Raw genomic sequence first — 204483 nt, 5'->3', positions numbered from 1 at the left:
TTTCTTCAGTAACCTGTTATTTAGAAATGTGTTGTTTAATCTTCATGTGTTTGTGTTTTTACAGGTTTTTTTCTTGTAATTGATATCTAGTCTCAGAGCATTGTGGTTGGAAAAGATGCTTGATACGATTTCAATTTTCTTAAATTTACTGAGGTTTGATTTGTGACCCAAGATGTGGTCTGTCCTGGAGACTGTTTCATGTGCGCTTGAGAAGAAGGTGTGTTCTGCATTTGGATGGAATGTCCTGAAGATATGAGATCCATCTCATCTAATGTGTCATTTAAGACTTGTGTTTCCTTATTAATTTTGTTTTGATGATCTGCCCACTGGCGTGAGTGGGTGGTAAAGTCTCCTGCTACTATTGTGTTACTGTTAATTTCTCCTTTTATGTCTGTTAGTGTTTGTCTTATGTACTGAGGTGCTCCTATGTTGGGTGCATAGATATTTACAATTGCTATGTCTTCCTCTTGGACTGATCCCTTGATCATTATATAGTGTCCTTCCTTATCTCTTGTACTCTTCTTTATTTTAAGGTCTATTTTGTCTGATATGAGGATTGCTACTCCAGCTTTCTTTTGCTTTCCATTTGCATGCAAGATATTTCTCCATCCTCTAACTTTCAGTTTATATGTGTCTTTAGGTCAGAAGTGGGTTTCTGGTCAGCATATATGTGGATCTTGTTCTTGTGTCCATTCAGCCAGTCCATGTCCTTTGGTTGGAGCATTTAATCCATTTATATTTAAAGTTATTATTGATATATATGTTCCTACTACCATTTTCTTTATTGTTTGGGGTTTGATTTTGTAGCTCTTTTACTTGTCTTGCATTTCTTGACTATAGAAGTCCCTTTAATATTTGTTGTAAAACTGGTTTGGTGGTACTGAATTCTCTCAACTTTTGCTTGTCTGAAAAGCTTTTGTTTTCTCCATCAATTTTGAATGAGATCCTTGCCAGGTAGAGTAATCATGGTTGCAGAATTTTCCCTTTCAGTACTTTAAATATATCCTGCCATTCCCTTCTGGCCTGCAGAGTTTCTGCTGAAAGATCAGCTGTTCAATGTATGGGGTTTCCCTTGTATATTACTTGTTGCTTTCCGTTGTTGCTTTTAATATTCTTTCTTTGTGTTGAGTCTTTGTTAGTTTGATTAGCGTGTGTCTTGGCATGTTTCTCCTTGGGTTTATCCTGTATGGGACTCTGTGCCTTTTGGACTTGATTGACTATTTCCTTTTCCATGTTGGGGAAATTTTCAACTACAATCTCTTCAAATATTTTCTCATACCCTTTCATTTCCTCTTCTTATTCTGAGACCCCTATAATACAAATGTTGGTGCATTTGATATTGTCCCAGAGGTCTCTGAGACTATCTTCAGTTCTTTTCATTCTTTCTACTTTATTCTGATCTGCAGAAGTTATTTGCACCATTTTATCTTCCAGCTCACTGATTCGTTCTCCTGCTTCAGATAGTCTGCTATTTATTCCTTCTAGAGTATTTTTAATTTCAGTGATTGTGTTGTCTGTCTCTGTGTGGTTATTCTTTAGTTGTTCTTGGTCTTTGTTAATTGATTCTTGCATTTTACCCATTCTGTTTTGAAGGTTTTGGATCATCTTTATTATCATTATTCTGAATTATTTTTCAAATAGTTTGCCTACTTCTTCCTCATTCCTTTGGACTTCTGTGTTTCTAGTTTGTTATTTCATTTGTGCAGTATTTCTCTGCCTTTTCATTACTTTTTTAACTTATTGTGTTTGAGGTCTCCTTTACCCAGGCTTCAAGGTTGGATTCTTTCTTCCTTTTGAAGAAAGATTGGTGCAGTGGTTTGTGTAAGCTTCTTATAGAGTGAGATTTGAGCTGAGTTTTTTTTTTCCCTCCGATGGGCAAGGCTGAGAGAGGCGGTAATCTTGTCTGCTGATGATTGGTTTGTATTTTTGTTTTGTTTGCTGTTTGGATGAGGCGTCCTGCACGGCCTGCTGCTGGTGGTGGGGTGATGCTGGGTCTTGTGTTCAGGTGGTTTCCTTTGTGTGAGTTCTCACTATTTGATACTCCTTACGGTTAGTTCTCAGAGAAGGCGATGCACCCCACTCCAGTACTCTTGCCTGGAAAATCCCATGGGCGGAGGAGCCTGGTGGGCTGCATGCAGTCCATGGGGTCGCAAAGAGTCAGACATGGCTGAGCGACTTCACTTTCACTTTTCACTTTCACGCATTGGAGAAGGAAATGGCAACCCACTCCAGTGTTCTTGCCTGGAGAATCCCAGGGACGGGGGAGCCTGGTGGGCTGCCGTCTGTGGGGTCGCACAGAGTCGGACACGACTGAAGCGACTTAGCAGCAGCAGCAGCAGCAGCAGGGCTAGTTCTCTGATAGTCTAGGGTCTTAGAGTCAGTGCTCCCACTCTAAAGGCTCAGGGCTTGATCTCTGGTCAGAAACAAAGATTCCACAAGTGGTTTGTTATGGCTTTAAGTGAGAGTAAAACAAATATCCAAAACCAAGAAACCAAAGATAAACCCCAGACAAATGGCAGTTACAAAATCAGGCAAATAATAATGAAAATAATGGAATATACACATATACATATACACCTATAAGCAAAACCAAAAGAGTCCAACAAAAATAAAGCACAATAGATTGACCTGATGAACAAAGGAAACCAAAAGTTATATCTCCCAGTTAAGAACAAAGCTAACTAAGCACACACTGGAAAACAAAACTGAAGCAAGGTGCCAAGGCGGGGAATAAAGCAATGGAAACAAAAACTAAAAAATATGTTGAGGGGAAAGGAAAGAAAGAAAAGAAGGAAAGAATAGATATGCAAAGTTAAATAGAGGTAGATAAGATTTATATACATTAAAGATTAGCTTCAAGGAGAAAAGAACAGTAGGAAAGCAAACAAGGGAATAAATGTAGAAAAAATAATAATAGGTTTGAAAAAAATTTTTAAAAGAGGAAGAGGAAAGAAAAAAAAAAAAGGAAAACTCCACAAAGCTGCAAAAGCCTAATGTAGAGGCAGAGATTTATAACGACAATAAAAAGTGTGATTGAAAAGAAAAAAAGAAACTCTAAAGTTTAATTAGATTTCATAGTGCCAATAAAACTGACAACTACAAGAAGGGGGGGAAAAAAAGGAAAGAAAAAGAAAAAAAATCCAAAAGAAACTACAGAACAAGTCAAAACATAAGAATAAGAAATGTTTTCTTGAGTCACTGCTGTCAGCGTCCTTCCCTCGCTGGGACTCACGGTCCACCCCACCTCGCTAGGACGCCCTCCAGCGCTGTGCTGGTCTCTGGACCTGCTGTGGGCAGCTCAGATTCTAAACTGGTCCTACTCCTGTGTGTTCTTGCCTCCAGTGTCCACAGCTATCAGAACCGCATTTTCTTTTGTGAGAGCTCTCAGTGTCCTTTTATATATTCCGTAGACACAGAGTCTGCCTAGTTGATCGTGTGGATTTAACCTGCAGCTTGTACAGCTGGTGGGAAGGTTGTGGTTCTTCTTCCTTAGCCACACTGCCCCTGGGTTTCAACTGTGGTTTTATTCCCACCTCTGCATGTGGGTCATCCACTGGGGTTTGCTCCCGAGGCTGCCCTGGAGGACTTGGGTTTGCCCCTGTGAGGGCCCGGTGTAGAGGAGGTGCAGCTGCTTGGGTCGCAGGGTTCTGGCAGCACCAGGTACTCAGGGCGGGTGGCAGCCAGGGTAGTAGGAAATACAGTGCTCTAGACGGGTACAGCAACCAGTATCGGCCAATACACTCCAGGATTCTTGCCTGGACAACTCCCCTCCTCCCTGACAGAGATGCCTGGCAGGCCACAGTCCACAGGGCAGCAAAGAGTTGGACACAACTGAAGTGACCCCGTGTGAATACATGCAAGACATTTCGTGCTGGTGGCAGCTCTGCCCCAGTGAGGGCTGAGCGTGAAGGTGGCGCAGCTGCTTCGGTCGCAGGGACCCTGGTGGTGCCAGGTGTGCAGCGACACAGACTGCCTCCGCTGCAGGACTTATGGGCCGATCAGAGTCTTTTTTCGAGCCTCTTGTAGCTGGCGATCAGAAGGCCTCTTTGGCCAGTCTTTCTCCATAGCTTTGCCCATTCAGGCACTTAGAGGGCTCCCTCGCCTGGGGTCCTTCTCTGTTGTTTGGCGCGTCAGGCACATAGAGGGCCCCCCTGGGTGGGGTCCTACTCTGTAGATGGGTGCATCAGGCACTTAAAGGGGCACCCTGGGTGGGGTCCTGCTCTGTGGTTCCGTGCGTCAGGAGTTTGGTGGGCCAGCCTCTCTACTGTTCAGCTGCAGATGCTGGCTGTGGGGAGAGAGGCTATGGGGATGGCTCCACCCCCTACACGTGACTCAGCAGTGTCGCCGTGCTTCCATGGCTGCCTGGCTTTCCTCCACAGGCATTTCCCCCCACGATCTCCTCCCTCACATCCCCTCGATCCATCTCTCCACAGTCAACAGCAGCCCTCGCCCTGGGGTTGCTCCACAGTCCCTAAGCTCCAGCTCCCAGCCACTGCACCTTCCAAGGGACGTGCGTCCCTGTCCGGGGTACGTAGGGCTGCGGCAAGGACTGTCGGTTCTCATCCCACTTAGGCTGTCGCAGCTCAGCTGTTTCACTCTCAGCCTTAAATGTTTCTCCTCTGACTCAGACAATTGCCCCGATGCAGGGATCAGACCCCTGCTTCAGCCCCCCAACCCGCGAGGGCAGGTCCACTCCTAGTAACGCTCCTGTCTTCCCCGCTATTTCCTGCATCCTCCCGAGTTTTGCGTGGTTCCGTATATTCTTTTCTGCTGCTCGGGTCCTCCTGTTGGCTCTCAGCTGGTGCTCCACACGCACGTCTGTGTCTGAAGGTGTGTTCCTGCTGTGTTCATGGAGAGAGACGTGCTCCACGTCCACCTACTCCTCCGCCATCTTGCACAGCCTGCTCTTTTTGCTGACTGTATAGAGCTTCTCCATCTTTGGCTGCAAAGAGTATGATCAATCTGATTTTGGTGTTGACCATCTGGTGATGTCCATGTGTAGTCTTCTCTTGTGTTGTTGGAAGAGGGCGTTTGGTGGCTCAGACGGTAAAGCATCTGCCTGCAATGCAGGAGACCCTGGTTCGATTCCTGGGTCGGGAAGATCCCCTGGAGAAGGAAACGGCAATCCACTCCAGCACTCTTGCCTGGAAAATCCCGTGGACGGAGGAGCCTCATAGGTTACAGTCCATGGGATCGCAAAGAGTCGGACACGACTGAGCGACTTCACTTTCACTTTCACAGTGCGTTCTCTTGGCAAAACTCTGTTAGCCTTTGTCCTGCTTCATTCTGTACTTCAAGGCCAAACTTGCCTGTTACTCCAGGTATCTCTTGACTTCCTACTTTTGCATTCCAGTCTCCTATGATGAAAAGGACATCTTTTTTGGGTGTTAGTTCTAGAAGGTCTTGTAGGTCTTCATAGAACCGTTCAGCTTCTTCAGCATTACTGGTTGGAGCATAGACTTGGATTACTGTGATATGGAATGGTTTGCCTTGGAAATGAACAGAGATCATTCTGTCGTTTTTGAGACTGCATCCAAGTACTGCATTTCAGACTCTATTGTTGACTATGAGGGCTACTCCATTTCTTCTAAGGAGTTCCTGCCACAGGAGTAGATGTCATGGCCATCTGACTCCAGTCCATCTTAGTTCACTGATTCCTAAAATGTTGATGTTCAATCTTGCTGTTACTATAGTCCATAATATTCTTGAAATATTTACACATATGAGGAAACAATGATTACCGAGTGTTTAAGCAAGAACAGCAGCCGTGCTGCACACATATGGGCGTACATTTGCTTGCTTTTACCCTGGAAAATATACACCAAGATGCAAAAAAGACTATCATATAAATGATTTAGAAATAAATATTTTTTTAAAAAACTGTGTGAGCTCTCTACATATGAAACAAGAAATCATTGCCGAGGAGTATTTTAAAAACATAGACTCACAGAAGCTAAGCCAAGCTCAGAGGTGAGAAGATTCGATATTACCATGATTCATAGGTTCCATGAAACCCTAACCAGAATCCTCAGGGTTCAGGAGGAACTTGTCAGGCTGACTCTAAAATTGTTGTGAAAAATACAAAGGACCGAGAACAGGTGGGGACTGGGTGGGAGTAGGTGCTGCCCGAGACCCCAGACTCAGCACTGCCCATGGTGGGCTTGAGAGGTGGCCCAGGGTCTGCGAGACCCGGCTGATGCCAGAAGCCGCCTGGCTCAGGGCGCACTGAAGAACACGTGGAAATTACAACAAAATTCAATCCCACGTCATGTGACACACAGAATTGACTTGGTCAGGGGAAGTCTGCAGGCCAACAGTTCTCGTTCTTGGCATAAGATGGGTGCCTGCCTTCCTGCCTTCAGGGGTAAAAAAGGGTTCTTAAAAAGGACACCAGAAGCCAAAAAAAGAAAAAAGTAACATACATGAAAACATTAAAATTGGGAACGTGTGTTCGTCAGCTACAGGAGAGGAAAGACAAGGAGGAACATCCCATCGCCACACACACCATGAGCAGCAGGCTTGTCTCCAGAAGCTGTCAACGTGCGAAAAGGGGAAGTGTTCATCGCTCAGTCGTGTCTGGCTCTCTGTGACCCCATGGACTGGAGCCCACCAGGCTCCTCTGTCCGTGGGATTCTCCAGGCAAGAACACTGGAGTGGGTGCCGTTTCCTTCTCCAGGGGAATCTTCTTGACCCAGGGATCGAACCTGGGTCTCCTGCACTGCAGGCAGATTCTTTACTGTCCAGGCCACCAGGGAAGCCCCCAGAATCATGAGGCATTTAGAAAACAGGAGGAAACAGACAACCTACTGTATAGCCCAGGGAGCCATACTCAGCATCCGGCAGTAACCTGCGATGGGAGAGAGCACCCTGGGAGAGGGCACGTGTCTACATACAGGCTGCTGTCCTCCGGACACTGACACGGCTTTGCAAATCAACAAGGTTTTAACAAAAAAAATTTTTTTAAGAAAAAAGAAGAAGACAACCCACTTCAAAATGTTTAAGAAACTTGAACAGGCACTTGATAAAAGTCATCCAGGAAATGCAAGCTAAAACCTCCAGGAGACGCCTCTGACAACACCAACTGTCGGTGCGTCTGTGGTTCGAGAGGGACTCTCCTGGGTGCTGCCATGAGGGTGCATCTCTGGGGACAGTGCAGCTTAGTGACTGAGACCCCAAATTCCACCCCAAGGTATACACACGGTTCTCTCCCCTAGGGCTGCCCTGATAGCCCCCCAGACTGCGTGACTTAAACAAGCATGTTACCTCTCAGCCCTGGAGGCTCGACGTCCGGACACCGCTGCAGATGGCCGGCTTCCCCCTGGGCCTCCCTTCTGTGTACGAGCTTCCCAGGTGGCACGGTGGTGAAGAACCCACTTGCAAACGCAGGAGACACAAGAGACACGGATGCCCTGAAGGAGGAAATGGCCACGCACTCCAGTGTTCTTGCCTGGAGAATCCCATGGACAGAGGAGCCTGGCAGGCTACAGTCCATGAGGTTGCAGAGAGCAGGACACTCTGAGTGCTCCCCTCTGTGTATGTCTGCCTGGATCTAAACTTCCCATTTTTATAAGGACACCAGTCACGCTGGATGGGGGCCCACCTCAAAGTCCTCAATTTAACTTGATTACCTCTGGAAAGACCTTTTCTCCAAATAAGGTCATATTCTGAGGTGCTGGGATTAATACCCAACATATTAATTTTGGGAGGACACAGTTCAAGGCATAAGAGTACCCAAACTGCTGTGCATGCCCCGTGCACAGAGATGTGTGCAGAAATACTTAGGGTGGTGTTACGACAGCAACAGTACTGCAAACGTCAAGTGCCGGTGGTGAGATGGAGAAAGCAGACTCGGTAGGTCCCTAAAACGGAACGCACCGCGGAAAACGGACACTACACTGCGCGTCGCGGCAGGGGTGTGGCTCACGAGCACTGTGCTGATCCGAGACCAGACACAGAATAAACACGCCGCGTGGCTCCACGGGTGTGAGTCCTGCCCACAGGCAGAGTGAAGCAGAGATGGACAGGCGTCCAGAGCGGAGGACTAAAGAGCTCAGAAAGCCTTTCCCAAGAAAGCTGGAACACAAGCGGAAATTTCAGGACCTTGGGAATTGATCAAAGGCATTGGGAATGCTTATTCAAGAAAAACGGTGGGAGCTCAGAGAGCACCCATGGAACCCTACAGCAATTTTGCCGGAGTCGTCCTGCCACACCTCCCCCCAACTGTCGTCAAACAGGAGAGGCAGCTGGACAGGCCTCCAGGCACAGCCGCCCCACTGCTGGGGCTGACCTCCCGGGGAGTGACCTGAGAAGATCTATTACCAGCCAGAGTGGCCGTGGCCACACTAAAGCCAGGAGACATGCAAACAAGAAAGTATAACACATACACAACGGGGAAAAGAGTCATAAAAAACTGTCTCTGAGGGAGTTCCCCTGTGGCCCACTGGCTAAGGATTCCGGGCTTTCACTGTCATGGCCCAGGTTCAATCCCTAGTCAGAGAACTAAGATCCTGCAAGCCATGTGACTTGGCCAAAAAAAGAAAACTATGTTTTTTATTAAAAACAACCCAAAAACTGTTTCTGACAGAGCATAGATGTTGGACTTAGCACAAAGGGACTTCAAAGCAGGTATTTTAAATATTTTCAAAAATGTAAATGATAAAAGAAGAATTATGTTTACATTTCTGAGTGTGTGTGTGTATGGGGCGGGGGGGGGGGGTGCTTCCTGATGCTCAGCAGGTGAAGAACCTGCCTGCAATGCAGGAGATGCAGGAGATTCAGGTTTGACTCCTGGGTCAGGAAGATCTCTTGGAGGAGGAACTGGAAACCCACTCCAGTATTCTTGCCTGGAGAATCCATGGACAGGGGAGCCTGACAGGTTACAGTCGATGAGGTCGCAAAGAGTCAGACACAACTTAGCAACCAAAGCAGCAACAACAACATGTACTGAATTATTAACAAGCACAAAGAAGAGCTAAAAAGGGCACCTGCTCCCTTGCTGCCACCAGTCTGAGACTCGGAATGTCAACGTGGGATTAGATGCCACAGCACACAGGTGACTGCCCTGCAGTCCAGAGGTTAAGACACGGATTCCAATGCGGGGCTTGCAGGCTTAACCCCTGGTCAGGGACCTAAGATACCACATGCCATGCAACTAAGCCAAAAATAAAATAAATAATGATTTTTAAAAGGCTACAGCACAAATGGAGGCCAGGTGGAGCAGACTGCGCTCCCCCACCTGACATCTTGTGCATACCCCAGTGAGGCCAAAGCCCTCGAACTGGAACCACTTCAAGACCCACCTCGACGTCAGCCCCATAACTTTACCACCTGAATCCCAAATGTGTCGCCGGACTTGCCCTCAGCGACTGTGGACTATTTCAAAACCTGCAAAAGGAGACGTTCATTCCGAGAAAAACTCCACGCATTTTGTACATTCCTGGAAAAGGTACCCACACAATGCTCTTTTGGGTGCATAATCCCATCACTTCTAGAAAAAAAAATTGAGGAACCCTATAATGGCACCCCACTCCAGTACTCTTGCCTGGAAAGTCCCGTGGATGGAGGAGCCTGGTGGGCTGCAGTCCATGGGGGTCGCTAAGTCGGACACGACTTAGCGCCTTCACTTTAACTTTTCGCTTTCATGCATTGGAGAAGGAAATGGCAACCCACTCCAGTGTTTTTGCCTGGAGAATCCCAGGGACGGGGGAGCCTGGTGGGCTGCCGTCTATGGGGTCGCACAGAATCGGACACGACTGAAGTAACTTAGCAATAGCAATAACCACCCAGTAGCCTCCAAAGGCGAGAGGGTGGAGACCACCAGTTCACACGCCCGGATAGTCACCAGGCGCTGGGCAAGTCTCCCTTCCTCTCCTCTGGCACATCGTGTAGCAGAAACGCTGCCGAAGGTCACAGACGAGCCCCAGAGCAACACGCGGAGGGCGCGTGTTCACCTACGGATGAATCTGCACAGCTTTGAGCGCGGAGGAATCTGGCTGCGGGCGCTCCTCTTCCCGGGCTGTACTGACCCCTTCTGGAAGCACTGAGTACTGCAACTGCCGCCGAAGGCTGCAGTTCGTCCGTCAAGGCTGCAGGGGACCCAAGCGCCCCCTCCGGCTGCCGTCTTCCCTGGCAGTCAGGGTTTGTGTGCAGAGCTTCACACCAGAAAGACCCAGGTGCGTCCCCAAGTTCCACTGCAGTCTCCATCGTTCTGGCTTTGACTGATCTTCGTGCAGCAAGAGCTGACTCCCAGCTTGGCATTCTAAAGAAAACGTTGCTGTGCGACCCTTCATCTCAGCCACTGACGCTTCCAGAGCAACTCTGAGGCTTCGCCTCTGGATCTTCAAAATGCTTTTGTGGACTGCCATCACTTTTCACTGTTTGCAAACATTTCTTCAGTCAGAGAAGATGCTTTGGTTCTAAAACTTTCAAGACTGAAAATAATATTTCTTTGTAATAAGTGATTCAAAGACAAAAAAAAAATAAGCAAATGGAAAATGTGGAGATAAAAGACACAGCTGAAATGAAAAATCCACAAGATTCTGTCAAGAACAACTGGACATCCACATGAAAAGAAAAGTTAATCTAGACCCAAAACACACCCTTCATAAAAAGTAACTGATAATGGATCAGACGCCAAGGTAAAATGCAAACCTACAAAACTTCTTCCAGATAACACAGGAGGAAATCCAGATGACCTTTGGTTGGGCGATGACTTTTGATATACAAAACCAAAGGGACAATCCATGAAAGAAAGAATCGATAAACTCATTACTTCATTAAAATTAAAACCTTCTGTTCTGGGAAAAACACTGTCCAGATAATAAAAGACGAGCCACAGACTGAGAGAATATCAGCAAGACTTACCTGATAAAGAACTCTTATGGAAAAAAGCCTGCTGTCTAAAACATACCAAGAGGGACATCCTTTGTGATCCAGTGGTTAAGAACCCGCCTGCCAGTGCAGGGGACACAAGTTCAGTTCCTGGCTGGGGAGGACTCCACATGCTGTGGAGCAGCTAAGCCCTCGTGCTGCAGCTAGAGAACCCGTGAGCCAGGATGGAAGGCCCTGCATAACACAACGCAGGCCTCTCATGCCGCAACTAAGACCCAAAGTGGCCCCAGCAAAGAAAATGCAAAAGATGCCGTTATCCCCATCCTGATCTCTAGACTCATTGCGACTTCCATCAAGACCTGGAAGCTTTTATTTCCCCAGAAATTGACAAGCGAAGTGAAAGTCACTCAGCGTGTCCAACTCTTTGCAACCCCATGGACTGTATAGTCCATGGAGTTCTCCAGGCCAGAATACTGGAGCAGATAGCCATTCCCTTGGCCAGGGGATCTTCCCAACCCAGGGATCTAACCCAGGTCTCCTGCACTGCGGGCAGATTCTTTACCAGCTGAGCCACTAGGGATGACCAGAAATTGACAAGCTGGCCCTTAAAATTGGGTTTCCCAGGTGGTGCTAGTGGTTAGGAACCCGGCTGCCAATGCAAGAGACATAAGAGGCCTGGGTTCGATCCCTGGGTTGGGAAGGTCCCCTGGAGGAGAGCACGGCAACCCACTCCAGTATTTTTGCCTGGAGGATCCCGTGGACAGAGGAGCCTGGCAGGTTATAGTCCATAGGGTTGCACAGAGTCAGACACGACTGAAGTGACTGACTTAGCACACACAACCTTAAAATTACATAGAAAGGCAAAGGACCCAGAACAACAACAACGAAAATCTTGAAAAGGAAGAACAAAGTGGAAGGACTCACATTTCCCGATTGGAAAATTGGCCACAAACTTAAAGAATCAAACAGATGCTCTTCTGGCATAAGGTCAGACATGCAGATCAATGGAAAAGAACTGAAATTACAAAACCGAATCTGTACATTAACGGCCAATTAATTTTTTACGGAAGTACCATGCCAGTTTGGTGGTTGTTTCTGTTCACTTTTTTGGTGGGGGCGCCACACCACATGGTCTGCTGGATCCTACCTCCCAGAGCAGGGGTCCGGCCCACGCCCCTGCAGGGGGACTGTGCAGTCCTAACCACTAGACCACCAGGTGTCCCAGGAGAGACAGTACTGTGTCAGCTTGCTCGGGCTACAACCCCCAGTTATTCAATCAAAACATAACCTAACATAACCTAGGTGTTGCTGTGAAGGCAACTTGTAGATGACGCCCATAATCACTTGATTCCAGGTAAAGCAAAGGCTCCTACACGACCTGTTATTGTTTAGTCGCTCAGTCGTGTCTGACTCACCTGCAGCCTCCGTGGACTGTACCCACCAGGCTCCGTGGTCCGTAGGATTTCCCAGGCAAGAATACTGGAGTGGGTCCAATTCAGTTCTTTAAAAGCCCCTAAGAGAACAGCTGAGGCTTCTCTGAAAAATAAGCAATTCTATCCATGGATAACTCATGCCAGAGGTTCAGCCTGCCATTTCCAACACCTGCTCTAAGTTGTTTTAACTTGTCTAGTTAGCCATCTTGTAGCCGATTCCTAGAAACAAATACCTTAATACATATCCCCCACTGATTCTTTTTCTCTGGTTGAACCCTAAGTGACACAGGTGTCAAGATAAATCAATGAAGAAAGCATAGTCTTTTCAAAGAATGCTGCTGGGAAAATTGGATATCAACAGGGAAAAACATTAATTTAGACTCTCACCTCACAGCTCAGTTCAGTTCAGCCGCTCAGTCATATCCGACTCTTTGTGACTCCACGGACTGCAGTGTGCCAGGCCACCCTGTCCATCACCAACTCCCAGAGCTTGCTCAAACTCATGTCCATCGAATCAGTGATGCCATCCAACCATTTCATCCTCTGTTGTCCCCATCTCCTCCTGCCCTCAATCTTTCCCAGCATCAGGGTCTTTTCAAATGAGTCAGTTCTTCGCATCACTAATTCTTCACATCAGTGGCCAAAGTATTGGAGTTTCAGCTTCAGCATCAGTCCTTCCAATGAATATTCAGGATTGATTTCCTTTAGGATGGACTGGTTGGATCTCCTTGCAGTCCAAGGGAATCTCAAGAGTCTTCTCCAACACGACAGTTCAAAAACATCAATTCTTCAGTGCTCAGCTTTCTTTATGGTTCAACTCTCACATCTATACATGACCACTGGAAAAACCATAGCCTTAACTAGATGAACCTTTGTTGGAAAAGTAATGTCTCTGCTTTTTAATAAGCTGTCTAGGTTGGTCATAGCTTTTCTTCCAAGGAGTAGGCGTTTTTTAATTACAGATGGCTGTAATCACCATCTGCAGTGATTTTGTAGCCCAAAAAATAAAGTCTGTCACTGTTTCCACTGTTTCCCCATCTGTTTGCCATGAAGTGATGGGACCAGATGCCATGATCTTCGTTTTCTGAATGTTGAGTTTTAAGCCAACTTCTTCACTGTCCTCTTTTATTTTCATCAAGAGGCTCTTTAGTTCCTCTTCACTTTCTGCCATGAGGGTGGTGTCATCTGTATATCTGAGGTTATTGATATTTCTCCTGGCAATCTTGATTCCAGCTTGTGCTTCATCCAGCCCAGCGTTTCTCATGATGTACTCTGCATATAAGTCAAATATGCAGGGTGACAGTATACAGCCTTGACATACTCCTTTCCCTATTTGGAACCAGTCTGTTATTCCATGTCCAGTTCTGACTGTTGCTTCCTGACCTGCATACAGATTTCTCAAGAGGCAGGTCAAGTGGTCTGGTATTCCCATCTCTTGAAAATTTTTCCACAATTTGTTGTGATCCACACTGTCAAAGGCCTTGGCGTAGTCAATAAAGCAGAAGTAGATGATTTTCTGAAACTCTCTTGCTTTTTTGATGATCCAGCGGATGTTGGAAATTTGATCTCTGGTTCTTCTGCCTTTTCTAAATCCAGCTTGAACATCCGGAAGTTCATGGTTCACGTACTCTTGAAGCCTGGCTTGGAGAATTTTGACCATTACTTTGCTAGTGTGTGAGATGAGTGCAATTGTGCAGTACTTTGAGCATTCTTTGGCATTACCTTTCTTTGGGATTGGAATGAAAACTGACCCTTTCCAGTCCTTTGGCCACTGCTGAGTTTTCCAAGTTTGCTGGCATATTGAGTGCAGCACTTTCACAGCATCATCTTTTAGGATTTGAAATAGCTCAACTGGAATTCCATCACCTCCACTAGCTTTGTTCGTAATGATGCTTCCGAAGGCCCACTTGACTTCACACTCCTGGATGTCTGGCTCTAGGTGAGTGATCACACCAACGTGGTTATCTGGGTCATGAAGATCTTTTTTGTACAGTTCTTCTGTGTATTCTTGCCACTGCTTCTTAATATCTTTTGCTTCTGTTAAGTCCATACCATTTCTGTCCTTTATTGTGCCCATCTTTGCATGAAATGTTCCCTTGGTATCTCTAATTTTCTTGAAGAGATCTCTAGTCTTTCCCATTCTGTTGTTTTCCTCTATTTCTTTGGATTGATCGCTGAGGAAGGCTTTCTTATCTCTCCTTGCTATTCTTTGGAACTCTGCATTCAAATGTTTATATCTTTCCTTTTCTCCTTTGCTTTTCGCTTCTCTTCTTTTCTCAGCTATTTGTAAAGGCCTCCTCAACCATTTGGCCTTTTTGCACTTCTTTTCTTGAGGATGGTCTTGATCCTTGCCTCCTGTACATCACTAAACTCCATCCATAGTTCATCAGGCACTCTCTGTCAGATCTAAGCCCTTGAATCTGTTTCTCACTTCCACTGTATAATAGTAAGGGATTTGATTTAGGTCATACCTGAATGGCCTAGTGATTTTCCCTACTTTCTTCAATTTAAGTCTGAATTTGGCAATAAGGAGTTCATGATCTGAGCCACAGTCAGCTCCCAGTCTTGTTTTTGCTGACTGTATAGAGCTCCTCCAGAGAAGGCAATGGCACCCCACTCCAGTACTCTTGCCTGGAGAATCCCATGGATGGAGGAGCCTGGTAGGCTGCAGTCCATGGGGTCGCTAAGAGTCAGACACGACTGAGGGACTTCACTTTCACTTTCACGCATTGGAGAAGGAAATGGCAACCCACTCCAGTGTTCTTGCCTGGAGAATCCCAGGGACGGGGGAGCTTGGTGGGCTGCCATCTATGGGATCGCACAGAATCGGACACGACTGAAGCAACTTAGCAGAGCTTCTCCATCTTTGGCTGCAAAGAACATAATCAATCTGATTTCGGTGTTGGCCATCTGGTGATGTCCATGTGTAGACTCATCTCTTGTGCTGTTCAGAGAGGATGTTTGCTGTGACCAGTGTGTTCTCTTGGCAAAACTCTATTAGCTTTTGCCCTGCTTCATTCTTTACTCCAAGGTCAAATTTGCCTGTTACTCTCAGTATCTCTTGACTTTCTACTTTTGCGTTCCAGTCCCCTATAATGAAAAAGACATCTTTCTGGAGTGTTAGTTCTAGAAGATCTTGTAGGTCTTCGTAGAACCGTTCAACTTCAGCTTCTTCAGCGTTAGTGGTTGGGGCATAGACTTGGATTACTCACCTCACAGTATATACAAAAATTAGTACAGAAGTTATTCACAGACCTAAATATAAGAGCTAAAACCATAAAGCCACATGGAATAAAACAGCGAATCTTTACGATCCTGGATTAAGCATGATCCAGCATAGAAACAAATTAATAAATATCACTTTATAAAAATTAAAAACTTCTGTACTCCAAAAGACATTTTTAAGGGCACTACCCAGTATCTTGTAATAACCCTTAATGGGAGAGAATCTTAAAAAAGAATACACATATGCTGAACCACTTTGCTGTCCATCTGAAACTAGCACAGCATTGGAAATCAGCTATATTTCAAGAAAAATCTAAAAACAAAACATTTTAAAATTATTTTAAAAAACTGAGAGAAAATATTTACAAATTATGTAGCTGGTAAAGAGACTTACAGCTAGACTATATGAAGACCCCTTGCAAGTCAATAATGAGGCAAACATCTCCAATGATAGAAATGGCTGATAAGCACATGGAAAATGGTCAGCAGCACTAGCTGTTAGGGGGATGCGAATTGAAGCCACACACTAGTATCAGCGACAAAAAGGACTGCCAGTAACAAGCTTTGGCAAGGACTCAGAGAAACCGTCACCTCACACACTGCTGGTGGGATGAAGAACGGCAGTCACTTTGGAAAGCAGATAGGAAGTTTCTTTCAAAATGACACACACAAAAATTTATATGACTCAGAGTCCCACTCCTTGAGATTGGTTCAAGATAAATAAAAACACAGGTCCACACAAAGAAATTTTTGGCTAATGTTTCTTGCACCATTTATGCATAGAAGCCAAAAAATGGAAACAGTGCCAATGTCCATTAACTGGTGAGTGAGTAAAGGAAGTGCCTTTGATCCATTTAATGGAATCCTATTTAGCAATAGAAAGAAAGACAGCATCTGCCAGTATGTCCTAGGGCACGGGTGAACCTCAAAAACATGCTAAGTGAAAGAAATCAGACACAAAAAACCACAGAAGATTCCATTTGCATGAAATGCATTTTCAAAAGGGCAACCTGTAGGGACAGAAAGAGGATTAGTGGTTTTCAGAGAAACAGGTGGAAACAGGGACTCGTGGAAGATCAGCAGGATGGCTTTCTGGATGATGAAAACATTCTAAACCTGAATTGTGGCGATATTTGCACAACTCTGCAAACTTACTAAAAATCAATTCTTGCTGTTCAGTTGTTAAGTCGTGTCAGACTCTTTGACGCCACAGACTGCAGCACGCCAGGCTTCCCTGTCCTCCACCATCTCCCGGAGCTTGCTCAAACTCATGTCCATCAAGTTGGTGCTGCTAACCAACTGTATCTCATCCTCTGTCATCCCCTTCTCCTTCTACCTTCAATCTTTCCCAGCATCAGGATCTTTTCTATGAGTCAGTTCTTTGCATCAGGTGGCCAAAGTATTGCAGCTTCAGCTTCAGCATCAGTCCTTCCAATGAATATTCGGGATTGATTTCCTTTAGGATGGACTGGTTGGATCTCCTTGCAGTCCAAGGGACTCTCAAGAGTCCTCTCCAACACCACAGTTTGAAAGCATCAATTCTTCGGTGTTCAGCTTTCTTTATAGTCCAACTCTCACATCCATACATGACTACTGGAAAAACCACAGCTTTGACTAGATGGCCCTTTGTTGGCAAAGTAATGTTTCTGCTTTTTAATATGCTGTCTAGGTTAGTCATAATTTTTCTTCCAAGGAGTAAGCTTCTTTTAATTTCATGGCTGCAGTCACCATCTGCAGTGATTTTGGAGACCAAGGTAATAAAATCTATCACTGTTTCCATTGCTTCCCCATCTATTTGCCATGAAAATGGGCCTGGATGCCATGATCTTAGTTTTTTGAATGTTGAGCTTTAAGCCAGCTTTTTCACTCTCCTATTTCATCTTCATCAAGAGGCTCTTTAGTTCTTCTTCACTTTCTGCATATCTGAGGTTATTGATATTTCTCCTGGCAATCTTGATTCCAGCTTGTGCTTCTTCCAGCCCAGCGTTTCTCATGATGTACTCTGCATAGAAGTTAAATGAGCAGGGTGACAATATACAGCCTTGACATACTCCTTTTCCTATTTGGAACCAGTCCGTTGTTACATGTTCAGTTCTAACTGTTGCTTCCTGACCTGCATACAGGTTTCTCAGGAGGCAGGGAAGGTGATCTGGTATTTCCATGACTTTAAGAATTTTCCAGTTTGTTGTGATCCACACAGTCGAAGGTTTTAGCATAGCCAATGAAGCAGAAGTACATGATTTTCTGGAACTCTCTTGCTTTTTCTATGATCCAGCAGATGTTGGCAATTTGATCTCTGGTTCCTCTGCCTTTTCTAAATCCAGCTTGAATACCTGGAAGTTCTTAGTTCATGTACTTTTGAAGCCTGGCTTGGAGAATTTTGAGCATTACTTTACTAGCGTGTGAGATGAGTGCAATTGTGCGGTAGTTTGAGCATTCTTTGGCACTGCCTTTCTTTGAGATTGGAATGAATACAGACCTTTTCCAGTCCTGTGGCCACTGCTGAGTTTTCCAAATTTGCTGGCATACTGAATGCAACATTTTAAGAGTATCATCTTTTATAATTTGAAATAGCTCAACTGGAATTCCATCACCTCCACTAACTTTGTAGTGATGCTTCCTAAGGCCCACTTGATTTCACACTCCAAGATGTCTGGCTCTAGGTGAGTGATCACACCATTGTGGTTATCAGGGTCATGAAGATCTGTTTTGTATAGTTTTTCTGTGTATTCTTGCCACCACTTCTTTAACATCTTCTGCTTCTGTTAGGTCCATACCATTTCTGTCCTTTATTGTACCCATCATGGCATGAAATATTCCCTTAGTATCTCTAATTTTCTTGAAGAGATTTCTATTCTCGCCCATTTTATTTTTAAAAATCAATTAATTGTCCACTTAAAATGGGTAAATTTTGTGGCATGGAAATGATACCTCATTCAAACTGTTTTTTTTAAATAAACAGACAAGAAAACTACAACATAAAATAGAAGCTCAACCAGACTGATTAAGGCTGTAAATTTAGGTGGCTAAAGTATGAAGAAAACGAGATGGTAATTATCCTGAGAGTTGGGTGTCATAGAGCAGGGTGGGGAGAGGGCGTGGGGCAGGCGTGGGGGGTCAGTGAGTACAGGGGAGGCCAGCTCGTCCAAGAGACTGGCTGTGTCCTATTTCTCGGCCTGGATGGTGAGCACAAGAGTGTTTGCTTTACAGTGAAGCTGTATTTTATTTTATTTTTGGCCACACTGTATGGTTTTGCGGGATCTTAGCTTCCCCACCAATGACTGAACCTGGGCCATGGCAGTCAAAGCACTGTGCCCTAACCACTGGACTTCCCACCAGACATGTGTTTTGTTTTATAGACATTTCTTGATGGATGTTATATTACACAGCAATACCAACCAAAAATGTATTGTTTCTGAGAATAAGTCAAACAAAAATGAGCAAGACCTGTCTTCGGCAAATTACAGACTCTACTGAAAGACATTCAATCAGGCCTTAATAAGTGCAAAATAGTGTAAAGGGGTCGTTATTCCCCAAATTGACCTGTAGAGTCAATGCAATTCTGATCAAATCCCAAAAGGCTTTTCAAAGAATCTGACAAGGACTTCCCTGAAGGTGCAGCGGTTAAAGCTCTGCACTCTGTACTCTGGTAAGGCTGTGTCATGCAGAGGGCGCCGGTTTTGCCCCTGGTCAGGAAGTCGCTCTGCCTCTCCTCCAGATGGGCTCTTTGGTTGTCATGGCCCCTGCCAAGCTGCCCTGTTCCCCATGACATCAAGTTCCCCGTCTTGTTCTCCGGATTTGCCTTTGGTATATCATACTTCTAATACCCTGAATTGCAACTCCTCTGCTATTTTCGAATAAACTTGCTTCTGCTGGTAAAATAACTGGCTATCACTTATTAAGGTTGATATATATGGTGTCAGAAGTGGAATCTGGGGTCCTTGCAGGCTCCATTTACCTGAGGGACCTGCGGCCGCCCCCGGCCAGCACGCAGCCCCCGGGGAGCCTGGCCCCAAGGTGTGCAATATTTCAGTCAAAGGAAGAAATAGCTCTTCTCCTAAGATGGAATCTGTTGTTTGGGAATGTGGTTGATCAACTTGACACGTTGGCCACATGGTACCCGATGTAAGAAAATGAAAAGAAGAGGCAAGATGATGTCCTTTTCCCATATTGTGAAACCAAAAACAAACGCCTTTTGTGAGACCAAGCTAACAAACCTCTGGCAGTACAGAGTAATTCTGTTTGAAGAACTTAACAGTAAGATAGAAGAAGTACTTTCAAGCTGAGACCTGTAGGTGTACAAAGATCTAAAATACATATTGAGTAGGCCTGATCATCTGAATCCCATTCAATCGAGAAAGCGTGGCTATGAGTTGGGTCGTCTGCTATCTGTGGCCCTTGACTATGTTTGTGGGCCAAACAGGTGGGCACAGTTTGTTTTCTTTGAGCCTATTACCCTGAGGATGTGCCAAGATTTGCCTTATAACACTGCCTTCATGCCCAATCTTCAGAATCACTATGACCAACAGATGGCAGTTTTAGCAATGGAGGTTCCCAGATTGTGGTGAGCCGTGTCCTCGGCTGGTGGGCCTGAATTTAGCTGGCGATCCTACTGAAGGAGCCTCAGTGGCAGTGTGAGGGACTCTGGCTTTTGGTGTCCCTGAGAGTTGAAAATTGATCCTGATCTTGGCTGTTCCTTTTTGCACATGGGTGATTGTTCACCTCCCTGTCCAAATATGTACTTTAGGAGAGAAGAGCTTTCATTTGCTCTGTATTTCATAGGATTGATTTCCGTCATTTGCCTCTCTGCCATGTTGTTTACTTTTTTAACTTTTTTGATTGATATGATAAGATTCCAGTATCCTGAAAGACCCATTATAATTTACACCGTCTGCTGCATGATGGTGTCATTAATTTTCTTTATTGGGTTTTTGCTTGAGGACCGAGTCGCCCACAATGCATCCAGCCCTGCACAGTATAAGGCTTCCACAGTGACCCAAGGATCTCATGACAAAGCCTGTATCATGCTTTTTATGATACTCCATTTTTTTTACTATGGCTGGCAGCATTTGGTGGGTGATTCTTACCATCACATGGTTCTTGGCAGCTGTGCCAAAGTGGGGTAGTGAAGCTATTGAGAAGAAAGCCCTGCTGTTCCATGCCAGTGCATGGGGCATCCCTGGAACGCTGACCATCATCCTTTTAGTGATGAATAAAATTGAAGGTGACAATAAAAAAAAAAAGAAGTGGGATCTGAAGGAGGTGAGCCCCAAGAGACTATGGACCCTGGAACTGAGCGAGCCCCTCATGCTCATCACTTCCCTGGGTCTCATCTTGGACTCCACACTCCATTCTTTCTGCGTCTTGAGCTCTCTGACTTGTTCGGGCTCTGGAACGGCTTTATCCTCTTACGTGGAGGCTTCATCCTTTCTGGGTCAAGGCTTCATCCTTGGTGAGAACTTGGCTGTCTTCTGGGGAGTGCGGCAGTGACATTATTGGGGGATGAGCTAACTGGAATCCAGTGATTTGTTTTATTCCTTTTGGAATCTGGTCTAGGACTCCAGCAACTTTCTTGGGTTTCCAGAACTCAGGGAAAAGGGATCCTGGGCATCCAAACTCTCTGAGGGTGGCCCTCCCTCAGGGGCTCCGGCAGGTCCATGTTTAAAAGCTTGGACCCTGACAGGCTTGCCCCCCGCAACGTGTTCATTTTTTATAAAGTGGGCCAAACAAACTAAAAGTAATCTGGAATTAAGATGGCCATTACAGGGAACTTTAGGTCTTCCCAAACTCATTTTTCTTAAGATTCAATTGGAGCATTGTGGTTCTAAAATTGAACAAAAGGAATGGGATATTTATTTTCATTGGTACCTGGAAATTTCCAAATGTGCGCAAATTTCCAGGTACCAATAAAAATAAATATCCCATTCCTTTTGTTCAATTTTAGAACCACAGTGCTCCAATTGAATCTTAAGAAAAATGAGTTTGGAAGACTCAAAATTCTCCAAGCCAGGCTTCAGCAATATGTGAACCATGAACTTCCTGATGTTCAAGCTGGTTTTAGAAAAGGCAGAGGAACCAGAGATCAAATTGCCAACATCTGCTGGATCATGGAAAAAGCAAGAGAGTTCCAGAAAAACATCTATTTCTGCTTTATTGACTATGCCAAAGCCTTTGACTATGTGGATCACAATAAACTATGGAAAACTCTGAAAGAGACGGAAATACCAGACCACCTGACCTGCCTCTTGAGAAATCTGTATGCAGGTCAGAAAGCAACAGTTAGAACTGGACATGGAACAACAGACTGGTTCCAAATAGGAAAAGGAGTTCATCAAGGCTGTATATTGTCACCCTGTTTATTTAACTTATATGCAGAGTACATCATGAGAAACCCTGGACTGGAAGAAACACAAGCTGGAATCAAGATTGCCGGGAGAAATATCAATAACCTCAGATATGCAGATGACACCACCCTTATGGCAGAAAGTGAAGAGGAACTAAAAAGCCTCTTGATGAAACTGAAAGTGGAGAGTGAAAAAGTTGGCTTAAAGCTCAACATTCAGAAAATGAAGATCATGGCATCTGGTCCCATCACTTCATGGGAAACAGTGGAAACAGTGTCAGATTTTCTTTTTTTGGGCTCCAAAATCACTGCAGATGGTGATTGCAACCATGAAATTAAAAGACGCTTACTCCTTGGAAGGAAAGTTATGACCAACCTAGATAGCATATTCAAAAGCAGAGACATTACTTTGCCAACAAAGGTCCGTCTAGTCAAGGCTATGGTTTTTCCTGTGGTCATGTATGGATGTGAGAGTTGGACTGTGAAGAAGGCTGAGCGCCGAAGAATTGATGCTTTTGAACTGTGGTGTTGGAGAAGACTCTTGAGAGTCCCTTGGACTGCAAGGAGATCCAACCAGTCCATTCTGAAGGAGATCAGCCCTGGGATTTCTTTGGAAGGAATGATGCTAAAGCTGAAACTCCAGTACTTTGGCCACCTCATGCGAAGAGTTGACGCATTGGAAAAGACTCTGATGCTGGGAGGGACTGGGGGCAGGAGGAGAAGGGGATGACAGAGGATGAGATGGCTGGATGGCATCACTGACTCAATGGATATGAGTCTCAGTGAACTCCGGGAGTTGGTGATGGACAGGGAGGCCTGGTGTGCTGTGATTCATGGGGTCGCAAAGAGTCGGACACGACTGAGCGACTGATCTGATCTGATCTGATCTGAAAGTTCCCTGTAATGGCCATCTTAATTCCAGATTACTTTTAGTTTGTTTGGCCCACTTTATAAAAAATGAACATGTTGCGGGGGGAGAGCCTGTCAGGGTTCAAGCTTTTAAACATGGACCTGCCGGAGCCCCTGAGGGAGGGCCACCCTCAGAGAGTTCGGTTGCCCAGGATCCCTTTTCCCTAAGTTCTGGAAACCCAAGAAAGTTGCTGGAGTCCTAGACCAGATTCCAAAAGGAATAAAACAAATCACTGGATTCCAGTTAGCTCATCCCCCAAATAATGTCACTGCCGCACTCCCCAGAAGACAGCAAAGTCCTCACCAAGGATGAAGTTTCTGAAGCCTCGGGCTCCTTGAGATCCCTTCCCCCAGCGGGTTTGTCTCTGGCGCCCTCTTGTGTCTTCTCCACTTCCTTCTTCTCAGACTCCACCCGCTTTGCATCTGACTCCACCACCCTAGTTTTGTCCTCTCCTGTCCGCTGTGGAAACCTGCCCCTTTAAAATCAATCTTCTTAGGATCCTACTGCTAAACCCCTAACTATGGAGCAAATAAATAACTAGAAAGAAACATTAAAATAGCAAATGCCCTCGATTTTTTATAATATAGAAATATACTCCAAAACTCCTAGGAGAAAACGTGCTTTCTGTTACTATTTGTTGAAATCTTGCTAAGTCATGCATTATGTTTGTAAAGGGGAATTTTGTTTTAAGTTAGTCCACCTTAAGGGGTGCCATTAAAATGGAGGATTCCAAACGTCCTGATGGACATCACCAGATGGTCAATACTGAAATCAGATTGATTACATTCTTTGCAGCCAAAGATGGAGAAGCTCTATACAGTCAGCAAAAACAAGACCGGGAGCTGACTGTGGCTCAGATCATGAACTCCTTATTGCCAAATTCAGACTTAAATTGAAGAAAGTAGAGAAAATCACTAGACCATTCAGATATGACCTAAATCAAATCACTTACAATTATACAGTGGAAATGACAAATAGATTCAAGGGATTAGATGTGATAGACAGACTGCCTGAAGAACTATGGAAAGAGAGATAAGAAAGTCTTCCTCAGGCCACCACATTCACCCTCTGTGATGGCCCACACTCTGTGGAGTGTGCTTCTTTCTGTATCTGAATAAATGCACTTCTTACCAAAAGAAAAAAGAAAAAAAGAAAGCCTTCCTCAGTGATCAGTGCAAAGAAATAGAGGAAAACAACAGAATGGGGAAGACTAGAGATAGCTTCAAGAAAATTAGAGATACCAAGGGAACATTTCATGCAAAGATGAGCACAAAAAAGGACAGAAATGGTAGGGACCTAACAGAAGCAGAAGATAATAAGAAGAGGTGCCAAGAATACACAGAACCATACAAAAAAGATCTTCATGACCCAGATAACCACGATGGTGTGATCACTCACCTAGAGCCAGACATCCTGAAATGCAACATCCAGTGGGCCTTAGGAAGCACCACTTTGAACAAAGCTAGTGGAGGTGATGGAATTCCAGTTGAGCTATTTCAAATCCTAAAAGATGATGCTGTGAAAGTGCTGCACTCAATATGTCAGCAAACTTGGAAAATTCAGCAGTGGCCACAGGACTGGAAAAGGTCAGTTTTCATTCCAATCCCAAAGAAAGGTAATGCCAAAGAAAGCTCAAACTACCACACAATTGCACTCATCTCACACACTAGCAAAGTAATGCTCAAAATTCTCCAAGTCAGGCTTCAAGAGTACGTGAACCGTGAACTTCCAGATGTTCAAGCTGGATTTAGAAATGGCAGAGGAGCCAGAGATCAAATTGCCAACATCCGCTGGATCATCGAAAAAGCAAGAGAATTCCAGAAAAATATTTATTTCTGCTTTATTGACTATGCCAAAGCCTTTGACTGTGTGGATCACAATAAACTGTGGAAAATTCTGAAAGAGATGGAAATACCAGACCACCTGACCTGCCTCCTGAGAAATCTGTATGCAGGTCAAGAAGCAACAGTTAGAACTGGACATGGAACAACAGACTGGTTCCAAATGAGGAAAGAAGTACGTCAAGGCTGTATATTGTCACCCTGATTATTTAACTTATATGCAGAGTACATCACAAGAAATGCCAGGCTGGATAAAGCACAAGCTGGAATCAAGATTGCTAGGAGAAATATTAATAACCTCAGATATGCAGATGACACCACACTTACGGCAGAAATTGAAGAAGAACTAAAGAGCCTCTTGATGAAAGTAAAAGAAGAGAGTGAAAAAGTGGGCTTAAAACTCAGCATTTGGAAAACTAAGATCATGGCATCCAGTCCCATCACTTCACGGCAAATAGATGGGAAAACAGTGGAAACAGTGGCAGACTTGATTTTGGGGGGCTCCCAAATCACTGCATATGGTGACTGCAGCCATGAAATTAAAAGACACTTACCTCTTGGAAGGGAAGTTATGACCAACCTAGACAGCATATTAAAAAGCAGAGACATTCCTTTGCCAACAAAGGTCTGTCTAGTCAAGGCTATGGTTTTTCCAGTGGTCATGTATGGATGTGAGAGTTGGACTGTGAAGAAGGCTGAGTGCTGAAGAATTGATGGTTTTGAACTGTGGTGTTGGAGAAGACTCTTGAGAGTCCCTTGGACTGCAGGGAGATTCAACCTGTGCATCCTAAAGGAAATCAGTCCTGAGTGTTCATTGGAAGGACTGATGCTGAAGCTGAAACTCCAATACTTTGGCCACCTGGTTCGAAGAGCTGACATTTGAAAAGACCCTGATACTGGGAAAGATTGAAGGTGGGAGGAGAAGGGGACGACAGAGGATGAGACGGTTGGATGGCATCACTGACTCAATGGACCTGAGTTTGAGTAAACTCCGGGAGTTGGCGATGGACAGGGAGGCCTGGTGTGTTGCAGTCCCTGGGGTTGCAAAGAGTTGGACATGACTGAGCGACTGAAATGAACTGAACTGAATTCATAGGACTGAACTGCGTAAGCGTTTGTAAAAGCCTCACGGAAAACCAACTGCCTTTATATTTTGTTTTCCAGACACCATGTGCCCCTTTCCCCTCTCCTTTAAGCTGTCTGCATGTGCACGCGTGCTCAGTCGCTCCGTCGTGCCCCACTCTTTGCGACCCCACGGACTGTAGCCCATCCGGTTCCTCTGTCCATGGGACCCTCTAGGCAAGAAGCCTGGAGTGGATTGCCATGCCCTCCTCCTGGGGTTCTTCCCGACCCAGGGATTGAATCCGAGTCCCCTACGTCTCCTGCATTTGGCAGGCGGGTTCTTCACCACTAGCGCTACCTGGGAAGCCCTAAGCACTCTATACCTTACGCTTCGGTAAAGTGCATCCTTGCATCAAAGGTTGACATTTACATTTTTCTCCCTACCTGATCCCCCAAAAGCTCTGAAACTCTTATTGAATATCAGCTTTTCATGACAGTGGACCTATCTGCACGGGTTTGATGGGGTCTGTTCTCCCCGGAACAGAACACCCAGCGCACGTGGCTCTGCCTCTCTGATCCGCAGCTGAGAAAGGGAGAAACGTTTCTGCACTGCCGCTGTTGAGAATAACCAGCAGGGGACTCCCTGGTCGTCCGGTGGTTAGAAATCCCCATTCTCACTGTCAAGGGCCTGGGTTCGACCTCTTGCTGGGGCACTAAGATCCCACGTGCCGCGTGGTGCAGCAAAAAAATAAAAAGTTTAAGAAGGTAACCAGTTGGAATTAACATACACACGACTGTACAGAAAAGAGATCACCAACAAGGACCTGCTCTAGCACAGAGAGCCACATTGTGCTGTGCCCCTGAAACCAACATATCGTTGTAAATCAATCATACATCAATTGACTTTTTAAAAAACTCAAAGAATAAAAATCACTGGGCTCTGGCAGAGCACCCCTTTTGCCGTGCCCTCTCGGAAGACCAAGACCCTCACACCATGCCCCAGAGGCCGGAGGTCCTAGAAAAGGCACCCCTAAAAGGACCCCCTCCAGCCTCGCCTGAAGGGCACTGCGAGGGCCTGGTGACTAGCCGTTGTGCCACCCAACTCCAGGGAGGAGGCTCCAGGCCCAGTGTCACGTCTAAAGGAAGCACCAAATCCCAGCTGGACCTGCACGCGTCTGCAGACCTGAGGATAAACACCCATCAGGATCTGAAGCAGGGGGACACCAGCTTCCCCACAATGTCTGGATCCAGTCTGTGCACCTTCATTTCAACACAGCCCCTCACCTCATCCCTCCCCCACAACTTCCCTCCTCGGAAGGACAACTCCCTCCTTCGTACTTCCCAATCCCTGGAGAAAGGGGGCTTCCCTGGCGGCTCAGACAGTAAAGAATCCGTCTGCAATGCAGGAGACCTGAGTTCGATCCCTGGGTTGGGAAGATCCCCTGGAGAAGGGAATGGCTACTCACTCCAGTATTCTTGCCTGGATAATCCCATGGACAGAGGAGCCTGGTGGGCTACAGTCCATGGGATCACAAAGAGCTGGACGTGACTGAGTGACTAACACTTTCCTTTCTGGAGAAGGGGACCACCTCTCTGATTGCCCGATTTGCCATCGGAAGCCTCAGCCCACCCAACGAAGTGAGGACCCTTTGGTTCACTCTCTAGGTAATTTCACTGGGGCTCCAGACGCTGCTGTCTGTCCAGACTGCTCCTCGGGCCCACATGACACAGCTAGGAAGCCGAGCCCGCCTAAACGTATTCTGATAGAGTAGGGAGTTGAGCCCACCTAAACGTATTCCTTGCTTCAGTGCGACCTGACTCTGGGATGGGAAAACAAGAGCTTCTGAATACCTGCGTGGACAGTTCTGTGGGGCTGCCCATGCAAGCTGAGTCACCTGTAGACTTGCTGACACACGGGCACATCTAAGTAGCTTCCTGGTGTGTGATCACATCTCAGCCTCGGTGAAGTGATGTCAGTGCCTCTGACTGGTGAAGGAATCCCAGGTTCCATCACACTGGTTGAAGCTTTGTGTATGCACACTCCCTGCGTGCACCTTCTTATGTGGAAGTTTGGGGGAGAGCCGTTATGCGTGGGCAGCCTCTCGTCTTGATGGCTGGAAAACAGGACGGTGTGCCCTGCTGTGTTCACTGTTCTGTTCTCCCTGCATAACTGAACAGAAGCCTCACGTGGATCCATCCCATTAAACCTCTGTAACTGCCTTAAGCAGGAATTCGCAGGAGGCCCAAGGACTGCAAGGAGATCCAACCAGTCCATCCTAAAGGAGATCAGTCCTGGATGTTCACTGGAAGGACTGATGTTGAAGCTGAAACTCCAATACTTTGGCCACCTGATGCAAAGAGCTCACTCATTGGAAAAGACCCTGATGCTGGGTAAGATTGAGGGCAGGAGGAGAAGGGGACGACAGAGGATGGGATGGTTCGATGGCATCACCGACTCAATGGACATGGGTTTGGGTAATCTCCGGGAGTTGGTGATGGACAGGGACGCCTGGCGTGCTGCGGTTCATGGGGCTGCAAAGAATCAGACACGACTGAGCGACTGAACTCAACTAAGAGATTCTGGCTTTGCCTCTGTAGGGAGATCCTTCCTCCCATGGACAGGAGTGAGCACCAGTGAACATGTGTGTGTGTGTTACTGATCCACTTTGCTGTACGTCTTTCTCTCTGTCAAACGGTTAAGTGTCTGCCTGCAATGTGGGAGACCCACGTTTGATCCCTGGGTCGGGAAGATCCCCTGGAGAAGGGAATGGCAACCCACTCCAGTGCTCTTGCCTGGGAAACCCCATGGATGGAGGAGCCTAGTAGGCTACAGTCCACGGGGCCGCAAAGAGTCGGACATGACTGAGCGACTTCCCTCTCGGTTTCCCTCTGTAGGGAGATCCTTCCTCCCATGGACAGGAGTGAGCACCAGCAAACGTATGATCAGGAATCCCTCCTGGACGCTAGGAGAGTTAGCCGACTCCAAGGCAGTCTCAGCTCAGCCACGGTCACTTAACACATCGGCCACAGTGGTTTTGGATAAACACATGCCTGTGATCACTACCTGCTGAGCAAGCAGGTGTCTGCAATAGCAAACTCCTCTTCCTGAAATGGTTAAGAGCCTCTGGGGAAGTAGAGACCCAACAACAGAAAATTAAAGAGCAAGCACGGCCGTCACCGGGAGCCCGCTCCTCCGGCTGTGTCCACTAGATGCCTGCAGGTCTGGCTTCCGGTTTAGAACCAGCTTGCAGACTGGGCGTCCCCGGGAGCCCCGGAGCTGGGAGGAGGATGGCCTTTCGGGGCAGGACGTGCCCCCTCCCCATCCCTTCCTGCTGGGGCCCAGGGTCTGAGTGCTGGCTGGACAGGCTGACCGCTTCCCTCTGCCGGGAGGGCCCCAATCCCCTCCTGGACAGACGGCTCACCGTCTGAAGCTGACCACCACGAAGGGCGGGTGAAGGAAAGGGCTCTGACCCTGGGGGACCCTCAGGGAGGGGGCCTGTCAGGGGCTCTAGAGACATCAGCCCCTGTGGGCCTTGAGGCCTCAGGAGGGCAGGGCCAAGGCTGAGTGCAGAGGTGGGGTCTGGAGCCCCAGCACAGCCCCTCGCCGTTGGCAGCACCCCCGCCGGCCCCCCTCTTGCGTCGATGCTGCTCCCCGGTTGTGCTCCAGGCCCCCTACCTCCCAGGTTGCTCCTTCCTCCCAGTGGGCTGCTCCAGGCTGACCCTGTGCCCATCAAGGAGCAGCGCTGAAACCACCGCACTGGCTCCGTTGGGAACCCAGCACAGGAGGTGCCCCAAAGTTCAGCGCTCACCGCCCCCCTCCCCTAGGAGCCACCAAGGCTCCTGCAGTCCTGCCCCTGCTCCGGAGGCCGGAGCCTGGAGGGCCTGGGGCTGGGGAGGAGCCAGGCTGGCAGGAGCTGGGATGGCAGGCATGAGGCCCGGCCCCAGGCCTGGGATGCACTGGGGACCAGGGAGGGAGCCCTATTAGAGTTCCGCACCCTGGAGCCGGCGGGGTGCTGGGCTGCTCGGGTGGGCAAGACCCCCATGTGGGCCCACCACCTACTTGGGTCACCCTGAGGCCCCTTCTGGAGCATTCAGGGGGCTCCCCTGGATCAGCTCATTGGGTGGAGCGCCCACCCAGCCCTTTTCCTCTCGGGGACCCCCTGGGCCCAGGAGGCCATGAGAAGTCCAGGCCGGCCCAGGCGGTCCTGCCGGAAAAGTGGCGAGTAAGGTGGGGTGGGGTGGGGGGTTCGTGTGCGCGAGTGCGGGTGTGGCCACTGCGGGTGCTCTGGAGTCGTGCTCATATCCAGCTCTGCAGGGACCCCTGTGCGACCCTCGAGGGGCTGCTCGCTGTCTGTGGCCATCTGCCCACTAGACCACAGGGACAGATGGCCCACTCCTGGGGTGTGGGCTCCAGGGGACACACCGGCGTTGGGGATGCTGGCTGAGTTACAGACCAGCAGGTGGCAGATGGGAGCTGAGGGGCTTGGCACTGGCAGAAGAGGTCAGAACTGACCCGGCCCGGCCCCCCCACTCCAGGTCCCATCGTGAGCCGGCAGCAGGCGCTGCGGACAGATTTATTCGGGCCTCACAGGCCGTAGCATACCCACAGTTCCCCCCTCCAACGACCATGGCCACGCGGATGTCCCGTGGTGCCCGCGGCAAGCCACCGCGTCCAGGCGCGCCTGCGCTACAAGAGGTTGACCGCGGCCACCACCTGCTTACAGCCGTTGACGGCGAACTCGCGGCCGGCCACGCGGTAGTAGCTGAGCTGCGCGGCCAGCAGCTCGGCGCGGGCCTGCTCGGGGAAGAAGCCCTCCCCGGCCATCTCGTCCCGGAAGCAGTTGACCACGTCCCGCTTGTCCAGCAGCAGAAAGGGCACGATGGCCGCGGCCTCCCACAGCGGGTGCTGGCGGACCAGCAGTGCGTGCAGGCTGGCGCGCAGCTCCTCCTCGGCCGCGCGCAGCTCCTCGGCCCCGTCGGCGCGCCCCGCGCGGGACGCGTTCTGCAGCACGAAGCGCGTGACCTCAGCGCCGCCCGCGCCGCTGAGCAGCACGTAGACGGCGTTGTGGAAGCGCGGCGGCCGCTGAGGCTGCAGGAGGCCATGCAGCTCGTCCAGCAGCGCCGGCGGCAGCAGCTCCGCGTCGTCCAGCACCAGGAGCGGGGTCTTCTCCTCCGCCTCGGCCCGCGCCAGCACATCGGCCACACGCCGCGCCAGCTCCTCGCGGCAGCCGGTGGCGGCGCGCGGCGCGGGGCAGTGGTGGCGCGTGTGGTACTGCAGCACAAGCGCGCCGTCCTCCAGCACTGCGCGGAAGTGGCGCGCCAGCAGGCGGCCCACGTGGCTCTTGCCCACGCCGCTAGGCCCGTGCAGCGCCAGGAGCAGCGGGCGGCTGTGCACGTGCGTGGCCAGGTAGTCCCGCAGCAGAGCCACGAGGCGGCCCACGGCCGCCGGCTGCCCGAACACAGCGCGCTGCAGCGTCTTCTCCAGCCCGTCGAGGTCATAGCGCAGCGCGTTGTCGTCCAGGTTCTCAATGGCGTTGAGCACCTGGAAGCCCACGATGGCCACAAGCAACAGCAGGCAGCGCTGGGCGCGGCTCTGGCGCTCGGCTCGCGGCCCGAACTTGCGCGAGGTCTCGGGGTAGAGCACCAGGCGGCTGCGCCGGCGCCGCTTCCGCGCGGGTCTCGAGGCCCGCTCCGCCGGCCCGTCGAAGGTGAAGAACTGCGGCTGCTCCCGGGGGACGCGCAGCGCCGCAGCCCCGGGGTCTGGCGCCACGGCCGGCGAGGGCGGCCGCCGCTTGCGCAGGAGGTGCACTTGGTGGCGCAGGCGGACGACGGCGCGCACGGGGGCGATCACGCTCGGGCTGGGGGCGACCGGGGCCGAGGGCTCGGGGCTGGACTGGCCGCGGTCCATGGCGCGGGGGCGGTGCTTGGCATGCAGGTCGCCCTCCCTGCAACAGGAAGGCGGGGATGGTCTGCAGACTTCCGCCTGGCAGACTGGGACCCTCCCTCGGGATCTCACCCCCGCTGCGAGGCCCCCCGGAGGGCGCCCGCTGCCGGGAGACCGGGACCAGCCTCTGCCCAGGAAACGCCTCCCCACGGGGCCCCAATGCAAATCTCTCGGGTCCTTGCATAAACAGCCTCGGGCCTTGAGGAAGTGACTGGGCGGGGTGGGGGTGGGGGGCGCAGTTTATCGGCCGGCAGGCCTCCCGGGCTTCCTGGAGGAAGGGTTCGTGCCGGCCAGGCGCCAACTAGGGGTAAAGCAGGGTCAAGGCCGGCCCCGCCCCTGCTGCAGCTTGCCTGCCGGGCGCCTAGAGGGGCCAAGGCGAGCAGAGGTCCGAGCACCCCGGAGCTCGGAGGTGTCCCACACACGAACCCTGGGCTGGGGCGTACGGGGGGGACTTCTCTCCAGATTGGGCTCGAGCCCCGTTCCCGAGCTGAGGCCAGGCCTCCCAGCCCCAAAGGAGGATCCTCCCAACATCCCTCCGGGGGTGGGGGGCGCCGGGAAAAGAGACGGGTGGGGGTGGGGTGAAAAGATGGACAGAAAGACAAAACAAAAGAGAAGGAGGGATAGTCCATGAGGAGATAGCTGGAGAAAGGTGGGGTGATGCCCTGGCCCACCCCAGTACCTGCAGCTGCGTCAGATCAGGCTCTCAACTGGCCCCCAGACCGGCACGCCTGCCCACGCCCGAGGCTGGGGCTGGCCACTCAGGAAGCCGACAGAGCGGGCTTCCCTGTGCAGGTCAGGGTGGTAAGGGGCCTCACTGGGTCAGCGACACCTGCGGGTACCCTGGGAGCGTCCGGACTGGAGAAAGCCCTGGGGAGGTTTCCGCTTCTTTGCAAAGGAAGTGAGTCAGGGGTGCGGCGCGGGCGGGACTTAGGCTGGACGGTGGCGCCAGAGGGGAGGCCTGGCGGGCTTGCCCAGGTCCCCAGCCGATGGGTCACCTACCCTCCTCAGCCCTGCAGACCTCCTAACTCTGCCCAGCCCAGGACACCCCCAGGACGCACCTCCCCTCCCCTGGGGCCACGGACCCCAAGCTCCCCAGGGATCTCTCCTCCTGCACCTGATGCCTCAGGGCCCGTGGTGAGGGGGATGGGTGTGTCCAGGCTGCCTGTTCGCAGGAGCGGAGGGGGTGGGAGGTCCTCTCCCCCTTCTGCTCCCTCAAGCCTAATCTGGGGGCCCTGCAAAATAGGGTTCATTTCTTTTTCCTCCCTCTTCTGCCAGGACCCGGTTCCGTTGCCCCCACCCATCTCTGCCTTTGTCCCCTGTACCCCAGTCTAAAGCCCCCCCAGAGACAGGGCAGCACACGGACAGAAGCCCTAGAACTGGGGAGAAAGCCCCACACCGGCTCCGGCCCTAGCGGGAGAGCAGATTCAGCAAGAACTTGGGCCAAGAGTTGGCAGGTGGAGACTGGGTCCTTCCCCAGCCACCAGCTTCACGCGGCCCCACCCGAGCAGGCTGGCCAGCCTGGAGCGCCCTCTGGTCAGGAGCTTGTGTCTGCAGGCTGCCCGGGGCAGGTCTGCTAACCAGTAGAGCCCGCAAAACCACACTGGCTCTGAGCCCAGCTGTGTCCCATGGGCGCTGGCGGACCTGAGCCCCCTGATCCTGTCCTGCCCACGGCCCCTCATCCTCCCTGTCTTTCCTCCTCCACACGGGTGCCTCTGCCCAGCGCACCACCCCTCCCCTCTCCCTAGCTTCCTTCCACCTCCTTGCACGACCTGCATTCAGGGAAGTATTGGTTGTGGGCTGGGGGTTCCGCCGTCCCCAGAAGACGGGGCCCCTGCCTGTCTACGTGTCTGCGCTCTCAGGCAGCCTCACTGAGAAGCCACGGCTGCTGCACACCCTCCCCCCAGCCTCAGACCTGCCCCTGTCACCTGCCTGCTGCCTCTGCGCTGAGCCAGGGACCCAGGCACCCCTTGGGCGTCCCCCATGTGGCCTCCACTCAGGGGGACAGGACAGAAAGGCGTTATCTGTTCAGGCCTCTGCTGGGCGTGGGGCCCTTCAGGATCTTCAGGCTTCCTGTAGTCTCTACACTTCTGCCTGAGGGGAGGGCAGAAGCCTTGAAGGGCAGATGCAGAAAAAGATTGGGGGGTAGGGAGGAGCCCGGCCAGGTCTGTCCTCAACCGGTCAGCAGCTGCCTCTACCAAATGCTGGCCTGCCAAAACTTCTGGGGTCCAGAGCCCCAACACGGGGGTGAGGAGGGGGGTACGGGGTGTGGCAGGAGTCAAGTCAGGCCTTGGAGGGCCCAGGGCTAGGGCCTCTCCCCCTGCACTCTCCCCTGCCTCCAGGGGGACGTCTCCCCTTCACCCCCACCCCACCCCACTGCACCCTCCCTGGGAGGTACTCCCACCCCTCCTCCAGCCCACGCCCCACCCAGCCCAGAATTCAGGTCCCTGTCTCTAACCTGGTCTCTGCAGACCCCTCCGCACCTTGCTGCCCACCCCGACCCCTCTGCCAGTCCAGTGGGGCGCTGAGGTTCCCAAACTGCTGGCCTGGAAGTGGGCAGAGCCCCCACCTCTCACGTCCTCCTCTCCTCCCCTAGTTCCCGCGTGGACGCTCCCTTCCTCAGACCACACCTCCCAGCCCCCGGCCTCCCACTGCCCTGCCCAGTCCAGCCTCAGGACCCTCACAGTCCTGAGGGTCCCTGAGCTCAGCTGCGCCCTCCCACCCGCCCACTTGGGCCTCCTCCTTCCTGCAGCCCTCCACCCACACCTGTCCTTACAGCTCGTGCCCTCTACCCACCAAGCCCCCACCCAGCAGGACGCCACCCACTCTCTTGTCCGGCCCCTGGCCCCTCTGTCTGGGCAGGAGCCTGGCCCCGCTGGCCTGTCTGTCCACACTGACCTTGAGCCTCAGGTGGGTCACTTGGGCCCTGCCTGGGTGCTCGCCCCTCCCCAGGCCCAGTTCCTTCCCTTCCCTCCCGTCCTGATTTCCTGCCCAGGACCTGGCTCCCTGCTTCCTGGGCGAAAAGCAGCAGCTGGAAAAGATCCAGTGCCCGAAGCCCAGACTTGCCTCCTCCCTGAGAACCCTGTGCCTATGAGGGGTGCCTGGCACGGCCCCCCACCCACTCGGTGACACCCCAGCCTGTCCCTCCCACGCCCCTTCCCCATTCACTCATTAGACACCCGGGCTCCTCCTCACCGCCGATGCCCAGGCCCCCAGGCCTTGCCTCCCCGCCCCACAGAGAGCACCCGTCAACCCCACGGTGGCCTCCACAGCGCCTGGCCCTCGGCAACAGGCCCCCCAGGGCCGACCGTCTCGAGTCCCGTGGCCCCCAGCGCCGCCAGGCCCAGGCCCCGCCATCCACAGCTCCTGTCCCCCAGGGGCCAGGCGTCACGGCCGTCCCCAGGGAGACAGAAACACGCCAGGAAAGCTCTCACTGGCCCGCACTGCCACCACGCCTGGGTGTGCACAGAAACCGCTCGGCTGCTGGATTTACCAAAACACCTTTTATTTACAAAAGTGAACTCGCACCGTGAGCAACAGCTGACCCTCGCCTGGCCACGTGCTCCAAGGGCAAACCGAGGCAGCGGGCGGGGGCGGGGCTGGGTTTTCCTCCCTAATGCGTGCTCCCCGGGGCTGTGGGCAGGGGCAGGAGCTCCTTGGAGAGAGCCAGGCTCCGTCTGCAGACGCCCCTGCTGGCAAATTGCGTGATTCTGCCAATCGGTGCCAACCATCCTGGCCTGCCCTCTTCCCCGTGAGCCTCAGGCCCTGCCCCACCCCTGGAAAAATAGGCGACTTTTTCCCAGTCCCTGCTACTGCCCGTCTGTCTGCCCAACAGCAGTGGAAGCCCCCGACTCGAGGAGGAACCAGGCAGCTTTCCACGGCGTGGGAGTGGGAGGGCCGGGTGGAGCGGGGAGGCCTGGAGCAGAGCTGGGGACCCGAGAGCAGCGGGGACGTGGGACCCCCACAGGAGGTGTACACCACCCAGGACCCAGTTCAGGGCAAGGCTGAGGTGCAGAGCAGGGGTGCCCTGCCCACAGGAGGCCCCAGGGTCTCGCTCAGCTGGCACCCCGTCCCAGGAACGGCCGATGCACCTCCAAGAGAGGGTCTGCTCAGGCAGGAATGCGGAGCCTCCTCTCCAGGCCGACTGGGGCCACACCCCCACCAGGGGCCCTGCCCACCCTGAGCGGCCCCAAGCAGAGCCTCAGAGCACAGCCGGGGCGGGCACAGCCGGCAGAGGCAGCTCCAGGGCTGGCGTCTCTGGGGCCTGGGCTGGGCTAGGCTTCCGGTGGTCCAGCTGCTCGAGCTTCTCTCCAAGCTGGGAATACAGCTCCTTCACCGCCTCTCCACTCTGCGGGGGAGGCCCAGGGCGCGTGTGTGTGTCTGCACACACACACACCCCCCCCACACATGGGCAGGCCAGCAAGGGGACACACACACGCGTGCACAGGTCAGGCCAGCACAGGCAGCGCAGCCTGAGTGCAGGCAGGTGGGCGCACCTGGCCCGTGGGCTCCAGTGCCTTCTGCAGCGCCTCCAGCTTGGACGGGGCCACCCGGTGGTGCAGGTGCAGCAGGAGCCGCAGGACGTGCCGCTGCACGCTCTCCTTCCTGGGGGAGAAGCAGGGCTGCAGGCTGCCCAGGCCCCGCCCCCGGCCCAGAGGCCCCGCCCCCACCCCACCCCTCTTCCAGCGGCCAAGGACTGACGGAGAGGACTCACCTTGGGGAGGCGGTGAGGAGGAAGCCGTCGAAGAGGCTGCTGCAGAAGTCCTCCAGGGCGAACTCGTCGGCCAGCAGGGCCAGGCTGCCCGTGAGCAGGTGCAGGAAGATGTCCCCGAACGCCAGGTCGCCGAAGGTCTCCACTGCAAGCACAGCAGGCGTCCCCCAGCTGCCCCCACCTCCCCGGCCGGGCCTGAGCCTGAGCCGACTGGGGCAGGCAGGCAAGTGCTGGGGGAGCCCGGGCGGCCTGGGCCTAACTGGAGGCGGGTCCAGGGCGAGGTGGGGAGGGGACAGGATCCGATCGCGGGGTCCCGCCCAGCGGCCAGGGGATCGGGCTGCAGTGGACTCCAGCAGACACATGCGTGCCGAGGCGGCGGCCCCTCGAGCCCACCAGACTGCGGCGCTCCAGGGCAGAGAATGGAGCAAATGGGCCTTCTTTTAAAACCCAGGCTGTCAAACCCCAGAAGAGACAGCAATGGTAACTACCAGCAGGTCACCCCGTCACCGGGAGCTGCGACCTCGGAAACGTGGGCACCGCCGAGGCACAGAGCCCCGACTCGGCGGGAGGCACGGCCTCCACCACACCCGCCACAGCAGACGGAGGCCTCCACAGCCTCGCCGGCTCACACGCACCGAGGCAGGCGCACAGTGGGTGTGCCAAGGGATGTGGCCAGCAAAGCCCCAGCCAGGGACCCCCGACAAGCCGCACGAAGCCCTGCAGACCCCAAGACCTGAGGGGCAGCAGAAGTGAGCTGAAAGAAGGCCCCTGTCTGACTCCTGATCTGAACAGACCATCTGCACGAAAACGTTACACGACAATGGGGGAAACCATCAGGGTCTGGACCCCGACTAACCGTGCCGCGGTCACGGCTTTAAGAGTCCACCTCCCATCAAGACACCTACTGGGCTGTTCCGACCTGGTCTGCTGGGGTCTGGGCTCTGTCCAGCCCGTCACTGACGGGACAGAAGCCACACAGAGCCCCCTGCAGGTGGGCAATGGGCCTTGGGCTTCACTAATCTGCACTTGAATTCATAAAAGACTCCCACCAAAAAAACGTTGAAAAGCAAAAAGAATTTTTTAAAACCGACACCCATTTTTACTAGAACCTTGCAGTAACAGCAAAGCAGCAGCTTCCTCTCCAGAACGTGACCGGAGACCTGCCCAGTGGGCGGGGTCACACCTGCACCCAGCCCACCAGGCGGGCGATGCTGAGACTCCGCCTCCAGGATAGCCCACGTCCACACACACGCGGTTCAACAAGGAGGACAGAAAAGTTCCCAAATGAATAGGAAAAACGCCGTTAACCCAGGTCCCAAGAACTGTGCTTCTGGAAGGCCCCCAGCAGAGAACTCCCCCCTGGAGAACTCCCTGTGCTGATCCTGGAGCTGGCAAACTCGCCCCCATGGGGTACGGGCCCCGCGGGGAGAGTCGGTCCAGCGTGCCCCGGGCAGGCCCCTTAGGAGAGAGAGGGGGATGGCGAGAGGGCCAGGTCAGAGCCAAAGACACGAGAATGGGAGAAGCTGGGCGGATGAACGGCAAAGGGGCCAGGGCCAAGGACGGGGTTTCTGGGAGCTGGAGGGGACAAGAAGGGTCTTCTCCGGGGCCTCCAAGAGGAGCAAGCCCCACCCATACCTGCTTTAGCCCTGAGAGACCGAGCCACTGTAGACATCTGGCTCCCAGAAACGTGAGAGTTAATTAAGTTCCCGTTCGCCAGTTGGGTGGTGGCTGTATAGAAACTAGCACCCACGACAGGCACCCTCCTCCATAAAGAAAAGCCTGGAAGCAACTCGTAGTATCAGACCCGCCAGTGCCACGTGCACACTGAGGGGCAGTGTCGTGCCCTCTCCAGAAGGCGCCACACCCCGACAGGACCGAACCTGCAGAGGCCCTGCACCTGTGTGCGCTGGGCAGGCTGGGTGCCCCCGACTGGCGCCCGCACCCCGGCTCAGCCTGCAGCTGGCTCCTGAAGGGCCCCTGGATGCCCTCCCGTCTTCCTGGCTCGCAGGGTCCCTCCAGCGTGCAGAGCAAGGTTCCCCGGGGGAACTGGCCTCTGCGCCACCTCGGTGGGGAGCTCTCGCCCTGGTCTGACGGCTTGGGAAGCTCCAGGCCCCTCGCCCATTGGGAAAGATGGTGCCGGCTCTTGGGGACCGCAGGCTGTGGCGAGGGCAGAGGGCAGAGGGCGTCTGGGAGGACAGCGGCGTCCCGCCGCGCGCACACTCACCGAGCCCCGGCAGCAGGCGCAGCAGTGCGTTCTTATTCCTCTGCTTGGTGATGTGCAGCACGTAGTACAGCCCCACTTCGCAGGCCATGCGCTGCTCCTGCAGGAACCTGCACCCCAGCGCCGTCAGCCCCCGAGCGGCCTGCGGGCCAGGGCCCTCCCCCGCCACGCCCGCAGCCGTACTTGGTGAAGCTCTCCGGCAGCGTGTTTGGGTACGTGACCGGGGCCTTCTCCTCGGCTGGGAGCTTCTGATCCACGTTGAAGGTGTGGTCGTCCACCACGAAGGACATGAGCATGGGCAGGAACCTGGTGACCAGCTCCACCTCCTGGGGCGCAGGCCCTAGAGCTGTCGCATGCTGCGCCCGCCCCCGGACCCCGGCCTCCGACCACCCCCCAGCCGTAGGCCCGGCACCCCCAAGCCCCGCCACGGCCCCTCACGGTGGAGCCCGCCTGACCCTGTTACCATCTTGGGCTCCTTGAAGACCTGGCTGTCGATCATGTCCCACGCACCCTGGCCCAGCGCCAGCAGCCGGAGCAGCAGGAGGAGGTCCGGGCTGTCCTGCAGGGAAATGCAGGCCTCGGCGGCTCGCCCAGCGTCCCGCCCTGACCGCACGCACCCTCTGCCTGGAGGGGGCATGGGCTCACCCCAGGGTCACCCCTACACGCTCCCCAAGGGCAGCGTGCGGCTGGCCGGGGGCACTCACCCTGGGTAGCACCTCCTGGCCCACCAGCTCCTGCAGGTGCCTGACGGTGCTCAGAGACAGGGTGTTGATGGCGAAGGGGTCACACAGGATCATGGATAGGTCCCTGTGATGACACGCCCCAGCATCAGCCAGGGAGGCTCCCAGCCTGCAGAGCCACAGGCCTGGGAGCCAGCCCTTCCTGCAGACCAAGTCACTCCACTTTGGCCCACTTTTTAAAAGCTCACGGTTCACAACTTCCCCTTAACGTACTCAATAAACTGAAAAACCAGAGTTTTTTTAAAAAACTTAAGGTCTCCTTTTGGTCGAGATTCTGATCCAGGCTCCATAAATTCAGTCAGGTTCTCTCAAGCCCGATCCCAGACCTGGGACAGGAGCCACCCAGACAGCACCTTGCTGGTAGCCAGACCGCCACCTCTGGACACAGCAGGCCTGTCTGCTCACAGGCAGGCCAGCTCAGGTGCCCGGCCCGGCCGAGGCGCCACAGCCTCACCCCAGCAGCCGGGCCTCTCAGTCACGGGCTCGGACACCAGGTGGTCCCCCTAAAACTCACGAGAAAAAACACCGCTCTCAATGGCGGCCACGGCGGGCTCGGGTGGACGCCCACGGACAGGCGCCCACCCCAAGCGGACCCTCACCCCAGAACTTGCTCCTGCCCCTTCTTCACTCCGTCAAGGAAGCCCTGCAGCTCGCGGGCCCTCTTGCTGTCCACAAACCGCTCTCGGATGCAAGCGTCCAGGCACCAGGTGAACTGTGGGGAGAAAGCAGGGTCAGAACTCGGCCAGAGACCGCGCCTCCAGGTAGCTCTCGCCACTGCCTGAGCGTTCAAGCCTGGCGTGAGCACAAGGACCCCCACCTTGTGTCGCCAAGGCCCTGCTTGGTGTGAGGAACAGGACGGCACAAAGCAAACAGGCCCAAGGACCCACGTCCCCACAGGCCAGGCAGCGCGAGAAAGAGGCCAAGCGTGTCTGTTCTGAAACGGGCCTTCCCGGGGTCCCCACTGCACGGTGGGCAGTGCCAGGTCAGAGTGTATAACACCACAAAGCCCCTAGGGATGCCGTGGGGGTCACACCGCGTCCACGTCAGGACAGGGCAGTGCGGAAAGCCCTGTTCCAGAACACGGAGCTCACCACAAAGGCTCTGGAGCAGGGGGAGACAGACCCCGGGAAGAGCAGAGCAGCGGGGCTGGCCTGGCTGCTGTGGACAGACAGACCCTGCAGCTGGTAGCGGTGGGGGGTGGCGCAGCAGGGCAGTGGGCTTGGGGCTGGGGGCTCCGACACTGGGTCCCCCCGCTGGGGCAGGGGGCGGGTGAGCACACAAGCCCAGGGGCCGGGACCACAGCGGCCCAGGGGAGGAGGGAGGCCAAGGGGGCGTCCACCTTGTGGCAGGGGTCCACGGAGCAGATGTCGCCGACGTCCAGGTCGTGCAGGGACATGAGCAGCTCGGCGCGCAGTGTGCAGTAGTGCACATTGCGCGTGCGCAGGAAGAGCGTGCGCAGGAACTGCAGGACCATGTCGTACAGCTTCACGTTGCGCCCCACCATCCTCGTCAGCCTCTGCACCACCTGCCGGGACGCCAGGCCTCACACCCCGCCCCTCACCCCCGCCCCGCGCGCCTGAGGCTTCTCTTTCACAGGACGCCGGCTCACACTGGGGGGCAACGACTCTGGTTTGGACGGTGAACCGTCAGGCCCCGAGGCTCCTCTGAGAGGGCGTCAGCCCGGGCCCCAGACTCCACATCGGGCCGGGCCTGCTGCGGCCGCCCTGCTCCCGCTTTCTCTCTGTGACCGATGTGTGACATCTAACGTGTAGGGTCCACCCCTCAGGAGCCTGAGGAGCCCAGGAGGTGCCCTGATTTCTGGGGTCACTGAAGGGTCCAGGCACCCGTGGCAGTGAGTCAGTGCCCAAAAAACATTTGTTGCAGCAACAAACGAATCAGACACAGACACAGGGAGAACCCAGGGCTGAGAGCGGACAGAGAGCTGGCCAAAAAGGCCAGCCAAGCCACCCAGCGCGAAGAACGCAGAAAAGACAGAAAAATCCACACATAGGGAAGGTGCTGCGATGCCCCTTGCCAGCCCCACAGACGAGCCCAGGCCTTCAAGAGCAGACAGGCGGGCATTCATGGGGAAGGGGCTGGCCAGGGAGGCCTGCACACAGCCCCGCCCCGCCTCACCTCACCCTGGCGCCTGGTCTTGGGGGAAGGGCTGAAGAAGTTGTGCAGGACTGAGAGCTCCGTGCTGAAGAGCGCGCTCTCCTTCTCCACGATGTACTGCTTCAGCAGCGGGGAGACCTCATCGCCAAAGAGCGCCTGGTTGTCCTGCCAAATCTGCCGCTTCACCTCCACTGCGCAGGCCCGGTACAGCTCCTTGTCAGCCATCACCAGCTTCAGCTTCTTCTCAGGAACCTACATAACCCACAGGCCACCGTCAGCAGCACCCTGCCCCGACGGTCTCCCTCAGACAACTGGCAGGCCTCAGCTTCCCCACAGCAGAGACCACATCCAGCCCAGCCCAACTGACGGGGACACCTGGGACCAGTCCCTCAGGCCGTGGCATGGACAGGAACCACAGACAGCTTTTTCCCAGAAAGGGCTCCACACCCCGGAGCACATGCCAAGCTTCAGTGTCTGCTTGGCTCAGGGAGAAGCCAGGGCAGGGAACCGTGCTCCGAAGCCGTCTTTACTGGAACAGGCAGCCCAGGAACCCTCCCCAGAGAGAGCCAGCCAGGCAGCTGTTACCTTGGGCAGGTGTTTCATGACACACATCACCACCGGCTGCAGAGATGGCATCTTCACCAGAGAAAAGCTCTTCTCCAGGAGGTCCTCCAGTTTCTTATACCTGGGAAAACTCACATTACTGAAAACGTGGCACAAGACCAAGGAGAAAGTAGCCACCTGCGGGTCCCCGGACTGGCGGTGTCACCGGCGGCCCCCTTTTCAGGATGGATGTGTAGCCACGGGGAGGTGAGTGCTGCTAACTGAGGGTTCCTGGCTGGGGAGGCGGCTTCCTGTCTCACTGACCTTTCCTCGGCCTTCCCCTCGGAAGCGATGGCTGACACACGCTCCAGCAGCTTGTCCCGAAGCTCATCAAAAACCGACTGGTGGAACTCCAGCCGCGGAGTCCCGTGCAGGTCCAAGAACGGCAAGGCCGACTGCAGGGAGGGCAGCAGCACGCCGTTCTCTGTCTAAGGAAGCAGAGGGCGGCGTTGCTTCCTCGGGGCGGCAAGAGAGACCTCAGCCGCTGCCGCTCGTGGGCAGGCGTCCTGGCTGACCCGAGCGGTCGAAGAGGCAGGCACAGAAGGGTGTCCGCGCCGCGCCGGCTGTAGCACCAGACGCTGGGAGCCGCCCGCCGGCCGTCGAAGCGGCCCGAGCTCGGCGTGTCCGGCCCCTCCGGGCCGCGGAGCAGACGGATACGCCCACTTCACACGCGCGCCCGCCCCCGGCCCCTCGCGCAGCCCCACCTGGAACTGCTCGATGGCCTTGAGCGGCTCCGTGCAGTTGGTCAGCGTCTCCTTTAGGTCCTCGCCGTTGGCCACACCCAGGTCCTGCAGCCCCGCAAATAGGGCCGAGGCCCCGGCCCCCACCCGGCCCGGCGCCCCATCCCCGCCGCGCTCCCCCGGCGCCGCCGCGCTCGCCACGGGCCCTGCAGCGGTCCTCTCGCCCGGGCCTCGGGGGCCGCCCGCGCTCCGCTCCCCGGCGCCCTCCAGCTCGGCCAGGTCCCACCCGCAGCACCGCTCCGCTCGCTCCGCAGCCGCCCACTTCCGCTCCGCGCAGCCAGGTCCGCCCGCCAACGGGCTCCCCGGAAACGCCGCCGCCGTCGCGCAGGGGTTCCCGGGAGGAGCGCCGCGTCCCGCGCCCGGCAGAAACAGCGCGAAGGCGGTGCCCGGATGACGCACGGGTCGCCGGCGAAGCTCCGCCCACCGGGCCCGCCGCGCCCTCCTGCGCGGCCCCGCCTAGCCTCCCGGGGCCAGCTTCCTGTCGCCGACCAGAACGCGGTTGGCGAGCGGGCCCTTGGGAAGCAGGCACCGGAGCTGGGCTGGAACACCGGGGGCCGTTGCCACCGGCGGGTTGGCCTGCTTCAGGAGATTCAGAACTGATGCTTTAGCCGGGTGCGTTTTACTTAAGAAATTTTTGGCCGCGCGCCGTGGAGTTAAACCCGCACCCCCCTGCAGTAGAAGTGCCTTTTTTTTTTTTTTTTTTTTAATATTTATTTGGTTGTGCCGTGTCTTTGCGGCTCCCAGGATCTGTGTTTTAATAATCATGAAAAATCCTTTTGCTGACCTTAGCGCCCACCAGCTGCAGGACCCTCTCATCCTGGAACTTGGCTTCTCCCTGTCCAAACTGATGAAGCCCGCGCCACAGAACTGTCGCAAAGACCAAACTAATGGGAAGTGCCTCAACGTAAAGTGCCTAGCAGAGACCTGGGCACGCAGTGACAGTGTGACAAAGACGGCTGTCCTCTCATTCCCTCGAGCATCTAACCCCCTGCCTAACCCAAAGGGCCAGGCCCTCAAGGCTGAGGTCCAGCCCCACTCCACAGCCCACCTTGCAACACAAGAAGCCCACACAGGGCGGGAGACACTGCCTGCTCTGCACCCTCTGCAGGCTCCCTTACTAAGCCTAAGCGTGCAAGCCCCTAGACTCGCACACAGCCCTCTGCAGCTTCTCGATCTCTCCAGCCCCCTCCTTCCGTCCCACCAGCCTTAGGCCCTCCCAAGCTTGGCCACACCAAGTGTAACATCTGCTCCATTTCCATGTGCCTTTGCTTCCAAGGTTTGCTCTGCCAGAAATTCCCTTCCTGCTGCCCAGCAAACTCGGGCTCATCCTTGAAAGCCTTCTCCCAGAAGCGCACCCTCCTCAGCCCAGCTGGGGCACTGCTCCATCCTTCTGCTGGTCCCACTCCTAGCTTGGAGTCCTAGGAGTTGCTGGTGGTGCCCCTGTGAGCAGGGCTCCTAGTGCCCTGACCTTGGGCCAGACTCTAAAGGCCAGAGCTCCACAGCTCTGTCTCTGTTGCCCTCTGGCCCGCCGGTCAGCCCAGGGCCCAGTGCCAAAGCCTGCAGTCCCACTGTTCTGATTCCCAGGGTGCCGAGGCTTGACCCACAGCTCCTCGCCCTGGAGGAGGTCCCGGGTGCATGGCACTCATACTCCCTTGTTCTTGGCTTCCCTGTGGAACTGGGGTGATGCCAGCACCGTGGGAGTAGCTATCGTGGTACCTGTGGAAAGGGTTGAGCTTGGACAGAAGAGACAGAGGAGGGGGTCTAGCCAAGGGCTTGGGGGACACGGGGAGGGCCTCTGGAGGAACTGGTGCGGTGACAGGAGCCACCGCAAGCTGCAGGAGGCCCCTGCAGGGAGGCAGTCTTGGGGCTGACCCCTGGGCAGGAGGGCGGGGCGATGGCGATGCAGAGCCCGTACCAGACCGCTGCTGTGGGTGGGGCAGGGCCTCCCGGTGAAGCCCAGGGCATCTGTTGGCTGCAGCCTGGCCTGCACGACCCTAGCTGAGCTCACAGGGTCTTTGGGCAGCTGCAAGGAGAAGTGGAGCCAGGCCCTAACGAGCAGGTCCTCTGGGCCTTACCTGGATGGGGAGCAGGCTGACCCCACCTCAGGATGGCAGCTGACTCCCACCCCCACCCCAACAGTTGGCTCCTCAGCTCGGCAAGCGGCCCAACCCTTAGGGAGTCCAGCAGCTGGACCCCTCCACTGGCTGGCACAGCTAGGTGGGGGCATCCGCATGGCCCACAGGGCCCCGTCCCACCCTGCCCCAGGCCAGGCAGGCTCAGGCTGCCACACCAGCCACTCTAGAGAAGAGAGCACTGAAGGGAAAGAGAAGGGGACCTGGCCAGGGGACAGCAGACGCAGCAGGTCAGCCGTGGGCCACTCTGCAGGACGGCTCAGGAAGGGCCAGCGGTCTCCAAGCACACACAACTCGGACGAACCAACAGCACCTCGGTATATAGCAAGAGGGTGGGCCCTCCTCGTCCACAGCTCAGAGGGGTTGGCTGGTCAGGAGGGTGGGTCAGACGTGCCCAGAGAGTCAGAAGGCCAGGCCGGGGGTGGGGGGCACTGAGTTCCAGAGGGAGGCCCAGCAAGGCCCCCGGGGGGCAGGGTTTCATGTGCTGACCCGGCAGGCCGGGTGCACCCCGCAGGCTCTAGAGCGCACAGAAGGGGCCAGTGTTGTGGCGCTTGGGCCTCCGCACGCCTTGGATGGCCACCCCGGGTGCCGAGGGGAACCGTGAGCTGTAGCAGTCCTCCACGTCGTAGGCGGCCGGGCCTGGGGTGCAGGCTGCAGAGGGGAGGCGGGTGCAGTCACTGTGCCCACCTGTGCCGCCCAGGTCCACCCCTCCCGCCCCCCGCCTCCCCCCACCTTACAGGAGCCCACCCAGGAGGCCAGCAGGGGCGAGCGGCCCATGGAGAAGGCGGTTGGGCACGGGCCCTTCAGACGGCAGCCCGGAAGGATGTTGTAGGTGCTGGGGCCAGGCCCCGTCTCGTCCCCTGTGGGCGGAGGGGCCTGCAGGAGGGGCTGGGCCCGGGGCCCTGCGCGCCCGCCCTGCAGCACCCCCTGGCGGGCTCGGGCCTCAGGCGGCCTGGAGGCAGGGCGGGCCCTGAAGCTGAAGGCTGGGCAGGCAGGCGGGCTGGGCAGCTGGTAGTCGGCAGGCGATGGCCACTGTGGGGAGACGCGGCTGCTGCAGGCCTGCCCCTCGGGGGGCCCACCCCACCCAGGACCTGCAGGCTGGCCCCACCTTCTGCTCTCGGTTGAAGTCAGTTTTCTGGGTGAAGGGGCTTTCACTCTGGAACCACACAGTCTGCCACGCCCTGCGGCCTCCGCCTTCTGCAGTGGGCACAGGGTCACAGGGGTGCCTGTGGCCAGGGTCCCTCTCCAGGTGAGGGGGTGTGGGGAGGGGCACGCACCATGGGTGGGGTGCCTGCGGCCGATGCTGAAGTGGGGGTGCGGGGAGGACTCTCGCAGCGACGCATCTGGCACCTGATACTTGGTGGGGCCGGGAACATGCAGGTCGGTCACGATGGGCGGGCGTTGCTCCAGCACTGGCGGGACAAGCCCTGGGCCTGGGTCCTCCCAGCGGCCCCCACCCGCCCCGCCTGCTGCCCCGACCAGCCCGGGGCTGGGGAGCCCGAGCCCTCACTCACACAGCCCCCTCAGGTTCCGAGTGAGGGGCTCCTGGAGGGGGCTGGTTTGTGTCCTGAGCCCCACCTGGAGCTCCTGCACTGCTGGGGGCCACATCTCCTCCCAGGTGGCCCCCAGCCCTAGTTCCAGGCCCGACAACAGCACAGCAGCATTGAGCCTGCGAGAGACACGAGCAGCCACCATCCACGCAGCCTGAGGGCCAGCCAGGCCACTGCCCCCCAGCCAGCCCACCGCGCGGGCAGTTACTGGGAAGTCACAGGTGGCTTCTGCTTCAGGGAGCCATGGGTCCAGTGTCTGCCTCCATTGATGTGAAAATTTGCCAGGAATTTCACCGCCTTCTGGTCAAAATTCATTATCAGGGTCTCTGGCTCCCCTCCCCTAGGGACATCACAGGGCTCTGTGACCTCACTGACTGGACATGGGTCCCCCGTTGCCAGGGACTCCCTGGGAAGCACTGTCCAGCCCTAAAGTGGCCTCTCCCCTGACCAGCGATGTGGGTTGCCCTGGGATCAGCTGCCCCCAGCAGGCCCCCGTGACTCTCAACTCCGCTGACCTTTCTCCTTCCTCCACTTTCTTGTTCCAACCCTTCCGATCTCCTGGACTTTTGGGTCTCCCGAGGCCCTAGGGCCCACTCTAGTAGTGCTTGGGAAGGACTGAGGCCCTGGCAGAGGGTAGAGAAGGGGGCAGGGGCTGTGGACTGCTGAGCCTGCAGGGCCAGCCGAAGGAGACACAGGGGAGGGCAGAGGGGACTCCCCAGGGAAGGGGGAGGCAGGCCTAGCAGCTCAGGTGAGGCTGGGGGACACTGTCCTTGGGGGGGCGCAGAGCCTGGACGGGGCTGCTGAGGCTGAAACACGAAGCCACGATGAGGCCGGGTGGGCGCCAGGCCCCCGCAGCGCCTTCCGGAGCCGACCAGCTGACCGGCCCCGGCCCCGGCCTTGGCCTCACCCGGGCAGCACAGCCAAGGATGTCCTGTCCCCCAGTCCCCCACGACGCCTGTTTCTCCCTCTCCCAGGCCCTCCCATCGGGCGCCTCCAGGCCTGCCTGGCGCTCCTGTTGGTAGCGACTCGCTTGAGGAAACACACCTTTAATCAGGGCGAGGGGCTCCCCGCCTGCTCCAGGGTCGCTCCCTGGGGAGCAGCTCGGGTTCCCCGGGACGAACCCTGCCACGGTGGGTGACGCGCACACCTGTGCCCCGCGTCTCCTCGGGACCGAGTGGGAGCCGCGGGGCAGAGCCCGGCCGCCGGTGTCCCCACGGGAGAGGTGGTCTCTGTGCTGGTGAGGAGCGTCAGGCCGCCAGAGCCCTCACTCGTTTAACCGAGGCTCTGTCCTCACTGTGGGCACGTTTCACGTGCTTTTCTGTTGGGTGTTAACTTCTCCTGGGTTTGCTTTGGGAGCTTGTTTCTACTGATACCACATCTGCACGCAACACTCGCTGGAGACGCTTCCCGCACTCTGTCACCTGTCTCTTAGTACTGATTATACTGTTTTTTGACGTGTGCTTGAACCTGCTAACTGCCCCCTTTATGCCACCTTTCTTCATTGTTTGCTTAGAAAGTCCTCCCTACACCCCCGCCCCCCAAAAATCAGGATTTGTTTTAAATGGAAAATAGTGACAGATCAGGAGACGTGGGTTCGATCCCTGGGTCGGGAAGACCCCTTGGAGAGGGAAATGACAACCCTTTCCAGTCTTCTTGCCTGGGAAATCCCATGGACAGAGGAGCCTGTGGGCTACAGTTCCTGGGGTCACAAAGAACCGGACTTGACTTGGTGACTTAAACAGCAGTGCCGGCTCCAGGGCAAAGACCCCCGAGGACCGAGTCCCGGCGGCTCCCTGGCTCAGGAGGTCACTTGCTGAACCTCACGGCGGTGCCTCCAGAGTGGCCAGCGCCTCGTGTCTGAGGAGGGGGCTCAGGGTGGGGGCTCAGTTAGCCTCACCCCGAGGGGCTGCTTTTCACTGGGCCCCTGGCCTCCTGCGGGTTGTGAGCATCCTGGCCCAGGCCTGCCCCTCACTGCCCAGCGGGGCTGCCTGGGCTGCCATTGGGGCTCCTGTTCTCCAAGTGCTAGGTCCCCAGTGTGACAGCCCCAGCCTGTGGCCCCACCTTGAGGGGGGAGTGCTCACCGGTGCGGGCAGGGCAGCTCAGCAGTCAGGCCTCCTCACAATGGTTGCCAGGCAACAGGGCTCCTCTCTGGATGGTGGCAGGCACAGGCGTGGGGCTGGAGGCAGCCCCGCAGAACTGAGGCGCGATGACAGCCCCTCAGAAGCACAACCTCTTCTCGCCAGAACCTCACTACATCCCTGGGTAAGCGCCACAGGCCTGGGCCGGGCCTGGGTCCCCGGGGGGTGGCGCAGCACGGCCAGGGCCCTGAGGGGATCCCAGAGCTGGGTCTCCAGGAAGCTGAGGCCGGAGCAGGGGGCTCTTGGGCGGGAGCTGGGAACCGGGGTGCCCGGGGAGCGGGGTGAGGCTGCAGGCCAGTCAGGAGGGCTGGGGCAGGTTTGCGGGGGCCTGGCCGGCCCGCCCTGCCGGTGCAGCCGTGCCAGGTGGGCGCACGTCTGCGGAGAGCAGAGGCTGGGGTCGGCATGACAGCTGGGGGTGCTGGCCTGTCCCTCCAGAGTGCGTCCTGCTTTAACGAAGAGCTGAGCTGGGCCAGCCCTGGCAGTCTGGGGGTTAGAGACTCTGCTTCCACCGCAGGGAGCAAGGATTCAATCCCTGGCCCAGAAACTAAGACCTTGCATGCCTTGTGCCCCCAAAACATGAAAAAATAAATTAAAAAATAAAGAGGACATGAGCTCCCAGAGTGAACTGATGGGCATGGCCTACAGGCCGCCTTGCTAGGTGTCCCCACGTCAAAAACAGAAACGGGGAGTTCTCTGGGGGTCCAGCCGTTAAGACCGAGCTTCCGCTGCAGGGGGCACAGGTTCGATCCCTGGTTGGGGAACTAGGATCCTGCCTGCCCCACAGCAAGACCAAAACCAAACAGAAATGGGCCTCCTCACTGACGCAGCGTGCACACTGACACACACTCAGACCACATGCAAAAAAAGGCCAGTGAGAACAGAACCAACTCTGGTGACACTGAAGAGGCCCTGCCCTTCAGGCTCAGCCTCGCTCAGCTCGTGACTGACCTGTATTCACTTGAGCAGGGTCTTTTTGATCGATTTATTTTATATATATATGTGTTAGTATTTGTTATTTCTGGCCATGCTGGGGCTCTGTGCAGGGGCTCCCCCTGGCCGTGGCGAGCGGAGGCCCCTCTCCACGGCAGTGCCCGGCTGCTCAGCGCAGTGCTGTCTGGCGGAGCAGAGGCTCTAGGTGCACAGGCTTCAGGAGCTGCAGCGGGCAGGCTCAGTGGTTGTGGGTTGCTTCGTGGCACGTGGAATCTTCCCAGACCAGGGACTGAGCCCGTGCCGCCTGCACTGTGCCACCAGGCAAGTTTTAAAAAGAAAACAGCGCACACCCCTTGCTGTCACACAGGCCATTCCTCAGGGCTCGGCCGTAGCACCCACGCCACTTTCCCACAGGCCTGAACCTCCCCCACCAGCAGCGTCCTCCCACACCCTCCCCGTATCCTGCCAGCTCCCCTGTGCCTTAGCCCAAGGCCCAGCCTGTCTCCTCCCTGCAATGCTTTGGGGGGCAGAGCTCCCCATTCTCTCATCTTTCCACCCCTTGCTGGAAAATGGCTGGCGGACAGCGGGGAGGACGACACAGCTCCCTTCCCACTGGCCAGGCCTGTTCTCGGTGCTTGGCCTGAGCTGCCCACTCGAGCCCCAGGAGCCCGATGGCGGGGCTGCCGTGACCGCGCTCTGCAGGCGTGTGGAGGCTCTCGTCTGCGGCCCGCAGGCCAGGTCCACACCTGCTGGTGGGGCCCGGCCTCGCCCTCTCGCCTCTGCAGCTATGCCGGCTTCTACCCGCAGCTGCGCTACCGGGTGGGGGACACCTACGGGCGCACCACGGCGCAGCTGCTCACAGACCCCAGCGTGCAGAAGAGCCCCTGCTCCGTGCTGGCCCCCGTGGCCAAACCCAAGTTCATCGAGGACTTCAGCAAGCCCAAGCCACCGTTTGTGCCCTGCCGTGACCTGATCGAGCCCTACATACCCCACTACACTGGTAAGCCGCCTGCACCCCTGCACCTCGGCCCTGCCACACCCCAGGATGCCCTCCTGCCTGCTGTGGCTCAAAGCTGCCCTGTCCACACAGGTCTGAAGCCCTACAAGAACTTTGAGATGCTGGGCCGGTTCCCACCCCAGGAGGCGGATGCCCAGGGGTCCCTGGGGGGTGAGAATGTATCCAGGCAAGTCCCACTGCCTGCAGGCTTCATGCCCTATCCCCCTTACGCCCCCTGCCCTCCGGGCAGGAAGGGGGACTCCAGGGACCTTGGACACCCGGGGCTGCGGCTGGCATTAGGGGAAGAGGCCTGGAAGAGCACCGCCCCTGCCTGCGAGGCTCCCGGACAATACCAGGTAACTGAGGGACACCCCAGGAACACGGGCACCAGGCCCCACCCCAGCCAGACCTGGCAGGGGCTGGGCAGTGACCTGCGCCTCCCCATTTCAGCTGTACCACTGCAGGAGGGACGAGTCCCCACCCCTCGCCCACTGGCAGGAGACACTCGACGTGGGCAGGTTCCACAGGCTGCCGCAGCTGGGCCACCCCAAGCTGATCCAGCGCAAGGCCATCTCAGGTGCGTGCCCTCCCCACCAAGGCCCCGAGGGCCCGGGGGAGAGCAAGTGAGGAGGCTACCCCTGGGCCCTTCCCAAGGTGGGCACTCTGAGGGCCCATTCCTCTTTAGGAAGGGGGAGGAGACTGCACAGACTGCCCTGACACCCCCAGGGCAAGTGGGGACCTGCAGGGGACACTGACCTCCTCCTTCCCCAGGTTATGCAGGCTTTGTCCCTCGGTTTGCCTGGGTGATGGGGATGAATTATCGCGATGGGGTCACACAGGCTATGGACGAGTTCGACAAGAGCCAGGTGTGTGGACACCACCCCTGGGTGAGCAAGGCTGTCTCCACCCTCTGGCTTCCCTGGGGGAAGCTCTGCCTAGCCCAGAGGCTATCCCTTGCGCTCCCCTCTACCCCCAAGCCATGTCCTTCTGACTAGGTCTTGGCTCCCAGGTCTGGAGTGCCGTGGGGAGGGAAGACCCTTGAGCCACTCACTTCCCAAAATGCCAGCCTTACACCGCCAGGACATTCTGCTCCATGGTTTCCAGCTCGGGAGGCAGGACATGGCAGCACTGACCTGCCTGTTTTCCCAGTTTCTGCTCAGAAATCCCATCTGTGCCCTGGGTGAGAGGCTGCCCAGCACACACTGGCCCAGCAACACCATCTACAGAAGCCAGGGCCTGATACCCTTCTACATGGGCTTCATACCCTGTGAGTGCCTCTTGGAAGATGTCACGGCGACAGGCCACTGTGGGGCGGGGCCAGGGGCTGGGCCCTCTTAGCCAGGCCTAACCTCAGGCAAGGTTCCCTTGGGACAGGACGACCCCAAATGACCCAAAGTTCCCTCAGTGCCCCGGCTTCCCCCAGTGCACAAGGGGCTCACTGACAGCCCTGACTAAAAGCCAAGAGGCCAAGTGCCTCCAGACCACGCTGGCCTCCTGGGGGGTTTCCCGTGCACAGGCTGGGCCCACCTCTGGGAGGCGACCCCCGGCTCCCCAGTCTGCATGTTCACAGGCCCCTGGCCCCTGCAGCAGCCCCGCGTGTGCCCTACGCGTGCGGTGAGCCCAGGGGCTCAGCAGCAGCGTTGCCCCTCACAGCCATGCAGGACAACTACGCACTGACCTTCGGCAACAGCACCCGCAAGGCCTATCAGAAGGAACTGGAGAGGCGCAGCCGGACACTATGAAAACGCTTTAATGGTGGTGGCTGTACAGCGCGTGATGTCAAGACAGGAAAGAACACACACACAGTGAGACAGACTATCAGAGCGGGCTGTGAGTGAATAAAGAGTTCCCACGGCCTCGGCCTTCCGGCTCCGGCGGCTCTAGGCCACCTCCTCCTCCGCCTCCTCCTCGAACTCGCCCTCCTCCTCGGCCGTGGCGTCCTGGTACTGCTGGTACTCGGACACCAGGTCGTTCATGTTGCTCTCGGCCTCGGTGAACTCCATCTCGTCCATGCCCTCGCCCGTGTACCAGTGCAGGAAGGCCTTGCGCCGGAACATGGCCGTGAACTGCTCCGAGATGCGCTTGAACAGCTCCTGGATGGCCGTGCTGTTGCCGATGAAGGTGGCCGACATCTTCAGGCCGCGGGGCGGGATGTCGCACACGGCCGTCTTCACGTTGTTGGGGATCCACTCCACGAAGTAGCTGCTGTTCTTGTTCTGCACGTTGAGCATCTGCTCGTCCACCTCCTTCATGGACATGCGGCCCCGGAAGACGGCGGCCACGGTCAGGTAGCGGCCGTGGCGCGGGTCGCAGGCGGCCATCATGTTCTTGGCGTCAAACATCTGCTGGGTGAGCTCGGGCACCGTCAGTGCCCGGTACTGCTGGCTGCCCCGGCTGGTTAGCGGGGCAAAGCCGGGCATGAAGAAGTGCAGGCGGGGGAAGGGGACCATGTTGACAGCCAGCTTGCGCAGGTCAGCGTTGAGCTGGCCCGGGAAGCGCAGGCAGGTGGTGACCCCGCTCATGGTGGCCGACACCAGGTGGTTCAGGTCCCCGTAGGTGGGGGTGGTCAGCTTCAGGGTGCGGAAGCAGATGTCGTACAGCGCCTCGTTGTCAATGCAGTAGGTCTCGTCTGTGTTCTCTACGAGCTGGTGGACTGAGAGGGTGGCGTTGTAGGGCTCCACGACGGTGTCTGACACTTTGGGCGAGGGCACCACGCTGAAGGTGTTCATGATCCTGTCTGGATACTCCTCCCGAATCTTGCTGATGAGGAGGGTGCCCATCCCAGACCCAGTCCCCCCACCCAAGGAGTGGGTCAGCTGGAAGCCCTGCAGGCAGTCACAGCTCTCCGCCTCCTTCCTCACGACGTCCAGCACCGAGTCGACGAGCTCTGCGCCTTCCGTGTAGTGCCCCTTGGCCCAGTTGTTCCCGGCCCCGCTCTGACCTGCAAGAGAGGGCAGCCGGTTGCTATTCAGCCAGGCGTGTGCTCACCACCGATCACTCGTGCCAAAAAGACCAAACGACACAGAGTGAGGTAACACACAAAACCCACCCTACAGGTACAGCAGATGGGCCCCCAAACTGATAAAGTAACGACGTAGGCGATAAAACACCACGGTGTCACGCTGACATGGTTAAACAACAAACCAGCCCCTCCCATGGGCAGCCTCTGCCAACTCCCAAGAGCAGACGAGCTGCCACTGCCTCCAGCTCAGCCTTCCCGGCAGGGAGATTACATCTGCCTGCTCCTTCCCGGCAGGCAGACAGCTGGGCCTTCTCGGCAAAGCCGCTTTAGGTGAGGGGATTGAATGACTCTAGAGAGGAGGAGGGCGTCCTGGAACCCAGCTTCTACTAAGAATAAAGAGTGGATCAGAACCTCGGCTCTGCGAGTCCTGAAGATGGCGACATTGGGCACCCCCTGACCTTTGCGCCGTCCTGGCTATCAGCCGCCACCCACCCCGATCCGCGGCTCACCGAAGACAAAGTTGTCCGGCCTGAAGATCTGCCCGAAAGGGCCCGAGCGCACAGAGTCCATGGTGCCCGGCTCCAGGTCCACGAGCACCGCGCGGGGCACATACTTGCCACCTGGGGGGCGGGAGGGCGTCAGCGAGGGGAAGGCCGCGGGGGCGGCATGGGGGTGGGGAAGGGGCGCGGGGTCTCACCGGTGGCCTCGTTGTAGTACACGTTGATTCGCTCCAGCTGCAGGTCGCTATCCCCATGGTAGGTGCCGGTAGGATCGATGCCATGCTCGTCGCTGATCACCTCCCAAAACTACGGGAGACGCGGGCGGGCCGGGCCGGGGCTGAGTCACGCCGGAGGTGCCCGGAGCCGACCCCGCCCCGGACGGCGCGGCGCGGCCCGGCCCTCCCTTCCCCCGCCGCCCCCTCAGACCCCAGCCGCTGCCCGCTGCCCTAACCCCGGTTCCGGCCCCGCGAGGGGCCGCAATGCGGGGGCGCCGCCCGCCGGATGCCGCCATCTTTCCCGCCGCCAGCCCGCCCCGCCCGGAGGACCCGCGCCGGCCCAGACGTCCCCGCTCACCTTGGCGCCGATCTGGTTGCCGCACTGGCCGGCCTGCAGGTGCACGATCTCCCTCATGGCGGCTGCGGCGGCGGCTGCTGCAGCGGGGGCGGCTGCGGAGGAAAGAGCCGAGCTAAAGCCGAAATGCGGGCGCGCAGAGTGCTACAACCGACGCTGCGCCGGCGCTTATATACCCGCCGCGCCCGCCCCCGCCAGCCTCTTATTGGGCGTCCAGAGCGAGGCTGGCAAGCGGCCTCGTTTGATTGGCTATAGCCCTGTCAATCGGGCTGCCCAGGGCCCGCCTTCCCGACGCCGCTCGCCCTTTATTGGTCCGTCGCGGCCTCTGCGCTCCCTATCCAAGTCCCCCCCCTCGCTCTGCGGTCTTCTGACAATTGGCTGTTTCAAATGATTGATTTGTGCTCCCATTGGCCGGCTCCGCAGAGCACGCCGACAGCCTGCAGCTATTGGCTGGCGGGGCCGGCGTCCTGGTAACCGCCGCAGTGCCGCGGGGACCGGCGCGGGCGGGGCGCGGGCTCGGGCGGGGCGCTGCGGGGGCCGGCCGAGCCCCGGGCAGGCGGGCGGGGCGCGCCCCGTGGCCCTCGCGCGAGCCCGGGCCTCGCTGTGCGCCTTTTAGAGGGCGGCCGGGCTCATCTTGCGGAGTCTTAGAGCGGAGGAGGGGCGCGGGGCCGTTCACACGGACGCCCTCGGGGATCGGAGGCCGAGGGGCGGCGGCGCCGGGCCCGCCCCCTGAGCTTTGGGGGCCGCCTGCCCCCTTCCTCGGTCCTCAGGCCCGCATAGGTCGTGGGCAGGTGGGCGAGCGCGTGCGGCCGCGGCGCCCGGCCGGAGAGAGGTGGGCGCGGGGCGGGCGGGGCAGGATGGGGCCCTGCTCGGCAGCGGCTTGCGGCTTGTTGTGGAGACCGCGCTGGCCTGGCGCCTGTTGCCTTGGTGCCTTGGCCCCAGGAGCGCACAGAGCTGCGTGGAGACACGAGGGCCGCGCCCAGGCCTCTGGGCAACCACACATCGGTACACCTGGCTGAACAAATGCTTGTACTTTTCCTTGAATTTTGTTTGGAGAAAAAAAAAACAACTTATGAGAAAAAAAAAAAAACCCAAAACAGTTAACTTGCATGTAGTCACACTTTTAATCAATCATTTTAAAAACAGTCCCCTTGCATTATATTTTCGTAATGTCCGCCGTGGACAGTCTGTCTCGCTGTGGCCGCGGGTCCTCTCTAGATTCTGGTTTTCTCAGTGAGGTTCTTGCCCTCCTCGCTCCCCAGCCCATGGATGTTGTGGGCAATACCTGGTGATTTCTACCTAAAGAGAGTGTGCTTGCTCTTCACCGTGTACTTCAGGACACCGCCGTTTCCTGGCGTGCTGCAGCGTTAGGGCACTTCACGGTATACTTAATCTGGGGATGAAATGGTTGGGAAGTAGCACACTGGCATAGGGATGAGTCTTAACATACCCTGAGAGTGGTCTGCAGCTGCAGTCCTGAACCTGACCTGAAGTGTGAGTCAGCATGTCAAAGTAATAGTCCTCGAAGGGCCTAGGGGACCCGCCCCTTCCCCTGCACCAGTCCAGGAAGGTGGGCCCGGCTGGTGCTGGCCACAGGCAGTGGCTTGTCAGGTGTGCAGGGTCCCTGCCTGGTATCTAGGGTTCTCACAGTGCCCTGCGAGGTAGCTTAGCTGCCCAAGCAGGACTGCGAGGCCCTGGCACTGCAGCAGGGAGGCTCCAGGGTCTTGCAGCACTGAGTCGTCACAAATGAGTGAGAAACGGAATAGCTCAGACTTTGCTCCAAGTGAGCCAGTGAGTTGGGGCACTTTGAAATGTTTGTCAGAGCCTTCCCTCCTCGCCACCCACCCTGGGCTGAGACCCCCACTGGCAGAAGTCTCTGCTTCCTGTGACCAGTGCGCACAGGGCGGGGAGTTCAGCGTGGCCATGGCACCCCTGCTTTCCGGGTAACAAAACAGCTGTCACCCACCCAGGTGTGAGCCCCAGGGACCCTCGCGGCACCAGGTTGCCCACCTTGTCCTTCCGAAGTGAGCACTGGCGGGAACGAGGCAGCAGGCCTCTCTGTGGCCCTCGGCCAAGGACCACAGTAGGCGCCTCTGCGCGGCCGGTGGCGGGGGAGGCCCTGCAGGTCCCCACCCTTACCCAAGGGCGTTCCTGCCGCAGGGTGGCGGTGGGCTCCTGTGAGCCACCGGGTCCAGGCTGGGGGGAGGTCCCGGCCCAGTGGGGGTCTGTGGCCCAGCGGGACGCAGGGCAGAGTGGGTGGGGGCTGTGGGAGTGCCGGACACCTGGCCCTCCCGCCCGAGCCGGCAGCTGTTGAAGGCGTCCTCAGCGACAGCTCTGTTTACCAGTGGCCATGGTCCCAGCGGGAGGCTGCATTACCGCCTGGCGGGAGCAGCAGGCAGACACTGGTTCACGGCCTCAAAAGACCCAGCAGTCAGCCTTTGTGGGTGGCCTCACCCAACCCCCGGAAGGAGAGGTGCACGCACTGGGTACTTGCTTCCCCTCTCACTGCCTTCCCACAATGGGGAGGGGGAGCCCCCCGCCCCTGTCCCTGGGGAAACAGCCAGGACCAGCCCCTCCTCAGGGACTTCCATGGGAGTCAGGCTGATGTCAGAAGGGCAGGTGTGTCCTGAGGTCACAAAAGTGGGGGGAAGCCAAAAATAGGTACATGGACCTGCCCCAGGGGTCTTGTTCCCACGAGGCCCCTTGTGGGTCTCAGAGCAGGTGGCTAGCTCTTCCGGAGGCCAGGGTGAGCCCCAGGCTCAGGAGATCTAGAAGCTTGTTGGGAGGATAGGAGACATGGGGGCGCTGAGAGGGGCTGGGGGACACGGGAAGGGGGGTCTATGAGAACCCGGGAACGAGGGAGATGACGCCACTGTGGACAGGAATTGGTTCTGAGGTCCCCGTCTCATCTTCCTGACCACTCACACCTGTCCCCCCACCGGGTTTGGCTAGGCACACCTGGGGGGCTGGGAAGGAAGGTGGCTCCCATCTTCAGGGCAGCATCCCTGGATCAGAAGGTGGTCACTGGTCGCAGCTGCAAACCGAGAAACCAGCCAACACATACACCCGCCCCAGCCCTCCCCGGATCCGAGCTGCCTAGGGGTCTGCACATGGGCACCCCAAAGTGCCCGAGTTCTGGGGGAGAGACTGGATCCGCCAACCCTCTCCTCTCAGGGCTGTGGCGGCACAGGGTCCGGCTGGTGTCGGGTTACCAGCGCCCGGCTCCGGACAAAAGCCTTGCTATGTGGAAACCCGCGGCGCGGGCACGGGGAGGGGGAGGGGAGCCAGTCCCGGGTGGGCACCTGGCCCAGAGATGTTTTACCTAGGTGCGGCCTCCAGGGGCGAGCTGCGCCAGGCGTGGCGGGCAGGATCCACTCCCTGGGGTGGGGGCACTGAGCACCTGCTCTGCCCAGGACAGCGGGGTGGCGCCCCTGGCCGCCCCGGTGCAGGCCGGCGGACATGGGTAACCGCGCACTGGTCCGCCGGCACCGCGCCCCCGACCCGCAGCCCCGCGCCGCCCCCGCAGCCCCGTGCCCCGCAGCGGCGGGCGCGGCGCCGCGCCGCGGGAGGAGAGCGGGGACGCGGGGGAGCGGGGCGCCTCGGGGCCACCCGGTCCTCACCCGTGCCCTCCCCACTCCGCGACGCACCTGCGGAATTCGGGGCCCCGCAGCGACCCCGCGTCGCTGGCCCGCGTCCAGCCTCCCTGGACCCCGAGCTTCTTGCTGCGGGGTCTCCACGCTCCGGATCCGCGGCACTCAGGGCCTTCTGCCGCCAGCGGCCGCGGAGAGAGAGTCACAGCTCGGGCTTCGGCTGTTTGGCCGCACCTCCAGGGACTTCCAGCTCCTGCTCGGGCTCGGCGCTGGCCCCCGAGTGTCCGCTGGAGGGCGGCAAAGGCACTGCCCCACCCCCAGCTCCCTACCGGGCTGGGTGGGGTGTAGGGTGGGGAAAGTTTGGGGTCGAAGCGGGGGTAGGGGGAAGTTGGGGGTCGAGGGTGCCCCTCCCCATGCAGCCCCGGATTGGAGAGAGAAGACCACCCACACCTGGGTACAGACTTTTTATTTGCAAAGAAGGCGACTCAGGTGACTCAGAAGTCCGCAGCTACTGGGATCCCCCAGGGCCGCCAGAGGTCAGTGGGGCGAGGGCTGAGGCACGTGCGCCCTTCACAACTGCTGGGAGGCCAGGACCTGGGGGTTCTCGTAGCAGTGGGTCTCCTTGGCCACAGCCTGAGGGGGGCTGCAGGCCTTGCAGGGGCAGCAGCGTCTCACCAGGAGGTCCCAGGGCTCCAGAGAGCGGAGCCAGAGGGGCAGCCAGGCCCAGGAGCGCAGGCGGCGGGGCAGCCAGGCGGGCCGGTGCCGCTGCAGGACAGTGACCAGGGCGACGAGGAGCACCAGCACTACCAAGGGTGCCCCGACCGCAGCCAGCACTGCGCCCCCCGCCAGGGAGAGCCCGAAGGCGGCCAGTGGCAGCACCAGGAAGCAGAGCAGCAGGTAGGCGACAGCCACCCAGCGGTAGCTGGCGGTCAGGTTCCCAAAGTACTTGGCCAGCGGGACGGGCAGCCGGAGGATGGGCACCACATACCACAGCAGGATACCCGCCAGGTTGAAGAAGAAGTGGATGAGAGCGACCTGGAGGGAGGGAGGGAGGGAGGGCCTCAGGAGCCTGGGCTCCCTGGGAGGCATGCCCCTCCCTGATGGTCACTGTGGTGGGCACGCTCTTCCCACACCCCACAGTGCCCTGAGGCTCAGGAGCCTAGTACGGCATCGCCATGTGGTAACTATGTCTCTGATGGCCCTGTGGATTCCACCTTCCCCTGAGCTGGCTTCACTCGCCTATGCTTCATCCACAGCGACCCTACTCATGCTCATCCCCCAGTGGGCTTAGCCACCCAGCCCCAGGTTCTGGCCTGGCTCCTGTGAGGAGTTGCAGGGCTACACGTGGAGGGAACACAACTCTCTCCAGGGGTTGCTGGAGAAGTCGAGGAGTCGCTGTGGTGGGTGCATTCTGGAGGGCTTCCTGGAGGAGGGGATCAGGGCTCTGCACTGGGAGGTTCTAAATGGACAGAGACAGAACCGAGGCGAGAGAGCAGGTGGGAGTGGGGGAGCGCTGGGGTTTATCTCTTCTTGTGGGCAGCAGCCCAGTGAGATCCAGGCCTTCGAGAGCTGCACCTATTAGGGCGCTGGGATGGAGGCAGTGGGGCCCAAGGGCCAATCTGGAGAGAATCAGAGGGACTGAATGGGACTGGGCGTGGGGCTCAGAGCTGGGGGGCTGGCGGGAGGCGTCCTGGAGGCAGAATTGGGACTGGGTAGGGGAGAACGGAGGGAGCTGGGGAGTCGTCCAAGTGGGGACCTGTGCCATTTAGGCCGCTGGGGGTGGAGGGCATCCCAAGGCAGTGAGATGGAGGGGCTTGAGGCCACAGCGGTCCCTCAGGAGAGCCGCCAGCTGGAACCGGGAAGAAGACCTGGGGCTACAGGGTCCTGGAAATGACGAGGTTGCAGGGGAAGAGGGGAAGGCCTGGGACCCGGACAAGTCCCACAGGGTCCTTGGGGTCCCAGGAGGCGAGGCTGTGGGCTTGAGTGGGCAGCCAGAGGTGGAGTCCTGGAGAGCCAGGGCCTGAGGCCCCAGGACACACATCCCAACACCAGCCTACAGGACCGGACAGGAGGGGGACTGACCCAGAGCGGAAGTCCCAGGCCCGTGTTGGGAATGGAGGGGCCTGCAGGCGAGGGAGGGTGCGGGAGGGCGGTACCTGGACGGCGCTGAGCAGCATGTCCGAGGGGCTGGCCAGAGCTGCCAGCAGGGCCGTGGTGGTGGTGCCAGTGTTGGAGCCCAGGAAGAGAGGATATGCTCGCTCCAGGCTGATCACCCCGACCCCTGGGGGAGCCAGGGGTCATCACCGGCCCTGAGCCCACCCACTCCCCACCAAGGAAGAGAGGGTACGCTGGCTCCAGGCTGATCACCCCGACCCCTGGGGGAGCCGGGGGTCATCACGGGCCCTGAGCCCACCCCCAGGCGCTGCGGGCTCTGCTCACCGATGAGCGGCACTGTGGCCGCGGTGAAGACGCTGCTGCTTTGGAGCGCGAAGGTCAGGCCGGCGCCCACGAGCATGGCCAGGTAGCCGCTGAGCCAGCCAAACGGGCGGGGGAAGTCTGCGGAGCGAGGGCCGGTGACCCCGAGTCCCGCTTCCCCGCCCCCACCCCCGCGGCGGCCCCGCTTCCCGCCGCACCGGCGTTGATGACCGTCCTCACGGCCTGGGCGACGCGGCCCCGCAGAGTGGAGTTGAGCAGCTTGACAATGAGGACGAGGCAGGAGCAGAGCACGAGCAGGGAGGCGGCCAGCAGGATGAGGCCCACGGCCAGGTCCGCGAGCGCCGTGCCCGCAAACAGGTGGCGGCCTGGGGCAGGGCGGGGGCAGGTGAGCCGCGAGCTGCACGGGGCGGCGGGGGCGCGCGGGGCGGCGGGGGCGCGCGGGGCGGCGCGCGGGGCGGCGCGCGGGGCCGGGCCTCACAGGGCAAGGGCTCCTCAGACGCAGAGCCGTTCTTCCCAGGGCAGGGGCCCCCCGCCGCCGCTCCGCAGTAGCTGCTGTTTCCCGCGGTCTGGGAAGGCAAGGCGGTGAGGCTCAGGACGGGCTCAGAGTAGGCGGGGCCGGGTAATTGGGCGGGTCTGGGGTCAGGGATTAGCGGCGCCTCACCGTCGGCTCCCTGGTGCCGCACCATCGCTTAATAAGGCTCCGGTTGGTGGTGTTGCCCGTGGCACTGCCCATAAGGACATCAGCGTCCAGCTGGGGACAGAGGATCCGGGTCTAGCGTCGGTTCTTCAGGACTGGCCTGGGGCTTGGAGGACTGCAGCCAGGGTCACCGCGCTGGACCCCTCTCTTGCCCCACCCGACCCCGGGCCCAGACCTGTCTCCCCAGCAAAGCCCTTCCAGCCAGGCCCTGGCCTGTGCGGCCTGCCGGAAAGGAGCCAGCCGCCTCACCTGCACGATGAGGTGTGTGAGCGGCCGGGTCAGCACCTTGAGGATGTCGGGCGCGTGCCCCCCGGGCTGCAGGCTGGCGGTGCCCAGGATCAGCGCACTGAGCCTCTCCAGGGGGGCCGCGGCACTCTCCAGCGGCAGCAGGACCAGCGCCGTGAGCCAGTTGAAGATGCCGTGCACAGCCGAGCCGCCGAAGGCTCTGGAGTCACACAGAGGCAGCTGGGTGCTGGTCTTGGCCACCATCCGGATCGCCGCCCCGGCCCCTGCCTGCCCCTTACCCCGCTCACCTCCGAAACTCGTCCCGGTCCCCTGACTGTGCCATCGAGACCAGGGTGCTGGTGATGGATGTGCCCACGTTGACACCCATGATGATGGGCACAGAGGCCCGGACGGTCAGCACTGTGGGGGCGCTGCGTCAGCCAGCCACTCCCACCCCCCCACCATCCCCGGAGGGGAGGGGCACTCACGCTTGGAGGCCACCATGCTGACCACGATGGAGGAGGACGTGCTGGAGCTCTGCACCAGGACTGTGACCAGCACGCCAATGACCAGTCCAGCCACAGGGTTGGACAGCACCACGTTATCCTTGAAGATGTCTCCGGTTACTTTGCCTGCATCCGGGAGACAGGTGTCCTGAGGCTGGGGAGGCCAGGCTGGCCACCAGCCCACAGCCACCTGGTGGGTCACTCACTGCCTAGCAGCTGGAAGGCGGAGCTGAGGATGTCCAGGGAGCAGATGAAGAGGTAGAGGCCGCCCAGCAGCCCACAGGCCTTGAGGAAGCCAGTGAGCACCCGCAGCGCCCTGCCGGCCGCACTGAGGTCTGAAGACACATTCCAGGGAGGTCCTTGGTGGGGCCTCCCGTGCACCCTTTTCCCAGGCCCCTTCTTTTTCTCCCCTTTCCCAGGGCAGGGCCTCAACCCCCCTTCTCTGTCCCTTGGCAGAATGCTGAGGCCGACAGCCCTCTGGGGTCTCCTGGGAGCCTAACTGCCCACAGGACAGAGGAGGAGGGCCAGCGCAGCCTGTAGCAGTCCCAGTGAAGGACCGGGTGGCCTGGTTGGGGTCTGTGGAGCGTTTCCATGTGGCCTGTTGGAGCAAAGCTCATCCTCGCTCTCTCCCCGAGAACCCTCTCCAGACTCACACCCAGCAAGGTGCAGCCATGCCGGACCAGCCACCCGCTTCCTCCAGACCTACCTCTCCAGGCCTGTCCGGTGTCCTTCAGCTGAGGGAGGGCCCAGGGGTCCATGTCTCTGTCTTCCAGGATGGAGGCAGAACCAGAGATCCCTGCAGGGGTTGGGGTCAGCTAGGGCCAGGGACCTAGCTGTTTCCTGGATACCTTCAGGTGGGGCCCACAACACAGGGGCTTGGGGTGAGGGACAGGAGCGGGAAGGAGGGGTCTGGCTCGTGGGCTCTCCTGGGGACCGGCTAGTACCCCTCACCCAGCTTCCCCAGTGCGATGAGTCAGGGGCCAGGTGGGTGGGCAGGGATGCCAGCGGAGGTTGGGCCCCTGGGTCTCTGGTACCTGCGTCTCCCAGCCTCTGGTCCACCAGGCCAACTGTGTCCAGAGGGGTGGGAGGGGCCGGGCCCCCGGTGAGGGGATGCGGCATGGATTTCAGGCAGGAACGGACCCAGGCCCAGACCCAGATCTGCTGGCAAGAAGGGCAGTTCAACGCTGCCCCCTGCCCGCCAGCTCTTGGGGTGTCCTGGCCCGAGACCTTCCCACCGTCCCCCCTTCCCACCTGCTGTTGGCCTCAGTGGTCTCCCCCTTCCTCCGTCTGCAGGGGGATGGCTATAGTGACCCCAGGTGGCTGTCAGGCAAATTCAGTCTGGTTTGGGGGGACAGAGTGGAGGGATCCCTGGCTCGCTGCTGGTTCTGGCTGGAGGAAGGGCTAGTGGGTGACCCAGGGTACTAGGGTGTAGCCAGAAGTGGTCGGGACTCCGGGGCGTCTCCTATTGGGTGTCACAGAGACCACTGCAGACAGTCACAGCTTAGACTTTGGCATTTGGTACCAAACAGCAATGTCTCCACTTGATAAGGGTCCACTCCCAGTGGTGGGGAGCAGGACAAGGGGCTTGACGCCCTCCCACCTCAAGGCTCCTTCCTCAGCCTGCTGGGCCTGGACCCCCAGGGTCTAGGTCCTGGGGAGCCTGCGGTAACCCCTCCCTCTGGCTGCCCCCAGGCTGGTCGCTCAACCTCAGCTGCTGGAGAGTGAGGTGGGCGCTAAGCCCTGGGCCTGGAGGTCACCCAGCCCTGACCCCAGTGTCCTGGGCCCCCGCCTGGTTCTAGAAGCTCCTACCTGTGTGGGCAGTGAGGGGCACCTTCGGGGAGGAGACACGGGCCGAGAGCAGCTGCAGGTCAAAGATCCGCTGGGCGCACACATGACCTGCCGTGTACTGAGCCCATTAATGTTTACCAAGGAGCCAAGGGCCCCCCAGGGGTACCATCGCAGCCCTGGGTGCCGGCCTCTTCCAGGCCCCACCGTCACCCAGGGGTGAGCAGGGCTGGGCTGCTGGCCCCCAGAGCTGGGCTCTCGCACGTGGACGTCTGAGGGACATGACAGGATGCTGCGTGCTGGCCACCTGTGGCAGGCGGGATGCTGGCACTCTGGCCGGCCATCCTGGGGACCCCTCGGGAAGTCCGCCCTCGTCTCTGCAGGCCTTCTCGTGCCTGTCCTGCCGCTGTCACATGGCCAGAAGGAAGCTCTTTGCACCAGGTGGGCAGGGAGGGCAGCAACCCCCGAGGTCATCCAGTTCAGGGCTGGGCCTAGCAGAGCTCCCAAGCGGCGCAGCCCCAGAGGTGGCCAGCAACGGTCACAGTCACAGGTGTCACTGACTTCTCCTGCAAGTGGGAGGAGGGCCCACCCCAGGCCACACTGCTCTTCAGCCCGGCACCCGAGCCCACCTGTTTCTCTCCCCAGCTGAGTCCGGCCCCCTTGTTCACAGGTGCCTGTTTCTGGAGTCGGGCCCCTTCCCGCTCCGGAGATGCGGGGAGGGTGAGTGGCCCCGCGGGGGCCAGCCCCGCCCCAGCTGGCTGCTGTCTCGAGCCCCTGCCTGCTGTCCACCAACCGTCGGTGCTGGGGGACTTTGTCCTCGGGAAGGAGGAACTTTCTGACTGTCCTCTCAGCACATTCTTTGGCCCGTCCCTCCCATCCTGCCCCCCACGGCTGGGGCGGGCCCCTCGGCCCTTCCAGGGATCCTGAGCAGCAGCCCCTTCCCGAGCGGGGGTGGGCGTGTGGCAGTCTGACCTGTGGGGTCTGTCTCTGGTCCCTCTGAGGGTCTGTGTGGCCGCCCCTGGAAGGCAGAGGACGCCACAGGCCCGGGGAGGGGGCGGCTGTCGTGAGCGCCCGTCGGCAGTCACCCCCCGGCTTGGAGCTCCTTGCACACCTACAGCAGCAGCCACCGTGCTTGTCCTCCCCAAACAGCACCCGTCACGGCGGGAGCCGGGGGCACTGAGCAGGTGGGCTTCACAGGGGGTGAAGGCAGAGACCCTCCCGCTGGGCTCAGGGCTCTGTAAGGAGGGGGCCTCCTCGATCAGGCCAGGAGCGGCCTCTGCTGGGCCTGCCCCCCCAGCCTGCAGCCAAGGCCCGGACACTGGCCCCCAGACCCTTTCAGGAGCCACCTCTGAGCCGCGTCCAGACCTGGGCTGGGCTCGCAGGCGACTCTGACAGCAGCGCCCCTGCAGTGCACACAGACCACCGTGGGGCCTGGGGGTCCTGGCCCGGATTCCAGCTCCTGCAGGGGCGCACAGCGCTGTGGGCATAGCTCACGACCTTAGGTGGCGGCCCCGGGGCGAACACGCAGAGCTGTTTCGGGAAGGCGGTGCCTCGTGCTGCAGGCCGAGGCTCCCTTCCGAGGGGCAGCGCTGAGCAGCGCTCAGAGCTGGGGGCTGCCTGAGGGATCCCAGCAGAGGCTGCGGCAGCCCGGGCAGCAGCCTCCGGGCTGGGGGAAGCGGGGCGGGGGGCCCGACGCGGGGAGGAGCCTGGCCGGCTGCTGAGTGACAGTGGGGCTGCCCTTGCAGGGCCCGGGGGGCTGTGGCTCCAGGCGAGACGGCCCCCGTCCGGCCCTGATGGCCAGGAAGGCGGCCAGGTCGAGGTCCAGCATGGCCACCCCTCCACGGGGCATGGGCGTGCTCTGGCGGCACTGCGGGCAGGGGACCCAGCGCTGCGCAGGGGCCGGCGTGGCCAGCCGCCGCACGCACGCCTGGCAGACAGTGTGGCCGCAGTAGAGGCGGCGGGGCAGGTGCCCGGCGAGGTCATAGGCCGAGTAGCAGACGATGCAGTCACCGCGCTGGGGCCCAGCGGCTGCGGCCTCTTCAGAGGCTGAGTGCCCCTCCGGCAGCAGCATCCTGGGGAGGGATATGGAGGGGGCAAGGTATAGCCTCTGCAAGCATCCCCCGGGCTTGGGCTCCACACGGGAAGTGCTCCCCCCGCCCCAGAGGACAGGAATCCAGGCCTCTGCAGACGTGGGAGGTGGGCAGTGGCCAGTGGGGCTGCCCGACACCGGGGCCTGGGCACAGCCTCAGTCCTCGTGACTGCCAGTGAGGCAGCACCCTGGCCTGCGGTCCTGTCTCGGTGGCCCTCGGGCACCCTCCCAGGCTCATACCCACCCCCCAGCCGCCTGCTCGAGCCCCAGGTCTGTCTTACCTGCGTCTGCTCTGCCAGGCGGCTGTGTCCAGATCGAGGGTGGCCGGGGGCGGGCTGGGGGGACCTGGGGCGCCTGGGGCTCCCTCCATGGGGCTCACGTTACTGGCTGAACGTGGACCAGTCAGCGGGGAGGCAGGTGGTGGCTGCGGGCTGCGTGGGCTCCCCTTTCAGCCACAAAGCGCTTGCAACTGGATCCACCAAGACTGCCAACTGGGCTGGAGACGCCCCTGCTCTGCCTGCCCCGCCCCCACCCACCCACGCTGCGCAGCGCTGCCCAGCTTCCTGCCTTGCGACCCGGATCTGCACCCACTCATACTCGACCACCACTCACAACAGGAAAGCTTTCTGGCTTCCACCTGGGTGCTGCCTGCTCTTCAGCACTCGGTTCAGACGTCACCTCCTCCAGGAAACCTGCCAGGACCCCCACAAGCTCAGCGCCCTGAGGGGCCCCGCCACCCTGTGGCTCAGTCACTGTGTGCGTGTCCGTGCTGAACTGTCGCGGTGCCTTTCCATCCCCTCGGTGTTCCCATCACAAGCTAGCCCCACGAGGAGGCCCGTGAGCACAGGAGTGGAGAGACCACCCAGAAACTCCCAACACAGGGCGCTATGGAAAGCCCCAGGCACCCCTTCAGAGGTCACCTCCCCCTGGCATACACCTGGCCGAGGCCCCAGGCCCAGCCCGGTGGCATAGCAGGATGGGGTATGTCGGGGAGGGCTGGGAAGGAGTCAGACCCCAGAACCTCCCCCGCTGGAGGAGGCCAAGGGCCAGAGGGCCCCTCCTCACTCCCACCACTCTGGCAGCCCTCGGCCTCCTGGGCTGGTTGGACGGGTTTCTGTGGCTGCCCCGGGTGGGGTCATCTTCCTGTGGGGGCCAGCCAGGGGCCAGGGGCCGGGAACCTGGCATGCCTGAGTCCCCATGTAGTCAGGCCAATGACATGTCTGCCCACACCCAGAGACTGGTCCTGCCACGCGGCCAGTCACCAGGGGTCAGGGGAGGGCTGTCACCGGGACCTGTCTGTCCTGCGAGGCCAGCTCGCCTCCTCCAGCTGTCTGCCCCATCCCGGAAACATCAAGGCACCTGGTGCTGGCCTGGATGCTCCCCCTGCACATGCGCTTCCCTGCCTCACCCCAGGCCCGAGTGGCTCAGCGCCCCCGGCCTCCCACGCAGGCATGCCGTGCTGCCCAGACAGCTGGGAGACGGGTCTGGCCCAGCACTGTGTTCCCACCTCCACAGAGCCCGGGCCCCAGAGGCAGGGCAGTGGGGAACAGCACACGGCAGACATCGGGACCGGGGTGTTCTGTGGGAAACCAGGAAGACGCACCGGCCGAGGCAGGGCGGTGACTCACGGGTGGGCTGGGCCGGGTGCTGGGCCCTGGGCTCCCACCCCTGGAAACCTGCCCGCGCTGGCTCCACCCACCACGGTGCTGCCAACCGGGCCCTCCTCTGGGAGCTTGTCTCAGGCTTGGCACCCGGTTCCACGCACAGCATCTTCCTGCTGTCTAACCTGCCCCCAACTGGCCTTCTTGTCCAGCCCATGGGCCAACCTGAGGCCGCAGGTCAGGTTGTCCTGAAGCTGCCCCCACCGTGACTGTCCCACAGGGGCTGGCGGTCTCTGGTGGCGTTTAGCCTGGGACCCTCCCAACGGGGACAGTGGCAAGGAAGAAGTGTCCAGAACGGAGCTCGCACGGCTTTATTGCTTGGGCCTGGGCCTCGAAGAGGTGGTCAAGGGAGTCCCCAGCACAGGCAGTGCCCAGGGCTCCGTTCCAGGGCCCTGGGCTGGCCTGTCAGCCTTCCCGGTGGGTTGGCTGCAGCTGTCCAGGGAGGGGAGTGGCCAGTGCCCGTGACAACGCCACAGTGGCAGTCCCAACCGTCCAGGCCCTTGCCGTGGCCGCCTGAGCAGAGGCCGGCTGGCAGCGCCGGGCCTCGGGGCCAGCGGGGGCCGGGCTAGGAGACGACGCAGCAGCAGCTGTGGCAGCGGCAGAAGCGGGGGCAGTGGCAGCAGGAGCAGCAGGGGCAGCACCAGCAGTGATGGGCAATGTCGTCGCCGCGCTGGGCGGGCGGTGGGCCGGCGTAGGCCAGTCCTGCCGGGCGCTGCCCGCGGCCACAGGGCTTACCGGGCTGCTGAGAGGCCGGCCGGCCCTGGATGGAGGCAGCCCCCTTGGGGCCCTTGGGTCCCGGGGCGGCCTCCAGAGGCTCCAGGGTGCAGGACCTCACGGGCAGAGGCCGCGACTCTGCAGAGGATGGGCCCGCCTTCCGCTGCTGCCCCAGCTCAGGCCGCAGGTGAGCCCTCGGGATGCTTATGTGGGCATATGGGTTCTTGACGAGCGTCTCGTGGGGGTCCATGGCCCTGCCTGGCAAAGGTGAGCCAAGGAGACAAAGTCAGCTCCATGGAGGGCAACAGCTGCATCCCAAGGTAAGCCAGGTCGTGAAAGCGCCTGAGTGTGCAAGGCCTGTGTGTGTGTGCAAGATGGCAGAGTGCAGGGACTGTGAGGGACAGCATCTCTCAGCTGTCCCCAGGTGTCCTCCACCCTCCTTGAGTGGCAGGGCCTTGTGATGGAGCTGGAAGCGGGGTGGGGGTGGGGGGCTGGGAGACACAGCTAAGCTGGTCCTACCGCGGATGGGGAAGTCCCTCAGCCCAGGACCCACCTGGAGCGGTGGTGGCGGCGCGCTGTCCTCTTGCCCAGGTCCCCGCGCCTGTGAGCTGAGCCTCCGGTAGCTGCCTTTTCCCTCCTGGGGAGGGGTGGGGCCTTGGGCGGGGCTCAAAGACGGGGTTCCCAAGATGCCAGGAGGCCCCAGCTCCTCCAGCACAGTGGCCACCCACCCTTCCTTTCCTGGATGGGCGGTGGCCAGGCCTGGGCTCCTGGGGACCCTGCCAGCCTGGCTGATTCAGCCTTGACCCATCTGGGGCATGTCCTGGCCCTCAGGGAGCTGGCAGGTCACTGGAATGCAGGACAGGAGCCTGGGTCAGGCCCGCAGATGGTCTGGGGCCTGGCTGTCACCCACAGTCTCAAAGCCACGGCTTTGAAGTGGAGGGAGAGGCCTGCACGGTGACCTCAGCCTCTTCCCCCCGCGGGCAGAAACCAGGGCATTAGTGAGCACGCTGCTCTGCTCGGAGGCTTACGGAATTTCTAACTGATAAAAAATGTTTGGTTTGCATACCTTTGCCGATAAAACTTACTTATCTCTCTATTGGCAACATGAGTTTCATACACAAGTGGCGTTTCCTGCTCATTTCTGAAACTACAGTTTTGCTCTGGTCGGGGGGCCCCGTCTCTCAGGGCCCCCATCCTTGGCCCTCCCACCTCCCCCAGCTTCAAGTCCTAGGTGGCGCTTGGCGCCTGCCATGCCCTGGGGTCGCTGTGTGCGGGGTCACAGTGGACGTGCGCTCTCGGCGCAGGGCCTGGCACTGGCGAGCTCCGCCTGGGGCGGCCGGGCCCGCACCCCTCGTCCTTCGCGCTCGGGGCGGCGCGGGGTGGGGGGGGCGCCTCCGGGAAGGGCAGCGTCCAATCAGACGTGGCCCAGAGGCCAGCTGACCCGCGCGGCTGGTGTGGGGCCAGTCAGACCGGTCTGGGCACAAGCTCTGCCGATGCGGCACCGGATGCGGGGGGAACCGGGCCAGAGCCGGAATCGGGGGCCCCACGGCGCAAGCCCACCGCGCACGGCCCAACGTGCAGGTCAGAGCCCACCGCGCAGGCTCCGCGGGCCCCGCCCGCCGCCCCACAGCGTCCGCCTCGGCGGAGGGGCGGGGGCCGGCGCGTGCGCAAACCTGGCCTGGAAGGAAGCGGGCGGCTGGTGCGGACTGTAGTCCCCAGAAGCCTCCGCGCTCGAGGGTTTTCCCAAAGACCAGGCTCGGGGTCAGCCGGCCCCTTGCCGCCAGACCCGGGCTTGGGCCGGCCCGGCGCTGCGCTTCCAGGCCCGGGCGGGGCGGGGCCTCAGCCCAGGGGCGGGGCCTCGGGCACGGGGCGGGGCCTCGAGTTGGGGCAGGAGGGGGCTGAGCAGAGCGGCTGCCCAGGCTGGACCCCCAGCCCTCCCTTGGCCGAGGCTGCCTCAGTTTCCCGGCCTTCGGGCCAGGGCCCCTCGCTGCCCCTCCCTTGGGCACCTGCTCACGTGCACAGCTCTCACACTGGAGTGGTGGGTGACACTGAAGGGCAGGCACTAGACTGAGGTCTCAGAGAGAGCAAAGTCGGGCCTGTGGGCCCAGAACACCTTTCCAGCCTCCTGCCCACGTGGGGCCCTTCGTCAGGAATGCCGACCGCGCTGGGCTCTGCTGCCCTGCAGGAGCTGGGCTTAGGGCTATAGCTAGGGGCACTCTGGCCTGTAACAGAGCAGAGCAGCTGTGGCCAGAGGGGCTGGGTCTGTCCAGGGTCAGAAGCAGGGCCCAGTGCTGGTCAAAGGAACGCCGGCAAGCCACGTCGTGGCCACGACAGGTTAAAGAAAGGCACTCTGGAGGCCCAGGCCACGTCAGTTCCCTGCCCTCCCTCTCACCTGACAGCTCCTCACAGGCAGAGGGTGTATCCTGGGGCGCAGGGAAGTCTGGCCCGAGGAAGAAGCAGAAAGGAATGAGGCCTTGCTGGGTGGGATCAGGTTAGCACACAGCTGTGTGATGACCCGTGACCTGCCAGGGTGCCGGAAAGGCCACCCTGCCTGTACGTGTAGGTGCGTGTCCTCCATGAGCTGCCCCATGGGGCCTGTCCTGCCGTCGGTCTGACCTGCTGCGTACCCCTTACACCACCCAGCGTCCTGTCCTTGGAGCACTCTCCCAGCCAGGGTTCCTCCATCTCCCACTCCTTCTATGTGTGCTTTGCCCACCCCTGCTCACCCTCTTCTGCCCTCAGCGGGCCTGAGCTGGGCACCTGTGAGCCGGAACAACCCGAGGCATTCTCTGGGGGCCGAGGGGAAGGACTGACAGAGACCCTGCCTCTGCAGAGGTCACACGGCAGTCTCACGGTGGGGGCCCCGGGGCCAGCTTTCCTGGGACCACCCTAGGGCTCCATCTCCCCTTCCTCCCTCTGGTATTGTGAGATCTCAGAGCACTCCTTCCCTTCCAGAATCGGGCAGGGGGCTTGACCAGGACCCAGGGTCAGCAGGCGGGCCGGAGGTGGGGGAGACGGGAGGGGGCCTGCTGTGGGGATCCCGACCCCCACGGGGCCCGCGGCGGGAGGGGGAGGGCGACCCCCAGAGCGGGCGCCAGGCCCGCGGCGGATCGAGGGGCGGCAGAGAGACTGGCCCCGCCCCGCGGACCCCGCGCGGGTCCCCAGACGGGGGGTGGCGCTGCGGGCGCCGCGCGCACTGCGGTCCCCGCGCCTCCGCCGCAGAACGCGCCACGCTCCGCACGCACCTGCCGCCGCCGCCGCGCCGAGCCCCGCGCCCGCGCCCCACGCCCCCGGGAGCCGCCGCGGCCCGGCCATCGCCCGAGGTAGCCGCCGGAGCCGCCGAGCCAAGGCTCGGGCGCCGCATCCAGGCCTGCCTTTGAGACAACCTCTGCGGAGGCGGCGGCGCGCGGCCCGGCCCGGGGACGCCAGGCTGGGGCAGGTGAGTGCGGGCGGGGCGGGACAGCGCGGGGTCTTCGCTCGCCTGCCCCCACTTCTGGGCAGAGGTCGGGCCTCGGGTGCGAGGGGCTGCGGAAGGGGCTGGGTTCCGAGTCTGGCGAGGGTCGGGGTCAGAGGTCGGGCGCCCGGTCTTTTGTGCAGGGTGAGGGTGGGCCCAGGTGCTGACCTCACGGCGTCTCTCACCTGCAGCTCCGGCCCAGCCCCGGCCTCTCCTGTGCTTCCGCCGCCAACCCCGAGCTTGCCGCCCGGGTCCTTTGGCGGCCAGCGCTCAGGCTAGCTGCCTTCCCTGGGCGCCCTGTCCTGGAGCCATGGGGCCCACCTAGCCCCTGCCTGCCCGGATGTCCGGGCCCCGGGACGGCTGATCTCGGCTGCAGGGGGACCTCCTGCAACGCCCCCTGGCCAGCCTCAGAGGCCAGAGACCCTGGGTGAGCCCCTGGGCCCGACCTCTGGCCCAGGGCAGCCGCCCACACCCCCGTGCCCCTCTCCTCCTCCCCCGCCCCTTCCTCCTCCCCCGCGCACCGGACCTGAGAAGCCACTGTGGCCTCTGGGGGGGCCCTTCCCCCCAAGCTTTTGCCCGCCTCCCCCAGGAGTCCACAGGGCAACCAGGATGCTGTCCCCTCACTGCCCCCCCGGCTCCACCCAACGCCCCCCCCTACCCGAGCACCCAGTCTGACTGGAGATAGCCGGATGCCGGCTGACCCAGGGCCCGAGGTGGGCGGTGGCTGGCCAGGCTTCCTCATGTCCTGCCTGAAGGGCCCCCATGTCATCCTCAAGATGGAGGCCATGAAGATGGTCCACCCTGAGAAGTTCCCTGAGCTGCAGGCGGCCACCCCCTGCTTCCCACCTGCGCCCCGGCCCGCCCCGGCTCTGGCACCCAAGCGAGCCTGGCCCTCAGACACAGAGATCATCGTCAACCAGGCCTGTGGGGGGGACATGCCCGCCCTGGAAGGGGCACCCTGCACCCCGCCTCTGCCACGGCGGCCCCGCAAGGGCAGCGCTGAGCTGGGCTTCCCCCGGGTGGCGCCGGCGGACGAGGTCATCGTGAACCAGTACGTGATCCGGCCCAGCCCTGCGGCCCCGGGGGCCCCTGCGGCAGCGGTGGCCGCGGCTGCCGGGGAGCCTCTGGAGTGCCCGACGTGCGGGCACACGTACAACGCCACGCAGAGGCGGCCCCGCGTGCTGTCCTGCCTGCACTCCGTGTGTGAGCAGTGCCTGCAGATTCTCTACGAGTCCTGCCCCAAGTACAAGTTCATCTCTTGTCCCACCTGCCGCCGTGAGACTGTGCTCTTCACTGACTACGGCCTGGCTGCGCTGGCTATCAACACGTCCATCCTGAGCCGCCTGCCACCCGAGGCGCTGACCGCCCCGTCGGGTGGCCAGTGGGGTGGCGAGCCCGAGGGCAGCTGCTACCAGACCTTCCGGCAGTACTGCGGGGCTGCGTGCACGTGCCACGCGCGGAACCCGCTGTCTGCCTGCTCCATCATGTAGCGCCCGCCCGCCCGCCCGCCCGCCCGCCCGCCCGCCGGTCTCTGCTCCCTGCTGCTTCAGGGATCTGGCCCTGCCCTGTTGCCCGCTAGCCCCTTGCCCACCACAGCTTCTGGCCCCACCCATGTGGCATTGTCGCTGCAGCCAGCTCTGCCATTAAAACTCTTTGCCAAAGCCTGTACCTCGTGCCCTGCACCGAAGCTGAGGCCTGCTCACGGCCTGGGCCGGGGGGAGTGGGCACCCAGAGCGGCAGCCCTGGTGGGGTCCAGGCTGAGGAGCCAGAGCGAAGCTGGATACTTGGGGTCAGCCTGCTCTGCTCAGTGGGGGCCAGGCGGGGCCTGTGTGTGCGTGTGTGTGCACCTGCGTGAGCCACCTGCGTGCTCCGGGCAGGACTGTGGGAGCAGCTGGGCAGAGCAGAGCTGGCTGGCAAAGGGAGGGACCTTCTCTGTGCTGGCCACTGGGTGTGAGCGCAGCGGGGACACGAGGCAGCCCACCTGAGCCGCGGAGCCTGCCTGACTCCCTGAGGCGCTGTGGGCACAGCCCTGGGGCCCGTCTGAGCTGGGGCTGGGACGAAGGCTGGCCGCAACCACAGTGGGGCACAGGGCCTGAGGGCCTCCTGTCCGGTACTGGACGACTGCATTTGGAGAAGGAACTGTCGCCCAGCTGGTGCAGGCAGGGGAGAGGAGAGGGCGACGCAAGAACGACAGCATGGGTAGCACTCCCTGTTTATTGAGAGCTGCCCCTTGTACTGACGAGCCCGCAAGGCGGGGCTGTGACAGTGTCCATCAGGTGCAGGCTGTGGGCTTGGAGGGATGCTGCAGCACGGTCGGGAGGACAGGGCCTGGTTGGCAGGCTCGGAGGGGCGCTGCGGAGCGGTCAGGAGGACGGGGCCCGGTTGGCAGGCTCGGAGAGGCGCTGCGGAGCGGTCGGGAGGACGGGGCCCGGTTGGCAGGCTCGGAGGGGTGCTGCGGAGCGGTCGGGAGGACGGGGCCCGGTTGGCAGGCTCGGAGGGAGCGCTGTGGCGTGGTCGGGAGGACGGGGCCCGGTTGGCAGGCTCGGAGGGGTGCTGCGGAGTGGTCGGGAGGACGGGGCCCGGTTGGCAGTCTCGGAGGGGTGCTGTGGCGCGGTCGGGAGGACGGGGCCGGGTTGGCAGGCTCGGAGGGGTGCTGTGGCGCGGTCGGGAGGACGGGGCCCGGTTGGCAGTCTCGGAGGGGTGCTGCGGAGTGGTCGGGAGGACGGGGCCCCGTTGGCAGTCTCTGGCTCCTGGACCCAGTGGGGCCCTGGACCCATTGGGGCCCTGGGCCCTTGAGGTGGAGGGGCATGTGCTGACACCCAGCCTGCTCGGGGCCGCTGGGCTCCTGACAGCCCAGGTGAGGTGGCCCTTTGTGAGCTGGGCCTGTGCAGCAGGGGCCCCCCGGGCTGCCAGACCTTCAGGGAACACTCAGGTCCATGGCACCCCCTCCTGCAGACCAGCCGGGTGGGAGGTCCAGCAGTGGGGTGGGGCCTGTCCATCGAGGGGCTCTCGGAGCCCTGGCCATGAACCTCCTCCAGTGCTGTGCTGCACACCGGTGGCTCGTGTCTGGGCAGTAGGCGTCTCAGGCTGGGTCAGAGGCTAAACGCAGGTTCTGGGGCGGCCCTGTCCAGGCCCCGGGATGAAGGCTAGCACCCCGGTCAGCCCTGGGTTCTTCAATCCTGGTCGTCGGGCCTCAGGGCAGGGTGCTGCCAGGGCCGCCGGCACCAAGGCTTCCTGTCAGTCGGCAGCCGCTGCCCCAGGCCCAGGCCCAGGACGTGCCGGCAGCAGGCACGTGGCCGTCAGCGGCGGGAGCCGTCCAGCAGCACGAACAGCAGCCCCAGCAGCAAGAGCGGGGTGAAGACAAGCAGCAGGCCGAGCAGCTCAAGTGCCAGCAGGCTCAGCAGTGCCAGGCGGCGGGCACAGGGCCCGTGTCCCCGTAGGGCCCAGAGCCAGGCACCCAGGCAGGGCGGGCAGGGCAGGAAGGGCAGGCAGCCTCGGCCGCCCACGGCCTCTGGCAGGAAGCGCAGCTGGTAGCGGTGCTCCAGGGAGGCCCATGGCCCGCGGCCGTGGCGGGCAGGCAGGGGTGGGGTGGGGGGCGCGGGGCGTGGGGGCCCGTCGGCCCGCAGCAGCTCCTCTTGCAGCCGGCAGATCTCCCACTCGAGCACGGGGGTCTTCTGGCGACACAGCGGGCAGCACACGCGGCCCAGGTCGCCGGGGGCAGCGCCCAGCAGCCGGTGCAGACAGCCCATGCAGAGGCCGTGGCCACAGTTCAGCAGGGCCAGGCGCTGCTGCCCCGGCCCATAGGGCTCCGTGCAGATGGGGCACTCCTCCGCCTCCTGCTGCGCCTCCTCGTCCTCTGTGCGGCTGGCCCAGGGCGGGGCCGCGGCCGGGGCCCCCAGCAGGGGCTCACTGTCTGGAGTCCTGGCACCCTGGGGCTTCCCAAGGGCCCCGCTGCCCAACCCATCCTCAACCAGCACTTGGTGCAGTGGGTCCAAGTGCTCGGGGCCCAGAGACCGACTGGTGAACCCCGAGCCGCGGTCAGCAGGGCCACCAGCGGGGACCCCAGGGCACAGTTCAGGGGCGGTGCCTCCAGGGCAGGGGCTGGGATGGGTGGGTGGGGACCCCAGGGTGGCGGAGGGGTGGTTGAGGCCTTGAAGGTCAGCGTGGCCCTCCGCAGCCGGGGCAGGCTCTGGCACTGACCTTGCAGCAACCGCCGCCTCCTTCTGGCTCCGGGCCCCACTCGAGGAAACTTCACTTGGGTCCCCGTGCCCCTGCCAGCTCCCGGAGGCTCCTGGGCCCAGTGTGCCGTCCCCGACAGGATCTGCCCAAGCCCAGCCGTGGGCAAAGCAGTCCCTGTGTCAGCCAGAGACCGCCAGCTGGATTCCAGGCCGGGGCCTTGTGGGCAGGCCAGTCCAACTCCTCCAACAGGAATTCCCCTCCCAGGGGTGCGGAAGCCACTCAGACCTCCCTCCCCACCAGTCTGAGCCACACCCCTTCCCTCCAACCCAGGCCACGCCCCCCCCTCCCTCCTGAGGGCCCTGGGCAGCTGTTCCCTGGGCTGGTAAGGGATGGTCAATGCCAGCCTGGCCGGGTGCTTTTCCTGCTTGGCCCTCAGGGCAAGAGCAGAGTCTGCACAAGGTGGGCAAACGGCTGGCACCCTCATCATCAGACTCAGGCACTGCAGTGTGGGCTGAGCCACGGTGCCCGTGCCCAGCAGAGCAGGCTATTCCATCCAGACCTGCTCTGGACCACCCACTGCCCGAGGCCCACTTCCGTCTAAGAAGAGCAGGCAGGAAGCGGCCACCAAGAGCCCGTCGTTTATTGCTGAGGCTTTCCTGGAGCTGAGAGGGCAGGTGTGTGCTGCTCATGGCGTCCTCCCTCTGCTGGGGTCTGTGCAGGAGAGTCGACCACCCTCCCAGCTGGTAGCAGACAGGGCGAGAGCCAACGACAGCCCCCAGAGAGCGTCGGGCAGGGTGGCTGTGGCCAACGGCAGGATGGCCCTTCAGGCCCACGTCTCAGTCTGGAAACGCAGTGTCCGCTGCAGCTGAGCGAGGTAGGCGGCCGCATCGGGGTCAGAGAGCCCGCCCTCCTCCCGGAAGATGGACAGCAGGGTGTCACACACATCGGCCGGCATGTACTTGGCGTTGCTGGAAGGGCAGGCGGGACAGCGCTCAGCACAGCCGGCGTTCCCATGGGCCCGTCCCTCCAACCACCCGCGGCCCAGGCTCACCCTGCCAGGTAGAAATGGGCGCCCCGGCCGTCCAGCAGCTCCCACACCAGCGGCCCGAGCGCCCGGAGCCGGTGCTGCACATACACCTTCTGCTCCTGCGGGGCAGCGGGCGGGAGGCACTCTGAGTCTGCACCCTGGGCGTCCCGCCCCGTGCCCCTCCCCGCCCTTCCACACACACCTGCTCCCGGGAGAAGGCCGTGACCAGAGTCAGGCAGCCTCTCGCCTGCAGCTGCTCCCACTCGGCCTCCCAGTAGAAGTCCTGGTCCCGCCGGCGGCATCCGAAGAACAGCACATTTCCTGGGGGTGGGGGGGGCAGGGAGCAGGGCCTGAGCCTGGGCCTGCACCCCTGGAGCTCAGCCGGCCGCCTCCCCGCCCCAGACTCTGCTCACCGGTCTCGCCCTGGGCCACTCGCTCCTGGATGGCTGCTCGGAAGGGGGCTACGCCGGTGCCGGGCCCCACCATGATCACAGGTACATCTGGCGTCTTTGGGAATGTCAGGCCCCCAGACCGCACCCACAGGGGCACCCGGACAGGTCCTATGGCGTGAGGGAGGCAGCTTGAAGAGGCTCGCAGGCCCAGGGCCCAACCCCCACCCCAAAGAGCCAGGGTCACCTTGCGCAGGGTCCAGGGACGCCAGCCAGCTGGAGCAGAGGCCACGGCGGGGCTCCCGGAGGCGGGTCTGGTACTGCACCACGGCCACCAGGATCTGCAGCCGCGAGGGGTGGGCCTGGGGAGGGGACAGTAGGCGCCCTGCCCCATGGGCCCCCCACCGCCTGGCCCCTTGTCCCCTTGCCCCCCACCCCACCGAGGCCAGCCCTCCTCTCTCACCCGCAGAGAGGAGGCGATGGAGAAGGCCCGGGGCCGGATCAGGGGCAGCAGGTCCAGCAGGTAGTCTGGGGGGACAGCAGCAGCTGTGTGGGGGAAGTCGCACAGCACCTGGGGGGACAGCGGCAGGGGAGCCGTGGGTGGCAGGGCCACACATGGCTGCGGCAAAGGGCCCAGGCCCGTTTGCCAGCCAATGCCCACCTCCAGGGCCGTCCCGTGGGGCCCAGGTCCTCCCCCGGCCCCTGCCCACCTCCAGGGCCGTCCCGTGGGGCCCAGGCCCTCTCCCGGCCCCTGCCCACCTCCAGGGCCGTCCAGTGGGGCCCAGGTCCTCCCCTGGCCCCTGCCTTCCCCCAGCCCCTGCCCACCTCCAGGGCCGTCCCGTGGGGCCCAGGCCCTCTCCCGGCCCCTGCCCACCTCCAGGGCCGTCCAGTGGGGCCCAGGCCCTCCCCTGGCCCCTGCCTTCCCCCAGGCCCTGCCCACCTCCAGGGCCGTCCAGTGGGGCCCAGGCCCTCCCCTGGCCCCTGCCTTCCCCCAGCCCCTGCCCACCTCCAGGGCCGTCCAGTGGGGCCCAGGCCCTCCCCTGGCCCCTGCCTTCCCCCAGCCCCTGCCCACCTCCAGGGCCATCCCGTGGGGCCCAGGTCCTCCCCCGGACCCTGCCCATCTCCAGGGCCGTCCTGTGGGGCCCAGGCTCTCTCCCGGCCCCTGCCCACCTCCAGGGCCGTCCCGTGGGGCCCAGGCCCGCCCCTGGCCCCTGGCCCCGGGTCCAGGTCCTCCCCCGGACCCTACCCCCAGCCTCTGCCTACCTCCAGGGCCGTCCTGCGGGGCCGGGTGCAGTACTCGCAAAGCTCCTCCTGGCCCCGTGCAGAGCCGAATTCCCGAAGCTTCTCCCGCTCCAGCTCGTGGGGGGAGAGACAGGCCAGAAGTTCAAAGAAGGAGCGGCGGGGGACACTGGCGATGTCCAGGTACTGGGACACGAGGCGCCGCACGGAGCAGGGCTGGGGCAGCCGCGTAGGGCAGGTGACACCTGCAGGGGATGGGACGCTGTTGGGGGCGGGGACGCGGGGACAGGGCGCCAGGGGGCGTGGGGGAGCGCACAGCGCGAGCACCGTGGCCTCCGGGGCTCACCTGGCTCCCGGGGCTGCAGTGTGAAGTGCTGCTCGGGGTCCAGGCCCAGCGCCTGGCAGAACTGCTGGACGTGGCTGGCCGTGTTCTCGGGCTGGATCAGCACCAGGTCACCAGCTGCAAAGCTGTGTGGGAGGGACAGCCAGGGCCTGGGGAGGGGCCCGCCTGCGGGGGGAGGACGCTGGGGGCTCCGGGAAGCTGCAGAGGAAGGAGGCGAGGGCCAGGGAGGCTAGGGGGCCCCTGGACGGAGGGGTCCTGCCTCCCCGGCTGTCATCCCCGCTCTCGGCCCTGACGTGCACCCACTTCGGGAGAAGAGCGGCTGAAACCTGGACCAGGGCTCCTGCGCAGCCCTGCCCCCATGGGCCCCCGGCGCCGACCCGCACCTGATCCCAGAGCCCGAGATGTCGAACTCAATCAGCCGAACATCCTGGAAGTGCGAGGGCCCCGTGACCCTCTGATTGCTGACCATGGGTGCCAGGAACGGCTGTAGCTCTGAAGGGGGTCCCTGAGGGTCTGTTCCGGCCGCACACAGCTCCTCCGGGCCTGAGCTGGGGGTGTCCTTGAGGAACTGCAGGGTGAACTTGGAGGGCCAACTGTGAAGGGCCAGACACTCGTCAGACTGCTGGCCAGGTCTGCTGTGTGGGTGGGTGCCACCCCAAGGCCACACTTACAGGACTCCAGGAGGGCTCAGGTCAAGGTTCAGAGGCACAGGGTGCGGCCCCAGCACCTTCTCCCACAGATCCTGCAGCCAGGGGTCGATGGCGGCGTCGGGCCTGCAGAATCAGGTACACACCCCTCTGGGGACCTGCTCCCAGCTGGACCCGCAGGAGGGCACCCCCAACCCCCAACCCACTCACCCCAGTTCGTGCTGGTCATCGCCCAGGCACACGGGCAGGAGGGCGCTGCCCCCGAGCTGCAGCAGCCGGCGGTGCAGCTTCTTGGCCACGAAGTTGAACCTACAGAGAAGACAGAGCTGGTGCTGGCCCTGGCCCTGCACAGGCGGGAGGTACACGCCCAGCGGGCTGCACGGGGTGAGGCTCCCAAGGCTCCAAAGGTTCCTTTGCTGGCTCCCTAAGGGACAGAAGGGTCTCTCACCTGCCCCATGGGTGCGCCCGGCAGTGGGAACAGACGTCTACGTTTCACACTAAACAAAGCCCCCAGACCCTTCCCAGACGAGGGTCACAAGCCACCCACTTTCCGTCCTTTTCACCTGGACAACTCTAGACCTCAGGCTACGTCTATACCCAGAGACCCCCTCCCTCAGCTCCGAGCTGCAGAGTTAGGGGTTTTAATGTTGCAGGAGCCCCACGCCATGTGCACCCTTGAACACAAAGCCCTTGGTACTTCCCTGGGAAATAGTGCAAAGCGACAGCATTCTGCTCAGGACACAGACGTGCCGTGAAAACGGTGAATGAGAGCAAAGCAGAGGCAGGCAGCGGTGGCCACGGAACGGCTCCGGGGGCCGGGCCCTTTGCACCCTGCCTGCTCACACCTCCCGGTTCTCCGTGCTCATCGTAAGCTCGAACCCCTCCCCAAAGGCTGCTTATGAAGGCGGGCTGAGCCGGGCTCCCTTGTTGCCCTATGTTATGGGTTGACAGAGGACGCTGGCTCAGGCCCTGGGGTCTGGCTCTGGACACCAGTTCCTGCCTGGACCGTGTCTCAGGCATGGCCCCAGCCAGGCCCCCCACCCTGGCTGCCCTGCCCACTTCTTGCATGAACCACCCTATCCTTCAAGCCCAGGGCTTCTGGCCATGGAGAAGCTGCCACCAAGGAGCGTCTGTGGGGCCAGGAAGTGTGGCCAGGGCCATGGCCTCGAGGGGGTGCCCTGGGGGCTGGGTCACACATCCCTCTGTCAGGCCACTGTGTGCACGCGGGGGACAGGTCCACCCTCCCTTACTCACTTGGCGTAAGACGAGTCCCCGAGACCCAGCACAGCAAAGTCCATCTGACGGAGGGCAGTGGATGGCAGGCTCCTCCGGAAGATGAACCTCCAGAAACTCTGCAGCAGGAGAGGGGCGCTCAGGGCTTCTCCCGGCCACCGGGCCAGGCCTCCCCAGGGCTCAGGGCCTCTCCCGGCCACTGGGCCCGGGTGTCCCCAGGGCTCTGCTCCCCTAATACTTTTGTTATTACAAGTCCGCTTCTCGTTCTACTGTAGGAGTGAATGAGCTGGGAAAAGACAGAAAATGGTGAAGTGGAAGAAAGCTAGCCTGGCAGCAGTGCTGGAGCTGGGCTCCAGTGCTGCCCACAGAGTGGGGGGAGCCTGGCGGGGCTGTCACCAGCGGGCCATCTGCTGGCCACCCCTCTGCCCCCTAGTGTGCGGGCAGCACAGCCCTGGCAGCTCTCAGCCCCGCCTCGGGCCTCACGGCCACAAAGAGGCTCTGGGCCAGCACAGCAGACCCCGAGGCCCCTCTCTGTTCTGATTTCCCTACTCAGTGGAATCTTCCCTCCTGGGCCTGGAGCTACCGGCCATCAAGCTGCTCCGTGCCCGTTCCCTAACCCCACGGAGCCAGCCCACGTCCCACACCGTCCCCCTCCCCTGGTGCGCCCTCACCTACATGCGGCCACTCATCCCAGGTGGCCCCCGGGTCGGAGCCCGAGTCCCTCTCCTTCCCTGACCACAGGGTCACCACTGGGCAGCCTGTGCGGGAGCGCCTCCCATTCCAGGTCTTGGCCTGGCCTTCCCGCAGGCCCAGAGATGCTTCTGAGATCTCCTGCTTAGACCTTGTCTCCTGAAGGCGGTGGAAAGCCTCAAGGGTCCAGGGAAGATGCGATTCTCACTGCTGAGGTGTGAAGATGCTGGGCTTCCCCTTGCACCGCTGGCAGACAGTGGGGCACACTTCAGGTTGAAGCTGTCCTCTCCAAGCCCCTGAGAGTTTGCTCTGAGCTGGTCCAGCTGGGTGGTCGCTGCTGGGAAGCCGGTGTCCCTCTGTGGCCTGCTCTGATACCAGGTGCCTGGGCGCTCTGCACGCCCAACAGTCGAAACCCACACAAGTCAGGCGTCAGTGGGAGCCCGGTTCACATCCTGCCAGCCCTTCCTGGGCACATGGTGGGCTTGTGGCTGGACACCCAGCCTTTAGGCCTGTTACACTTTCCATGGTGATTCTCTCACCGTTCTCCTTCCTGTTGCAAGGCTGCTGGGAAAATCTCAGTCTCCTGATGTCGTCTTTCTTGTTGCCTAACTTTGTTATGGTTTCTGGGAGAATTTCTCAGCGTTGTCTTCTGATCCGGGATCATGTTAAGGCGGTCTCCCCAGCTCGTGCTCTGCCCGGGCTTTGCGTTTCTGGCCCCAGGGCAGCAGGCTTGCCCAGCCCTCGCAGGTGGAGCCCTGCTGTCTGTCCCTCTGGCTCTGCGCGTGCTTCTCTTGCTCCCTGCCCCTCCCAGGGCTCTCTCCTCGAACACGGTCATTCTTTGTGGTCTATCTGTGCTTCAGAAGATGACAGGAAACCTCAAGTTCAGGCCTGTCACAGTGCGTTTCTTGGCCAAGAGAGGGGGCGAGGCCCTGGCTGCCTGGAGGAGCCTGCCCAGCCGGCGTCCTTCAGCATGGTGACAAGGAGGCTGGGGTCTCCCGCTCCTGTTCTGTGCTGGGTTGGGAGGGCCCCATCCTGACTGCCTCCACGGTGTCCATCCTGGCATCCGGCCCTCCGGTAACCTCCCTCATCCCGGTGTGACTCACCACGCTCACGCTGTTAGCTTTCGCTGCAAAGTCAGGACCTCTGCCCAGCTGACCCCATGGAGGTCTTTATCCCCGGCCCCTTCCACACCCTGGTCTCTGGCATCCACCACACACCTCCTGCCTTGATCTCCCCAGACCTGCCTCCTCTCCTGTGCCTCCTCCCGTGCTGGTGTGCCCATTCCAAGCCTATTCTTCAGTCTTCTGCCTTTTGCACCTACCAGCATTTAAACAGGCCTGGGTTTCTCTGTCTCACAGCCACTCTCCGTTTAACCCCTTCACCCCTCACATCATAAGCGTTTTTGAGTTGTTTCACATGCAGACGTCCTTAAACGCTTCTGTGCCCGAGGTTGCCAGCCGTCCCTTTGCTGACCTTACTTCATTTCCTCGCAGCTTTGAGCACCAGAGACCATCCTCTGGACACAGTCACCCCTCTGCCCTCAGCCTTGGAGACGGCCCACTCCCTTCTTGATGCTGGGGCCACTTTCCTGCTCCTCACTGGTTTTTCTCCACCTTCCGCGCCTTTGTGTTTAAGGGCAGCCTGTCCTGGGGGAGGGAGGCACCTCCTTCCTCTCTCCTCCATATTTTGGCCACTGTGACATGTGCCTCCACTAAGGATCCTCACTGGAGCTCCAGGCCGACTGCGTGTCTCCACCTGGACAACGTCCGGGTACCTCACCCTCCCGATTCTCTTGCTTCTGTGCATGGAACCACCATCCATCCTAGTAGCTAGGCCCAAATCCCCATCTTAATTCTACCTTCTTTCTCATCTTTGAGATTCGATTGTACGATTCCATGTTCAACCAACTCTACCTTCTTAGCACCTCTAGAGGGCATCTGCCCCCCTCTGCTCTGCCACCAGCCTGCCCCAAGCCTCAGGCTCTCGGCTGCATTGTGCCCACCTCCCACCACCACCACTCCCATTCCTGCTGTCCTGCAGCCTGCTCCCCCTGCAGAAAAGGGCTGGTTTTGCTAGAATACACATGTGACTGCATCACCCCATGGGTTCCATGGCCCTTTGTTTCAAATCCTTCTGCCTCCCCATGGCTGCTGACCTCTTTGGCATCCAACCTGGCTGCCTGCTCTTTTTCCCTCCAAGCCTGATTCATTCCTTGGTTTGACCATCCTGAACCGCGTTTGACTCTTCCACGGCTGGGCTCTTTTTCTCCTCTGCAGAGGCTGCTCCCTCTTGCCTGGTGCCTGGCTAGCCCCCACTTATCCTTCAAGACTTAGCCTAGCCTCTTTTCTTCCAGAAAGCTCTCTCTGAACCTCCAGATTGAGGGGGCAGCCCTTATTAACGCTCCCATTAACATCAAGCACTCTTGCAGCATGCATTTTTTGGCATTGTAACTGCCCATTAAACTTTTGCTTTTTCTATGTTTTGAGTTTCACAAGAGTAGAAATGTGACTACTGGGCTCATAGCTGGATTCACAGCATTATATTATGCTTGGAATACAATGTGTGCTCAAAAGATGGTCAAAGAATGGAAGAATGTTCCCTGAACGTGAGCTTTGAAATACACACAAGACCCATACCAGATTTATATACGGCCCTGGAAAAAACATGAAAAGTTAAAGCGGTGCAGAGTTTATTAGGAAGGACGCCCAGAGCCCCCGCTCCACCCAAAGATCTCCTCCCAAATCCACAGGAGAACAATTATTCACTGTGCTTCTCAAGTCTTTCCAGGCAACGAATACAGGGTGAGGGCCAAGGGCAGGGATCTGAGCTCCTGAGCACACTTCAGGTCAGCCTTACCTTCATGTTGTCCGGGGGGTCTCCTTGGCCTGTAGTTGCACAAACAAATATCACCAGGGGCTCATTAATCAGATTCACCTCAACAAAAAGACACATATGTAAGGCCTCGGGCTGTAATGGCCAGGCATCCTCCCAGCAGCCTGGCTCCCCGCCTTCTCTCAGAGGAATGGGGCAAAGGGACTCAGCGCTCGCGAGCGGCCGGCCGGCCTTCTCTTTCAGGCTCCCCGGCAACCGCTCCCCTGTCTCCATGCGCTAAACTGGCCGCTGCTCCCAAGCGTTCCCGGCCCCTAAATCTGCCGTAATGGAAGGGCCCGCTCTCAGACGAAACGCAGCCCCCTGGGGTCGAGCACGTTGGGGGCCGGCGCCCCAAGCCCGCCGGGTACCCCCGCCGAGGTCCGAGGAGCCCTCACCACGGGGTAGGAGTCCAGGGCTTCCACTCGGCAGCTGAGCTGCCGGCGTCGGGCCTCGCGGCCCAGCCTCTCCGACACATCCTGGGCTGTGCCCGTTTGGCTGCCGAAGAGCACCAGGAGCCGTGCGCTCGGCATGGGCTGACCCCGGGGAACCCCGCGCTCCTGACGTGACCCGCCGCACTCGCCGCCAGCCCTGACCCCCGCGACAGGCTCCGACTTCCGGCTTCCGGCATCGGCCGGAAGTGACGCCCTAGGGCCGCGCCCGGCGGGGCATGGCGTCCGAGCGTGGCGGGCGTCGGCGGGTGGCCTGTGAGGGGTCCCGGGTCGGGGCCAGGGGGTCGGCCGCGAGACGGGGCCGAGGGCCGGGGCAGGCGGGGCCGCTTGCTGCCTCTCGTTGGCCGCGGCGGCGGCAGGCGCCAGCGAGGCTAGGAGGGCGCGGCCGCGTAGCTCGGCAGCTGGGACGCTCGGCCGGGCCCTGGCCCGCGCCCAACCGGCGCGATGCTCTTCTCGCTCCGGGAGCTGGTGCAGTGGCTGGGCTTCGCCACCTTCGAGATCTTCGTGCACCTGCTGGCCCTACTGGTGTTCTCCGTGCTGCTGGCCCTGCGTGTGGACGGCCTGGCTCCTGGCCTCTCCTGGTGGAACGTCTTCGTGCCCTTCTTCGCTGCTGACGGGCTCAGCACCTACTTCACCACCATCGTCTCTGTGCGACTCTTCCAGGATGGAGAAAAGCGGCTGGCCGTGCTCCGCCTTTTCTGGGTCCTCACAGTTCTCAGTCTCAAGTTCGTCTTCGAGATGTTGTTGTGCCAGAAGCTGGTGGAGCAAACGCGAGAGCTCTGGTTCGGCCTGATCACGTCTCCGGTCTTCATTCTCCTGCAGCTACTCATGATCCGTGCCTGCCGGGTCAACTAGCCTCGCAGAAGATAGGCTGGAGTGCCGAGACCCACGCCGAGTCCCCATGTGTACCGCACCAGAGGAGAAATCTGAGTCTGAGAGCTAGCTTGTGCCCTGATGCGTGCCTGGTTTTCGATCAGTCATGTGTGAAATTGTTCCCTCAGCTGGGCTAAAAAGAGAAGCCTTGATTCTTAAAGTGTATTCTCTCTTATTTCATGCTTTGAATAGCTAATTTTGAACTGAGATCCTGAGAAGGATCCTGAGAAAGCCAGACAATCCTGAACTCCTGACAGAACTGCATATAAGTAAAATATCCTCATGGGCTCTTTTGAGTATTTTCATGGATCCTGGCAAAGTACGCCGTGTGCAAAGGCTACAAAGCTGGACTCGGGTTTGCCCTGGCCAGCAGTGCTGACCTGAGTGCTTGCTGTCCCCATCTCCCCAGACAAGACTTTCTTAGATGCTTGAGCTCTAAAAAGTGTAAACCAGCTTGTGTCTTCTTCCCAGTGGCACTGCGGAGGATGGCTTTTTCTTCATTCCAGCCCAGGCAGACAGGAGGATGTTAGATAAGCGTGACCCGGACTCTATCTGGAGAACTGTCGCCTGAGAAAAGAACTTGCTTTCAAGGCACTGCTTGGCTTCCTATCCCAGCTTTTCCACCACCTTGTGGCCGGCAGTGTTAGCGCACTTGAGACATTTAGGCCACTCTAAGGGACCAGAGAGAGGAACAGGTGTTGTGATGTGAATAGGCATTGAGACCTACACATGGGAAGTTTGCAGTTGTCTCAGCCCACGCTTGTCACTCTGAGGGCTTTGGTTTGATGCCGGTTAGGTGCCACATGAGCACATTTGCTGAGATGAAAATAAAATAAGGGAATGCCTTGCTGAGACATACAGTGGTCGCCTGGCCTTTTGAGGGTTGATGCTGAGACGCCCCTGCTGTGCGGTGCACGTGGTGCAGAGCTGAGGCTGTAAGAGAGGCTTGGAAGTTGGCTCGAGCCTTCTGCTTGGATGGCAGGGTAGTTCCCTCGGAGCATCCCTGCTCCCCTGCCTGGGGAGCCAGTGAAGACACCCCAGGGGTGGGCCCACGTTGAGGACTAACAGGCGGCTCGTGTGCCATCAGAGTCCTTGTAGGCCTCGCTGATCTGCAGAGCAGGAGTCAGCAGGCTATGACCTGGGGCCTGTGTTTGTACTGCCCTTCAGCTAGAAATAACTTCCATTTTCAAAGGGTTGTGCAGACACCATGGCAGACAGTGAGTGTGGCCTGCAGTGCGGGGCTTGTGATCTGGCACGGTTGGCCTTTGGGTCAGATCACTTTTGGTTGTGTGCGTGTGCAGGGAGAGGCTGTCCTGGGCATCATAGGGTGTTCAGTGGCACCCCTGACCCCCACTTACCAGATGCCAGGAGCACCCCTCACTTGTGACAGCCCAGTGTCTCCAGACATCGCCAGATCTCCTGGGGGACAAAGCTGTTCCTAGTAAGAACCACTGGACTAAATTACTCCTTGTCTCGCCCTTTACAGAACATGTTTTCTGGACTCTTGTTCTAGTGAAACAGCTTCAGGACCCTTGTCCTAGGATGGATGCTGCACGGCCTGAGCCACTGAGATGCTTGAGTCGGAGGCTGGTCTAGTTTGTGCCACAGCTACAGAAGCATCTCCTACCCAGCATCGGCATAACCTGTGTCAAAACCAGATACAAACTGACCCTTGGGGTTAGGTTTCCTTTTAATGTTATTTTTAGTTTGTATGTTTTGTCACTGCCCTGTTGAATTCTGGTAGTTCAGGATTAGGTAATCCTGTCAGCATACAAGGGATGAGCACAAGAATGTTCACCTTCCTTCTGGGAAGGTGATTTGAAGAGAGTCCTGAAGGAACACTTGAGCTCTGGAAGGCTGAAATCCAGTTTCTTTTCTCCAGCTGGATAGACTGGGCTGTTACAAGTACTGTTATTGTGGTGATAGCTGCAGACTGCCACGGGACACGAGTGGAGAAGGGCCCCGGGGTTGAAACCTGCCCTGGGTCTTTGGAGAGGCCCAGGTGCTCTTGGAGCCTTGTCTCTGAAAAGTGAGTGTAGTGGGAGGCAGTAGTGTCATTTGTGAACATCTGCTGACTGTAGAGAGGTGATGGAAAGACAAGTGACAGTGGTCCTTGCCCATGCCCCCAATTTGTCCTTCTCTCCTTGGCTCCAGCAGGCCTGAAAGAATGTAGTGAACTCTGTGCAGCCCTCCAGGGGCAGTGAACTTCCTCATGGCAAGTACACGGAGGTGTGCCCTCAGTCAGCTTTGGGACTGGGCGGTTCATCAGGTGAATGGAATGTGCCTGGCTATTATTGCCTTGTCTGCCTTGGAGCGCTGTGGGCCTGCCTGTGTGCGTCATGGGCTTCCACACTCCCGTCCGTGTTTGGTGGGCCCTGGATGACCAAGGGTAGATAGTTTCCACTACTTGTTTGGGCAACAAGAGTGGATTCTAGGGGCCAGCAAAAATCAGAGATTCCTGAGAAACCGATTACTCAGCACTGGGTGGGGCTTCAGCCGTTGCTATCTCCACTAAGTCCCGCAGGAGACCGAGGACCGCAGGTGGGCAGTCTTTGGACCCATAGGCACCTAGGCCAGGAAGAGGGAGGCTGGCGTACAACCGGCGCACCGCTCACGGGAGCGAGACAGCCTTCCAGTCCTGGGTTGGCCCTTCTCCCACCGCGCTTTCCGCGGGATAACAGGCGGACAGACCAACCGCATCCAAGGTCAACCGCGACGCGGGGCCCGGGGGTCCAGCCGGCCTGCGGGGCAGAACCCTCCCCTTCCTGGTTCCGCCGTCCGGGCGCGGCTGGCCTAGGGAGCAGAGGCGGAAGTGTGGGCCTCCCTTGCGGGGCGTGAGGCGTCACGGGCGTGTCCCAGGGGGCCTCCCCAATAGGGACCCACTCCGGTGCTGGGCGCTGTCCACTGAGGTCGGCGGGAGGGCGGGGTCGGGGAGAACGCTGTCCAATCAGCGTGGTCGACTACCCTTCCTGCCATAGGTGGGGCTGCGGGGCTGGGGCGGGCCTGAACGGGCCTCTCCCCCAATGGGCGGCGGCCCGGGGGTGGGGCTGCTGCGCGAAGGCCGGCGGCGGGCGGCGGCTGCAGTCCCTGGCGAGCGCTGGCTCCGGCGGCCACTCCGCAGCATGGCTGGCTTGGGGCGGCCGGGCCCAGCGCCCCGCGCCGCGATGCCTGCCTGGAAGCGAGAGATCCTCGAGCGAAAGCGGGCTAAGCTGGCGGCCTTGGGCGGGGGCGCGGCGCCGGTCGCTGGGGCGGGCGCGACGGAGACCGCGGGGCCGGCGACCGAGCCGCTGGTGCTGGCCGAGAGTCTGGGCCCGCTGCGCGAAAACCCGTTCATGCGGCTCGAGTCAGAGCGGCGGCACGGGGCGCGGCGCGGCGGGGGCGCGGGCGTGGCGGGGCCCGGAGCGCGGCCCGCGGAGCAGCTGCTGGAGCTGTACTGCTGCGTGCCCGGCGTGCGCACCATCCGAGCCGACAACATCCTCATCATCGAGTCGGCGCCCGGCTTTCCGCCCGCGCCCGCGCCTAACCCGGGCCTCGGTCCTGGCGGGACCGCCCGCATCCGCGCCGCGGAGGTGCTTGTGTACGAGGCACCGCCGCCGCCCGGCCGCGTCAGCCGCCTGCTCCAGAAGTTCGACCCGCCGGCCGCGCCGCGCCGCCGCGGGAGCCCGGAGCGCGTCCGTCCCACGCCGCCGCCCTCTCCGGGCCCGGCCGTTCCACGCGTGGGCGAGCGCGCCGCCTGCTTCCAGTCCGATCCGGAGCGCTGCGGCTCAGGCCTTGGCCCCAGGCCCCGGCGCAGCGACTTCTTGCACAAGACCAGCAACAACTCCTTCACTGTCCACCCGCGGGGCCTGCGCCATAGTGCGGGCACTTGCCCACTCCCCAACGGGCCCGGGGCCCCAGAGTCCCGGGCCGGCGCTGCCAAGGGCTTTGAGGACTCCGCGCCTGGGCCAGGCGAGTGGAAGCCAAAGGTGGAGTCGGGGGAGGCCCCCGCCCACCAGTCCCCCAGCCCGGGGACCCCCAGTGCCACTCCAGCCGCGGCTCCGGCCTTGCCCACGCTCAGCCCTTCCAGTGCCACTCCCAGCCAGCGCCAGTGGGTCTCCGCGGCCACCAGCGCCAATGACTCCTTTGAGATACGGCCAGCCCCCAAGCCAGACATGGGTAGGATCCCTGCCGGGGATCTCCAGGCCCGGGCTCTGGCCAGTCTTCGAGTGAACTCTCGAAACTCTTTCGTAGTCATCCCCAAGCGCAAGACCTCTGGGGCTCCTCCTGGGGAAGGGAGGCGGTCCGTGGCACCTCCAGAGGAAGAAGGCTGGGCCTCCCAGCACCCGGAGCCTGAAGCCCAGCTGGTGCCTGGAGTGAATGGTGTGTTTGCAGGGGAAAGGAGCCCCTCCAGGATCGAGGAGGGGGGCAGCCCCGCACCCACCACTGCCCTTGTGGACCCTGCCGTCAGGTGGCAAAGGCCACCCTCACCACCGCCGTCTCCACGGGCTGCTGCTGAAGCTGAGCCTGCCCAGGGCTTCCAGACTCCTGGCTTGGCCAAGAACGGCAGGGAGCCTGGGCGGCCAGGGCTGCCCATCACTTTCATTGATGAGGTGGACTCAGAGGACGAGGTTCCCCAAGAAGCCAAACTGCCCTGCTCCAGGGTTGGTGCGCCTCCCCAGTACCACCCACATCCAACCAGGCCTGGCCACTTGTCAGAGCTCCAGCGTCGGGGTGGCAACACCTTCACAGTGGTGCCTAAGAGGAAACCAGGGGCCGTGCAGGCCAACGGTGAGGCCAGGCCAAGGGAGGCTGAGGAAGAGGAACCAGGCAGAGTTTCGGAGCCCTCTGCTGCTGCGGGGACCTCGCTGAAGAAGCGCTACCCCACCGTGCACGAGATCGAGGTGATTGGCGGCTACCTGGCCCTGCAGAAGTCCTGTCTCACCAAGGCCGGCTCCTCAAGAAAGAAGGTGAGTGGGCAGGGGGCAGAGTCCCCAGCAGGGAGGGGGAGAGGTGGCAGGTCACAGATCTGTGGGTGTAGCATGTGGCCTGTTCTCAGGACACCTGGGCTGGGTGTGGGATGGCGTCTACGTGGACCAGAGGGGGCTGGTGGCTGTGCACGCTCCAGGAGAGTCTGGGCTGGGGGAGTCCCTGGCACGGGTTCTAGTGGGATCCTAGGGACCCAGGGGCTCAGTACATTGAGAGGCTGGTGGGGACGGTGGGTCTAGCCAGGGCCGTGTCTTCCTGTTGACTCTTGTGGCTCTCTCTGGAATTGGCTGCGCAGTCCTGTCCCAGGTGGGCCCTGGCTTCAAGGAGTGGCCTGGCGTGTTCTTCGGGTCCTGGCCTGTGCAGGTTGCAGGGGCCAGGGTGGAAGTGGGAAGGGGCAGGAAGCCCTTTGATTTGGATGGGGTGGGACTCCTACTCGCCTCCCCAGAGAGCATACCGGCTTCGTACTTAGCAGGACTTGGCTTTGAGTGAGGGTTGACTGAGCCCTTGGTGTGGGGCAGGCTGGTCTGAGCCTGGGCTGAGCTGCTGGGGAGTGATGAAAAGGCTGCCCTCACTGAGGAGGCCTGGCACCCTCTGGGCACAAGGAGACGTTCCTCAGATTCTTCCTGGTCATTCCGGCAGCAGTGTGTTACCCCGGGGCAGATTCCAAGGCCAGCTGCACATGACTGTGATCAGCAGGTGCTGCTGGCAGATGCACTCTCCCTGGGTCGGCATCTCCTTCCCTGCCGTCCTGAGGCCGCCTCTGCCCTTCGCCTCAGTGTCTTTGGGGCCGTGGGGGGCGGTGGCGTGCTGGTGTCACGGAGCCCCCTCGCCCGCCATGCTGCTGGCGCTGTCTGATTAGACGTGGCACCTCGCCTGTCTGCTTCCTTTCGCCTTCCTGCCTCAGGGTCGGCCTTGGCACTGCCTCGCTCCCTGCGTCACTCTCTCCTGCCGTCACCCTCTCCTGCCACTCCATCTGCCCTATCAGGCATCCGTGCCCATCCCCCGCCGCTCTTCCGGCGCGCCCCCACCCCTGCCTGGTCCTGGCCACCTGACCTCGCCTCACGCTCTGTTCGGGTCCAGCAGCCATGGTCACAGCCCCACCCCGATAGCTGTTCTCTCCTCTGTTCTGCTCCAGCGTCCTGACCCTTGGCCCCAACTGCCGCTGGAGGCTCCTTCCCCTGCTGGCCTCGGGCTGTGGAGGCGTTCGGAGGGTGGGCCTGAGGGCACTGGAGGTCGAGGAGCCCTCTGTTGAGCCCCTGTCCCAGCCCCACGGCCCTCATACTGGGAGCCTGCTGCTGCTTCCTGGGTCTGGAGGGCTGCAGCCCAAAGCCTGGGGGCAGGACTGTGGGGGTCACTGGTAGTTGAGTGGGGGTGAGAAGGACGTCAGGAAGTTTCGGGAGGAAGCAGGCCCCGGCCCGGCCTGGCCCTCAGACCGGCCTGGTCACTGTCCTGGTGCCAGCCTCAGGGGTTGGGGGTCCAGATGGATGGTGCTTAGCATGGTCGAGCAGTCTGGCTAGGGCCCTGCCGTAGCAGCATGAGCTGCTGGGGGCAGTTTCTGCCTGGGCAAGCACCAGCTGCCCTTTCCAGGAAGAGCGGAACGCCTATTGGGTGGGACGGAGGCGTGGGGCTGCCCGGCCCTTAACAGTGACCTGGGCCACCCCAGCCATGGCCGCTCCCTATGGCCCCGCTGCCCCTGTGCCCAGCCAGCCTGGGGCTTCATCGCTCTCCCGCCCCCGCTCCCACCCCGAAGTCCAGGGATGTGGGGGTCAGGAGGTCAGCAGGACATCGGGGGCCTCCCGGGTGGGGTGGGGGCTAGACCGCCGCCTCTTCCGGGGGACAGGGAGGCACAGCTCCTCACCCGGGCGGAGGCTGCCGGTGACACGTCCGTGGAGGGCACAGCCCTGCTCTGGGCTGTGGGTGCCCAGCCAGCCGTGCACCCTGGAGCCGTGCCCAGGGGGCACACACGGCCCCCAGTTAGTTATCTCTGGGCAGAGGCACAGACGCCCTGCCTCCTCCTGGCTGCTGGGGGAGGGGGCGGCCACGCCCCTCTCGCCCCTGCCCCAGCCCCAGGCTCTCCGGGTTGGCACTGCGGGCGTCTCCCCCAGAAGGTGCCCGTCTGGCGGCTCCTCCCCTCCCCTCTGCACTCCTCACTTGCCCATCGCCCGCCCAGCCCAGCATGATGCCCAGAGGGCTTGAGCCTCCGTGTCCAAGCCCCCAACCAACCCACCCCTCTGGTCCTCGGGTCTTTCTAGAGCCTGGGACTGCTGGAGCAGGCCCGGACCCTCCTCTCAGCTTCCCCACTGATGGCGGGGAGGGGGAGTGGGTGGGGGTGGGGCTGTCATTGACTCAGGGCATCCCACCTGAGCCGTCCTGAGAACTCCTCTGGGGCCGTGTGGGGTGGTCCTGTGGCCCCCTGGAGCTTGGGCTGAGTGGGGGATGGTGGGTGCAGGGGTACGGGGTGAGGTGGGTGCTCAGCCCCGGCTGGGACTGCTGGAGCCCAGCTCCCAGCCCAGAGTGCAGGGTGGATACCCTCCGGTAACCAGCTGGGCATGCCAGACAGGCTGCTTCGGTGACGGTGAAGTAGGTGGAGCCAGGACCCACCCACTGGCGACCTGGGGCAAAGTCCCCACCGCTCAGCTGACCAGGCTTGTGCAGGTGCCTCTGGCTGCAGCCCTGCCCATTCTGTCCGCCTGGGGTCTGGAGACGGGTCCCCCCAGCGCACGAGTCACAGGGTGTCCTGTGACCCACAGACCTGAGCTCACGCAGAGCCTGGGGACTGAAGGGAGGTGGGACGTGACCCACTGCGTGCCCCAGCTGGCTGAGACGGGCCTGTGGGCCCACCCCTCCTGCCGGCCGCTGCCTGGCCAGGCCGTGCCAGGCTCGAGGCCTGTTTGCGCCCAGCCCCCTTGGTGTCCTGCTCGCAGCTGGTCATGCGGACTAACAAGAGCGTGCTAATCCGCCGGGCCCTGGCAGCGGGCCCTTCCCTGTCCCCAGCGGTGGGGGATGGGCCCAGAGGGCCCGGGGTCCTCGGGATGACGCCGTGTATCCAGGGTACGCTCCCTGTGGGCCTGGGCCGGGCGGCCTCTGTGCCGGAAGCCACTTCATGCCTTGGGCTCCTCCTGGGGTCTTTGGCCCCAGGTCTCAGAGCGCCAGTTCCAGGGGCGGTGGAGGAGGGGTGGCCAGTTGACTCCATCCCCAGAAGGGATGGAGTCCTGTCTCAGGACAGAACACCTCGATCCCGCTTTTACCTGGCCATGGTGGTGGTCTGCCCGTCTCCCTGACCGCTTGTCTGTGTGGACAGCCGGGGCGAGGGCAGCAGCTCCTGGGCTCGGGACCTGCCCAGTTGGTGTCTGCGGGCCGGGCAGAGGCGGGCAAGGCTGCCCACAGCTGTATGTGCCCGTGGGAGGTGGCAGGAGCCCCGCCCTTCTTTCCGGACCCTGGCTCAGCAGGGCAGTGCCAGCCTGTCCTGGGCAGCCCTGCGTGTGTCCCCCAAGGCTGGGCCCTCTGCTGCCCAGGACCGCAAGCCCGGCTCTTCTGAGACCCCTCCCCTGCCCCCTGCTGTCCCCAGGCCCAAGGTTCTTCGCCCAGGGGCCTGGCTGCCTCCTCGGCTCCTTCCAGGGGAAGAGGAGGAACTTGAGCTGGCTGTGGTGTCCTGTGCCCTGGAGTTTAATATTTCGAGCTCCTGTAGGGCTGCTCGCATCTGCTGCTCGCAGGCGACTCCCGTATTCATTACCACCCTGCCTGGCTGGCCGAGCCCCACGAGCAGGCGGTGGGGGCCTGGCCCTGGGCCCCGGAGAGGGAGGGTCCGGACCCCATGGGCCTTCCCCGCCTGCAGCAGTCTGGGCTCTGAGGCCTCTGAGTGGAAAGCAGAGGACTTCCCCCAGCGTAGACTCCTAGGGCCTGCCGAGTAGACAGGGCAGGCAAAGACCACATGGGCAGTCCGAGTGAGAAGAGGGTCACTGACCCCGCTCGGCGCAGCTTCTGGCTGCCTCAGTCTGCAGAATGGTGACAGCAGTTGGTGCGCCCTTCCTGGGCCTGGCAAGCTGCCTGATTTCATGTGGGCCCTTGGGGGCCTGGTTTTGGGCGTGCCAGGCCCTGGCCCACCCGTGGTGGTCTGTGCTGAGCAGGGCGGGTGGGATCATCCCGGTGCCTGGCAAGCTGGGCTGTGAACGCAGGCCTGGTGGAAGGCCCCAGCTGACAGGAAGGGCTTGCTGGAAGCACAGAGGTGGGCTCCCGGGTGTGGCCTCAGCTGGACCTGCTCCTGCCGGCAAGTCTCAGGCTGGGAGATATGGCTGGTGCCCTGCCTCCCTCGGGAGGCAGACCTGCGACCCTGGGGACCACCTTGGAGGCATCTGGAGACCCCCTGGCTTAGGGTTCCTGGTGCTGGCTGGGGTCTGGGCCTTGGGAGTGATGGTCACTAGGAGTGAGGGGACCGTGGGGTGGGAGGGGGCGGGCAGGGCCCAGGCTGCAGGCGGACATCTGTCTGAGGGTCCAGGTGGAGGGTCTTCTCTGATGAAGGGCAGCCCCTACCGCGGGGCCAATGGAGTGCTGGGCTCCTGCTCTGGTCTGACGTCCCCACTGCACCCTGGGGGGCCCTGCACCCAGCTCCGTCCAGCTGGAGGACCCCCAAGGCCCGCAGTGGGGCCTTCGCTGATGTGCCGCCTGCCCCCAGATGAAGATCTCCTTCAACGACAAGAGCCTGCAGACCACATTTGAGTACCCCCCCGAGAGCTCCCTGCAGGAGGCGGAGGCAGAGGAGGAGGAGGAGGGGGACGCAGAGGAGGATGCGGAGGCTTACGGCCCTGATGGTGCAGCGGAGAAGCCCCTCGCGCTCTTCCTGCCCCGGGCCACGTTTGTGAGCAGCGTGGGGCCCGAGAGCCCGCGGCTGCCAGACGGCAGCTCTGGTGAGTGCCCGTCGGGGCGGGCAGGCAGGACGGGGTGGGGCAGCCCAGGCCGTGGGACTGCAGCCACACGTGCGCCCGTTCGGCCTGTAGGCCTGTCCAGCTACACACCGAAGCACTCCGTGGCTTTCAGCAAGTGGCCGGAGCAGGTGCTGGAGCGGACTCCGAGCGCGGAGGAGGCCCCATCCAAGGAGGTCATGGTGAGCAGGGCCAGGTGGTGGATGGGCGCCCAGGGAAGGTGGGCAAGATGGGGGCTCCAACGCCTGGACATGCCCTTGACTGTCTCCACACCCCTCTCTCAGCTCACCCCCGCCGGTCAGAACGACCTCTCGGACTTCCGAAGCGAGCCAGCCCTCTACTTCTGACCTCCCACACCCCGACCAGCACGGCCAAGGCTGAGCCCTTGGTGCCCGGGGGTTGCACGCCCTCCAGCTTGCCAGGCTCTGCCCACTCACGTCCCGCTCGCCCTGCCTGGGGCCTCACGAGCGGGCTGGTGCTCAGGGCCCGAGCTTGGGGCACCTGGGACTCCTGACCCTGGTTTGCAGCACTGCCTGTGGGGAGGGGTGGGTCCTGCTGTCCACTGTGTCCGGGTGGAGGCTGACAGGACTTGGATTTCCCCAGCCCACACCCCCACGTCAGCCACTGATGATCGGCAAGTCTCCCTGCCTCTGATGACGGACTCAATAAACACCACTGGATGAGCTGCCTCTGCCTTCCTGCATGGTCCTGGGCTGGGGAGAGGGGGCACAGGGGTGCGGTCCGTGAGGCTACATTGAGGCAGCGTGGTGGAGGCCACCCACCCGGGGTCGGATGGAGGACCAGCATGGACTTTTGTGCCCAGGGAGGTGGCCCGGAATGATGCCCCACACAGCGTAGTGTGGCCCAGGCTCCTCCCCACCCCTGTGGCCCTCATTGCCCTGCTTCCCCTCCCAGCCACACTTTGGCTGGGCGAGGGTCTGCCCTGTGAGTACCCCGGTCTCTAGGGCTCCCCCTGCTCCCAGAAGCAGCTCAGTGAGAGCTGTGGTGGGAGGCGGGACGCCAGGCAAGCTTTTTGGGGGCTGGAACTCTATGGGCCTGGGAGCGGGGGCACTACAGCTGTCGGGTCTGAAGGTTTTCCTGAAGGTTTTCCTCTTGGAATGTCAAGCCCAGGAGAAATGCCACCTGGCCAGGCTTGGGAGGGAGGAAGATGTTTTCCTGGAAGGGGTGGGCCCAGACTTCTGAAGACCTTTTTTACTGACACATGCTTCCCAATCTGCCCGACCTCAAGAGACAGCAGTTGTGGGGTCCCCAGCGGGGCTGACAGGCCAAGGAGATGGGCCCAGAGGACTCAGGATGGAGGGCTGGGCCCCAGGCTGCATGGACGCCGCTTGTGACCAGAGAGAGTGGGAAGCAAGGGTGCTGTGCTGCCCCGCAGCGTTCGGAGTCCCTGGGCTGGAGTGCAGCTCTTCCCGGGGGCTCTAAGGCCAAGAAGGTCCCCTAGACCCAGCCTTATGCTAGAGGCCAGGAGCAGTGGCACCTTCAGTGAAGTGTGGGCTGTGTGCTAGGCTCAGAGGAAGCGGGTGTGGCAGAGGTCACAGGAAATGCTCAGGGGCACCCTTACCCTCTATCCCTGAGGCCAACAAGGCTGGACACAGGGAAAGCCACTCCAGGCCCTCTTCTCTCCTTCAAAAGGAACCACATGTCAGCTGGACCAGGGTTTTGTGTTCTGACTTGGGCGGGGGGGTGCGGTTTGCATCTGGCAGCCCCATACTCTACACAGGCAGCAGGCTGGCATGGATCTTTACAAAAACAAACTTTATTGACAGTCACAGGCCTCCAGGGCAAGCTCTGAGGTGACGAAGGGCCCCGGCCCCTCCCCCACTTGCCTGGGCACCTACCAGCTGAGGGAGGAAGTCTGGGGACTCCTGCGGTGCTAAGTTTAGAAGCAGGGCCTTCCCTGCAGCCCAGGGGGTGTGGGGGCCCTGCACAGAGCTACCCTCCCCAGAGCCTGCGTGAGTGCAGGACTGGGACCCCCACTGGGTGGGCTACACCCAGGGCCATCCTGTTACCCAGAGCCAATGGAGCTTGGCAGTTGCCTCTCTTGGCACCAAAGACAACAAAAGGAGAAAGCTGCTTCCCTGAAGAACAAAGATGCTTTGAAGACAGGCTTGCGGGGGGCGCTGACCACAGGCAGGACCCCCACCCGCGGCCTCATCAGCTCTCCTTGCCTCCACTGCTCTTCTGCTCTGAGGCTGTGGCCTTTGTCAGGTTCCCCGCTTCTCGCTTCAGGACACTAAGCAGAGTCTGCGAGCTCTCCAGGATCTGCGGACAGAGACACCAGCCAGTTAACACTCTTCCTCCCGTCGGAAGGTTGCCACAGCCCGGCGCCCTCTCCTATGCCGGGCCCTGCTCCCCTCTGAGTATAGCCCAAAGCCCACTGCTCACACCCTGGGAAGCCGGCTCACACCTCCGGCTGCCGCTGCTGCTCAGTCTGGAGCCAGCGACACGGCGACAAGACGCCAACAGTAGGACCCAGGCCGCGCTGTCACTCCACGGGGGCCGACGACCTGTCTAGGCGCCTCAGGGCCAGCACCCGGACCCGAGCCCCACCTTGAGGTAGGCGGCTTCTGTCTCCGCGATGGTCCGATCGAACTCGTTCCGAGAGGCGATCTTACGCGCCAGGTTCTCGTTGACTCGGGCCAGCTTCTCCGTCAGCTGCCTCACCTCGTTCTGCAGCCTCTGCTTCTCCTCCTCCTCCTGCTGGATCTGCCGGCACAGCTCCTCCCGCTTCTGGCACAGCTCCTCGATGCCTGGGGCGGGCGGGGAGCGGGCGCGGTGGGCGCCGGGGGCTGAGGCGGGAACGGGAGCGCCGGCCCCAGCGCGCGAGGCGAGAGGCCAGTGAAGGCCCGGGCGCCCAGACCAGGCCGGCGGCCGGCGTCCCAGGGCGTCTGGCGTCTCAGAAGGCCCCGCGCGAGCCCCCATGCTGTCTGAGGGGCCGAGCGCGCCCAGGCCCCCGCACCCTGCTCGCGCCACACACGCCGGCTCTCGGGGCGCCCACTCCGCGGCTCCGCCCGGCGTCCGGGCCGCTCCGGCCGGAACAACCGCGCGCTGCGGGCCAGCACCGGCCCGGGCCCGCAGGCCGGCGACCCCGCCGCCCTCCCAGCCTGCCCGCCGGCCTCGCCGCGCGGCCACTCACACTTGACCAGCTCGTTGTTGTAATTCTGCAGCGCCGCGCCTTGCTGGGTCATGGTCGCCGCCGTGCCCCGCCGCCCCAACCGCCGCTGCCGCCCCCCTCGGCGCCTGCGCACGATCTCCGCTCGCCCCGCCCCCAGCAGCGTCACCGCCCCTGCGCCTCTCGCCGCGCACCGTGTGCGTCATCGTCGCGCATGCGCGCCCAGCCTGGCGTCATCGCGGCGCGCCTCGCCGAGCGGCTCTGAGGGCTGGTGGTCGCAGATGGCGGCGGCGGCGGCGGAGGCGGGCCGTGACGCGGGGCCTGCGCAGGAGCTGCTGGCGGCCTGGAACACCGTGAGCACTGGGCTGGTGCCTCCGGCCGCGCTGGGACTGGTGAGGCCCGAGCAGAGGGCGTCCGTCCTGGCTTCCCTCCGTGTTCCACAGCCCTTCCCTCGCGTGGGCCTGCGTCCCTGCGACGAAGGGCGGCGGGGTTCCCGTGGCCTTCCGTCCGCGCTGTCCCTTTCCCGCTTGTCCTTACCTGTCTCCACCCTCTCCGCCTCCGCGCTGCGTCCCCTTCTCCTCACGGTTTTCTGTACTGCAGGCGTCCTCCCGGACCAGCGGTGCCGTCCCTCCAAAAGAGGAGGAGCTCCGGGCGGCGGTGGAAGTGCTCAGGGGCCACGGTCTGCACTCGGTCCTGGAGGAGTGGTTCGTAGAGGTGCTGCAGACCGACCTGCAGGCCAACATCTCCCTCGAGTTCTGGAATGCCATCTCTCAGCGCGAGAACTGTGCGGACGAACCCCAGTGCCTTCTGTTGCTCCTCGATGCTTTCGGTCTGCTGGAGAGCCGCCTGGATCCCTACCTGCGTAGTCTAGAGCTCCTGGAGAAATGGACTCGCCTGGGCTTGCTGATGGGCACCGGTGCTCAGGGGCTTCGGGAGAAGGTCCACACCACGTTGCGAGGCGTCCTGTTCTTTTCGACTCCCAGAGCTTTTCAGGAGATGATCCAGCGCCTCTATGGGCGCTTCTTGAGAGTTTACATGCAGAGTAAGAGAAAGGGGGAAGGAGGCACAGACCCGGAACTGGAGGGGGAGTTGGACAGCAGGTATGCCCGCCGCCGGTACTACCGCCTTCTGCAGAGCCCGCTGTGTGCGGGCTGCGGCAGTGACAAGCAGCGGTGCTGGTGCCGCCAGGCGCTGGAGCAGTTCCACCGGCTCAGCCAGGTCCTGTGAGTACTGCGCCTGCGCGCCCTGCGTCCCTGTCCCTCCCGGCTCCTGCTCGCCCCTCTGGGTCCAGCCCGCCCCTGCAGAGAGCTGGATGGCTGGCCGGGGGTGGTCTCTGCCACTTGCCCTGGTTCCCAAGGGTTCTCAGGGTGTGTGTGCTCTATGAGTTTATGCCTCTTGTTCTTGCCATGGGTGCATTTGTCATTCACCCTGGCTCAGAACTTTGTACTTTGCTTACACTGAGACTACACGATTCTAAGTTTCACAGCAGAATTCTGTTGTGCCTATTGTAAGCTCTCAGAAGTGGAATGACGTTTGTCTGGGAATTGAGAAAAGTACGGTTGCTATTTCTTCTCTGTAGAGCAAGTCAGAGATTAGACCAGCATGCTGGGCAAAGTGCTGGCCTTTCTAGCCTTGTGAGGAGGGAAGGATTCTGTCGTCCGACCCAGGTCGTGTCATAGGGGTCCCTGACTTTCTGTGGATGCTTACTTCTATAAAATACCTACTTTCCCGTTATTTACTTGGCTGTGTTGGGTCTTGGCTGTGGCACGTGGGCTCTCTTGCTGTGCTGCACGGGCTTCTCTCTGGTTGTGGCCTGTGGGCTCAGAAGCTGCGGCGTGGGGCTTAGTTGCCCCATGACATATGGGATCTTAGTTCCCCAACCAGGAATTGAACCTGTATCCTCTGCATTGGGAGGATTCTTAACCCCTGGGCCACTCGGGACGTCCCGTGGCCCCTTATGATGGTTTTGTCAGTTTGAGTGACGTGGCAGCTGCACAGCTGTCAGAGTCTTCTCACGGGACTGAGGGTGTGGCATGTTCCACAGAAGCTTTGTTCTCTTGGGGTTTCTGCCATCACGGGTCAGGATCAGCACTGAGAAGCAGAGACTGCTACATCTGTGGTAAACAGATGTACGTAATAAAAGTGTACGTGGCCGGAGCAGTGACGTCTTTAGCTATTGTTTGAGGGCCGTTGTTAGGAGGTGGACGAGGCCTTCGCCCCAGTAGCCAGAGACGTTGACCCCTTGGGGAGAGCGGGAGGTGCCTTACCGGTGCTCTGTCATCTCAGCGGCTTTGCCTTGAATTCCCCGATGCGGTTTTGCCCCAGCGGGAGGGCTGCAGGAGGCTGTGCTGAGGGTGTGGGGCGGGTGCGCGTGCCGTGTGCAACACGGGCAGGCCTCTCCTCCAGGCACAGGCTCAGTCTGCTGGAGCGGGTCAGCGCCGAGGCTGTGACCAGCACCCTGCACCAGGTGACCCGGGAGCGGATGGAGGACCGTTGTCGGGGGGAGTACGAACGCTCCTTCCTGCGAGAGTTCCATAAGGTGAGGCCCTGCCCCCCGCCCACAGACGAGAAGAGGCTGCTGGCAAAACTGACTAGGTGCCTTGGCTTTAGAAGTGGGCAGAGTGTGGTGACCTGGGTGAATCAGGGCGCTGCTGGTGACTGAAGCTGTCTTGGTGCTGGGTGGAGGCTGGTCATCCTGGGCCCACCCTGGCGCCAGTGAGGAAGAGCCTGTGACATGCTTGCTGAGATCTGTGCAGGGCCACATGGCTAGAGGCAGCCCTAAGGTCTGGGCTGTCCCAGCGAGGGGCCTTGGGGTGTCCATGCTGTTGGGGCGTGGCCTGGGGCCTGCCCTGGGCTGCACAACATTGTGGGAGAGCTGGGCCCAACCGTGGGGCTCTCAGCCTGCCTCACTTCCCACCTGCCCTCCTCTGCTACATCCTGCTGCCTGTCTCCTGAGGACGTGTGTGCGCTGCAGTGCTGAGGGTTGGGTGGTGTTCAGTGCTGGGGCCCCTGCAGCGGGGTGTAGCGCACGCCTGGAGGCCCGGGGATAGCTGTCCTGTCCCCAGGCGGCAGACTGTCCGGGCCGTCTTGCTGCTGGCCGGGTGCGCGGTCCCCAGGGTGTGTCCGTCCACTCAGACGCAGCGCTCTCTGTGAGAGCTAGTGTGGCCGGAGACGAGCCTGGTGCTGGTGTGTGTGGGGGGAGGCCCTGGGAGGCCCCTTCAGGCCCCCATCTGCTGATCTCACTGTGCTCCTGGTCTCGGACAGGTGGCCTGGGGCTCCCAAGGCCCAGCCCGTGGCAGGCAGCTGCACCTCTGCCCTGGGCTTGGGCCCTGGAGCCCCACACCTGTGCTCTCCCGACAGTGGATTGAGAGAGTGGTCGGCTGGCTGGGCAAGGTGTTCCTGCAGGATGGCCCCAGCAGGCCCGCGTCCCCGGAGCCGGGCACCACGCTGCGCCGCTGGCGGTGCCACGTGCAGAGGTTCTTCTACCGCATCTACGCCGGCCTGCGCATCGAGGAGCTCTTCAGCATCATCCGAGGTCAGCCCGCCCGCCGGGAGCCCCTGCACTCGCCTCTGCCCTCAGCCTGCGATGGGGGTCAGGGACACCAGGACCCCTGCCTCTGGAGCACAGCCGGGCCCCACCCAGCATCCACATTGGGCAGGAGAGGCGCCTTGTCTGCCCCCTAGCTCTGCACTGGCCCTTGGGCTCTGCTCCGTCCATCTGCTCCTCGGGGTGGCTGTGCTCAAGGGTGCGGGCCCCTGAGGGCACAGGGGCCACACCTGGCCCCCCGCAGGGCCTCTCTCTGCAGCCTGTGGAGGTGTGGCCGCTCACCCTCCAGGCCTCCGTCCACCTGTCTGTGGGCACACCACGTGTGCACGTGCCAGGATCAGCCTTTCCCCACAGACTTCCCGGACTCCAGGCCCGCTGTGGAAGACCTCAAGTACTGCCTGGAGAGGACCGACCAGAGGCCGCAGCTGCTCGTGTCCCTCAAGGCTGCCCTGGAGACGCGGCTGCTCCACCCAGGTAGAGCCTGGGAGGGGTGAAGAAGCTTTTCTGTGGCCCTCGGGGGCGGGGTTCTGCCGCAGCCTGTGAGAACAGGTCCACTCTTCAGTACCGGCGGTGGGGCTGGAGGAGGGGCAGTACCGCAGATCACGTACTGGGGGTGACGGCGCAGTGGGACCTGCGGGTCACCTGACCGGGGTGTCTGTCTCCGCGTCACTGTGTTGCTCGGGGTCTCCTGTCCCGACCGCAGGCGTGAACACGTGTGACATCATCACCCTGTACATCTCTGCTATCAAGGCGCTGCGCGTGCTGGACCCGTCCATGGTTGTCCTGGAGGTGGCCTGTGAGCCCATTCGCCGGTACCTGCGGTGAGCGCGGGGCAGCTGAGGGAACCCTCAGGGCCCCCAGCCCCACTTGTGCTGCTGAGCCCCTGCAGGCCTTGGTGGAGCGAAAGGACGTGGTCCCCTGGGCACCAGGCGTCCTCCCAGGTCGGGCAGCCCAGCTGGGCGCCTTCCTTTTGCCAGTGCTGGCCGTGGGCCTGCAGCCCAGGGTCACCACACCCGTGTGCCGGCCAAGAGCCAGGTCAGCGCAGATGGACACACAGGCTCAACTTTGCCTCTTTGCGAGCTGGCCCAGGGCTGATGGGAGGGACGGGTCTTGTGTTGGCCTTTTCACCCCGGGGAGCAGCCTCTTGACTGTTGGCCAAGGAGCGCAGCCAGCCAGGAGCCCCTGGGGCAGTAGAGACTTGAGCCTGCTGGCCCCTGGCCCTGCGTGGCTTGGCCCGGATGTGTCTTGTCGTCTGAGCCCCTGATGCAGGACACAGTGGCTTTTTAAATTTGGGGGGTGGCAGTGGAGTCTGATGGCCTTGCCTTCAGCATGTGCCTGCTGGGTGCTGCCTGCGGGGGTCGGTGGGGTCACGGGGTTGGCTGGAGCAGGCGACGAGGGCTCGTGTTCACCAGGACGCGGGAGGACACAGTGCGGCAGATCGTGGCGGGGCTGACGGGGGACTCGGATGGGACGGGCGACTTGGCTGTTGAGCTGTCCAAGACGGACCCTGCGAGCCTAGAGACCGGGCAGGACAGTGAGGACGACTCTGGCGAGCCGGAGGACTGGGTCCCTGACCCTGTGGACGCAGATCCAGGTCAGCGTCAGGCAGCCCTGCGAGGCCTGGGGTCGTAGGGGGGCCCAGTCGGGTCGGAGCTCTCGCCTCCAGGTTGTCGCTGCACGCACTCGAGCTTTAGGAGGTCCTTGGTCCATGCCCGACCTGGCCTGGTTCCCCAGGGTGCTTCCCCTGGCTGGCTGGGCCCACGTGGACTGTGGCCCCCATCAGAGCCCTAGGGGGTGCCCTGCCTGCCCCCCCACCCCGCCCCCTGGCCCTGCTGCTTCCGCTGGAGGAGGGGCAGGTTTCGGCACGTCTGCACCAGGGACCCAGAGCCAGGCCTCACGCGGGGGTGCAGTGGGTAGGCTACTCGGTGCAGACGGTGCCGCTTCCACGTATGAGGTGCCCGTGTGCCTGGCCTCCAGGGAAGTCCAGCTCCAAGCGGCGCTCCTCAGACATCATCAGCCTGCTGGTCAGCATCTATGGCAGCAAGGACCTCTTCATCAATGAGTACCGTTCGCTGCTAGCCGACCGCCTGCTGCACCAGTTCAGCTTCAGCCCTGAGCGGTGAGGCCTGCGGGGTCGCCCTGCGTCCAGGGAAGGCGTGGCCCTGACTCAGGACAGTTGTCCTCTGTCAGCTCCAGTGTTCAGTGGAGACGAGCACAGTCCCCAGGCGCGGCAGGGACCAGCCTGTGCTCGACCGCTGCCTGGGTGCCTGGGGACGGCCCAAGAACGTGGAGTGGCCGCTCCTGGGGCCCCTGCCTGGCCCCCCGGGCTGGGGGACGGGGGTGCAGGGCGCTGGGTGTCGCCCGCAGGGGCTGGCTGGGGCAGGGGCACTGAGCCCTCAGAGACGCGTGCTTGCAGGGAGATTCGCAACGTGGAGCTGCTGAAACTGCGCTTTGGCGAGGCCCCGATGCACTTCTGTGAGGTCATGCTCAAGGTAGGCGCCCGGGCTCCCCGCAGCCGCCTGGTCCCCGCCCCCGCCCAGACCCTCAGGAGGCCCGTCTCCCCAGGACATGGCGGACTCGCGCCGCATCAACGCCAACATCCGGGAGGAGGACGAGAAGCGGCCCGCCGAGGAGCAGCCGCCCTTCGGAGTCTATGCCGTCATCCTGTCCAGCGAGTTCTGGCCGCCCTTCAAGGACGAGAAGCTGGAGGTCCCCGAGGACATCAGGGAGGCCCTGGAGGTGTACTGCCGGAAGTACGAGAAGCTGAAGGTAGGGCTGTGCTGCTGCGGCCGCGGGCGCCTCGGGCGAGTCCTGTGTCTGCTCTGGGATCCACGCCCTCTGCGCTCTCCCTGGAGCCCGTGTGTGCGCACGCTCCACGCTCTGCTGTGCCCGACGGTGCTGGCGCCAGTCTTGACCCTGGGCCGCCTCTGCAACGTCCGCCCGCTTGTTCTCAGAACCCAGGGCTGGTGGCAGTGCTTGGCCCAGGACACCCACTGTGTCGCCTCGGTGGGTGTCTCCAGGGAGTCTCCTGGCTTCTCTTGGGGTGTTTGGCGGCTCCTCTGGGTTTGCTGTGAGCCGGTGCCGGGGCGGGCTGGGTGTGGCTGTTAAGGTTGAAGACCTGAGGTCCTGAGTCGGGAGAGGCTCAGCGCTGGAGAGCTGATCCTAGGGGCTTCCTTCCAGAGCCAGGGGAGGGCGGCGGGGGCCAGGGTCCTGGAGCCCGCCTGTGCTCCCCGCCTCAGCCCCACACACCCCTTCCTGGCTAAAGACATCTGAGGGGCCCTCCCCAGCCTCCCTCTGTGCCCCAGCACGCCTGTCAGGAGAGGCCCCACCAGCTTCCTCCAGGGCGTCCCCCTGGGTCCGAAGGCAGACTCAGACACGGCCCCCTTCTCAGGTTGGTGCGCCCAATGAGACAGCTGTCCTCCAGCTGGGTGCTGGAGCGCCTGGGGGGGCCTCTGCTCCCCCCAGCGGGTCTCCTGCCCGAGGGCGGTGCTGCATACATGGGGGTGGTCATGGCCTCTGCTGCTGGCCACACAGCTGTCCCGCTGCAGACCCGAGTTGGGGTTGAAAAGGTCACGGTTTGGAGCCACAGCGCCTGGTTAGGACCCGGCCAGCTGCTGACTGTGGAGAGCTTCAGCATCACGTCCCCTTCAGAGCCGTGGAGGCTGCGGGACTCGGGGCAGCGCTTGGCCCAGAGTCACCCTACCGGTGTCCCCGGTGGTGGCCGTAACAAAGACCACAGACAGGTGCCGTAAACACGACAGAGACCTGTTTTCTCAGTTGCAGCATCTGTCAAGGGCATCTGTGACATCAACAGAAACTCAATTCAGGGTGTTAGCAGGGCTGTGCCCCCTCCACAGGCTCCAAGAGAGGGTCCTCTGTCCTCGTGGTGGCCGAGCTCCAGGTGCTCCTGGCTGTGGGTGCGTCGCTCTGACCCCAGCTCGTGTTACCCGGCCTCTCCCAGTGTCTGGTGCAGAGTTCCCTCTTCCTCTGAGGACCCCAGGCCCCACTCCGTGTGACCGTACCTTAACAAGCTGCCTTTAGGGACCCAGGCCAGCATCTCTGCCCTGCTGCTGAGGCCTAAGCCTGTGGGCGTCCACGCAGGTCTCAGCGTCCAGTGCCCGGACTGGGGCTCCCATGCCTCTCCTGCTCCCCCCATGCTGGTCCCAGGACGCTGCTGGCTGATGTGGCTTTGACACAGCTCACCTCTCGGGCCCCGTGGAGGTGCACTCTGTCGCGGAGTGCGTGGCGTGGTGCGCTCCTTTGGGCTCGCCGGTCCTCCTTGGATTCCCCCTCGGTTCACACGAGCAGTGAGGAAGCTGCAGGCTGCACTTCCCACACTTCACTTGGAAATCTCAGCCCAGCATCCCGCGTCTCCCTCCAGCCCTCTCACCCCAGCGGAGCTGTCTCTGCTGTTCCTTCAGCGGCCGCCTTGCAGTCGTTTCCAGGGGCGCCGCGACAGGCCTCACCGGAAGGGCCTTTTGGGTTATGTTTCTCCCTGTAGTCTCCCCAGGGCAACCCTGGCTTCACCAGCACGCAGCTCAGAACGTTCCAAGTCCTCCCCTCCCCCAGCGCCACAGCCAGAGCTGTGTTTCTGGGAAAGGTGCTTGCTCCAGCAGCACGCTCCACCCGCACTGAGGTCTATCACCATTCCGCGGTGGCCGTGACAAAGCCTGCTCGCCAGGTGGCAGAGCGGTAGGACCTGCTCCTGGCCCTGCAGGCTGGGTCTGTGGTGGAGGGCTGGGCGGGGCTGCGGGCCTCCTGGAGGCTGCAGACCAGTCCCTCCCCCATCTTCCAGCTCCACTCTGCTTCCCGTGTCTGCGCACCCACCCTCTGACAGGTACACCGGTCTATTAGGTTAGGGCCCGCGTCCCTCCCAGACCTTGTCTTCCCTACCGACATCCGCAGGTCAGGTCACGTTCTGAGATCCTGGGATCAAGAAGTGGGCATGTCTCGTGGGGACACGGTGGCCTGGCTGTTGGGTGCTGCTTGCTGAGGGGAGGAAACTGGAACCCCACCGGGTGCTGGTTTGGCTGCCACTGCAGCTGCCACCCGCCGGGTGGGGGTGGAGCCCTTCCCCGCCTGCTCCCAGGTTGTAAAGCCTGGTCCAGCGGGACCCGCCGAACGGCCCGCGCTGACCCTGTCCTCCCCAGGCCATGCGGACGCTCAGCTGGAAGCACACCCTGGGCTTGGTGACAATGGACGTGGAGCTGGCTGACCGCACCCTGTCCGTGGCGGTGACCCCGGTGCAGGCTGTGGTCTTGCTGTATTTCCAGGACCAAGGTGAGCTCCCCAGCCGCGCCCACCCCCGACCCACCCCACCCCAGCCGGCCCCGCCTCAGCCACGCCCCCCAGGAGGACACGCCCCGTCTCCCGAGGAGGGTGGGCGGGCCCGAGCGGCTCCCCGCCGCCAGCCCCTCCCCCAGGTCCTGCCGAGCTGGGCCCGCGAGGGGCACAGCGGAGCCCGCCCGCCCACGCCCGCCGCCTGCCCGCAGCCAGCTGGGGCCTGGAGGAGCTGAGCGAGGCGGTGAAGATGCCGGCCGCGCTGCTGCGGCGCCGCCTGTCCGTGTGGCTGCAGCAGGGCGTGCTGCGCGAGGAGCCGGCCGGCACCTTCTCGGTAGTGGAGGAAGAGCGGCCACAGGACCGAGATAACATGGTGCTGGTCGACAGCGACGACGAGAGCGACTCGGGCCTGGCCTCGCAAGCCGACCAGAAGGAGGAGGAGCTGCTGGTGCGCCCGGCCCGCCCGCGGGGGCGGGGGGCGGGGGGCGGGGGTGGGGCGGGGCGGCCTGACCGCGGCTGTTCCCCCAGCTCTTCTGGACGTACATCCAGGCCATGCTGACCAACCTGGAGAGCCTGTCGCTGGAGCGCATCTACAGCATGCTGCGCATGTTCGTGGTCACCGGCCCCGCGCTGGCCGAGATCGACTTGCAGGAGCTCCAGGGCTTCCTGCAGAGGAAGGTGCGCGACCAGCAGCTCGTCTATTCCGCCGGCGTCTACCGCCTGCCCAAGAGTTGTGGCTGAGCCGCCGCCAGGCCCCGCCCGCCCCCCCCCCAGAATGCGAGTAAAGAGATGGTTCTTCATGCTCCGTGTCGTGTCAGCTCTGTGGCCCCAGGGACACGTGCTCAGGCCCTCCCCGCGCCGCCGACTCTGGGCGTGTGCTCCGGTTCTGCACATCTGGCCTCCTCGCATCCAGGCAGAGCGGGTCCCCCCAGCAGGTGGGGGCTGCACACCTGTGTGGGCTCCAGGCCAGGAGGAGTCCTGGCACATGAGTGTCCGGTCACCGTGGCTAACGAAAACCCACGTCAGGCTCGTGGCTCCGGCCAATGAGGGGCAGCCAACTGGGAAACAGACCTCCTGGATCTCTGCCCAAGGGCCCCCAGCCCTGGCCTCACCCCGCTGGCCTTGGAGAGAACTCGGGTCCCCCTCCCTCTACCCGGCCTGAGGGTCCAGACCCCAGTGCTGGGCTGAGAGCCCCAGGACTCCTGTGGCCCCAGGGTGTTGTCAGAATGTGTGAGGCGGGTGGGCAGACAGGCGGCCCCTCGCATCTGCAGCGCGAGGGGCTGCCTGTGTCCCCGCTGTGGTCTAGCAGTCAGTGCTGGGGGCTGACAGTGAGGCGTGCTTTCTGAAAGACCCACCCCTCCCACGCCCCTGAGGTGTGCTTGGGGGCGCCCGGGGGCCAGGCTGTTCCCCCAAGGGAGAGGCCGGGCCCAGGGAGCCAGCCGCCCCCAGGGCTACGCACAGGCCCCGTCCAGCCGCTCTGGAGGCCCAGCACTGGCCCCGCCCCAGCTCCCAGGAGGCGGTGGGGTGGGTGTTGGTGCCAGGCCTGAGGCCTTCAAGCTGTGCTGAGCATCACAGGCACTGCGGCCCAACCTTCATTCATTCAGCTTGTCTGGCTGGACCCGCTCAAGCCTGGTGGCACTGCCGCCCCAGGTGACAAAGGCCCTTCAGGACAAGCGTCTGCACTGCCCACCCCCTCCGCAGGGCGTCCCAGGCCCCCTGGCTCCCCCGGTCTCACCCCAGCGCCCCTCCTGTCCTGTTCTGCTTGAGGGCCCCAGTGCTGGCTTTGCTTCCAGGGCCCTTCCCTTTTTTTTGGCCACACCAAGGGTCATCTGGGGTCTCGATTCCCCGATCAGGGACTGAACCCCAGCCATGGCAGGGGCACCCGGAGCCCTGACCGCAGGGCCACCAGGAGCTCGCTCTAAGACTCCTTACGCCCCAGGTTGGGGTTTGCCACGGGGTTTGAAGGAAGACGTGGAGGGCCTCGCAGAGCCTGAGGGGTCTGTGGATGTGAGGGGCTGGCAGGTGTCCCCTTTGGACGCGGACCACCCGGGGGCTGTGCTGTGGTCATGGGAAGAGGACTTCCTGCCTGGCACTGGGCTGGGCCTGTCTTCGTTGTCCTAGCCTGGGTGAAACCGGCTGGACCGGCCTGGCAGGGTGGCATTGCCGGCCCCTGGGCATGGGCACACCTGCCCCAAGTCCCTCTGGACTCTGCACGAGCGTGTGAAACCCAGCGTCTCAAGTCACTGCCTCAGTCATCGGGCGCAGAGGTGTGCCAGGAGCCGCCCCCAGGAAGTGGCACCGTGCGAGGGTCAGGGAAGTCCCTGGCAACCAGGGTTTGGCTGCAGCCCCCAGTGCCTTGGAGGGTCAGGTGTGGGACAGGTATTTCCTCCTGCTGCCTGAGTTTGCTTGCCAGGTCCTTAGGGGAAGAGGGGAAGGGCTGAGGTTAACCTGGAGCTCCCGCGAGCCGCACTTGTCTGGTGTGTGGGAAGGTCACACAGGGAACAGACCGCAGAGCTGGCCATGAGTTCTAACTAACAACACAACTAACCCAGAGCTCCAGACGCTGTCATAGTGGTTTAAGAGCCGCCTGCTCAAGGGTGTTCTGCGAACACTGCCAGGTCCAGGCCCAGGCCTCCTGCTCTGGGGAGTGTGGGGACATTAGTCAGCTGCACCCCAGGCCAGCCTCCCTCCACCAAGCTGCTGCAGCCCTCATCCTGACAAACAGAGGCTGGGGCTTGCCCACTGTGGGCTTTCCAGGCCGCCGCCTCCCTGCCCCCAGGGGCCCCAGTACAGGTGGTACCGCTTCCCATGAAGTGGTCCTCCCCCAAGGCCAGGGCAGCCCCGCCGCCACCCTGCCTCAGACCTGGCCGGGGCACTCCAGGCCGCCCTATCAGCCCTGTCCATCCTGGGGACCAACTGCCCAGGGCTCCCCGAGGCGCCCAGCTCCCAGGGCAGCGAAGCTCCAGGAGAGGCCCTGCCCCCGCCCTCCCTGCCTCACAGCTCCATTGTGAGGTCAGCGCCTTCCGCCGAGCTCCGGCCAGAGGCGTGCGGCGGGCCGGGGGCTGGACATGGCCGCCTGTCCCCAGCCCGACTCCCGCCTGCTCGGCGGCCCCCTCGGCCTCATGTGCCTGTCCCTTTTGCTCATCCCTGCTGCAGGTGCGGCCTCCCCCAGCCCCGGCCATGCCCAGCCAGGCCCAGGGGCCGCGGGGGCGGGGTTCACAGGTCGGCCACTGGCAGGTGACTTGGGCCCCTTGGCTGCCCGGCCGTGTCTCTGCAGCTGGAGCCTACTGCGAGTGCAGCCTCGGCCTCAGCCGCGAGGCCCTCATCGCCCTGCTGGTGGTGCTGGCGGGCATCAGCGCTAGCTGCTTCTGCGCCCTGGTCATCGTGGCCGTTGGTGTCATTCGAGCCAAGGGGTGCGTGAATCCCAGGGCTGACCGGCGGGGGGCGGGTGGGGACTGTGGGTCAAGCTGTCCCCCCAGCCTCCCAGTCTCACCGGGTGAGGTCAGCAGGACTTGGGAAGGATGTCTCTCAGACTGGGTTAGGGAGAGGTGGAGGGGGGGCACCTCTGGACGCTTGGAGGCCAGCTGCGTTGTTCACAGACTCACGCCTCACCTTTATCCCCCCCACCCCAGTGAAACGTGCCCTGCACACATGGACAGCAGGTGAGTGACCCCAGGGGAGGGCCCCAAGGGTGAGCTGTGCCCCTGGGAGGTGGAGGCCCCCGGGAGGTGGAGGCCTGGGTGGCCAGGGCGGCCTGCAGCCGGCCTGACCAGGCCGTGCTGCGCAGGATGGTGGGGCACTTCGGGGTGCAGGAAGACCGCATGGACCTGCGCACGGTGCACGTGGAGTCCCACCTCATGGACCCCGACATGGCGGTCCCCATGATGCAGCCCCTGGAAGAGCATGGCCTCATGACCATCACCATGGACCCGACCCTGGAGGAGCCGCCCCCCCCACCTGAGTAGGGCTTCGGGCGCTGGGGGGAGGGGAATTAAACAGTATTTAGTTACTCTGTGCTGTCCTCCCTGGGCCCCTCTGGGGAGTGTCTGCGGTGGGGGGGCCCTGCACGCATCTGGTCGCCCCCTTTCTCTTCAGTGGGGTGCCCGCTCTAGGCTCGCGCTGTCCACCCTCCGGGCAGGGGTCCACACCTCTGGGAGTCTGCACTTCCTGCACGCCTCAGCCCGGGTCCTCCCTGCCTCAGCCCGGGTCCTCCCTGCCTCTGCCTGCCGCTTCGTCCCGTGAAGCCCGCAGGCCTCCGCCCCTGCCCCTGCCCCACCCCGGGAAAATGCCAAGACAGGACCTGTGACTCGCCCGAGTCCAGAGAAGCAGCATGTGACCGGAGGACTTGGGCCGGTGGCCCTGCCCCACCCACGCGTCTCCTTGAGGTTCCGGGAGAGCCCTTGGGGGGCAGGAGAGGGGGGCAGGTGACTGCCTCCCCTTCCTCAGGGGTGCCGTCCTCCCCCTGCCCCCCACCACATCTCCTGGACCCTGGGCTCAGGGGCCCCTCAACCGTCCACCATGGGGATGGGGCCGTGCTAGGTGGGGACTGCTGTGTGCGCCCTGGGATCACTTGCTGAGTGGAGACAGAGGGGGTGAGCAGCAGGGCGCACCGGCTCCCATGTTGTGTCGCTGTTGTGAGTTCGGCGAGGGAGAGATTGTGGGGGATGGCGTGGTCCAGTTGCTCAGGCCTCCTGGGGTCACAGGATGGCGAACCACACAGGTGAGGACTGGGCGCGGTCTTTACAGCGCTGCTGGCCCGGAGCCAAGTGGAGCTCAGAGCTTCGGGACAGGTGGCTGGCAGTGCCCTGCCTTTGGCTGTCTGCCCAGCCTCCGCCCTAGGCGCAGGACAAGCCGTGGGACAGGAACTGCCTGTGCTCAGGCCTGAGAGTTAATATTTGTGCGGGCACCGCAGGGACGGACCGGCTCTGGTAACACCCGGGCAGCGGACCTCCACGATTGTCCCCATGTGGAGTCCCTCCTTTCCCTCGTGGGGGCCGCCGCCGCCGCTGCAGCTGCTACTGCTGCTGTTGCCGTGGCCAGTCTGGACCCAGGCGCCCGCTGCAGCCGCCTCCTGGGGAACCCCTGGCGCCCTGGACTGCCCCGAGGCGTGCGTGTGCGCGCCGGGGGGCCAGGCCAACTGCTCGGAGCGCGCGCTGCCCGCCGTGCCGGGGGGCTTGAACCGGCGCGTCCGCGTGCTGCTGCTGAACCACAACCGCGTGCACGCGCTGCCTCCCGGCGCCTTCGTGGATGCCGGCGCTCTGCTCCGCCTGGATCTGCGCGAGAACGGACTGCGCTGGGTGCACGCGCGGGCCTTCTGGGGCCTGGGCGCGCTGGAGCAGCTAGACCTCAGCGCCAACCAGCTAGAGGCGCTGCTGCCCGGCACTTTCGCGCCACTGCGCGCTCTGCGCGCCCTCTCGCTGGCTGAGAACCGGCTGGCACGCCTAGAGCCCGCGGTGCTGGGCGCGCTCCCGCTGCTGCGCGCGCTCAGCCTGCAGGACAACGACCTGCCTGCGCTCGCGTCCGGGCTCCTGGCTGGCCTGCCGGCTCTCAACACGCTGCGCCTGCGCGGCAACCCCTGGACCTGTGGCTGCGCGCTGCGCCCACTCTGCGCCTGGCTTCGCGGGCACCCGCGGCACGCGCCAGGTGAGCCCTCGCGGGCGCGGGCGGGACGGGCGGGCGGCTACCCCCGCGACCGTCTGACGCCGCGCCCGTGTCCCGCAGAGGCCGAGACGCTGCTTTGCGTGTCGCCGGGGCGCCTGACGCTCAGCCCCTTAACCGCCTTCCCGGACGCCGCCTTCAGCCACTGCGCGCGGCCCCTTGCCGCCCGGGATCTGGCCGTGATCTATGGTCTCGGGCCCGTCTCCTTCCTCGCTAGCCTGGCCGCCTGTCTGGCCCTGGGCTCCGCGTTCACTGCCTGCGGCGCTCGCCACCGCCGCCGCCGCCGCGCCGCCGCCCGCCGCCAGCAGAGGAGGCAGCCGGATCCTTGCCCCGGCACGGCCTCGCCTGCGGCCACCGCCGCCCAAGCTTGAGGGGCCGCGGCCGCCCTCGAACCTCCCCCGACCCGCTTGCCCCTTCCGCATTCCTGACAGGCGTCAACAAGCGACACAGCTCGAAATTTTCGTGACATTCCTTTTGGCATCTCCACTGCACACACCGGGTGGGGCGGGGGTCGGCGCGCGCCGGGCCCTTGGGGTGGAGGGCACGGGCCGCACGGGGGAGGCGCGCCTGGACGCGGAAAGGCCGGGCCTGCACCTGGCGGGGCTGAGGATAGTCCCGAGCCAGCGTCTGCGAAGCCCACCCTGGGTGGCGGGCGGAGGAGGCAAAGAGAAGGCTCAGCCCTCGCAGGGTCCGGAGGTGGGAGGCAGTGGGGAGCCCGAGCGCGCCCCAGGGAGGCGCTGCCAGCGGATGGGGTTCAGGGTCTGCAGTCCAGGAAGGGCAGGGCCAGCTCAGAGGATGGGGTGAAGCGGAGAAGGGGTACAGGCAGGAAGGGGGAGGTGGGGCGGAGGCCGTGCGGCGCAGGGGCGTGGGAGGGGTGGCCCAGCCAGCCGGGGCCTAGGCCCACCGTGGCTCTGGGAGCGGCCAGGAAGGATGGGGCTCCAGTCTCTGCACCAAGCCCCTCTGCTGGGCTGAGTCAGATGCTCCCCCTGCCGCTCAGAGACCCCAGGGCCCTGCCTCTGCCGGAGCGCCCTGCGGCTCTGCCCAGCCAGCTCAGCTCTGGCCCGTCCTCAGCGGCTCTCGTCCGAGCCTCAGTCCAGCAGGGGCTGCCCACCGGCAGCAGGGTGGACGGACGGACGGGAGGCCCGGGGTGGGCAGTCTCTGGCAGGTGGGCTTCCCTCAGGCCTTCCCGAGCAGCAGGACCCCTCAGTGTCCTTGGCCGGGCTAACGGGGCGGGTGGGCGCCTCCGGGCGCCTCACACCACGGTGCTGACCGAGGGATCTGAGAGGTTGAGCGGGCCCGTGATATCAGTGGGATGGTACTGCTGCAAAATAGAAATACAGACAAGGCGCCCGTTAGCCCGGCCATCAGGGGCACACGCGGGGCCGGGACGGGTGGACCGGCCAGCCGGCCGACCGGCGGGCAGGCGGGCGCGGCCTGGGGGAGGCTGGGGGGCGCTCCTCCCCCTGACCCCGTCGTGCTCCGGGACTCTGCGTGGGCCGGGCCGCTGTCCCGTCCGTCTGTCTGTCTGTCTGCGGGGGAGGGGGGCAGAGGAGGGCGGGCAGGGCGTCTCAGCTCTCCCTATGCCGGGCACACATCTGCAGCTGGCCCTCCTCCCTCTCAATAGCGCGTCGCGGCAGCACTGTGTCTTTTTGGTTTTGCAAAGCGCCGCGTCCACCCCCGGTGCTCTATAAATAAGAACCAACAATCAATACCCGCTGGCCCCGCCGGCCGCCAGGGACCCCAGCCCTGAGCGCCCAGTGCCGCCCTGGCCCAGACCAGCCACGGGACAGGGGCAGCGCATCTCAGCAGCCGGACTGACCCCACCCCTCCCGACAGAGCCCCCCACCCAGGCCTCCCTCCGAGCAGGTGCCCAGCCTGAAACGGTGGGGGGCTGGGCTGCCCTCCCCCGCCCAGCCCCCAGCTGGCAGTGTCCCCAGTCACCCCTGCAGGGCCGGCCAGCCCCAGATGCCACGTGGCACCAGAGCTGGCCTGGAGGGTGGTCCCCAGGGAGGCTCGGGGCAAGGAGTCTGCTGGGAGCGTGTCCCGGGACAGGCACCCTGAGGGTCTCTGAGCTGCACCCAGGCCAGCTAAGGGCTTGTGAGTGGGCTCCGGGCCGGGACGGGGATGGGATTCTGCTGCCCTCGGAAAGTGGCCCCCTGCCTACGTGACTCCCCTGATCCTCCTTTCGCCTGCCTGTCCCCACAGCTCTGTCTGCTGGGCACCTCCTCCCTGGCTGCCCCACTGCTGCTCCTCTCTGGCCCTCCCAGCCCCCGGAGGGGCCCCTGGCTCAGGCCCCACCCAGTTCCCAGGCTGCACAGCGCCAGGCCTGTGCTCTCAGCCCCTCAGGCCACCCCTGTCCACCCACTCTGCCTGTGCTGAGCCCTAGGAGTGGAGTAGCCAGGCCTCAGGGGCCCCTTTGGGGCAGGTGGCGGCCTCACCCCAGACTCGGATGGCTCTGTGCCGCGCCCTGTCTGTCCTGTGTCTGCCCCTCTTCCCTTGTGCTGTGGGCAGGGCCTATAAATCCTGCTCCCGCCTGGACCGTAAGACTGTGGGGTAGTACTGCCTGTGAACTGGGGCTCCTGTGGACGGGAGGACAAGCCGCCTCCGAACCGCGGGGAGGCTGCTGGGCTGAGGGCTGTGCTGGCCCTGGGCGGGCCCTCCTCGCCTGGGGACGCTCCCAGCAGGGCTAGGCCAGTCTTGGAGGCCTGGGGTTCAAGCACACACACCCGGGACAGTGCCGGGCTGCCCAGGCAGGAGGACAGGGAACCCTTGGCTCAGGCTCAGAAGGGGCTGGGGGTCAGGTGCTGAAGCACCGCTCCCCTCCGTGGGGGTCTCCCCTCCCTGAGCCTCGGTGCCCAAGGCTTGCCAGCCACAGCTTTCGGGCCCCCCCCCCCGCCCTGTTCTCAGACCCCCGGGTGCTGCCCGCACACCTCCCGCAGGGCCCCTGCTCGGCCGGGGGTGGGAGCCGCCACCTCTGGTCCCACCCGTTCCCCATCCGACGGCCCCTGTGGCCAGGGGCCTGTGCCAACTCCAGGCCCCAGCCGTCCACCCAGGTGGAGCCGGGCCCGGCCCCCCAGCCCCGGCCCACACAGAGACCACATGGAGGGGATGCAACAGGCATGGCTCTGGTGAGACACGAGAGACAGGTGTCTGGGTGGCGGGGCTGGCGGCCAGACAGATGGACGGATGGGACATCACAGGCACCCCTCCACGGACGTCGCAGGGAGGGAGCGAGGGCAGTGGGCCTCTTCCTGGGAGAAGCTGGAGGAACGGACGCGACAGAGAGGTGGTGTGGCCTCCTGACGGCTGAGGAGCCCGGGACGGGGTGGCCCTGGGCACCCGGGGCTGCGGGCACAGCCCCGAGTGGGGAGGCTGACCAGCTGACCAACAACATGACACGGCTTTAAGATGGCGTGTGGCGTCATGGCACGGGGGGCAGACTAACGCAGAGACACACGGGGAAGACGACCCGGCGGGCAGGCCCGCGGCAGAGGGCCGAGAGAGGGGCCCAGAGTCAGAGAGGCCCTAGTGTGCCGGGTGGGCAGCGGTGAGCGCAGAAGGGCCGCGCGGGCGGAGGCGGGTGGTGGGATGGCGAGGGCGGGCCTGATGCACGGGACACAGACACGGGGGCGAGGGGAGAGTCGGACACGTGGGACTGGGCGCTCTTCCCCTTACCGTGTCTTTGGAGGACCTACGTCTCTTGAAGCTGGAAGCCAGGGTGGAGGTGATAGCCCTAAATGTGGCTTTCTTTTTAGGGTCGGGTTCTGCTCTACCACTCTTTCTATCCTAAAATGAATATGTATAAGTGATTAGACGGCTGAGGGTGGCGGCCACACCTGCCCTCGCCTGCTCCTGGGGGCTGCTGCCCAGCCTGGCTGGCCACTCGGGCCCTCGCTCCTGCCTGCCTCCCTGTGCTGGATGGACCAGCCGCCGGCCCCACGCTCGCAGGCGGCCTCTGCTGCTGCCAGGGTCTCCGGCCTGACCTTCCTTGTGCTGGGACTGGGTTTGGGGAGGCGGGGTGGGGTCCTCAGCTGGCTCTCTTCCAGGAAAGGTCCGCCTGGTTCCCTGGCTCCAAGGTGCCCCTGGTGTATGGGTGCCCCAAGGAGGAGGAGCCCCCTGAACACTGGGTGAGTCACCCCCACAGGCCCCACCAGCCACTCTGACCCCAGAGGAAGCGCACCGAGATTTAGGAAGGGGCTGAGGGGACCAAAGGCAGGTGGCGAGATGGATTGGAGTGACAGAGAGACAGTGGCAGCTCCTGGGACCCTGGCTTCGGGTCTGATGGCCAGAGTGGGCCCTGCGCCCGCCACTGGGAGCAGCAAGCCAGGTCCCAAGAGCAAGAGTGGGCAGATGAGAGGTGTGGGAACACTGGTGACCCCGTTCCCCCGGCCCTCCCTCTCTGCAACACCGGCTTCCTCCCAGGACACAGGCTCTGGGGAGGCACCCAGAGAAAGAGAAGAGATGGGGCAGCCTGGGGCTGGACCATGGGGCACGAGCCCGGCCCAGGTGGGCTGTGGGCAGCCCGTCCCCTGCTGCCAGCAAAGCCCCACGAGCACAGCCTGGGGTGCCCGGCGGGACCAGCTGACCAGCTCAGACTGCAGTTACATGGAGCACAGCAGGGTGGCAGGGAACAGGGTCCTTGGAGGGGCACGGGGCGGCGAGGGATGGCGGACTGCACCTTGGACTCACATGCTACACCCAGCTGGGTCCCTGTCTTACCCTGCCTCAGTCTGCCTTCCTACGGAATGGGCCTCGGTGGGCGACTCTGGAGACAGAGGGGCCAGGTGGACGCTTGGAGCCTGGCTTCGCAGAGGCAGCCACCCACAGGCGGCCCCCAGCACTGCGGCCTTGGCTGTGGCTCCCAGCTCCAGTCCTTGCCTCTTGGGCTCCTGGGAGCCAGAGCCAGCGCTTCCGCCTGCGGGGATGGAGGAGGGCCGGGCCGGGCCGGGCCTTGGGCACCAGGCCTCGGAGGGCGGCCTGCCCTACCTGCAGGTTCTTCCTCCACACGTTCACGGCCGCAAACGCCAGCTGCATCTGCTTCCGCCGGGCGTCCTTGTGCCGTTTATAGGCGATCTCGATGAAGATCAGGAAGATCCCGGCCACGATGCCCCCAGCCACCAGCATGAAGACCCCTGGGGGCGACATCCTGTGCCTCAGCTGTGCCTGCTCCGGATGTGGCTCCTGGGGCGCCCATCTAGGGTCATCAGGGGCCTTGAAGTGGCGGAGGGAGGGGGCCCACCTGCCATATTCTCGAAGGTGAGGGTAGCAGGGGCGTTGCTGCGCGAATCGCACTCCTGGTACCGAACCCACGTCTTGTCCAGGTCTTCCATGAAGCCGTTCTCGTGGGACCTGGATGGGCGGGGCGTGTGAGCCCCGCGGGGCGGGGCGGGGCGGGGTGTGCCTCGGGAGGGGCTCGCGGGGCGGGGCGGGGCGGAGAGGGGGCGGGTGAGGCCAGCTCACTTGAGGATGGACAGGGAGACGTTCTGCTTCCAGGGGCTGTCCTTGCGCATGCCGATGCCAAAGCCCGAGCGGAAGAAGAGCTCGCCCGTGGTCACCAGGTCGCATTTCTGCGAGGCCTCGAACTCCAGCACCGCCGAGTCCCAGATGAAAGCGTGCAGCTTGCTGCGGGCAAGGGCGGGGTCACGGCGGCCACGCTTCCAGGTGGCCCTGGCTCCCCGCGAGCCTTCCTCCTGCCAGCTGGGGACCCGCCGTCTGTCCCCCCTCCCAGTGGCTCCCACACGGCCAGGACACTGACTGTAGATGTGGACGCCCCCAGCTTGTCCTGCCGGCCCTTCACTCGCGCTCCGCCTGCCCCTCCCTCACTCGTCGCGCACGGCCCGGATGGCTCCGCCCCGCCCCCTCACAGGCCCCGCCCCTCATTGGTCGCGCGCGACCTGGGTGGCCCCGCCCCTCTGCCGCCCCGCCCCCTCACTCGTCGCGCACGGCCCGGATGGCTCCGCCCCGCCTCCACTGGCCCTGCCCCTCATTTGTCGGCGCGACCTGGGTGGCCCCGAGCCGCCCTCGCTGGCCCCGCCCCCTCGCTGGCCCCGCCCCGCCCCCTCACTTGTCGCGCACGGCCTGGATGGCTCCGCCCCGCCTCCACTGGCCCTGCCCCTCATTTGTCGGCGCGACCTGGGTGGCCCCGCCCCCTCGCTGGCCCCGCCCCGCCCCTCACTTGTCGCGCACGGCCTGGATGGCCTCCGCCGCGCTCTCGTAGTTGTGCTTCTCCATATGCCGGTACATGGTGCTCAGCTCCACCTGCCGCCGGAAGTAGATGTCCACCGAGCTCTGCTTCACCGTCGCGTAGATGAACTTGTCCGAGGGATTCCTCAGCTGCGGGGCCAGAGAGCCAGGCTCGTGGCTGCTCCCCGGCCCCACCCCACCCCGCCCCACGGGGCGGAGGGCCTGAGCGCCTCCCTCCCCAGTCCCCAGACGGGCCCGGCCTCACTCGCGGGTCGTTGATGCCGGTAATGCGCTCTTCGGGCCGGTCCAGCACCAGGAAGGCTGCCAGGTTGGCGGTGTAAGAGGCCACAATGATCATGGCGAACCCCGCCCACACCATGCCCAGGATGCGCGCCGAGAAGCTTCTGGGGGCGCCTGCGGGCAGAGGACCGTCAGCTCGGGGCGGGCGGCGGGGCAGGATGGGGCCCTGGCCTGGCGTCGCCTCACCTTCCCCGATGCCTGAATTGAGCAGGACGCCCCAGGAGAACCACATAGCCGAAGACAGGGTCAGCGCATCCTCCTCCTCCTCCTCGCTGTTCACTTTGAACCGGCCGAAGGGGCTGCGGGGGCGCAAAGGGCGGGCGGGAGAGGGCGGAAGGGGCAGCCTGCCCCGGCCCTCGCCCGCTCCGCCCGCCCGCAGGTAGAGGAGTCCGGTCCCCGGGCCGCACTCACCTGAAGCGGTCCAGCAGGTACAGCATCACGGCCACCACGTGCACGGACAGCCCCACCAGCAGCCACAGCGTGCTCTGGAAGGGCTGCATGAAGGAGTCCAGCGTGCTCCGGGGGATCTCCTGCGGGGCCACAGGCCGTCAGCGCCGCCCCGGCCCTCCCGGGACGCCCCTCCCGCCCCGCCGGGCCTCCACGCACCTTCTTGACCAGAATGGTCAGGCCCTGGTACTTGAAGGGCTTCGAGAACTCGATGTACTGCGCGCGCTCGTTGTTGATGGTCAGCGGGGCCACGATCATGTCCGCCTGCCCGCTGAGCAGCTCGCCCATCATCCCATTCCACTCCTTCTTATTGCTGTTGTTCACCTGTGGGGCGACACCGCCGGTGGGGACGCGGACACCGCGGGCCCCACTCCCCATACAGGCTCCCGCCCCGACCCATCTCAGGGGTCACCCACTCCAGACTCCTCCCAGGCTCAGGCCCCGCCTGCAGAAGACCCTCGGGGGAGCAGGACCCGGTCCTGCGCCGGCTCCTAAGAACCACTCCTACCCGCTCCTGAGTGCCGAACTTGCCATCGGCCACCAGGTGAACCTCGTACGTGAAGTTCATGGTCCGCGCCAGCTTGATGAGCAGATCGACGCAGAAGCCGTAGCAGCACTGAGGCACCGTGTGGCGCGCTGGCGAGTGGGGGCGGGACGCGGTCAGCAGGGGCTCGCCGGCGCGCGGTCCCCGCCCCCCGAAGCCAGTGCCCCCGCCCCGCACTCACGGCTGCCCGGCGACGTGTCATTGGGCCCGGTGCAGATCACCTTCTTGACCGGGTCCCCGTTGACGGTGAACTCCTCCTTGCACGTGCCGTCGCTCAGCGTAGGCTTGACATACACGAAGGGCTCCTGGTGGATCGTCACGATCTGGGGACGCGGGGACACAGGGCCTGGACCACCAGCCCTGGGCTGTCCTGGGCGCTGCCCTCTTCTCAGCACACAGACTTCCCTGGAGCCCCCCTCCCCAGATCCCTGACATTTCCCGCACCACCCTCTACGGCCCCCTCTGGCAGCGATCAGCCTGCTGCCCCCAGGAGGGGCGCCAGAACCTAACACTTCGCCCAGTGTGCAGAGGGTGCCTGGCCTCCTGGAACACTGTGCCTTCTCTCGGCCACTTTTCCTTCAGGTCCTGGCCTACGGAACAGTCCCTTGATCAGTGGAGCCTGCCAGACGTCCAGTCTGCCCTGAGCCCCTTCTCTGACTTCTTGAGGCTGAGGACCTCCCTGTCCCAGCCCAAAGCCTACCCCCTGCCCCCACCCACTGCCATGAAGACAGGGGCATGTTCACTCAGAGCCTGCCCAGGACTAGGGACATGCAGGGACTGCCCTTGTTGGCTCTTCCAGCTTCTCCTGGCCTCAGCCTCCACCCACAGGGAGTCGTTGTCTGATCATCTATCCTGCCTGCCTGCCTCTCCCCCAGTGAGGCTGCCCTTCTGCTGTGGCCTCTTCAATCCAGGGGCTCCTTGGGGCTCACGGGGGGCACTCTCTCCTCTCTGTCCTTCAGAGCTCTGAAGGCTGGGAGTAGGCAGGATAGACATAGGCAGCGGAGCTGAACCAATCACTGCACGGGATGAGAGGTCCCAGGGGACATAGTGCTGGGATTGAGACTACGAGGTGAATGGGGTTGGTGAGAGAGGCCCCTTCTCCTGCAGGGTGACCAGCTCCCCCAAGGGCAGGGGATTGGGAGCCCCTGAAGGGGCTTATTTGCCTTTAAAACTTTCATCACCATTTCTATTATACAAGTAATATGCTCATGCTTTTAAAAAATCAGTGAGACAGAGAAGGGATAAACCAGGAGATTGGAATTGACATATACATACACTACTACACGTAAAATAGATAACTGATGCGATCTACTGCATAGCACAGGGAAGTGCGCTCAGTGACCCATATGGGGATAGAACCTAAAAAGAGTGGGTATATGTGCGTGTATAATTGAGTAACTTTGCTGTACAGAAGAAACAAACACTGTAAATCAACTATCCTCCAATGAGAACTAATTTGAAAATAAACAATTTTATGTCAAAAAAATAAGAACACACACAAAAAGTTCTAAAAGGCCTTCTGGCTCTCAAAGCCTATAGGGGACCATCTTGGTCATCTGTTTTGTCTGTTTTACACTCAGACTTTTCAACACAAAGCGTCTTTCCTGAGCGTTGGCTTGGGGGAACTCCCTTCTGCCCATAGAGAGGGTTGGTGCCCTGTAGGCAAGTGCAGACAAAGAGGTCCAGGTGAGAGGCCACGGGGGTGGGGTAGCTCAGAAAGCAGAGGAGGTCAAGAGAGGACCTGGGGACACCACAAGAAGGACGGTGTGAGGCTCTTTGCCTTTGGTGAGCTCAGGTACCAGCCTGATGCTGGTGTGGGTCAGTGTGGGAGGGACTCTTGGGAGGCATCCTGGGATGAGCCTGAAGGAGTGTAGCAGAGTCGGGATGAGGAAGAGAAGCTGTGAGAGATGAGGTCCCAGGGGAGGGGCTCCCAGAGGCCCAGTGAGTCACAGAGGGGCTGGCCAGCTCGGGGAGACCCGGCTCAGAAGGACAGTCTGAGCCAGTCCCAGCAGGAGGCCAGGAAGGCCAAGGGTGGGCGGTGGGCTGGGACCACCTGGAGGAGTGCCGAAGAGTGTGGGGGCATCATCTCCAGGACTGGGGCTCAGCACTCAGAGTACTGAAGTCCACAGAAAGACCAACCGTCTGTCCCTCGTCCCCAGGGGAGCCCAGGTCCACATGGCTGTCCCAGGCTTAAGCGGGATGGGGTCAGGAGGGGCCGGGGAGCTGGGCTTCCTCTCCTGCACCCACTCCCTCTCCCTGCCCCTCCGCCGCGCCAGGTGTGTGCAGTGGCTGTGGGTGCTGGGCTGGTCTCAGGACCTGTAGTCACTTTCAGGGCCCTCACTGTCCCCTCTGCACCCGTGGCACAGGATGGAGGCTACGGCGTACAGAGACTGGGGCAGGGAGGCGGGGCCCCCACCTTCAACCTGGTGGACATCTGATAGCCGCGAGGTTTCTCAGTCTCTCCACCCGGCCAGATGATCTTCCTGTCATTGGGAATGACCTGGGGGTGGGAGTATGAGATGGAGGTGGCCACGCAGGGGTCTCGGCCCCAGGACCCTAAGGCCCCAGCCCCCACCCCCTCATGACCCCCACCTACATGAGTGCCGTTGTAGATGCCCACTTGTACCAGCTTGCGGTTCTGCAGGTTCATGATGCTGTAGTTGGCAAACTTCCGGTCCCCATCCTCATTGAATTCCACACGGCCGGTCACCCCGTCTGCATACTTGGAAGACATCAGAACCCTGGAGAGGGAAGTGTGGTTGGAACAATCAGGGATGCAATCCCCGCTCCCACCGTGAGCTGCCTGGATGGTGAGCCCGTCCGCCGGTGCCAGATGGACAGCACAGCCACATCAGCCAAGCAGCTCCTTGGCTCTAGACCCTGTTTTGAGGGGTTCCTGTGGGCTAGGACGTTTGATTCTCACAGCTTTACAGATGAGGTGGCAGAAGCCCAGGTAGGACTCGGTGGCCCATTCACCAGTGAGTGGAAGAGGCTGGGTTGAGGTCTCATCTTCCTGCATGTGCACACGTGAGTGTGTGTGTGTGTGTGGTGTGTCCACTGGGCCATATATGTGTGCACACACAAGATCTTTGTATGGGGTGCAGCCCTGTGCATGTACTTGTGGCACAGGTGTGATGTTCCATGAGCCTCTCCGAATCTGCATATACACGCATGCGCCTATGTGCACATATGCTGCATGTCTGCAGTTGTGTGTGCTCCTGCTGTGGGCACTATGGACCAGGACTCTTCACCTGCTACTTGGGGGTGGGTGTTGGTGATGGACTGGGCCTCCCCATACTAGTCGCACAGTGTCCAGGGTTCTGTGTGTTAACTCCTGCCCTGCTGCAGCCACTCACTGTGTATCTTGCCAACCCTGGCTCTCGGCAGACTTGGATGTGCTTAGTCACTCAGTCTGTCCAACTCTTTAAGACCCCATGGACTGTAGCCCTCCAGACTCCTCTGTCCATGGGGATTCTCCAGGCAAGAATACTGGAGTGAGTTGCCATGCCCTCCTGCAGGGGATCTTCCCAACCCAGGGATCGAACCCAGGTCTCCTGTATCGCAGACGGATTCTTTACCATCTGAGTCACCAGGGAAGCAGGCTTGGGTGCCATCCCCCAAATCCTTGTCTGACCTCCTGGGCCTGAGGAAGCTCCCAGTGCCCGCCTGAGGCAGGATCCTCTTCCCCAGGGCTATTAGTCATCCTGGTGGCTGGGGTGGCGTCTCAGGTTGGCTGCAGTGTTTAAAGGTGGGGACAGGGGCAATGGAGGCAGCCATGCTTCTGTGACATTCGAGGCGATGGTGTCAGTGTTGGAAATGGACCAGATGGTTATCACAGCGGGGATGGAGGTGAGGATGGAGACAAAGTGGGGACAGAGAGGAGCGGGGAAGGAGGCTGTGTTTGTAGCCGCAGCACGCTGGGCTGGAGCGACTCTTCGGGTGCCGGAACGGTGGCCCTCCCACCCTAGACGGGCGGCCCCACCCACTCAGACGGAGCGGCCCCACCCCCTCAGACGGAGCGGCCCCGCCCACCTCAGAGCGACCCCGCCCACCCTGGAAGAGTGGCCCCTCCCGCTTCAGACGGATCAGACACGCCCACCCTGGAAGAGTGGCCCCGCCCACCTCTTGACGAGCGGCCCCGCCCACCTGGGAACGGCGGTCCCACCCACTCAGAGAACGGCCCCGCCCACCCTGAGGGGCGGACCTGCCCACCTCTTGAAGAGAGGGACCAAGTCCGCATTAGATCAGTTCGCGCACCCTGCAAGAGTGGCCCCGCCCACTCTGGAGGGCGGCCCCGCCCGCCCTGGAAGAGCGGCCCCGCCCATCTCCGGGGGCGGCCCCACCGAGTGGCCCCGCCCACCTCTTGGAGAGTGGCCCCGCCTACCTCTTGAAGAGCGGCCCGGTCTTCCAGATGTTGGTGTTGCCCACACAGCCCCGCGGCGGGTCGGTGATGTTCTCCTTCTCGAGCAGCTCGTGCACGGCCTGGGCCACCACGCCCACGGCGTCGCTGATGTGCGCCGACTCGTTCTTGCCGTTGATGAGCTGCAGCCCGATGATGCCTGGGGCGAGAGCTGGCTTAGAGCCCGCGGGGGACCCCTGCCCGCCGGGACCCGGGAGCCCAGCACTCACCGTCCGGGGCGTAGCGCAGGGCGTTCCCCGAGATCTCGCGCTCCCCCACCAGCCACACGTACCCCGAGCCCGTCATGTTCAGCATCGCGGCTGCGCGGTACACGGTGGCAGCGTCGTCCTCGCTGTGGGGCAGAGCGGGGTGACGGCCAGGACTCCAGCTCTCCCCACCCGCGGCCGGCGGCGGCTGCTCGACTCCCAGGTCCCCCTCCACAGCGTGTCCTTCCCCTGCCTCTCCCCCTCCCCCCGCCCCTCGTCTGCAGGGAGCTCTGGAGGCACTGCAGAGATGGGGGCAGCCCCCACCCCGGCCCCTCCCTCAGCCGGCACTGCACCTGGGCCCGAAGACTAGCCCCGAAGTGATGCGGTGGGGCCCAGACCCCCAGAGCTTGCCAGAGGTCTCTTGCTGGCCCCCTGCTCTTGTGGACAGGGTTAGGGTGACACGGATGGTGGTGGCTCATTATTGATGGATAACTTGCTCACCCGTACCAGACACTATTCTGAATGCTTTCCACGCACCTTTGTATTTAATTCTCAGAACCTCCCTGTGAGGCAGGCAGAACATGATCCCTGGCAGGACAGGGACTGAGGAGCCAAGGCACACGGTGGGAAGCGGAGGGTCAGGTCTATGTCTGATAATCCACCCCTGAGCCCGTGCTCCTGCAGTTTCCTGGGCAAACCACACCCCTCTTGTTCCATGCCTGAACTTGTGAACTGAAAGGCTGGGACCTTTCTGGATGCTGCTGGGACCAAGTGCCAGGGTGCTGCCCTGAGCCTTGCAGCAGAAGCCACTGGGGGGATGAGGGCACCTACTCTCCCTTTTGGAGTCTGAACAAGCATCTCTGGGTGCCCAGCCCTGGGTGCTCTCCCTGCCAGCCAGGGCAGAGCCCCTGGCAGGACAGAGCACAGGCCTCACCTTGTAGGCACACGTTGCCCTGAGCTCTTGGTGTTTCCTCACAGCTGAGCCTCTGTGGATCCCGTCCCCTAGGGCTGGGCTCCCCTTGGTCAGGACAAGCACCCTGGGCCTGATGGCACTCCCACCTCCTCTTCCCTGCAGGGTGGAACTTGACCCCGGACACGACGGACACTTTGCTTCTCTAATGCATGGGCAGTGGGGGACAATGCAGTTCAGGAGATGGTCCGAGGGCGGGGTTATTTTTACAACGGCTGATGCAGAAAACCCAGGCAGCCCTAGGGACCCTAGGGGGTCAGCCCCAATTCTCTCAGGGCAAGATCCAAACCTTCAGTGTTTGCTTTAAACAAGAACGCCACCCAAAATAGAGGTGCTTCAGGCTGCACCCAGCCAAGACGGCTGGCAGCACCAGCGCGTGCATGTCGGGGCGCGGCACCCCCAAGGCCTGGTGGAGAGGCCCGTTTGCTCACATCCAAGTCTGTGAGGTTGGACTTGGTGGTGAGCACACACCTACGCTTGTGTCTGTGTAAATCGATACCTTCAGGAAAGCAGTTGCAGACAAAAGCCTGATCGACGTCAAACTGTTTTATGGAAATAACTGATCCCAGTAAAGACAATTTCAGGAGGATTACTTTTAAAAAAAGTTTTGGAAACAAATTAGAAATTCTGACATGCTCAATATAAAACTGGTCAAAAGTTAAGACTGGCTTAATGAGGTTTCTCTGCAAAATGCTCTCAACAGACTTCGTGAGGAGGAGACGGGGGTGTCGGGTTGGGGACAGGGTGAGCCAGGGCTGCAGCGGCCCTGCCCAGGGGACTGCTGGCATCCCTGGGCTCCAGGGGCGGACTGTGCCGGGCCGGCTGGTTTCCTCCTGCCGTGGGACTCTGGCCTCTCTGCTCCAAGGTCCTGTGTGTGAGGGCGCGGATTCCTTCCCACTTGAAATCCAGAGGCCGTGAGTGGATTCAAGAGGTGGGCATGTGGTTGGTGAACGCTGTGCCTCGGTGGGCAGTGTATGTGCATGCGCAGGGCCTGTGCACTGTGTGGCACACACGTCTATGTTTGTGAGCACATGTGTGCCGCTGTGGGGCGTGTGCCGGTGTGGTGTGTCTGCTCATGTGTCTAGGTGAGCACGTGTTTGTGAGTGTGTGTGTGTGGTGTGTGGCGGTGTGCCTGTGTGGGTACGAGTGTCTTGAGTGTGTGTATGTGTGGTGTGTGGCAGTGTGCTTGTGTGTGTGTATGAGTGTCTTGTGAGTGTGTGTGTGTGTGTTGTGTGGCGGTTGCCTGTGTGTGTGTGAGTGTCCTCTGAGTGTGTGTGCGTGTGTGGTGTGTGGCGGTGTGCCTGTGTGTGTGTGTGAGTGTCCTGTGTGTGTGTGTGATGTGTGGCGGTGTGCCTGTATGTGTTTGAGTGTCTTGTGAGTGCGTGTGTGTGTGGTGTGCCTGTGTGTGTGTGTGTGAGTGTCCTGTGAGTGTGTGTGTGTGGTGTGTTGAGGTGTGCCTGTGTGTGTTCGAGTGTCTTGTGATTGCATGCATGTGTGGTGTGTGCCGGTGTGCCTGTGTGTATATGAGTGTCTTGTGTGTGCGTGTGTGTTTGGTGTGTGGCGGTTGCCTGTGTGTGTTCGAGTGTCCTGTGAGTGTGTGTGTGTGTGGTGTGTGGCAATTGCCTGTGTGTGTGTGAGTGTCCTGTGAGTGCGTGTGTGTGTGGTGTGTTGAGGTGTGCCTGTATGTGTTCAAGTGTCTTATGAGTGTGTGTGTGTGTGGTGTGTGGCGGTGTGCCTGTGTGTATATGAGTGTCCTGTGAGTGTGTGTGTGTGTGGTGTGTGGCGGTGTGCCTGTGTATGGTCGAGTGTCCTGTGAGTGTGTGTGTGTGTGGTGTGTGGCGGTGTGCCTGGTTGTTCGAGTGTCCTGTGAGTGTGTGTGTGTGTGGTGTGTGGCGGTGTGCCTGTGTGTGTTCGAATGTCCTGTGAGTGTGTGTGTGTGTGGTGTGTGGCGGTGTGCCTGTGTGTGTGTGTGAGTGTCCTGTGAGTGTGTGTGTGTGTGTGGTGTGTGGCGGTGTGCCTGTGTGTGTGTGTGTGAGTGTCCTGTGAGTGTGTGTGTGTGATGTGTGGCGGTGTGCCTGTATGTGTTTGAGTGTCTTGTGAGTGCGTGTGTGTGTGGTGTGCCTGTGTGTGTGTGTGTGTGAGTGTCCTGTGAGTGTGTGTGTGTGGTGTGTTGAGGTGTGCCTGTGTGTGTTCGAGTGTCTTGTGATTGCGTGCGTGTGTGGTGTGTGCCGGTGTGCCTGTGTGTATATGAGTGTCTTGTGTGTGCGTGTGTGTTTGGTGTGTGGCGGTTGCCTGTGTGTGTTCGAGTGTCCTGTGAGTGTGTGTGTGTGTGGTGTGTGGCAATTGCCTGTGTGTGTGTGAGTGTCCTGTGAGTGCGTGTGTGTGTGGTGTGTTGAGGTGTGCCTGTATGTGTTCAAGTGTCTTATGAGTGTGTGTGTGTGTGGTGTGTGGCGGTGTGCCTGTGTGTATATGAGTGTCCTGTGAGTGTGTGTGTGTGTGGTGTGTGGCGGTGTGCCTGTGTATGGTCGAGTGTCCTGTGAGTGCGTGTGTGTGTGGTGTGTGGCGGTGTGCTTGTGTGTGTTCGAGTGTCCTGTGAGTGTGTGTGTGGTGTGTGGCGGTGTGCCTGTGTGTGTGTGTGAGTGTCCTGTGAGTGTGTATGTGTGTGGTGTGTGGTGGTGTGCCTGTGTGTGTTCGAGTGTCTTGTGAGTGTGTGTGTGTGTGGTGTGTGGTGGTGTGCCTGTGTGTATATGAGTGTCCTGTGATTGCGTGTGTGTGTGGTGTGTGGCGGTGTGCCTGTGTGTGTGTGTGAGTGTCCTGTGAGTGTGTGTGTGTGGTGTGTGGCGGTGTGCCTGTATGTGTTCGAGTGTCTTGTGAGTGTGTGTGTGTTTTGTGTGTGGCGGTGTGCCTGTGTGTATATGAGTGTCCTGTGAGTGTGTGTGTGTGGTGTGTTGAGGTGTGCCTGTTTGTGTGTTCGAGTGTCCTGTGAGTGTGTGTGTGTGTGGTGTGTGGCGGTGTGCCTGTGTGTATATGAGTGTCCTGTGAGTGTGTGTGTGTGTGGTGTGTGGCAGTTGCCTGTGTGTATATGAATGTCCTGTGAGTGCGTGTGTGTGTGGTGTGTGGCGGTGTGCCTGTGTGTGTGTGTGAGTGTTCTGTGAGTGCGTGCGTGTGTGGTGTGTGGCAGTTGCCTGTGTGTGTATATGAGTGTCCTGTGAGTGTGTGTGTGTGGTGTGTGGCGGTTGCCTGTGTGTGTGTGTGAGTGTCCTGTGAGTGTGTGTGTGTGTGGTGTGTGGCGGTGTGCCTGTGTGTGTGAGTGTCCTGTGAGTGCGTGCGTGTGTGGTGTGTGGCGGTTGCCTGTGTGTGTGTGTGAGTGTCCCTGTGAGTGCGTGCGTGTGTGGTGTGTGGCCGTTGCCTGTGTGTGTGTGTGAGTGTCCTGTGAGTGCATGCGTGTGTGGTGTGTGGCGGTTGCCTGTGTGTGTGTGTGAGTGTCCTGTGAGTGCGTGCGTGTGTGGTGTGTGGCGGTGTGCCTGTGTGTGAGTGTCCTGTGAGTGTGCGTGTGTGGTGTGTGGCAGTTGCCTATGTGTGTGTGAGTGTCCTGTGAGTGGGTGTGTGTGGTGTGTGGCGGTGTGCCTGTGTGTGTGTGTGAGTGTCCTGTGAGTGCGTGCGTGTGTGGTGTGTGGCAGTGTGCCTGTGTGTGTGTGTGAGTGTCCTGTGAGTGCATGCATGTGTGGTGTGTGGCGGTGTGCCTGTGTGTGTGTGTGAGTGTCCTGTGAGTGTGTGTGTGTGTGGTGTGTGGCGGTGTGCCTGTGTGTGTATGTGAGTGTCCTGTGAGTGGGTGTGTGTGGTGTGTGGCGGTTGCCTGTGTGTGTGTGTGAGTGTCCTGTGAGTGCGTGCGTGTGTGGTGTGTGGCGGTTGCCTGTGTGTGTGTGTGTGAGTGTCCTGTGAGTGCGTGCGTGTGTGGTGTGTGGCGGTGTGCCTGTGTGTGTGTGTGATTGTCCTGTGAGTGTGTGTGTGTGGTGTGTGGCGGTGTGCCTGTGTGTGTATGTGAGTGTCCTGTGAGTGTGCGTGTGTGGTGTGTGGCGGTTGCCTATGTGTGTGTGAGTGTCCTGTGTATGTGGCACATACATGTGTACACGAGGGCAGAGAAGCGGGTCGCGTGCACATGTGTGTGCGGTGCATGTGTGGACAGCATGTGGGTTCTGTGTGTTCAGTGGATGTGTGTGAGTGCGTGTGCTGTGTGTGCCTGGTCGGGGATTAGTGCCTGCTCACTGCCTTCCAGCCCAAGGAGCAGGCTCCATCCCAGGGAGACAGGAGGCGGGGCACCCCGGGTCTCACCCCCACTGGAGCCTGCAAAGCTTCTGGGACAGGCGGACAGTGTGGTGGGTCTCCCAGGCCCCCCATGTCCCACGGAGCAGGGCACTGCCGTTTCCTATTTCTGGCGGCTTGGCCTTCCCTTCGCAGGACAGAGGCATTTGCACAAAGGCAGGCTTTTACTGGGGCTCAGCTCCAAGGTCACGGTGGGGCCAGGCCCCTCCAGCAGCAGCCAGGGGTTAGGTCCCTAACCGGTTCCCTTCTCGTAGCTGCCTAGTCCGGCCGCTCCAACCCTTCCACCCCAGGGCCCCGGCCTCTCCCTGCCATGGGCCTTCTCTGCAGGCCCCTCGTCCCCTCCCTGGGACCCCTCCCTGACCAGCTCCCGGAACCCCGGTCAGCCACTACTGCCCAGACCACCTCTGCCTTCTTAAGGGCAGGGGCTTATCCCTCTGCTGTCCTCAAGGCCCTGTGTGTGCGTGTGGGGGGCAGGGGGCGTTTGGGAGGCAAAGCCGTACATCAGCAGGGCGCACCCTGGGCCTGGCCCCGAGGGGGCCGGGGTGGACGGCCCAGCCTGGCCTCACCTGGCGGAGAGTATGATGACCCGGGCCTCCAGCTCCCGCGCCTCCAGCAGCAGCGCCGTCACGTTCTTGGTCCCCGGGTCGAACTGCAGCACCTTCTCCGCCTGCAGTGCGAGCAGGAGCGTTAGCGGGAGGCCGGGGCGGGGGACACAGCGCCTCAGGGGCGAGAGTCGAGCTGCAGCCGCTAGGAACCCCGAGGCCGCGCCCTAGGGCCGCCGCGGCCTGCCTGCCGCCTGCGCTGCCATCTGCCTGCCCTGCTGCCGGCCTTCCTGCGTCCTCCGCTCGCGCTCCTGCTCGCTCTCTGCGCTCCGCGCTCTCCTCTCACTCCTGGCCTCACTTTTGCACTGAGCATGCAAGTTGAAGTGGACCGAGACTCAGAAAGAGGCGTGCAGCGGACAGGAAACAGGAAAGTTTTGGAACGCAATCCAAAACGGCGGAGACGGGCCGCCTTTTCCAAAACCTCGGGAGGTCCTCCGGGGCCTGTCCGCCGGCCCTGCGGGAGCGGCCCGGACTGGACTGCAGGCGGGCAGGCGGGCTCCCTCCTGGGTTCCGCGAGGAAACCCGGGGGCCCGGAGATTCACATGCACTCCCCAGAGAGCCGCTCCTCCTGCGGGCCGCCTGCGGGCGGGGGCCCGGCGGCCAGCACTGGCCTCTCCTGCCTAGGCTGCCTGCTCTGGACCGGGCTCTCCTTCCTGTCTGCTCGGCCGCGGCATGGCGCGGCCGGGCCCACGGCAGCCCTGGTGGCCGGGGCGCCCGGCCGGGGCTCCCTAGTCGTGGGTGGCGTGCACGTCCATGCAAATATACCTTGGGTCCGCGCTTGTGGTCATAGGACAGTTGGTCGAGGCTTTCATAGTTCCTTTTTTTACTCTGATGAATAATGTGCACAGAGAAAATATGCAGACACAGAAGAAGATTATAAACGGTTGAAAATGACGGCGCTAAAGCAATCACACCACCTCCTCGGCACGTCTGCAGACGGGCACGTACCTGGAGCTCGCAAACACCTAGGCCGGGGCGGGGCTGGGGCTGGGACGGGCAGGGGTGCGGGCTGAGGGGGCCACCAAGGCTCCCTGCCTGCATGGAGTTGCACTCGTGGAAATGGTCAAGCTCAGGAGAGAAGGAAGCCCTGTCTGCGTCCAAACGAAACACACCCCCTGGGGATCCCTCCTGCCCCCAACCCTGCCATGCACCTGCCATGGGGTCCCCGCCGCACCCCCCCAGCCATGGGAGTCCTGAATGGGGTGGTGTCCCCTCCCCCAGCACCCCTTCTGCCCCTCTGGGAGGCCCAGGGTCCTGCCCTCGCTGACACGCGTGGCGGATGCCCTGCCGCCCCCGGGCACTGAGCAGTTAGGACGGGAGTTTGTGAGCACAGGCGCGTCTGTGGGCGTCCATGCGTGCATGTCGGCCTAGTGAGCCTGCGGCAGGGGCGGGGTGGGGGTCAGCGCGTCTAGCACGTGTGCGTGCAGGCACCTGAGTGTGAATTCGGGGTGAGCCTGCTCATGGGCACACGCCACTTGTGAGCCTGCTGGACCTCCAGGGGGGCGGAGGGCCCCTGGGGCCTGAGTCTGGGACGGCGGGAGTGTGAGTGGATGGTCTTGGGAGCAACCGCATGCGCCTGAGAGAGGGAGCGTGTGTGTGTGAGCGTGCACTGGGCATGCGTGCAGCCACCCCGGGAGGGGACACGCCCGCCTACTGCAGCCCTGGGAGCCAGCCCTCCCTCCCAGGTTCAGCCCGTCCCCTAAAGCAAGACCCCCAGGGCCCTCTGGTTCTGCCCTCTGCTTCCCCCCAGCCAGTGCCCGCCCTTCCCTTTGGGGCCTATGGCACCTTGGGGGGAGCCTGGGTTGGCACTCAGCTTATTGAAGCCAACTCCGCCTCTGCACACAGCGCGTGCACCCGCCACCCCTTGGTCTGGCTTCCCGGGGCCCTCCCCAGCCTGGGCCTCTCTGCCCGGCTTGGCCACCACCCAACCCGGGAGGGGCACAGCCCGGGTGCGGAGCACCCAGGGCTGTGGGCTGGGTGGAGGCGGGACCCTGGGCTTCCTCTGGCAGTGCGGGTGGACAAGGGGGGGGGTCACCTGGACCCCCAGAAACACCACTCTGGTCTTGCCGCCGCCCTAGGGGTGGGGGTCAGCTGGACAAGAACAGTCAATTAGAAGCAGGCACCTAACTGGTCCCCAGGAGGGGTCCAGAGCCTGGGCGGGAAGGAGAGAAGGGGCCGAAGAGGGGCAGGGCCAAGACTGGGTGTGGGGCTGGCAGACTTCCCTGGATGGGGCTTCTGTGAGGTTGACAGGCAGCGGCTAGGCGGAGGGCAGCTGCGGCAGTGAGGCCAGCAAGAGGACACAGAGGGGTCACAGCAGAGGGGACGCGGCGCGTGGGGCCACCGCACTGAGGGGGAGCCCTAGGGGCTGTGTGGGGGCGAGATGGCGCCCCCGAGTGAGTTCAGAGCCTGGGGCCTGAGCGGGCTGGGGGAGGGGAGGGGGCGGGGCGGGGTGTTTGCGGAGCTCCAGGTGGTCCTGCCCTCGCCCCGCAGGGACTGACACGAAGGAGATTTCGACTAATGGCAAAAGCGAGTGAAATGAGCCGAGGACAGGCTGGGGCGGGCGCTCGCCAGACGGAGTGGTGCTGACCATGCACGATGGAAAGAGAAGGGTGTTCACACGGGCCACAGACACAGCGGCGGCTCGCCGGCTCCTGCTCCTGCGCGCGGCGCCCCGGCCCGGGCCTCACCTTGGACTCGCGCTCCTCCAGCAGCGTCTCCAGGCGTTTCTGCGCCGCCCGGCCCTCGTGGTCGTCGCTGACCAGGAGGATGACGTGGTTCCAGCTGTAGACGCGCATCATCTCGAACCACACGCTGGACTGGTGGGAGTAGGGCGGCACGGTGCGCAGGAAGCTCAGGTGGATGCTCTGCGGGGCACAGCAGGGCTGAGGCGCGGCCGGAGACCCCGCCGAGGCGCGCGCCGGAGACCCCGCCAGGGCGCGCGCGTTCGAGACCCCGCCAGGGCGCGCGCGTTTGAGACCCCGCTTGGGCGCGCGGGCTGTAGAGGTGAGGGCGCGCTTTGGAGATCCCCGCCAGGGCGCGCGCTGGAGACCCCCGCCAGGGCGGGAGTTGGAGACCGCGCCAGGGCGCGCGCTTTCGAGACCCTGCCAGGGCTCTCGGGCCGTAGAAGTGAGGGCGCGCTTTGGAGAACCCCGCCAGGGCGCGCGGGGCTCGGACTGCCGCCCGGGCGCACGCGTTGGAGATCCTGCCAGGTCTCTGGTCCTGCTCGCGGCGTCCAGTCCCCGGACCCGGGGGCCCCGCTTCCCCGACTCCTCCCCGCCCACTGTGACTTCTCCGCACCCCACATCATCTCATCTGAGAAACAGGCTCGGCTTGCCCACCAGCCCCCTGACTGAGACTGGGCAGGGGGTTTGTGGAATTTTTCCTGGGGTGACTCCCCACCTCTTCGCAGACACTCCAGCTCAGCTACTCGGGCTCAGAAAGTTCTTGCTGACGCCCAGCATCGCAGAGACCCCCACGGGTCCTTCTTGAATTTGTATAACCGTCTTTCTGAGGAAACCTCCCTCTTGGGGCTACACTGCTGTCTCTTGGCCTCGTTGAGGTTGTTGGTCTGGCCCACACCCTGCCCCGCCTGCTTCTCTGAGGGTGCCGCCTGTGGGCAGGGGATGAGCAGGCTCTACCCTCCTCAATGCGGAGCCTCTGCGTCTGTCCAGGGAGCAGGGCTCCTAGGGACCACCCTGAACCAGGGGTTCGTCTGCTCCCTCTTCGGGACTTGGAATCTGGGCTCAAGAACGCCCCTTTGCCTCTGTCTGTCCTCCGGCAGGTGACACGGCTGCCAGGGCGTTGTGGCTGGGGTGTTGGACTGGCTCTGACCCAGGTTGTTCTGGCCCGCTTGCTGGGCACAGACTCTAGAAGGGTCAGGGTGGAGCTCTAAGGTCCGGCCGCTAGGTGTGCCCTCGTGCTGGGCCATGGTCTGGATCTGGGGTGGGAGCCCGTGAAGGCCCGCGTCCTGCCCGGGAGAGAGCTCCCTGCCCTGGCCTCTCTGGGCGCACGGCTGCTGTCCTCCCTGGAGGCACTTTTCGGGCCTGATGCCCAGAGAGGTGCGGAAGGCAGAGGCTGGAAGGCACAGGAGGGAGCCCTCCACTCACGGCTGAGGGGTACGTGCCTCTGAGCAGCTCGGGAGGCTCTGCTGTGACTGTGGTTTTCAGAGCCTCAGGAAGAGGGGCTGCCCCGGCCTCCGCCGGCCTCCTCCCGTGGGGGTCATCCCAGAGGCTCCCTCACTCTGCTCTCACTTTGCCGTTGCCCCGTTGTCCCTGACCTCCCTGGACACCCGGGCCTGGCTGAGATGACCTCTGTGATTCAGCGGTGTTATCTAGAGCCTGGGGCTCTGGACAGGATGAATCTGGAGAAGATGGGGAGAGCTGGAAGGCTCCCAAGAGCCCAGCCCTCTGCCCCTCTGCTCAGACACCGAGCCAGAGTCCACGGTCTGTCTGCAGGTGGCCCACCCAGTGTTCTCGCCTGGAGGATCCCATGGACAGAGGAGCCAGGCAGACTGCAGTCCATGGGGTTGCAGAGTCGGACACGACTGAGCGACTGAGCACTCAGGAGGCCCCAGGCCTGGAGGGTAACGTGGAGCGGGCCAACCACCCCCCCAGCCTCTTGGTGGCATTTGCTCCCAGCTGACTGGTCCTCTCAGAGTTGGGGCAGGCCCTGCGGGAGAGCTGTGTGAGCCAGCGCACGTTCCCCACTGCTCTGGGGGCGAGTTTCCTGCCAGCCTGACTCGGGGACCTCTCGACTCTCCCAGCTGCTGCTCCACGATTAGACGGCTCCAGCCAGACCCCCAGCCCAAGGGCCACGAGGCAGCCCTGAGGACCGCAATCCCCAGACCGGCCCCTAGCCGTGAGCTGCCTCCTCGGTTCACCTGGCACCAAGTTCCACCCTCTTCCAGCTGCATCCTCTAGTGGGGGCTGGTCCCTGGCGTCGCAGCTGCACCCTCTAGTGGGGGCTGGTCCCTGGCGTCGCTGCCCCTCTGGGCATCTCCTCCTCCTGGAGAACCCCTTTTCCAAGTGCCCCTGCTCTGCGGTCCACGAAGCTGCCCCATCTGTCCCTCTTCTGACCCACGAGGGCCTCTGCCGCTTCCCAGGGCTTGCTTTTGGCACCTGTCACCTGTCAGTGGGCTGTGTGCCTGAGTGTGTGCGGGCGTGTGTCACTGTGAGTGTGCATGTGAGTGTGTGTGAGTGTGGTCCTGGCACAGAGTGTGATGGGGCATGAGTGTGGGGGAGTGAACACAGTGGTTTTATGTGAGTGTGCAAACAAGCATGAATGAGTGGGTGATGGTGTGAGTACACGTGTGAACATCAGGGTATGCGTATGTAAGAGCAGGTGAATGTCCTTGTGACTGTGTGTGACTGTGTGTGTGTAGGCGTGAGTGTACAGATATGTTCGCATCTGTGAGTTTGTGTGAGTGTGAGTGCTATGAGTGTGTACTGGTGTGCATGTGTGTGGGTGAGTTTGTGTGTCTCTGTGAGACTGTATTCTGGTGTGAGTTGTGAGTGTGCCTGAATATATCATCTGGAGCCCAGAGCCCATGGTCTGAGCCCCTCTGCCTGTGCCCTGCACCCTCTCCCCGGGAAGCTGCTGGTGGCCCTGGCTCTGCCCACGGGGCACAGCGGTCAGGCTTACCTTGTCTGAGTAGATGGACATGCGCGTGGTCAGCCCCAGGACAGGGATGCGGTAGAAGCCGGCCGTGTAGGAGACGGGGGTGGGTGTGAAGTGGTCGTTGGGGGTAGGTGGGTGGCTAACTAGGATGGCGTAGACCTGCGGGCACAGGGGACACAGTCAGCCCGCGCGGGAAGCGGGAGGCCCTGCCCCAGAGCCGCCGGCCAGCAGCAGGGGTGGAGCTCGGCGGGCAGGGCTGTATCGGGGGCACTGGTGCCTCGTCTGGAGGCGGAGAGAGAGCAAGACTCCAGGGGCTTGGACTTCCCTGGTGGTGCAGTAGCTGGGACTTCACTCCCAGTGCAGGGGGCCTGGGTGCAAGCCCTGGTCAGGGAACCAGATCCCACATATCGCAACTAAAGATTCCAAGTGTCACAGCTAAGACGCAGCACAGCAAAACAAAAAACAATTTAAAAACAAGACTCCAAGGTCTAAGAAGACACACAGGGAGATGACAGACTGCTCCCCATGCTCCTACTGTCCGGGGCCTCCCCTCCTGCCCCTCACGCTGGGGGGCTGCCCTGAGCTGCACGGGAGGACGAAGGCCAGTCTTAGTCCTGTCTGGGGCTGTACGTGCCACCACGCTGTGGGCCGGGGAGACCCACACCCAGAGCTCCCACTACCCCCCATCCTGGGTCAGAGGTGGACAGAGGCTAATGCTCCAGAGATGGAGGGTGCCTCCAGAAGGCCTGCATGGAGCATTACAGACCAAGAATTAGGAATTAGTGGGAGAAGCTGGACAAGGAGCCATCCAGAGGCCCAGGCCTTTTGCTGATGTGTTCCAGCAGCAGGCTGAGCCCCACTTGGTTTGAGCTGGATGCAGTGCTGACTTGAGCACCGACCACATCCTCAAGGAGGCTTGGACTTCCCGCCTGGACCAGTGGCTCAGCGCCCGAGGCAGGGAGATGGAGCAGAAGGCCCGGTAGTTCTGAGCTGCCCTTGGATTGGAAGGCCCTGTCTGTCCCATTTGTGCCTTCCCCTGTCTGAGCCACAGGGCTCCCCTGCTTCTGCAAATGGGTGGGAGTGTGCTGGCCCCACGTGGTGGGGGTGATGGCTGCCATGCCCATGCCTGGCCCACAGCGTGTGACAGTGAGTGAAAGCTACTGCTGTCACCGTGGCTCCCGGCACTGGCTATTCCCTGGGAGAACGGTGCCCACAGGCAGCAAAGCTGTGAGTTGGAGGAGGGATCCCCATAAGGGCCCTACCCCATCTCCCTCCCTGACCCCATCTCATCCAGAGGTGGCTGGTCAGTGTTTGCCTGAGCATGTGTGTGCATGAGTGTGACCATGCCGGTGCTCACGAGTGTGTGCTGGGGGTGTGTGTGTGTACGGCATGCCCCAGCATGTCTACTTGTGTATGTGCATGTGTGTGCACGCTTGAGCATGTCTGAGCACGTGTTTGCATATCTGGCACAGGAATGCATGTGCCCATGGAGATGCGTGGGAGTGGGCGTCTGTGTTAATGGGTGTGCAGTGGATTACCCAATGCCAACACGCATGAGTGGGCACTAGTTTAAGTCTACGCATCTCTGTGCACAAACGTGGATGAATATGTTTGCACATGTGAGCATGAGTGTCTGTGGATGTGGCACGCCTGTCAGGTGAGTGTGTGTGAGCAGCACTGGGACCGGGGTCGGTCCGCCTCTTACATAAAGGGCTGCATTGCAGTGATTGGGCTGCCTCATTGGGATGCAGCAGGCGCGGAGCCGGGGGCGGACAGCTCTGCAGGCAAAATCCCCAGTTGTGTCCTCCCCCCCACAGTGCGGGCTGCCAGCCGCTGAGCCCTGGTGCCTCCCACACAGGTCGTCCCCATCCCCACCCCAGAGAGCACCCTGCTTCAACACGTGGGCCATTTCCCCTGTCAAGCAGTACTGTGGATGGGGGCAGGGGAGGGTGAAGGGATGGAGGTCTCCAAGAAGGAATAAAGATGGCCCCGGGCCCCATCTGGTTTAAAGCCCTGCACCCTGCGTGCGGCTAGGCCAGCACCTCGTGGGCGGCCCAGGATGCCCGCCACCACCCTGACAACACAGTGACCAAACAAACGGCCACACGTCCACACACACCAGCTGGACGCCTGGTGAGGGCAAGCCCCGGTGGCAGGCGGTTGGTATGGGGCCGACACAGAGCTGACGGCTCGGTGTTCAGCTGCTGACAAGACCAGCCCTCTGGGTCCTTTCTCAAGGGGAGCGAGAGGGCGACGGAAGGATGGAATGAAACGGGGACAGCGGCAGGGAAGGAGGGTGAAGCCAGGAGGATGGGGGGAAGGGTGGGGGAGGGGGAGGGGCCGGCACCGCGTGAGCCCGGCGGGGGGCGGGGGCGGGCACCTGGCTGGAGATGAGGTCTTCGCACACCGACAGGGCCATCTGGATGGCGTTGGGCTTGTGGGTGACGGAGGTGGCGTTGAGCTGGATCTTCCAGGAGCCATGCCGCTTGTTGGCCTGATTCACAGCCTCGCGGAACATCTGCTCGTGCTTCCGCGTGCTCAGCACCGCGCCAATGTTGACGATCTTGGGGTCGCAGGCGGCGCGGGCGAAGGAGCAGGAGAAAAGCAGGGCGAGAGTCAGCAGGCGCATGGTGCTCATGGGCTCCGGGCGGCGCCCTGACTCTGGGCAGCGAGAACACGGGGCCCTCGGTGCATCCCCAGCGGGAAGCCCCGGCCGTCCTGCGCGCGCCCGATCCCGTGGACGGAGGGCGCCGCGTCTTCCCCAGGAGCCTTAGTCCTGCGACACCCGCGAGAGGGACGCGTGCCGCGAGGCTTCGGCCAGCCGGGCGGCCCCCGGCGCGCGTGGGTCCCCGGCGCGCGGCCCGGGCGGCGGGCGCTGTCCGCGGTGCTGAAGCGGGTCTCGCTGCAGCTCCGGGTGCCCCGCGCCGCGAGGACACGGCGGCGGCAGCTCCTCCGCGGGCTTCGCTGGTCCCGGTTCCAATGCTGCGGCGGCTGCGGCGACTGCGGAGCAGCGAGCGGGACCAGCGTCGCCTGCCCCTCCTGCCGCCCCCGCTTCCCAACGCGGAGCCAGAGCGGGGGCGCCTCCCGCGCCAGATTGTGCGCCTGCGTTCGTGCGAGCGTTTTCCAGAGCACGCGCCAGAGGGGGACGTCTGTGCGCGCGCGTGTGTGCGCGCGTGTGGAGGGGTCGCTGAGACTGTGAGACCTGGGCTGTCTCGCACCTGTAGGGAGTCGAGCGTGAGGAGGTAAGAAGAGTTCGTGTCACTTCAGGCGGCCGCCTGTGTCCTTTAACAGGACCGAATGTGTTCGTGCCAGTTTGTGTGTGTGTGTGTGTGCGCGCGCGCGCGCGCGTGCACGAGTCCGTACCCACAGTCAGTGATATTTCGGGGCCTGACTCTACCCGCTGGAAAGCAAGGTCTGCGAAGAGGCCCTGAGCCGCGCCCTTGGGGGAGGCAGAAGGCTCAAAAATGGGGGCGAGGCCCTGGCTGCCTGGCCATGTGACTCGGGCTCCCTCCTAGAGAGCTGAGAAGAATGGGGGGATGACAGTGATGGCCCCATGTTGAGCTGCATCTTCCAGGAGAGTCTGAGGGTCTGAACCCCAACCAGCTGTGGAGAGGCCATGCCAGAGGGGGTCGGGTCTGCAGCAGGCGGGAGGAGGGCCAGGGGTGAGGAGGCCTTGCTGATGCAGACACCCTGTGCGCACCCTGTCTCCCTCTCCTAGTGCACTCCCGGCCCCCAGAACCCCCTCCTGCCCCTTGACACAACCGCCTTGTCCTTCCAGTCCTCAAGATCCCAAGTCTTTGTCCTAAGCCCCTCAACCCCCGCCTGTGCTTCCTTCTCCCTAACTCAAAGGATGACTGACGCTCCGCCCACTACCAGTGACATCAACCGTTTCCAATAGCAACTGAGGATTCTGCAGACCCAACAGCAGAAGCCCCCAGTGGGGACAAAGCAGGGTGGTCCCCACACCTAAGCGATGTCCTAAGCGGTGGAGAGGGGAGGGGCCAAGTCCCTCCCGACAGGGCCCTGGCCCCGTCCCCTGCCTTTCTCACCCCCATTCTGACTGGCCTGCCCCCAGTTCGACACAGACACTGCGGGAACCCTGGCTGCAAGGCGAGGGCTGCAGCGCTTGGCATGCTCTCTTTCTTGTCCCCTTCTCTCTCAACGCGAGGAAATCATTGCTTGGGGGCCACTGTACCCGCCTGCAGCTGCACCCACACATCCCTCTGCTCTGGGGGTGAGGTCCACAGCCTGCCGTGTGGTCTTAGGAGGGCTTGGGGGGTGTGCTCAGAGGCCCAGAGCCAGTCCCATCTTCACAGGGTCTGTGGCCTCTGGTGGCTCAGAGCTTGGAGTCTGCATGGATGCGTGGGGACAGGCAGCCAGCAATGCTGGCTCTGGTGTGGCCCCGACAGCTCCAGGTCAGTGCAGGGAGGAAGGAATTCACCAGGGGCCAAAGCCACCTGGGGGCCTGGCTCCTCCCATCCACCTCACTCCCCCAGGAGGGGGTGCTGGAGAGACTCCTATGGGGCCTGGAAAGAGAATTTCTACATATTCCCTGGCTCAGGGCTGGTTGCTACACAGCTGGAAGCTTGAACGTGGCCGTGGCTGGAGCACTCACACCATGGGCGCTGCCTGTGGCCGTCAGGGCTCTTCTTTCCCTTGAGGCCTCTTTACCAACCCAGCACTGCCTCCCCAGGCTGCCGGCATTCCAGCTTCTGCCCAGAGGCCCTCGCATGCCACCGGCCTCAGTCTTTCCCATGCTGAGTCTCTCCTGGGCTCTGCACCCCCTCTCACCTCGTGGGCTTCTTCCACACCCCCAGCAAGAGGGTGCAGCTGCAGAAGGGCTCGATCCTGCTGCTTGCTGCGAAAGATCCTGCCGTGGGCTGAGGCTGCCTGAGCAGATGCCTGCCTGTACCAAGATGCTTCAAAGCCTTGTTAAGAATATTTGGATCACCATGAAGTCCTACTATATCTAAGCTTACCAGGAGATTTGGGTAGGAATGGGGTTAATGGGCTTCCTTGCGCTAGTGGTAAAGAATCAGCCTGCAATGCAGGAGACACAGGAGACTGGGGTTCGATCCCTGGGTTGGGAAGATCCACTGGAGAAGAAAATGGCAATCTGTTCTAGGAGTCTTGCCTGGAAAATCCCAGGGACAGAGGAACCTGGTGGGCTACAGTCCATGGGGTCACAGAGAGTCTGACACGACTGAGTGACTAAGCAGCAGAGCAGCTTATAAAATCAGGAGTGCTGATAGAAGAAGTAAAGCCTGGGACTTCCCTGCTGGTCCGATGGTTAAAAGTCTGCCTTCCAACACAGGGGAAGGACTGTTCCATACCCCATGCTGCGGAGCAGAGCTCTGGAACCACAGCCAGAAAAGCCCTTGGGAACCACACAACGGAGCCTGTGAGAGCCTGAGCTCTGCAACCAGAGAAGCCCATGCACCACGCTGCATGCGGGTCCAGTGCAACTAAGAAGTGCATTTTTAAAAAGAAAAAAAGAAAGAGGGGAAAAAAAAGTGAAAATAAAGGCTTGAAAGCTTCCAGGGCTGCGCCTGCTCACAGCCATCACTAACCAGCTTCACTGGGATGTCGGTCTGGCTGGGTTGTGGGAATGCGGGACGTGGTGTTGACTGGCGGCATTGCTGCTGCCCTAGGGCGAGATTGAATGTACCTGTGACTCACACACACACACAGACACACAAAGACACACAGACACACACACACAGACACACAAAGATACACAGAGACACACACACAGACACACAAAGATACACACAGACACACACACACAGACACACAAAGATACACACAGACACACAAAGACACACACAGACACACACAGACACACACACAAAGACACACACAGACACACACACACACACACACAAAGACACACACACACAGACACACAAAGACACACACAGACACACACACACAGACACACACAAAGACACACACAGACACACATACAGACACACAAAGACACACACAGACACACACACAGACACACAAAGACACACACAGACACACACACACAGACACACAAAGATACACACAGACACACACACAGACACACAAAGACACACACAGACACACACACACAGACACACAAAGATACACACACACACAAAGACACACACAGACACACACACAGACACACAAAGACACACACAGACACACACACACAGACACACAAAGATACACACACACACAAAGACACACAGACACACACACACAGACACACAAAGATACACACACACACAAAGACACACAGACACACACACAGACACACAAAGACACACACAGACACACAAAGACACACACAGACACACACACACAGACACACACAGACACACACAGACACACACACACACAGACACACAGACACACACAGACACACACACAGACACACAAAGATACACACACACACACACAGACACACAAAGATACACACACACACAAAGACACACACAGACACACACACAGACACACAAAGACACACACAGACACACACACACAGACACACAGATACACACACACACAAAGACACACAGACACACACACAGACACACAAAGACACACAAAGACACACACAGACACACACAGACACACAAAGACACACATAGACACACACACAGACACACAAAGACACACACACAGACACACAAAGACACACACAGACACACACAGACACACAAAGACACACACAGACACACACACAGACACACAAAGACACACACAGACACACACACAGACACACAAAGACACACACAGACACACACACAGACACACACAGACACACAAAGACACACACAGACACACACACACAGACACACCCACAGACACACAAAGACACACACACAGACACACAAAGACACACACAGACACACACAGACACACAAAGACACACACAGACACACAAATACACACAGACACACACACAGACTCACACAGACACACACAGACACACACACAGACACACACAGACACACACAGACACACAGACACACACAGACACACACAAAGATACACACAGACACACACAAAGACACACAGACACACACAGACACACAAAGACACACACAGACACACACACAGACACACAAAGACACACACAGACACACACAGACACACAGACACACAGAGACATACACACAAACACACAAAGATATACACAGACACACACAAAGACACACACAGACACACACAGACACACAAAGACACACACAGACACACATACACAGACACACAAAGACACACACAGACACACACACAGACACACAAAGACACACACAGACACACACACAGACACACACAGACACACACACAGACACACACACAGACACACAAAGACACACACACAGACACACACAGACACACAAGACACACACACAGACACACAAAGACACAACACAGACACACACACACAGACACACAAGACACACACAGACACACACACAGACACACACAGACACACACAGACACACACAGACACACAAAGACACACACAGACACACACAGACACACAAAGAACACACAACACAGACACACAAAGACACACACAGACACACACAGACACACACAGACACACACACAGACACACACACAGACACACACAGACACACACAGACACACAGACACACACACAGACACACACAAGATACACACAGACACACACAAAGGACACACAAGACACACACAGACACACACAGACACACACAGACACACACCACCACACACACACAGACAAACAAAGACACACACAGACACACACAGACACACAGACACACACAGACACACACACAGAACACAAAGATATACACAGACACACACAAAGACACACACACAACACACACAAAGACACACACAGACACACATACACAGACACACAAAGACACACACAGACACACACACAGACACACAAAGATACACACAGACACACACAAAGACACACACAGACACACACACAGACACACACACAGACACACAAAGACACACACACAGACACACAAAGAACACACAGACACACACACAGACACACAAAGACACACACACAGACACACAAAGACACACACAGACACACACACACAGACACACAAAGACACACACAGACACACATACAGACACACAAAGACACACACACAGACACACACAGACACACAAAGACACACACACAGACACACAAAGACACACACAGACACACACACAGACACACAAAGACACACACACAGACACACAAAGACACACACAGACACACACACACAGACACACACACAGACACACAAAGACACACACACAGACACACAAAGACACACACAGACACACAAAGACACACAAAGACACACACACAGACACACAAAGACACACACCAGACACACACACACAGACACACACAGACACACAAAGACACACACAGACACACACAGACACACAAAGACACACACAGACACACAAATACACACAGACACACACACAGACACACACAGACACACAAATACACACAGACACCACACACACACACACACACACACACAGACACACACAGACACACACAGACACACACACAGACACACAAAGACACACACAGACACACACACAGACACACAAAGACACACACAGACACACACACAGACACACAAAGACACACACAGACACACACACAGACACACAAAGACACACACAGACACACACACAGACACACAAAGACACACACAGACACACACACAGACACACAAAGACACACACACAGACACACAAAGACACACACAGACACACAAAGACACACACAGACACACACACACAGACACACAAATACACACAGACACACACACAGACACACACAGACACACACAGACACACACACAGACACACACAGACACACACACAGACACACACAGACACACACAGACACACAGACACACACAGACACACACAAAGATACACACAGACACACACAAAGACACACAGACACACACAGACACACACAGACACACACAGACCACACACAGACACACACACAGACACACAAAGACACACACACAGACACACAAAGACACACAGACACACACACAGACACACAAAGACACACACAGACACACACACACCACCAGACACACACCAGACACACAAAGACACACACACAGACACACAAAGACACACCACACAGACACCCAAGACACACCAGACACACAAAGACACACACAGACACACACAGACACACAAAGGACACACACACAGACACACAAAGACACACACAGACACACACACAGACACACAAAGACACACACACAGGACCACACAAAGACACACACAGACACACAAAGACACACACAGACACACCACACAGACACAACAAATTACACACAGACACACACAGACACACACAGACACACACAGACACACACAGACAACACACACAGACACACACAGACACACACACGACACACAAAGACACACAGACACACACAGACACACACAGACACACACAGACACACAAAGACACACACAGACACACAAGACACACACACAGACACACAACAGACACACACAGACACACACACAGACACACAAAGACACACACACAGACACACAAAGACACACACAGACACACAAAGACACACACAGACACACACACACAGACACACACAGACACACAAAGACACACACAGACACACAAAGACACACACAGACACACCACACACAGACAAAACACAGACACACAAAGACACACACAGACACACACAGACACACAAAGACACACACAGACACACACACAGACACACAGACACACACACAGACACACACAGACACACACAGACACACAAAGACACACACAGACACACACACAGACACACACACAGACACACAAAGACACACACAGACACACAGACACACACAGACACACACACAGACACACAAAGATATACACAGACACAAAGACACACACAGACACACACACAGACACACAAAGACACACACAGACACACATACACAGACACACAAAGACACACACAGACACACACACAGACACACAAAGATACACACAGACACACACACAGACACACACAGACACACACACAGACACCCAATGACACACACAGACACACATACACAGACACACAAAGACACACACAGACACACACACAGACACACAAAGACACACACAGACACACACACAGACACACACAGACACACACACACAGACACACACAGACACACACAGACACACAAAGACACACACAGACACACACAGACACACACAGACACACCCACAGACACACACAGACACTGCCAGGACTGGACCCCTGAGTCCGGCACGTCAGATTCTGTGGTCAGGACAGAGGAATGCTGGGGTGCCGCCTCTGGCCCCCAGTGGGAGAGAGGTCCTGTCCATCCCAGGGGGAGGCGGGGAGCCTCCAGCTGCACTTCCAGGCCTGGGGCTCAACCGGAGCCCAACCTGGTTCCCCATGTGGAGGGAGCGGCTTCCCCTCCTCCCTGACTCCAACCCAAGGGCTGTCAATCACACATACAGTCCCTCCTTGGCCTTGCTCCATTGGCTGAGAGAGAGTCACGTGACTCAAGCAGAATTTCCCCCCACCCCCCACCCCAACCAAGGGACTTTCCCGAGGATTTTGAGCAAATCAGACACCGGGTGATCTCTGAAGGCTGAGTCACTTGTGGACACTCTTCCGTCAGGAGGACGCTGACAGGCAGGTGGAGCTTTTGTGCAAGTGCTGCGTCCAGACTCCCGGCCTGCGGCCAGTCAAGGGCCTGCCTCCAGACCAGGCCTGGGGAGCTGGGGCTGGCCATCTGCAGGCCTGGCCCCTGGGACTCCGTCCTCGACCTGGGGGAGCCCGAGGGCTCTCACCAGCAAGGCTGCGGACGCCCATGGTGCCATCTTGCTTGCCCTCACGCTGATTTCCATCGAACACCTTCTCCAGATGGCTCTTCTGCCCGCCTCCCCCACAGGATCCCCCTGTCCCTGTCCTCACTGACTTTCCAAACCCTAACTTCTGGGAAGCCGGCCTTCCCAACAGGTTTCCCAGGAGGCGCAGTGGTAAAGAATCTGCCTGCCAATGCAGGAGACACAAAAGATGCGGGTTTGATCCCTGGGTCAGGAAGATCCCCTGGAGTAGGAAATGGCAACCCACTTCAACATTCTTGCTGGAAAATTCCATGGACAGAGGAGCCTGGTGGGCTACGGTCCATGGGATCGCAAAGAGTCAGACACGACTGAGCGACTGAGCATGCAGACACGCATCCTCTCAATACTACAACGTCCCCGCAGGTCCCACTGTAGGGGGACTTTCACACTTCATTCACCCACAGACATTTGCTGGGCTCCCGTGGCGTGGCAGGCACTGCTCTAAATTACTGGAGTACAGCAGCGGGAAAGTGAGATTCCTGACTTAGCACACGGCAAGCAAATAAGGCTCTCAGACTGTTTCCCGCAGTGTCGCATGCTCCAAGGAAGAGAGAGGAGGGGAGGAGGGAGCTCGATGGGGCCGCACGGTGGTCTCCGCACCCCTGCAACATCTTCGACATGCGCCCCTTCAGAGGACCCCCAGTCTCTCTCTTTGTACGTGGTGGGACCGGCGGACTGCTTCTGAGAGGGCTGTGGCAGAGGGACACGTGTGGCTCTCAAGGGGAGGTCCGAGGAACAGCTGTGCTCGGGCGCCGTCCTTCCGGGGTCACTGGCTCTGAGGGAGGCCAGTGTGGACAGGCCCTCCTGCCGGTGGCCAGCACCAACTCGCCAGCTGTGGACGTGAACCCCTGTGGAAACTCCAGGCGCCCTCTGGACCCATGTAGCCTTCGAGCGTGGCCAATGTCCTGACTGTCACCTCGTGAGGGAACGGGAGCCTGAGCCATTCTGCAAACTGCTCCAGAATTCCTGACGGTGGAAACAGAGATAATACATGTTTATTGTTGTTTTGATCAATGGATGGTTAAATAATCAATACAGGTTGCTTTTTTTCTGAATTAAATGAGAGAGCAAACCATGCAAATATCTGAGGAAAGAGTGTTTCAGGGACGGGGATGCCAGAGCTTGGAGCAGGGGAGCGATGGGGGAGGCAGGAAGGAGGCCGTGGAGGTGGGGAGCGTGGTCCTGTGTCCGGCCCGATGAGGGGCCGGCTTGATTCTATGTGAGATCGGAAGGATTAGACCAGGAGAGGGACATGGTTCAGTTTAGCTTTTAGAGAGGACCATCCGGCTGCTGTGTGGATAATGAGAGCAGAAGCGGGTGGCCACCCAGGAAGTTACTAGGATAATTCGTGTTCCAGTGTAGAGACACAGATGTGACAAGATAGGGGACAAGAAGGTGAGGAGCCAAGAATAACTCCGGAGTTATTGTCCTGAGCAGCTGAGAGAATTGTGGTACTACCACGAGGAATGGACATACCCAGGTCTAGGAGGTGTTTAGAAGCAAGAATCAAGACTTTTCATTTTCTTATAAAGCTCCCACTAAGCCACAAATCCTGAATGCTTTGAAGGCTGTGTTTTTTGTTTTCATTAAGTTTCATGTTTTCCTAATTTCTCCTGTGATTTCTGCTTTGATTTATGGGTTATTTAGAAGTCTGTTGTTTAATTTTCAAATATTTGGAAATTCTCTGAATGTATTTCTGCTACGGATCACATATGTTACAGAGAACGTATATTGTATGATCTTAAATGTATTGAGACTTATTTTATGATTCATAAGGTGGTTTTTCTTGGTGAATATTCTATGAACCTGAAGGAAATTGTGCATTTTCCTGTTGTTGGGTGCAGAGTTTTAATAAATGTAAATGTTCCTCAGGGTGGTTTTATCGAGCGTGTTCCTTCATGACTGACCATGCTTACCATCTTTTCTGGTGCTTATTGGCCTTTTGCATGTTTTCTTTGGAGAGATGTTTATTCAAATATGTTGCCCATATTAACTGGGTTAATTTTCTTCTTCATATTGAGTTATAAGTGTCTTATATTGTAGATAAAGCTCTTTTATGTTTTTTTAATATTTTCTCCAAGTCTGTGACCTTAATGTGGCCTTTAACGTGCAAGAGTTTTAAATTTTGATGAAGTCCAGTTATCAAATTTTTTGGTAGTTGATTGCACTCTGCTATATGTAAAATATCTTTGCCCAATCCAAAGCCACAAAGATTTTATTTATGTTTCCATCCAAGAGTCATGTGGTTTGGGTTCTCACATTAGGTCCATGATCCGTTTTGAGTGCTTTTCTTTATATGGTAGAAGGTCAGGGTAGGGCCAGGGGTAAATTCATTCCTTTCATGCAGGTATCCAACGGACTCAGCACCATTTGTTGAAAAAAGCTGTCCTTTAATCACTGAATTTTCTTGCTATCTTTGTAGGACACCAGTTGACCATGAGTGTAAGGGTTTGTTTCTAAACTCTCAGCGCTGTTCTGTTGATCCGCGTGTCTTGTTGGCTCGGACTGCGCAGTCGTGACTATTGCAGCTCTGCACACCTAGTGTTAGCTCTCCAGCTTCATTGTTTCTCAAGATTGCTTTGGCTAGTCTGGGTCCTTTGTAATTACAAATGTAATTTAGGATCATCTTGTCAATTTCTGCTAAGATTTGATAGAGATTGCAGTATATTTATATATTAAGACAACTGCAGTCTTAAAAAATGGAGTCTTTTAATCCATTATTAATATTTAGAATATCTTTATTTTCAGCAGTGTTTTGTAGATTTTAATGTACAAAAACTTACAGTTATTTCATTAAATTTATTCCCAAGTTTTTTTTTTCTGCAATTTTGAATGAAATTATTTTCTTTATTTTTAGCCTGGTCATCAATAATATGCATGTAGAAATAAAACTGACTTTTGAGCATTGACCTTGTGTCTGTAAGCTTTCGGAATCTGTTATTAGGTCTAGTAGGTTTTTGGTTGTTCTCAACTGCTGAGCATTTTGTAGGGATCACATTGTCTGTGTGTTAATAGACACTCTCCTTTCTTCCTTCCCAGTCTGGAAGCTGTTTGTGTCTTTCTTGGGAGAGTGAACAAGACAGAACCTCTCGTTCCAAGACTGAAATGGTGAGAGCAGACGTCTATGCCGTACTCCTGATCTCAGAGGGAAAGCATCTGATTTTTCACTGTCAAGTACAATAGTAGCTATTGGGTTTTGCAGGCAATTGTAGCAGGTTAGGGAGTTCTCTTCTTTCCTTAATTTGTTGAGAGCAAAGCTAGTGGAGGTGATGGAATTCCAGTTGAGCTATTCCAAATCCTGAAAGATGATGCTGTGAAAGTGCTGCACTCAATATGCCAGCACATTTGGAAAACTCAGCAGTGGCCACAGGACTGGAAAAGGTCAGTTTTCATTCCAATCCCAAAGAAAGGCAATGCCAAAGAAGGCTCAAACTACTACACAATTGCACTCATCTCACACGCTAGTAAAGTAATGCTCAAAATTCTCCAAGCCAGGCTTCAGCAATATGTGAATTGTGAACTCCTGATGTTCAAGCTGGTTTTAGAAAAGGCAGAGGAACCAGAGATCAAATTGCCAACATCTGCTGGATCATGGAAAAAGCAAGAGAGTTCCAGAAAAGTATCTATTTCTGCTTTATTGACTATGCCAAAGCCTTTGACTGTGTGGATCACAATAAACTGTGGAAAATTCTGAAAGAGATGGGAATACCAGACCACCTGACCTGCCTCTTGAGAAATCTGTATGCAGGTCAGGAAGCAACAGTTAGAACTGGACATGGAACAACAGACTGGTTCCAAATAGGAAAAGGAGTTCGTCAAGGCTGTATATTGTCACCCTGCTTATTTAACTTCTATGCAGAGTACATCATGAGAAACGCTGGACTGGAAGAAACACAAGCTGGAATCAACATTGCCGGGAGAAATATCAATAACCTCAGATATGCAGATGACACCACCCTTATGGCAGAAAGTGAAAAGGAACTAAAGAGCCTCTTGATGAAAGTGAAAGTGGAGAGTGAAAAAGTTGGCTTAAAGCTCAACATTCAGAAAACGAAGATCATGGCATCTGGTCCCATCACTTCATGGGAAATAGATGGGGAAACAGTGGAAACAGTGTCAGACTTTATTTTTCTGGGCTCCAAAATCACTGCAGATGGTGACTGCAGCCATGAAATTAAAAGATGCTTACTCCTTGGAAGGAAAGTTATGACCAACCTAGATAGAATATTCAAAAGCAGAGACATTCCTTTGCCAACAAAGGTCCGTCTAGTCAAGGCTATGGTTTTTCCTGTGGTCATGTATGGATGTGAGAGTTGGACTGTGAAGAAGGCTGAGTGCCGAAGAATTGATGCTTTTGAACTGTGGTGTTGGAGAAGACTCTTGAGAGTCCCTTGGACTGCAAGGAGATCCAACCAGTCCATTCTAAAGATCAGCCCTGGGATTTCTTTGGAAGGAATGATGCTAAAGCTGAAACTCCAGTACTTTGGCCACCTCACGAAGAGTTGATTCATTGGAAAAGACTCTGATGCTGGGAGGGATTGGGGGCAGGAGGAGAAGGGGATGACAGAGGATGAGATGGCTGGATGGCATCACCGACTCGATGGACATGAGTTTGAGTGAACTCCGGGAGATGGTGATAGACAGGGAGGCCTGGCATGCTGCGATTCATGGGGTCGCAAAGAGTCGGACATGACTGAGCAACTGATCTGAATCTGATCTGATGACATCAATTTATGGATGTTAAACCAAGCTTACATTCCTGAAAAAAATGGTCAAAATGTACAGTGTTTTCTGTGTATTGCTGAATTCTGTTAACTAACATTTTGTAGAGAATTTTTGCGTTTATATTAATGGGAGATACTGGTCTGTGGTTTTCTAGTGATTCCTCTTTCCAGTCTTGGTATTGGATTAATACTGGCCTCATAGCATGAGCTGGAAAGTGTTTCCTCCTCTTCTGTTTCCTGGAAGAGTTTGTGAACATTGGTGTTAATTCTTCTTTAAGTGCTTGGTAGTCTTCACCAGCAACATCACCTGGGCTTGGGCTTTCTTTTGGAGGGAGGTTAAATTACTAACGAATTTTCTTATACATATATTCATATTTTCTATTTCTTCTTGCATCAGTTTTGGTCATTTGTATCTTTTTAGGGATTTTCCCATTTTATCCAAACCCCTGCACGGCGCTGTGTTTGAAGGGGCTGCTCCTCCCTCCCTGGCAGCTGAGCCTGGGGGTCACAGCTGGGCGGCCCTTCCCTGCCCGGCTGAGGCCCACAGCAGGTCCGGAGCTGGCTCTCCGGGAAGCTTGGCCTGCACGCCTGGCAGAGTTCTCTCGAGTTCCGTCCAAAGCCTCAGCCCCCAGAAAACAGTGGGACCCGTGGAGGGCGCCCCCCCCCCCGCCCCCAGCCTACAGGGAGCTTCTGACAACACGGTGCCCGCACTCCTTACCGCCCCACCCAGGGAGGGGTGGGCACAGACCCTCACTGCACACCCTCAGCCTGGTCAAGGTGGGGAGAAGCCGGCTGCCTCTGGTCTCTCTCCACGGGCTTGGCTGCTTGGGGCCGCTTCCCGCCTGGAGAACAGCACAGGGCGCCTGCCCCTCCTCCTGTGAACAGCCTCCTAAGTGCCGCCCGCCCCGCCCCTCCCCGCTCCTCCAGCCCACGTGCGGCCATCTCCCCCAGGAAGGGTGCTGTCCCGGGGGCTTCAGTGGCAGTGAGCCTCCCGCCTCGGGTGTGCCGGCAGGGTCAGGGCCAGGCCCAGGGCTGTGCCTCCACCCAGGCTCTAACCTGTGCCTTACTTGCCTTCTCCCAGCTGCTCCACAGGCCAGCAGAGGGCCTGGGGCAGACGAGGGTCACCAACGAGGAGGCCGAGGTTGAGGGTCCCGCCCGGCCCAGGGGCTCCTCACTGCCACGACGGGGCAGCCTCTTTCCCAAGTCGAGTTCGTTGGGTAAACTATTAAAACAGCTTGCTTTCACAAAGCCTTTTTATTTTCAAATAATTACACCTTCACGTGAGGTTTCGCTCAGCGCAGAGGTCCCGGGTACACCTCGCCGTCTCCTGCAATGTCTGTCCTTCTGCGATGCGAGGACGCCGTGACCAGGAGACCCTGGTCGTGCTGAGTCCTCTCTCCCGGGTGAGGCTCCCTGTGGGTTGGGGGTCCCATGGCTACAAGCATCTCCCTCCTGCTTCCTTAGGAGCCACGTGCCCCATCATCTCTCACCCAGACAGCTGCTAATTGAAGCAACTGAGTTTTGAAAGATGGACAAACTCAGTTTTCCCAGGATGCAGGGATTTCCAGTCAACACCAGGTGCTGGGATCCAGCCTGGCCTGGCGAGCGCGCTGTCTGACCAGCGAGTGGCGGAGCGGCACTGGGTGTCCCGGGTCTGCGTCCGTCCAGGGGCTGCAGCCTGCTGGCCCTGCGGCAACGAGAGCCCGCAGGCTGAGCTGAACCCAATCTGGGCTGCCCACGAATCTCCCTGTGCTCCATCCAGCTCTTTCCTAAGATTGCAGGGGAGCCTGGGAAGACCTAGTGGATCAGGCACCTTGGGGGCTGGTCTAAAAGCTGTCCCTTGAACCAGTTCTCTTGGGGGGGAGGGTGAGAAACCATGACAAACTCTCCTCCAGATGCCACCGTTTCCCTGGTAACTGATTGTACAGGGAGGAGTCCTGAGGGCATGGCTGGAACTGCCAGCAGAGTGGTGTGTGGAAGACCTGCAGAGGCCCCAGAGATGACCCCTAGAGAGGAGGGAGAGGAGGGAGGGAGGTCTCTGGGTCGGGGGCAGACAGGCCTAGGTGCTGGGCAGTAGGGGCCTGTGCTGGGGAGCCCTCCTGAGGCCCAGGAAGGTCATAGCTGGGATGGCAGGAAGCAGTGGGTTCCCCCATGGGGGGAGTGGGCATTGGGACCTGGAAAGCCCAAGGGAGGGGCTGCAGAGACCACTGGGCGGGGCCCCAGATCGAGCAACCCTCTGCAGCCCAGGCCTCCTTTGCCCCGTGTGTTGAGGGGAAACAAGCTCACAGCAATGCAGTGCTCTTTGCTGCATCCTGAGGACGATGGAGTCTGCTGACCTCAGAAATAAGCACTCAGTTATTTTACCAGCAAAAGTGGACTTTGGAACATCACAGGAACTGCGATTTGGGACACGCAGGCTATAGCAAAAGCCATAGGTAAGTCCAACAAAAAGGAGAGGAATGGTTACTTTATAGAGAAAAGTGAGGAAGGTGAGAGGTTTGGGGTTTTTTTTTGTTTTTAATGAAATCTCCCTGGGAAAGACTGCGAGTTCAGGGTGAGGATGGTTTCTCGTGGGCTAAGTCGCTGAGGTGACTTCCTCTGGGAGAAGCAGTGCGCTCGTCCTGTGGGGCCTGTGACTGACGGCCCTTTGCTGTTGCGCTTCTTCCATCGTAGTTTGTAACTGGCTGTTGACCTGGAACAAGGAAACAGCCAGTTATTTTACCCGCAACGTGGATTTATTCTGGAACAGTTAAGAACCGGAATCCAAGACAAACAAACTAAAGTGACCTTCCAGCAAGTGCTGAGAACAAAAGAAACCCTTTCATAGATGAGAAGGGGGGTTGTTCTAAACAAAGGGTCCATTGGAGAAAACCCGGAGCCGGAGGTGTGGCGGCTTTTTATTTGTTGCACTCTCATTGGCTGAACGGTTGCTGAGCCGGGAGAAAATCTCCCTCTGCCTGGGGCGTATGTAGGTCAGCACCTTCCTGTGGGGTCTGCCACTGAGGCTGCCCCTTAGGGCGATAGAGCTCCCGCTCCTGGTCTCCTGACTGCACCTCCCTGAGGGTTTCATTCACTGAGGGTTCCCTTTACTAACTTTAATAAGTCCAATGGACTTCCCTTGTGGCTCAGCTGGTAAAGAATCCGCCTGCAACGCGGGACACCCGGGTTCGATTCCCGGGTTGGGAAGATCCCCTGGAGAAGGGAACGCTACCCACCCCAGTATCCTGGCCTGTAGAATCCCACGGACTATACCGACTCTGGGTCGCAAAGAGTCGGGCACGACTGAGCGACTTTCAAACATATAGGTCCAGTGGCTTTCCTGGTGACGGCAGAGACTCTGCCTGCAATGCAGGAGACCCGGGTTGGATCCCTGAATCAGGAAGATCCCCTGGAGAAGGGAGTAGAACCCACTCCAGTATTCTTGCCTGGAAAATTCCAGGGACAGAGGAGCCCACAGCCCGGTGGGCTACAGTCATGGGGTCGCAGAGTTGGACTCGACTAAGTGCCGCGCGCGCGCGCACACACACACACACACACACACTCGATGAAGACCCCGAGGGCCCACCTGCCTGACTCTGCAGCCCTCTGTCCTCACTGAGCCCAGTCGGCCAGGCCCCAGCCCCACCCCAAGGCTCCGGGAAGACAGCGGGTCAGGTCCACCCCGAGATTCGGGGCGCCCCGCGCACGCGGCGGAGCCGCCCGGGAAGGCTCGGCCGGTCGCCCCAGGCCTTCGCGGGGGAGCTGGGCGGGGACGCAGCGCGTAGAACGCCGGGGGACCGGCTCGACCAGAGCGGCTCCTCGTCCGCGCGGCAGAGCCGGGTAACGGTCGGGCGGGCTTCTGCGCACGCGGCGTACCGGCAGCGCCGCCGCCCGGCCCCTGAGGCGCCAGCGCCGGTCGCCGGCATGCACCCGCGGCCCGCACCGCCCGGGGGCGCCTTGGCGCTGAGCCCCGGCGGGAGACCGGACGGCGGCGGAGCGCGGGGGCCCTGCTGGCCGTGGCGGGTGAGCGTCCGCGGCGCCGGGCTCAAGCCTGCGGGGCCGGGAGGGCGCGGAGCGCGGCGTGAGACAGCCTCCGCGGGCGGGACAGCTGCCACCCGGCCCCGGCCCCGGCCCCGCAGCCGCGCCCGCACACGCCCGCCGGCTGCGGGGGCCGCGGTGCCGCCGCGGAGCCCGGGAAGAGACCCTGCCAGAGCCCGGCCGCGGCGCCGGCCCCCAACCTGTGCCCCGCGGGGCCTGCGGTAGGGCCCGCTGTGTCGCCCAGTGTCTCTGCTGGGCTCTGGCAAAGCGGCCTTGGATGGGGGCGTCTGAGACCCCTTGCGCCTCTGTCTGTCGAAGGACTCACCCACCCTTGACTCTTTAAGGTCACACAGAACTGACCCCTGGCGCTTCACCGGCACCCTGAGCCCTGAGTGTGTGAGTGCTCCTAGGAAGGAGGAGCCCGTGCGCGGGATTTCATTTATCCCTCTGGCCCCTGACGTCTACTTGCTGACCCTTGGAGCGTTTGTCTCTGTCTCATGCCTCCGGTGTCATGTCACCCCTTCCTCAAGCTGGCCTCTGGAGCTAAGACATTCAGAAACCCATTTCCTTTGGATAAACTTTGCCCCATCATTATTGAAAACTTTATAACAAACTTCTTCCTCTGACTCAGGCCTATGTCCCCAGAGGGGCTTTTCTTTTACTTCTGCCACGAATCAGGAGGTTTTTGTCCAGCTACTGATAGGAGACCAAAAGGAGAAACACACACACACACACACAAAAACCCTAATATGATCTCCCTCACCTTAATTCTGTTATTTCTGACTTTCATGGCCTCATGAAGATGAAAGAAAAACCATACTCATGTCTCACCCCAGACAGACCTTGTGGTTTTTAAGTCCTTCACATCACTGATCCAGAACCTAAGTTGTGAACCTGATCTCACTTCAATAAAATATGCCTGCTGGGGTCACTGTTGCCCTGTTACAAGGCCTGGCAGATCAGGGGCGTCCAGGAGCCACCACCAGAGCCCGCTGTCCTCTTTAGTGTGCTGTGGACCTGCCTCTCAGGAGGGTTGTTTTTTTTTTTTTTTTTTTTGACTGAGTCAGGCAGCACCCAGGACCTTAGTTCCCCAACCAGAGATCAAACTGGGCCCATGCAGTGGAAGCTCGGAGTCTTAACCACGGGATGCCAAGGCTTTCCCAGTTGGACCTTTAAAAACTTGCTTTTTGCAGGAGGCCTTTAACGCCATGCAAGGAACTTGTACCCGTGGAGAGCTGGGGGCCTGAGTCCAGCTAGTGGGCTGCAGGGCCAGGGTGAGGCGGGAGGGAGCTGCGGCCAGCACACCCGGCTGCCAGTCATTCTCTGCGCCCATACCAGGCCCAGAAAAGGTCTCCCCACGGGTTTCATTCTAAGTGGACCGGTGCAGGTGTCGGCTGCAGTACCGCTCCAGCCTGCGGCCCCCGCTTGGAGGAAACGACCCCGGTTCAGAAGCAGCAGAGCCCCATGCTGGGCCTCGGGAATTGCTCCTCATCCTCCCGGAGTCTGACACGGCGGGAGAGATTGCTCCGTGTGCTCCTTTCAGTAAAATGGTCGTTCTCTGTCCGTCAGAAATGGAAGCAGCTGTCGAGGTTACAGCGGATGATGGTCCTCTTCCTGCTGGTGGTCCTGATGCTCTTTGGCCTCCGGTCCTATGTCCACGTGGCCGACGAGTGGACAGGTACCAGCTTGCATGATCCTCAGGTGTCCTGAGAGCTGACTAAGGGGTGCCACAGCGATCTGGCAGCGGCAGGAGGCCCAGACTTCAACGCATTGGCGGGAAGTGAGATAAGGAGAAGCCTAGAATGTTCCCAGCACCCCGCTATAAGGTGGCTGTTAATCTGCCGTGTGTGACTGTTTCCCAGACGTCTGCTGTGAGAAGCGGCCTGTCGCCCGGCCGTCTCACACCGAGATCCAGGTCCGAGGGTACAGGCGGAGTCTGCACGCGCTGCGCTGCAGGCGCTTCCTAACACGCACCGCAGTGCTGGGAAGGAAGCGCAGGTGCCAGCAGGAGGGGCAGCTCCCTCCTGGGTTCTGCTCGAGGCTCCTTGGAGGAGGAAAGCTGCAGAGCCCGCGGCTGGCTCCCGTGAATGGCCCGTGTGCCACCGTGGGCCTCCTCGAAGTGGAAAGATAAAGGCCAAGTGTGTGGGTTGTGGTGGGGTAAAGACAGAAGCTGCGGGGGCTATGGGCAGGCTTTGCTTCCCTGAGGCCACTCTGGAATTCCTTGGCCTGCCCTCTGCAGAGGCCCCAGCCTGTCCTTTTCCAGGAGGGCTGGCTGTGTAGGTGCTGTTTCCAGCGCCCTTTGACTCTCCTCTGGGCCTCGAGGCGTATTGGAGATAAAATAGATTCTCCTGTTTAGCTGTGGACAGCAGGTCGGCGGCAGCAGGGCAGATGAGACCAGCAAATCCTCCCGTCTTGCCAGCTCCTCAGAAAGCAGCTGAGAACCCGGAGGCCGTGGCGGGGCTGTCGCCTCAGGTACTTGGAGTAAACTGAAGGTGCAGTCGCAACTGGGGTCCAGGCCAGAGGCGTTTCAGCACAGCGTGGGCTGTTTGAGAGGGACTGGGAAGAATTCTGCTTCCTGCCGTGCGTCTGAGGTTTTCACCTGAGGCTCCTTGCTCTGGGCTGGGGGGATGGAGGAGACGCGGAGAGAGGAGGAGGGCCATTCTGTCCTCTGTCCTCTTGGCCCATCTGCTGCTCCGGGTCCTTGGGAGGTGAGAGAGACCGGCCCTTTTCTCTGGGAGCTACTGGCCGGGGGCGGTCAGGCGGGGGCTCCACTCTGGACCTGCCCAGACAGAGGTTCTGGGGCCTCCGCATCACAGTGGGGTCAGCAGGGAGGACTGGGAGTTGGCAGGTGCGTGGTGCCTGCCATCCAGAAGGGGTGGGGGCAGGGGTGAGGTCGCATCCTGGGGAACCCCGAGCCGTCCAGGGGGGCGAGCGAGGGCGGGGGAGCACATGGAGACTAGAGGGCGAGGCGTCAGCCAGAGCCAGGGCAGGTCCCACCCCAGGAGGGCGGCCGGCCTCTGAGCGCCCAGGGTGCTCTGTGCCAGGTGCACGCTCCTGCGGGTTGGGGTGTCCAGGTGTGCCCAGGCGCCCCCAGGGAGAGGCTCTGGGACTGATGCCGGCCTCAAGCCCCACAGGCTGCCTGCTCTCACCCCGTCTCTCTGGAAGGTCTGTGTGTGAGAGAGCCGGTTTCTCCCTTTAGAGCCAAGAGCATTCCTTCTGTCACTTCTGTGCCCACTCTTGTGTGTTGACTTCACGGTCATGTGACAGCAGAACGTGGCTGTTTCTCCTCCGAGAGACACGTTTCCACACCTCAGCATCCATGACCTGGACTCTGGGGTCCAGGAGGGGCCTGGGATGAAGGCGTGGACATCCACGTCTCCTGTGGAGCGAGTCTCGGGGCCCCTGCGCATCCTGAGTCCGCTGGCACCTCCTCTCTGGGTCCGATGCCGGCACTCGTCCCCGAGACCTGCTTCATCCATGGAGCTTTGTTTCAGCCGCACCTACTCTCGTGACCTGGGGGCCCGGCTCGGTGGGGTTTGGATCTTGGAAGGGGGTGTCTTCACGGATCCTCCCCCAAGGTGTCCGTGGGTGCTGCCGCCAGAGGCTTTTCCATTCACGGGTCTGTGTCCTTGGGAGCTGGAGGAGTTGCTGTCACAGCCACTGTTGGGGGGCTGGAGCCAGGATGAGTGCGGCCTCCCACGGCGCTTTGTCACTGACCGGCCGCCTCTGCCGCAGCCTTCCGCGGCTGAGGTGGGAGTCCCGGGTGCAGGCCTGGGCAGTGTTCTCTGTGGCTCCATCGACGGGGATGGGGTGGTTTATCCCTGCCCTGCTCCCCTTAGGGTCTGACTCCCAGACACGCTCTGGCCAGGGGCTTAACTGACTCTCCAGGGCTACATTCACCCATCGGCAGAGCCTCCATCAGGGAGTCAGAGCCAGGATCTGACAAGAAAGGGGCTCCTCCCAAAGCTGCGCATCGTATGAAAAGTGGAAAGCATTTCCTCTAGGAAACGGCAGCTGCTCAGCCAGTCCACAGCGCTCCCTATGTGGCTCCAGGTCTGACGGGACGGGCTGCGTCCTAGAAGCGGGATGGAATCATTGTACGAGTGACTCTTGTCTCTGTCCAGAAGCCCCAAAGGCATTTCCGACGAGGACCCCCCAACCTGCAGATTAGAGCGCCCGATGGAGACCCCCAGGAGAGGAGGCAGGACCGGGCCCAGAGGAGGGCAGAGGTGGTGGGCGAGGCTGGCTGGGGAGCAGAGGCGCAGAGAGACGGCCTCAGGTACCGGGAGCGTCAGAGATGGTCTGATCTTGGGAAACCCAGAGGCCTCTTTTGCTGTTTTTTTCCCTGAAAAACAAAGAGAACCGCCTGACACATAAGGACAGCTTTCCTGTGTCACAGACTGCGCCCGTGGGAAGCAGTTTCGGGGACTGCTCACTCGAGGTCCCCGTGTAGAGTGGGAGGCTGAGCAATCCACCTCTGCTCTGAGTCTGATTCTCTCCCTCCAGGTGGAGGGGAGCAGGGACCAAGCTGGAGCAGGGCCCCAGACACCCTCCCAAGAAGGCAGAGTTCTTCGGCTGGCCTTTTCAGCAGCAGGCCCTAAGGATTCGGGCCAGTCGAAGTAAGGGCCGCCTGCGCCCTCTGGGCCTCAGCTGGCATTCATTCTGAGGGCGCAGCGCTGTGCACGCTGGAGAGTGGGGTGGCTGTGCAGCTCCTGCCTTCCCGTGGAGCACGGGCACCGGGGGTCCTTGGGGTCAGGCACTCTCCAGAGCCTTGGTGACGACGTCCGCCCCCTCTGCGGCTGTTCCCCGCGTCCAGTGCTGCAGCTGCAGGAGTTACACATGCAGGAGGCTGGCCTCTCCGCCTGTGTCCCGGTGACAGGCCTGGGTGCTGCTGTGCACCTCTGTCCTTTGGGGATGGCCCCAGGCCGATGGCTCTGGGCAGATGTGCAGAGTCCTCAGGCTCCAGCGCGAGAGGTGAAGGGCCTGTGGGCGGCTGGGCTCAGTGAGCCCCATGCAGCCTGCACACTGTGGTCCTCACGTCCCCGTTGAGATGGCGGTCTGTCCTCTGCCCATTTGACCGGAGAACTGAGTCTGCAGCCTGGCTGGGACCCTCTGCTTCCAGCGCTGGAGTCCCCCAGGAGAACCAGGGAGCCAGGAGGGGGACTTGTGGCCACGGCCCTGAGGGACACAGGGCGGGGTTAGCAATGGATGACTGCGTGTGGGTGTGGACAGCGGTCCGCCTCGCCCACGCCGGGCTGCACGTGGGGCAGCGTGCACGCCTGGTGTCCCCTTGTGCAGTAGCCCTGTGTATGCACGCAGTTCCCTCACACGGGGCGAGAAGCCACCGCTGACGTGCTCCAAGCCCCGGGAGGCATCTGATCAGCCTTGAGGTGTCAGCTCCGTTTTCTCCTCCTCGGAAGCACCCTCAGCTGACTGGGTTGAACACAGGCACCACCAGATGCCTTCTTGTCCGGGTCACCAGCACCCGTCACGTTTGATGTCCACAAACCAGACTGCACACCAGGCACACTGGGTCCTCCGCTTTCGCTCCTTCGCTGTTTCCTGGAGGGGGGTCCCTGCTGGGACCTGGTGCAGGCTGACCAGCCTGGGCCGGTGGCATCTTCAGCTGGGCCTTCACTGCAGCCTAAGGTGCCCCCACGGCAGGCTCACTCGCTGTGGGGCCACAGGGCAGGTCTGCCTGGGTGCCCACACCCTGCTTTCCTCCTCCCAGCCCCCCAGAACGAGCGCCAGAAGGCTGTGGTAGACGCCTTCCTCCACGCGTGGGCTGGATACCGCAAGTTCGCCTGGGGCCACGACGAGCTGAAGCCCCTGACCAGGTCCTTCAGCGAGTGGTTTGGCCTCGGCCTCACGCTGATCGACGCGCTGGACACCATGTGGATTCTGGGGCTAAAGAAAGGTACCTGCCCGTCCCTGTGGTGGGCTCGAGCTCGCCGCGCGTGACCCTCGGGCCCGAGCGCGCCTGGTCTGGGAGGCGACCACACGCTGTGTCCTGCTGGGCTGGGCTTCCCCTTGTCCTGGCTGCCAGCGTGGCTGTGCTGGCCGCGGGCAGCTCTCTGTCCTCGCACATCTGTGCGCCCTGCGCCTCCTGCAGAGCGCCGAGCGTGGTGGAGGGTGGAATCCAGGGGCGTCTGCAGCCCGTGTTTCTGGCGGTCAGGAGGGCCCTGTGGGGGGAGGCGGCACGTGATCCGACGTGGTGGCCGGCCGCGCCCCGAGTCTCCCTCAGGCCTTGTCGGTGGAGACAGGGTGAGACGGGTGGCGTGTCCCCGGGTATTTCTGAACTGGCGCGCACGGCCCTGTTCCGTCTAACACTTGCACTGCAGGCCTCCAGCCACTCACTCTCTCGTGCTTCTCTGTAGCGTGGCTTTGACGTTGAGCACTTGTGCTCACGCTGCACAGCCTTCCCCCAGCTGCACGCTGGCCCCATGTTTTCTGTGCGGTTGGAGGACTCCTGGGCCCCCCTCCTGCGTGAGGAGGTGATGTCGGAACCCTGCCGGGGTGTGCAGAGCCCTGAGGGCCCGGCCAGGAAAGGCTGGCCTGTTCATTTGTTCCTGTGTCTCTGCTGTTCCACGTGGTAGAATTTCAAGAAGCCAGGAAGTGGGTGTCAAAGAAGTTACGGTTTCGGAAAAATGTGGACGTCAACCTGTTTGAGAGCACAATCCGGATCCTGGGGGGGCTTCTGAGTGCCTTCCACCTATCTGGGGACATCCTCTTCCTGAAGAAGGCTGTGAGTGTCCCGGCGTCGGGTCTGCTCGCTTCCTGGGGGGACTGGGGTCTCAAGTGCTCAGCAGTCACGGGATTAGGCTGTGGCGGGCGTTTGTTTCCGGTTCTGTCTCCTCCCCCTCTGGCGTCTGTTTCGGAGCACGTGGGTGGCTGAAGCAGCATTGTGCCAGCCTGCTGCCTGCCCGTGAGGTCATTCTGAACGAATTGAGTCCGGCTCGGTTTTTGTAGCTGGCCAGGGTTGGGTCAGGTGAAGCCAGCAAACTCGGGTCTGTCCACAGAATTAGATGAAAAGGGGTGTTGGGTTCACCATCGTGTCGTGGAGACAAGGCCGCCGAGCAGCAGGAATCGTTGACTCATCGCTGTGTTGTGTGTCAGGAGGATTTTGGAAATCGGTTAATGCCTGCCTTCCGAACACCCTCTAAGATTCCATACTCCATGGTAAACATTGGCACTGGAGTTGCTCACCCACCCCGATGGACCTCTGACAGCACGGTGGCTGAGGTGACAAGCATTCAGCTGGAGTTCCGAGAGCTCTCTCGTCTCACGGGGGATAAGAAATTTCAGGTATGGGGGGGCTCTGCCCCCGGCTGGTGCGGGTTTTCTGCGGGGCCGTCTCCGGCTCGTGGAGGCGAGTGCAGGTCTGCGTGGTTGTGGGTGCTGGGCCACGAGACTCGCGTCGGTGTTGGTTCTTGTCCCACGTTCTCCTGCAGAATCGCATTTTCTGGTGATGCCAGAGGCGCAGATGGGAGAGGCCTTGACTGGAGGCCGAGTCCTCTGCCTGGCCTGCGGGGCCCCGACAGCTGACGGCTTGTCCTGCCGCTCGGCATGGCCTGCTGTCCACTTGCTGTTGTCCTGTGCCCTCCTGCAGTGGCGAGGGCCGCCTGCTGTGTTGTGGCTGAGTGCCACGGGGTGTGTTGGAGCTCTGGGTTTCGTAGCCAGGTCAGCATAGGTGACGTCGTCGTCGTCCCGTTTTGGCATCCAGACTGGGCCCTGCACACAATTGTCCCGGGTGGGCAGCTGGAGTCGGGTGCTGGCCTGGCTCCTGGTATGGGGGGCGGGGCAGTGCTGACCCCCGAGTCTTCCTCCCAGGGAAAAAGTCCCAATTTGAAGACTTGGACTGGAAAAAGGCCTCAATGGTGTCAGGGATTGCTGTAGTCACAGCAGTCTGCAAGGCTGTGAGCTTCTATCCACTACAGGCTTCCTTGGTGCCCAAATGCCTCCCTCAAATGTTCCGGGGACCCTGCCATCTGAGCCCAGAGAACAGACAGCACCTGAGTGGGTTGGACCCACACTAGTCCTGTGGACCCTCATTTCCCACCCCGCTCTGCCTTTCTGAGCAGCTTGGCACAGTGAGAGGCTTCCGCTTATGTAGTTCCTGCTGCAGTCACCGTAGCCCTTCCCAGTTCAAACTGGAGAAACTGAGGCAGGAAGGGTGCTGGTTACTTATACAAGATCAGAGGTAGTGGGAGATGGGGAATTCAGACCCACAGCATCTACACTTGAGTCTTTTTTCTTCTATTTTGTAGCCATGTCAATATGCATTATTAAATGAATGTAAAGTGAATACCAAATCTGAAAGTCCTCTACCTGTCATCGCTTTCTTAAAAAACACAGAGCACAGAACACAGCACAGGGACTCCTCTCTGTGCACAGTCCTGTGGCGTCAAGCACAGCCAGACCAGCGTGTAGCCGTCATGACCGTCACCTCCCCAAACTGACCCCCTGTCCTCAGCTAGACAGTAACTCTCCACTCTCCCAGGCCCTGGACATGAGCATCTGCTTTCTGTCTCCATGAAAAATACTTTCATTTTTTAAAATGTTGCCTCTTTCTTTTCTTATTGTGGTAAGAAAATCATGTAACATAAAACTCGCCATCATAAAACCATCTTGAAGCATCCAGTTCATAAGTGTTCAATCTGTTCACACAGCTGTGAAACAGATCTCCAGAACTTTGTCATCTGATGAGCCGAAGCTCTGCATGCATGACATACTGACTCATTTCATTAGATCTTCTGTCTCTATGAAGCATGCCGTTCAGGGTCTGTCATATAGGTGGAGCCATACGGCGTCTCTCCTTGTGAGTCTGGCTCATTTCATGCAGCGTAGTGTCCGCAGGGCTCACCCACAGAGTAACAGCAGAATTTCCTTCCTTTTGAAGACTGAATAATATTCCATTACACAGATGGACCACACTGCTTTTCCATTCATCCGTCAACGGACACTGGTTTGCTTCCGCACTGTGGTTATAGTGAATGATGCGCTCTGAACACAGCTGTAATGACGCACTGTTAGACAGAATGCCCAGAACTGAAACCGTGAGAGCGTGAGGTCACTCAGTGTCCGGTGTTCTTGAGGAAGCGCCACCCCACTGTCCCAGGCGGTTACCATTTGGGTCTCCACGGCCGTGCACAGGTGCTTCACTTGCTACACGTCCTTGCAGCTCTTGTTTTCTGGGTTCTTCTTTGTGTGGTTGGTTGGTAGTGGCCATTGGAGTCAGCGTGACGTGATATCTGATTCCTGTGGTACCTGCTTCCATTTCATTAGTGATCAATGATGTTACACATTTTTCACATGCTTATTTGTATGTCTTCTTTGGCAAAACGTCTATGAAAATCTTTTGCCCTCATGTGAATCAGGTTGTTTGGGTTTTTTGTTGTTGAGTTGGAGGAATTCTCTACACATTCTGAACAGTAATCCTGAATCACATATGCAGCACATACTTTTCTCCCGTCTGTACTTTGCATGTTTCCAGCGTGGATGGTGTCCTTAGATGCACGAGAGAGTTTCATTTTCACAGAGGCGGTCTCTCTGCTGTGCTGCCTGTGGATTAGGCGTTGTGTTCTGATCCTGGGATGGAGTGTGGCCTGCCAGCTGCCACCTTAGGTCAGCGAGCCCCTGCTAGTGATGGAGGGGAACACGCACCGTTCACGTGAGGTTCCCACACACCCGAGGGCAGTTGCATGTGCAATGAGCCACGTGCTCATAAGGGTCGCTTGCAGACACACGTTGCCGTGTCTCGGTGGTTGCGAGATCGCAGAGGAGTAAGCAGCTCCCTCCAGGGAAGTGTGCACACTGACGACTGAGAGGAAATGTGCACAGAGCCTTGGGGACACACACACGTGCTGCCCTGGCTGGATAGGAGCCCAGGCGGGATAGGTCTTGAGAGGGAATAGATGGTCCCCGGTGGCGGAGGACTTTGGGGCAGTTGTCATCATGAGTAGCAACCTTGGGCTGGGAAACAGATGTGCCTGCCAGCCCTGCAGGAAGTGGGAGCACTCAGCAATCCTCAAGAGGGGTCCCAGGCCCACAGCTGTGGCCTCAGACACTGTCCCGGGTGGAGGCTGGGAAGGGTCTCGGGGACGAGTTCAGCCCCACGGTCGGCCGTCCGGGCACTGTCTCAGAAGACAGCCTCTTCGTGTGGCCCACCCACTCACCGCCCCCACCGTCTGCCCAGGAGGCTGCAGAGGAGGTGACGAGACGTGTGCATGCCCTGCACGGGAAGCTGGACGGGCTGGTGCCCATGTTCATCAACACCAACAGCGGCAGCTTCACCCACCTGGGCATGTTCACCCTGGGCGCCAGGGCCGACAGCTACTACGAGTACCTGCTGAAGCAGTGGATCCAGGGCGGGAAGAAGGAGCGGCAGTGAGGCCTGTTTCTCTGCCTTCGGGGTGGCCCCCTGGGCTCGGGGTGGCGGGGCCCTCTGTGGGGAAGGGTGTTTCTGTTCATCCTATATGCAGAGCAAGGACCAGCCACCGGGGTGAGCAGACAGGGGTCTTCCTTGGGGTTGTGGCTGCTCGGTCGTCAGCTCCGGCGGGAGGCAGCCAGGACCATGTGGGCCTCCTCACGCTTAGCACTTTGACACTGAAAACTCACACATTCCCAGGGAGCAGCCTGGTCACTCCTTGTTCAGTTATAAAAGAGATAAACCCCAGTGGGGTGCTGGGATCCTCTCAAGCCTCAAGCCTGGGGGTGACTGTGGCCCAGGAAGTGTCACTGACTGGGAGCCCGCAGGCTGGTTCAGGCTGACCCCATGGGGCTGGCAGGGCCGGGCCTCATAGATCCCAGAACGGGGACAGAAGCTCGGGGTCAGCCCTGTTTGTGGACCTGAGGGCTGTGCGCCCACCTGGCCAGAGCACACAGGCCCCGCTGGTCTGCATAGGCTGCTGGAAGACTACCTGGAAGCCGTGGACGGGATCAGGAAGCACCTGCTCGCCAGGTCTGAGCCCAGGAAGCTGACCTTCGTGGGGGAGCTCAACCACGGCCGCTTCAGCGCCAAGATGGTGAGTGGGAGGGTGTTTCCCTGATGCGGCCTCAATGCAGCGTGGGGACCCGGCCTCTGTGCTTGACGTCTGATGGCTCTGAGTGGGGACGACCGGGGGGACCTCGTGATCCTGGCCGTGGAGCGGGGCGGTCCCGGGTGGATGTGGGTGTCCCGTGAGAGCAGCAGGAGGAGCTGAGGTCTGTGGGGTGCCAGGGCCCCCACCCCGGAGCCCCCACCTCCTCCAGGTCCCCTGCCCTGCCCCGAGTCTCTCCTTCCACGCTCTCGGGGAACCCCCACTCCCAGTTGCACCCCGTCCTGCTCTCCTGCAGCCAGGGCTCTGTCAGCCTTTGAGGTGGTCCTTCCAGAAGCTGCTCCCCTGCCCGTGTGGGGCCCCAGGTGCTTGGCCCGCAGCCCAGTCCCCTGTCTGAGGCCTGACGGCGCTGGACCTGCTGCTGAGGTGACGCTGTGGTTTCAGGACCACCTGGTGTGCTTCCTGCCGGGGACACTGGCTCTGGGTGCCCACCATGGCCTGCCTGCTGAGCACATGGAGCTGGCCCAGGCACTCATGGACACCTGCTACCAGATGTACCGTCAGATGGAGACGGGGCTGAGCCCCGAGACCGCACACTTCAACCTCCACCACACAAAGATCCTTAAGGACGTTCAGGTGAAGGTGAGCCATGCTGGGCCCAGGGCTGGGCCAGATGGGAGTGCCGGGAGGCACCTCCTGAGCCCATGTGCCTCCCCAGGCGGCCGACAGACACAACCTGCTGCGGCCCGAGACCGTGGAGAGCCTGTTCTACCTGTACCGCCTCACGGGCGACCGCAAGTACCAGGACTGGGGCTGGGAGATCCTGCACAGCTTCAACACCTACACGCGGGTGAGCCCCCACCGTGTCCCCAGGGCCTCACTGTCACCTCCCAGGGGCTGCGCTGGGAGGCCTTGCCCTGCTGTGAGGGCCCAGGGGTCGGGGCATCTGTCTGTCTTGTCTGGGGGACAGCTGTGTCGGGAGGGTCCCTGCAGTGGCCCGAGGCGCACAGACCGTGTCTGTTGGGTCCTCCATGTGGCTTGGGCAGCGTGTTTCAACCCAGCAGGTGGGAGACCTCTGAGCCGCTACTCCCCAGGCCGGGGGCCCCAACCCGCACCACCCCCTGCTATGCCGAGGGCCCACTGCCCACCCTGGCAGGGCTGCGACTTGACCTTCGCCCTGTGGCCCCTGAGGTGGACTCTACACCCCTCGGGTGGCTTTGGGGCCTTTGTGAGGCCTGCACAGGTTTTGGAGGTGGCACTTGGCATCTGGTCACTGAAGGGAACCATGGCTGACCTCCAGGTGGCCATTCCCTCTGGGCTTTGGAGTCCTCCCCGCCCCATACCCTGCCCTTGGGGGGCAGTGTGTTCTGGGGTGGGCAAGTGCCCCGGGAGTGGGGGGTGCCTCTGGCTGGCAGCCCTCCAGAGGGCTGAGCCAGCATCGTGACTTGCGGCCTCGGCTCTCGAGCAGGTCCCCTCGGGCGGCTATTCTTCCATCAGCAACGTCCAGGACCCCCGCCACCCCCAGCCCAGGGACAAGATGGAGAGCTTCTTTCTGGGAGAGACGCTCAAATACCTGTATCTGCTCTTCTCCGACGACCCCGACCTGCTGAGCCTGGACACCTACGTGTTCAACACAGAGGCTCACCCCCTGCCCATCTGGGCCCCCTCCTAGGGCGGGATGGCTCACAAGTAGGCGCTGCCCAGGAGGCTGATATGTGCTGTCCGTGAGGATGCCTGTCGGCAAGACCCGGGCCCTGACCTTGGCTGTGAGGTGTCCCCTCAGCTGGCGGCATGTGCTCCGGGCCGGGCTGGTGACAGAGGCCGGTGGGCCACAGGGCCAGGATGTTTCGGGGCCTCATAGCTGCTCGGGGTGGCCACTGGGCGTCCGGTGCTCTGCCGTTGATTCTGTGCTCCTCGCCTGGTTCCTGTTGGATCACCGTTTGGAACACGTAGGAATAAATGGGCGGTGTGATTCTGGGGATCCTGTCCACTCGGCGAGTTTCTTCCTTCTTCCTAGAAAATCAAATCAAATGACTACATTCCTGAAGCCTGAACACTCTCCTGCTGCCCTGCAAGGGCTTCCTCGGGGTCCTGGGCATCTGGTCACCCCAGGCCACTTTGGCATAGAGCCCATGATGTGATCAGAGACGGTCTTGGGCACAGCCCAGTACAGCCCAGCCTCAGGGTCACAGCCTGTGAACACGCCCGACGCAGGGGCTCGGGGCGTCCTGACCTCATGGGGATTCGGGCTCCTGGCTGGCTGTGGTGTTTACACATTGGACTCAGGGATCCGCCCCCGCCTTTACAGGGCTGGGCAAGGCTAGGGTGCATGTTCACCGGCTCCCAGCCCAATAGATGGACTTCATTTGGGATAGAAGCACGTATGCTCTGTGAGGTTTCCCATGTGGATGAACTGGTCTCTGAAATGCTGGGGGTAGATTGAGACACTCCAGGCTTTTGGTCCCAACTCTATGTTCTGTGCACTGAAAGTCATATTGCCCCCTTCAGAAATCCTAATCCTGTTAGATATAATGAAAAACGTCAGCAAAAAGTTCAGCAAAGCCTAAGACAAGGGAAGGTTGCAGCCACAAGGCAGAGGTGGCAACTCCCAGCTCTTGTTCCTCCACACAGACACACCAATCACAGCCAGCTTTCAACGACAGCAGCAGCAAAATCACAAGGAGAAATTTAAAAGCAGGAAAGTGCTCTACCCAAAACAACAAAATTAGTTGATAGAAACCATCCCTGAAGAATTTCAGACATCAGAATTATTAGAAAGCAACTTTAAGAGAATTGTTTAAAAATGCTAAAAGAGGCCTTCTCTGGGGGTTCAGTAGTTAAGAGTCCATGTGCCAATGCAGGGGACACGAGTTCGATCCCTGGTCTGGGGAGATGCCACCTTCTGAGGGTCAGCTCAGCCCACGTGCCACAACTGCTAAAGCCCGTGTGCCCTAGAGCCAATGCTTTGCAACAAAAGAAGCCACCGTAACGAGAAGCCTGTGAACTGCAGTGAAGAGTAGCCCCTGCTCACCGCAACCAGAGAAAGCCTTCACGTAGCAACAAGGACCTAGTGCAGTCAAAAAAGAAAATAACCTTTTTTAAATGCTAGAAGAGCTCAAGGAAAACATGCGCATGGAAGTAAAGGAAATCCAAAATGATAAGGAAAATGAGAATAAAGGAAAATTATGAGCAGAAAGCAAAGTCTCAGACTGAAAAGCACAGTAACTAAGACTCATTAGGGGGTTCAAGAGCAGATTCAAGCCGGCAGGAGGAAGAACGAGTTGGACTTGGTGTGTGACTAGAGGAACTCGTGTTAAGAGCAGAGAAAACAACAAAGACCAGGGAGCAGAGGCCAGAGAGCTCTGGAGTCCCATCCTAGCGGGTCCCACATGTGCCTTATGGTAGTTTCAAAGCAAAGAGAACAGGGAAAAACGAATAGTTGAAAAAATAGTTAAAAACTTAGCAAATGTGATGAAAGATATGAATCTACAAATCCAAGAAGTCCAGTCACTTCCAAGAATCAAGTCAAAGAGACTCACTCCAAGACACTTTAATAATCAAATTGTTGACAGAATCTTGAAAATAGCACAAGAGAAATGACTGCTATATAAAAGCCATCTTCATATTAACAGATAATTTTTCATCAGAAAATGATAGAGATGGACTTCCCTGGTGGCCCAGTGGTTACGAATTTGACTTCCAATGCAGGGGACATGGGTTTGTTCCCTGGTCCAGGAGCTGAGATTCTGTAGCTGTAGGGGATCTGTGTGGAGAAGGCAATGGCACCCCACTCCAGTACTCTTGCCTGGAAAATCCCACGGACGGAGGAGCCTGGTAGGCTGCAGTCCATGAGGCTGCGAAGAGTCGGACACGACTGAGCAACTTCACTTTCACTTTTCACTTTCATGCACTGGAGAAGGAAATGGCAACCCACTCCAGTGTCCTTGCCTGGAGAATCCCAGGGACGGGGGAGCCTGGTGGGCTGCCGTCTGTGGGGTCGCACAGAGTCGGACACGACTGAGCGACTTAGCAGCAGCAGCAGCAGGGGATCTGTGCACAATTAAACCTGCACACCACAACTAAGACCTGCCAGACCCAAAAACAATTAATTTAAAACAGAAAAGCATAGAAACCAGAAGGCCATGGCATGACTCAAGTGACGGGTGAATACAGTTATCAACCAGAATCCCATATCCGGCAAAACTGACCTTCAAAAATGAAGAATTTAGGGCGTCACTGATTCAATGGGCATGGGTTTGAGCAAGCTCTGGGAGATGAGGAGGAACAGGGTTAGGGGTACTTCAGCGTATGGGTCACAGAGTCAGACGTGACTGAGCAACTCAACAACAAAAGCATTCCCAGATCAACAATAGTTGAAGGAGTTTGTTGCCACCAGACCTGCCCTACAAGAAATACTCACGGTGTCCCTTCAGATTTAAGTGAAGGGACATTAGATAGTACCTCCAAGCCACAGGGAGAAATAAAGGTCTCAGATAAAGGCAAAACTATGGGCGAGCATAAAACCCAGCATTATATTTTTGGTTATGACTCCACTTTGTGTTTAGTATAGGATTTGAAAGACAAATGCAGGAACAACAATTACAGATGTATGGTATTGTGCACAGGTGTGTGAATATTAATTGGCAATGACAACATAGTGCAGAAAGGATGGAGTTTTGAAGCATAGTGTATGCATGTGATCAGAGTGAAGCTGTCGTCTACTTAAGTACATTGCTATAAACTTAGGATGTTAAGTGTACTCGCCCTGGTAACCAAAGAAAATATCTGTGAGATCCATACACAAGAGTCTCTAAGAAAGCTACTAGAGGTAATAAATTCAGCAAAGTTGCAGGGTATTAGATTAACAGACAAAAAGTCAGCTACGTGTCTAAGCACCTGCAATGAACAATTCAAAAGGAAATTAAAGAAGCAATTCCACTTTACATAGCATCTAAAAGAATGACTAAAAATAAATTTAACCAAGGGGGTGACTTAACTGTACACTGAAAACTATAAAACATTGCTGATGGATATTAAGACCCAAATAGGTGGAAAGATACCCTTTATTCATGGGTAGAAAGCCTTTTTTTTTTTTGGCTGCACCACTCAGCTGACAGGATCTTAGCTCCCTGACCAGGGATCAAACGTGGCCCCAGCAGTGAAAGTGGAGAGTCCTAACCTCTGCACCACCAAGGAAGTCCCAGGAAGACTTAGTTTTAAGATGTCAATACTACCCAAAGTGACCTGCAGGTTCAATGCAATCCTTATCAAAATTCCAACTTCTTCTTCTTCTTTTTTTTTTTTTTTGCAGAAGTTGAAATGTCAATCCTCAAATTAATATGGGGTTGCAAGGGGCCCTGAATAGCCAAAATAATCTTGAAAAAGAAAAAAGACATACATTTCCCAAGTTCAAGACTCCCTACCTACAAAGGCACAGCATTCAAAACAGTGTGCTGTTTTCCTAAGGCTAGGACAGACACCTAGGGCATGGAGAACAAGAGAGAATCAGAAATAAACTCATAGCTATGTTGGTGTTCAGTCGCTAAGTCACGTCCAATCTTTGTGACTCTATGAAGCAACCAGGCTTCCCTGTCCGACCCTATCTCCTAGAGTTTGCTTAAACTCATGTCCATTGAGTTGATGATACCGTCCAAGCATCTCATCCTCTGTTGTCCCCTTCTCCTCCTCCTTCAATCTCTGCCAGCATCAGGGTCTTTTCCAGTGAGTCAACTCTTCGCATCAGGTGGCCAAAGTACTGGAGCTTTAGCTTTAGCATCAGTTCTTCCAATGAATAATCAGGGTTGCTTTCCTTTAGGATTGACTGGTTATATCTCCTTGCTGTCCAAGGGACTTTCAAGAATCTTCTCCAGCACCACAGTTTGAACGCATTGATTCTTTGGCGCTCAGCCTTTTTTATGCTCCAACTGTCCCATCCATACATGACTACTGGAAAAACCATAGCTTTGATTAGACAGACCTTTGTCGGCAAAGTGATGTCTCTGCTTTTTAATACACTCTCTAGTTTGTCATAGCTTTCCTTCCAAGGAGCAAGCATATTTTAATTTCATGGCTGCAGTCACCATCTGCGGTGATTTTTGTCGTTGTTGTTCAGTCGCTCAGTTGTGTCCGACTGTTCGCAACCCCGTGGAGTGCAGCACACCAAGTTTCCCTCTCTTTCTTTCACTGTCTCCTGAAGCTTGCTCAAACTCATGTCCATTAAGTCAGTGATGCCATCCAACCATCTCATCCTATTTCATCCCTTTCTCCTCCTGCCTTCAATCTTTCCCAGCATCAGGGTCTTTTGTAGTGAGTCGGCTCTTTGCAGCAGGTGGCCAAGTATTGGTGTTTCGGCTTTAGCATCAGTCCTTCCAATGAATATTGAAGATTGATTTCCTTTAGGACTGACCTCTCCTTGCAGTTCAAGGGACTCTCAAGTCTCCTCCAACATCACAGTTCCAAAGCATCGATTCTTTGGGGCTCAGCCTTCTTTATGGTCCAACTCTCACACCCATACATGACCACTGGAAAAACCACAGCTTTGATTAGACCTTTGTTGGCAAAGTAACGTGTCTGCTTTTTAATACGTCTTCTAGGTTTGTCATAGCAGTGATTTTGGAGTCCAAGAAAGAAAGTCTGTCACTGTTTCCATTTTCCCCCGTCTGTTTGCTCGGACGTCATCAGAATAATCTCGAATAATCTCTGTGCACGGGAGGACACTGTCCCGAGTGCGCAGGCCCCACAGGACGGGGGAAGACAGTCTCCAACTACAAATCCAATAAAGGTTTAATAACCAGGATATACTTTCTAAAACCTCTAAAACGCAAGAACAAAAACTCTTGAAACTCCTCAACGAACGAAAAAACTAAAAAAAAAAAAAAAAAAAAAAACCAAATTAAACAAAAAAACACAACAATGAATAAACGGTGGAAACGCTTTTTATGTTAAACGTGCACATTATATGTATAATCTAATACACGTACACACATATCCACGCCACACGACTGCGGGCGGCGCCTGGGTCACAGCTGAGAGCGCTGAGGCCTGCCTGGGGAGTCCCCGGTCCCCCCGCCCCTCAAGACATTCCTCCAAGGAAGACTTAAGCACACTCACGAAGTGCCCGAAAAGGTAGCGTCACTGTCGGGAAGACGCCAATCAAACCACAGTGAGAGGCCACTCCACTGTGGCAACGCTACCTCCGAACAAAACAAGTGTTGGAGAGGACGTGGAGAAATTGAAACTTTTGTGCACTGCTGGTTGGAATGTAAACGATGCAAATGCCATGGAAAACAGAGTGGAGCGTCCTCAGAACTGAAACACAGAGCTACCATGCGGCCCTGCAAGCCCACTTGCAGGTGTGCCCGCCCCCAGACGGAAGCAAGGTCTTGAGATCATCGAGCACCCGAATTCACAGCAGCGTTTTAAACATAAGCAAGAGGTGGAGACAATCTGGTGTCCGCTGCTGGGTGAGTGGGTTTCACAGTGGGGTCTGTCCATGAATGGAATATGACTCATATTTACCTGGAAAAAAGGAAGGAAATCCTGACACAGGCTACACCATGCGTGAGCGCTAAAGACTTGGTGCTCAGTGAAACCAGACACAAAGATAAGTTGTGTATGATTCTACTTATATGAGGTCTCTAGAATAAGCAGACTCATAGAGACAGGACAACAGAGGTCATCCCAGGATTGGGGAGGGCTTCCCTGGTGGCTCAGCGGTAAAGAATCCACCTGCGGTGCAGGAGACACGGATCCGACCCCTGGGTCACAAAGATCGCCTGGAGATGAGAATGGCAACCCACTCCAGTGTTCTTGCCTGGAGACTCCCATGGACAGAGGAGCCTGGCGGGCTGCTGTCCACGGGGTCTCAGAGTCAGACATGACTGATGACTGAACCATCAGCAGCCTGGAGGAGGAGAGTGAGGAGTTTCCGTTTGGGAAGATGAAAGTTTGAGAGAGAATGATGGTAGTTGCACAACAGTATGGATGAACTTACAGCTGATATTTAAATGTGGTTGAAAGCGTATAATTTCACACAGATGAACGTGGCCTTAACTGCAGGTGCTGAGTGGGTCAGAGCTGAGAGCCCTGGGGCCTACACTTTGGGACTCTCTGTGCATCCCAAGTGCCCGCCTCTGGGTCCTGGCGGCTCTTAGGTCTGAAAGGGGCAGGGTAGGCTCTGCTAAGGGGCTGGGCCTGGCTCCAAGATCCAGAGGCTGTGGAGGGGGAATCAGGTCCCAGCTTTGTCCCCAGAGTCAGTGGCCCCGGGCAGCTGGGGAAAGGGATCTGGTCCCCCAGACGTACCTGTGTGCTCAGGGCCACAAGTCGTGGCCGGAGTCTCAGAGGAATCAGATGCTTCTCTCTGGGACTTCCTGCTGCTACCCAGGCGTGGAGGAGCCGCCTGGAGCGTCTGCAGGGGGAATGCAGTGGGCCTGCGGTGGGTTGGGGTCCGGCCTCTTATTTGACAAGAGGAGAGGCTGCCGTCCATGGGAAGGGACTCCTCCTTGAAGAGGCGGGCCTCTCAACACAGGACAGGCGCCCCTAGATGCAGGGCCGGGAGCACAGGAACAGGCCCAAGGGGACACGGGAACAGGGCCACTTTGGCACACAGAGACAGGAGGATGGGGACACGGGGAAGCAGGGACGGGGACACAGGGGCAGGGGCACGCAGGGGCTGGGGCACAGGGGCGTGGGCACACAGGGACGGGAACACAGGGGCGTGGGCACACAGGGGTAGGAGCACAGGGGCATGGGGACGCAGGGACGGGAACACAGGGGCGTGGGCACGCAGGGGTAGGAGCACAGGGGCATGGGGACAGGGGGGTAGGAGCACAGGGGCGTGGGCACGCAGGGACGGGAGCACAGGGGCATGGGGACAGGGGGTGGGGGCACGGGGGCACGAGGGAGCCAAGGGTGTGTAGGGATGGGGCTGCGGGGAAGGGACTGGGGGTGATTGTGCTGTGGCCCTGGGTGACCTCAGGGAGGCCACACCCACAGGGCGGTGTCACATGGTGGGCAGTCATTGTCACCACACTGAGAGCCACAGCATGGGGCCTGGGGCTGTGAGGGGGCGGGGCACGCGGCTCCCTCCCTGCCCAGCCCAAGGCCCTCTGCTTTCCGCGGCCCATCACCCAACAGGGGAGGCCTGGGCAGAGGCCTGGGCAGAGACCGCAGGCCGGGACCGTCCTGGGAGTGGGTTCAGGCAGCCCCCTCCCCTCTGCCGCCGTGCGGGGCAACCCCCCTCAACCCGCTCTGGGCCCGGCTCACGGGCCACATCCCCAGCAGGACTGCAGTCAGCACAGCCTGGCCTGAGACTGAGCAGGCCACCCGCTCGGCCTGGCTGGCCCCTCCAGGCCCTGGACTGGCACCAGGGCAGTGGGGGCCCTTCTGTCCTCTGGGTACCAGGGCACCAGAGAGGGGCTGGCCTGAGGGGGCGAGAGAGGGTCCTGGATCCCAGCTCGGCGTCCGAAAGAGCGGCCCCAGCTCCTGTGTGGGCGGCGCGGCCCTCGAGGTTTCTCAGGCGCTGGGCTCCTTTCTAGGGCTGCTGACCCCACCCCTTGCCCCAGGGCTCAAGAGCTGTCCTCCCGCCGAGCTCTATCTTCCTAATTCTCCCTTCCTCCCCCTCAAGGGCAGGCCTTCCCCAGCCTCACTCAGGAGACGGCAGGGCCAGGAGGGGGTCGGGCGGTGGCTGGGCAGCAGCCGGGCGACGGGGAGGTCACCTCCTACCCACACGCGCGTGGCATGGCGCCCAAGCCGGCGGTGGCCATGGAGGATGGGAGGCTGGGCGGGCACACCCCCGCCCCAGCACGGACCCTCGAGCCCTCAGCCCACTTCCGTGCCCCCACGGTGACCGTCTCCACGGTGACGCAGACGGAAGGGCCGGGAAGCTGGCACTGGGTGGGTAGGGAAGTGCTGCTCACAGCGCCGCCCCAGCCGTCACGTGAGGGGTTCCTCTGGTCATGTGACCCCAACCGCCTGACCCGAAGCTGCCGGGCAAAGTGAACATGAGCCCCCATCCCTGGCCGACCCTGCTCTGGGCCCTGGTTCTGCTGCTGGGGCTGCAGCCACGAGGCCTGGAGGCCAGGGGTAAGTGTGGCCCAAGGCCCCCATCCCTGCCCTGGGCCCCACTCCCCATCCCCCGCGACCCTTGCAGGGCCCGCCCCCACACCCCCCTCAACCCGCGCCAGGCCCCCTGCACTCAGCCCTGGGCTCCAACCCCCATCCCCCGCGACCCTTGCCAGGCCCCAATCCCCGTGCCCCACACCCGGCTCCCTCCCATCCCCCCCCACAACCCCTGCCAGGCCCTAATCCCTGCACCCCCACCCAGCTCCCTCCCACCCCCCACTTCGACCCCTGCAGGGCCCCCAATCCCCATGCCCCCTGCCTGGCTCCCTCCCATCCACCTCGATCGACACCCCCCAGCCTGTCCCCCATGGCCCCGATGGCTCCCCCGACCCCGCTGAGCGTGGTGCCCTCTAGCCCACAGACCCAAGGACCCTGAGTTTCAGGAGGCCTACTTCGAGCAGCTTCTGGACCATTTCAACTTTGAGAGGTTTGGGAACAAGACCTTTCTCCAGCGGTTCCTGATGACAGGTGAGCCGCCCCGGGAACAGCGCCCGCTGCTGGCGAGGGGGGCACCCTCCCCCACCCCTCACTCGCCTCCACCCGACAGAGAAGTTCTGGAACAGGGGCGAGGGGCCCATATTCTTCTACACCGGCAACGAGGGGGATGTGTGGTCCTTCGCCAACAACTCAGGATTCATCCTGGAGCTGGCAGAGCAGCAGGGGGCCCTGGTCGTCTTTGCCGAGCATGTGGGTACCGGCTGGGGCTGGGCGGTGTGGGGGTGTCACTCTGGGGGCTCAGAGTCAGCGCCCCCCACCCCTGCCGCCCACCTGCTTGCAGCGTTACTACGGAAAGTCGCTGCCTTTCGGTGAGCGGTCCACGTGGCGTGGGTACACGGAGCTGCTGACGGTGGAGCAGGCCCTGGCTGACTTCGCAGGGCTGCTCCGGGCGCTCCGGCAGGAGCTCGAGGCCCCCGATGCCCCGGCCATCGCTTTTGGCGGCAGGTGCGTCAGCGTCTCCTTTCTCTCCCCAGCAAGTGTACTTGGCCCCGCCCAGAACTTCTGTGGGTCTTGGACATGTCGGGTCCTGGGGGGCACAGGGCGGGAGGCCCTGGGAAGGCAGAGGACGTGGGTGTTGGCCACACAGCATGCACGCTGAGAGGCTGCCGAGTCTCCCTTGCAGGCGACGGGGCGCTGGGGGTGCCCCAGGCTAACTCTGCAACCACACCAGCTACGGGGGGATGCTCAGCGCCTACCTGAGGATCAAGTACCCACATCTCGTGGCGGGGGCCCTGGCGGCCAGCGCCCCTGTGGTCTCGGCGGCAGGCCTCGGCGACCCCTACCAGTTCTTCCAGGACGTCTCTGCGGTAAGCCGAGGCCCTAGCCCCTCTCTATCCTGGGCAGCCCCGCTGGTGGGTGCAGCCACAGCCTTCCTCCCTGCAGGACTTCCAAGGCCAGAGCCCTGAATGTGCCCGGGCCGTGCAGGACGCGTTCCGGCAGATCAGGGACTTGTTCCAGCAGGGAGGTGAGGCGGCTGCCCCCTCCAACCAACACCATCCCGCCTCCCCACGTGGGCCCGCGCCGCCCCGCCCCCACCGCAGCCCCCTCAGGCCCGCGCCTCCCCGCCCCCCTGCAGCTCCCTCAGGCCTGTGTCAGCCCCCACAGCCCCCTCAGCCCCCTCAGGCCCGCGTCCCCCCTGCAGCCCCTACAGGGCCGTGTCCCCCCCAGCAGCCCCCTCAGGCCCACGTCCCCCCCGCAGCCCCGCACGTCGTCAGCCAGGAGTTCGGTACCTGCCAGCCCCTCTCCGGACCAAAGGACCTCACCCAGCTCTTCGGCTTCGCCCGGAACGCCTTCACCGTGCTGGCCATGATGGACTACCCGTACGCCACTGACTTTGTGGGCCACCTTCCTGCCCACCCCGTCCAGGCACGTCACCCGCCCCTGCCGCCCAGAACCTGGGGAGGGGCCCAGCCACCCTGGGGTGCTCAAAGGCACCCGGGCCTGCCCCGGGGCCTTGTGCCCGCTCAGCCCTGGGACCAGGGAGGGGTGGGGCGGCGCGGCTGCTGAGGTGTTCCGTGCTCCCCCAGGTTGGCTGCAGCCGGCTGCTGAGCGAGAGCTCAAGGATCGCGGGGCTTCGTGCACTGGCCGGTGCGTCTGCCCCCCTGCCCGGACCGGTGCTGAGCGCGGGGGCCCCGAGTTGGTGGGCGGCAGCCAGGCCCCAGGAGGGCGGTGTGGGGTGGGGAGCCCCTGGGAGGAAGTGGCCACCCCCGTGGGCCACCCCCTGCGGAGCATGGCTCCGGGGCCTTCTGGAAGGCCCCCAGTCAAAGGGCAACACACCCCGTCCCAGCCCACCCTGCTGGGAGGGGGCATGTCAGTTGGGCTGACCCGCCACCCTGAGCAACCCGGACGGAGCGGACAGCACAGCCCGTCCCCTGGGACCAACACCCGGTCCTCGCTGGATCCACTGGGCCTGAGAGCCCCGACCCCTGCAGGACCCCTCTAAGTGGACAGGGTGGGTGTCCAGGCCCCTGGCCCCAGCAGCCCTCTCCCTCAGGGCTGGTGTACAACTCCTCGGGCATAGAGCCCTGCTACGACATCTACCTGCAGTATCAGGCCTGTGCTGACCCCACGGGCTGCGGCTTGGGCAGTGATGCCAAGGCCTGGGACTACCAGGTATGGGGGCCTGGGGGCTCGGGGCGGCCGGGTACAGGGGGCTGGGGGCCCGGGGCTGCGTGGGCTGGCCTGATCACAGTGTGGTGGCCCGCAGGCCTGCACTGAGATCAGCCTGACGTTCTCCAGCAACAACGTGTCCGACCTCTTCCCCGAGCTGCCCTTCACTGAAGCCCAGCGCCAGCAGTACTGCCTGGACACGTGGGGCGTGTGGCCACGGCAGGACTGGCTGCAGACCAGCTTTGGGGGGGGCGGTGAGGCCCACGGCGGGGGTCGGGGCGCGGTTCCTCCCACCGCACTGAGCAGGCTCCTTCCCAGGCTCCAGGACCCAGCCCCTGGGTCAGGGTGAGGGGGCCCCCAGTCCCACCACGCTCCCTCCATCTGTTTCAGACCTCACAGCTGCCAGCAACATCATCTTCTCCAACGGAGACCTGGACCCCTGGGCACGGGGCGGGGTGAGTCTCACGGGAGCCTGGGCCCGCGGGCACCGCTGCCTCCGCCCCCTCCGTTGGCTCCCGGTCTCCTTCCCGTGGCCTGGCATCTGCTCGTTCACAGTCATCTTTCCTTTCTAATGAGGCTACTCTCAAGCCCCTGCGGGGGCTGCATCCTACCTGCTGGGACGAGCAGGTGGTGAGCACTCGCCCCTGACACAGGCTCCTCCCACGACAGATCCAGAGCAACCTGAGCGCATCCGTGCTCGCCATCGCCATCCACGGGGGGGCGCACCACCTGGACCTCAGGTGCGCCGCCTGGGGAGGGCGTGGTGCCTGGTCGGGGCGGGCGAGGGTGGCAGGGCTCAAGGCCGGCCAGCTGAGCGCCTCTCTGCCCGCCCCCAGAGGCTCCCACCCAGACGACCCCGCATCCGTGGTGGAGGCCCGCAGGCTGGAGGCTGCCCTCATTGGCAAGTGGGTGGAGGCAGCGAGGTCCACGGGGCTCCAGGGCTGAAGGCTGCCCGCCGCAGGGCCAGAGACGACCGGCTGGGGCAGGCACCAGGCCCCAGCTCCTGCAGCTGGAGCCGTGCCAGGGTGGGCAGGGCCTTGCCCAAGGAGGCACTGGACAAACACTGCTGGCCTGTCGGGCATGTCCAGTCGTATCCGTCCCGTCGGAGGCCCTGGACACTGTGGCATGCTCACACCACCTCGTCAACGTGGCTGTTGAATAAAGCAGAGTCCTCAGCTCCGCGTGCTGTCCTGCGTAGGGCACGTGGGCCTTTACCACGGCAGGAAAACCCGAGATTCCACAACCAACGGCTGCCCCAGTGACCCTCCACCCTTCTCAGCCGTGCTCTCCATCCCCAGCTACTGCAATGGCCCCTGCGGCCCCCAAGTCCACCTGCTTGGGGCCAGGCTGGCCCAGGGTGGGGGGCAATCTGCTTCACTGGGCCGACTGTGCCCTGCCGGGCTGCGGAACATCAAGGACGAAGCCTGTGGTCCAGAGTCCGGACAAACCATTGCTGAAGCGGCTCCTGGGCTGCAGGGTGGTGGTGGGGCACACTGTGGACCCTCCGGCTGGTTTCTGCACACAGGCAGCCCCAAGAGGCAGGCCCTGCTCACATGTGGGTAGAAGCCCCGCTGGGCCCGTGGGCAAGAGGGGGATGGCAGCCTCACAGGATGGACACAGGAGGGCCGTCAGGACCAAGTGCCACCTGCGGCTGAGCCAGGGCGGTGGGGAGGCCCCTGCAGAGTCTGCCAGCAATAGCAACGTGTCTCCTCACACAGCCGGGGAAAGGGTCAGCCCGGCCCATGAGGGTGCTGGCCTGGGACTGGGCCCAGCCCGTGGATCTGGCTTCTTGCTGGAAAGCCACACCGTGGTCACTTCACTTCACTCGCTCTTGTCCCTTTGCAACCTCATGGACTGCAGCACACCAGGCCTCCCTGTCCATCGCCAACTCCCGGAGTTTATTCAAACTCATGTCCATTGAGTCGGTGATGCCATCCAACCATCTCATTCTCTGTCGTCCCCTTCTTCCACCTTCAATCTTTCCTAGCATCAGGGTCTTTTCAAATGAGTCAGCTCTTCACATTAAGTGGCCTAAGTATAGGGGTTTCAGCTTCAGCATTGGTCCTTCCAACAAATATTCAGGGCTGATTTCCTTTAGGATTGACTGGTTTCATCTCCTTGCAGAACCAAGGGACTCTCAAGAGTCTTCTCCAAGATCAGTTTGAAAGCATCAATTCTTTAGCTTTTAGCCTTCTTTATGGTCCAACTCTCACATCCATACATGACCACTGGAAAAACCTTAGCTTTGACTAGACAGACCTTGCTGACAAAGTAACATCTGTGCTTTTTAATAAGCTATCTAGATTGGTCATAGCATTTCTTCCAAGGAACACGCATCTTTTCATTTCACTTTCACACCCTGGTCAGCCCTAAGGAATGGGTGCTGCTGGCTGAGCAGAAGGGACTTGACAGGCCAGCCAGGCGCCTTGAGAGAAGCAGCAGGCGCTGGCAGCCCACACCCAGGGCAGCGGGCGGAGCACAGGGCCCACTGAGGCCCACAGCCAGCATCTCACACCCTCACCCTGGGGCCGCCTGCCCAGCACAAGTGCTGTGTGCGGACGTTTCCACACTTCCCGGGGCAGAGCCAAAGCCGACGTCTGGACATGGGACACCAGATCTGCCGCAGCCCCTTGTGCCGACCTCACGCTGGAAATCAGAAAATAAAGACGAAGCACATGCCATTCAGAACAAGTGTACTTTTATCGTGGGTTAGAAGTCCCGTCTGTTGGGCTGTTAGAAGTCCCGTCTGTTGGGCTGGGAGCCGGTGAACATGCCCCCCAGCCTTGCCCAGCCCTGTAAAGGCAGGGGCGGATCCCTGAGTCCAACGTGTAAACACCACAGCCAGCCAGGAGCCCGAATCCCCATGAGGTCAGGACGCCCCGAGCCCCTGCGTCGGGCGTGTTCACAGGCTGTGATCCCGAGGCTGGGCTGTACTGGGCTGTGCCCAAGACTGTCTCTGATCATATCGCAGGCTCTGGGCCAAAGTGGCCTGGGGTGACCAGATGCCCAGGACCCCGAGGAAGCCCTTGCAGGGCAGCAGGAGAGTGTTCAGGCTTCAGGAATGTAGTCATTTGATTTGATTTTCTAGGAAGAAGGAAGAAACTCGCCGAGTGGACAGGATCCCCAGAATCACACCGCCCATTTATTCCTACGTGTTCCAAACGGTGATCCAACAGGAACCAGGCGAGGAGCACAGAATCAACGGCAGAGCACCAGACGCCCAGTGGCCACCCCGAGCAGCTATGAGGCCCCGAAACATCCTGGCCCTGTGGCCCACCGGCCTCTGTCACCAGCCCGGCCCGGAGCACGTGCCGCCAGCTGAGGGGACACCTCACAGCCAAGGTCAGGGCCCGGGTCTTGCCGACAGGCATCCTCACGGACAGCACATATCAGCCTCCTGGGCAGCGCCTACTCGTGAGCCATCCCGCCCTAGGAGGGGGCCCAGATGGGCAGGGGGTGAGCCTCTGTGTTGAACACGTAGGTGTCCAGGCTCAGCAGGTCGGGGTCGTCGGAGAAGAGCAGATACAGGTATTTGAGCGTCTCTCCCAGAAAGAAGCTCTCCATCTTGTCCCTGGGCTGGGGGTGGCGGGGGTCCTGGACGTTGCTGATGGAAGAATAGCCGCCCGAGGGGACCTGCTCGAGAGCCGAGGCCACAAATCACGATGCTGGCTCAGCCCTCTGGAGGGCTGCCAGCCAGAGGCGCGCACCCCGGGGCCTGGCCCACCCCAGAACACACGGCCCCCCAGGGCAGGGTGTGGGGCGGAGAGGACTCCAAAGCCCAGAGGGAATGGCCCCCTGGATGTCAGCCATGGTTCCCTCCAGTGACCAGACGCCAAGTGCCACCTCAAAAACCTGTGCAGGCCTCAAAAAGGCCCCAAGGCCACCCAAGGGGTGTAGAGTCCACCTCAGGGGCCACAGGGCGAAGGTCAAGTCGCAGCCCTGCCAGGGTGGGCAGTGGGCCCTCGGCATAGCAGGGGGTGGTGCGGGTTGGGGCCCCCGGCCTGGGGAGTAGTGGCTCAGAGGTCACCGACTGCTGGATGGAAACACGCTGCCCAAGCCACATGGAGGACCCAGCAGAGACACGGTCTGTGCGCCTCGGGCCACTGCAGGGACCCTCCCGACACAGCTGTCCCCCAGACAAGACAGACAGATGCCCCGACCCCCGGGCCCTCACAGCAGGGCAAGGCCTCCCAGCGCAGCCCCTGGGAGGTGACAGTGAGGCCCTGGGGACACGGTGGGGGCTCACCCGCGTGTAGGTGTTGAAGCTGTGCAGGATCTCCCAGCCCCAGTCCTGGTACTTGCGGTCGCCCGTGAGGCGGTACAGGTAGAACAGGCTCTCCACGGTCTCGGGCCGCAGCAGGTTGTGTCTGTCGGCCGCCTGGGGAGGCACATGGGCTCAGGAGGTGCCTCCCGGCACTCCCATCTGGCCCAGCCCTGGGCCCAGCATGGCTCACCTTCACCTGAACGTCCTTAACAGCCTTCGTGTGGTGGAGGTTGAAGTGTGCGATCTCGGGGCTCAGCCCCGTCTCCATCTGACGGTACATCTGGTAGCAGGTGTCCATGAGTGCCTGGGCCAGCTCCATGTGCTCAGCAGGCAGGCCATGGTGGGCACCCAGAGCCAGTGTCCCCGGCAGGAAGCACACCAGGTGGTCCTGAAACCACAGCGTCACCTCAGCAGCAGGTCCAGCGCCGTCAGGCCTCAGACAGGGGACTGGGCTGCGGGCCAAGCACCTGGGGCCCCACACGGGCAGGGGAGCAGCTTCTGGAAGGACCACCTCAAAGGCTGACAGAGCCCTGGCTGCAGGAGAGCAGGACGGGGTGCAACTGGGAGTGGGGGTTCCCCGAGAGCGTGGAAGGAGAGACTCGGGGCAGGGCAGGGGACCTGGAGGAGGTGGGGGCTCCGGGGTGGGGGCCCTGGCACCCCACAGACCTCAGCTCCTCCTGCTGCTCTCACGGGACACCCACATCCACCCGGGACCGCCCCGCTCCACGGCCAGGATCACGAGGTCCCCCCCGGTCGTCCCCACTCAGAGCCATCAGACGTCAAGCACAGAGGCCGGGTCCCCACGCTGCATTGAGGCCGCATCAGGGAAACACCCTCCCACTCACCATCTTGGCGCTGAAGCGGCCGTGGTTGAGCTCCCCCACGAAGGTCAGCTTCCTGGGCTCAGACCTGGCGAGCAGGTGCTTCCTGATCCCGTCCACGGCTTCCAGGTAGTCTTCCAGCAGCCTATGCAGACCAGCGGGGCCTGTGTGCTCTGGCCAGGTGGGCGCACAGCCCTCAGGTCCACAAACAGGGCTGACCCCGAGCTCCTGTCCCCGTTCTGGGATCTATGAGGCCCGGCCCTGCCAGCCCCATGGGGTCAGCCTGAACCAGCCTGCGGGCTCCCAGTCAGTGACACTTCCTGGGCCACAGTCACCCCCAGGCTTGAGGCTTGAGAGGATCCCAGCACCCCACTGGGGTTTATCTCTTTTATAACTGAACAAGGAGCGACCAGGCTGCTCCCTGGGAATGTGTGAGTTTTCAGTGTCAAAGTGCTAAGCGTGAGGAGGCCCACATGGTCCTGGCTGCCTCCCGCCGGAGCCGACGACCGAGCAGCCACAACCCCAAGGAAGACCCCTGTCTGCCCACCCCGGTGGCCGGTCCTTGCTCTGCATATAGGATGAACAGAAACACCCTTCCCCACAGAGGGCCCCGCCACCCCGAGCCCAGGGGGCCACCCCGAAGGCAGAGAAACAGGCCTCACTGCCGCTCCTTCTTCCCGCCCTGGATCCACTGCTTCAGCAGGTACTCGTAGTAGCTGTCGGCCCTGGCGCCCAGGGTGAACACGCCCAGGTGGGTGAAGCTGCCGCTGTTGGTGTTGATGAACATGGGCACCAGCCCATCCAGCTTCCCGTGCAGGGCATGCACACGTCTCGTCACCTCCTCTGCGGCCTCCTGGGCAGACGGTGGGGGCGGTGAGCAGGTGAGCTAGGTAGAGGGGCTGCCGGCAGCCGACCGCGGGGCTGAAGCTGTCCTCGAGACCCTTCCCAGCCCTGAGCCAGGAGGACAGGTCAGAAGCAAGTGGCCTGTGTGGTGTGACCACGTCCCAACCTCAGGACGGCACAGGCCCCTCACGGCAGTGCCCGGCCGGGGACCTGCTAGGCCTCCTACACAAAAGACACGCGGCACGTGGACACACACACGGCAACACACCACTGGTTAAAAATCAAACCCAACTGGAGGCACCATCACACCCCCGTGAGGAGGGACAAGTGACAGCTGGATGGCGGACAAAGGCACGTCTGGACAGGTGGACCCAGCCCGGGCCCCCCCCTGCCAACGACCCAGCGGCATACCAGCTGAAGCTTGGCAGTCATCAGCCCAGCAACAAGTCCACTGTGTCAGGGATTCTCTAAGCTGAGAAAGGAAGGATCCTGACTGGTCCTGCCACCTTGAGACAGCAGGCTCACTGGCCACCCAGACTGCAGCCACGGCAGGAGAAGACGCCACTGAGCACGGGGAAAGCTCCGCACAGCCTACCTGGCTGCCCAGGCTGGTGGAGTGACAAACGGGAAGTCGGTGAACAGTGCTGGGGTCGCTTGGGTGGGGGGGACAGTTCTAGAGGGGGACGACGGCCAGACGCGTGAGCACAGACAGCCACGGTTACGGGAGACGGCGGGACCTCTCGACACAAACATCTCAACAAAAACGAGATGGGGTGAGCGGAGGAAACAAGGAAAGCTCAGCGGATGCCGACACGCAGACAGACCCGCCACAGGAGAGGCCCTGTGGAGGCAGGTGGCAGACGCTCCTGAAGACAGAGACAACCAGAGCCAGCCACAGAGACAGGTCCGCCATCCCTCCACACGCACAGTCAGTGCCGCGAGCGGGAGCCAGGCCGGCACCCCACTCCAGCTGCCCACCCGGGACAGCGTGTGGGCCCCGTCAGGGCGCCACAAACGGGACGACGACGACGTCACCTACGCTGACCTGGCTACGAAACCCAGAGCTCCAACACACCCCGTGGCACTCAGCCACAACACAGCAGGCGGCCCTCGCCACTGCAGGAGGGCACAGGACAACAGCAAGTGGACAGCAGGCCATGCCGAGCGGCAGGACAAGCCGTCAGCTGTCGGGGCCCCGCAGGCCAGGCACAGGACTCGGCCTCCAGTCAAGGCCTCTCCCATCTGCGCCTCTGGCATCACCAGAAAATGCGATTCTGCAGGAGAACGTGGGACAAGAACCAACACCGACGCGAGTCTCGTGGCCCAGCACCCACAACCACGCAGACCTGCACTCGCCTCCACGAGCCGGAGACGGCCCCGCAGAAAACCCGCACCAGCCGGGGGCAGAGCCCCCCCATACCTGAAATTTCTTATCCCCCGTGAGACGAGAGAGCTCTCGGAACTCCAGCTGAATGCTTGTCACCTCAGCCACCGTGCTGTCAGAGGTCCATCGGGGTGGGTGAGCAACTCCAGTGCCAATGTTTACATCGGAGTATGGAATCTTAGAGGGTGTTCGGAAGGCAGGCATTAACCGATTTCCAAAATCCTCCTGACACACAACACAGCGATGAGTCAACGATTCCTGCTGCTCGGCGGCCTTGTCTCCACGACACGATGGTGAACCCAACACCCCTTTTCATCTAATTCCGTGGACAGACCCGAGTATGCTGGCTTCACCTGACCCAACCCTGGCCAGCTACAAAAACCGAGCCAGACTCAATTCATTCAGAATGACCTCACGGGCAGGCAGCAGGCTGGCACAATGCTGCTTCAGCCACCCACGTGCTCGGAAACAGACGCCAGAGCGGGAGGAGACAGAACCGGAAACAAACGCCCGCCACAGCCTAATCCCGTGAGAAAAGCATTGACTGCTGAGCACTTGAGACCCCAGTCCCCCCAGGAAGCGAGCAGACCCGACGCCGGGACACTCACAGCCTTCTTCAGGAAGAGGATGTCCCCAGACAGGTGGAAGGCACTCAGAAGCCCCCCCAGGATCCGGATTGTGCTCTCAAACAGGTTGACGTCCACATCTTTCTGAAACAATAACCTCTTCGACACCCAATTCCTGGCTTCTTGAAATTCTGCCACGTGGAACAGCAGAGACACAGGAACAAATGAACAGGCCAGCCTTTCCTGGCCGGGCCCTCAGGGCTCTGCACACCCCGGCAGGGTTCCGACATCACCTCCTCACGCAGGAGGGGGGCCCAGGAGTCCTCCAACCGCACAGAAAACATGGGGCCAGCGTGCAGCTGGGGGAAGGCTGTGCAGCGTGAGCACAAGTGCTCAACGTCAAAGCCACGCTACAGAGAAGCACGAGAGAGTGAGTGGCTGGAGGCCTGCAGTGCAAGTGTTAGACGGAACAGGGCCGTGCGCGCCAGTTCAGAAATACCCAGGACACGCCACCCGTCTCACCCTGTCTCCACCGACAAGGCCTGAGGGAGACTCGGGGCGCGGCCGGCCACCGCGTCGGATCACGTGCCGCCTCCCCCCACAGGGCCCTCCTGACCGCCAGAAACACGGGCTGCAGACGCCCCTGGACTCCACCCTCCACCACGCTCGGCGCTCTGCAAGAGGCGCAGGGCGCACAGATGTGCGAGGACAGAGAGCTGCCCGCGGCCAGCACAGCCACGCTGGCAGCCAGGACAAGGGGAAGCACAGCCCAGCAGGACACAGCGTGTGGTCGCCTCCCAGACCAGGCGCGCTCGGGCCCTAGGGTCACGCGCGGCGAGCTCGAGCCCACCACAGGGATGGGCAGGTACCTTTCTTTAGCCCCAGAATCCACATGGTGTCCAGTGCGTCGATCAGCGTGAGGCCGAGGCCAAACCACTCGCTGAAGGACCTGGTCAGGGGCTTCAGCTCGTCGTGGCCCCAGGCGAACTTGCGGTATCCAGCCCACGCGTGGAGGAAGGCGTCTACCACAGCCTTCTGGCGCTCGTTCTGGGGGGCTGGGAGGAGGAAAGCAGGGTGTGGGCACCCAGGCAGACCTGCCCTATGGCCCCACAGCGAGTGAGCCTGCCGTGGGGGCACCTTAGGCTGCAGTGAAGGCCCAGCTGAAGATGCCACCGGCCCAGGCTGGTCAGCCTGCACCAGGTCCCAGCAGGGACCCCCCTCCAGGAAACAGCGAAGGAGCGAAAGCGGAGGACCCAGTGTGCCTGGTGTGCAGTCTGGCTTGTGGACATCAAACGTGACGGGCGCTGGTGACCCGGACAAGAAAACCTTGTCTGACCAATATAGAAGGTCCTTAATAAGCTAGTAATAGAGCTACCATGTGACCCCGCGACCTACTCCTGGCTATAGATCCGGAGAGAAACAGGACTGAACGGATCCATGCCCCACAACGTCACTGCAACACTGTTTACAAAAGCAAGACACGGAGGCGACCTAAACGTCCACCAACAGAGAAACAAAGAAAGAAAACGCGTTACATGCAGACAGCAGAAGCTCACTCAGCCACGCAAAAGAGTGAAGTGATGGCATTTGCAGCCACATGGGCGGAGCTTGCAACCGTCACAGTGAAGGAAGTAGCTCAGACAAAAGACAAGTATTCTGTGACACCCCTTATACATGGAATCTAAGGAAAAATGATACAGGTAAACTTAGTTGCAAAACAGAAAGGGACCCACGGACGCAGAGAATGAACTTACGGTGCCGGGGGAGTGAAAGCGGGGAGGACGTAGTTAGCAAGTCTGGGCAGCCTCGTCTACACTGCTCTACTCTAAACGGGCAAACACAGCATCTACCTCACAGCACACGGACCCCTGCTCAGTGTTACACGGCACTCCACACACAGAAAAGCGTGCAGTAGGATGCGGACGTGTGTGTACGGTTGAGCCCTTCCCCTGCTCATTTGAGACTGTCACAACACTGTCAGTCACCTCTACTAGAATACAAAATAAAAGTTAAAATGGCTGCAGCACCGGATACTGAAAGACATCTGTCCGGGAGACAGACGTCGTCACCAAAGCTGTAGAGTGCCTGACCCACAGGAGCCTGGTCCACCTGGGTGTCCAAGGCTGAGCCGAGCTTTCGAGGGACAGCAGGAGCTGCACAGCCACCCCAACTCTCAAGCGTGTCCTTTGCTGCGACACTCGGAACGAGCAGCAGCTGAGGCCGGAGGCGGCAGGCGGACCTTACCTGGGTTGGCCTGAATCCTTGCTGCCCTCGGGGAAGGCCTGGCAGGGAGCTCTGCCTTCTTTCCAGGAGGTTCAGTGCCCTGCTGTGGCTTGGTCCCTGCTCCCCTCCAACTACAGGGAGAGAAACGTGAATGCTCAGAGCAGGGACAGAGGTGTGGATGCCCCAAGGCTGCCACCGAGCTCAGGCTCAAACTCGCACGCTCCCCAGGGGACCGCGAATGGACAAGCCACAGACACCCTATTCCGCGAGGGCGCACGGTGTGAAACACAGGAAAACACTTGTTAGCACTTTGTCAAAAAAAACAGAAAACACTGGTTCCCAAGATCAGACCATCTCTGACGCTCCCGGTACCTGAGGCCGTCTCTCTGCGCCTCTGCTCCCCAGCCAGCCTCGCCCACCACCTCTGCCCTCCTCTGGGCCCGGTCCTGCCTTCTCTCCTGGGGGTCTCCATCGGGCGCTCTAATCTGCAGGTTGGGGGGTCCTCGTCGGAAATGCCTTTGGGGCTTCTGGACAGAGACAAGAGTCACTCGTACAATGATTCCATCCCGCTTCTAGGACGCAGCCCGTCCCATCAGACCTGGAGCCACATAGGGAGCGCTGTGAACTGGCTGAGCAGCTGCCGTTTCCTAGAGGAAATGCTTTCCACTTTTCATACGATGCGCAGCTTTGGGAGGAGCCCCTTTCTTGTCAGATCCTGGCTCTGACTCCCTGATGGAGGCTCTGCCGATGGGTGAATGTAGCCCTGGAGAGTCAGTTAAGCCCCTGGCCAGAGCGTGTCTGGGAGTCAGACCCTAAGGGGAGCAGGGCAGGGATAAACCACCCCATCCCCGTCGATGGAGCCACAGAGAACACTGCCCAGGCCTGCACCCGGGACTCCCACCTCAGCCTCGGAAGGCTGCGGCAGAGGCGGCCGGTCAGTGACAAAGCGCCGTGGGAGGCCGCACTCATCCTGGCTCCAGCCCCCCAACAGTGGCTGTGATAGCAACTCCTCCAGCTCCCAAGGACACAGACCCGTGAATGGAAAAGCCTCTGGCGGCAGCACCCACGGACACCTTGGGGGAGGATCCGTGAAGACACCCCCTTCCAAGATCCAAACCCCACCGAGCCGGGCCCCCAGGTCACGAGAGTAGGTGCGGCTGAAACAAAGCTCCATGGATGAAGCAGGTCTCGGGGACGAGTGCCGGCATCGGACCCAGAGAGGAGGTGCCAGCGGACTCAGGATGCACAGGGGCCCCGAGACTCGCTCCACAGGAGACGTGGATGTCCACGCCTTCATCCCAGGCCCCTCCTGGACCCCAGAGTCCAGGTCATGGATGCTGAGGTGTGGAAACGTGTCTCTCGGAGGAGAAACAGCCACGTTCTGCTGTCACGTGACCGTGAAGTCAACACACAAGAGTGGGCACAGAAGTGACAGAAGGAATGCTCTTGGCTCTAAAGGGAGAAACCGGCTCTCTCACACACAGACCTTCCAGAGAGACGGGGTGAGAGCAGGCAGCCTGTGGGGCTTGAGGCCGGCATCAGTCCCAGAGCCTCTCCCTGGGGGCGCCTGGGCACACCTGGACACCCCAACCCGCAGGAGCGTGCACCTGGCACAGAGCACCCTGGGCGCTCAGAGGCCGGCCGCCCTCCTGGGGTGGGACCTGCCCTGGCTCTGGCTGACGCCTCGCCCTCTAGTCTCCACGTGCTACCCCGCCCTCACTCGCCCCCCTGGACGGCTCGGGGTTCCCCAGGACGCGGCCTCACCCCTGCCCCCACCCCTTCTGGATGGCAGGCACCACGCACCTGCCAACTCCCAGTCCTCCCTGCTGACCCCACTGTGATGCGGAGGCCCCAGAACCTCTGTCTGGGCAGGTCCAGAGTGGAGCCCCCGCCTGACCGCCCCCAGCCAGTAGCTCCCAGAGAAAAGGGCCGGTCTCTCTCACCTCCCAAGGACCCGGAGCAGCAGATGGGCCAAGAGGACAGAGGACAGAATGGCCCTCCTCCTCTCTCCGCGTCTCCTCCATCCCCCCAGCCCAGAGCAAGGAGTCTCAGGTGAAAACCTCAGACACACGGCAGGAAGCAGGATTCTTCCCAGTCCCTCTCAAACAGCCCACGCTGTGCTGAAGCGCCTCTGGCCTGGACCCCAGTTGCGACTCCACCTTCAGTTTACTCCAAGTACCTGAGGCGACAGCCCCGCCATGGCCTCCGGGTTCTCAGCTGCTTTCTGAGGAGCTGGCAAGACGGGAGGATTTGCTGGTCTCATCTGCCCTGCTGCCGCCGACCTGCTGTCCACAGCTAAACAGGAGAATCTATTTTATCTCCAATACGCCTCGAGGCCCAGAGGAGAGTCAAAGGGCGCTGGAAACAGCACCTACACAGCCAGCCCTCCTGGAAAAGGACAGGCTGGGGCCTCCGCAGAGGGCAGGTCAGGGAATTCCAGAGTGGCCTCAGGGAAGCAAAGCCTGCCCATAGCCCCCGGCAGCTTCTGTCTTTACCCCACCACAACCCACACACTTGGCCTTTATCTTTCCACTTCGAGGAGGCCCACGGTGGCACACGGGCCATTCACGGGAGCCAGCCGCGGGCTCTGCAGCTTTCCTCCTCCAAGGAGCCACGAGCAGAACCCAGGAGGGAGCTGCCCCTCCTGCCGGCACCTGAGCTTCCTTCCCAGCACTGCGGTGCGTGTTAGGAAGCGCCTGCAGCGAAGCGCGTGCAGACTCCGCCTGTACCCTCGGACCTGGATCTCGGTGTGAGACGGCCGGCCGACAGGCCGCTTCTCACAGCAGACGTCTGGGAAACAGTCATACACGGCAGATTAACAGCCACCTTATAGCGGGGTGCTGGGAACATTCTAGGCTTCTCCTTATCTCACTTCCCGCCAATGCGTTGAAGTCTGGGCCTCCTGCCGCTGCCAGATCGCTGTGCCACCCCTTAGTCAGCCCTCAGGACACCCGAGGATCATGCAAGCTGGTACCTGTCCACTCGTCGGCCACGTGGACATAGGACAAGAGGCCGAAGAGCATCACGACCACCAGCAGGAAGAGGACCACCGTCCGCTGTAACCTCGACAGCTGCTTCCATTTCTGACAGACAGAGAACGACCATTTTACTGAAAGGAGCACACGGAGCAATCTCTCCCGCCGTGTCAGACTCCGGGAGGATGAGGAGCAATTCCCGAGGCCCAGCGTGGGGCTCTGCTGCTTCTGAACCGGGGACGTTTCCTCCAAGCGGGGGCCGCAGGCTGGAGCGGTACTGCAGCCGACACCCGCACCGGCTTCGTGGGTGCTAGTGACTCGCAGCGTCCCACTCCGTTCGAGCCCCAGGGACTGTAGCCCGCCAGGCGCCTGTGTCCATGCGATTTCCCGGCCAGCACACTGGAGTGGGGAGACACCTCCTCCTCCAGGGGGTCACCCCGAGCCAGGAATCGAACCCGCGTCGCCCCTCGACAGGCGGGTTCTTTACCGCCGAGCCACCTGTGAAGCCCCAGCGGTCGGAGCTGGAGAAAGGAAACTCCACGCAGACACCGTCTGTGCCCACAGTGGACGGCCGAGAGGGACCCGCAGCCCTCCTCGCCTGGGCCCCGCGAGGCCGGCCGCAGTCGCGCCCGGTCCCCAGACCCCAGCCCGGGGAAGCGCCGACCCGGCCGCCCGGCCCGCCCCTCACCCGCCAGCAGGAGCGACGCCTCAGGCCCTGGCCGCCATCGTAGCTCCGGCCGGGGCTCAGCGTCACCGAGATGAAGTCCCGACGCGCCGGCGCCGGCGGCGGGTACATGACGGCCGCGGGGGCCCGAAGGGCCTCGCCTTCCGGCGGCGTCAGGAAGCCCTGCTTCGAGCCGGGCTGAGAGACCAGTTGGTCTGAGTCGGGTGTCCGGCCATAGCGGCGCCGTCAACTCCCCGCCCATCGCGCCGCGCCGCCAATGCGCCTCTGCCGCGCCTTCGCAGCCCCACTGCGCCTGCGTCCGTCGTCGCGACTCGGCTGAAGGCAGGCTTGGGTCCTACGCCCTCTGCGTCTGCTGGTGCGCGGTGACGTCACGCCCACACGGCCGCGCCTGCGCGCAGCTCACCGCCGTGGCTGCCCCGCGCTGGGACAGGCTTCCTGAGGGATTCCGGGCCGCTGAGCCGTCCTGCGCCCTCGCGCGGCTCCCCCGGGGCCTGTGGGCATCGAGGATCAGCCAGGGCTTCTCACGGCAGTGCTGACCGCGGGCAGGTGTCCCCTGCTCCACCACGTCAGCCGGGAGCCCCTGAGCTGCGGACCCCAGGGCTGGACCCTGCCCCACCCCCCCACCGGTTGGATTTGACCTAGTTGGTGCCCGGCCCGGCTGGGTGGGCGGAATGACGCGGGGCCCGCTACGGAGTTAGAAGCCCGGGGGTTTTCATCCATCGGACCTGTCAACCGTAAAAGTAGCCAGCTGTTTGGTCAGCAAACTGAGTTTATTCGGGCATGGCAAAGGGTTTGCAGTTAAGAAGGTGCACCTGTAGCAAATAATAGCCATTTCGAGACCAAGGAGAGGAATATTACTTTTGTTGGTGTTTTCCAAGATATGGCGGCCTAAGTATCGATGCTGTTTGATCAAATGCAGTTTTTTCACGGAGACTTTATGTCCCTGTAAAACAGAACAGTTTTAACAGATTACTGATGGCTTCCTGTGAAGAGGTTTGAGGAGAGCAGAATAGTAAGTCGTCCCAATGCTGTAATGGCGTGGAGCCTGCAGGAAACCTTATATCGTCCAAATCAGCTTTTAAGTCTTGTGAAAGGAAGGAATTTCAGTGAAACCTCGGGGCATTCATGTCCAGGTGCGTTGTTGTCCTTCCCAAGTGGAATCTGAGAGGTCTTGGCTAGCCTTAGCTGGAATGCAGGCACACCTCGTGTTAGCATACTTTCCCTTATCACACTTTGTGCATACTATGTCTTTTAAATTGAAGGTTTGTGGCAACCCTGCATTGAGCAAGTTTATGGGCACCATTTCTCCAACAGCATTTGCTCACTTCCTGTCTCTGTCACATTTGGTAATTCTTGCAACTTTTCAGACATTTTTGTCACTATTATATGTGTTATGGTGATCTGTGGCCAGTGATTTTTGATGTTACTTTTAAAATAACTTGTTAATGGTGAGCAGTTTTTTGCAATAAGTATTTTTTAATGAAGTACATCCGTTTTTTTAGACACAATGCTTTTGCATGTTTAGTAAACTACAGAAGAGTATAAAGAACTTCTTTGTGCACTGGGACCAAAAGGTCGGCGTGACTTGCTTTGCTGTGAGGTTCCTTGTTTTGCAATGGTCCTGAACGAGACCCACAGTGTTCCTGAAGGTGCACCTGTGCTAAGGAACACACAACGTAACTACAGTGAAAATTGCTGCTTTCAGCAGGAGTGCTTGTAGAGGGTGGGGATTAAGAGCCAGAGGGTGCTGAGGGGCAGCAGCGTTGATAATGGCCTGCAGGCCCTGGACAGACCTCCATCCTCAGCCACTGGGCTTTCTCACAGGTTCCGTTTAGCAGTGTGCACGGGGTGGGGAGGCCCTGAGCCCTGGAACCCTGTCACAGGCTTTAAACCTGGAGGGGCTTCTCTACTTAAGGCTATTGGTTCGTTCTGGGGAGAGGATTCCAGTGACTTAAGTTTGAGTCTTGACGGGAAGAGCTGTGGGTTTTGTTACTATCAGCTGGAGATGTTGCCCATAAGGAGGGTGGTAGCTGATTCAATAGCAACAAATAGGTCAGTGTCTCCAGAAACAGCTCCAGGACTGTGAGGCAAAGCAAAGCAAAGGCGGTGAACAGTCAATCCACTTTGTTGGCTGTTTTGTTACTGTGAATTCCTAGAATTCTTTCCCCTTTCGGGAGAAAGAAATTCCAGCGTGGTATTTTCTACGATGTCTTGGCCTAATCAATGGAGGTGGAAGAATTGAGGAGAGGGAGTGGTGGGTATCTCGGGGGGCTTAAGCAAAAAGAAACAGGTTCAGAGACACTTTGAGGTTCATCAGGGACCACCACCATTTGGACCACTTTAGTTTTCCAAGACAGGGGCTACTTTACTGCAGTTGAGCTGAGTGTGGTAAGACATTCATTCCCAGACTGGAAACTTGTTTCTCTGAGCTGATGATGAACAGGGTTTGGAAAGAGCCTCGTCACTGGGGGCTAGGAGGGCGCTGGAAAGGCTGATTAGAGCCTGAAGGCAGTTGAAGTACTTAAGCTTGCCACAATCTCTTTCCAGTGTCCCGGCTTTTTGCAACGCTAGCAGAAACTAAAAGGGTTTGTGTAGGGACCATTATTCACTGGAGTTGAAGGTTAAGGATTTGAGAGGCCGCTCTTGGTTGAAGGACTTCCCTGGTGGCTCAGAGGTTAAATCGTCTGCCTCTAACCCAGGTCTCCTGCAAAGAGTCGGACAGGACTGAGCGACTTAACTTTCACTTTAACTTTCTTGGTTGAAGGCTGCTGCTGCTAAGTCACTTCAGTCGTGTCTGACTCTCTATGACCCCATAGACGGCAGCCCACCAGGCTTCCCCGTCCCTGGGATTCTCCAGGCAAGAACACTGGAGTGGGCTGCCATTTCCTTCTCCAATGCATGAAAGTGAAAAGTGAAAGTGAAGTCGTTCAACCGTGTCCGACTCTTAGTGACCTCATGGACTGCAGCCTACCAGGCTCCTCCGTCCATGGGATTTTCCAGGCAATAGTATTGGAGTGGGGTGCCACTGCCTTCTCCATTTAGCTAAATCTGGAGTAGACACGGTTTCCTGTTTGATCCCAATCCTTTGAACTAAAAGGGAAGGATCTCCTTTCAGCCAATTAATGAACACAGAGCTAAAGGCTACCTCAAAGAATCGGTCATGAAACCAAACTCAGGTCCACTTCCCCACACACTATAAAGTCAGTCTCCTGATACCAGCTCAGCCTGCGGGCTCTCGTTTCCGCAGGGTCACCAGGCTGCAGCCCCTGGACGGACGCAGACCCGGGACACCCAGTGCCGCTCCGCCACTCGCTGGTCAGACAGTGCGCTCGCCAGGCCGGGCTGGATCCCAGCACCTGGTGTTGACTGGAAATCCCTGCATCCTGGGAAAACTGAGTTTGTCCATCTTTCAAAACTCAGTTGCTTCAATTAGCAGCTGTCTGGGTGAGAGATGATGGGGCACGTGGCTCCTAAGGAAGCAGGAGGGAGATGCTTGTAGCCATGGGACCCCCAACCCACAGGGAGCCTCACCCGGGAGAGAGGACTCAGCACGACCAGGATCTCCTGGTCACAGCGTCCTCGTATCACAGAAGGACAGACATTGCAGGAGACGGCGAGGTGTACCCGGGACCTCTCTGCGCTGAGCGAAACCTCACGTGAAGGTATAATTATTTGAAAATAAAAAGGCTTTGTGAAAGCAAGCTGTTTTAATAGTTTACCCAACGAACTCGACTTGGGAAAGAGGCTGCCCCGTCGTGGCAGTGAGGAGCCCCTGGGCCGGGCGGGACCCTCAACCTCGGCCTCCTCGTTGGTGACCCTCGTCTGCCCCAGGCCCTCTGCTGGCCTGTGGAGCAGCTGGGAGAAGGCAAGTAAGGCACAGGTTAGAGCCTGGGTGGAGGCACAGCCCTGGGCCTGGCCCTGACCCTGCCGGCACACCCGAGGCGGGAGGCTCACTGCCACTGAAGCCCCCGGGACAGCACCCTTCCTGGGGGAGACGGCCGCACGTGGGCTGGAGGAGCGGGGAGGGGCGGGGCGGGCGGCACTTAGGAGGCTGTTCACAGGAGGAGGGGGCAGGCGCCCTGTGCTGTTCTCCAGGCGGGAAGCGGCCCCAAGCAGCCAAGCCCGTGGAGAGAGACCAGAGGCAGCCGGCTTCTCCCCACCTTGACCAGGCTGAGGGTGTGCAGTGAGGGTCTGTGCCCACCCCTCCCTGGGTGGGGCGGTAAGGAGTGCAGGCACCGTGTTGTCAGAAGCTCCCTGTAGGCTGGGGGCGGGGGCGGGAGGGCGGCGCCCTCCACGAGTCCCACTGTTTTCTGGGGGCTGAAGCTTTGGATGGAACTCGAGACAACTGTGCCAGGCATGCAGGCCAAGCTTCCCGGAGAGCCAGCTCCGGACCTGCTGTGGGCCGCAGCCGGGCAGGGAAGGGGTGCCTGGCTGTGACCCCCAGGCTCAGCTGTCCCTCCCAACACAGAGCCCTGCAGGCTCTGCCGTCGCTGCGGAAAAGCGCAGCATGGCTGCTCCTGCTCCCGCCAGGTGGGTCTGCAGGCGCACAGGAGCCCTTTCAGCTCAGACAGGCCCGTGCGCCTGTCAGCACCTGCCGCACCGGCCTGGGCCCCACCCCAGTCCTCCGAGTCCCTCTGCCTCCAGCCTGGACGCCACTGCAGGAGTGAAGCCAGAGCGCCCCCAGGGACCCTGCAGGCCCGGGGTCACCCGGCTCCCAGGGCCCTGGTGGCGGGAGGCCTCCTACCCCTGTGGAGGAAGCCTGCTCCGTTCTGTGGTCTCCGGTCTGCAGCCAGAATCGCAGAGCAGCTCCCCTGCCTGGAGCCCAGGTGGGGCTGCGTCCTGAGTCTTGGGCCCCAGGGTTGGCAGGGGTCAGGGCCGCAGCTCCCTGGCCATGGCCTCGTCCAGGATGAGTGGGGGCCGGAACTCACGGCCTCGCAGGTACTTCTCCAGCCCCTGGAGACGAGCAGGTCGTGATGACCGGATCCCACCTCCTGGTCCACTGGGTGAGGCCCCAGGTCAGCCCGGAGCCAGTGAGAGGCAGGGCCAGAGAGGTTGCTAGGAGCGAGGGCTGGATGCCACCTCGAGCTCCCGGGCCTGTGCAGCCCTCCCATAGGGCTGGCCAGAACTGCCCACGGGAGGCACAGCGGGCTGTCCTCCCACTGAGAGGCTCCCACTAGCCCAAACCCCAGGCTCAGATGGACCTGCTTTGCCTTTCCCAGCCCCTCCAGGCTTCTGACAGCTCACTGCACCCCAGGTCTTGGACAGTCCTCTGCCACTGAGGGACCGCTGACCCTGCCAGTTGACCATGGCAGAGCTGTGACTTCCCAGCCAAGCGTCCAGCTCAGCCTGCCCCGTCCAACCCCGCCACCCCAACCCCAGCAGAGCCCCCGCCGCCGGTCGGCTCTCACCTCTCCAGCGTATGACACCAAGGGGGAGATCTCACAGATGGCTGGAGGCTCTGCGCTGCCAGGCAGGCTGGGGGGTGCACTCTTCAGGATCAGTTCAGGGTCCTGTCCCAGCGCCCTCCCTGGCCCCACCCACCAGGAAGCCGGCCAGCCCCTGCCCACCCAGCGGACCATCCCCCACACCCGCAGCCCTCCTCCAGGCAATCTGCTCTTCCTCTGAACACGCAGCCCCGGACACCACCCCAGAACGACAGGCCCTGACTTGGTCTGGAAAATGCTCCTTGCCCTCTGCAGGCATCTCACAGCCTGGATAGCCAGATTCAGGAGGTGGCTGTGGGCAGTGGGGTGGAACCTAAGTTCCTATTCTTTCCCCACCCTAGAAAGTGACCTGCCTGCTGCTTTCTGGGTGCCCCGCCTGGGAAGATGCGGCCCTCACGTCCCCGGGGCCCTGAGCAACCTCGAGGACCGGGCACACGGCCACCTGCATTCAGTGTGGTGCCAGGGCAGAAGCCCCCACCCCAGCTCAGCAGCCATGACAGCAGGGCCCTGCAGTGCGGCTTGGGCTGTGACACCCTGACATCACTGTCCTTCGGGCCACACCCCGCTGCCCACACTCACCTGAGCTGCTCGGGGAGCTGGGCCCCGTGCACGTCCAGGAAGCGGGCGCCTGCCCGCAGGGCCCACCGGCAGTGCTGGGCAAGCAGGGCCCGCCGGGACGTGGAGGGGTTGTCCCTGTCGGCTGAGTCAGCGTTCTTGAGTGGGGAGAACTCCTCCTCCCGCAGCACTTGGAAGGCCATGAAGTTCCTGGGGGAGCAGGGGAGACAGCTGCAGACCCGACGTGCTGGCCCAGACGCCCTGGGCCCCGGCAGCTGAAAGCCAGGCCGGAGCGACACAGACTGCATGGGCGTCTGTTCTCTGGGCCCCCGAGCACGCGGGAGTCTTTGTTCCAAGACTCCGGAGCTATCTTTGGTCCTCTCTTCCCTCCCCTTCCCACCAGCCTGACCCCCAGGACCTGGGACCCCAGGTGGGGGCCACCTACCCTGGCAGCTCCAGCTACTTCCCCTGGAAACAGCTTCAGGGCCCCGGGCCAGGGCAGAGGGGGACTCAAGAGGAAGCACAGGTGTCCCCGCAAGTCCACAACCCCAAGGGCTCCGACCGCTCTAGACGCGCCCTCTGCTCCCACCCCAGGGACTGCTTCCTCTGGGCTTCTTGCACCAAAACCCTCCTGCAGCCCCCCAGCCCCCCTGCAAAGGGGCATGGCCTCCACTTCCCTGCCTGTTGGGCCTCAGAACTACCACAAGATGGGGGTGGGGGCAGGAACAAAGACAGCTTCTGCACTGACTTGGCAAACGGGAGCACGTCAAACACGAACTTCTCCATCTTGATCCCATTCGGCTGCAGCGGCTTTACTGGGTTCCCGTGCTCATCCACACAGGGGACCTTCTTCACAGCCACGTGTGGCTGCAGCAGGGGCTCGAGCTCCCTGGGGATGCGAGGCCAACAGGAGGTAAGACGCAGTTCAGATGGGACACCTCGGGGCCCCAGCCTGCCTCCCGCACGCCTGGCCAGGTGAGGCAACTGGACAGACGGACACAATGGACACAGGGCAGTGAGAGCCCAGCTGAGCCCTGTCTCTGCTGGCCAGAGAGCTGGCCACCATCAGCCTCACCCCTGACCAAGCACAGTGGCAGCGGCAAGCCCCGGGGTGGGTGGTACCCGCCGGCACAGCCTCTCTACAGGAGGGCCAGGCCCACTCGGCCGCACCAGCTGCCGAGCTCTCTGGTGCCTCCAGCTTGTTTAAACTCAACAGCCATTCTGCACTGCAACCCACAGAAGGTCAGGTCTGCCCTCAGGCCCTGCAGCCAGGCTGGCCGGGAAGCCGCCTGCCACGCACACCTGGTGACCGTCCGGAGGAAGTCTCGGGTGAAGAAGTGGTTGCAGATGTTGCCTGCGTTGTACAGCAGGCCCCCACCTGGCGCGCGCAGCTGCGCCACCTCGGGGCTGATCTCGCTGTACTCCACCACCTGGGGGACGCCGTCCACCTGGCACACCACGCCCACTGGCTCCTCAGGGTACGCCTTCTCCACCACCTGCAGCCTCGACAGGATGGATAGATGGCTGGCTGGGCAGATAAACTGACTGGGGCCGGACCGGGCAGGCGGGGACGCGGGGCGGGGAGGGCGGGGCTGAGAGGAGAAGGCGGGGCCAGGGGCAGGAGGGGGCGGGGCTTGGAGGGCGGAGCTGGAGGAGGAGGCGGGGTCGGGGCGGGATGAGGGCGGAGCTGGAGGAGGAGGCGGGGTCCGGGCGGGGCGAGGCGCGCGCCGGCTCACCTTGGCTCCACAGTCGGCGCCCCGCAGCACGCAGAAACCTATGAAGAGCGGGTCGGCCAGCCGCACCAGGATGTTGTCCACACAGTACACGTGCACGAACTCCACTCCTCGCCGCTCCATGTCCTCTAGGATCTGGTGGTCCTCCAGCGCGCTGTACAGGCCCCCATTGCCATCTGCCGACGGAGGAGAAAGGGCCTTGCAAAGGCTCTGGCCGGCCTCTAGTTGATGGTGTGCTAGAGACAGGGGAGGCCCCTCGGGGCTGGACCTTGCGCCTAAGGGCGCGCTCTATCGCCATCCAAGTAGCCCTGTGGCTGTTCCACGTGACAGATGGGAATCAAGGCCCAGAGAAGGGAGGCCCCTTGCTCAGGACTACGCAGCCTCTGGGCAGCATATTCTGGCCTCTGTCCCAGGCCTCTTGACCCCGACCTAGCTCCACATTCTCGGCCCTCTTCCACATTCAGACCCTTCCTGCCTCAGAGACAGGCGTACCTGGTGCCATGGCGACCTTGTCTTTCCTCTCCAGGATGGCCCTGCCATCGAAGGACACAGCAGGCAGCATGCGCTGTTCAAACATGATCACGTTGTTGGGATCCAAGTGGAAAAAGTCATGCTCCTTGAAGAACTTGGCTGTGGGCTCCAGCGTGAACTCACTGGTCATGATGTACCTGCAAGGGAGGCAAGGCTGAGCCAGCCTTGCAGAGGGCCTAGTCCCCCTGGCAGATGGGACTGGCAGGCCTCCCTCTGGGTGGGGGCTGGGCTCTGACTGGGACTGTGCTGGGGTTCAAGTCCTGGTGCGGAGCAGGACTGGGGCTACACAAGGTAGGGGAGGGGAATCACTCCGGGGCCAAAGGAATGCAGGTGGGCACACCAGGGCACAGTGCAGCGGGTCCCGTAGCGCTCGCCGGCCAACTGCTCCACCCGCCGAATCCGTTCTGCCTGCAGTTGGTACAGGGTCTTCTGGCTGGGCAGCCCCACTTGATACATGCCCTTGGGGTAGGTCACGCCCAGGCGGGTGCCCTGCCCGCCAGCCAGCAGCAGCACGGCCACCTTGTTCAGGGCGATCTGATGGAAACCTGGAGGCAGGGGGCACCATGAGGGGGTTCCCGAAACCCACCACACAACCACCCCTTCATTTTAGCGCAAACCAAACTTGAGCCTGGGGCTGCGAGCCACAGCGCAAAACTTTCCAAATGACACTCTGACCTGGGCCGGGGCCTCACCGACCCTGCCGAGGTTCTGACCACGCCCTCCTGGGTCCTTCAGAGGAAACACCCCGCGGGCCTGTTCGGAGCCGCCGGCGGGGACCCGGGGGAGACTCCACTCCAAGAGCAACAGCCTCAGCTACGGGCCAAGAGGCAAGGAGCACAACTCGCCAACACTGCTGTGAAACGGAGCCTGTGCAGGTGTCCAGGGGTCCCCTCCTGTCAGTAAGTGGCAGCTGGCCATCCAGGGGCGCCCAGCACAAAGCACGCCCCCAGGGAATTCGGCCCCAGAACCAACCCGAGCCGGTACGTGTGAGAAGGCAGGCGATTTCACGAAGAAGGCAAACTGAGCTCCAAGCTCCGCTTCCCCGCGCGCCCCGCTCGGCCCGCTCCGTGGGCGTGGCCCCTTCCGGCCGCCCGCGGCGCCCGCCGCCGGGACCCCCGCCGCCTACCTTCCTCCTCCCAGAGCCGCCGGGTCTGGGGGTCACCCTCGCTCGCGCTGCCCACGCGCTCAAGAGGCAGGGGCTGCAGGCGCGCAGCCAGGTCGGGCGGCGGGCCCGGGGGGCGCGCGCAGGCAGCAGCCGCGCGCTGGCAGTGCTGGCGCAGCGCCTCGGGCTCCAGGGCCTCGAGTTGGGCCAGCAGCGCGGCGCGGGGCTCCGGCGCCAGCTCGGCGCAGAAGCGCAGGAGGTGCTCCTGGCTGGCGCGCTGCAGCCGGGCGCGCAGGTCCGCCTCCGAGGCCATGTTGCCGCCGCCGGCCGCGCTGGCGCTTGTGACCCGCGCTCTCCGGCCGGTGTCACGGGACCCGCAGGCGGTCCAGACTCCAGCCGGGCGGGCCCGGGGCGCCCCGCCTTGACCCCGCCCCGCCCCGGCCCGGCTGGGTCGCAGACCCCTGCCCACTCCGCCTCTCTTCCGCCCCCGCCCCGCCCCTCCACTATTCAGCCCCGCCCCTGCCCGCGCTGGCGCTGGAGGGCGGGCTTCACTTTTAGTTCACCTCCTAGCCCACAGTCCCCTGGGGAGGCCAGGGTCAGTCCCTGCCAGTGGCCATGTTTGCATCCAACAGGACCCCTGGCGCCAGGGACCACAGTCCGGGGGCTCAGGGCTCAGGGCCAGCAGACTGAGGGCTGGGCGGGGGCGGACTGAGCCAGATCTCCAGCAGGGCCCCCCAGAAGGCCAACCTTCCTGCCTGTGGGCCCCCTCCTTCTCATTCCTCCTCCTTCCCATTGCCGTGTGACCGGAAGCACGCAGGGGCTGCCCCTGGCCCTGGCTTTTTACTTGAACCATCAGGTTTTAAACCTCTTGCTGTTTACAGCCTCCTTGGTGGAAAATATGAAAGAGTAGCTTCAGGCACTAGAGGACAAAATTTTCTTTTAGAAACTAGTTTCATTAAGTCTAAAAGTCATACGTACCCATGGTTACAACAAGTTAAAATGGTGCTTTAGGACCCGAAATGAAAAGATCTCTGGGACTTCCCTGGTGGTCCAGAGACTAAGACTTTTATCTCCTGATGCAGGGAGGTTGAGTTCAATCCCTGGGCAGGGAACTAAGATCCCACAGGCTCCAATTAAAGATCCCAGATTGTTGTTATTGTTCAGTCATCAGTCGTGTCTGTCAGTGACCCCACGGACTGCAGCATGCTAGGCTCCTCTGTCCGCCACTGTCTCCTGGAGTTTGCTCA

At 60.6% G+C, this 204483-nt stretch overlaps 23 protein-coding genes and 2 long non-coding RNA genes across 55 annotated transcripts; 10 read left to right on the top strand and 15 right to left on the bottom strand.

Annotated features, from left to right (window-relative positions):
- Positions 1 to 30189: 30189 nt before the first annotated feature.
- Positions 30190 to 32781, bottom strand: TOR4A (torsin family 4 member A). The gene is made up of 2 exons (XM_027556968.1): positions 32268 to 32781; positions 30190 to 31589 (listed from the first exon to the last, which is right to left on the bottom strand). Exon 2 carries the CDS (start codon positions 31550 to 31552, stop codon positions 30332 to 30334), a length of 1221 nt encoding a protein of 406 aa, XP_027412769.1. The 5' UTR covers positions 31553 to 31589; positions 32268 to 32781; the 3' UTR covers positions 30190 to 30331.
- Positions 32782 to 35069: 2288 nt separating this feature from the next.
- Positions 35070 to 44948, bottom strand: NELFB (negative elongation factor complex member B). Its single transcript, XM_027554507.1, has 16 exons — positions 44847 to 44948; positions 44588 to 44738; positions 44364 to 44431; positions 42680 to 43171; positions 42240 to 42403; positions 41958 to 42057; positions 41394 to 41624; positions 40597 to 40782; positions 39857 to 39969; positions 39222 to 39324; positions 38981 to 39076; positions 38701 to 38843; positions 38521 to 38627; positions 36300 to 36441; positions 36082 to 36190; positions 35070 to 35933 (listed from the first exon to the last, which is right to left on the bottom strand). Exons 1-16 carry the CDS (start codon positions 44946 to 44948, stop codon positions 35787 to 35789), a joined length of 2454 nt encoding a protein of 817 aa, XP_027410308.1. The 3' UTR covers positions 35070 to 35786.
- Positions 44949 to 45290: 342 nt separating this feature from the next.
- STPG3 (sperm-tail PG-rich repeat containing 3) lies at positions 45291 to 47065 on the bottom strand. 2 transcript variants are annotated; one of them, XM_027554447.1, is made up of 6 exons: positions 46606 to 47065; positions 46362 to 46516; positions 46125 to 46259; positions 45956 to 46044; positions 45585 to 45879; positions 45291 to 45498 (listed from the first exon to the last, which is right to left on the bottom strand). In XM_027554447.1, the coding sequence occupies exons 1-6, from the start codon at positions 46710 to 46712 to the stop codon at positions 45365 to 45367; spliced, it is 915 nt and encodes a 304-aa protein (XP_027410248.1). In that variant the 5' UTR covers positions 46713 to 47065; the 3' UTR covers positions 45291 to 45364. The 2 variants fall into 2 exon arrangements, with proteins under 2 accessions (XP_027410248.1, XP_027410250.1); XM_027554449.1 differs by having other exon boundaries at positions 45585 to 45735.
- A 1379-nt stretch (positions 47066 to 48444) lies between these two features.
- Positions 48445 to 52224, top strand: FAM166A (family with sequence similarity 166 member A). Its single transcript, XM_027556967.1, has 6 exons — positions 48445 to 48659; positions 50251 to 50818; positions 50913 to 51039; positions 51234 to 51328; positions 51612 to 51729; positions 52116 to 52224. Exons 1-6 carry the CDS (start codon positions 48604 to 48606, stop codon positions 52202 to 52204), a joined length of 1053 nt encoding a protein of 350 aa, XP_027412768.1. The 5' UTR covers positions 48445 to 48603; the 3' UTR covers positions 52205 to 52224.
- On the bottom strand, positions 52195 to 54663 carry TUBB4B (tubulin beta 4B class IVb). The gene is made up of 4 exons (XM_027556966.1): positions 54498 to 54663; positions 54122 to 54230; positions 53934 to 54044; positions 52195 to 53403 (listed from the first exon to the last, which is right to left on the bottom strand). Exons 1-4 carry the CDS (start codon positions 54552 to 54554, stop codon positions 52343 to 52345), a joined length of 1338 nt encoding a protein of 445 aa, XP_027412767.1. The 5' UTR covers positions 54555 to 54663; the 3' UTR covers positions 52195 to 52342.
- Positions 54664 to 55594: 931 nt separating this feature from the next.
- SLC34A3 (solute carrier family 34 member 3) lies at positions 55595 to 64229 on the bottom strand. Of its 3 annotated transcripts, XM_027556960.1 has the most exons (14): positions 63758 to 64229; positions 62983 to 63106; positions 62655 to 62744; positions 62155 to 62283; positions 61931 to 62074; positions 61751 to 61862; positions 61467 to 61662; positions 61182 to 61271; positions 60999 to 61086; positions 60718 to 60885; positions 60524 to 60640; positions 60241 to 60365; positions 58142 to 59119; positions 55595 to 55887 (listed from the first exon to the last, which is right to left on the bottom strand). In XM_027556960.1, exons 1-13 carry the CDS (start codon positions 64205 to 64207, stop codon positions 58655 to 58657), a joined length of 2298 nt encoding a protein of 765 aa, XP_027412761.1. In that variant the 5' UTR covers positions 64208 to 64229; the 3' UTR covers positions 55595 to 55887; positions 58142 to 58654. The 3 variants fall into 3 exon arrangements, with proteins under 3 accessions (XP_027412761.1, XP_027412760.1, XP_027412762.1); XM_027556961.1 differs by lacking the exons at positions 55595 to 55887; positions 58142 to 59119 and adding an exon at positions 59126 to 59968; XM_027556959.1 differs by lacking the exons at positions 55595 to 55887; positions 60241 to 60365 and having other exon boundaries at positions 58533 to 59119.
- Positions 64230 to 65312: 1083 nt separating this feature from the next.
- RNF224 (ring finger protein 224) lies at positions 65313 to 66212 on the bottom strand. The gene is made up of 2 exons (XM_027556964.1): positions 66104 to 66212; positions 65313 to 65805 (listed from the first exon to the last, which is right to left on the bottom strand). The coding sequence occupies exons 1-2, from the start codon at positions 66190 to 66192 to the stop codon at positions 65334 to 65336; spliced, it is 561 nt and encodes a 186-aa protein (XP_027412765.1). The 5' UTR covers positions 66193 to 66212; the 3' UTR covers positions 65313 to 65333.
- Positions 66213 to 67776: 1564 nt separating this feature from the next.
- CYSRT1 (cysteine rich tail 1) lies at positions 67777 to 69133 on the bottom strand. The gene is made up of 2 exons (XM_027556965.1): positions 68751 to 69133; positions 67777 to 68455 (listed from the first exon to the last, which is right to left on the bottom strand). The coding sequence occupies exon 2, from the start codon at positions 68445 to 68447 to the stop codon at positions 68049 to 68051; it is 399 nt and encodes a 132-aa protein (XP_027412766.1). The 5' UTR covers positions 68448 to 68455; positions 68751 to 69133; the 3' UTR covers positions 67777 to 68048.
- RNF208 (ring finger protein 208) lies at positions 69115 to 73319 on the top strand. Of its 2 annotated transcripts, none has more exons than XM_027556963.1 (2): positions 69115 to 69778; positions 71843 to 73319. In XM_027556963.1, the coding sequence occupies exon 2, from the start codon at positions 72341 to 72343 to the stop codon at positions 73139 to 73141; it is 801 nt and encodes a 266-aa protein (XP_027412764.1). In that variant the 5' UTR covers positions 69115 to 69778; positions 71843 to 72340; the 3' UTR covers positions 73142 to 73319. The 2 variants fall into 2 exon arrangements, with proteins under 2 accessions (XP_027412764.1, XP_027412763.1); XM_027556962.1 differs by lacking the exon at positions 69115 to 69778 and adding an exon at positions 71486 to 71636.
- A 532-nt stretch (positions 73320 to 73851) lies between these two features.
- On the bottom strand, positions 73852 to 76078 carry LOC113901908. The gene has a single exon (XM_027556957.1). The coding sequence runs from the start codon at positions 75398 to 75400 to the stop codon at positions 74951 to 74953; it is 450 nt and encodes a 149-aa protein (XP_027412758.1). The 5' UTR covers positions 75401 to 76078; the 3' UTR covers positions 73852 to 74950.
- On the bottom strand, positions 73852 to 84890 carry NDOR1 (NADPH dependent diflavin oxidoreductase 1). Of its 7 annotated transcripts, none has more exons than XM_027556954.1 (14): positions 84665 to 84890; positions 84255 to 84332; positions 80730 to 80827; positions 79686 to 79784; positions 79500 to 79601; positions 79212 to 79421; positions 78832 to 78953; positions 78510 to 78730; positions 77710 to 77817; positions 77494 to 77608; positions 77271 to 77417; positions 77060 to 77178; positions 76882 to 76976; positions 73852 to 76798 (listed from the first exon to the last, which is right to left on the bottom strand). In XM_027556954.1, exons 1-14 carry the CDS (start codon positions 84797 to 84799, stop codon positions 76654 to 76656), a joined length of 1794 nt encoding a protein of 597 aa, XP_027412755.1. In that variant the 5' UTR covers positions 84800 to 84890; the 3' UTR covers positions 73852 to 76653. The 7 variants fall into 7 exon arrangements, with proteins under 7 accessions (XP_027412755.1, XP_027412756.1, XP_027412753.1 ...); XM_027556955.1 differs by having other exon boundaries at positions 77494 to 77587; XM_027556952.1 differs by lacking the exon at positions 76882 to 76976 and having other exon boundaries at positions 73852 to 76799.
- A 24-nt stretch (positions 84891 to 84914) lies between these two features.
- On the top strand, positions 84915 to 86449 carry TMEM203 (transmembrane protein 203). Its single transcript, XM_027556958.1, has one exon. It carries the CDS (start codon positions 85163 to 85165, stop codon positions 85571 to 85573), a length of 411 nt encoding a protein of 136 aa, XP_027412759.1. The 5' UTR covers positions 84915 to 85162; the 3' UTR covers positions 85574 to 86449.
- A 2150-nt stretch (positions 86450 to 88599) lies between these two features.
- On the top strand, positions 88600 to 96163 carry TPRN (taperin). Its single transcript, XM_027556949.1, has 4 exons — positions 88600 to 90537; positions 95229 to 95460; positions 95551 to 95657; positions 95760 to 96163. Exons 1-4 carry the CDS (start codon positions 88615 to 88617, stop codon positions 95820 to 95822), a joined length of 2325 nt encoding a protein of 774 aa, XP_027412750.1. The 5' UTR covers positions 88600 to 88614; the 3' UTR covers positions 95823 to 96163.
- Positions 96164 to 97230: 1067 nt separating this feature from the next.
- SSNA1 (SS nuclear autoantigen 1) lies at positions 97231 to 98743 on the bottom strand. Its single transcript, XM_027556947.1, has 3 exons — positions 98633 to 98743; positions 98047 to 98246; positions 97231 to 97758 (listed from the first exon to the last, which is right to left on the bottom strand). Exons 1-3 carry the CDS (start codon positions 98682 to 98684, stop codon positions 97651 to 97653), a joined length of 360 nt encoding a protein of 119 aa, XP_027412748.1. The 5' UTR covers positions 98685 to 98743; the 3' UTR covers positions 97231 to 97650.
- An 80-nt stretch (positions 98744 to 98823) lies between these two features.
- On the top strand, positions 98824 to 108235 carry ANAPC2 (anaphase promoting complex subunit 2). 3 transcript variants are annotated; one of them, XR_003513586.1, is made up of 13 exons: positions 98824 to 99000; positions 99209 to 99831; positions 101015 to 101147; positions 101969 to 102143; positions 102510 to 102629; positions 102859 to 102976; positions 103568 to 103749; positions 104133 to 104274; positions 104572 to 104647; positions 104721 to 104924; positions 107306 to 107435; positions 107652 to 107883; positions 107964 to 108235. XR_003513586.1 is itself a non-coding variant. In XM_027556941.1 (13 exons), the coding sequence occupies exons 1-13, from the start codon at positions 98890 to 98892 to the stop codon at positions 108174 to 108176; spliced, it is 2463 nt and encodes an 820-aa protein (XP_027412742.1). In that variant the 5' UTR covers positions 98824 to 98889; the 3' UTR covers positions 108177 to 108235. The 3 variants fall into 3 exon arrangements, 2 of the variants coding, with proteins under 2 accessions (XP_027412742.1, XP_027412743.1); XM_027556941.1 differs by having other exon boundaries at positions 107648 to 107883; XM_027556942.1 differs by having other exon boundaries at positions 98840 to 98961; positions 107648 to 107883.
- Positions 108236 to 108319: 84 nt separating this feature from the next.
- TMEM210 (transmembrane protein 210) lies at positions 108320 to 111444 on the top strand. Of its 3 annotated transcripts, none has more exons than XM_027556945.1 (4): positions 108320 to 109814; positions 110713 to 110848; positions 111068 to 111097; positions 111223 to 111444. In XM_027556945.1, exons 1-4 carry the CDS (start codon positions 109502 to 109504, stop codon positions 111398 to 111400), a joined length of 657 nt encoding a protein of 218 aa, XP_027412746.1. In that variant the 5' UTR covers positions 108320 to 109501; the 3' UTR covers positions 111401 to 111444. The 3 variants fall into 3 exon arrangements, with proteins under 3 accessions (XP_027412746.1, XP_027412745.1, XP_027412747.1); XM_027556946.1 differs by lacking the exon at positions 108320 to 109814 and adding an exon at positions 110424 to 110591; XM_027556944.1 differs by having other exon boundaries at positions 109722 to 110848.
- A 97-nt stretch (positions 111445 to 111541) lies between these two features.
- LRRC26 (leucine rich repeat containing 26) lies at positions 111542 to 113550 on the top strand. Its single transcript, XM_027556943.1, has 2 exons — positions 111542 to 113078; positions 113157 to 113550. Exons 1-2 carry the CDS (start codon positions 112400 to 112402, stop codon positions 113462 to 113464), a joined length of 987 nt encoding a protein of 328 aa, XP_027412744.1. The 5' UTR covers positions 111542 to 112399; the 3' UTR covers positions 113465 to 113550.
- Positions 113548 to 139783, bottom strand: GRIN1 (glutamate ionotropic receptor NMDA type subunit 1). 8 transcript variants are annotated; one of them, XR_003513582.1, is made up of 22 exons: positions 139064 to 139698; positions 136708 to 136842; positions 133755 to 133931; positions 131833 to 131895; positions 131032 to 131132; positions 125197 to 125318; positions 124952 to 125126; positions 123164 to 123308; positions 122984 to 123067; positions 120749 to 120890; positions 120532 to 120659; positions 120183 to 120347; positions 119988 to 120106; positions 119763 to 119875; positions 119542 to 119690; positions 119269 to 119426; positions 118554 to 118715; positions 118333 to 118442; positions 118080 to 118225; positions 116769 to 116879; positions 114562 to 114778; positions 114323 to 114414 (listed from the first exon to the last, which is right to left on the bottom strand). XR_003513582.1 is itself a non-coding variant. In XM_027556936.1 (21 exons), the coding sequence occupies exons 1-21, from the start codon at positions 139319 to 139321 to the stop codon at positions 114346 to 114348; spliced, it is 2832 nt and encodes a 943-aa protein (XP_027412737.1). In that variant the 5' UTR covers positions 139322 to 139639; the 3' UTR covers positions 113548 to 114345. The 8 variants fall into 8 exon arrangements, 4 of the variants coding, with proteins under 4 accessions (XP_027412737.1, XP_027412739.1, XP_027412740.1 ...); XM_027556936.1 differs by lacking the exon at positions 114562 to 114778 and having other exon boundaries at positions 113548 to 114414; positions 139064 to 139639; XR_003513583.1 differs by lacking the exon at positions 131833 to 131895 and having other exon boundaries at positions 139064 to 139783.
- Positions 139784 to 154780: 14997 nt separating this feature from the next.
- On the bottom strand, positions 154781 to 156172 carry LOC113901905. The gene is made up of 2 exons (XR_003513587.1): positions 155894 to 156172; positions 154781 to 155020 (listed from the first exon to the last, which is right to left on the bottom strand). It is a non-coding gene; the product is annotated as an uncharacterized LOC113901905 (long non-coding RNA).
- A 59-nt stretch (positions 156173 to 156231) lies between these two features.
- LOC113900890 (endoplasmic reticulum mannosyl-oligosaccharide 1,2-alpha-mannosidase-like) lies at positions 156232 to 169367 on the top strand. The gene is made up of 14 exons (XM_027554506.1): positions 156232 to 156566; positions 156699 to 156827; positions 157746 to 158023; positions 158702 to 158817; positions 160470 to 160624; positions 160852 to 161005; positions 161794 to 162262; positions 162942 to 163090; positions 163462 to 163650; positions 166541 to 166731; positions 167249 to 167369; positions 167826 to 168023; positions 168100 to 168231; positions 168850 to 169367. The coding sequence occupies exons 1-14, from the start codon at positions 156232 to 156234 to the stop codon at positions 169051 to 169053; spliced, it is 2820 nt and encodes a 939-aa protein (XP_027410307.1). The 3' UTR covers positions 169054 to 169367.
- A 4496-nt stretch (positions 169368 to 173863) lies between these two features.
- On the bottom strand, positions 173864 to 177403 carry LOC113901897. 6 transcript variants are annotated; one of them, XM_027556934.1, is made up of 3 exons: positions 177105 to 177403; positions 175683 to 175788; positions 173965 to 174145 (listed from the first exon to the last, which is right to left on the bottom strand). In XM_027556934.1, the coding sequence occupies exons 1-3, from the start codon at positions 177392 to 177394 to the stop codon at positions 174059 to 174061; spliced, it is 483 nt and encodes a 160-aa protein (XP_027412735.1). In that variant the 5' UTR covers positions 177395 to 177403; the 3' UTR covers positions 173965 to 174058. The 6 variants fall into 6 exon arrangements, 3 of the variants coding, with proteins under 3 accessions (XP_027412735.1, XP_027412736.1, XP_027412734.1); XM_027556935.1 differs by lacking the exon at positions 173965 to 174145 and adding an exon at positions 174299 to 175536; XM_027556933.1 differs by lacking the exon at positions 173965 to 174145 and adding an exon at positions 174299 to 174899.
- On the top strand, positions 177351 to 181289 carry DPP7 (dipeptidyl peptidase 7). The gene is made up of 13 exons (XM_027556932.1): positions 177351 to 177464; positions 177858 to 177971; positions 178051 to 178190; positions 178282 to 178445; positions 178672 to 178807; positions 178884 to 178965; positions 179200 to 179366; positions 179528 to 179588; positions 179995 to 180113; positions 180208 to 180364; positions 180501 to 180565; positions 180780 to 180850; positions 180947 to 181289. Exons 1-13 carry the CDS (start codon positions 177383 to 177385, stop codon positions 181053 to 181055), a joined length of 1467 nt encoding a protein of 488 aa, XP_027412733.1. The 5' UTR covers positions 177351 to 177382; the 3' UTR covers positions 181056 to 181289.
- A 1502-nt stretch (positions 181290 to 182791) lies between these two features.
- On the bottom strand, positions 182792 to 194101 carry MAN1B1 (mannosidase alpha class 1B member 1). Its single transcript, XM_027556927.1, has 13 exons — positions 193875 to 194101; positions 193186 to 193294; positions 192391 to 192506; positions 190584 to 190738; positions 190233 to 190342; positions 188858 to 189043; positions 188031 to 188179; positions 187459 to 187647; positions 185858 to 186048; positions 185220 to 185340; positions 184565 to 184762; positions 184357 to 184488; positions 182792 to 183743 (listed from the first exon to the last, which is right to left on the bottom strand). The coding sequence occupies exons 1-13, from the start codon at positions 193980 to 193982 to the stop codon at positions 183540 to 183542; spliced, it is 1968 nt and encodes a 655-aa protein (XP_027412728.1). The 5' UTR covers positions 193983 to 194101; the 3' UTR covers positions 182792 to 183539.
- A 174-nt stretch (positions 194102 to 194275) lies between these two features.
- UAP1L1 (UDP-N-acetylglucosamine pyrophosphorylase 1 like 1) lies at positions 194276 to 203702 on the bottom strand. 5 transcript variants are annotated; one of them, XR_003513577.1, is made up of 10 exons: positions 203261 to 203698; positions 202475 to 202679; positions 202096 to 202271; positions 201607 to 201779; positions 201173 to 201366; positions 200619 to 200759; positions 199895 to 200080; positions 199280 to 199346; positions 198616 to 198824; positions 194744 to 194814 (listed from the first exon to the last, which is right to left on the bottom strand). XR_003513577.1 is itself a non-coding variant. In XM_027556929.1 (9 exons), the coding sequence occupies exons 1-9, from the start codon at positions 203547 to 203549 to the stop codon at positions 194584 to 194586; spliced, it is 1662 nt and encodes a 553-aa protein (XP_027412730.1). In that variant the 5' UTR covers positions 203550 to 203702; the 3' UTR covers positions 194276 to 194583. The 5 variants fall into 5 exon arrangements, 3 of the variants coding, with proteins under 3 accessions (XP_027412730.1, XP_027412732.1, XP_027412731.1); XR_003513576.1 differs by lacking the exon at positions 194744 to 194814 and adding an exon at positions 197640 to 197726; XM_027556929.1 differs by lacking the exon at positions 198616 to 198824 and having other exon boundaries at positions 194276 to 194814; positions 203261 to 203702.
- Positions 194808 to 197572, top strand: LOC113901895. The gene is made up of 2 exons (XR_003513578.1): positions 194808 to 195004; positions 197119 to 197572. It is a non-coding gene; the product is annotated as an uncharacterized LOC113901895 (long non-coding RNA).
- Positions 203703 to 204483: the final 781 nt, after the last annotated feature.

Source organism: Bos indicus x Bos taurus, chromosome 11, assembly GCF_003369695.1.
Source record: "Bos indicus x Bos taurus breed Angus x Brahman F1 hybrid chromosome 11, Bos_hybrid_MaternalHap_v2.0, whole genome shotgun sequence".
NCBI lineage: Eukaryota > Metazoa > Chordata > Mammalia > Artiodactyla > Bovidae > Bos > Bos indicus x Bos taurus.
Note: the sequence above shows the minus strand (reverse complement) of the source record. Positions and strands in the feature narration are given on the sequence as shown.

What these genes read in the sequence shown, in the direction of transcription:
- TOR4A (XM_027556968.1), bottom strand. Translation starts at nt 31,552, where the DNA reads ATGGACCGCGGCCAGTCCAGCCCCGAGCCCTCGGCCCCGGTCGCCCCC.
- NELFB (XM_027554507.1), bottom strand. Translation starts at nt 44,948, where the DNA reads ATGCGGATGCCCCCACCTAGCTGTGCCAGCCAGTGGAGGGGTCCAGCT. An exon ending in CCCCGCCCTCCTGCCCAGGG is followed by an intron (nt 44,432 to 44,587) that starts GTCAGCCCCAAG and finishes CCCTTTCCACAG; the next exon opens with GTACCACGATAGCTACTCCC. An exon ending in GCCAGGAGGTGCTACCCAGG is followed by an intron (nt 39,077 to 39,221) that starts GTGAGTGCCCCC and finishes ATTTCCCTGCAG; the next exon opens with GACAGCCCGGACCTCCTCCT.
- STPG3 (XM_027554447.1), bottom strand. Translation starts at nt 46,712, where the DNA reads ATGAATTTTGACCAGAAGGCGGTGAAATTCCTGGCAAATTTTCACATC. An exon ending in AAGCCACCTGTGACTTCCCA is followed by an intron (nt 46,517 to 46,605) that starts GTAACTGCCCGC and finishes TGTCTCTCGCAG; the next exon opens with GCTCAATGCTGCTGTGCTGT. An exon ending in CCGCAGGCACCCCACCCATG is followed by an intron (nt 46,045 to 46,124) that starts GTGCGTGCCCCT and finishes TGCCCACTGCAG; the next exon opens with AAGGCGGAGGCCGCAGGGCG.
- FAM166A (XM_027556967.1), top strand. Translation starts at nt 48,604, where the DNA reads ATGACAGCCCCTCAGAAGCACAACCTCTTCTCGCCAGAACCTCACTAC. An exon ending in AGGCTCCCGGACAATACCAG is followed by an intron (nt 50,819 to 50,912) that starts GTAACTGAGGGA and finishes TCCCCATTTCAG; the next exon opens with CTGTACCACTGCAGGAGGGA. An exon ending in CTACATGGGCTTCATACCCT is followed by an intron (nt 51,730 to 52,115) that starts GTGAGTGCCTCT and finishes TGCCCCTCACAG; the next exon opens with CCATGCAGGACAACTACGCA.
- TUBB4B (XM_027556966.1), bottom strand. Translation starts at nt 54,554, where the DNA reads ATGAGGGAGATCGTGCACCTGCAGGCCGGCCAGTGCGGCAACCAGATC. An exon ending in GTACTACAACGAGGCCACCG is followed by an intron (nt 54,045 to 54,121) that starts GTGAGACCCCGC and finishes CCCGCCCCCCAG; the next exon opens with GTGGCAAGTATGTGCCCCGC. An exon ending in GCCGGACAACTTTGTCTTCG is followed by an intron (nt 53,404 to 53,933) that starts GTGAGCCGCGGA and finishes CCTCTCTTGCAG; the next exon opens with GTCAGAGCGGGGCCGGGAAC.
- SLC34A3 (XM_027556960.1), bottom strand. Translation starts at nt 64,207, where the DNA reads ATGACCTCGGGGGTTGCTGCCCTCCCTGCCCACCTGGTGCAAAGAGCT. An exon ending in GCGGCACCAGGGAGCCGACG is followed by an intron (nt 61,087 to 61,181) that starts GTGAGGCGCCGC and finishes TTGCCTTCCCAG; the next exon opens with ACCGCGGGAAACAGCAGCTA. An exon ending in GAGGACGGTCATCAACGCCG is followed by an intron (nt 60,641 to 60,717) that starts GTGCGGCGGGAA and finishes CTCGCTCCGCAG; the next exon opens with ACTTCCCCCGCCCGTTTGGC.
- RNF224 (XM_027556964.1), bottom strand. Translation starts at nt 66,192, where the DNA reads ATGGAGGGAGCCCCAGGCGCCCCAGGTCCCCCCAGCCCGCCCCCGGCC. An exon ending in GCCTGGCAGAGCAGACGCAG is followed by an intron (nt 65,806 to 66,103) that starts GTAAGACAGACC and finishes ATCCCTCCCCAG; the next exon opens with GATGCTGCTGCCGGAGGGGC.
- CYSRT1 (XM_027556965.1), bottom strand. Translation starts at nt 68,447, where the DNA reads ATGGACCCCCACGAGACGCTCGTCAAGAACCCATATGCCCACATAAGC.
- RNF208 (XM_027556963.1), top strand. Translation starts at nt 72,341, where the DNA reads ATGCCGGCTGACCCAGGGCCCGAGGTGGGCGGTGGCTGGCCAGGCTTC.
- LOC113901908 (XM_027556957.1), bottom strand. Translation starts at nt 75,400, where the DNA reads ATGGGCTGTCTGCACCGGCTGCTGGGCGCTGCCCCCGGCGACCTGGGC.
- NDOR1 (XM_027556950.1), bottom strand. Translation starts at nt 84,503, where the DNA reads ATGGAGACAGGGGAGCGGTTGCCGGGGAGCCTGAAAGAGAAGGCCGGC. An exon ending in GATGACCAGCACGAACTGGG is followed by an intron (nt 79,602 to 79,685) that starts GTGAGTGGGTTG and finishes CTGATTCTGCAG; the next exon opens with GCCCGACGCCGCCATCGACC. An exon ending in GTCCCTGGACCCTGCGCAAG is followed by an intron (nt 77,418 to 77,493) that starts GTGACCCTGGCT and finishes CTCACGCCATAG; the next exon opens with GACCTGTCCGGGTGCCCCTG.
- TMEM203 (XM_027556958.1), top strand. Translation starts at nt 85,163, where the DNA reads ATGCTCTTCTCGCTCCGGGAGCTGGTGCAGTGGCTGGGCTTCGCCACC.
- TPRN (XM_027556949.1), top strand. Translation starts at nt 88,615, where the DNA reads ATGGGCGGCGGCCCGGGGGTGGGGCTGCTGCGCGAAGGCCGGCGGCGG. An exon ending in CCGGCTCCTCAAGAAAGAAG is followed by an intron (nt 90,538 to 95,228) that starts GTGAGTGGGCAG and finishes GCCTGCCCCCAG; the next exon opens with ATGAAGATCTCCTTCAACGA. An exon ending in GCTGCCAGACGGCAGCTCTG is followed by an intron (nt 95,461 to 95,550) that starts GTGAGTGCCCGT and finishes TTCGGCCTGTAG; the next exon opens with GCCTGTCCAGCTACACACCG.
- SSNA1 (XM_027556947.1), bottom strand. Translation starts at nt 98,684, where the DNA reads ATGACCCAGCAAGGCGCGGCGCTGCAGAATTACAACAACGAGCTGGTC. An exon ending in CAACAACGAGCTGGTCAAGT is followed by an intron (nt 98,247 to 98,632) that starts GTGAGTGGCCGC and finishes CGCCCGCCCCAG; the next exon opens with GCATCGAGGAGCTGTGCCAG. An exon ending in CAGAAGCCGCCTACCTCAAG is followed by an intron (nt 97,759 to 98,046) that starts GTGGGGCTCGGG and finishes CTCTGTCCGCAG; the next exon opens with ATCCTGGAGAGCTCGCAGAC.
- ANAPC2 (XM_027556941.1), top strand. Translation starts at nt 98,890, where the DNA reads ATGGCGGCGGCGGCGGCGGAGGCGGGCCGTGACGCGGGGCCTGCGCAG. An exon ending in CACCGGCTCAGCCAGGTCCT is followed by an intron (nt 99,832 to 101,014) that starts GTGAGTACTGCG and finishes CCTCTCCTCCAG; the next exon opens with GCACAGGCTCAGTCTGCTGG. An exon ending in CCCTGTGGACGCAGATCCAG is followed by an intron (nt 103,750 to 104,132) that starts GTCAGCGTCAGG and finishes CCTGGCCTCCAG; the next exon opens with GGAAGTCCAGCTCCAAGCGG.
- TMEM210 (XM_027556944.1), top strand. Translation starts at nt 110,244, where the DNA reads ATGAAGTGGTCCTCCCCCAAGGCCAGGGCAGCCCCGCCGCCACCCTGC. An exon ending in GGTGTCATTCGAGCCAAGGG is followed by an intron (nt 110,849 to 111,067) that starts GTGCGTGAATCC and finishes CCCCCACCCCAG; the next exon opens with TGAAACGTGCCCTGCACACA. An exon ending in CCTGCACACATGGACAGCAG is followed by an intron (nt 111,098 to 111,222) that starts GTGAGTGACCCC and finishes CGTGCTGCGCAG; the next exon opens with GATGGTGGGGCACTTCGGGG.
- LRRC26 (XM_027556943.1), top strand. Translation starts at nt 112,400, where the DNA reads ATGTGGAGTCCCTCCTTTCCCTCGTGGGGGCCGCCGCCGCCGCTGCAG. An exon ending in GCACCCGCGGCACGCGCCAG is followed by an intron (nt 113,079 to 113,156) that starts GTGAGCCCTCGC and finishes CGTGTCCCGCAG; the next exon opens with AGGCCGAGACGCTGCTTTGC.
- GRIN1 (XM_027556936.1), bottom strand. Translation starts at nt 139,321, where the DNA reads ATGAGCACCATGCGCCTGCTGACTCTCGCCCTGCTTTTCTCCTGCTCC. An exon ending in GTCATCATACTCTCCGCCAG is followed by an intron (nt 125,319 to 131,031) that starts GTGAGGCCAGGC and finishes TCTGCCCCACAG; the next exon opens with CGAGGACGACGCTGCCACCG. An exon ending in ATCCAGGCCGTGCGCGACAA is followed by an intron (nt 118,716 to 119,268) that starts GTGAGGGGCGGG and finishes CCTTGCCCGCAG; the next exon opens with CAAGCTGCACGCTTTCATCT.
- LOC113900890 (XM_027554506.1), top strand. Translation starts at nt 156,232, where the DNA reads ATGCACCCGCGGCCCGCACCGCCCGGGGGCGCCTTGGCGCTGAGCCCC. An exon ending in GCGCAGAGAGACGGCCTCAG is followed by an intron (nt 160,625 to 160,851) that starts GTACCGGGAGCG and finishes CTCTCCCTCCAG; the next exon opens with GTGGAGGGGAGCAGGGACCA. An exon ending in TGGGCCTCAGCTGGCATTCA is followed by an intron (nt 161,006 to 161,793) that starts TTCTGAGGGCGC and finishes GGTTGAACACAG; the next exon opens with GCACCACCAGATGCCTTCTT.
- DPP7 (XM_027556932.1), top strand. Translation starts at nt 177,383, where the DNA reads ATGAGCCCCCATCCCTGGCCGACCCTGCTCTGGGCCCTGGTTCTGCTG. An exon ending in TGGTCGTCTTTGCCGAGCAT is followed by an intron (nt 178,191 to 178,281) that starts GTGGGTACCGGC and finishes ACCTGCTTGCAG; the next exon opens with CGTTACTACGGAAAGTCGCT. An exon ending in CCAAGGCCTGGGACTACCAG is followed by an intron (nt 180,114 to 180,207) that starts GTATGGGGGCCT and finishes GGTGGCCCGCAG; the next exon opens with GCCTGCACTGAGATCAGCCT.
- LOC113901897 (XM_027556933.1), bottom strand. Translation starts at nt 177,394, where the DNA reads ATGGGGGCTCATGTTCACTTTGCCCGGCAGCTTCGGGTCAGGCGGTTG. An exon ending in GCCATGCCACGCGCGTGTGG is followed by an intron (nt 175,789 to 177,104) that starts GTAGGAGGTGAC and finishes TTCCCCCTGCAG; the next exon opens with ACGCTCCAGGCGGCTCCTCC. An exon ending in TTGTGGCCCTGAGCACACAG is followed by an intron (nt 174,900 to 175,682) that starts GTACGTCTGGGG and finishes CCTTTTTTCCAG; the next exon opens with GTAAATATGAGTCATATTCC.
- MAN1B1 (XM_027556927.1), bottom strand. Translation starts at nt 193,982, where the DNA reads ATGTACCCGCCGCCGGCGCCGGCGCGTCGGGACTTCATCTCGGTGACG. An exon ending in GCGCAGAGAGACGGCCTCAG is followed by an intron (nt 190,343 to 190,583) that starts GTACCGGGAGCG and finishes CTCTCCCTGTAG; the next exon opens with TTGGAGGGGAGCAGGGACCA. An exon ending in AAGGATTCAGGCCAACCCAG is followed by an intron (nt 189,044 to 190,232) that starts GTAAGGTCCGCC and finishes TCCTCCTCCCAG; the next exon opens with CCCCCCAGAACGAGCGCCAG.
- UAP1L1 (XM_027556929.1), bottom strand. Translation starts at nt 203,549, where the DNA reads ATGGCCTCGGAGGCGGACCTGCGCGCCCGGCTGCAGCGCGCCAGCCAG. An exon ending in GCGGCTCTGGGAGGAGGAAG is followed by an intron (nt 202,680 to 203,260) that starts GTAGGCGGCGGG and finishes CCCTGCCTCCAG; the next exon opens with GTTTCCATCAGATCGCCCTG. An exon ending in GCGCCGACTGTGGAGCCAAG is followed by an intron (nt 201,367 to 201,606) that starts GTGAGCCGGCGC and finishes TCGAGGCTGCAG; the next exon opens with GTGGTGGAGAAGGCGTACCC.